This window comes from Rousettus aegyptiacus, unplaced genomic scaffold (assembly GCF_014176215.1).
Source record: "Rousettus aegyptiacus isolate mRouAeg1 unplaced genomic scaffold, mRouAeg1.p scaffold_m13_p_2, whole genome shotgun sequence".
In the NCBI taxonomy this organism is placed as follows: domain Eukaryota; kingdom Metazoa; phylum Chordata; class Mammalia; order Chiroptera; family Pteropodidae; genus Rousettus; species Rousettus aegyptiacus.
In genome coordinates, this window is record NW_023416295.1 from 38,063,120 (window position 1) to 38,351,477 (window position 288,358).

Consider the following 288,358-nt stretch of genomic DNA (forward strand, 5'->3'; position numbering starts at 1 on the left):
AATTTAATGTGTGCTTTCTCATTTTAATCAAACAACTGACAACAAACCAGTTCAGATTGTTTCAGATAAGAGAATGGCTGCTACACATTCATGTATTTGCTGGACAGCTCTACTTTGATATATTCTAGGTGCCTTAAATTCAGTGTATCCAAAAATGGAACATATCATCTTTCATTCCCCTAAAAGTACTCCAACTTTTGCAAACTTTTACTCTTGTCTTTTGTCTTTTCATTATTTGTGAATGACCAAATCGACTTAATTGCTCAGTCTTGAAACTTAAATTTCACTTTTAAGTCCTCTCTCAACCTCTTCCAAAACTTTCTGTGTAAGTCAACTCCTAAATAGCTCTAGATTATCTAACTTCCAGATTATGTAACCAACATTACACCTATTTTCTTGATAAATCTTGAGACTTCTTTCATTTTTCTGGCATCTTCAACTCATCCTAACAAATTCACATTCTTCCTTGTGTAATCCTAGTAATATATCTAATCTACAATTCTGATAAAGGCCATTCATCTCACTGTCTAAAAACTGTTAATGACTATCATCCTAACTGTAAAATCCTAATAATTCTGCATTTTGCCTTGCTTATCTCTCAGTCTCATCTATGAAAATTCTTCCTTCCACTCTTTTGTTTCTTTAATGTGTCATATCTTCTCACGATACATTGTTTATCACATTTATTACATTATGCAATCCATCTTATTAAAATTGACCATTTACAATCTATTTCTTCCTTTCAACTCTAAACTTGTTTTCTATAGGCTTTATTTCTATTTCTATCTCTCCAGAGCTTAGTAGAGCACTGTAATATAGTAGAGTATATATGATTACATAAAATGATTATAAGAGATAAGTTTGCCAAAACAGGGTATTATATGAAAGGAGTGTCTAAAAGATGAGAATAATATAGTCATAGACTGAAAGTATATTATTAGGCATAAATAGTTTATTCCTTCCCCTTATCATGCATCAAAACCAAGGATAAACAACTTTGGCTAAGCATTTATTTGACAATTTACTAAAATAGTTATTATGGCATTTTCTATGGAAGAACTAAGGAAAACTAACATTTATTGATAACATGGAGAAAAAGGCATCTTAGACTTTTCTAAGCACTTAAGAAATTTTTTGCCATCTTAGACTATCTGTACCTGAGAATATATTCTATTTCACCTTTTAATTATGACTGTGAAGCAACAGAGAGCAGCCTCCTTCGGAACAGCCAGGAATTCCAGGCAGTGGCCATGAGGTAGTCCTTGGGACATATTGTGTGTGTGTGTGTGTGTGTGTGTGTGTCTGTCTGTCTGTCTTTGTATTCTACAGTGTGTCTGGAGAGACCAACATACCCTGCAGACTTGAAATACCGATACTTGAAGTTCTGATCTCTTGTGGAGTTAGGAGTGATGACCAGCAGAGAACAGTCTGTCAGTTCCCTCCATGGATGCTAATCCTAACTGAATAATTTGGATTTGAGAAAATTTGTTCTTTGCTTAAACAAGAATTGCAGTTAGTACCTATCAAAATAAGATGAAGATCTGAAGGAACTCTGAGAGAAAAGCAGCACACTGGAAGGCAAGTGAGCCTGGTCAGGGACAAACACATTACCTCCTTATGAATAGCTGAGTTTGCTACCAGAGGAAGTTGAATTCAGTGCCTAATTTTAGCTTTTACACTCTCACTCTATAATGCCTCTATCATCTCAAATGTCTCAACATGTATTCTTCTCGGAAGGTATTATGGGACAGTGTGTCATAGGAGCAGTGTGGCCTGTTCCACTCAACCTCTTGACCATGACTGTAAAGAAAGAAGGAAACGTTGTCAAAGGAACAATGTCCAAGAGTTGTAGGACGTTATTGGTATGTGATACAATGAGTGCTGGTTTCTGGGAGGTAAAGGGGAAAGCATTCAGTTCTGTAAAACAGCTTCTAAGCTTCCAAGTAACAACTCAAGATTTTTTTTTTTTAATCTACTTTCCTTCACTAAGCTCTGGGCTCATAGTTTATAGGTAGATTTAATTTAAATTTGTGTACAGAAATACTATAATATATTTTTTTGTGTAGAGAGAATTTTATTTTTATAGTCCATTTATATTCAGTTTTATAGTCTACTTATAGTTCACTGTATATTCATTTTTAAAAAATATCTTTACCATTAATGAACTCTCATTTCAGTCAAAATACATAAACCAGTTTTTAACATAGATGGGGACTCTAACTACCTGACAATCTACCTATAATTGGCTTAATAGCAACCTCCAACTGTAGCTACATTTATCTGTATACAAATGCATTTCTGTAGAGACCTTTCAATGCTGAAATGTCTAGACAAAGATTATCTACTTGAAAGATTAATGTTATATATCATATGAAATCTAGAGAAACATCGTGATTCTCAATTTTACAAATAAATCTTTGTTAAGCAATTAGAAAAATTGTGTTTAAAAGTGTTATATATTAACATAGAAGAGGGGTAAGCACATTGGCAATTCTCAAGTATATTGAATAATTAATTTGTCAATGTCTAAAATGTATTTAAAATACTGTATCACGTTTTATACTACTTAAGTATGGATTCACAAAGGTCATGGACAGGATAATTGCATTTCAGGACAGAAAATAGATTTTTCATATCAGTAGAACATATTAATATTTCTATCATTTTTGTTTCAGTACATCTGTTCTGGAGATGAAAGCCATTTAATAAAACCTATAATAGTTTTAAGCTTATCATTTTAATGTGAAGATTAATGCCCTACTAACTTACATAAGTTAAAGTAATAGCCACCTGTAAAATCATTTAGATTAGAAAATAAGTTGTAAAAAATAGAGATTAGTTGAAACAAAGCATTAATTTGAAACAGTTGTTTTCAAAAGTGGGGGGAAATTTAATATGGGCTACAAGGTTGAGCTGAAGTGTTGGATTTTTAAAACTCACTCTACTTGACTTTAAAATGTTGTAACTTAGGCAGGTTCAAACCAGAAATATGGTGAAAATTGTTAAAAGGAGGTTAAGTGTAATGTAAATTAATAAGCATTTAAGACTGACATAATTAACTCAAGTACAGAGTTTAGCTCCAATAAGTACAGCTAGGAGGATCAAGATACAGTGTTCGGATAGGAAGTTTAGGCAACAATAAGAGATTGGATCAATTGGGGCAACACAAAAGGGGCAAACACCAGGCATCAGGTAAATTCTGCAGAACACAATGTAGTACTGCTGGAAGCTTGTAAGGAACCTAAAATACATTCTCATTCTAAAGGGGATAGTGGGCTAAGTGCAGTAACCAAGTAGCTTATCCATTGGGAGAGTTTTCCAGTTAGAAGCCCAGTTGTTGACTTAAACCAGAGAAACTGGGCTGTTTCATATGTGAGCATTAAATCTTTCCACTAATTCACTGAATCCTAGTTCTTGAAGTGTATGATAAAAATTCAGTTCTAGGTATAGCTGCTGGTGATAGGAATCATATATTGAAGAGAAGAGGAGAACCTATTTAGAGAAAGCCTGTCATCAAAAGTTCTTTACTTAATATGTGATCACTCTGAAATAACATATGCTTCCTGCTTAGAGCAACAATAAACATATTGAAGAATAAAATAAAATTCATATTCGATGAAGAAATTAAAAGTCTTAGAGATAATCAGTACAAACATGATATGGAAGGTAACAATATTAAACAACAAAGTAGGATTAATTCAATCGAAATGTAATGACATTTAAAATATATATAAAACATATAATACTCTAAATAAAGATAATAAATATAATAGAAATATATACACCATAAAATGTTAGGAGGTACTTTATCAAAAAATTAAAATATAGTAGGTAAAGCTAAAATCTTAAAAAAAGAAAATATTAGTAAAATATATAAACACCTCTATATGTTATCACAAAAAATATTATCAATAAAAATATAATAAAATATTATCACAAAATAAAATAATTAAAAATAATTAGCTTATTTAACATTAAGAATTTAGGAAATTAAAAGCGAAGAAAAGCTTGAGTTTTATGCCAGGAACTTCCAGGCTCAAGTAGATTCCATGGAAAGCTCACATTTCTAAGGGTTGAAGCTCAAGGCAGATACTAATCTACGAAATTACTCTATGAATAAATAAAAAGCTCTTGCTCTGGGCATTTGGTTTTGTAAACAATGGTGTCTTTGTGTGAAGGAAAAGTAAGCTCTTTCTGAGTATCAATGCAGCCCATGCCAGGTAGGGGAGAGACACGATCTACAGGGCTGGCAGATAGTGGGCTAGATTTCAGTCATACTCAACACCTAGACACATTGAGTAGCCTTTTACTACCTCTAAAGCAAGACTTCGAGCCTCAACTGATGATATAAGTAAGCCGTAAGCCTTTATCTAATTTTATGTGTGAGAGAAAGTAAACAGCTTATTGGAAAGTATCCCTGGTGGCAACTTTAACTCCCTGGGACAGTGGCTTAGCTAGGCAAAGAAGCAGAGGGGAAAAATAAGTAAAAACAAGAATAAGAACTAAAAAACATAGTACAGTGAGGGGAAAGAAGCATTGGTGAATATAAGTTCAATTTATTTTGATAGACTAATAATGAAATAGCAAACTTTGGGTAGTGAAATATAAGATGATATATGTTTATCTTCTTTATTATATTTAAATATCTGAGTAGTAGATGTGTTCTATTTATTTCTTTATTTTCTTATCTAGGTTAATCTTTGACAGATGATGTGCTAATGTTTGGTGTCAAATACTAATAGAAAGATATGTTGATAGATGTTAAATAGATGCGACAGAGAGGGAGAAAGAGAGAGACAGAGACAGAGAGACTGAGACAGAGAGAGAAACAGAGACAGAGGTAGTAGTTAGAGATAGATACAGGGAAGCTTGTGCCTACCTCCTGGGGTCAGGGGAAAGTGTTCAAGTTATACTTTAATTATTGATGATGGACTTCTACTTTAAATGATTCATAATTTGATTAAAAAACATAAGTTCTTCATGCTTAATGATGTTTTGAAGGCCGAATTATTTTGGCTAATTAGATTTTTATTTAGACTGATGTAGGACCAATTTGGAATAAAAATGGACAACGGTTCTAAAAACTATAATACAATCTGCATAGATTGTATTAATTACATTTTTTTCCAATTTACTTTATTTCCAGGCTTTTATTCTGTATTTACTATATGTCATATACTACATTGACTCAAGGAGCTCTTAATCTAGTGAATTTGACAAGACAATATATTCAGCACAGAGAGTACTTTATAACAAAATGTGTGCATAGAACGCTGTGTAAGGATAAAAGACTGGAAGCTAACTTATCTGGGGAGAGGGAGAACCTGAGAAAGAATCCTTAAAAGAGAATGGCACTCAAGTTAAAATATGATTCATTAATAGTTATCCAAGTGAAGAAAACTATAAGGAGGACGGCACTGCAGGATAATAGAATATGATTACGCTAACTCAAAGATGGTTGTAACTAAGTAGATTAGAATGGTTGGCTTAGAGGAGCTCTGGATTGGATGGTTCTGAGTAGGGAGGCTGACACTTCACCATAGATTTTTCATGACATGCTAAAGACTTTGATGTTTATTTTGAGAATAATCGAGAAGCTATAATAAGTTTTAAAGTAGAGGGTTGTCATAATACAGTTACATTTTTAAATTGTATCCCTGACAGCAATGGAGAAGATGAATTGAAGGAATGGAAAATTGGGGAAAGAGACATTAATTTCTAACAGCAAGTCAGAAATTAAGTTTATTGACTACTAGGGCTAGAACTATATAGCGTATACGGGCAGAAAAAATTTGAGAAAAAAAATTAAGGAAATAGAGCTCAAATGATCCATTGATTGATTTGATGTGGGCATAATACCTGGCTTCGGAATTGAGTAACACAGAACTTTTTTTTTTTTTTTTTTTTTTTAAATAATGGCATTTACAGAGCTTAGAAGCACAGGCCAAAGAACAGGTTTCAGTGGCACCTGAGGTTGAGTTTTGAGTTCAAAACACTTCGCAGATTTCTAGGTTGAGATGCTCTATGGACAGTTTGATATAGGTCTGAGAGAGAGAGAGAGAGAGAGAGAGAGAGATGCAGGCAGACAGACAGACAGACAGACATGATAGTAGAAGCTATGGACGAGTTGCCTTAGTGTCATCCATTGTTTCTTGGCCACAGTTACTTATTATTTTCCATGTTCAGGTTTTATTCTACATTCCAATTCATTCATCTAATTCATTCAAATGCTACAGAAATGCTATTTCTGTAACTAGCAGATTAGAGATCTAGGTATGGTGGATAAGAGATAGTGTTAGGATTACTTAAATTTCCCATTAATTATGATGTACAATAATTTACACATGGATAGGGGATATTTTAGCCCCAGGACTTATGGACAAGCCATCAACCAGTGCCCAAAACCTGCTTTCAGAGTATGCCTATTACATTGGCCTGACTCCTGCTGCCATTAATATAAGCTTGACTGGTGATCCTTTGACAGCCCTATTGATGAGTCCACGCTGACTTACCTGTCTGATTGCTCTGCTTTTTTATCTTTAGCCCATCAGCTGTCCCTTGATTCTTAGTTTGGTGTTATCAGAATAGATGAACAAGTGTCTCATTATACATTTATTTTGAATCCACAACATATAATAAATGCCCCAAATATGTTATCAATATTTCATCAAAGACATCAAATATCTGGATGAATTATTTATAATCAGAATGGTTTCAGCATACTTAACTAACATCTATTTCTCGTCCAGTCACTTGTATCCATGAAAAATAATCAATTTATCTATCAATTTGAGTTTCAATTAGCTTTAACTGAGAAAATTTCTCCTCAGACATTTTAGTTTCTATTATTTATCTACCATCAGGTATATTCTGTTGCAACTAAAAAGTTAAGTATACCTAACTATATTATTTGACCAAAAAATATGTATGAGAGTAACAGAATTTAAAAAAAAAAAAGATAACATGGAGAAAGAAGAAGAGGAGACACCTACACACAAATAATGTCTACAGTGGAATTAGGAAAAGAGCAAGGGGAAAAGAAATTAAACGATGAGAACAAGAGATAAGAGGTGAACAGTGAGATAATAGAAGATACAAAAAGAAGATGATAATAGTGTTTTAAAGTCAAACACTTGGTTTGATTGTAAACAGCAGAAGCAACAATCCTTCTCTGAAAGATGAAAAACAAACTGGGTCAGCATTCCCCAGTAGATATTCCCATCTATTTTATTTTCAAAGAGTTTCAAACATTTTGCTTGGGGAAAAAAATCTGTTTCAATTTTAGGTCTCATTTTTGGAACATGTTATCTTAGAGCATTTGAAACAGAATTGCTTCTTTTATTATTTTTATCTTCTATTTGTCAATCACAAAATAGTATATTCAGTCTTTCACAACCATTTTTAGGAAAACACTCAAATCGATGATTATTATAGCATACAATAAAGTAAATGACCTAGATTTTCTCTATTATTTCTCTACTTAAAATATAATTAAATATAGGTTATTTTGATATGGGAATATATGTTTATGCTCAATATTATTTAGGGTAACCCATTTCCAATAGCGGACATAAGAAATAGCATTTCCTTAGTCCAGCATCAGTGAAATGCTCTCCCTTTAGAAGGACTCAGTTGTCGTCTTGGTGCTGGGATTCATTGCTAGGCTGCTATAAACCTTTTATCATTTGCACATGGTGAGGTGAACCCTCTCTGCTAGGCATGTAGACTATAGTACCAAGTGGCCTGGACTGGGGAAGGTACACATGGAAAAACTCTCCAAGTGTGGTATTCCCTAGTTTAAATTTAAATAACTATATTCTTTCATACATATAGAAGCACTTGAGTGAACAATAATGCAGAGGTCACCAAAAATAAAGCAGAATCTGGAAGGGTGTTGTGGAGATTTTCTAATTTTTCCTGGTTGATTTAGAAATGTAATGCAAGCATGACTACTAGAAAGATTTGCGGAAGGAAAATCTATTTATTTATTCTCCTTCCCACTTCCAGATTCTCAATTAAGAACATATTTAGATACAGATAGTGTTTACGTCATTCTTCCCAAGATATTATATAATGGATAGTAATTTATTAATTAACCCTATTCCTTAATCCATGCCAACATTCTTATATATGTATATTTTTGCAACAATAAAAAATGAATATAATACATTTGAGAATTTTATCATACAAAAATGTTATAAGAACTTACATTGATTATTTGCCATTTCTTGTCTACTAGTAGCTTTACATTTCCTGAAAGAATACTATGTACTTTGCATATTTTTGAGTTATCCACCCCTCCCCACAAATACTAACATTATTTACACATGAATTTCTATGGTTTATTGTCTAAAAAGCCAATTGTTTAGGAAATATAGTAAATCTTGAGTATATACCACTTTAGAACAAACAGAAAAATAAATGGATATGTTATACTTATTCTGAAAGATGGCATCATAGTTTAAGTACTGATAGAACTCCAAAGATATTTTGCAGGACCTCTGAGGTTCAGAGATGCCAACGGATAGAAAAAACAATATAAATCCAAAACCTGCTGTTGCTATAAATTCCCCAAACAATAAAACCAACTAAAAACGGGAGTTTGATTTACTTAAATATTTAACAAAAATTTATTGCAAGAGATATTTTCACTGAATTTACAGTTTCAAGGAACATGGTACAAAACATAGTGCCATCAGCTTTCTCTAAACATTAAATAGGTGCAAATACACAAAGATTAAAAAAAAAACAAAGAGCATACTTTATAACATAAATTATAGTACTAGAAATATATCTTATGTACATTATACATACTTTTAAGACATTTTAATATATAGCATATATTGTATTGATTTTTAAACTATTCAGTGCCTTAATAACATTATATATCAGAAACTAAGAATTTATTTGCATCATTAGACTTACAGTAAATGATTTCATATCAATGAGGCCATATTTTGGCTAGTTTCTTTCCACCATTTAAATAGGAGATTATCCATTTAGATGAGCATCTATGCATATAGTAATAGTTTTCACATGATGTTTTCTTCCCCTTTTATTGTGATGACTAAAAGAGGGGCTGTAGTGGGATGACAGTAGGATGTGGGGAAAGCAGTGAAGGAAAGAGTGCATGGGGTAAAGGCGGGAAAGCCAGATGGCTAGGATGAAGAACTGAAGCTTGAATGATTGGCATCTGAGGAGGAGCAACAAAAGTTGGCTGATTCCCAGGACAAAGCCTTGGTCCTACTGGTCCTACTGAGATTTGAGGTAATGATGTTCTGGTGAGAGATGGGACTTGGGACAGAAACTGTTGATGTGGCTGAAGCACTTTAAAGGTTCCTGCAGCTGCAGCTGCAGCTGCAGCAGCGGCAGCTGCTGCATGCTGCTGCAAAACAGTGTGGTGGATAGTGGTTACGGAGGTAGAACATAAGGGCTGCTGCAAAGGCAAAGGCTGCAAAGGTGTGCTAGGGGGTGGGAGGGCAGCTGGAGGAAAAGTAAATTTGACCTTGTTGGCCAGCACGTTCGGCGGGATGATGTGCTGGTAGACCTCACAGGGTAGAGTTTTAAATTTGTCATGGTTTTCTATCGGGATCAATAATGCTTGTTCTGGTAAAGCCAGTGGAGCCAAGATTTGCTCTGTCGTTACAAAAGTATGACCACTGACATGTGCTTCTTTGAATGGTAATGGTGGTTGTGAGTTAAGAATTCCTGAATTAAAACGCAGCCACTCAGTCGATGCCTCATTCACCTTTCCTTGTGGAAGGGCTTCAGCTAGCTCATAATGGCAAAGATATGATTTAGGTTGTTGTGACTGTCTGAAGTGCCTTTCAACATTACGCACCTTGAAAGGAATTTGCTTTTCATTAATATTTATATTCTTGCTTCTTTCTTTGTGTTCGAGCAAGGTATTGTCAATTTCTTCCTTTGCTGGGGCACTGGCTACATAGACAGATGTGGTGGGTGCATTGGAAATCTCTGGCAAGTCACAGGCAGTGGCCTCCACTACTAAATGCTCAGTTTCATCATTGGTACCAGGAGGAAGGGGACTGTTAGGTTGAAAAGTCAGTTTGTTTTCTACTTGGTCTGTTTGTTCTGAGTTCCTTTCAATATTTGCAGCTTCTTGAGGTTTTATTTCCTCTTTTTTATCTTCATTTATTAACTCATCTTGGTGACATACGGAAGAATTGCCTTTTATGGGAGGATCTGCGTTCTCTTTGAGTTCCAGAGCTTCAAATCTGGTGCGGAATCTGCTTCTTTTCCTCCTCCGTTTCCTTTTAGGCTTAAAGGAAGCAGAAGCACATGGTGGCCCCCCAAATTCTTCTGGTAAATACTTCTGTTGACTTAAACTTTCATCTGAAGAATAAGAATATGAATATTGTCTACGTTTTCGATGAAAGCGTTCTGATTCATTAATGAGAGAATTATAACCTCTTTTAACAGCCTGATTCTGACTCATGCATTTCATGTCATTTTGAAGAACTAGGCATCTGTGATCCTGACTACAGGTGGATAGTTTGGCTTTATAACTACAGTAAGTTCTGGAGTATGTTAAATTCTGTTTCCCAGATTGCATCATCGTTGGATTGGATTGTCCATTTAAAACAATCGAGTTCTTCATAAAGTGATTTTTAAAACTAACATCATCATTATTACTGTATTCAGTGCTCCAGATTTTACACATTTCTTCATTTTCATTTAAGTATATAGATGCCGACTTGGGTTTTTTATCAGGTAATTGATGTGAGTCTAATAACTGCTCTACAGCTAAATGCTGCTTTTCTGAAATTGTTTCCAATAGATTTTTTCTAGTTGTATCACTGTAACTATTTTCCGTTTCCATTTTGAAGTGAGTTTTTGATTCTTTGGTTTTTTCTCCATAATGATGTCGACATAACTTTCTTCTCTTTTTCTTTCTTCTACTTTTACAGAACCAGTGTTCATGACTATTTTTCAACCTTGTTTTGTTGTATTTCTCATCTAGACTGTTCTGTTTTATTTGATTTTTAATAAAATTATTATTTTTTGTTTTTCCGATCCTACAGGAAATATTTTTATACTTCTGACCCATATTCTCATTTTTTCCAGAATCATAATTATTGGAGAAAGTATCTTCAGCCAAAAGAGGCATGACTTGGGTGAATTCATTTCTGCTACTTCCAATTTCATAACCTGTAAGTGCTGCAATAGACGTGTCTTTGCAATCCAAAACAGGTCCCTTGCAATTATCTTCTTCTTTCTGCTGAGAATAAAGATCACTTAAGGGCATCTTATTTTTATCTAGATTGTTATTTAATTTAGTGGACTTGAAGTCAAAACAGAGAGGATTACAGCTATAAGAAATTGATGGTTGAGTAGTCGTGTAAATCAGCATTTCCGATGGCCACTGAAGAACCGTGGATCCATCTTTGTTAAATACCGGTACAAATGGCTCACATGGTCTTTTATATAAATCTGCTTTTTTGTGTAAGGTTACAGTATCCTCTTCAGAATTTGAAGAGGTCAGCATCTCAGGACTGTGGTTTTTGTTTTCAGCTTCAACTGTGGATGAATCATTGTCCTTAACATTTTCCTCTGTAGTTTGCAAAGATAAGCAATGATTAGCAACATCGAGAGCTGTGCATTTATTTCCTAACATCGCAGAACTGTTACCACTCATAGGTATGTCTTCATTAATAACAACATCTTCCGGTGGTATTTGATCTGCTAATGGGACTGCATTTTGACAATTACCTGCATCAGAAGATAAAGGAAGTTGAAACTGGCACAATGAAGGTAATAATAATGTATCTTTTTCACTAGAAACTTCTTTCATCTCTTGAGTTTGAGCAGTTTCTTTATCAATGCACATTCCCCCTGGCGGATGAAAAGCGATAGCTTTCTCTTCAGAACTCAAAAGCACATCTGTTGGTGAAGATAGTTGGAGATGACAAGCACCAGAGACAAATCTACTTTTTCTGCTAAATCCTTTCTCCACAGAGGCATCATCATTGTATTCAGAGAAGGCTGCAGCTGAGGATTCCAGCTTTACAGATGCTTTCTTTGGGAATGCAAAAGAAAAGCCGATTTTGTGTCTGTGAATACCCTGGGCTTGATCTCCAAGTTGATTATTTTTTGTGTAATTATTTGTACTTTCTGGATCTGCAGTAACAGTGGTAACATCTTTAGCACTCTCCTCACAATGAATCAAAGTATATTTGAAATCTTCTTGGTTATTAACTGAATCCACAACAGCTCTTTGGGAAATTTCATTACAGTTTTCTCTCACAGTAACAGTTGTTGACTTGAACATGGGGCCGCTTCCAGGAGCACTACAAAAAGTAGCAAAAGTGCATGTTAGGGCACTTTTGTGGGGAAATTTTCAAACACATTCATCTTAGAAATGTCATTATAAATTTTTTTTTCAATTTTTAACATTTTTGTAAGAGAATTACTTTCATATGATGCAACTGCATTCCACAGTGCCACAATTTCATTTTGTTACTGGATATTGTTTGAGATAGTTTGGAGGTTCTGTCATGAAGTTACCTTTATAGCTATTAAGAGCAATGTCAAGGATATTTCTATGTTCTCAATCAGTGCTTCTTGACCAAGATTTTTTACCCCCATGGCATCTTCAGTGACATGTTGGAGTACTATAGAATTCTCTAAAATAATTTTAATTTACAAACACTTAACATCATCAATACTATATAAAGAATATAAAGCAAATTAAAGAAAAACCCTCAATCATGACTTCCGAAGGGTTGGGAATTCACCAGCGTTCACTGAAAGTCTAACAAAGGCCAGGTGGCATGCTGCAATGCAAAAATTGCTAAGAGATAATACTAACTCATTAGAGCTTTGAGTCTTTTGGAATTGCTATTCTTAAAATTTAAAAATTACTCTGAAGTTATAAATGATATACAGTAAATAAAACATAAATTTAAGATAAAAGACTACTTAAGATGCGATTTCTATTTATTTGGAATTTTGGTATACCAAAATTTCCATGGTTTTAAAAACTTAGTTTCTTAGAAGTTATAATTAGCCAAAATTTTTAATTTAATATTTTCTTTAATCTCTAACCCAATGGACTATTTCATTACCTTACTTGATTTATAAAAACAACAACACTCTTTCCTAGTTACACATATTTAGAGGCATTTGGGGAAATCATGTGTGTGTATGTATGTGGTGCATGTGTCTGTGTATGTGTGTATATGTGTGATGTGAAATATGTACTGTATAGTGAGGAAAGTAATTTAGATAAGAAGTATTGTTTCTTTTGGTGCATATATTATTAATTCTAGTTTTCCTAATCTATTAAAATTTACATTTTCAAATGTTGCTTATAGGACATTAAATTACATAAGTCCTATGATCCTTAGTAACATAAACTTGTACTTATATCCTTTTCCATTTATTACCACACCAAGTAAAAAATTTGGTTTGGAACAATTGAATAGCAGTTATATTTTATTTGAACCATTCCATATAGGATTCCAAATACATTTAATTTTATTTGGAATTTTTTCCCAAATTTGACATCCCAAACAATATTTTGATATGTTGATATCATTTAACACCATTCTGCACAAAATAAATTCAATATAAAGTAGCATGATTTTAGACAATAGTAAGTGAGGCCTATTTATTAGGTAGAAGAGGGAAGGACACTCTAAACGGGGTCTTCTTTTCCTACCATTGCCCTAGCCTGAACTTAGGTTCTAATTGTACCACTATAGCTGCCGTTACAAGCTACAATTGTGAGCTTCTTACAGTCCAGTTATAGCTCATTCACGTGAAACTAATTTTGACCTTCCTTTGAAATGTATAGGTCATTCTGACCTTTTTATTATATTCCTAAAGATAATTTTTAAAAAGCGTTCTCCAAATTTTCAATTCAAAAAATAAGTTCCTCTTAAAACTCTATAACAAAAGTATATGATGGTGCTTTGGTCTCTCCTTCAATCAAATGTTTTGAATTTCACCAAGAAATAGAATAACTTTTAACTAAGATAGTGTAAATAGCAGAATAATGTGAAATTTATTTTTTACAAACTAAAGTTATAGTAATTTTGGCTTTTATTGAAATGTGCATTAAACACGTTTGCATAAAATTCAATTTCAATTTACTGTTTAAACTCCACAGAAAGCCATGAAATTGTGATACTTATTCAGGTATAGAAATAAATAAATTTATGTTCTTTATTTTTATGTTTCTTTCTTTTTTTTTTTTGTCATTACATTTTAAGAAAACTTAACATTTCACCGCATACTCACCATACAGTTTCTTTTCTTAACTCAGCCAGCTTGTGCAGGCGTTGGAGTGCCTTTTCCTGTTTTCTTTCATCTTTCCTGGATTTAGATGCTACATTTCGGGCAAATTCCCTTTGTTTCAGTTCTTTAAGCCTCTATAAAAAAAATAATAATACAGAAATGATTAATATTATTTGGGTCTATTGCAACGTTAAAGTTACTATTATTTTTATTGTTGGAGCTTTCCAATGCATCATCTTTGACCTCATCCAAGGTAAATACACATAAGTGACAATCCACTTCAAAATAAATTATTTTTTTTCCTTTTTGGTTTGTAAAAATGCCATATTATCACATTATATTAAAATATATATCTATGCCTTAACTAAATTGGAATTGAAAACTTTCATCTCTGCTTATTGATTATTTCCTGCCAAGTTTCTCATCCTAATTCACATGAGCTGTTGAAGTCTGATGACTCCCTAATTTTCAAATAAATAAAGTTAGTTTGTATATTTCAGCTATACATAATAAATTTCATATGTTGCTGTGCTTTATGTTAGAAAGGTATCTGGCCTTTTTTATATTTTCTAAGAGTAACTATCCTATGTTAATTCATAAGGAAATGACCTCCACTAATGTGATTAAAACGATCCCTCCCTTCAAATATTCCAAATAATTTAAGATCTGGAAAGAAAATTATTAGTGTTTTTTTTGTGTGTGATCACATTAGGTGTATTTTTCATCTGTATTAAAGGGGCTCATTTTGGAGGTTGAAGGCTAGAAAAAGAGCATGTCAACTAGAACAGAATTGATAAATAACCATGTATGTGGCATGATTTAAGAGACACCAAAGTGGTCCCATACTCCAAATAATTTCACTATAGTCTTTCACGGAGACAATGTATCATTATTAAAAACCAAGGTACTATATTTTCTCATGAATGCTTGTGTCATTACACAATTGTGATATGCTGGAGTCTCAGAGCAGCACTCTAAGAGATTAAAACATATACTAATCACATTTCTATGAAGTGATTGAACAAAGTCTTAATAAATGCCTTATTCATATACACTGATATGTGCCAGCACTTAGAACAATGCCTGGTATATAAAATGCTTGTTTAATAAATATTTGTTGATTTATGCAAGAATCACTTAGATCCTCCAAATTAGGAACTTTTTTACCTCAAAAAATATAGTGATACTACGAAAATAACATTCGACTCCTGGTCATCTTGGATTGTATCTGCTTAATTTCATCTATGTAGTATCATAGCTTAAGGTTTAAATAAACTTGTATATTTAGATAAGGTGTGTATAATTATTTTAAAATAATTTAGAATGATTATTAAAGTTATGTAAAGATATGTCGAGAGTGCTCATTTGCACTAACATATTTATGAAAAATGGGTTTATTCAGAGTTGAATTTCAATAAAAGATAGATTAAGCCATGAATATCCAAGTGGTACAAATATTTCATAGAAAGTAAAAATTTTATTCTAAATTTTAAGCATTCATAGTCTTGGTCGTTGTTATTTCCTAAACCCTTGCTGTCATATTTAGTCTCATTCAAGACACAATTAGCGAGCATTAGCAATAGTCACTCTATTAAAAGAGTGGGATTAAAAAACATAAGAAAAATGTGTTTACTTTTCTCTGGTATATGTCTGTGTGTCTGTGGCTATATGTGTTGGACAAGTGTGTGTGAGTATATGTTTATATGCATTTGCAGAAATAGGAAGAGAGCCCACACAGGAAGAAGTAACAGCAATCATTGGCTGAGGTGTTGTTATTGTGCCATATAAAGACAGACTAGGTACTCAAAAAATCTGAAGGAAAGCTACCTGGGAAAAGTCACATCTATTCTGGGTTTTGAAGGAGTAAAAGGAGTATGAGAAATCAGGGTTGGATTTGAGAGTGAGAGGGTATTTCAGCAAAAATAAATAGTTTTGTGTAAACATAGAATTAGGATCATGCATATTCAAAAAAATAATTGCATACAAGAAGTATGGCAGAGCAGAGTGTATGTGTGGAAGTGATGAGAATTGATTAATTATATGGTGCAAACAAATCCTGAAGTTTCTATCAAATGAAATGTGACTGGAGGAAACATTGAGGGACTTTAAACAATGCAATGCCACAATAGGGTGTTCATTTATCAAGATTCTTTTGACATCAGTATGCATGAAATTTTGCTGTTGAACAAAATTAAAGACAAAAAGACCCATAAGGAGGATATTATAATGATCCAGGTAAGAAACATGAAGAGCGTTTTCTAAGGCAGTAGCATGGGGGAGAAAAAGTAGAATTGCTGACTTATTTGACATGTACGATTAATGCTCCAAATGATATCATTACACTTACTAAAAAATGCTACCTGCCATCATAAGAAAGAGACATTCAATCATGAGAGTGTTTGGAGGTGAATGATAACAGAGAATTTGAAAGGCAACAGAAGCTGAATTCTTTAAATTAAATAAGTAAAGAAACTAAAGTGCAAAGCAAACAAAATAAGTTGCAATACCAAAGAAAGAACTAATGTTCAAAGGTTTTTAAAAATCTTATTTATAAAAAGTGATATTTTAGCAAGTTGAGATAATTTATTTCCTACTAGGTTCTTTGGGAAACTAGAGACAATGAATAGGAAAGATAGATGACTATTTTACTAAAATCTTTAGGATAAAAGTTAATTTCTGTTCTACACATATTTATAAATACAGTTTTTATTATGTATATATAAATAAGCATAAATAAATATGTATAAGTTAAAAGTACAATGCTCTTAACAAAAAACAAAGCTTCTTTTCTAAACTAAGTATATAAAACACCAAGAATTTTACAATTTACTGTTTCAGATTAACTACTCTGATTTGAATTAAGCCATTTTTAATTACAGAGTAGTTAAATATATAGGAAGTCTGTCAATTAACAAATGCCAGCACTGCTGTGTTATCTGTGACATAATTGTACAAGTGACATGGCTAGAATCAGTCCCTAAATGCTGATTTAGAGAATTGTGTATATTTAGAATGTAAATGTTATTTTAGTCTTGTAGGGGTTGTCAGGAAGCACCTTTCTCTTGGCACACATAATTCTCTTATCTCAGTGACAGACATCTGATATCAAGGTAAATGAGCATGCTTAATATTTAGAAACTATTCAGATGCAAAGCTTATACACCTGGCCAAATATTTTGGTTAGTTTCAGGCTAGAATTTATCAGTCTTTGTATTTTTTTTCTTATATTTTTCTGCAACAAAAATCAAGTCTTACATCATATTATACCTAATAGAGTGATTTTAAAAAGTAAATAATAAAAACCAAATAAATTCTTTTGAGAATGTCAAATAGAAAACAAACAAACAAACAAACAAACAAACAAACAAACTACTTAAGTTCCACACAAATAAATATACAAGATAATACCTGGTAAACTGATGGAAATATTGATTCTATTTCCATAGCTTCCTCAACATTTTATTGAGAATCACTCAAAAGAAATGATAAATGATAAATGTCAAGTCAGAAATTAGAACATTAAAAAAAATTTGTGGAAGGATGTGGTCTAGCTACTGTGTTACAAAACAAATTATAATGCACACTGGCACATCATTCAATATACGCTTTGGAAATATGCAGATAGAGAATGGAAAGACATAAAGAATCAATATTCTTTGGTTATGATATCATCAGAGGGCCTACTCTACTTTCCCACTGATTTACTTCTATTAGTCTATAGAAAACCAAAATGTCACAAGGGCAACACAGATCATTAATCTTCAAATATGATCTCAGGAACCCCATGGTATGGAATTGTTGAGAAGTAATGATGATCCTGGCCTCAGGTTAAACTGGCAAAGATTTAATCAATGTGAGAAAAAGGGATGTAGAGAGAAGCAGCATACCTATTTAGATAATTCATTAGTTTGTGCTTAAACAGTTAAGGAAATCACTTTGTTTTACAATTACAAACCAAACTTTCACGAACATTCTTATACCTATATTTTGTACACCTAGTTAAATCTAAAAGATAGGTTCATACAAGCAGTACTACTGGAATAAAAGATATACGTGTGCATTTTTTGAGGTTTTCCAAACTGCTATTCATGACTTTACACCATTTTTGCACTCCTTTTAATAGTATATGAAAGTATATATCATATCCAATGTTGGGTAGCATCACTATTAATATGTGTAATTGATAGTCAGTAAGTGATATATCATTAATATTTTGCCTATAATTCATGTGTTTACTAGAAATATTTTACAAACATATTAGCCATGTGCATTTCATTATTTAGAATTAATATTATTCCTTAAAATTTATTAAGCAATTTCTATATATTATTTTGATTCTGAAAGTAAACATGTGAGCAAACAAAGCTAGCATTATTATTCATATTGAGAGAAGACAAACTGAATCTAAGCAAATTTTAGGGACTTGTCTAGAGTCACATGTAAGTGGTAGAACCTGACTGGATCCTTATTCATAGGCTCAGCAACTTCCGCGCACCAAAGATGACCTAGCTATAGCCACTGCTGAGTGTCTAATTGACCAATAATGGAAATCAACACTGGGCCAACAATATGGCGCCATTTCCTAAGGGCAATTGGCCAGTTATCGGGAGGCCGATTGGTTATATTGGAGAGATTCTTTCAGGAAAAGGGCATTGTTTCGTTTTCTTGGAATAGAAGTTGACTTTGGATATGGACTTGCCTTCCTCCCACGCAATGCTTCTGTCAAAACTGCAATCTATGGACTCACAGGATATCTTATCCATCATTGTGGTATTCTACACAGCACTCCTGCTGATCAAGGAACTCACTTCGCAGCAAATAAAATTTGACAATAGGCCTGTGCTTATGGAATTCACTGCTTCTACTATGTTACCCACCATCCTGAAGTAGCTGATTTGATAGAATAGTTAAATGGCCTTCTGAAGGCACAATTACAGCTCAAGCTAGGTGGCAATACTTTGCAAGGCTGGAGCAGGATTCTCTAGGAGATTGTATATTCTCTGATATGATTTCTATCTTAACCAGAACTGAAGGGTCCAACAATCAAGGGGGAGAAATGTTGGTAATACCATTACTATTATCTACTAGCAAAATTTTTGGCTTCCTGTACCCACAACCTTATGCTTTGCTGGCCTAGTAGTCTTACTTCTAAATGGAGGAATAATTTCACCAGGAGATCCATCAATAGTTTCAATGAACTGGAAGTTAAATATGCTACCTTGCCAATTTTGGCTCCTCATGTTACTGAATTATTAGGCAAGGAAGAGGCTTACTGTGCTGGATAAGATGGCTGATTCAGATTACTCAGAGAAAAATGGACTACTACTCGACAATGGGGGTAAGAAAGGTTATATCTGGACTAAAGGAAATTCCTTTTGGTGTCTCTTAGAATTACCATGTTCTGTGATTATCGTCAATGGAAAATTACAACAACCCAGTTCAGGAAGTACTGCTAATGGCCTAGAGCCTTCAGAAATGAAGTTTTGGATCATCCCACCAGAGAAAGAAACATAATCAGCTGAGATACTTGCTGAGGACCAAGGGAATAGGTACTGGAACAAGGCAGTTATAAATACTAACTATGATCATGTGACCAGCCACAGAAATGAGGACTGTAATTGTCATTGGTATTTCTACCACATCTTATTATGCATGAACATATGACATCTTATTAAGCATAAATATATGAATATAATTATACATACATATAAAATCTTTAGTTTTCTCCTTTATTGTCTTATCATATAACATAAGATGCATTACATCTTACTATTTACATTTTAATTTTACATTGTAGTATTTAAATTATAATATAGTAACAAAAAGAATAAACATCACCCACGGACTTTGCCTCCTTTTCTGGAGAATGAGTGCATTTTTAGTTGTACTTAGGTTAGTTGTATCATGTTAGGTAGTATATGAATAGTTACTGTTTTTATTTGAAGATTAAGTGCAGTTAAAGAAAATGTCTATGGTTGTCAACTTGACAAAGGACAACTGTAGCAGTTAATTGTTTGTGTCAACTTGGCTACATCAAAGTAGACAAATATTTAGTCAAACACCTGTCTAGATGTTACTGGAAAGGAATTTTTTAGAAGAGATTAACATTTAAATTAGGTGAGTAATCAGATTTACTTATTAAATCCTAGGAAAGCAGATTATCCTCCATAATGTGGGTGGGCCTCATTCGATCAGCTGCTGGCCTTATGGGATAGACTGAAGTACCACTGGAAGAATTATCCTTCCAGAAAGCCTTTGTACCTAAGACTGTAACACATCCACTCTTTCCAGGTTTTCTAGCCTGGTGGTCTGCCCTGCAGATTTTCTCTCTCCTATTTGTTCTGTTTCTTTGGAGAACATTGATTAATTCAGGGTTCACTAGAGGATGGATAGTCTATTGTGATGTTTGTGGTGAACATTGAAAATTGCCTTCACATTATCAATTACATCCTTCTAATTCATTAATAAAATTTCAATTTGGTGAGGACAAAAAGGTATTCAACTAAAATAATAAATCCCAGCCTCTTTTATAAATAATACTAGCTATGTGATGCAGTCCTCACTAACTGAATTGTAAGCAGATGTCTCTGAAGAGGATATTCCTTAAAAGAAAGTCATCTCATTAGAAAAAAAGAATCCCTGTTTTTTTTTGTTGTTTTTGTTTTTTTTTTTTTTTTTTGTTTTTTTTTTTTTTTTTTTGTTTTAACCACAATACTCACTTCCTACCCATGTGTAATTGTGTATCTTAAATAGGCAGTAGTCACCTTTCAATTGTGAGGCTATCAGCTTGGCTGAGAAAGCTAGATGTTAATGCTAACAAAGCAAAAAAAAAAAGAAAAAAAGAAAAAAAGAAAAAAGGATTCCTATTCTCTAATAGCATCATTGAATTACTGCATCATCCCAGGACTGATTATCTATGTCATTTTGGGAAGAAAAAACAGTAGAAGCTAACTTTGAGTTTTCTTTTATTTGTAAATGAATGTAATCTTAATTTATATATCCACTTATGAGATGTATGATGGATAATTTACTTCATGTTCTTAGACCTCTACTCCCCAGATGAAGATGAGGATAGTATCTAAAGTTCCTTCTAGTTTTCACTGTAATGGCTAAAAAATGACTGCTAGAAATTTATTAGTTGCAGGAAAATTACTGCTTTGCTATGCTCATGGGAACATGGCTATGTCCATGGGAACATAGGCTGTCACCCATAGGAACATAACATTCTAACAATAAGCTTTCTGCTTCTGTACCCCCGCCTATGCACCTGACCTGTGAGTTGACAGGTAGTGAAGAGAAGAAAGATAGACCTTTGTGTTTAGACAGAACAAAGAATGGGATTTTGAGCTTAACAACCCTGTACCTCCACATTTCGAGGCTGCTTAATTTGGGGTCTGCATACCCCTGGCAGACCCACCTGGCTGAATAAAGAGTGTGTTTCTTATAACTCACTGAGTTCCAGTGGTCCATGTGTCTTTCAGGGGCTGGCGGCTACAACATTATATTCTAAGATTAATGTTTTCATGCCACAGTATATGTTTAGAACAATAAGAATTGTACTGTTAAGTGTTTTCTCTACAAGTAAATTCATTACTGTTTTGAATTGTTCCAATACTTCTGTTTTAAGTTTTATATTTTGTAGTAAGTTAATGTTACCCACTATTACCATTTTTAGAGGCTTAGAATTTTCTTTGAATTCCAAAGAGTTGTTTCTATCAAGAACTATTTTCAATGGCTTTTGAAAAATCGAAGTATGCATCCTATCTTGCACAGAAGTAATACCCTCAAAGAATTACAACTCAATCACTATCTCTATTTCCTGAATCAACTTAGCTTTCTTGGAAGACAGTATGCAGTGAGTTCTATTAGAATGTTAGCAAATATATTTCTTCAGAGAAAGTTAAGATATTCAAGTGAATGGTATCACACTTCAATGTGTAATTTCCTCCTAGTCATTATTTAATCAATGACATTATACTGAGTGAACTTGTGTAAGATTCTTTGTAAATTTCTTTTCCCATTACTATCATGAATGTGTATCATTTGGACTTTTCTCCTGGCAGTTTTAAAAGCATCTAATCTCTTAATGGCATATCAGATCTGAATACTATCTTTCCCCAAGGCCTCTCATTCTTTAGATTCCATTAACTCAAATTTCTCTTTGTGGCCAAAAAATCCACTCTAATTCTAATACAAAAGTCTTTACAACTTGTATATGCTATGTCCAAAACTGATTTTCCAACCATTCCCCTCATTTTCTTAAGTGCTGAATCAGAAGTGTCTCATGCTTTTTAAGTGCTCATGAATGCTCGTCAGATTGAATTGGCACAGGATGGCAGTGATTTACTTTCTTATACAATAAAAGGTTTTGAAAATTTGCTAACAAAAATCTTAATAGGATCTTTGGTAGTACAGGAAGAGCAATGGAAACTCAAGTGTAAGAAATATTAACACATATTTTTAAAAATACACAAACAATTTGAGTGGCCAGAAATTGAAGAATAGTTATGAATTACAGTTCAATTTCATAAATAAATACTATGCAACTACTGCTGATAATGCTAAAAGTTGTCAAATATTAGAAATACTATTGTATTATAATATTATTTTAATAAATAGCATGCCAATAATTTTACAACATAATCAACCTTATCTACATCTATAGAAATAAGTGCCACAAAATATAACTATGGCTCTATTATCAAATGTATCTGGATCTATAGAAAAAATCTAGAAAGCACACAAAATATTAATGATATTTATTTTTTTAAAGTAAAATCAGAAAAATTATGCTTTTTTTCCCACTATATAATATTTTCCATTTGTTTTTAGTAATATGTTTTACTTTGAAATTTAATTTAAATTTGAAATATAAAAATGAGATACATTTTAAAACCATAACAAAATTGCCATTATGTGAATTCTCCAATTATATGTCCATATCTATGGTCTAGTAACTAGGTTGTTCCAAAAATTTCTGAGCTCTCTGAACATGAACACATAAATCAATATATTCAATAAAAAGGATAAAATTAATCTAGTGAATTTTTGTGTATGTAATTTTTTAAACAACATCTAATATTTGTGGGTTGGTTAACATTTTTATCATTTCTGTTGTATAAGTGTAGTAAGAAAAATATATAAGGACTGTAGTAGTAGCAGTTTCTGGGAAATGCAATATAACATTATATAGATATACTCTTATTCTTTCTCATTTTCTGTCAAAAATATTATTATACATGTAGTTACAAATGATTCATCATTTAAGACATAATAAAGAAATTATGAGTAAAGGATTAGAAAACATTTTCTCCTCTGTGGAGAAATTTAATCTTCGTGTAACTTTGTAGCTCTGTTTCTTAAATGTGCACTAAAGGTAGAAAGAATGTCAATTATGTTAAGCAATTTTGCTTATGGTTGAAAATAACTCACATTTGGTAAATTGCATTTGGACTAGGAAGAATGTGAAATACTTATTAATACTTGGTGGTAAGCCATAACTGGTGACTTCCCTGAGTGAAAACTAGGTTGGTCCCTTACCAGGAACATGGAAGCTATATATCTATTGAAACTTTTGCAAGAGATATCAGTTCTTATTTATGAGATGGGCCTTCTAAGCCATAGTGGTTCCCACACTCACCCAAATGATTTCTTTCCTCTCTCTATAACTAAATTTTATCTTGGAATGCCAAAAGAGCCCCAGAACTGCTGCAGGAATGTGAAGACTCTTGCTAAAAACAGCTGATGTTAGATGCTGGCCTATATATTTCTACTGTTGAGTAATCATTCAACAACGCATGTGTGGCAAGATGGACCAGGGAAATACCAATCAAAATCACAATTACATACTATTTCACCCTTAGTAGAATGGCTAAAATGAAAAAAGAAAAATAACATATTGGCAAGGATGTAAAGATGTTGGAACTCACGTTAATTGCTTTTTGCAATGTAAAATGGTACAGCTACTGTTGGCGACAACATTTCAGATCTCCAAAAAATAAACATATAATTACCCTGTGACCTAGCAATTCAATTCCTAGGTATAAACCCAAATTATTTGAAAACAGATATTTAAACAAATATCTTGTTACAAATGGTGATAGCAGCACTATTCAAAAAAAAACAAAAGCTAGAAAAACTCAAATATCCATCAATGATGAATAGACAAATGGTGGTATATCTACACAATGGAATATTATTCAGCCAGAAAAAGTAGTGAAGAACATGGATGTGCTTCAAAACATTATGCTAAGTGAAAGAAACCAAACACAAAAGGTCATATTTTGTGTGATGCCATTTATGTGAAATATCTAGGACTGCAAAATCCAAAGAGACAGAAAGCAGAGCTGCCTAGATTGAGGTTAGGGGAAAATGAGGAGTGATTGTTAAAAGGGTTTATTTTGGGGTGATGAAATATTTTGGAACTAGAGAGAGATAGTAGTTGTACAACACTGTGAATTACTGAATGCCACTAAATTATTCACTTTATTATGATAAATTTTATATTATGTGAATTCTACCTAATAATATGCATTGATTTCCCTCCACTTTTTAATATCATAACCATTTTATCCAAGTATTTCTTTTAATTGATTTAAAACAAAATGAGCTAGCTCACTTTAAGACCCTCAAGAAAAACTGCCACTTGGGAGAGTCTAGAAATAATAGGCAAGAAAGAATATGAAAATGTAATAAAAACAGCGAGAAAATACTTAAACTCATTGATTTGGTTGAATTGATGTATTTTAAAGCACTGACATTAAATCTATTAAACCGTTTTGTTGTTTAATAAATAACTATTGCACATCCCAGGGGATTGTTTTTGACTGGAATAATTGCAATAATGCATGGACTTTCAGCACAGTCCAATCTAGAAATAAATTCAGGCCAAAGTGTACAGTTCTGTCATCTCTTTGAGAAGCACAGGCCCATGGCAAGTGTAACTTACAATGCCTGAGGTTAAAACAATATGTAACAATACCATTAGAGCTTTCTTAGGGGTTTTGGAAAGACTCCTGAGAACTCCAAACATAAGCAAGGGACTTTATTTACTACCAATTTGTTCTCAAGAAAATGTGAGATCTCTCCAGGAGGCTGGAATTTCATTTTTGGTTGAATACATTACTGTCACAAATAAAATTGATTTGAAAGTATATCAGGAACTTGTCCAATTTCTATTGTGATATTATTTTCATTTTAATTTCTCCTATACATTTATGTCACTATTATCAAATCTATAGGAAGACGGTATTTATAATGGAAAAATTATGAGTTTGGAAATATATCAAGAAATGGAATTTGGCCCCATGATTCGCCATTGTGTGAACCTCAGTGATCCTTTCTCTATTTGTATATTAGAGAAGAAAACAGCTACATAAAATCACATTTGCTTCCTATCACTCAATAAATATTATTTTCTTTCTCTTCTTTATTCTAACCCTAAAGTTAAATGGTAGAATTCTATGTATTGTATACAGATCTCATTTGAGATTGAGTTCACTGGTCCAAAGGCTACTTTATCTTATAAACCTAGACAAAAATTTTTTCAAAAATACTGATCAAATGACATAATTGTTTAAAAAATATATATTAGAAACATTTTGAATTAACACATTGAATTAATGTATGAATAAATGTCTTTATTAATAAATATGGTGACATTTTATTTGTGTAGCAATTATCAAGTGCATTTCTGAAGGTAAAAGATGTTTTAAAATGGACTTTACATTGTATATTTTAGAAAATCAACACCATTTTTCATTTGTGTTAGTTGGTTGATTTGATTCATACATTTATTTTGCAGCAATGGTTCAAAAATACATGTAATAAATATTTCCTTTCGCCTATTTTTATGTGAATCATTATAAATAAATGCTCTCAGTAGCTAATTGTAGAATAATTAGTCTTCTTAATTCGTCTCAAGCTGTTTTGCTACATTTTCTTAATGAAACTACCTTGAATTGAGCTAGTATTACTTCATTGTTGCTTTCTATTGAAAACACACTTCTCCCTTATAGAACAGTACAATTGTCCACAGATGAGTTACTAAAAAGGCCTAATAAAAATTATTTTATAACAATCAGTTTAAGAGTTTGATCAGTTTTCAAAGGAACTATTATAGCATTATAAGTATGAAAAAAATGTGGTGAAAACATTTCACCTCTAAAAACTATATAAGTTACAAACTTACTCAAAGTTACAAATTAAAGGCAAATATTATTTTTTGCCTTTACTTTTATTACTCCACTGCTAATCTGCTCTTTATTATATACATATATTTTTAAAACTTGCATTCTGTGTGTAACCCAATTTTGTGTCATTATGAAAACACTATAAAATGTTCTTTATTAGAAATATGTGTTATACGAGGTTAACAAAGTACATTCAATAAAGTAAGTTTTCCCTATTAAGTTTCATTTTTTAGTATAATATGTTGAACTGTTTAATTGTAGTGGTTTTAATGAAGACTTGTCTTTCTAAAGTCTACTAATCTTAATACATGATACAAACATGATATAGTTATCTTTTAGTTCTAACCATGGGTACTTGTGGTAGACAGAGTGATGATCCTCCTAAAATGTTCTTGTTCTAATCTCTAGAACCTTCAAATATGTTACCTTGTATGGCAAAAAGACTTTGAAAATGTGATTAATCTAAGGACCTTGAAAAGGGGTTAATTTCCTAGATCACCCACATGTATGAGATGTAATCATTAGCATCCTTACAAATGAAAGAGGGAGCAGGAAAGTCAGAGTCAGAGAGAGAGAAATGATGACACAAGCAGACGTGAAAGACGAGAAAGGGGATAGATGGGGAGAGAATGTGATATTTAAAGACGAGGTTGCTGCTGCTGCTGCTGCTGGCTGTGAAGATAGAACAAAGGGTTATGACCTAAGGAATGAAGGCGGCTTCTTAAAGCTGCAAAAAAATAAGGAAATGAATTTTCTCCTAGAGCCACCAGAAGGAAACAGCCCTGCTAATATCTTACTTTAAGATTACTGACATTCAGAGCTGTAAGATAATTTGTGTTGTTTTAAGCAAGAAAATTTGTAGTAATTTGTTACAGCAGCAATAGGAAAATAATACAGTACTGAAGACATAATCATTTTCTAGCAGAAACTTACCATAACAGGAAAGTACAACATGGCAAAAGATTAGGTTTAAGTCACAAGGGATAGGGAGTCTAGAATTCATTAACAATTAGTTATCTGTATGACTTTATAAATCATATTTTAAAAGACCTTTGTATTCCTAGCTATTAAATATGAACCTCCTACCTTTTCAAACTTTTTGAAAATCAAAATAAAACAACAAACATAATAACGCTTCTTGACTACAAAACATTGTATAATCGTTGACATAGTTATTGTTATTTTTATCGTTTAGATGCTGAAACCTTTGATAATTTGAATCTACGACCTTAAACCTCTATCAGTATTCTTTTATTTTAGAGTCAACAAAAGTACTGTTTTCTTTTAACTTGTTACAGTGTTTGTCCCTGTAGTGTCACGATTTAATTCAATAATATGATTTGTTTATATCTAGATATGAGATACTACTGAAGGTTCTGTAGAAGCGAAGGGATGAATAAAGGAATGTCTCCTACTCTCAGTAACACGTAATTTGGCAGAATAAAATGTATCACATATAGGATAAAGAGTGAAAATTTTTCAGAAAGGGAAATATTATATTTCCCAGAAGGGGCTTAGGAAAAACTGCAAATAAGTTTTGGGTAAGTGTCAAAAACAAAACAACAGCAATAAAAAACAAACAAACAAACAAACAAACAAACAAAAACCTTTTAGGAATTAAATAAAAGGCATCAGGTAGTTTTCAAGTCAGAAATAATGACATGAGAATGTAGAAGCAATGTTTAGAGTTTAATATAACAAATGTAGAATGGCAAGAAAATGCACTAGTCTTTCATTTCTGCCTAAAAAAGATAAAAAAATAAAATGGCTTAAAATGACACACAGTTATTAGTCACAAGTCCTTAGATCAAAAGTCAGGCACAGACTGGCTGTGTTCTCTGCTCAGGGTAGGCAAAACTGAAATCAAAGTATCGGTCAAACTGAATTTTCATCTGGAAGCTATAGGGTAATAAGTACTTTCAAGTTAATTCTTATTGTTGGCAGAATTCAATTCTTTGTGGCTGTAGGACTGAGATACCTGTTCCATATTGGCTGTCAGCCAGAGACCTCTCTTAGCTCTTGGAGGCTACTGACTTCCTTCTCATGTGGCGCCTACCACCTTAACAGCCAGCAACTGAGAATTTCTCATGTGTCAAATACCGTCATTTGTTGAATTGCTGGCTTCTTAGACAAGCCAGATAAAACTGTTTTTAAAGAGTTTATGGGATTAGGTCAATCCTAATGAGATCATCTTAAAGTAAACCAGTTTGGGATCTTAATTGCATCTGCAAAATCACTTCATAGTAGAACCTAGATAAACATGTAATTGAATAATTGGGAGATGATGTGTGTACAAGGGCCAAGAATCTTGAGGGGCCATATTAGAATCCTATCAACCACAGGAACAAAACAAAGATGATCTTAAAAAGGAAATGCATTACTCTTGAGGACAAAAAAAGCTTAATATTATGCTAAAATACTTGGGTTCTATTCTATAATTACACAAAACTGGACTAACAACCCTCCTATATTTTATATAAGAAACCTTTAGTAGAAAATCAACAATTTCAAATGAGCTAAAAATATCTGATGTAGCAAATGTTTTCCTTCCCTTGCTTTCCAGTGATTCAATAAGATGATGGTATAATTTAAAAAATTAAAACAATAACTTCTTTAAACCAAGAAAATGACCTGAATTTTTGAAGAAATCTGAATTATGGAAAACCAATTAGATCGAATTGACAGGAAATACAGATAAGGAACATAGAAGCCCAGAACACTGAAGTGTGGTGATTCTAAAGGAATATCCAGAGAATATGCAAACCAATTTGACAGATATAGCAATGATGAGTGGGCCTCAATGTGATTATCAGACCTGTTTCAAAACTGGACTCAGAACAACTAAACTAGTGGGTCTCTTCTAGCAAAATAAAGACCTTAGCAGTGAAAGAGGGGTCCATCTCTTCTAGTTAGGTATCTGGAATAAAATCACCCCAGTTGGAAACACACTGTATCAATAACACAAAGCTCAGAGTCTGTACTGGAGTTCAAGGAAAAGATACATTCAAAACAAATGTTATAGGTCCAGTTCTCTGCATTGATCATCCTGGCCCTTCTCAAGAAAAAAATAAATGAATAACGATATCACCTATAAAGAAGTGAGAATGAAATTAGTAACATTGAATAATAGAAAATAAAATAAAACAAAATGTTACAAATTTAAATACTTGAGGGAAAATTATTTGAATGCAGAATTCTATATTCAGGCAAATGTTGAAATAATGAAAATATTTTTAAACATGCCAAGCAAAAAATGTTATCCAATTAGCATAAATATGACCTTTTGTCAGGATAAACTACAGTAAAAGAAAAAGAAATCCATAAGAAAAGACAGCAAGAAATATGAGTCAGTAGCAGCTGAGTATTTTCAAAAAGAATCAAAGAAAGTTTACAAGAAGTTAAAAGGAAGTCCTTTGAATCTTGAAAGCAGGAATAGCCTCTTTAAAGTATCAGGATTTAGTAAAAGGATTACATTCCCTACTTTCTGTGCTCACTTACTAATTTGGATCTACAAAAAACACTGACTTAATCATAACATGTAAACCGGTCTTGGGCATAAAATAGTTCAACATAAAATCAGTACATTGATGACTTCATTGCAGTTGTAGAACAGAATAAATTTAATGGTATTCTTTAACATTTTCAAATTGTCTAATTTATAAAAAACTATGAAGAAAGGAAAAAGTTAAAATATAGGTATATTAAGTTCTTTATCTTTTAATCTTATATCAACAGGTCGATATATAATATCTAATGTTGATGAAGAAAAATAAAAAAAACATTAATTAAAGTTATAAAAGGAACTAGTAGGTAACCTATGAATAATAGTATACTTAGTGAAAATCACAAGTAGATGGAGGAAGAAAGTGGGAGATGAAAATACTAAATTCTTTATCTTTCAGATGGGACATCAGAATTCATTCTAAAATTAATAAATCAAATATATATATATATATCAAATATTTAAATATGTATTTTCAATTAAAAGAACTTTTGAAAATGGTTAAATTTGGTTACTTCTTGCATCTGAGGATAGGATGGAGAGAGAAGAATAAGATTTATATATATAATTCTGGACCATTCTCTGTGTTGTATTTGTGCATACCTATTAACAACTTTAAAACCTGTTTTATGTAAAGAAATAAATATTCAAATGGTCAGAGGAAAACATTTAAAATATAATGAAAGTAAAATGGAGAATATTATATGAACACAATTTAATTATCTCTATAGTACTGTCTTCTTTCCCTTTAACAATAAAATGGTCTATTTTAAAACCTGGTAAAGGTAGATGTTCTGTTTCTAAGTTTCAAATAATACTAATAAATTAATGTCACAAACTCTCCATCAGTCTTTGCTTAGAAATAGTGCCAACATTAAGTCATGACTCAATTACAGTTATTAATGATAGATTAATAAGAAACCCAGAATTTAATTTTGTCATCCTTTTGGGAAACAGTTATATATGATTAAAGATTTGAACTCCTTCAAAAATATACTTTTTTTTTTTGTAAAGAAAGAATTAAAACTGCCATTGAGTGATGATGTTTTGTCGATATGATAAAAAATGGCTAAGCGGAAGGTTTTCAGAATAAAAGAACACAGGTGACCCAGTCAAATCTCCTTACAAACATGCTAATGACAGACCTCCTGGCAAACAATTCATACTATTTACTAGCAGTAGAGTTCTTAAACACAGAATGCTTTCAGCAGGAAATATCTGATAATCTAGTGTGGTACACAAAGCAGGAATCTGTTAATTAAAGGCATGCCTCTGGAACATGTCAGGTAAGCTCTGTCACTAGCTGAGCACAACATGAAGGTGTTTCATGACCTGAATGGCCTTTTATGTGTAAGTGATATGAATCATACATATTACTTAGACCTTATATATATAAATCTGGAACATGGATAGATCTGATATGGAAAGAAATGACCTAGGGGGCTGTGTTTGTGGCTTCAGAGCTCTCCCTGCTTCACCTATTATTTATGAGTAATTGTATTCCTGAAATGTTTAGTAATGATGTATGCTAGGTTAAGACCTGTTTTATGTGCCTGATTAGACAATCTATTTATTTTTATTATCTCGAGCACCTAAAAATCTGCAGAAAATTATGGAAATTAATGATATTGCAAATATTATTGCATAACTTTCCCATGCTTTTAATAAACTATAGTTTTCCAGTATTTTAATCATATGCGTTCCTAGTAGTAATAACACAATGCATTTTATTTTTATTTTACCACAATGAACATTTCTAATCTAGCTCTATTACACCTAAGGAATAGAGAGTGACATATTCAAAAGAAGAGGAAAGATTCAATGTCTACAAAGACTAAAGTGCATAACGCAAACAAATACATTTAAGGAAGAGAATGTTTATTAAGAAGTGGAACAGAAGGGGGCCTTTTAGATTTACTTGCTTTTTCATATGAGATTACTGAACACTTTCAAACTGGACACAGAAGAAAATCAAGGTGTAAATCCCATGATATTTCTTTGCTAGAGTTGAAAACTTCAAGCACATTTCCTTTTCCTAGTGCAGAATCAGTTTAATTAAATGACTTGAGAGCCTTCTAGAAGAGATTGTCACAGAATTAAAACTGTGTTTTTAGACTAGTATTGGGAGAGAAAACAGTCAACACAATTCTCTTTGAATGAATATATCTTACTGTTTATTACAGTTTCTGTTTTAATGAGCACCTAGCTGTGTGTCTATACATATATAGAGAGAGACATGCACACACACACACACACACACACACACACACATATATTTTGGTGATCTCTTTGCCTTTTTGTTTTGCTTTGTTTTAATGATTCAGTGTTCATACGAACAGCTCACCAGGGTGTTCAAACTTCACAGACCTCTGAAATGATTTAATAATATTTTCAGTTCATCATTATTGCTATATGTCTAACACAGCATCTGGAAAGATTGCTTAACTACACTTTTAATTATGTTTCTGTTTAGTTTGATGTTATTTTTAAAATTTAATGGAAAAAAGTATTTATCCACATTAAGAATCTGTAAAAGGAATGGGGAAATCATTTCCAATGTGGAAGAGAATTTGTCTGAATAGAGAATTGGCTAAGTCCAATATATATGTACAATATAACCTTTTATTTTAGAAGTCAGGTAAGAGGTACTCTGATAAGTGAGAGAACTAAAAACAAAGATATCAATTCTTAATGCCAGACTATTAAGGCTGAAAGAAACATTTTTTGTTTATTTGTTTACTATAGTCATCATACTGTATATTATATCCCCAGCACTTATTTATATCTGGAAGAAACTTTTGAGATATATATTGTGAAACCATATAGTTATTCTTTAAGTAATCCTTGGAACTGATGTTAGTTATTGTTTCCTGATTAATTAGCTGAATAAATTATTTGAATATGTCATTTTACATTTATAATGGTTGTGATTTTACCATTTGAGAGAAAAGAGGTAACATATATCCATATGTATATACATATATATGTATATGTTAATTTATGTAGGACACTTTCAAAATAAAATTTTTATAATTTTTGTTTGCTCTATTTCTTTGTTTTGCTTTACTAAATTAGCATTGTGGCCAAAGACAAGCTAAATAATCTGTGTGATCTTCTTTTAAACATATTATCTTGATACTTTTTGACACAGTGCCATATTTTTTCTTTCTCTTTCCCCTAATAGGAATTATATTTGGATTGCAACAACTGAAGATAACATTTCTTATAGACTCAAGGGCAAAAGAGGTCCAGTAGCTTACAGAAATATTTGGGGTAAATATAAAATTGGGGTTAGCATCTAGCATATCTTCTTTTTATCAGACATGTGCTTAAGCTTTTAGTACACATCTTTTTTGATGTAAGATAACACAGTGACTTATCTTTAAATTTAAAAAATACACTGATCTGCTGAGAAAAGTGATTTTGAATATTGTACAGAGGATTTGGTTGGCAGATTTTGTGACATGAATCATGCTTCCCTGGGTGGAAAATAGCATGGTGATGATTCCAACTTTACCTTTGGTTGTCTTGGGAAATATCAATAAAGAAGTGTCAACTGTTTCCCTATTGACATTCCTGTTTATCTTACAAATAAAAGCAGTCATCCCCGATGGAATATATAGACAGCATTTTCCAAACTGCTACAAATACACTGAGGCAAAAGTTCAGTGGGAGAAAGGATGAGGAATAATGTACCATACAATATCAGAGTTTCCGACAGAGTGAAATCTGTATAATGAAAATGATTTTTGGATTAATATATTTACTCTGATGGATTTTTTAATTGAATACTTTATATGTGTTATAGTGCCTATTAGGTGCAATGCATTTAATTGGGCATGCACTTGAACAAGAAGCAACACCAAAAAACATGATCAAAAACATTCACACAAACATATGAAATACTTTTGGTATATACATTTGGTATGCATATTTATACTTTAATATAAAAATATATAGGTATGTGAGTATACATATCTTTAATACATAGTACCTATTGTAAAAATATACAATATTAAATTTATATCAAGTGTTATATTTATTTTAGTAAATTTCATATCAAATGAGTTATACTATAAAAATTATTTTGACTATGATAAAATAAAATTAATTCAGAAAATTGTGATATTTGTGGCTATTTTGAAAATTATTTCTATGAAATTAGTATGTTAGGTCTCGATTAGTTTGCTAGATATTTGTAAAATCAAGAAATGTTAACATCATTTTTATATTTTATATTTATTTTCAGGGTCTTGCAAGGATGAAAATTGAGAATCTGAAGTGAAGATGAGGGCTATTATATTATCAGATTTTAAAATATAAATGCAACAGTAGGAAATGTTTAAGTTAAAAAAAATACTCAATGAGATGTTATAAATCCATTAAAACAACTATTATAAAAATTCTGTAAAAATGGAAAAATGATATTGATAGTATTAAAATGAATGATGTAGAGTACAAAATTGTATGTACCTAAAAATAAGCGCACATAATGTTAAGAAAAAAATCACTTTGTTACTAGGGTAAACCAATTTTGAACTTTAAAATTTTGAATATAAAAATGATTACATACATATTTTAGTGAAATAATATGTCAAAAATATAGCATGTGACTGTAAGTGGCTTTAAAATTTAGTCTTTGAAAAAATAGGATTATATAAAAGCAATAGATTTACCAGGAAGAACTGATAAATTTTTCTCCACATATTCTATCTCTTTTGCATTTTTTCCCTTTTTTCGTAGTTCACCAGTAAAAACAAACAACAACAAAAACAATTCCTGAATTCCCAATGTTCATAGGCAGCTAATAGTACTTTCAAGGAGCTTTGGACTCTATGATTTTGATACAGTGCTGTTCGGTCTTTAAGCAACACAGTATAGATTTGGGTTAAGCTCTTGAAAGTTTGTATATCTCAGTATGCAATTATGTACTTAAACTCAGAACACACAACAAAGAGAAATCAGATAATCAGGCTGAGCAAAGGGTTTGAATGCTTCAGTGAGGCTAGGGGCACAGCAGACCACATCCCTGAAATGCATATGTTACCACGGGCACATGGTAATGTTTCTTATGCATTTTATCTTCAATAGCTGGACAGAAGATAGAGATGAAAGATAGAATATGAGGTTCAGGTTGGGGGGAATTCATGGATAGTTTTGTTGGAAATTCTGCTTTACTTTTCAGAGTAAATTTCATTATTTTAGGTACTAATTATCATAATTTAATATTAAATAATGGTATCTGAATATACATCAAGGCACATGCTATGTAGAATTATCTTTACATAGCATTAACTATTTAAAATTGTTCTTAGACAATTTCTTACACACTAGGAAAACAATTTTGAATACTACCGATTACATCTAGAGACATAAGACAAAGCTATGGTGACACGTGCAGCACAGAACAGGGAGATGTTGGAAAAAATCAGTCTCTGTCACTAAGAACAAAATATTATCATTAAGAAAAAGTGTTATTTTATAGTAGATTAGGTAATACTGAAATTAAAAGGAGGAAGAGTAGAGAATAGAAAGTGTTAAAAAACTCAATGATTGGTTTTGTGTGTTTGTAGTAGATTGTATTAAGAGCTTAGAATAAAATGGTAGAAAGTGACCAAAACTTTACCTTGTGGATTATAAAAAGAATGACTTCATTTGCAAGGCTTGGGGATTTGAAAGCTGCTAGAATTATGTGATGCAACTATGAATGATCTATAGTATTTTAGACCTATTTCTTACCTTTCTCAGGATAAACATTTCTATTAGAGTCATCTTTAGTCTATATAAAAATATTATGATAATCATACATGGCATCTTGGAAGTTATCTGTTCATAGAACAATGATTATAGGAATAGAACAGAATTCTGGTATATAAAGATTTGATGATACCAGGTTACACAATAACTTGGCCAATTTTGTGACTTATCTGATTTTTTTTAAAAGGTATCATACTTTTGGCAACTTGAAAAAGTACAGATGATCTAAATGTGCAGCTAAAAATTTTCACAAAAAGATATATTTCTTAGAGATAGAATTGAAAACATTACCATGTTCTGCTATCATGGTGTATGATCATAATAAAGAAACCAATTTTATATAAATGCAGTGCGTTCAAAATCCCTAGAATGCTCCTTTGCTCATAGAGATAAGAATTACGTAAAGCATGTTCAACCTTAAATTGTCAAGACTGCAAATATTTGTATTTCTGGATAAAAAAAGGAATGAAAATTAGTTACTGTGTGTGTGTGTGTGTGTGTGTGTGTGTGTGTGTGTGTAAAATAGCAATATATATACAAGTATATGTATTTATACATCTTTTGCCTTCATTATCCTGTTCTCTATTTCTAGTACTCCATGAGGCATTATTATTTATTTGTACAAATAAATATAAATTGTTTTTAAATAATCTTATAGGTTATTTAGATTATTGAAATTGAGTTTTGTTTAAGATATTTGCTGGTGCCTTCTAAATGTAGTAATTCACTTTAAATTTAAATGTAAGTAAATATTAAAGTAGCCAGGCAAACATAATAAGTGAACCATTCCATAGACTGTTTACTATTCATTTATTTGTGATCAGATTTGACATAATTTAGAATATCCTGACAATTTGGTTCGACTTGATCATTGTCATAGCTTCAAAAAGATAAAGAAAGTTATTCGTGTAATTAACAATAAAATGTTCATTGGTAAACAGCTGGGTGAAAAATTTCTACACATTATGTCATAGATATAAAAAGAAATGTTTGCTTCTTTACTTTCTAAATAGATTATTTTCCTGTTACTTGAGCCATTCTCCACTGGGTAGTAGAAAATGAATAGTAATTCAACCCATATTTAATGAATAATTACTGATAACAAGTTTTCCTGAATAATTGCTAAGTATATTCAATTCATATTTATTCTCCTACCACCTGCCAAATCTTGGTTCCTGGGAATATGGAGGGAAAGGAGAGAGCTTAATGAGCTTTTAGCAGCCAAAGTTCATATATTCTCTGTATACAGTACCTGATTTCTCTAACCATAAGTAATGTTCCTGCCTCCATTTTTGAAGTCACCGCCTAGTGTATCCCATTGTCTGTTTATTCTCACTTCGTTAAGGACTTGGTAGACCTCTTCAGTGACTAAAATTTATCCGTGTGTTCATTCTCACTGGAAAAACAGACATCTCTGAATATAGTTATACTTTTCATCCTGCTCACTGGCTCAGATCACCCAATCTCAAAGCAGTTGCTTTTTGAGTCCCCCTAAAAAGGCAAGGGGGAAATTCTGGGCACTATCCATTGCACATTTAAACAGAGCTTCCTGGGTAGATCCAACAAAAAAGCTTGTTGCTTAAACATATTCTGCAGCCAAATTTACTTTGATGTAGGCTGAGTTTTATATTGGTGTGAAGAATTCTCTTTCAGAGTCCATAATTTCAACATATCTTTGTAAGATATCTCCCCTGTCTGGGTCATTGCCTGGAGAGAAGAAATCAGAATACATATACCTAACTGATTCTCTCTGCATTGTCTTTGCTTCTTTCTTTATCCTCTTTCTAAGCATTTTTCAATAATCATTCTGGAATAAGAAAAAAAGTACTTTTACTATCTCTCTATATCATAGAAGCATACAATATAATCACATGGCAACTTAAACAGTAACCTCATGGCCCTTGGTACCTTCACTCTCCTTTCCAACCCTGGCCTCATATTTTAATCACCTGGAAAGTTTCAAACATAAGGTATGTTTTGAACCTATACCAGACTCCGAGAGTAATATTTTTGAAAGCTTTCCTGGGAATTCTAATATTCAGCTTGAATTAAAGTTTCCTTGTTTTATACCATTTCCACTTCCTATCACAGAAAAGAGAAATCCTGATGTCTTAGTTTATAGAGAAGCCAGAACAATCTTGAAATATATTATGAGACAATCCTCTGAGTAGATAATTTAAGGTTTAGCTCTTGATCTGATTAGAAGGAGATAAAAATATGATTTTTAGGATGCTCGATGCTAAGTACTGCTCCCAATTTCCCACATATGTTAACCTTAGATTTTAAAATATTTATTACTTTCTGTATCAATTTTATTTTAAAATTTGATTTTATTAAGAGTAATTCATAGAATCTGTCTCATTTTTTAAAAAAGAAAGTATAAATCTATATAGTCGAAAGTATAAAATAAATCTATAAAATATTAATTAATATAGACATCATCTCAAAAAATATTACAGCATCATTAATGTAGTATAATAAAAACATAATAGTAAAATCGAGGGGTACAATTTTACTGATGCATCGTCCAAGTCATTATGTAAACTATAGGAAGAATATTTTTAAGACTTAATAAATAATCATTACAATAAAAATAAAGATACACCACTTGGGCTCAAAATGGTTTCCTTATAGTGATTATTATTTCTTTTTTACAAAAATAAAAATGTCAGTAGTAACAAACACAATGGAGAGGCATTTTTTTGATTGGCTCGTAATGCATAATTTACATGTTAGGTGAATTTTCATACTGTAGTCTATTGTTTTTACTTTTTTTGAGATAATTATATTTAGGTAACATAGAGTAGAGACCTTTTTTTTAAAGATGTAGCATATTTCACATACCCTGAAGAGTGATTGACTCAATAGACAGCTATCAACCTAATGGATAGTGGAAAATGGCAGGGAAGGAGGTGAACTCCACTGGAGAAAGTTTGAGAAAATGACATCGGTTCAGATACTAAAACTGATTATTTTGTCCAGAGTCTGGTTCAGACTCAAGAATGAACAAAAATTTCAGTGTAAGTCTATAAAATCATGAGTCTGAATTTGAAATGTCAAAACAATAGAGAGCTATGATTAACTAGACATATATGTGTGTTTCACTTAGGGGGTCAGGGAGGATCTTCATGAGGAAATTGTATGTTCTTCCGCTGCTTTGATCTTTAAGTGATTTAAAAAAAATGAGGACAATTAGATTAAATTACACATAACAAGAAAAATCTCAAGAAAGATGTTTGAAATGCATTAAATCACACATTCCTTTATCTGCATCTCATATTTTCTTATTAATATTTAAATATTAGCTTGCAGATAAAAATTTATACCCAAATATCAATGAATGATCTCTTTTTTAAATATCAGATTAGTGAACAGAAGTTTAAATTATTAGAAAATGTTCAAATTTGAGAATAAAGTGGCTCCATTTCTATGGCAATCCAAGTCCCTGCAGGAAGAGCAAATTCCAACAACCCGGCCTGACCGTGACATCCTCTGGAGCAGAATAAAACAGCATGCCATAAAGCAATGAATCTTGACTTACTCGGTGAAGGTCACTTTAGTGACTTTTGGGAGACATTTCAGACATACTGAAGCTGCTAAAGTAAAAATCAAAATGTTTGTGGGGCAGCAGAAATAAGACAATCATTTTTTTTGCTATCTCTTCATAGCATCTGTGTGACAAATCTCTTAGAGTGAAAATAACTCTGAATTGCCATAGGCTACCAGGTGAGAGAACAGACACAGTGTGGCTTTAGTTTAAGGGCAGAGAACAGGCAAAAGGGTTTAGAGGACAATCTTTTTACCTGATGCTGTTTCCACTTTTTTTTTTTTAATCGCAATGGCTAAAATTCAGAATAACATGACTTTATTGGGAACTGTTCAAATCTTTTTATATGAGTGAATCACTCAGAAAATATGAAATTGGGAATCAAATACATATTGATTATTTATGATGAATATACAGGCCCTAACTATGTATTACACTTGATGAAATCAAGTATAGATCCAGAAAGGCCAGTGAAAGTGATCTATTCCAAAGCCTCAGTTTGTACATGCAGAAATAGAGCCCTGGGAAGGTGAAGATGGAAAGTGTCTTCTGTATCAGAAGTTCATGATGAAACTGCCTGAGGTACTCGTGTCTCTTGATTCTTCAAATTCATTTGCCACATGGATAAATGATGTATGTTTACATTATTTCCTCAAATTAAAAAAAAATGATTATGCTAAATATATGATTTTAGATATTCTTAGCTACTGTAATATTATTTCATATTAAATTAATCAATTAAGACTGCTATCTACTGGAGTTCATGGTGATTTATTTAGTTTAGTATACCTGTCTCTAGGGTCTGATGCCCTGGGCATTATCCAAAATGACCCTCTGGATTTCAAAATAACAGTCCAGATCCACCCTGAATTCCCACAGCTTATCTGTGTACAGTAAACAGTATCCTAACTTCACTAATAACATAGAACTGGAAAGGCCCTTGTGATAATCTAAGTGAGTCTGATAATCTAGCACCTATGACTAAATGAAGCATTCTTTGGCAAAGGATATTAACAGCTGGTAAGATAGTTTTACAACATAAAATATAAAAATAATACACACATATTTCCAAATACCTAGTTTAAACAATGAAACAAATGTGTAACAACATATCTTGTGTTTTTTGGTACTTGGAAAAAATCAGAGAAATTACTTTCTTAGACATACCACCACATCAGGAACAACATTCCAGAATCTTTTTATGAAACAAACAGTTCCTGCTGAATTTTAATGTTTAAATCAATGATATATGTATATTTGTGACTTTTTATGTTAGAAAATAACTATTTTACTGAAAACTTACCCTTGACTAGTATGCCAGTGGATTGGATCTACTACAAGGAAAAATTAAGGCAAGGACATATCAGATCCTTTAGTATGCATTAATAGCAATGTGTGCATGTAAATGAAGGCTAACTTTCTCCCTGCAACAGTTTCTCCAAGCACAGTTTTGTTGGTATTTGAGAATAGAAGGATTCACAGCAAAAGAAAATATAAACAGTTTGTTTATAAGAAGTTAAAGTGATCATTTCCCCCTACCCTCCTATTTATGCTAAATGACTCAGATGGAAAGCTACTGCAAGTTCATGGGTTAAAAATGTATCTTTTCTTAATACTAAAATGATACGTGGATGATATTTGTGAGTGATGACTAAAAAGGAAAATATTTATAGATTGATGATAACTAAGACTGCTGTATCATATCCAGTTAACTAAACAACATGTTTTATTAATAAATGTAAAGTATATAAGAAAATGGAATCTGTATTATTAACTTCATTTCCGACATCACCCCTATTTTAAACTCATCTTTACATAAAGTGTTGAAAAAATCAATCTTGGATTTACAATTGATAGGGAAATAAAAATAATATTAAAATAAACTAAATTATATACATATTAAGTACTTACTTAACCAATATCCCTAGATTATTTTTACTATACGAAACCTGGTTTTTTCATGGTTTATGGTTGTTTAAATTTGCAAAATTTGCAAATGCTTTATAAAAGAACTATGAATAAATTGATTTATATTTAATAAATACTATTAGCTGACTAAAATATTTAAAATTTAATAAATTTTGAGGTAATATAGAGGGTCGCCACCATAAAATATAATTTAAAAAATCCTGTCATTTACTAACAGGCAATTGAATGGTATTTTTTTGTTAGTCATTTATTTCAGACTTTATCTTTGGTGCTTTAAAAAAAAAAACTCTTCAAATCCTCATCCCAGAATGACATCTTTAAAAATGGCATAACAAAGACACAATAAATAAAAATATCACATTCATACAGTCTACACAATTTAAATTATTATAACATTTCAGAAATGTCATTTATTTTTGGAGATTTCTTTCTTACCTGCTTGTGAGCATGGTCATATGAATTAATGTGATTGTCAAACTCCTGATGCTTATAGTACTGCTTGTCACAGAGTTCACAGTAAAAATTGGCCTTCAGATCCTCTAGAGCTTTTGCTATAGTGTTCTCCTTCTCAGCATAATCCTAAAAAATAAAAGTTCAAAGAATGAAGCAATTAGCTCTCCCGTGAGTTTACTTTGTTCTGATGGTTGTCAACTAGTATAATAATTACAGTTAAAAGCAGAATTGAACAGACAAAGAGAACAATAAAGCAAATAACAGCAAATCAAATTAGAAAAAATTATGAGTTAAAGAAAACAAAAGGTTAACAGAAGAATCCATAATAAATGGTAAAAAGAAAAGTAGAAAAATGGAAAAGACAAGGAAATCTGAGAAAGAAATAGAAGTCCTTGCTTGAACAAGTTCCTGTGCTATGTTAGCACTAAAAAAAATAAATATATAGCCATGTTGATTCAACAACAGTATATTTCTGGCAATGCCTTAGTTAACATAAAACTTCTAAATTCTGAGCAACATCTAAAATGTGTCCTGTTTGATGAAGTCCATAGGGGTGCACAAATATTCAAGTATTTTTGTTTGCTTGTTTGTTCCCTCAGATATCTATGTAGTAACTTATTCATCACAACTAGATTTCATTTGACTAATGTTTTCATCTTGACTCATATCAGTTTAGGTTGAACTTTCAAATATTCTTTAGTCTTTAAAAAATAAGATTCTTTTCTGTCAATTCTTTACTTAAACTAAAAGATTAAACCGTATAAGCAGATTGCTTTTATCATAAATAAAGATGGCTACATAATCAAACTCCAGAAAAGATGGAAAATATAGTCAGTTATCAGTAGCTTTCATTTACAAAGCATAAACTAGTAAAATGTTTGAATGTGACTTTAAAGTTTTCTTTAGTCTAAATTTATTATTTCATGCCTCTTTAAATGTTAACATTGCCAGACAGTATAAATTTTACATGTTAAAACACTGTCCAAGTCTTTCATTGAAATGCTGATATGAAGAACACCTAAACTTCAATCATTATCTTAGTTATATTATGTTTCTAACAATAGATTCTCTCACACATAACTCCTTTATAATCCAAAATAAGTACATATGCAGGCCTATTATATGCTACTGTAAGACACTCACTCTTTCCAGCCCTGGGACATAGAATAAAATGTTACAGTTCTCTCTATGGAAATGATGATTGTCTTTTTATCAAATATAAAGGATAGAAAGGACTCATAGTTTGACTGTTTAAATTACTTCTATAAAATTTAAAAGTGGTTTACTAATTGTAATTTAATTAATGACAAATATATGTCTTACATTATGGTACTATATATTGTGTACACATGTCATATCATAATGTTCACCATAATTTGTACTTATAGCTTGTAGTATTTGCCATAACCTATAAATATACAGCTCACTTCCTCACTTTAAAGACAATGATCTATTGTTATGTTGTATTAGTTTTATCAAGTGTATAGCAAGAGGTGATAAATGGCAAAATCATTCAACTTGTTCATATGGTTCCATCAATTTCAATAAATTAACTATGTCTTAGCAAATTTGTGGAATTCTCTGGTATTTTTGATGACTTTCAATATGTTTTTAAAAAGGTTAGTTTAAAAATATGAAAATGAATCATATAAACTACTTATGGATTTTTTACAAAAACTTCAAAACAATACTTTGTAGATTAGCCAATTTAAATGGAACAAAAATTAAGTACTATAATTTCATGGCTAAAGTGTGTGAAGCAGAGATAAAATTCCAGTCAATATGCATTATATAATAATAGCAACAATTTTTGGTCCAAAGCTGAATTAGCTCTCAAAACAATATTTTTGAACTGCAATTTCTTTGCAAACTAGTTGATGTTCCTCATTAATTATAATTACAGTTAAGCTATTTCTTCTCTCTAAATATTTGGTTATTGTTTATTATAGTGTAAGTTTTTTTTTTCCTAAGATTGGTATTCCTCCAGAAAAATAATTGTTTCCTACTTATTCTTTTCACTAAAATGCAAAATCTTTGAGGAAAGCAAACTGAGACTCTTGAGTAAATTGCATTCTTTAAAAATATTAGCCTCTGCCTAGATTTGAAGAGAAAAAACAAATCTAAAAATAATAACCAACATTTATTCAGGGCTTGTTTAGGGTCAGTCGTTGTGTAAGAAAGAGTTTGGATGTATTAACTAATTTACTCCTGATTAATTTTATAGACATGTATATTCTAGACATCTCCTCATTTTACAAGTATGAATGCGTATTCCATATTTGAACCCAGCTAATCTGATCCATAGCTTTTCTTTATTTATACTTTTAAGTACATAAAAATAATAGAGAGAAAAGTGTAATTATGCCTATAAATTCATTATTCAGCTTCGACAATTATCAACTTCAACCTAAGCTTGTTTTATTTTATCCTAGCCTATCTCACAGTCTTTTCCCAGTCTCAGATAATTTTTTTAAAAAAAATTCCAAGTTCATATAATGTTATGTGCAAATCTTTCAGTATGCACCTCTAAATAGAACTTTTTAAAAACATTATCGTGAAACTAATAAACCAATACTAGACCTAAATAAACAAAGACAATAAAGAAACATCAATCATTCTTTATTATCTTCAATAATACAGTGACTATGTTCAAATAACTATTGTTGTCTAATATTTTAAACTAGTTTGTTGAAAACAAGATTAAATAAATAAGTCCTGTACATTAGCATCATGTTTCTTAGTCCCCAATTCTAGTCTTCTCTCTTTCAGTTTTACCCTTATTGAAATTTATTTTCCATAAAAAATTTAAATTATGCTTTACATTTGAAAAAATGTTCAGAAGAGATATTACAAGAATACGACAATTAACTCATATAATCTTCACTTAAATAAAACTATTAACATTTTGATGCCTACTTGTTTTCTTTCTCTATTTCTATCTCTATTTTCCTTTAAGATATTAAAAGAAACAGCTTTGCAGAAGCTTAGGTTGCAATAGACTACACAAGTAAGAAACATATTTGGGTTAGAGCTTGCAATAAGGTGTCAGAGATGTTTCCAGAAAATGTTGGTAGAATTAGAGGACTGGTTATTTTAAATATGTGTGTATCATAAGAGAAAGGAGTCATTTGTATTGCCATTGATTATATATATTTTAAGACATATGTAAACAAAATCAGCTGTTAGACTGACATGCCCCAATGTCCCTTGGCCCTCTACTTCTCCACTGTGAATCATATTAAAAGAGATATTGACTGACATTATAAAGCACAATAACACATATTCAGCACAGCCATCCCATTGCAGAAGGTGAAAAACAAATTTAAATAAGATGAAAGAGGAGCACAGCTATTCATACATGTCAACACCAAATTCCTCCCCCATCTCGCAAAGCTATTTTGTTCAACTATCTACACAATTTCTGCAACATTCCACTGAATGTGGTGGCAGAAAGTGAAGAAGAGAGGGACAGCTGCTTATAGGTAGTCAAGTCATCTAAACTCATCACATGTTACAGACACTTAAAAGCACTAAAGGCTGAATGCTTACTTTTAGGGAAGCAGCATACAACTCCAAGTTATAAAGTCAAGAATTTTTTGATATACAACATTAGCAGCTGTGCAGTACATTTTTTTTTGTTTTTAGATCAGCAAATTAAAACAGAAAATTTAATGTTTATCCACAGTTCCTAGGCCGTCAACCTTATATCAAAAATGAATAGTTACAAAGTTAGACTTTGAAGGGAGAAAAATTTCTACTCCAAAATGAAGCATCTCATGGTGGCGTCAGCATAACATGGTATCAAATAATAGTTAGCCTCTTTTACAAGGCACCCATACATAACTTGGTGCACTTCCCTGAGGAATGTGAGTTCCACAAGAGCAGGGATTTGTACCTGTTTAGTTTACTGTTGCATTTCCAGCATTAGCAGACACTCAATAAATAATAATAAAAATTATTAGCACTGTCTTTTGTTTTATGCACACATAAAAAGCAAACCAAACAGAAACTAGCAGCACCAGATATATAGTATTATTGAAATAGTGTTCATGCTTGGGTTTGTGGTACCCAGTCACTTGGGAAACATCTTTAGAGCTAATACCAAGTTATAATGTATACAAATTATCATTGCTAAAGAATAGTTGTAATAATACATTACATCCTGATCTGTCTGCTAGAAATTCTATTTAAAGTAGTTTAAATTAATAGATTGGGTACTGTTAAGAATATAATTATTTTCAATGCTGAAAATAATTCAAAAAATCTCTTTTCCTTTCCCATTACTCTATTAAGAATAAAAGCATCTTTGTAATTTATAGGCAGGATAAATTTTATTAGAGTTTCTTTAAAAACAGAAAGCAAAAAAAAAAAAGTTGCTTGTTAAAATTTGATTGTAATGAAAAGATTAATCCAAGAAGAGATCTCAAAATTGTTTTCTAGAATGATAACCAGACAGAAAATATTTCATTTGGAAATCTATAGTCTATACTTCCTATAAAATAGTGCACATATTCTGGGACGTACCTCTTGTACATCACTAAGTGACTGGTTCTGAGTCAGTCTCCAGGATCCGAACATAGTATCACCTCACTGCATTTTGCCACAGTCTATGATGAGACATTTTTCCCTGCTTGTCAAGGGCTTCTCTGACTCGTGATACTGGAGCCTGTGAGATCCCAGTCAGCACTAGGAAATGTACACCCCAGGACTGCTAAGAGGTTAAGAACTCAAGAATAAGTATTTCCTATTTTATCTCCCAGGCGGAGATTCATGAGACATGTTTCTAAGATTCTACAGATAGTCCCCATGAGATGAAGCACCAGTTACTTGCAGTAGTAGCAAAGAGCATATCCTTACATTAATTAAGGCTTCTATGCAAGTAGTTTATTTGGGAAGTGATCCCAGAAACCAGAAAGAACTTCTGCTTTCTGGGATCACTTCCCAAATAAACTACTTGCATAGAAGCTTTTATCCTGGGGTTGACTTTTAAGAACTGGATTAAGCTTATAAGTATGTTGGTGTTTTCTATGAATGTCTTGCTGACAAGCTATGTTTTCTATAATAATTTAAGATAACATTATTCTTTATTTCAAAACTCTCGAAAAGTCTCCCATTATTATTAGAATAAATATCCTTACAAGGACCTACAATTCCCAATCTACCTGGTACCTGGCTACATCTCTGTTATCGTCTATTATTCTCTCTTTCTTTTATCTCACTTTGTTTTAGGCACCTTTATTTCCTTAATGTTTTTGAAATGTTCTTAACTCTAGACCCGCTTTGACACTTGCACTTGTTATTTACTCTCTCTGAAATGTTCTTACACCAGATGTTTACAAGAAACATTTGTTCACTCCTAACAGAACTCTGCTAAAATGCTATTTCTTCAAAAATGACTTGCCTTATCATTTTTCAGGAAGAGAGATACTTTTTATTCTGTCTTCTTTCCCTTTTTTATCTTTCCTTTTAACATAAGAAAAATAGAAATTTATTCAGGAAGAAAAGTGTTATAGAACTTTTTTGGGCAGTGGAGTCTGAAAGCTATATTTACAGTAAGGAAGAGATGGAGTACAAAAGAAGGCATGTGAGAAGAAGGCATGTGAGAAGACTGATGTTAGTCTTTATCTGGCTTAAATTCATCCCTGTTAGACAAGAGGGCAACCATTTTGGGGTGATAAAATGTTGTGCTATTGTCTCAAAATACATGTCATTCTGTTCTGAAAGGCTAAAAAATGTGTAACAAGATGATTTGGAGGAATATAGAAGAGGCAACTAAAGGCTGAGTCAGAAAGTCACATTTTTATCAAAAGTCACAGATGTATTGCACAGAGATATAATAAAAATGTACATTTAAATGTGAGGGATTTTTTTAAGGATACCACAGAAATGCAAACTCATCTACACCACCATCAAAGGTGAAGTCAGAGACTGAATACTGAAAAGGCTGTGTATTGAATATCATATCATTATGGAAAACTTGGGTGAGCTAGACCAAGTGCAAGCTAACAGCAAAAACAAAGTATACCTTAATATCCACATTTATCAGAATTGGAGCAAGTAAAGTTGCTTCTCAAAATTGATAAGTTCTTTCAGAATTAGTTTCATGACAAGAGAATTCATTCATAAGGTTTTATTATTCCTATTCTGTGATTATTTAGTGGATAACCATGGGAGAGACAGAATGGTTTCTAACCTTAGAACCTATTCACGTAAAAGGATTGATTCCCAAGCTTCAGCTGTCAGAGTACAGTGTTGTCTGTCTGTCTCATTGGGCTATACTCATCAAGATGATACTTCTTTGGAGTACCCATTACTTTTTCCATCCATGGCTCCTCCAAGAAGCCTTAGCTTGTGACCAGTACTTGTTAGATTCTCTGGTTAATATAAGTCAGTATTTGGTATAACTTGAAAAGGTACAAGAAGATTGAGTTAGACTTTTGTCTTCATGGTACTTGGAAAGATCTGAGGGACATCATCCATTGATATTTGGTTAAAATTTAACATTATTCTGCAGTCTTTTTGTGCATAAAGCAAGGTTGTGGGGTATTGCACTTTCAAGGCAAACCAGAAAAGTATGTCAGGTTTTCTGAAGCTCAGTACTAACTGAGGTGTGTAGGATTTTAATGGGTAATTCCAACATGAGAATTCTATATAAATAGATTCTGCAAAGCATCCTGGTGTAGAATATGAGTGGCAGTAATTTATGGAACTTGTCTCAACTTATAAATATTTTAAATTTACAGGCACCAACCATTTTCTCTGAAAGGTAGAAGAAAGTCATGTAATGATCTAGTGTATATCTGTTACTGTCTCAGTTGTAACAGTCACCTAGGGTAAGACTGAGCAGTTTCTTTAGTAAATTGTCTCACTGGTTATCCTACCTTGAGTTCTTCCAGAAACAGACATTGAGACAAGGAGTTGATTTTAAGTGATTTATTTGAGATTTGGGGAAACACTGGTAGAAGAGTGGCAAAGTAAGAGAGAACAAGAAGCTGGTAAATATTTTTTAATTTCAGCTATAACATGTACAGAGCTTGAAAGTTATCACTCCTGTACTTACAACAAGAATAATCTATGAAAAATGAAAATCAATTATTTTTCTTAGAATTGTCATAGAACAGAGGTCACAGGGTTAAAATACCACTTCAAAACCTGGACAGACAAACACATTCAGAGATATAGCAACTAATATATGCTTACTTTATTTAGAAATTGCTAGAGCTATGAACTGGTAAGAATTCTTAAATGTGCACTTTGATGAATTGCTATAGGCTGACTATGGTCTAGTGTGTGAAACAGAAACTCTTGGTGGCTGTGACCTCAGAAGAATTACCAAATACTTTTGTAGACTTTCCTTTTATGAACCCCACAATATTCTCATAATAATAATGTGCAAAAGAGTCCTTTTTTGTCCCTGGAAGTTGGAGGGGAAGAACTATTGTGAAATAAACCAAGAGTCTCCTCTATAACTAAGGCCTATGCCTGATAGTAGGGTATTTCCACATGTCAGTTCAAAAACTTTATTCAAGCCAAGGAAATTAATTTACTTTCCCTGCAGTCTTCCTGTCTCACGTAAGTTATGGGGGTAACATTGCCATCATGGGTCATGGCTTCAAGAACATAGAGTGGAAATGACAAAGGCCAAAAAGTAGAGCTGGGGCATGGGGGAGAGAGGAAAAAAGAGGCTATACCTGGTAGAAACACATAAGACAGTTATAGCCCTGAGACAAAGACACATTAAATGATTAATATCTAATCAAAAGGTTATAGAATGCATCCTCTTCCCCACATTTTACCAACCCAGCTATAAGCCTCCAGTATAATAGTGGATTAGAGCTGAAATAGTTGCACATTCTCCCTGTGAAGATGTATATAAGGGAGCACAAAATTAAAAAGACACACACATTTGAGGATGCTAAATGAATTTCAAGCCTCTTATACTTACAACTACAGAAAACAGCTACAGCCTAGCATCTAGACAGATTAACAGAAATACACTAAAAAGATCTTTTTACCTTCTTCTTATTCTCTCACACATCCGTTTTCAACACAATGTTACAAAGCATCCTAAAAGGTAAGAAAAAACCAGTTTGAAGGGAGAAGAGAAGCACTGAAAAGGCTTTTCTTTTTTGAATAATTCGTTCTTTGTTTCTCAGATATTAAGTAGATATTTGGAATTACCAGAGAGAGAATTTAAAATAACTATGACTAATGTGTTAATGACTCTAGTGCATAAGGTAGACAACATACAAGAATAGATGAGTTAGGTGAACAGAGTGATGGAAATTACAATAAATAATCAAAAGAAAATTCTAGAAATGAAAAACATTTTAACAGAAATGAAGAACTCATTCAAAAGACCCAAGAGACATAATGAAGCTGAGGAAAAGATCAGTGAACTTGAAGATCTTTCAATATAATCTTACCAAACTGAAATGCAAAGAAGGAAGAAAGAAAACAGAACATTTAAGAACTGTGGGATAATATCAAGAGGTATAACGTGCATATTTGAAATACTAGAAGAAGAGAGAATAAAGTGGAAGAAATATTTGAAGTAATAATGGCTGAAATATTTCCCAAATTAATAACAAATCCCAAAATACAGGTATAGGAAGCTCAGAGAACACCAAAAGAATATAAATAACAGTATAACAACAACGAACATCCAGAAATATTATTTTTATACAGTTGATAACCAAAGGCAAAGAGAAAATCTTGAATTCAGATTTTAAAACAGAAAAAAAATCCTTAATTATGAAGAAATAAGGATAAGAAGTACAACAAATTCTTTATCAGAAACTATGCAAGCCAGAAGATAGTGAAATGATAGTTTGAAATATTTAAAATGTTGAAAGGAAAAACAAAAACCAACCAAAAAACACAGCATGAGCATAAAATTCTATTCAGTAAAATTATTCCTCAAAAGTGAAGTGGAAATAGACTTTCTCAGATAAACAAAAACTAAGTGCATTTGTCACTAACAAATATACCCTGCAAGAAATCTTAAATTCTTATGAAGCAAATCAAATAGAAAAACCTTTGGAGAAGAAATAAATGAAGATAAAGTAACTATATATACACACACACACACACACACACACACACACACACAAATGTATATACATATAAATGTATATATAAATGTGTATACATATATACGTACACAAAGTTATAGACAAGGTTAACTTTGTCTAAAACAAGAGTACTAAAAATAAACTGGGTGATTATTGCATACAATTGAGTAAAATGAATCACATCAATATCAGAAAGGAATGAGGAAAGAATGAGGAATACTCTTTTATAAGATATCTGGACTCCATGTCAAATGGCATAGTGTTATGTGAAGGTGAATTTAAATTAGTAAATATGTATGTTTTAAACTCTAAATCAACCATAAAAATGTATTAAAAGAAGTATAATCAATATACTAAGAGAACAATAAATTCAAATCATATAAATTGTTCAGTTAAAAACAGAGAAGAAAAAAAAATAGGGGAAGAGAGAAACAAACAAACAAAAAAGCAAATAAGTACAAACATCACATCAACTATTACATCAACTATATTAATAATCACTTTAAGTACGAATGGTCTAATAAACCAATTTAAAAGAGGTTGTCAGAGTGGTTCAAAAATAACAGGCTAAATATACGTTATCTACAAGAAATCCACTTTTAATATACTCAGATTAAAAGTGAAGAGATGGGACCTAGTAAGGATTGTGTTATGAAAGAAGTTACTATAGAAACAGATGAAATTTGTTCATGCTGAGAACTCTAGAACCTAGTGAAGAACACACACCTTGGAGCACAGGGCAAGGGAACTAAGCTGTATATTGAACAAATTGTTTTAACCTTCGGTTCATACCAGTTTCCAGAGGGGGGTTATACCTGGAACTCTGGGGTCTTTTTAATGCTCAAAGGTAGAGTGGTCTCTGGTGCTTGGAGAATGTTCTCAGGAGAGGAGTTTAGGCACTACCAGAGGGAAGCCAGGACTGTGTGCACAAAAATGCTAACTGTTGATGGGTTACAGATGAGGCAGCAAGAAGATCTGCTATATTGACAAAGCTCATGGCAGGGGCTTTGAAGGGAGGGTAGAGCATGATCTTACCAAGATTTGTGGAATCTGAGAGAGTCTCTGAGTAGAAAAAGTAAACTTACCTAAATATCCTCACCTCCATCATCAGAATTGTCACTCTCTGGTCTGTCTTCCTCATCAAGAAACTACACATGCATATTATATATTACATAATTATTGTATGTTATTTAATTATTACCTTATAAATACATATATTATATATTATCTATAATATAAGCTATAAACACAATAATACATATATACATTTATATTTTATATGTATACACTATTCGATATTACATTATATATCTATTGTAATCTCTCACCACTATACCTTCTATGAAGTCAGGATCATTATCTGTTTTGTTTATTACCATATCCCCAGTGTCTAAAAGAGTACCTAGAATAAAGTGTTTAAAAATATATGTTCAATAAAGGTATGAATAAACTATAATTTTAGAGGTTGTACATATCATTTATTGTTCATTGTTCATTTTAGTGGTCTTCACTACTTGATTGGTTGGAAAATATGTTTGAAATAGCAAAAGAGCATATTTTATTTTCTACTAAGATTTTTCTACTAAGATTTTTAAGATTGGTTGGAAAATATGTTTAAAATAGTAAAAGAGCATATTTTTTCTACTGATTTTTTTCCTACTAAGATTTTTTTTTCTACTAAGATTTAATACTTTAATCCTTTCTATCTAAGTATCTGTGCAAATTTTAGTGCATTTTTTATATTATACAATAATTTTCTAAAGGATGATTTGTAACATTGTAATATAAATCAACATTGTCAATTCTACATGAAATTATGACTCACTGATTGATTTATTTTGCAATGGAGAGAAGAAATGATGCACTCAGAGGTACAAATATCTACCCTTCATGATCAGCAAAACTATTTTCAAATAGTGGATATTATATAAAGTGTATATTAATAAGAAAATACATATTCTGAGTATCTTCCTTTAAAAAGGAAAGATATTAGCTACTTATTTCTGAGATGTCCACTCTGTTGAATCTATGAAATTGTTCTTGAAATTTTAACAAGACTACATTTCCTAGAGCTTAGATATGAGTTATTTTATATTTTCTGACTTCTTCTCAGATTTACTTTCATTCAATTATGTTTTCTTGCATGTCAGTTCTTATTCTATTTTAAACATAGCATAATCCAATAGATTAATAAATTCAAACTACTATTTTATTTTTACATAATAGTATCAAAAGAACATAATAAACATTTTAAAAATCAAAATACCCTGAAAGTTGTTATACCCATTCAATAAAGATAGCCAGTTTCCTTCAAGTAACTTGGATTGGAATAGTCCATGACAAAATCCAATAAGGGCTATTTGGGGGCCAAGATGCTATATGAAATTTTTTGGATTGGATGTGAAATTTGTATAGTTTCTAATACTGCATCTTGGGAAGGAAATAGCTAAGAAATTTTGCATATTAAAATAGTATAATCCTAAAAAAGATGGTCACATGGGAAAGGAATATATATATATATATATATATATATATATATATGCATTTCAATTAAAGGAAAAGATAGATTACTAAATAATTTCAGACAAGTTCTGCCAGTTCCTAAAGTCAAATATATATATTTTTTCTTTTTCTTTATTTCCTGGCTACAGAATGAAACTGCCTTGCTGAGAACAAAATAAGGTAAAATAATAGTCTTCAAAACTTTTAGCTTTATGCATTTTTAGAAAATATTTTCTCAAAAAAGAAAGCATGACACTGTAGGTGTCATATCGCAGGAGTTCCCAGACACCCTGCAAAGATCATAATGCAGCTACAACTTCCATAATAAGAGGAACAATATATGGAGACCTGCTCTCCCTTCCATTTGTGCCAGCAGGCTCTGTCCCTGCGGTTAATTCTGCTTTGTCTTGAACTTCAAATGGGAGTGATAGTCTGTGCATTTGATACATTGTTAGCACAGCGGGGAAAGCCCATTTAGAAATAATCATATGTTTCAGGTATCCAAAAGAAAAGGGATATTTTGCAAAGAGACATTTTAACATGAAAAACTTACAACTAAAATTTGGGTGGAGAAGACAAAATGAAGAAGGAAAGGGCATTAACATATACTGATTATCACAAATGAGCACTACACTAAAATTATTTCAGCTTCAACAATATTAATCCTCAGGTGAATATTATTAGCCCTATTTTATATATGATGAAACAAGACTAAAAGAGTTAGGAGAACGGGCCCAACATCTTATACCATATTATAGTGAGTCTGACTTTTAGTTGGCTCTTCCTGAGCTACCCAGGAACCCTGGCTGGCATTGTTTTCTTTCATAGGAATCAACAGTGGCTTAGAAGAATTAACATGGAATATATATTTCCTTAATCTTTAAGAATGCTAATTTAGGAAACAGGAAGCAGAATAGGATGTAACTGAGAGAAATAAATCTATTTAGAAAACAATGGTTTGTCTCTAGCTATTAGAGACATGCAAATCAAAACCACAGTGAGATATCACCTGTTAGAATGACTATAATCAAAAAGACAAATAATAACAAATGCTGGAGAGGATGCAGAGAAAAAGAAACCCTCATACACTGCTGATGAGACTGCAAATTGGTACAGCCACCATGGAAAACAGTACGGAGGTTCCTCAAAAAACTAAGAATTGATCTGTCATATGATCCAGCAATCCCTCTACTGGGAATTATCCCAAAGACTTAAAAAATCACACCCATAAAGATATTTTCACACCAATGTTCATAGCAGCATTATTCACAGTGGCCAGGACATGGAAGTGACCAAATTGTTTTATGATAGATGATTGGCTAAAGAAGCGATGGTACATATATACAATGGAATATTAGCCATAATAAAAGATGAAATACAACCATTTGTGACAACATAGATGGAACTCGAGATAATCATGCTAAGTGAAATAAGCCAGATAGAAAAAGTTGAAAATCACATGATATTACTTATATGTGGGATATAAACCTAAAAGCAACAAAGGAACAGGACAAACAAACACAGACTCATGGACATGGATTATAGACTAGTGGTTACCAGAGGGTACGGGGTGGGGCAGGAGGAGGAAGGTAGATGGGGTAAAGGGGGTCAAATATAGGGGAGTAGAGGGAGGGTGAAGTGGATAAAGGGGATCAAATACATGGTAGCTGAAGGAAACTAGACTTTGGTAAACACAATTGTATTAACTAATGTTACCCCAATAAACTTAATTTTTTAAAAAAACAATTGTTCGTGAGGTGAGAGGAGTGTGTGTGTGTGTGTGTGTGTGTGTGTGTGTGTGTGTGTTGAGGAAGGAATTGATTGCTAGTTTTCCTGCCATATAAAGGGGTCAGTAAAGATTTTTGTTTTAATTTTTTCTCCTCTCTTTAAGAACATTTTATTATTAAAATTTCAGCCCCTACTTCTTAGGCATAAATACCAATAATAACTTTATATTTTTAAAAATTATTCCAAGATGGGAAAATCTCAAAATTCTCCATCTAGTACAAAGTTTATATATATATATATATATACACATACATATATATATTTTGCTATGGAATTAGTTATATGTATAGAACATCATAGTTAGAATAAATATAACTTAATTATGTCACGAATTCATTATCTAGTGCATTAGATACTATTATATTTTAAAATATGTACATTAAATTCTAGACAGTATATTCTTTCTTTTGACACTTCCCAAATTATTCCATGATATAGTCACTTTTAAAAGAGAGATCAGCCTATTTCTAGCTTCTCTGTTTTGTGAAATAGTTAATAAGTCAGTTGTGAGTATCCTGTTAATAAAGAAATATAATATTTTAAGAACTGAATTGATATTTTGCTTCAGAAAATAAATTTTAAATTCATAATAACATTTCAAAATGTGAAAATATGTAATTTAACACAGGAGTCCAGATTTTAAATTGTCTAGGAGCCACTAAAAGTTCATTTTACAGTAATGCTATTATTCCTAATGTAATAAATTAGTATGCAGCTATTAAAATAATAATGTCTGCATATTTACTGACATTTACAGGTACAGTATTGTTAGGTAGCTTGTCAGATATGAGCAACAGGGGAACAAAGGCATAAGGGCCCAGCCTAAAGACCACCCAAAGAACACCCTATTGGTAGTTAGAAAATCCCTCCTGCATCCCCAGAGACATAGGACAGGAGCGCCACAGTCTTAGCTGGCCTAATCTGGCTACGGACATCTGAGCAGAAGGTACAACCCTAATTTGCCCACAATTTAAACTTCATTATAATGCTATGTTTTTGCCTAGAAGTTAATGAATCTAACTATAATCGACTGAATTCTGGGTATGCACACATGCACTAGGCAAAGCATTATATAGCAGCCACGTGTCAGTCAAAATGACCTCACTTGTTGGTGCAATACTGAAGTTCGAATTGGCCTGGTAACAGTATGACTTTATTTACTGACTTTACATAAATATATGCATAGATGTTAGTAATTTGTTGACAGTGCTATGTTTGTGCTTTAATGTTGTGGCAGTTTAGGTTAAGCTTATATTTAAAAAAAAATTATTCAGTGTTTATATACACTTAAATATGAGAACACTAGTTTGAATAACAAAATGAGAATGATATTCTACCTCCATGATCCATGATCTGAACATTGGAAGGACTTGGAAGGGAATAACCACGTAGCCTACATATAACCTTTAGCTTAGGTAGAGCTATCATATTACTGGATAAAGTTTTATACTCTAGTTTGTAATATAGGGAAAAAAATTTTGAAAACAATATTTTCTATATATTCAATTTTGAGGAAATATAATGTGCATGCATTTTAAGAAAAAATAGTGAATTTCCAAGTCAATATTAAAAGAGATAATGTCTTTATTTTTTATTTTTTATTTTTAATTTCCAGACTGCTACTGTAGTACTGGTGGCAGAGTATGGCTATGCTTTGATAAAGGTGTTTATGTGGTTCATATTGATGCTAGGACAAATCATTTAAACAAGGCATACAAAGTAAGAATGTCAAAATGTTAAATTATAAAAAAAAGTTAAATTATATTTAATATGAATACTAACATATAATGGGATAGTCTATCTTTTGATGTAATTTTCTGGAAGAAAAAATCAATTTGCAAAAATAGAGAAATTTTCTAAGGATATCTGTAGAATAAATGATAAAACTAATAATAGTGAATATGTGTATAGTACTTACTGCACAGCAGACTCACTTTAGAGCACTTCACATATAGCACATCACATAATTCTCACAACAGCTTTATGCTGTTGGGTCTAGTACTATTGCCAGTTTACAGATGAGGGCACTGGGCCACATAGAATTTAAGAAACTTGACCAAGCTCATACAGTTAGTTGGTGGCAGAATCTGCTTTGAACACAGGTAGTCTGGATGCAATGCTGTACTATAATGATGGAAGCTGATAATAGTCAGTTATAATAACACAAATCAACACGAATCATGAATGCCCAAACTCTCTAGAGCTAAAAATGGGATCATAAGAACAATAATTTTAAAAAAGTTTTTTTTTGTCTTAAACCACTACCTGCTATTGAGTAGCCCTGACTCCCTGCAAATACCCCACGTGGAGAATCTCGTGTGTGCTCATGCATGCTCTTTTTCTTGGCTACCAGATCCTGCCTTCAGCAAAGTCTGCTGCCAGGCTGCTCTGACCACTGAATCGTGTGGCCAGCTTTTCCCTGCTGTTCCTCCTGGGGCAGGCTCCCAAGGGCCCCAGTGATCATCCTAGGGCTAATTACTCCTGTCATGACCAAAGCCACTGTGGAGGCCTCCACTGCTGCGGAAAAGAACAGAGTCGGATATGCCAGGCACCCCGTAAATATAGAAATGCTTTAACACCTTGTAAACTATGTTTAATGAGTTTCACATGTAGCCATTTTTAAAATGAAGAGATGATAATAATAAAATTCAGAATTTACAAGTAAATATTAGATAAGAACTATAGAACATAATTTCTTTATAATATTTTTGTTTTTCCAATTTACGACATTTTAGAACATTAAATCTTCTGTAGAAAATGTCCCATCATATCTCCCTTCTCTCTCTATCTCTTTCTCTCTGTTGCTCTCTTTAGAAACAAATAACTATTAAGATTATATCTTTTATTGCATCAGTAAGTGCCATAAATTATTTTAATATTTTTAATATCAAGACATCAACCAAAAAATCAGAAAAATCTGAAAGAAAACCATGAGAATTGTATTCAATGTGAAATGTAAAGTGAATGTTATTTCTAAAAGAAAATAAGCTACTATATCTGATGTAATCATACAAAAAATGAAATGTCAAAGTAAGGCTACAGAATATGCCATATATTAGGGACTAAATTAGGCAGTGTTTTATTTCAGAGCTACATCACTCATGACACTGGAGTAACGACCCAGGTATGTGCTTAACCTACTGTTAATCAACACTATGCTAGATTCTGATGTTATGAAAAGGGATAGGCAGTCTTCCTGGAATAGAGGAACACAAGAGATAGTGAGATGAACAGTTACATAAATAGATGTTGTCAACCCAGTAACATAAGTGTTATAGTAAAGATTTCATAGGGGTCAAGGGAGGCTTTTGAGAAGGTGACAACTGAACTGAGCTGTAGAGAAATAGCAGTAATTACCCCAGAAAAGAAATGTCTGAACAGGTTTTTAGCAAGAAGGGACATCAAAAACATAGTCACAGAATCTTAAAAAACTTGAGGTCAGAGAACAAAAGCAGTGTGTTTTATTAGGTTTTAAAGTACTAGTCAGATCATGGACATGAACCATATAAACTAGTGGTTACCAGAGAGTAGAGGGTGGGGAGGAGAGGAGAGGTAGATGAGGTAAAGGGGGTCAAATGCGGGGTTAGGGGGAAGGTGAAGTGGGTAAAGGGGATCAAAATTATATAATTGTATTAACCAGTGTTACCCCCAATAAACTTAATTTATGAAAAAAATTGCAATCATGAGCTTAGGGCATGGCCATTAAAAATGAATAACTAAGTAAGTAAGTAAATAAATAAATAAATAAATCAGAGTGTGTGAGAGATAAGGATGGAGAGGGAGGTAAAAGCCTATTTACAACATTTATGGCACAATAGAGTTTGCTGTTATTTGGTTCCTTATTATAATTAAGAAGAGAGATTAAAAGGGAGGCTGTAAAATTGCTCAAGCAACAGATATTTAGAGTCTGTACCAAACGTATAGGTTAAAAAAAAAAAAAAAAACTTGCCCAATTCTAAGATCAAAAATCACATCGATTTTAATAACATAATTCTATGATATATTTATTTTAAAATAATTTATAAAGAATGAGTTTATCAAATCTTACTCTGAGGACTCTTTTCTAAAAGTTCCATAGAATTAATATCTATAATCACTGATTTTAATCAAAATAGTCCCACTATAATTCAACTCTACTTATTACTTTTCTCTCTAAGGCACTGATTCCACAATCTGGCAGTTTTGAGCTATTCCCTGTGTCTGTAACTGGAAATGTGCATGAGCTACTCCTTAAGATTTGTAAACATGTGTAGATTTAAGGGCTGGTGGCTGCCTTGCTCAGGAAGCTTTTTGTTTTCAATAATAAGCACTCTGTGAAGGACAAACTCTGCCTCATTGTTCCTTCTTGGTCTCTATCCCCTGAAGACATTTCATTGTTATTAATGAATTTAATTTTAAACAACTACAATATGCTAATCACCAAGCTGGGTGTTTCTGATTTAATCCTTAAGGCAACTATCCAAAGTAGGTATTATCAACCCTAATTTATACATTCTGGAAAGGAGGCCCAGGAAGATTAAGCAGCTCTTCCAAGTTTCAGAGGTATTAGGTGGCAGAATTAGGATTTAAAATCCACACATTTTGGTCTTAGCTTTAAAACCCTGACCATTAATTTATATTCCTGAAATTATACAATTCAATTTAACACCAAAAAAAAGAAAAAGAAAAAGAAAGAAAGAAAGAAATGAGTACTTCATATGTGGCAGGTACAGAATTAGGTACTGGGGATGCAAACAGAAAACCAAATTGTTTCTTTCTCAAAAAACTAACGGTACCATAAGACCTGGGGAGATGGTCGTAATGCTATGTCATAAGTACCATTAGAACACAAATGAGAGAGAAATAATTCATTTAACTCAATGAGGTAAAGAAAATTAGGAAAAGATGAAAAGGAAATGGCATTAAGTGAACCATTAAAGAATTAACAGACCAACCCAGGTAGAGAACATTTGTCTAGAGGAAGAGCAGGAATGAAGACACGAAGCTGAAAGTTCATGGAGTGTCTGGAAACAAGTCATTTGGTGTTCCCAGAGAATTTGTGAAAAAGTATTCAACAAATAAAATTTGAAAAGATCCTTGTTTGAGGCTGGGAAGGCTTATATGTCATAAAAACAGTCAAGATCTTTATTTTATAGACAATGGAGAGCCATCCAAGTTTTGAACTGGAAAAAGAAATTGATTAGACTCATCTGGGAAGCTATTACAATGCCTTCGATACTTGTTACTTCAAGAAATTTTTAAAATAAAGAGGTATCCTTAAGATAATTCAATATATATGTGAAAATCACTTATTGAAGGTGATTTCAGATCTATTTCATTTCTATTGCGTATGGACAGAGTAACGTGTTAAGAGGAAGGGGAAATAACAAAGAGAAAATAACTGCTTCCTCAGCTTTGGGTTCAGGTACATCCAACATTTTTTGCAAGCACAGTGAATGGGTACATCATATGTTTATTTATTTTTTTCTTTTATATCAATGTATCAGTTAAAAAACTCATAGTGTCTTCCTCGATAGAATGTAATTTTACAATTTTATGTTTTTAATTTAGAAGGGAAAAATACTAAAAGCGCTTTTGACAAGCAAATCAATAAGTGATATTACTATTATCTGACCCACTCTATTTTAAAGAGAAAAATTTTAAATATAGAGATGTAAAAGGATTTTCCAAGGTCACAGTCTCTTCACGTAGTCCGAAAGAGTTCTCAGTTTTTCGTTCACTAAACAAGTATTTACTATATTATGAGTTATTCTCTTCAACAGCATCACTGAATATTTTCCAACAACCTCATATTATAATTTTTTTCTTTTGATGTCAAGCAGAAAGAACCAATAAGTGGCCTCTTGCCAACTATTGCAAGAAATGTAAACAAGAACGCTATGCCTTTTTCAAGGAATAGGCTATATAACATAATATGAAAGAAGATACGAAATGTCTGAACATTTTCTGATAAAGGTCCCTTACGTTTTGAAATTCTGCTAGCTTATTTGCTAGGTTTCCATTTTAGAAAAATAAAACTCTTGTCCAAGAATGTTCTGAGTGAATTGGGAGAGTTATGACTGTGTTATCAAAGACTCAAAATTTCCGACCTGTGTAATGGAAGGGTCAGAACTTCTCCCCATTTTGACTGACTGGGGACTGAATTGCAAGGCATAGGGAACCTTTTGTTTTTGGCAGCTCGTCCTTGCCAAGCAGCAATGAGAGTTTGTAGTCCCAAACCATAAGTGGTTTAGAGCACCGCAGGTATTAACAAATATCACTTGGTATTGCATGTGTCATGAAGAAAACAGCAATGAAATCTTTCCGTCCAGTCCCTACTCTCACTGAATTGGTGAATTGAATTTTCCTCTCACCGAAATGGTGAACAAATGGAGAAAAGGTGACATGTGGTTTTTGTTTTCATGGAGCTTACAATCTATAGGGTTGGATGAACAATAAATAAGAAAGTATGAATATAATTAAAAGGATATAAAAATAATTATAATCATTACGTTTTCAGAGAGAAAGAAAAGGAGGTTGTAAAGGAGAAAAACAGCATTTCAGCCGGGAACTCTACTTCCCAGCTCAATGTGACAGAAGTGTATCTGAGGAAGTGTGGCTGAGGAGATGGGTCTCTCTCTTTCCCCAGCATCTGGTTTAGGTTGCAGGCTTTTCCCCAGGAGGCACCACCATTCTCACCACCCTCCCATCACCTCAGCCCTGAGTAGAAAATCTCGATTCCTAACAAGTACAATCTAGTTTTAATCAGTTCCCACTCAGAAGATAGAGGCAATACACAGGCAGGACAGGTCACAATACTGGACCCCGATTGCTCTTGCACCAGCTCACATGCAGGCAAAGTTTCCATGCAGGGCAACAAGAGCCGAGAAAACTAGCAGTTAGTGCTCCAGCCCAGCACCTTGCTCATAAAGTTTAGACGATGCTCAAATAAAATCAGGACACTTCTTTCAACTTCAACCCCAGAGCAGGAGCACAGAGTTTCTTCCCAGGGGTGAGAGGCAATCTGTAAGAACAGAATTCCATAATGTTCCCTAAGGTAAATGACTTTCTTTGGAATAGAGTATGGGGAATTCAAGCTTAAGGGCATGGTCAAAATAATGGATATTTTGGTGATAAATAATTAAAAGGAGGCTGATAGCTGCATGATAGCAATACTTCAAAATGGTAGATCAGTTAGAATTTTAATAAAGAGAATCCAGGGAGGAAACCTACAAGAAGGGCCCATCTGGAGTCAGAGGAAGTCTCAAGGACTGGACTCAAAGACTATCTCTTCAAAGAGAACAAGCTTTAATTGTATTTAGACTATGTAGCAATGTATGCCTCAGAGCATTGTAGAAAACCTTAGAGCAATCATTTATCATTTCACGGAGGCTAAAAATTGGTAATTGATTATGATACCATTAAAGATATGCTAAGGGAATCATGGAAACAGATAGTCAAAAAGAGCCTAGGTAACACTACTGTCCTCCCTGGAGGAAAAGGAGTCATGTTAACTGTGCATTTGCCTAAGGCTGTGTTCTCTAAAGAGCAACATCACAACATCAGATGATTCACACTACAGAGGAAATAGGCTTTGCTGAACTAGTCAAGTCAAGTCACTAAAGAAATAAACAAGAAAACAATCAAACAAAATCTGGGGGACGGATCAGTATCTAGAGTCTCTACATTATCTAAAATATTCATTTTTTGAAAAAATATTACAAGACATGCCAGAAAACAGGAAAATGTGATGTATGCAGAGACAAAGTGAGATGCCTCAAGGAGCCCAGATAATGAAGTTAGCAGACAAGAATTCAAAGCAGCTATTATAATTATGTTCAACGAATGAAAGGATATTATGCTTAAATATTGAAGGAAAGTATGATGAAGTTATATTTTCTATTCGATAGAAAATATTAATAAAGAAGTAGTCATTATAAAAAAGAACAATTAGAAATTCTGAAGTTAAACAGTATAATTAAAATGCAAAGTTCATCAAAAACACTCAACAGTAAATTAGACTTGTCAGAAGAAAGAATCAGTGAACTTGAAGATAAACCAATGCAGATTACATATTATGAAAGAGCAAAATAAAGAATGAAGTAAAACTAACAGAGTCCTGGAGAAAGGTGGGACATCATTAAGCTCACAGACATGTGCATAATGGAAGTAATAGGAAGAAAGAGAGATAGAAAATGTTAGAACGAATATCCAAAGAAATAATGCCAAAACTCTTCCTAAATTTGATTTTTAAAATATCTACACATCCAAGAATCTCAACAAACTTAAAGTAAGAAAATAGAAAAGAGATTCACACATGGATGTTATATTCAAAATGTTGAAAACAAGACAAAGACAAATTCTTGAAGGTGAGCCCCAATAATTTAATAGCTAACAATGGAGAATAGAAGAAGGTAATGAGATGTCATATTCAAAGTATTAAAATTAAAAATTTTTTAAAGTCTTAAAAAAATCTTACATCTAGCAAGACAACTAGTCAAACAGAAAGCATAATTAGCAGATCTCCAAATAAAGCAAATGCTAAATATTAAAAGAAAATGAACAAACAAACAAAAAAATACTTCTTCGGTATAAAAACTAGTGGGAATGGATAGTAATTCAAATTCCCATTCTCATACTCATGAAAACATTAGTAAAGATGATTATATAGTTAAATATAAAAGATAGTATAATTGTATAGTTTCTACCTCCTGTTAACTCATTTTAAAAGAAATTATGTAAAACAACATGTATATAATTATATCATTTGCCTATTACACATAGAAATGTTATATATTTGTTAACAACACACAAAGGAGGTTGGAGAAGCAAAACTGCATAGAAGTAGTAAAAAAACATCTAATGATAAAACTACAGGAAAATATAAAGAGAACAAGATATAGTACACTTGCCTGTTCTTGCTTCTCTCAGCTTAAAGGATATAAAACTATATAGTGTATTGTTCCAACAATGCATTTTGGGGTTTCTAACATATATAGACCTAATATGTATTACAATACGAACTTTAAAAAAGAGAAGATGTGATAATGTAGGAATAACATTTCATATCTCACTAAAATAAAGTTAGTATAAACCTGAGATAGATTCTGATAACTTAAAATGTCTGTTATAAGTCCCAGAACTGCTGCTTAATAATTTTTAAGATATAGTAAAAAAAAAAAAAAGATAATAATTATCTGTTGCAACAGAAAAATATGCATTTAATAAAAAAATAAAGCAACAAAGGAGGAGTTTTTCACTAAAATCTAGAATAGAAGACATCACTAATGAGTTTAGACTATTAAGTTTTACAAGGTAATACTATAAAAAACTATATGCTAACATATTAGATAATTTAACTGAAATGTACAAATCTTGTGAAGACATAAACTGCTGCAAGTCACTCACGAAAAAAATAGAAAATCTGGGTACATGTAAAACATGTAAAGAGATTAGTTAGCAGTTTAGAAACCACCACCAAAGAAAAGCCCAGACTTAGATGGTTCCACTGGTGAATTCTGGCAACTTTTGAAAACTTAAATTAACCTCCTCACAAATTCTTTCAGTAAATAGAAGTGATAGCTTTCCAACTCATTCTATGAGTCCAGAATTACTCTGATCTTGAACCAGACAAAGATATTTTTTTTAAAAAAAAGTATCGACAAATATTACTTTGGACTAGAGAGGCAAAATTCCTCAACAAACTATAAGCATACAGAATCAAGTAACATGTAAAATGTACTAAACATCATGACAATTTGGGATATATCTCAGGAATGTAAGATGGGTTTAACATTTTAAAACCATCTATGTAATACACCATATTAATAAAATAAATGATAAGAAAAAGCACATGATTTTTTCAATAACTGCAGAACAAGCATTTGGCAAAATTCAATACTCTTTTATCATAAGTATACTCCACAAACCAAGTATAGAGGGACACTTCCTGAACTTGACAAAAAATATCTGCATAAATCCCATAGCCAACATCTTACTGATAGTTAAATGCCTAATGCTTTTCCCCAAGATAATGAACAAACAAGGAAGCCTGATTTTGCCTCTTCTGTTTAATGTTATACTGGAAGTTCTAGCCAAAGCAATTTTATAATAATGAGAAATAAAATGCACGTAGATTGAAATGGAGGAAGTAAAACCATTTCTATTTCCAGATACTATGATTTCGTATATAGAAAATTCTAAAACATCCACTAAAAACAAACTATTACATAAGTCAGCAAGTTTGTAGGATAGAAGAACAAAAGAAAATACAAAATCCATTGAATTTCTAAACACTACCCAGAAACACTTTAAAAATAAAATTAAAAGACAATTCCATCTGCGATAGTATTAAAAAGAATGAAATAGTTAAGAATAAATTTAACAAAACATGTAGAAGAATCTTACTTGGATAATTATAAAAATCATTGAAATAAATTTAAAAAGATCTAAGTGGATGAAAACACACCTAACGCTTACAGATTGGGATATTTAGTAATGTTAAAATGGGGATAATCCCTAAATTGATCTACAGATTCAGTATAATCCCTCTCATAATCTCATTTACCTAATTTGTCGAATTTGATGCTAATTCTACAGTTCATATGAAAAGCTAAGCAACCCTAAACAACAAAAACTATCTTGAAAAAGAGAGTAAAATTGGAGGAAACACATGCCTTTATTTAAAAATTCCTACAGAGCTACAGTAATCAAAACATTGATACTACCACAAGAACACACATGGACATTCACATAATAGAAATGAGAGTTCAGAAATAAACCCTTCCATTATGATCGATTGCTTTTCTACAAGGGTATAAAGGCAGTCAAAGGGGGGAAAAATAGCCTTTCCAAGAAATGGAACTACCACCTATTCACACACAAGTGAGTGAAGTATGACTTTTCTCTTACACTATAATTAACTCAAAATGGATCATAGAAAATAATGTATGAGTTAAAACTACAGAAAATTCTTAGACAAAAACAGGAATAAATTCTCACATGTAATAAGAAAAAAAATAAGCTGGCATCAACAAAATTTATAAAAGAAAAAGGTTCATTATACAAATATACTAGAAATAAAAATGTGAGAAGAGTACCCAAGAATGGGAGGAAATATTTCCAAATCGTATATCTAATAAGGTACTTGTATCCAGAATATATAAAGAACTATTACAACTCAATAATAAAAAATAAATAATTCAAAATGGACAAAAAATCTAAATAGACATTTTCCAAAAAACATAAATAACCAACACAAACATGAAAATACACTTGAATCATCAGCCCTTAGATAATGCAAATCAAAACCAAAATAATATATCACATCATACCCATTCTGACCATTATAATTTTTAAATCCAACTAACCAACCAACCAACCAACCAACCAACCAACCAACCAAAGAAACAGATAACACTTGTTAGGAAGGAAATGGAGAAATTGGAGATCATATATTGAAATTTGAATGTGACTTTGGAAAACAAGTTGGCCGTTTCCTAAATTGTTAGACATAGAGTTATCATATAATCCAGTAGTTCCACACAAGAGAAATGAAAACATATATCCACACAAAAACATAGTTGTTCATAGTAGCATTATTCATAATAGCCAAAAGTGGAAACAACTCAGATAATCATCAACTGATAAGTGGGGAAACAAAATGTGGTCTAGCCAAATAATGGAATATTGTTCAGCAATAAAAATGGATGAAGTACTGATATATATTACAACATGGGTAAACCTTAAAACATTCTATGTGAAATAATCCAGTCACAAAAGACAACACATTATACAATTCTATTTATATGAAAAGCCTGGAATAAGTAAATCTATAGAGAAAAAAAGTGGGTTGTGATTGTCTGGTGCAGAGTAGGTGGTAGGAGTGAATGACTGCCAACATGATTTTGTTTCTGGAGGTGAATCATAAGCCCTAAAATTAGACTGTGGCAATGGCTATACAACTCTGTGAATATATTAAAAACCATTCATTGGAAACTGCAAATTCATAGATTGTATTGCATATGAAGTGAATCTCAATGAATCTGTTAAAATGACAATAAACTTTTAAGTATTGTTTTAGTTCTGCTGATATGATGCATTGAGAAGGGGATTCCATCACTTCCATGACACTCTTGGGAACAATTTGGGAATATATCATAATAAGGAATTTCTGCTTGAAAGAAAATGATTTAAAATTAGCAGATGATAAACATAAAAAAGTTAACTAAGACCAACAAGGCTGCATGTTAAATATGGTAGCCAGTAGCAACATGTGGATATATAAATTTTAATCTAAATTAATTAAAATATATTCAGGTTAATATTCAGTTCTGAAATCACACTGGCCACCTTTTAATTGTCTAATAGCCATCAATGGCTAGCAGTCACAGTACTTAATAGCACATATATAGAATTTTCCAGCATTGTAAAAATTTCTGTTGGACAGAATTGTCTAGTTTTAGACAACAGCAGAAACCCTAAAAAAACAATAAGGAACCTAATATAAAAATAAAATCAAGGTATAAAATATATAATCCACAGAAAATGACTGTTTCAATAAATAACATAATTAAATAAGTGCAAAGTAAGACAAAAATAACACAACATAAAAATGCATTTAAAAAATAATAATGGATTATGGTAGTGGTGGGGAAAGAATGGAAGGACAAAACTCTTGGGTATTGCTTGGGCTAGGTACACTAGAAAACAATTTCCCAAGAGTATTTAGTGAAATTGTGTATGCATATACTTGCAACTCAGGATTTCCACTGCTGGGATAATAGTTCAAATAAATTCTTGCAGATGTCCAATACAACTTTAATAAAAATTTGGGGTTATCTGTGGCAGCATGAATTAGGAGGCAATCTAAATATCTGCATTCCTGGGGAAATGAATAAATAAAATATGATTGAATTTTACTGATAATGTCCAGCAGGAATAAACATCAGCTAGATATTCTGAAATATTGCAAAGGTATAAAACAATAAAATTTGGCATAAATTATTTATATATATTTAAAGCATTAAAAATTACATGTTATACAACACATATACATTTAAGGACATTTTTAAAGCAAACTGGAATAGATGAATTTTTGAAGTTAGGAACAAGGATAAAAAATATAGAACAAAACAAGCGTGAGGTCTTATATAAATGACTGATAACAATGTGCAATGAATTAGGAGTAGGATTAATTTATCTACTGACATCCAAGTCTCAAAACATAAAATAAAAATGACTAGATTCAATATTTAGGCCAGAGTAGTTTTAAAAATTAAAAAAACTTACATTTTTCTCTGTATTAACTGATTATATTATAACTTGTGATCACATTAAAGACAAATGAGGATTTGTTTTACCAAAGACACATGCATTAAAAATAAGTATTTAAGTAGCAGAGTATAATAATAACTTCTGGAAAGAACTTGACTTTTCTCTAGACTAAGTTCTAATTATACTTTTCATACTGATCTTTTGGACTGTACGAACTTAAAATAGAGTTGAATCCTAAAGGAGCCATATAAGACTGCATTTTTTTAAGAACACGGCAAAGTCTTGCTGTGTCAATAATTGCCCAAACAGGAGATTTTGGATATCCAAGGCCACCCACTGACCAAAGTACCAAGTTTCAATAGACTCTCAATAATTTCTTATGGACTGAGGGAATGAATGCATAATTATGATGTAGATAACAGAGAGAGACAAATTGCATAATTAATTGGCAAAGCCCCATATACTTTCATATATTTATAGATAATTTAAATGAGAGAAGCTGCACCAAAGCCCTTCAGAGTATGACAAATCCTTGATTGATTTTGTATCCTTGAAACTGCTTATTTTTCTACACTTAGATTGAAAAACTGAGGTTTCCAGTTAAGTGTAGCTGTCAGTGTTAAAAATTTAAAAAAGAATTATCAACCTCTACAAGAAGTTCATTGCTTCACTTATGTTCATAGCAATATCCAAGAATCCAAAAATGATAAAATATTTTCAGTGAGAGGTAAAACTGTTTCCAAAATTATCTTCTTTCATTCTTCTCAGTGTCTTTGCTATTGTGGTAGTTGTGTTTAAAGGAGCCAATTTCACATACGAAGATATTCCTTTTCTTCAGATGTGTGAGCTATTAAACCAACTATTGACTTAAATCAGTGTGTTTCAAATCTTTTTTTAATTTATTTTTTTTAATTTTTTTAGTGGTGACATTGGTTAACGAAATTCAATAATTTTCAGCCATGCACTTTAACAGTAAGGCATATGTATATTTCTACTGTGTGTCCAACAAATCTTAATATGCATTAAATCGCCTATCAAAATGCAGACTCTGATTCAGTAGGTCTGAGCGGGGGCCCGAGATGAAGAAGTTCTCAAGTAACACCAGTGCTACTGAAACTCAATTTGAGTGGAAACTGTAAAACACTCAAACATCTAATGTTTCAAATATTGTTGCTTTTATTCAGGAGGCTTCGAAACAATACAAAAACATCAATTCTTTGATTGAAACTTTTGATAGCACAACCAATAATTGGTTCCATGCAGAGAAAGAGCAATTAAACCAAATAATCAGGTGGTATTTCTTCTAAATTTTTTAAAGTATAACACAGGAAAAAAAAAAAAAAAAAACCTTTACTATGAACTCTCAAAATCCTAAAAATAGGGGTTATTCGCATTAGCACTAACCATTAAATTGAATACAAGTTTACAAGGCTGTCAATAATATGCATACACAAATAGGCAGGTGTGTAAATAAGTGATATTGTACCTTTAAAGGATAATCTGGCTTTTCTCTTCACAACTTAAAAACAAATATCCTCTGTAGTCCTTTTTCATTCTGAAAGTAGCTTTCAAAAATTTATGAAATATACCAGCTCTTTCTCTTTCAGTATGTTCTGGAGATTATAAAACATACTTTGTTGCAGAGCTTTATTCTAGCAGAATAACTATATTTTTGTTTCTTTACCCACTAACTTACTCCTACAAATTGAGGTTACGGTTAAAGAGAATTTATATTTTAATGTGTCATGTAAGTTTTTCAGTAGTATCTGGTAAAAAAAAATTATAGCTATTTGTCCACACAAGCTGGATTCCATCATCTTGTAAAATGCTTTATTCTGATGGAAATCTTTTCAGTGCTTCAAAGAACCAATTTAGTTCTTTAAGAGAGGATAGGAGGTGACTCACCATGAAATATTGATATCAAAGTTTTGGTAGCTAGATATTGCAAAGAGCTTTCAATTGTGTATTAACAGTTTTCCTTTTATCCAGTTCACCACTCATAAACTGCCAGATAGATCAGAGTTATAAGGCTACTTAGTAAAACAGAAATCTTAGCATTCTACATCACTGCTGCACACATATTCCTTACTTTAATCATCTCACAAAGAAAGAAATCTGTCTTGACAAAATATTCAAGTAAATATCAATGTAATAATAACTTCTATCTTTAATCATAGTAACAATTAAAACTTGGACACTATACTGCATCAAAAAAAAAAAAAATCCCTAGGCTACACCCTGAAAAAAATATCTGTTATTAAACCTGGAACTGTTAAGTAAGTAGAGCTCATATTTATCCAGGTAAACAATTGGTTTATAATAATTTAAAACTTGTTTCAAGATGGACTTCTCACAATAAATATAACAGGTAGATTCCAAATTTACATATTAAATAGACACAAGTTATTAACTGTCATATTTTATCAGTAAGTGGAATTTGAAAATAAACATATATTTGTTCCATATTACTTATAATTACACTATCTAATATTTATAAAATATAAAATTATTGTCAAGTATATTTTCAAAAGGTTCATTTCTTATTTCATGAGTTTAAAAATGAGAAAAATTCTAATCCATCAGCTTTCCAGAGACTGAGACAATATACAAATTGTTTTAAAAAACTAATAATTCTGTAAAATAATTTATAGCCCTTACAACTTGTGTATTTGTATATATCAAATATCATAATACTAGATTTTTTTTTCTTGCAAGTTAAGAGGTAGTTAACTGAAATTCTTTTGGAAATAAACCAAAAATAAGTATTATTTGTCAAGGGGGAGCACACGTGTTGAAAGGAACAGTCGCAGTTGCTTCATGAAATGCCTTTTGATAGAATATGTTTCTTGAAGAATCAATGTGATGGTTTTTAATCTTTTATCTTTAAAATAACAGTGGCCTGGTCAGTAGGAAATTCAAAAGAGAATTTAATGTCTATATGTCTATTAATATAATATTTTTATGATACTTAAATTCTTAAACATTATTTTATAAATATTCTAAATATGTTACATATAGAATTATAGTATATCTATGTAATACATATAATTTTATATATGCTTTATGTAGAATTAATGACTTCGAGTTTCATCTTCCCCATTATTTTTGAAATCAAATATCTCTTATGAAAAATTACTATCAAAATTTTGTTTTACAGGCAGTATATAAAGTATACTATGATGGTTAAGTGCATGGAATGTACAATTAATAAAATTTAAGAAAGAAAATTTATTTTAATTTTCGAGTATAATATTTGTATCATTCTTTAAGAAACACAGTTTTAGTAACTTGAGATTGCATTTCCTGCTTTACAGGTCCTCTCCTTGGTTCAATAATAAATATTTTTATAATAATAAAAATAAATGCAATTTATTAATAATCAACTCCTAGACTTAAAATGTAAGTGATGACAGCAAGACATTATTGTTGTTCCAGAGCAGGACATAAATCTGCTAAACTTTAAATATATACAAGAAAAGCTGATAGAAGCTGAGAAATAGAGCAGAGAAGTGCAATAGACTTAATTTGCTCATTTTACATGGCACGAAGTCAAGAGAAACTGTAAAAAGTGACGTACTAGTAGGTGAGCATGTAATATAGTATATAAAAATATAAAATTCAAAGGTAAAGTATACATACTAAAATAGAGAGTGGGAAATTAGGACTTAATGCATATAATTATTTTCATAAAGAAAAATTTAGATAGAATTGACAAATTAAGACCTACTTGTATAAGATATTATTTAGAATTGTGACCATCTAATAATAAATAAATAAAAGGGTAGAGAGTTATTCCTTATGGAAATGTGATAAGGATATGAAAAGGAGAAATTAGTTTTTATTTAATGTAATCAGCTTCTGTTCGTTTGTTTATTTATTTGTTTGTTTGTTTGTTTATTTTTGGTTACCAAGTTAAAATTGTGTTAAAATAAAAATTTACATAAAAATGGACTCTGAGTATACTGGAGGGAAAGCCATTCAGTTATTTAGCTGTGTGATTGTGGGCACATTCCACAACTATAAGTTTCGGTTTTCTCTTTTTTAAAATGGGAGCATAGTATCACCTTATTTTATCAGGAGGATTAAATAAATTACTATATAGGTACCTATCATCCACAAATTTATCTAATATTACTTGATTGTGTTTGATAAATTATAGTCTCACTGTTAATCACGGTTTATGTAATTTTTATATTTTTCTCAGTTAAATTAAATAGAAGGAAAGAGGATACGGAACTAATACTACATTATCTCAATATTAAATTATTTTGTTGTAATTATGCACTCTGAAGAAAATAAACAAAAATAATAAAAGATATTAAGAATAGAGGCAGATGTAAATTTAGATGCATTAGAATTCTAGTTAATTGAAATATAACAGGAAATAATTAAAACATGTTTTGGACTAAATTAAATCAGAATATTGTCATAGATATATTTGTTGATCAGAATTATTTTGAATTTTACTTTTTAAGAAATGAAATATCCACACAGTGTCACTAATTGAGACAAAATAAGAAATTAGAATATTTATATATTCACATATGTGTAAATGATTTACACAAAGTGTGAGTATATATGTGTGCACACACATATATCATAGATTCATTATCAGACGAATGAATACATTTATTGTATTATTATGGAGCTGATTACTATTCAATGATAAAAGGAACAAACTATAGATTTACTAAACAATTTGGAAGAATCCTGTACATATTGTATTGAGTAAAAGAGAGTGGGAAGATATTTGTAAATATTATCAGGTTCAAGCATATGAACATCTACAGTATGCAAACCAAATCCAATAATTGGTTCCCTGGAGTGGATAGTTGGGGATGAGTAGGAAGATTGGCTGCAAAGAAGTATGAGTAAACTTCATGGAGAGAGATTAATATTCTATATTAAAGTTAGAATGACAATTAACACAGGTGTATATATTTGTCAAAAGTCATCATCAATGATAATATGTGGGTATTACTAAATACAGGCTGTACCTCTATGTTGATTAAAAATGGAATATTAGATGTGGGTGTGACAAAGTGCTTTCTGTATAAAAAATATAACTAGACTTTTCACATTTACTATTATATAATATCCATTTCAAATAAGAAGCATATTATAGTTTTCTATATTTCATTTATAATAAACTAGGTCATTTAATTTTCTCTATTTCAATGAAACTAAGCCTTCACTCTTAGCCAAACACATTGAGCATTTTAGGTTGAATACTTGATTAGAACATTTGCTGTAGAAATCATTTTTAACAGCTTAAAGATATTTAAACATCTTAACTAGTATATATTTTAGGTGAGTTAATTAAATTATTGTTGGTAGGACAAAAAAAAAATATGACCAAAAAGATTGCACATGCACTTGTTAAGATTAAGTAAAAATTATATGAAGTTAAAATAGGCCCTGAGAGGTTTGATGGCAGGGACTTAATTATTTCCTAGGTAGTGCCATTTATCATTTTTCAACAGATTTGTTTTAATGTTGTTGCCAAGTAGAAACATGGATTTGGTATGAAAAAATACAATAATGGAGAGGATTTGATAATATGTTTTTTATAGGATTTTCTAAACATCTTTAGTTCATAGGATAAACTTTAAATAATTAACTGGGGTTCCAAGTGGCTTTATTAAAGGTTTAATGGCCTATTAAAAATAAAAAAAAAACTCCCACTTTGATGAAGTCAATGAAAAGCAATATTCCAATTATTCCTTTTCATTTGTGGTTTTAAGAGGTAGATGGGAAGGAAGCCATGAAAATGTAATAATTTTGATAATTTTTAAAGGATTCCACAAATACAAGAAAAATAATATTTGGATCAATATTTTTCATCTAATTTCAAGAGAAAATGCATTCCCTTATAAGGAAAGAAACTTCGTATTTACAAATAGCTTTTGTATTTAAGTCTGTTTTCTTCACTGGACTACAAGATACAGGAAAGAATGTGTGACATTTTTGTTGTTGTTCATCATCGGATCCCTTGTACCTAGCAAGAAATCACCAACAAAACAAAAAGACAACCAACAGAGTAGTAGAAGGTATTTGAAAATGATGCTTCCAACAAGGGGCTAATATTTGAAATATATAAAGAACTCATATAACACAACAATAACAAACAAACAAGCAATCCCATTAAAAAAATAGGCAGAGGACCCGAACAGTTTTTCTAAGACATACAGATGACTAACAGATATAGGAAAAGATGCTCTACTTAATTAGCTATAAGAGAAACACAGAACAAAACCACAATGAGATACCACCTCACATCTGTTAGAATGGCTATTATCAATAAGACAAGAAAAAACAAGTGTCGGAGAGAATGTGGAGACAAGGAAACCCTCGTACACTGCCCGTGGGAATGTAGATTGGTGAAGCCTCTATGAAAAACAGTATAAAGTTTCCTAAGCCTTTACATTTAAATGTAGTCTGATGAATTTAGAGATATTTTATATTTCTTCTGTGATTATAAGAAGAAACAACTGGAAAGATTGTTTTTAAAGGAGTTATAATAAATTTTGCTGTAAAAAGACAAAAAAAATTAAGGCTAGCAATCTCTCTTCTGGTTATCTACCCCAAAATTTTAAGACAGTTATTCATAAAGATATATGTACCCCTATGTTCTTTGCAGCATTATTCACAATAGTCAAGACATGAAAACAACCTAAGTGTTCTTTGACCGATTATTGTATAAAAAAGATGTGGTACCTACATGCAATGAATACTACTCAAGCATAAAAGAAAATGAACTACATAAATGTATCTTACCAGTGGAGGCAATGAAAACAATACATTTCAGAAATGTAATCTTCTACCATTTTTTGCATTGTTTTAAAAATTTCTTAAGTTTTTACTGTAGAGAATGGTTTTAAAATATAGAGAAAATGTTACTATATAGGCAACTGTTATTGAAACATTAATTACTACAATATCACAAACACATTTATTGGACATATAATATTCTAGTGAGTAGATTATAACTAATTTCTTCATTTCTTTATAATAGTAACATAAATTTTGACATTATTTTAAAAAATTAATGAAATAATGAATAAATTTATGCCAATAGATTCTCCATTGGTTTAAGGTAATTGTACAGAATCTGATTGATAAAAGAGTAGAAACCTGAATTAAAAGAAAAAAACAACTATTTTTTTTATCATATTCTTTAATAGACATATACCTAATTGCTTAATGGGAAAACAAGTGCTTATTTGTTAATGCCATTCTCTTGAGCATGATTTAAATAGCAGAATCTTTAGTACCGATTTATATGTTTCAAGTTATGTACATGTTAATCATTTAAGTTTTTATTTATACTCAGCTTTACATTTTAATTATAAATCTTGAAAATTAATACAAAAGGCAACAAGGTATAAATGATGCTTTCAAGTCTACTTTAAAAATGTTTTATCTTATAAAAATCATGCTTATAAGGGACTCCCTTTCCTTCAAATATTCCATCAACGGTAAACTCAGAAATAGATTTATACAGAAGACCAAGAAAATGGTGTACTAGAGGGAAAACACAGCAGATTTTCTTTTCCCTTTTTAAGGTTATTTATCTAATAACAAAAGAACAATACTTTTTCTACAACAAATACACCATTAATGTATGATATGCATATTTAAAAAAAAGCATCTAATAAACATCAAGAAAAAAATCACATGTTATAGATATGTTATCTCTGACTTTATCAACAATTCTGGAATATTTTAATGTTAGTGGTTCAGGTGATATATCATTGGTTCTGGGTGAGGTCCTGGGGCTAGTAGCATCAGCATTATGAGATCTGAAACTCCTCAACTTGAGAATAATGGCTCTTTAATCAAAAGACTTCTATGACTATTTCTATTATTTTGCTCCTCAAAAATACATGTACTCTTCTGATATGTACTATAGAACACACACACAATTACACTTTCTTTGTATCAAGCTGAATATCTCAAATAATCGTTTTAAATAGAGCTATTACTGTGGTTTTTGGATAACCTGAAATAGTTGATTAAAGCAGCAATAAATTTATCATTAAATGCACAAATATATCCAGTTGTTTGCTAGATTTTTAGACTTTCATATAATTATTAAATATAAATTCTACTAACTAGAATTTATCGTCTTCCTTCGACCAAAGATTTATCTCATTTTCTAAAATAGGTTTTTATGAAAATCTACAAAATCTGCCCAAGAGTTGAAGCAGGAGCCTAGAGGTAATCCTTGCCACTATTCTTTCTCTTACTTCTTAAATCTAATTTCATGTGTTTAACCTACTCTGTATTTTTCCATTCAACTTTCTACTCTTCTCCTTTACTTCCATGACCACTTTTCCATTTCTCTCTTGGATTAATGGAACTTCTAACTTCTCCTTTGCTTTCCAAATACAGTTTTTATTCAGAATGTTAACAGTGATTTTTGTTTATTTCAAATCTTAATTATTCACTGCTCTGCTACAGTTTTTTAATTATCCAAATTATTTAAGATACATTTCAAAGCTACTAAGTTTATCATAAAGATAATTAATAATCTCACCTTTCCTGGTCTCAATTTCTCCTTTAAACACTAACAACTTATGATTTAGTGACAAGAAAGTACTTGTAGTTACTTAAGTTGATTCAAGCATCCATGTTGTTCCCTCACCTGAGTAGAGAAGACTGAGGGAGAGATTTTAAAAATAGATAGGCCATGGCTTACAAGATCCCCATGGACCCAGATGTTCTGGGTTCTGGTCTCTGTCCCAGAGCCCACTGCTTCTGTCTGACCCATTGTGTCTCCACAGGACGCCTGACTTCTCACCACTACCTCCGCCCTCATGGGCCTTGGCTTTGGGACCCAGATCCAAAGAAGTGGGATGCATGATTCTGGTCCTGGCCCCCTGATCCCCCTGGAAAGGGGTCGTTATAATAAGAAGAAAATAACTTGTCCAAAATAAGTAGAAAGAAAGAAAAGAAAGAAAGAAAGAAAGAAAGAAAGAAAGAAAGAAAGAAAGAAAGAAAGAAAGAAAGAAAGAAAGAAAGAAAGAAAGAACAGGACACAGGATGGGGAGACAACATTTTCAAAGTTTAGTAGTAAAAGACTAATAAAGAGTAACAATGTAGGAATATAAGGAGGACTTGACTGATAAATAAGATAGATTTGAACACATTTAAATCTGTCATAAATCAATCAATTAAAAATCAAATTCTAAAGAAAGCATGAAAAATGGAAGAAGAAGCACATTTGCCAATATACAACTATTCTAATGGACTTGTGCATTGGAAATTGAATAATTGGAAAATAAATAATTAGAAAAGGAGAGATTTCTGAACTTAATTTAGGAGATAGAACATTATATTATTATGCTTTTACAATCTTATAAGTATTTAAAAAGAAATAAAACCACTCAAGTCTTGAAATTCTCTGATGGAGAAAGTGCCAAATGAAAGTTGTTGACACTCCAAGGGTAGATCTATGTTCCAAATTTAAGTAAAAGGCAGGACTGATTGCCCAATTCCCTTTGTTAAAGACAATTAGGTATTAAAAAAGATATCAGTCACTTGGGGGAATTAGGTATCATTGCTGCCTAGTGACTTGGTGAATCCATCTGGGAACAATTGCCATGTTCTTTGTTTAAACTAATAAAGTTGTGGCCTAATGTTTTATTCCATTAAGGAATCTCTAGAGTCTTTTATTGCCTGAGGGGACCAAGAATCAGTAGTGAGGAAAATGGGATAGTGAGAGATGTTATATTCCTGGCTCTGTGTTCACAATGCATTTATCGAATGACAGCTTATGTACTGTACTTGTATATTTTAAAATGATATCTTAGAGGTTTAAGGCACTTGGTGTTTATATGTATCAAAACAAGAAAAATTGACAAGGGACCATAAACTAGCATGTTGTAGTGACACAACAATAATAAAAATCAAAACAAGACTTTGGCTTTCTTTTTCATTCACCCAGATCTCATTTCCTCATCTTGGTAAAGTCAATATGACAGTACTTCATTCATTTCAAGGTGTTGGCTATCTGTTTGCCTAATTTCTTCCTCAAGTATAATGTTGATTCTCTAAAAAGAAGTTCCTATGCATACCAAAGTAGAGCTCAGACTTGAGACTGATAAAGGTCAGTTCTCGATTGTAAGGATATCATGCAGATAGGAGCTTGACAGAGGAACAGACAAGATAATGCCCTATTCTCAAAATTCTACCTAAACCAAGGAATTGCTCAAAGCCAGACCAATTAAATCAACAGATATGCAAGAGTGACTAACTATCTAGGTGAAGGGGCTTAATTTACATATGTCAAATTACATCCCTGTTTCCAAAAAAAAAAAAAAGGTAAAAATTTAAGTGGGTTTTAAATAGGTCAGGAAAATCTACTCAAGTTTAGAAGAGCCTCTCAGCTACCAGACAAGTGATTATATGCAGGCGGCACTTGAAAGCCAGAAATTGCTGCGCTGTGCTGAATAAATTCTCCTCAATGACCTTTCCATGACAACTTTCTCATTTCCTATAATGTGAAGACAATTAGGTGTTAAATTACGTGATTGTGGAGCAAAGAAGCAACATTTGAAGCAGAGGTTTTGCTGCAGAATGTATTAGGTGAATGTGTAAAAATAGCTCCTAACAAGTAATATAGTTGTACAATGTCCAGCCACTTAATTTAACAAATGAGAAAACTGACATCCCAATAACTTCACTGACTTGATGAGTGTAACACAGCAATTTTGCTTTAGAACAGCACCGGAACTCACAATTAAATTCTCAGGCTAGTGAACTTTCTATCAAAACGTTAGCTTTGTACTTTTAAATGATTCAAGTTAGCCATTTGTCTTTCCAAGCATTCATTCTCTTTATAACAATATAATGATGTCTCTGAGACAAACCCTAGACGCAGAAATTTGTGGCGCTGCATGAGGGTTTCTAGCTATCATGAGATTAATAAAACAATCCCTACCTTCAAGGAGGGCAGTCTTCAGTCAATACACAGACTTTTGAGAAATTTCTATGAGTCGGGTACTATTTTAGGTGCTGGGCATAGAGTGGTGGACAAGGCCAAAAAAAGCTACCTTTCTCATCGAGCTTAACCAGTAATACAGGGGTGTAAAGTGTACATTAAATGTTTCAAACACATAGAGGTAAGGAACCTAAAGCATATATTAAATGCATCTGAAAAAGGGAGCTTCAATTTCAATGGGACAATAGAGGCTAAAAGAAGAAAATAACCTGAACAAATGCATAGTCAGGAGGAAGATCAAAGTATGTTTTGGACCTGTAATATATTCTGGGTGGTTAGTATAGGGGAAAGTGGAGGATGTTCAGAAACATATCTGTAGAGTGTTTATATTGGGGCTCACTTATACATTATTGGCGAGATAGAGTTGCTTGATATAAATACTGCCTCATTTTACCCATTAATATTTATTTATTTATTTATCTTTATTTATTAATTATGCCACCGATGATAGCAGACATAATAAAGAAATGCTGCTTACTTTTTCTGGAGAATGGAAGAAACTGTACTACAGCAACAAAATAGCCCCTAATACAGTCAAGGCAATAGCCCAATAATCAACAATAATCTTCTTAGTTTTTATTAATCATGTTTCAGTCCTTTCTCCTGGAAAGAAAAATGTCTTAATATGCCAAGGACCACCCATCTCTTGTAGGTGGAGTCATGGGCTTGCCTCTTTTTGGATGATACTATTAGAAATTTTATTCCCTTTGTTTCCTATAACTGAAGGCTTTGCTGACCACTGCCCACATACTTCCTGGCCTAAAGATTAACCTTCCCCCACACTCTCCCTCAGTAATCTTCCAACATCAAATCTGACACAGAGAGCTATCAGAGAAGAAGAGAAAAACAATTAAAAAAAAATTTTTCATTCTACTGTGTGTTTTTTTTTTTTTTTCATCTTAGCTGGAACTATGAAGAAAGAAAAAGTAAATAATTGTTTTCTGCTCTACTTGATTTTTTTTTTTTTCTTATGACCCGGAACTTCCCTCTACTTCCTCCTCTTTCAGGTTCTAACCAGATTTCACAGAAATTCTCAACTCCGATAGTGTGTGGTTATACAATTAGTCAGCAGAACTAGAATTTTGTTATGGTTCACTCACACCACCAATTTCCCATCTAGTCAGATATTGGTTGTTCTCAAGAATATTATGCAGCTGGTGGGGTCAAGTAGCTGATATTCAAATCTGTTGGAAAGTGAATATAGAATGAAATTCCTAAACATATACTTAACGAATCTAAATATCTCTATAGTTTGCCACTAGCACTCTTAGAATTCAAAGGTTTCATTAGCATTTTATTCAGATATTGATATAGGCTGTGGATGACTCAAACTACACAAAATAGAAAATTCAGCTCAAATTTGAGTAATTTTCCTATGATGAGGTGATGGGTGATAGTGTTCTCATCTGTGGTAAAGGAATAAATTTTGGGTAGTGAGCGCACACTGAAGCACACAATTGTAGTATTATAAAATGTACACCTGAAATTTATGTTATTAGTCAATGTTACCCAAATAAATGTAATAAAAAATTTAAAAATTAAAAAAAAATAAATACCTATTTACAAGGCTTTTTGTAATTCTTCATTGAATTAATCTACAAAGCTAAGAAGCAAATTCTTAAAATGATTTTTTGACTGCTTTGTTGTAAATTTTGTTATTATTAAAATATTAAAGTAGAGGCTGAGATTCTACATAGACTCAGTTATACTAAATTTGGAGACTTAATTCCAATATAATCATGGTACTACGATGCATTTATTATTATGCTCTATAAATTGTAGTAAAATGAAAGGAAGTTGATTGTAGATTAGGGATCTAGAAAATCATGATACTTACATGCCTAGTGTGTGTGTGTGTGTGTGTGTGTGTGTGTGTGTGAGAGAGAGAGAGATATGATTTGACCAGTTTAAGATAAAAATAAAAAGAGATTAGTTATCATTGTTCTTGATTAAATTTGCTAATAAATTGAAATGAATAGCTGATTTGTGAATAACTAAGAAAGTAAATATGTGAGGCTGCAGATACTATAAAGGAATGAAGAGCATGCTGTTGGTACTCAGTACAGCTGGTGCTAATGTGTCATTTCCTCATCAACGATTTTGATATTATATACCTGATGGGCTTGGCTGAAACCTGGCATTTAATTGTAAACATGATTTGCCACCTCCAAAGTGTGCCATCCCCAAAGTGGAACATCTGACAAATGTGCAAACAGATTTTTTACTGCAAATTTGTAACACCTCAGTGCCTATCATTGAGAAATTCATCTGCAGATCCAGTATCTTATTATTGTTCTTTAATTTGAAAAAGTCTGGAAAAAATGATAAAATGTGAGGAAAGAATTATGTTATAAAGAAAGCCCTAGTAACATTTGATACTTACTTAAAGTTTCCTTTATATATGAAGACACACTTTCAGAGATTTTTTGCACATAAACACTATTTCTACATGTCTTATTCTGGTAGAAATTCACATAGTAGAACAGTTTTCAGTATATTTGATCAGTTTTTATAAGTATAGGAATATTTTCAACTTTAGAAAGAAATATTGATAATGACTATTATCATAATGAAATAGTTATATAACTGCTTAGATTAAGCATTAAATTAAAAAAAAAAGTATATTTGCATGTATGTCTTGATGCGACTCTGTGACTCCATATGTGAATGTGTACACTGAGCATAAGAAACAACTGTGAACATATATAATTGACTTGTTAATAACCTTAAATCCAGATGAATCTTACAACCAGGTATGATAATTATTGATGGCAGAATCTGGCAACTCTAAAAAGAGTAAGCATTTAGACTTTATGACCATATGGTATTTGTCTCAACTTCTCAACTCTGTTATAGTCAGGGGAAAAGCAGTCATAAGCAATATGAAGACAAATGGGACAAATGGATATGGCTATGCTTTAATAAGACTATTTACCAAAACAGTTGACAGGTTAGATTTGGCTCATGAGCCACAGTTTGCCCATACTTGATGTATGGATGAAAAAATTAATATACGTTTATCTTAACAAATGATTCAATTTAAACATTTATGAGAATTGATTGTCTTAATCCATTTCACTATTTTAATTCGTTGAGGAATTTAATGAAATAATTATTTTTTAAAAGTTTATATTTATATTTTAGAAAAGAATTTGGAATTTAAGAGTTTACTTAGTGCTCCTGTCACTTATCAAGCAAAAGTTATGTAAGAGTATCTGAAGAATCAAAGTATTGATGTTATTTGAATAGGTTATATACTGTATATAAATATATATATACATACATTATACATATATAGATAATTGTATTAGAATACTTTTAACCCCACCTTAAAAATCTAACTCACATTGATTATATTACTATGAATACACAATATATATATATTAGATATATATATTATAAAAAGGCCCTAGCATATTTACATGTAAAATATTGACCTGTCAAGACAACTAAATTGCTACTTTTTAACAGTTTATAGAATATGTATGTCTTATGAGTTACCAAATGAATGGAACCAGGATAAGTGAATCTTCTAAACAAACATGCAATTATATTTTCTATACCATTCATCTTTGTACTGACTAGAAAGTTCATAATACTTTATTTTTTACCCTGTATTATTTAATATCGATTCATATGAGTAACACTATTGCATATATGTATGTTTTCTTTCCTGCATAGTTTTCTTCTATTTCCTTTCCCTTTTGTTGGGTCTCTTCAACTTATATGTATATAATCTTGTAAATAATTTCATTGAAAGACATGAAAGCTTACAATTGTAAAAGAAAATATATATATATCTTTTTATTTTTTGTCTATTTGGGAGATGCCCATTAAAATATTTTATAACAGAATTAATACCCTATATTTTAGCTTTGTAAATTGTATCCATTATACTACACGGTATGGAATATCCCTTTTCCGGCTGGTTTACACAAATACATATTGTCTAACAGATGCTCTTTCAATAATGAACTCATTCAAGCCTTGATTTGAGTACAGAAAATATTGTTTAAGGTAGAGTTTTAAATGCATTAAAATTGGGTTCATAAAACTAGCTAACACAATATACTATACTCTCCTAAAAAATCAAACTTGAGTAATTCAGAGTATTATTTTTATTCAAGAGAAAGACATGTTTCTAAAATGTGCTGTGTTAGAGTATATTTATGAACATATGTGCAGAGGTAAAAAATAAAAGTAAATAATAAGTTATTGCATTTTGTAAAGCATTTCATTAAATTTTAATATTTATTTCCAGATACCTCTTATTAAACATGTGCACTTCTCATTCCTTTTTGACTATTATTTAAATCTTCAAATGTTAGGTATTTAATGCTTCTTCAGTGATAAAAGTGTATTTATACACAAATTAAGAGACTTAAAATATAATTTACTTAACTAATTTAAAATACACAATTAATACTTTAGCATTAAAATCCATAATTTCATGTCTGCATTATTCTAAAACTAATTATGGATTTCAAGTTTATATCTTGCTTTAAATATATGGGGTTCACATTTCTCTCTGAATATAATTTTTCTCTTCAAATTTTAATTTTTTAGCACTTCTGCCAACAAATGTGAATTTGTACACAAATCAATTCAATCTCTCAACCAATGAAAATAACTTGTAATTTTTTAAAAATAATAGTTTTAGCTTTTGATAAGCAGGAGAAAATATGTATTTAAATGATTCTAAACTATACTATAACATATAATATCTATATTCTAAAATAAAATATGGTAGAAAAATAAAAGTATACATGATATATACTTATATATGTATATTCACTCACATTATTAACAATTCTATAATATTTAAATAAATTAAAAGTAAAGTCTATATTGAAATTCCTGAGAGCCTCATATTATCTGTAAACATTAATATTGATTTAAACTCTTCCCAAAAAGTGAAAGTATGGTAGCTTTTAACTGGGAATTCTGTAATTTAAAGAAAATATATTTTCACATATAACTATATGTATATATGTATAATTACAAAATATAAACTTTTAATTTTAAATGAAATATATAAAAATACATCAACAACCCCACATTTATACTTGTATTCTAAATCTAATATTGAATTCATGTCTATTTCTTGCTCTTTCTCATTAAGTAATATTGATCTGCACAAATATGCAAGGCTAAAAAGAGCAGCTGGAAAATTGAATGTTTTAATAAGTGTTTTTCCTAGGCTACACCTCTATATTGGACACTTAAATTACAAACAACACAAGTTATACTCTATCGTGACATTCCTGTTCAGCAGTCAATTATTGGAACAGACTGAAAAAAAAAAAAGAATCTGTGGGAGTTTTTTGTTTGATTTTAAAAATAGAAATATTATACAATATCAAGTTGGCTGCCGTAGTTTTTATTTAGTGTTTTCTAAGCTTTTCTTCAAGCTGTGCAGGTACTTCGGTACTTCTCTCCCCTAATTGTAAAGACAATAAGATATCTATTTTCAACAAACAAGTCTTCATCTATCCAATATTCACTCTGAGAATTATTTTTTATTGCATTTTGATAGAAGGAAACCTTTACAAGTATTTTTCAAACATGCAATTTTATCCACCCCTTTCTCTCCCTTTTTTTTCTTTTCCTTTCACTCTAAATAAAATGGCAAGCAATTAAACCAGGTTGCTATATTTGGTGCATCTAAACTTCAAGAGTTGATAGTATAATGATTTTAATAACTACTTTAAGTGTAACATGGTGACAAGTTGACACCTGAGGTTTGTGTCCTGCAATGTTATTTTCTAGTATTCTATTGTTACACTACAGGAATAAGTAATATGATTACAATGAATGTTACAATGTTTTCTTTGCCTCTGATTTAGATCTTATATACATATGTAGCATACATTTTTTCAAGATATTCAAGGGTAAGCATATATTAAACTGGATAGGAACTATTTAGAAAGAACATAGATAACAGTTATAGGACTACTTACACTACTGTTTCCTTGTCATTGAAAGCAAAACATAGACAGTAGTTCCCCCCTTATACACTGGAGATAGGTTCCAAGACCCTAGTGGATGCCTAAAACTGCTGATAGTAACAAACCCTATGTATACAATGTTTTTTCCTATATATACATACCTATAATAAACTTTAATTTATAAATCAGGCAAAGTAAGAGATTAACAATAATAACTAATAGAAGAATTATAACAATATGCTGTAATAAAAATTATGTGAAAGTGGTCTCTCTCCCTCCCTCCTCTCTCACTTTCTCAAAACAGCTGATAACTGATATGATAACCAAGAAGGCTACTAAATGACTAAAGGGTGGGAAACGTGCAGTGCAGATACACTGGACAATGGGATGATTCATCCTTGGCAGGACTAAGCAGGACAGCTCGAGATTTAACTTCACTACTCAGAATGATGAGCAATTTAAAACTTACAAATTGATTGTCTCTGGAATTTTCCATTTAATATTTTTAAACTGCAGTTGACTGTAGGTAACGAAAACCCCAGAAAGAAAAATCACATATAAAAGGAGGGGACATATAAACAGATGCCTTTTGATAATTAATTAGAATTTTATTCAAACATAACAACACAATTTCTACTATGTTTTAAAGAAAGGTTTTACTATATCTGACCTTTAATTTCCTTTTTAGTTACTAAAAACTCTATGGGGAAATTTAATTTTTCACTGAGAAAAAATATCTTTAACTATTTTAGAACTTGGGCTTTATAGTAAGTTTGTTTTTAAATAATTCTCTAAAAAATAAAAAAATTGGCCTAAATATACATAACATATAAAGATGGTAAGTATTACATATTAATATGTATGAAAAATACCTACTATTATTACATATGTCATGGCGATTTGTCCTATTATTTTATCTTGCTTGAAAAAATTCTTGCTCATCATCCTGATTATGATGATCAATTAGTAGTATTTCCAAACTATCACTAAAAGTATTCATATGAAAAATATAATTTTAAAAATACCTGTTCATTTAAAAGTGTTGAAATGTTTTCATTCAAATTAAATATACAATAAATTTTTTTATATTTCACTAAAATTAAGTACGTCCTAAGGTATGACAATATTAAATTTCAGTATCTCTATTTAATATCCCATTAGAGATAGGGATAAAAGAGTAGGGCTACTCTGCTAATAGCTTTACAAGTGTTTTCTCTCCTGTACTGTGTTGGAGAACTCACTGTTCTATTCTGAGTTGCTCAGAAATTGCCTACTTATTTATTCAATGTCATTAAGTGCTTTTTAAAGTCAGTAGTGATGGATACACAAAAGAATAACTAGTCATTACTAGTCTTACTATAAATATCTCAATGGACATTTTCTAATTCCCTTCAATTTGAATTTAACTTCTATGTTTGTTTGGTTCAGAGATGATTAAACATTTTCAAAGTCTTAGTTTGGTTTCTTGATTCTCTACAGAATTATAGATGATATGTAAAAATACTAAAAAACCCTAAATCTTGGTATAATATACTCCCCTTATTTATTTATTTTTAATTTAAGAAATAATTTAAATTTTTCCCTCTCCATCTACTTACCCTTCCTTCCACTAGTACATTTTCCATGCCCATGAGTCCCTGTTTGATTTTCCTGTTCATTTGTTGCTTTTAGGTTTATATTTCACATATAAGTGATATCATGTGATTTTCAACTATTTCTGTCTGGCTTATTTCACTTACTATGATTATTTAAAGGTTCATGCATGTTATTACAAATGGCAGTATTTCATCTTTTCTTACAGCTGAATAATATCCTGTTGTATATATGTACCACTGCTTCTTTAGCCAATCATCTTTCGTAGGACACTTTGGTTGCTTCCATGTCCTGGTCACTGTAAACAATGCTGCTATGAACATCGGTGTGCAAATATCTTTTCAGATATGAGTTTTCAAGTCTTTGTGGTAAATACCCAGTAGAGGGATTGCTGGATCAGATGGTAGATCAATTCTTAGTTTTTTGAGGAACCTCCATACTGTTTTCCATAGTGGCTTTACCAATTTGCAGGCCCACCAACAGTGTATGAGGGTTCCTTTTTCTCCACATCCTCTCCAACACTTATTATTACTTGTCTTGTTGATTATATCCATTCTAACAGGTGTGAGGTGGTATCTCATTGTGGTTTTGATTTGCATTTCCCTAATAGCTAGCAACGTTGAGCATTTTTTCAAATATTTGTAGGCCATTTATATGTTCTCTAGGAAGAAGTGTCTGTTCAAGTCCTCTGCTCATTTTTTGAATACATTGTTGGATTTTTTGTTGTTATTGAGTTGTGTGAGTTCTTTGTATATTTTGGATATTAGGCCCTTATTGAAGGTATTGCTTGCAAATATATTTTCCCATTTAGATTGTTGTCTCTTTACCTTGTTGACGATTTCTTTTGCTGAGCAGAAGCTTTTTAGATTGATGTACTCCTATTCATTTATTTTCGCTTTTACTTTCCTTGCCTTTAAGGTCAAATTCATAAAATCCTGTTTAAGTCCAAGGTCCTTGAGTTTAGTTCCTATGTTTTCTTTATGCATTTTATTGTTTCAGGTCATATATTCAGGTCCTTAATCCGTTTTGAGTTAATTTTGGTGTGTGGTGATAGACAACAGTCTAGTTTCATTCTTTTGCAGGTGGCCTTCCAGTTTTCCCAGCACCATTTGTTGAAGAGGCTTTCCTTTCTTCACTATGTGTTTTTTAATTTTTTGTCAAAAATTATTTGCCCATTTTAATATGGGTTTACTTCTGGACTCTCATTTCTGTTCCAACTATCAATGTGTCTGCTGTGCTGCCAATACCATGCCATTTTGATTACTGTTGTTTTGTAATATAATTTGAAGTCAGGCAGAGTGATGCCTCCAGCCTTATTCTTTATTGTCAGAATGGCTTTGGAAATTCGGAGTCTTTCATGTTTCCATACAAATCTGATGATTTTTTGTTCTTTTTCTTTAAAAAATGTCGATGGGATTTTGATGGAGATTGCATTAAATCTGTATAATTCTTTAGGTAATATGATCATTTTAACTATGTTGATTCTTCCAATCCAAGAACATGGAACATCTTCCCATTTCTTTGTATCTTTTTGATTTCTTTTAATAGGTTCTTATAGTTTTCATTATATACATCCTACACGTTTCATTAGATTTATTCCTAGGTATTTTATTATTTTTGTTGCAATTTCAAAAGGAATTATATTTTCTACTTCTTTTTCTGACACTTCGTTATTAGAGTATAGGAACACTATGAATTTTTGAACATTGGTTTTGTATCCAAAAACTTTACTGTATTTGCTTATTGTTTCTAGTAGTGTTCTTGTGGAGTCTTTAGGGTTTTCTATATAGAGAGTCATGTCATCCACAAATAGTGGCAGTTGGACTTCTTCATTTCCTATATAGATGCCTTTAATATCTTTCTCTTGCCCGATTGCACATGCTAGGACCTCCAAAGTTATATTGAATAACAGTGGTGATAGTGGACAGCCTTGTTTTGTTCCTGATCTTAGAGGGAAGGTTTTTAGTTTTTCACCATTAAGGATAATGTTGGCTGAGGGCTTGTCATATATGGCCTTTATTATATTAAGGCATTTTCCTTCTATACTGATTTTGTTAAGTGTTTTGATCATAACTGAGTGCTGTATCTTGTTGAAGGCTTTTTCTGCATCTATTAATATGATCATATGATTCTTATTTTTTAATTTGTTTACGTGATGTATCACATTAACCGATTTGCATATGTTGAACCATCCCTGTGCCTCTGGGATGAAGCCCACTTGACCGTGATTTATAATCTTAATATGTTGCTATATTAAGTTCACTAGTACCTTATTTAGGATTTTTGCATTTGTGTTCATGAGAGATATCGATCTGTAGTTTTCATTTTTTGTGTTATCTTTACCAGGTTTTGGTATCAGGGTAATATTGGCCTCATAAAATGAGTTGGGAAGTATTACCTCCTCTTCGAATTTTTAGAAGAATTTGAGGAGAAGAGGTATTAAATCTTTGAATATTTGGTAGAGTTCACTAGTGAAACCATCTTGTCCTGGATTTTTACTTTTTGGTATGTTTTCGATGCTTGTTTCACTTTCCATACTGCTGCTCGGTCTATTTAGATTTTCTAGTTCTTGATTCAGTCTAGGAAGGTTGTATTTTTCTAAGTACTGGTCCATTTCATCTAGGTTATTAAATTTGGTGATATATACTTTTTCATAGTATTCTTGTATGATCCTTTGTGTTTCTGCAGTGTCTATCGTAATTTCCCCTCTTTCATTCCTGATTTTGTTTATTTGTGTCCTCTTTTTTCTCTAGTGAGTCTAGCAGTGGGGTGCTAATTTTATTAACCTTTTCAAAGAAACTGCTCTTTGTTGCATTTATTTTTTCTATTGTTTGTTTTGAATTTCATTTATTTTTCCTCTAATTTTGATGATTTCTTTCCTTCTGCTGACTTTAGGCCTCATTTGCTCTTCTTTTCTAGTTTTTTAAGATGGAGCATCAGGTTTATTTGGGCTCATTCTTGTTTTTGGAGATAGGCCTGTAATGACATGAACTTTCCTCTTATGACTGCTTTTGCTGTGTCCCAAAAGTTTTGATATGTTGTACTGTCATTATCATTTGTTTCTATGTATTTCTTAATCTTCTTTTTATTTTTTCCCTGATCCAGTTATTCTTCAGTATCATGTTGTTTGTAATCTCTATGTATTTGTAGTTCTTCCTGATTTCTTTTTGCAGTTGATCTCTAGTTTCAAAGCATTATGATCAGAGAATATGGCTGGTATGATTTCAACCATCTTATATTTGTTGAGGCTATTTCTGTGTCCCAATATGTGGTCAATCCTTGAGAATGTTCCATGTGCACTGGAGAAGAAAGTATAAGCAGCGATTTGGGGATGGAAGACTGTAAAGGTCAACTATGTCCAGTTGGTCTAACGTGTCATTTAAAGATGTTATTTCCTTATTGATTTTGTGTTTGGATGATCTGTTCATATCTGACAGTGAGGTATTTAGGTCCCCTACTACAATGGTGTTTTGATCTGTTTCTCCCTTTAGTTCTGTTAGTAATTGCTTTACATATTTTGGAGCTCCCTGATTGAGAGCATAGATATTAATATGTGTTATATCTTCGTGATGCATGATTCACTTTATCATTATGAAGTGTCCCTCAGCATCTTTCTTTTAACTCTTTTATTTTGAAGTGTCTTTCATCTGATATTAGTTCTGCTACTCTCGCTTTTCTCTGAATGCCATTTGCTTGAAATATCATTTTCCACTCTTTCACTTTAAGTCTATATTTGTCTTTGGAACTAAGATGTGTCTCCTGAAGGCAGCCTATGGTTGGGTTTTGTTTTTTGACCCATTCCACAACTCTGTGTCTTTTTATTGGTGAGTTCAGTCCATTTACATTTAAGGTGATTATTGAAATATAAGGTCTTATAGCCATTTTATCTTTTTCTTTCAGGTAGTTCAGTGTTTCCATTGCTTACTTGTCCTTGTGTTCCTGTTTTCTTTATTTTGTTTAGTTTTTGTGGGTTTTGCCTCTGGTTCTTGTTTTATATTATATACTTCAGTTCTGAATCTTTGGTGTGTGGTTGCCATTGCGAATATCTAAAGAGTAGTGTACACACACACACACACACACACACACAGTTGTCCCTTTTCTTCTGCATATACCTTATCTCCATTCTCTTTTGCGAATTTGGATGTTTGAATCCTCCCCTTTTCAGTCATTGTTGTCTCAATTTGTCCCTATGTATGCTAAATGTTCATTACCATCTTGCCATAGCAAATACTTATTTTTAAGCTTATAATGCCTTGTTCTTAGTAAGGGTTGTACTCCTCTGCTTTTATCAGCCTGACAGTCACCTTCTTATCTTAAAGCTTGAACTATCTTTACTAAAAAAAAGTTTAAAACCTTTTGAAAGACAGAATGCCTTATTGATTTCAAAACAATTCAAACATTTTGTTCAAAATAGTAAGTGTCTACATTTCCCCCCAAGATCTCTTCAACTTCCTATTAATGATATCCCTGATGGAGGTTCTAAAGTATTTAGAAAAGATCTAAAAATATATAACTCTTGAATAGTCTGCTGTGGCCAAAAAAATTATGGTAGTAATTTAAGATCATATTTGGTAACTTTCATTTAATAGCCATATCCCAAGGCTAGGTCTCCAGCATAAGTAGCTGACAATATCATTTAGACATATACCAAGACATTATAACAACTTTTTAAATGAAGGATAGAAAATACTGTTGGAGTACTAAGAATTTTAAGATTGCACAAGAAAGTTAAAACTTCATAGGTACAGATCTTTCACATCTAAATTTTGCTTTTATTTTTACTTTCACTTTTTTAGAAGTAGGAAAAAATTAATATTTCACTTTTTGTTTAAAATAAATCTGAGAATAAGGAGGCTCTTGAAGAAATTTGGAATTCAAGAAATTCAGGCATTTTTTATTAATTAGTATATCTATCTAAATGCTCTGAATAACTCTAAGTTTTTAAGTGTGATCTGTGGGCCAACAGCACCAACATGACCAATGAAGGTATATAGATGGCAAAAAAACATATGAAAAGATACTCAACATTGTTTGTTATTAGGAAATTACAATGTAAAATAATAGTAAACTCTTACTACACATTTGAATGTCTCAAACAATAATCCCAGACAATACCAATTGTTGGAAGGATTAAGAGAAAGAAGCACTTTTATCCATTGCTCGTGGAAACCAAATGGTACAGAAACTTTGGAAATCAGTTTGGCAGACAATGATCTCTTACAAAGCTGCTCATAATCTTAAAATATGATATGGAAATCATATTCCTTTGTATTTACACAATTGAATTATAAACTTAGGTCCACTTAAATTGTGCTTAAATGTTATAGAAGCTTTATTCATAATAGCTCCAGCCTGATGTAACCAAGAGGTCCTTTGATAAATGAATGGATAAACAAATTGTAGTACACACACAATGGAACAGTATTGAGTAATAAAAGTGGATGAGCTATCAAGCCATAAAATTTTATAGAAGAGATTTAAGCACACAGTGCTAAAACAAACAAACAAAAAATTAGTCAGAAAAAAGTTCTTATTTGATTCCATTTATATGACAATATGGAAATAGCAAAACTATAGGGGCAATAGAAAGATTAGCAGTTTAAAATTGTTCTGGGTAATGGGTGAAGGTTGAATAGATGAAACATAAAAAGATTTTTAGAGCATTAAAATCATTCTGTATAATAGTATAATTGTAGATCTATAGTAATACACATTTGTCTAAATGGGTAAAACTGTATAGCACCAAGTGTGAACTTAATGTGTGCAATTAAAAATTGCAATTTAATTGGGAGGTTGGGAGAATCACAGCATGGGATGTCAAAAGAAAAAAAAAAAGACACTGTAACTCTAATATGAATGTATGAAACCACTTCACTGAAAGGGGTAGGGCAAAAAGTGCAATGTAACTTTAATTGTTTTCAGTCTTTAACACTAAAAGCAAAGAAATTATACATATGTACTGTATTCTACTTAATAAAATTGTTTCCTATTGGAGTATGAGTTAGCCATTCTGATTATTCCATACATGCATATTGGAATTAAACAAGTAAATAAATAGATCACGGATAGTGGGATTCAAATTTCTAAGAGAAGGCTCGAATAACTATGTGGTAACTGATTAGTGACATCAGTATGAACTTATGCTTAGCTTAATACAGATATAGATGGCTACTTATAGAAATATTTATGGATATGTGAACATATACAAGTTAGTATGCATACATATAGACCCTTGCTCTGTTAGCTGAGAATGCCAATCAGCAATGACAACCAATAGCAATGCATTCAAGTAGAGCCCCGATCCTGGTTACGATGAGCTTGGAGACTGTTGTAGTGACAGAAAGTAAGAAAGTGCTCAAAAAGCAAACATTAATAAAATCCCACACTGATGTCAAACATACACTCAGGAACCAATAGAAAGAGTCCTCAATAGTAAACTTGCATAATAAATAAAGTATTAATTATAACTCAAAGTATGAAATAAATATTAATAGTAATGATCTTAAGTTAATATAAATGATCAAGTTAGTGGGGAAGAAGAGACACATCTTCTGCACAAACCAATTAGAAATATTTTATGTAAATAATCTACCCATCAGGAGGTAGGTCATATAACTCTCCATTCTTTTAAGTATAAGCTGTATATAGTAACTTTTTTTCCCCCCAAGTGGTCAGTGTTGAAAGGCAGGAGATGAGGAACTGTACAGTAGAGAGATCTGACAATCCCTGCCTCAGCCAGTTGACCAAAGACAAAATCAACAGGGATAAGTCATGATAAAGAATGTAGTCTTGTGGTGATATGACGAAAATGGCACTTTACCTTGGTGGCATTTCTCCGCCAAACTCATAATGCCAGCCTAATCATGAAGAAAACATCAGATAAATCTCCACTGAGGGGCATTCTACAAAATACCAGCATGCCTTAAAAATGTCAAGGTAATAAAAAATAAGAAGTCTGAGAAACAGCCATAGCCAAGAGGAGCCTAGGGAGACAGGATGGATAAACATAATGCATTATCCTGGATGAGATCTTGAAATTAAAAAAGCACATTAAGTAAAGGGTAAGGAAATGTGAATAAAAATTTGAACTTTAGTCAAAATTGTTTATCACTACTGTGCTCAGATAGACCTTATTAATGAGAAATAATAGCAGAAACTAGTTGTGGGGTATATAAGAACTCTCTGTACTACCAAGTTTTCCGTAAATCTAAAACTATTCTCAAAAATAATTAATTGAAATAAATACTTTAAAAATATGACCAGATCTGGAATGGTTCAACATACACAAATCAATAATTGTGCTATACCACATCAATAAAATAAAGAATAAAATAAATCATATACTCACCTCAATAGATAAATAAAAAGCATTTGATAAAATTCAACATTCTTTTATGATAAAACTCTCAACTAATTAGGTATAGAGGGAATGTACTTCAACTTAAAAAGGACACACATGGCAAGTCCACAGATATTAGCATACTCAGTAGTGCAAAGTTAAAAGCTTTTCTTCTAAGAGAGGAGCAATAAAAGGTGCCCACTCTCAGCATTTCTATTAAAGATTGTACTAGAAATCCTAGACAGATCAATTAAGTAATAAAAATAAATAAAAGACATCCACATCAGAAAGGAAGAAGTGAAATTTTCTTAATTTGCAAATGACATGATCTAATATATAGAAAGCCCTAAAGACTCCACCAACAAAATGTTAGAATGAATAATAAATTCAGTAAAGTTTCAGAATACAAAATCAACATGCAAATTAATTGCATTTCTATACACTAATAACTACCTGAAAAAGAAATTAAGGAAACAATCAATATGTAATAATATCAAAAAGAATAAAATATTTAGAAATAAACCAAGGAGGTTAAAGATCTATACATTGAAAATTTCAAGACATTGATGAAAGAACTTGAAGAGCAGACAAATAAATGGAAAACTATTCTGTATTCAAAAATTGGAAGAATTAATATTGTTAAAATGTCCATACTACCCAAAGCAATGAGTCCACAGTTTCGATGCAATCACTATCAAAATTTTAATATGTTTTTCACAGAAATAGAAATATCTTAAAATTCACATGGAATCACAAACCATTCCAAAGAACCAAAGCAATCTTGAGAAAAAAAGAACAAAGCTGGAGGCATCACTTCCTTATTTCAAAGCATATTCCAAAGCTATAGTAATCAAAACAGTATGGCGCTAGCGTAAAAACAGACACACCAGCTAATGGAACAAAATAGAGAGCCCAGAAACAAACCCATACATGTATGGTCAACTAGTCTTTTACAAGGGGTCCAAGAATATATAATGGGGAATGGAAAGTTTCTTCAGTAACAGTATTGGGATGACTGGCTATCTGCCTGCAAAAGAATGAAACTGGACAATATCTTATACAATACACAAAAATTAACTTGAAGGGAATTAAATATTTAAATGATAGATTTTAAACTGTAAAACTCTTGGAAGAAATCATAGGGGAAATGCTTGACATTAGTCTTGGCAATGATTTTTTTTTTTTTTTTTGGTATCACACCAAAAGCACAAATAACAAAAGCAAAAATAAATAAGTGGAGTTACATCAAACTAAAAAGCTCTGCACAGCAAAGGAAATCAGCAAAATGAAGAGGAAACCTATAAAATTTAAGAAAATATTTGTAAGCCATATAACTAATAAGGGGTTAATATCAAAATATATAAGGAACTCATATAATTGAATAGCACAAAAACATAGAACCCAAATTTAAAAAATGGGCAAGGGACCTGAATAGACATCTTTCCAAAGAAAACATGCAAACGGCCAACAGGTATATGAAAAGGTGCTTAAAACCCAATGGGATATCACTTCAAATGTGTTAGGAGACCTATTATCAAAAAGACAATAGTTAAGTGTTTGTGAGGATATGGGGAAAAGTGTACCCTGTATATTCCTATTGGGAGTGTAAAGTTATATAGTCATTATGGAAAACAGATGGAGGTTTTTGCAAAAATTAAAACTAGAAATACCACATCATCTAGCAATCCTACCTCTGGGCATATATTCAAAAGAAACAAAATCACACTCTGCATTCCCATAGTCATTGCATATTTTTCACAATTGCCAAGATATGGAAACAATCTAATAGTCCCCAGATGGATGAATGGATAAAGAAAATATACAGATAATGGAATATTATTTAGCCATAAAAAGAAGGAAATTCTGCTATTTGCGATAACATGGATAAACCTGGAGGATATTATGTTAAGTGACATAAACCATATACAGAAATATAAATACTGTATGAACTTACTTATATGTGCAATCTAAAAAAATCCAAACCCATAGAATTAGAGAGTAGAATAGTAGTTACCAGGGGCTGGGTGGTCTGGGAAATTGGGACATGTTGGTCAAAGAGTCTAACCTTTCATTTATAAGATGAGTAAATTCTGGAAATCTATAGCATAGTAACTATAGTTAATACTGTATTGTATACTTTAAGTTTACTAAGAGAGTGTATCTTAAGTGTTCTCACCACACACACATGTGTAACTATATGAGGTGGTAGAGGTATTAACTTGATTGTGGTAATTATTTAATGACGTATATGTATATAAGATCATCACACTGTACACCTTAAAACAATCATCTTATACAACCTAAATATGTACAAATTTTATTTGTCAATTATACTTCACAAGGCTGGAAAAATAAAGCTAAACTACTGCCTCCTGATAACTATTTAAGGAGTTAGTTCTTTTAAAAAAAAATATATATATATATACACATACATATTTATTTATTTAAATTAGTTTCAAATATACAGTACTTTGGTTAGACATCTATATAGTTAATAAAACAATCCCCTCAATTGCTCCCTCCCTCCCCTGGTCCTCCACCTAGCCGTCATACTAATGCTAACTCCATTCCTTCTGCTGTGCTTCCCATCCTCATGACCAACTATCAACTACTAATGTGTTCTTTTAATATCTTTACATTTAGAATTTGACAAGATGCCTTTTCATGTCTTTTCTTAATTCACAATCCCACATTTTTGCTGATATTCATACATTTTGAATCCAAGACACTCTACCTCTGACCTCAGCTAGATCCTACTATAACAAATATTGATCATATGTGCTCCAAGTTCTACAAGTTATATCTGACATGAAGCAGTCCTACCTCATTCAGATGACTAAGTGATCTTCATCTGTAAAGAGCCAAGTCTACTCAACTCTCTTTCCTGAATTCTAGTTTCAAAATCCCAGTCTAATATGTGTGTATAAGTATATATGGATGTGTCTATATACCCATATATGCATATATTTATATATGGTATCTGTTTTATACAAACATATACATACACACTTAAATATGTATATCTATATCTATATCTATATGTTTATATATATATTTTGCAATCTTCTTTCTTACCAAGTCAAGCCAGGCTTAAATTTTCATATTTATTATGACGACCTCTATGATCCTTCAAAAGTTAACATAGAAATTAAAGTAAAAGAGTAGACTGTCTTCATTTGATATTTTAATAGAATATTAATGACTTTTGTTCCTCTACAATACTATCATGAGACCCAATGGTGTTAATGATAAATGTAGTTTTAACAGATGAAAAGTTATACTTATTAGGGGCACATTACATGATCCAAATGTGGTAGCTGTGTTTCAATAGTTCTTAGTTACATTAATTGCACTTAAGAGCACTTAAAATAAAAACAGATTATTTAGATTTGAAAACTTTTTTGATTTTTAAAATAAATTACTATTAACTTATGCAGATTGATATGTCAACTATTTTATGGCATATTACTTGTTCGGGAATTATATTCCTGATAAACTTCGATAAGGAATTGGATAGATCAGGGGTAAAGAGGCAGGAGGGTCATTCGTTGATATTTGAGAATGCTATGGACTGAATGGTTGTGTCCCCCAATTCCTATGCTAAAGCCTTACTCCTCAATGTGATGATATTTGGAGGCAGAGCCTTTGGAAGGTAATTATGGTTAGATTAGGTTGTGAAAGTGGGATCCTCTTGATAGTACTAATGCCTTTATAAAAGGAGGTGGAGATACTAGGTCTTTTTCACCACCATGTGACGGTACAGCAAGACAAGGACCAGAAAGACGGCCCTTGCCCTAGTCTGATCCTGTTGGCACCCTGAACTTGGAGTTCCAACCTCCATAACTGTGAAAAAAATTTTTCTGTTGTTTAAACCGTACACTCTATGGTGTTTTGTTATGGTAATATGAGCTAATAGTATTTAGAACAATGGAAATCTAAAACAGCAATCTGCCTGATAATACATACATTTTTATGGGCAATAGAAATCTTTATGTAAAAACATGCTTTTATGTACATAACATATGTATAACAAAGGCAGCAAAGGCAAGAGATAGGCAGGGTCAGGATGATAAATAGGTAGTGAAGCCCGCATCTCCAATCATTTGATTTTGTAGACTGCTCCACCTAACACATGAGTCCAAGTTTATCCAACACTGACAGGTTCTTAAATTCTACTTTCTTCGAACTTATTACATTGTTGTTTTGAAAGGCAATTATTTCTGGTATAGGTCATAATTAAGCAGATATATGTTACATATGGTGATTTAGGAAATGAGAAATCAATTTCGATCACTTCAGATAAAAATTTAGTAACAACATTTCTCTCAGAAGGACAAAATTTATAGCAAAACACAATGGGTTCACCAAAAAAAAAAAAAAAAAAAAAAAAAAAAAAAAAAAGGGAAAACTGAAGTACTAAGAAACTTTCTCTTACTCTAGAGTTTGCCTAATTCCAAACTTAGCATCATAACATATATGCCTATTACATTGTGTCAATAGATTATCATACAAGTCTTTCCAGCAGTTTCAGTTGTTGAGAGTAAAACCTATTCCCCACAGCCTTAGATATTAAAAGAAGTTTTTTCAGAAATTACAAATGAGGATGAAATAAAGGAGAATGAAGTATGTACCAGGCAGATTTTTCAATAAGAATATTCCACATTTACATTACAAATGCAATAATATAGAATATATATTCCTAGCAATGTAGAATGTATAGATATCTATACCTATCATCTTTCTATCTCTATCCAAGATCTCATACAGCAAAAATGTCTTGCTACTAAAAAAGTTTTTGAAACCCAATATTCTCCTAGTACTATCCTCTCAGGGCACTCAGCTTAGGACTACCTCCAAATACTTAAAAGATAATGCAGCTCACCTTACCAAAACTGTGTTGAGCCACATGTAAGACATGAAGCATAATGAATTATAATGAGCACCTTTTCATTTGTGTTTCTTTTGAACCTGTGTAATAATAACTTTCTGATAACCAAACTGGACATTTTCATGATAAGAATTTCACTAGTAAGCAATACCTTGAAAGAAAATTAGAAAGATGATGCCGCAGGTCTAGAAATATGTGAAACATATAATACTGTATTCCATCTAAATAAGGCAATTGTCTTAAAATGATTTATGGAAATACAATACAGTTGAAGAGGAAGACTGCTGTTTTAGAAACTCACAAACTACTCTCTGTGTTCCCAACAGGAACAGCTTCATGCCTAAGTACAGGAGGCATAATAGTGATGGTATTGGTGGAGAAATAAATGAGACACTATGGCTTCCAGAGCCTAGACATGCTACAGTGAGGACACTGTAGGAAAGGTACCTTTGTCAAAGTTAAAGAGATGCTAAAGAGTTAAAGCAATGCTAAAATATTAAGGCAGGCTTTTATAGACTTACAGGAAATACTAGAGAAGCTTACTCATGAAAAGGTTTCCCATGCAGAGATAAACTGAAAAATCATAGGGGAGAAATAGCAGAAGATAAAAAAGAGAAAGGAGATGGAGAGGGAAAAAAAAACTAGTTATCACATAAGTGCATTCATTAAGTAACATTTTATTTTCCTCCCTCTTAGTCTAAAAGGGAGAGAAATAAAAACAACAAAACTTACAATTTATTTTATAATGGTTACTCAGTGTATCATAAGATTTCTATTGCTTTTCCAAAAATATTCCCTAGAAATGCATTATCTTTAATTTCCATGGTTTTTATATTTTAAAAGGTACTTAAGATTTAACAGATAGAATAAAGAAGTGCCTCATTAAAATATAAGCCACTTTATATATATATTTTTAAGGATTTTCAACACAAGTTTGACATCATTTGGGGCCAAAAAGGCAGTACTGCAAATCTGAACAGTGGGGAGCATGCTAGGATATCTACAAGATAATCATTACAAACAAAATTTTTATGCTTATTCTAAACGTCAGAGACCAAGTATAGAGTCCAGGAAAACAGAAAAACTCTTTCTTGGAAAACTAAGTGTCAAAGGCTAATTGTAAAACTCTGTTATGAGCTAAATTGTGTCTCCCCCAAACTCACATATTGCGGTTCTAACTCCTGTACCCGAGAACATGAGTGTTTTTGGATTGGAGCCAGGGCCTTTAAAGAAGTAACTAAAGTTAAATAAGAACTTTGGGGTAGGCTCTAATCTGACTGATTTTCTTACAGAAAGAGAAGATTAGACCAAAGACATGTACAGAGGGAAGCTGATGTGATGATATAGGAAGAAGATGGCCATCTACATACCATCTACACACTCAAGGGAAAAAACAAAAAAACAACCAAAAAAAACTGCTGACAAATTAATCCTGCACTTTTAGTCTCCAAAGCGTGAGGAATAAATTTCTATTGTTTAAGTCATCCAGTCTGTAATGTTTTGTTACGCCAACCCTAGAAAACTAATACAGAAACTTTCAAGTTTCTCATCTCTCTGCTATGATTATGAAAATAGAAAACTTCAGAAAGGTGTTTTCTCTTGCTTAAAAATGATGCAAGAAAGCAGAAGTTGGTGTGAGCTAAATCGATTTTTAACAATTATCAAGATTTAGTCACTGACAAGCCTAATTTGACAGGGCAAGTAGAGTCAGTAACAAAAAACCTCTCTACTCCAATCAGCCAAGGTATAGTGTGGTACCCACAGGAATTTAGATAGCACAAATGTTCGAAGAACATTTTAGTTTTTTTATTAAAGCAAAATAAGTTCCTTAAACCAGTGTGGCATTATCAAGAGATCATTAAGAGCTGAAATTTACTGAAATGGTACTTTTTCCTATTTTTTAAGGTGAGATTGTTAAGAAAATATTTAAAAAAACGAATATTTGTTAAATAAAATTTAACAACTATTCTATCCTTGGGAAAAGCTTAGTTGTCCCCTATTGCCCAAATAGGGCATCATATGACATAAGCACAGTATCTGGGAGAAAATAGAGTGGCATTTATTTCCCCCATTATAAAGTCAACTTGTAATATGAAATGTTCACCAAAAGATAAATTAGTGCTCAATCAATGCATAGGCTTGTTTCCCTTAACATTGTCTTGGAGGGAAGAGCTCTGGACAGAACAAAATGCATATTTTAACGGGCAAGATCTAAATTTTAATCTGTGAATGGGTTGTCTGTTATTTTCCAAGGATGAGTGAGTGATTGGACATTTCCAAATTCTCACGAAGAGCAGGCAAAGCACATAGAAGACACCTATGTAGCCAAACTTCATTGAATTTATGTCTTTCAGTTGCAACTATTATCTGAAAAGGACAGAGGCTACTGTAATTTCAGTATGTCAGAAGAGGTGCCCTCTCCTAGGAAGGAATTTGAGATGCAAGGAAAGCAAAATTGTAAATGATAGTTCATATTTGAGTGAAGGCCAGACCCGTGATCAAAATGCAAATCTCTAACCTTTTAGTTATCATGTCATTATATTTACTTTGTACTTAACCTACTGTTTAAGAGCATTTTTAAAGCATATCTAAAACTTTAAGACCTAAATTACTGGTTCGGGATGACAGAGGAGGGCATAATTCTCTAGTATAATAAGTTTTTTCTTAGTTCCACTTCTGTTAGTACTAGAAGCTCTGGTGTCAGAATCTTGGCTAGAGCTTGCCTTGGTTTAACTTCCATATTTTGAGTTATTTTCACCACTTTCCTTTGATTTCATTTACCCCTATCTGTGAGTAAACTTTAAGTTTGCTATGAAAGGCAATAAGCACAAATGGAAAAATCAAACAAACCAAAAATCAGTAACCACTCCCTTTAGTTCTTCCTAAAGTTTCTCATCTGTAAAAAAGAGATAATTTCCAAAGTCATCATCATCCAAGTCTATTTTAGTTTTTAAAAAGTTTTAAATGCAGTGTATAAACTATTTACTAATTCTACTATTAATTAAATCCTTTCGATGATGGTTTAGGTTTAGCCTTGTTAGCAACTTTGCTTAGTTCATACCTATAATAATATCAATTTACCTATTGGCATAAAATTTTGCACAGGTAGTACCTAACATAACCAGTTCTTCTAAAACTTGACACACAATAGGAGAACTCTTTATTGGACTGTTCTTACTTAGCATCAAATCCAATTTTGTAATATAATGGAGATGTTACAGCCTAAGCTGTATACATACTGTGAAAATATCCACAATTGGAAATGTTTAGAATGGTAAGGCATGAATCTAAGGAGGCTTATATGCCTGGGGAACCACAATGTCTAATGGGAAAAATGATTGTAAAATTTATTTATACTGAAGAATGCTTCTGGAACTAAGACCCTTGATGCCTTGGGGACTGCCTGGTTTCCTATTTGCTGCTGTAACCAATACTATAAATTTAGTGGCTTAAGACAACACATATTTATTAATTTACAACTCTAGGGAGGATATCAGAAGTCCAAAATGGGTCTCACCAGGCTAAAATCAAGTTTTCCTCAGAGCTGTGTTCCTTTGTGGAGACTCTAGAATAGGGTCTGATTTCTTGCGTTTTCCAACTTCTAAAGGTTTCCTGAACTTTTTGTCTGTGGTTAGATTTCTTCAAAGCCAGAAATGGCCTTTCAAGGATTTCTCACTTCACATCACTCTGACACTGACTTTTCTCTCTCTCCTTCTTTTAAGGACCCTTGTAATTACATTAAGTTTACCTGGATAATACAGGCTAATCTCCCTATCTTAATGTCACTTAATTAGCACTTAATTTCATCTTCTACCTCAATTTCCCTTTGTCGTGTAATTTAAAATATTCGCACATTCTTGGAATCTGTGGCTCAGTAATCATAGATGAAAGGCCAATATGATTTCAGAGCCACACTAGTTGTCATGTGCACACCTGGAAAGCCTACTTATACAAATATCCATTTTCAGTTTTAGACCATGACATTTTTAGTGACCAAAAAACCACCAGGATATTTGGGGAATATCAGGAGAAAGGAAAACTATGTCTTATTGTAGCTACAGAGACTACAAATAAGATACACTGATAACATTTTTTGGTAGTTGCTCTGATGAAATAAATATTTACTATTGCATTCCTTTCCTAGTCAATAATTCTTAACTCTGACTTTACACCAAAATAACCCACAGTCTTTGAAATGATAGAACACTTAACCCATTTCCCACAGATGCTGATTCAGTAGGCCTGGGATGCTGAGACACACAATGCCAAGTTGTGAACCTCTGTCCAACTTTTTAGACCCTAAGCTTAAGTCCAAGATTTATATTGTTTTCCTCCATACTTCCAACATCTATCATGGTACCCAGCACATCACAGGTACTTAAGGAATGTTTGTATAATAACTATATATAGAAGCACATTATTTCAGAAAGCCTAGAGTGACCTTAGAAATAGGTTACCCCTTAAAGGGACATTTCTGGCTACAGTGTTTCTCATTAAATCATGACTCCAACTCCCATACAAAATAAATAAATACATGTCAAAGAATTTTTCTACTCATTAATTAATCAGGGAAACATGTTAAACTAGTCCAAACAGCATTTACAAAGCTAGGCAATACTAGAATAACTGAGTAATGTCCAATCAGACCATATACCCTTATCTCTAGGGTTATCAGTTCGATCTGGGTCAATATACAAATTAGTATGTAACACCACTAAGTCTGGGATCTTTAATCAGTGAACTAATTACATTTATCTAGATAATCCTCAGGTGACTTTTGCTTCTTTTAAGACATTGGAAGGTGTGTCTCCTTAATTTGCCTTATTTCAAAAGGCATTAATAATTTTTCTCTGTTATTCACGGTACTTTCAGTGTTGTTGAAATTAGTACCTTGCACAGAGAAGATGCTTAATAAATATTTGTAGAAAAATGAATGGTCCTCATTCTATGAGTTTTATAAATGTCATCAATAACTATGATGAAATATAACAATGTTTCCAAAAAAAAATCTCCTGGAGGATCATTAGAGATTTACAATTTTTACATTTGGTAACTCGTCCATGATCTGATTAAGCTAAGAGCTGACTGAGCTAAAATTTACTCTCATACCCAAACAACTATTGCTCCACCCCAATTACCCATTTTCAAATTTGGTAATGCGAGTAAATGCAATTTTATCCTGCTTAATAGCTGGAAAATGCATATAGCAGTACAAATTCTTCACCACATCATTATAGATACCAAATATTCAAATTTCTATGGACAATTAAATTTTAGAGAGTAGCTTGAAAGAAGTTGCCTGAGAATATGAAAATAAGAGCAATTTATTTTTTACTAGTAATCCTAACTCCCAAATGAAAAAAAGTTCCCTGTATAATTTATCAAAATCAACCCAGGAGTTCATGATAGTATGACATTCTATAGGATAGTACTATTTTATCTAAAGTAGGAGTTTAGATCCTGGAAATATCAGCTTTCACTCAGCTTCATAACAGGCAATTAAGAGTAATGTAGAGAATAACATATAATAAGTATCTAAGCTGTGATTTTACTTGAAAATCACTATTATGAATATGGTGCTATTTTATGGAACTAAAAGTGTTTTGTTTGTGGTTTTTGTGGTTTTATATCAGGGCTTACCAAAGTAGGTAAATAACTTGTCTTCTCTAAGGTAATCATAAACAACATGATTTTCAAAAGATCCTATGAATTCTTAGTGAGCCGTTTAAAAATTTGAATGATATTTTAGAAATTTTGTCTAAATACATATTTGAAGTTCCAACAGCTCAAAAATTATTTGAGACTGTTGAGGAAATCATACATGTTAAACAGGCTCATCATTACATGTTTACATAGTTTTACAAAAGATTAGAAAGAAATATTAAGAAATGCAGATTCAAGTAACGATCTTATCATTATTTCACAGATACTAAGACAATTATGTTATAGAACAAATATAGAGATTTTTATTCTGTTTTTATTTTATTTTTATGTAGAATGTAAACAATAAAAACTGGCATTAAGGAGAAAAAGAGATAGAGTAATCAATCTCTTCCCTCATAGTGTGTAGTCACTTTCTTTTTGATTATAAGTCGTGTTTAAGGATCACTAATAATATTATTGTTGGCCAGAAGGCACATGCATGAGACTTTAACTTTCTTACTCTTTGATTTTCTTTGTACAGCTTTATACTCACTGACCCTTTTCTCTTTCATTAACCCCACCTCATATACGGCAAAAATATATTGCTGAGATCGGATGTAAGATCTGCCCTTAGAGCAAGTATTTTGAGTAAAAGAATTAAAAATAGAATTTACATTTCTTCAAAAGCCTTCTAAATCGTGAAATAATATGTGCTGTTTATTCATCTTAACAAGCAAATAAACTACCTTCAAAAACTACACTAGTGTAGTGGAAATAGATCTTGAGAGAGGTATTAACACAAGAAAGCACATTTTGCACAGATGAAGTAAAAATATAAGAACATCTAAGTACATGTTGAGGGAAGATTTGTCTTTTACAATCTCCGACCATGCCAATAAAACAAATACTTAAAAAAGTTTAACCTTCCCTACTCCTTTCTTGGCAAGACTTTTTTCCCCCTATTATTCCTGAGAATCATCCATGCAGTAAAAAAAAAAAAAAAAATTTTCAAAACACAATCTTATACATTCCTAGAGTAAAGCATATAGTAACATTGTAGGTTCTTTCCTTATGTCCACAGGAGTAAGACGTATGCTATATATATATGGCTTTCGTTTGCCAGTCTTGACATGATTTGCCACTGCATTATATAGTTTACCAGTTACCTTGTAGTAGATGTTGATTATATATACTTTTATCATTTTTAAGATTCAGCAGCAAAAAACAGTTTAGCCTTACCCAACAAAGCCAAATATTAAATTTTATATATTCTCTATAGTATTTTTTTAAAAAGGTGGAATTACTTTTCTAACATTTGCCTAATATCTGAATTTCTTTTAAAAAGGCAGGATTTCAGAGAAGCTGATGGGACAGACAGCTTTGAATAAATATTTATGGAGTATAGTAGACCATATAAGTATTTTCCTTATTTGGATTGGCATAGCTTTCTATGCAGATTCAATGTATGCATAACTGAATTATCAATATTTTCCTAAATTCTGCAACTTTTCTCCTTACTTTGTGTTAATATTTAATAGTAAACTCCTATATAGTATTTTCTGCTTACTTTTTAAATTTCATAGTACATTGTTATGATCATTAGTTCTAATCATTTACTTGGCCTCCCCTCCTGATTATTACTAGGTGATAGGTAATAATGTAAGTACCCAGTTCACTTTCTCTCTCTCTCCCCTCTACCTTTCTCTCCCTCCTTCCCTCCCCCATCCATCTTTATTTTGGTGGAGCCTCAAATGGAATAGAGACCAGGGGCAATGATTTATCCGATTTCCATTTGTATTACTGTTCACAAAGTAGAAGTGAGATAATTCCATTGGTGATTGGTAAGAGAATTGATGGCACAGTGAAGAAAATCTAAAACAACTATTTAATGTCCACATAGACTAGGTCCAAGAAATAATAGTTTTCTATTTCTTCGTACATCATAGTGTAGCACCAGTGATACTTTTAAAAATAACCTAATGAATTGTAACATAGAGAAAAGTAGTTCAATCACAGGATTAACTCAATGATAGATATTTTCTAAAGCAAAAACAAATTTGATATTTCTGTTTTTTCTAAATAACAAATTTACCAATTTATTATAATAGCTTTGGAATTTCCTTGGAACAGTTGTATTAAAAATGACTATCATAAATTATATAAACTATAAAATTCAGAAATTTGACACATCATTACACACACATCATTTTCATAAATTATGACAATGATTTTAATTTCAATTGTCTATTTATAGCTGATGATGTCAAGGGAATGATTTAGGACTATAAAAATGTTTTTATTATCTTATGCTAGTACATTGTAAATAGTCTATTTATAGATGTTACATTTCTGACTGGCAATGAAATCATATTTTCATAAATTGTGGTTGAGGATCTTTCTTAAAGGAAGTCAGGAAATCATGCATGTGAATCACAGCAACTAGCTAATGAAGCATTGCACTAGATGTCACAGAAGGTACAAAGCCCAGTTGCTGGCCAGTTTCTCATGTCCGGTTTGAACCTCAAGGGTCAAATCATAATTTTTCTGATGGTTAATGACTCAAGAAAATAAGAATGGTATGTTCACAATGGGAAAATAATTTATTTGATGGTTAATGACTCATAAATTAAAGATGGTATGCTTATAATGGAAAAATGAGTAACAAAATATAAAATACTAAAATCTCTTTGGTTAGTTTTATGAGTCTTTTAATTTAAATCACCAATTTACATGAATTCTTGGTTATAATTAATGAGCCATCTAATCAAAACACTCTCACACATAACCCCAACTAAAGATGATTTAATGAATATTTTAGTGAGGATACATTTAGTTTGTAGATCTGAAAAACTGAAAAAAAAAACTCATGGCTTTTATTTTTTTATTTATTCAAAAGTTGTTTTGATTTTTAACTAAAGTCTTCTGTATTTAATTGGGCTTTATGCCACAGATTCATTGACTCGTACTATTTAAAAAATAATTGAACACCAATCATGTGTTTCAGGGATAGAGATTAAGAGCAGTGAAAAACAAGTCCCAGTTTTCATGTGGAGGACAAACAAGAATTAGAGATATATCTCATTAAAGGCAAAAGCTCTTTGAAAAAAGAAAGTAGAGTGCTGGAGGGGCACCTCACATTAGATATTCAGGAATGGTTATTAACAATCTTAAAAAGTGGTTGGTTTGACTAGGAAAAGCATAATTTTATAGGGCTTGGGAAGAAGGAGAGAGTAGAAAGTCATGAGTAATATGTAGAGAAAATGTGTTTCACGTGAGAGCAGGTAAAAAGAATAACTGAGGAACTATACTGAGTCAGGGTTGGTAAGCCTTGTCTTCATTTTTTCACTTGCAAATAGTGTAGCGTTAATAAGAATGCAGGGTTTTTAAAATGAACTATAACCTGTAGGAAAGCAAGTATAAATGTAAGCACGTACCATGAAATTGCCAATTTTTTTACATTTTACTTGAACATTAACTTGGTTATATATAATTTTATAATTTACCTATTTTATATATTAGCATCTTGTACTTCGGTTAGAAGCAACATGCTTACATTTATAGTTTAATTAAATTGCTATTCAATACTATTTATTTTTGGATAATTAACATGTACAACTATATTTTTTAAATAAAATTACCATAACTATAAAAATTTATTATTACACTTTTAAAATAGTGAGATCTTAATTATACTTTCTGCTTTATAATAATAGTATGTTATGGCAAGTACTTTTTAAACTATATATTCTCAAGCAGTTTTACTTTGATTACCAAGAAGTTTTACTAGCATTGGCCTTTTTACCTCTCAGTTAAGACTATTTTCTGACTCCTGGTACATCTTATATCCAGCTTCTCATATTAACTATATGTATTATTGATTACTCTAGAATTTCAAAACTTCGTAACATATTCAAAGATTGTTAAAAATTTTATAAAGTGTTTGTTTCCGTTTTCACATCCAATGATATCTTGCTGTTGATAATTCTTGTCTGACACCTTAGCTACATACAGATCTCACAAAATTATAGCTTTATGAATAATCATCTTAAACTGCTATCTCTCTGTCTAGTTTGGGCAACTCAGATGTATAGTCTTATCTTTAAATGGTTATTTCTTTAAATAGACATGTCTAATTCAAAAGTGAAAAAATAAGCAGATTAATAAATGATTTAATAAATTAATTTCTCTTGGAAATAAGACTCTTTAGATTTATTAGGAGTAAATGATACACTGTGAAAAAGAATATTAGCCAGAAAAAAAATCAGACCTTGTACCTTGACTTTCTTTGTAACATGTGTTACCTTATAAGATTTCTTGATATAGACCCAGAAGTGTAAATATTTTTGTACATTTTTTTACAATGTTGTAGTCTTAGCACTGAGAACAATGCTCAAGAAATAGTTGGTTCTCTATAAACTTTGTTAAACAAATGTAGACCATGTGCAAAGATTTCATTACACATTGTTATCCAAGGCAGAGAGATCAGCACTAAGATAGGCTGTGGGTTGGGTTATAGTAATGAGAGAGAGAGAGAGAGAGAGAGAGAGAGAGAGAGAGAGAGAGAGAGAGAGAGAGGACAATGGGATAACAATAAAGACATAGACATCATGGAATGTGATAGAAATATTTTCATCCTCTTTTCAGTATCTAAGCTGTATATCAGCAGTGTGGAGAAAGTAATTGCAGAATCTGTTTCAATTGGGTCACAGGGATTGAAAATATAGTCTCCCTGAGACAGTTTAGTCTCATAATTCCAATCGCAGAATATCACTGGGGCTTGAGATAACTAGCAGCCAGGAACACTGTCAGATCCATACACAATCTCTGAAGTCCATCTCATGTTCTAGTTAATGAACGTGACCTTGACATCCTTGAGCAATCTCAGCTACTTCTATTGTATACATTTAGAAATATGGCATTTAGAAATATTACTTTAAATTTATTTTCACATATCTGATGATGTACAGAAAGTTGCGAACTTGTTTTCATTTTGTTTACTTATATGTTGTTATTTCATACTTGTCTTCCAAGCCCCTGGCACAGTGACTGGCATATAAAGGACTTGAACAATTGCTAGATCAAATTTTCTATTATGTTTAAAAATATGTACCTGAATAGACTATTATTAGTAGTAAATTGTGTTCCTAGTATTGCCTTGAAAACTCGCAATGCTGTTTTAATCACTTTCTATACATCAAACTAACCTGTGCAAGTGCCTACAAACCATCCTTAAAGCTTTAAGCTTCTGGTTTAAGCCATTATCTGGCTGAGCACAATTTGATTTACAAATGTATTCTGACATTCAAAGAAAGAGATAACAAAACTTGAGAAAAGCAATTTTTTTTTTCATAAAGCCTTACTACATTTTTTAAAATGCAAACTTGACGGACTGAAAATATCCCAACTGTGCTTGCCTATATGCATAATGGTTTTATGCCACTTTTGTGTTTGGCAAAATTTCTATAGAAATCACAAACCGGCTTTATCTCTTGACTTTCAAATATACCTTGAGTAAAATGTGCTGACGTAGTGAACCTAATTTAACTTCCGCGAAAAGTATTTCTAGACTCAAAACTTAAAACATAATTTGGTTCTCTAAAGCTTACTAACTGCTCTGATATGAACACAAATCAAAAACATAGTTTTATTTACATGGCACAAAGAAAAGTAAATAAAATGAAAGTTTATTTTACAGTAATAGCTCACTCGTCAAATTTGTCAGGTGTCAGGTAGTAAGTTAAACCTTTTACAGATGAGAACACTGAAGTTCAGAGAATGAAAGGATCTCACACATTTGATGTGACCATGGGGTGTGAAGTCAGGAAATTAATATGGCATACTGGAGTGGGTGCACAGAAAAACTATCATGAAAGAACAAAAGCCTAAAGAGCAGCAAATAAACCTCTTTTAAAGGCCTCATTAAAGCATTCACTTAGCCCCAGCCATCTCTTTTCCACACATGCAGCCAATCTGCGATAGAGTGTGTCTTTCTGTTTGTAGAGACAGGAGAGGAAGGTGGGAATTTGGAATGCATTTGTATGACCCAATATTAAAGAGATACCATAATGCCAAAATGGCTAGCCAGTATAAGATATATCACCTTAAAATTCATATATTATGCCCACCTAAGCTCTGTCATAAATATACATTATGCCTTTGTAAAACTTCCCAATAGAAACACAGTACCTAAATTAAATCTTTTTTAAAATAAAATTAATCAGGATTTAATTTAGTTTAGCTATATTATCTCAATAGAAAATTCTATGTTTTGCAATGAAAACATACATATATATGTAAAATTTTGGACATATAGATATGACTCATTTTTGGTAGCATATAAATACATAACTTTACTGATTTTTTAATTTCAATTTAACATAATATATAATATTATTCATAGAAAACGAGTAAGAAATTATTTACTATCCCTGTTGCACCAAGTTATTTATATCTTTTATCTTCCCCAACCATAAAAAGATTCATTATTTTGTATTTATATTGTATTTCCTTTATTTTTTTTTGCTGTTGTTTTGGAATAATTTTATATTTACAGAAAAGAGGCAAAGGTAGTATGCAGAGTACTCATGTATTCTTCACAAGTTTTCTTTAATAATAATAACTTCCATAACCATGGTACATTTGAGAAAACTAAGATATTAATATTGGTACATTACTGTCATTACTATTAATTATAGATTTTATCAGGATTTTATTAGTTTTTCCACCAACACCCTTTATTTGTGTAAAGATTCAGTCCAGGATACACTACATTTAGCATATTATGCTTTTAATTCACTTTATAGATTTATAATGTGATATTTTAAAAGTTAGTTGTTCATATTTTATTTTCGATAACAAATATTCACCTTAAGAATTAATTCCTAAGGGTTATTATAAAAACAATACCTTCATACATATTATTACATTATGTTACATATTTTATATATAGCTTATATATTATATATAATCTATTATATATAAGTAAGGTACAGCTTACATATACAAACTATAATTTTTTTTACAGAGATGCAATATAAATAAGCATAAATATAAAGGCTGAAAAGTCAAACAGTAAATATTTTTAATTTTAGGAAATTTACCATTTACATAAATTTATTTTTAAAGTTATAGATATAAATATTTATTTAGTTGATGCTCTATAATATATAGTACAGCAGAGAGATGATATTCTATTTTAATAATATATTGTGCTATATTATTGTTTATGTCACAACACGTGGGCATAAGAATGAATGTAAATCAATTTTTTAATTTTCAAAATTAGTTTAAGTGAATGAGAACATTATTTGAAGATATTTTTCATAAAATATTAGATAAGATTAAAAATAATTATTTGTAACTTTGTGGTTAAGTTTATGGATACAGGGGCAGACATCTGCTTGGCATTCCAGTATTATCATTTTCTGATAACCCTGGAAAAATTAATCTCTTTAAGTCTTAGTCTCCTAACCTGTAAAACTGAATTAATTATAGTCTCTGCTTTATAGGATTATTGGAAGGATTCAAGTAATGAATTCACATAAAGCACTTAAAATTGTGACTTGTAAATAGTAAGTACTATTAGTTATCATTTTTATATACCAATTTTATATGTGAATGTTATTAGTAATCAATTTTTTGTACGATCAGAACACTTTCCCATTATCTTATTTACTATCTCAAATGATGTTTTTTTTTATTCCTATGTCACAACATTAAAGACAAATTAGCATATTTACCTGTAACTTAATATTTACATCCACGTAATTTAACAATCCTCAAAAATATGTACCAATATGCAAAAACAGATCTCAAATTTCTTCATAGTAGTGTTTAAAAGGACTCATTATAATGCTTTGTTTTAATTTTCAATTTTAATAACTTTTCCTGTACATTGCTAAGTGATATTATATTTTAAGTTTTGCAATGTTCTTTTTTTTTCAAAAAAAAAAAAAAGCTACACAGTAGAGCGAATGTTCAAAAAGTTTTTGTTTGTATAATTCCCTTCAAGAAAACTATGGAAATATCAAACAGAAAAAGACTTACATATGTGTTTATTCACGCTCTAAAGAGATCAGCAAATTCTTTCTGCTTACGTTAGATTTTTTTGTCTGTTTATTTTGTTCTTTTCCAACTTTTATCAATAATCGCTCTGAAACTCACAGTAAGGATGAATGAATAAGTAGGGCAACTTCTGGAGAACATTTTCTTATACAAATTTCAGATAATTTCAGAACAGGTTGATTTTTTTAAGTTTGTTTCACTCTTCAGACTCTAACAAATATCTTATTGGATAACAACTTTTAAATCATTTGATTGCATACCATCACCATTATCCATAAATACCGAGGACACTTAGAGAGAGTGAAAGAGAAAAACATAAGCCTAAAATATAAATTGGTCTTTAAAGACCACAGTCAAAAATCACAAGTAATATGATAAATAGAGAACTCTAAAGAGTCCACCAAAAAAACTATTAGAACTGATAAATAAATTCAGTAAAGTAGCAGGATCCAAATTTAATATTTGTAAATTTCATTTTTTTTATAGACAATAACTAATTATCAGAATGGGAAATTAAGAAAACAATCTCATTTACAATTCCATCAAAAAAATATACCTAAGAATAAATTTAACTGAGGAGGTAAAAGACTTGTACTTGCAAAATTTTAAGACAATGAAGAAAGAAATTGAAGAAGATACAAATAAATGGAAGCATATACTGTGTTCATAGATAGAAACGATTAACATAATTAAAATGTCCATGCTACTCAAAGCAATCTAAAAATTAATGCAACTTCTATCAAAGTACCAATAGCGTTTTTCATAAAACAAGAACAAATAATCCTAAAACATATATGGAGCCACAAAAGAATCCAAATAGCCACAGTAGTCTTGAGAAAGAAGAACAAAGTTGGAGGTATCACAATACCTGATATCAAACTATACTATAAGCTATAGTTATCAAAACAGCATGACACTGGCATAAAAAATGGCACATAGATAATTAGAACAGAACAAAGAGCCCATAAATAAATTTATGTTTATATGGTCAATTAATCTATGATGAAGAAGGTAAAATTATACAGTGGTGTAAAGACATTATATTCAATAAATGATGTTGAGAAAACTAGACAGATACGTGCAAAATAATGAAAATAGACTACCTTTTTACATCATATACAAGAATAAATTCAAAATGGATTAAAGACTTAAATGTAAGACTCCGAACCATTAAACTTCTAGAAGAAAACATAGACAGTAAACTCTCTGACATTGCTTTTAGTTTTATTTTTTTGCTGATATATCTCCTTGGGGAAGAGAAACAAAAGAAAAAAAATAAACAAATGGGACTACATCATGCTAAAAAATATTTAAGGACACCATCAAAAAATGAAAAGATAACCTACTGAATGGGAGAAGATAATCATCAATGATACATCTGATAAGGGGTCAATTTCCAAAATTTATAAAGAACTCATGCAACTCAACACCAAACAAACAAACAAACAAACAAACAAAAAACCTAACAATCCAATTAAAGAATGGGCAGAAGACCTGAATAGACATTTCTCCAAAGAGGAAGTACAGATGGCCAAAAGACATAGCAAAATATACTCAACATCATTAATCATCAGAGAAATGCAAATTAAAACCATAATGAGATAGCACCTCATACCTGTCAGAATGGCAATTATCAATAAATAAAGAAACAAGTGTGGCAAGGATGTGGAGAAATAAAAATCGTCATGTGCTCTTGGTGAGACTGCAAATTGGTGCAGCCACTATGGAAAACAGTATGGAAGTTCCTCAAAAAATTAAAAATAGAAAGAACTACCTTACCACTCAGCAATTCCACTTCTGGGTATTTATCCAAAAAAAAAAAAAAAAAGATCAAAACACTAATTCAAAAAAGATATATGCACCCCTATGTTCATTGCAGCATTATTTACAACAACCAAGATATGGAAGTAACCTAAATGTCCCTCAGTAGATATTTAGATAAAGATGTTGTATATACATACAACAAAGTATTGCTTGGCCATAAAAATGAATGAAATTTTACAATTTGCCACAACATGGACGGACCTAGAGGGTATTGCACTAAGTGAAATAAGTCAAACAGAGAAAGACAAATACCATATGATCTCACTTATATGTGGATTTTAAAGAACAAAATAAATGAACAAATGAAACAGAAATGGACTCAAAGATACAGAGAACAAACTGATGGTTGATGGATAGAAGAGAGGGTGAGAGGATGGGGGAAGAAAGAGGATTAAGAAAGACAAATTGGTAATTATGAAATAGTCAAGGAGATGTAAAGTACAGCATAGGGAATTTAGTCAATAATATTGTAATAACTATATAGTACCAGGTGGGTACTAGGGTAACTGGTAGGGATCACTTTATAAATTCTATAAATGTCTAACCACTATACTGTACCCCTGAAACTAATATATGGGATAGAAAATATTAAATGTAAATTATAATTAAAATAAATAAAAATAAAATACAAAAGGATATCACTAGTAATATGAATCACTGATTTGAGAGGAGCAGATCTGTCAAGGAATCGGAAAGATCAATGTGGAGGTTGTTGTAATTATTCAGGCAGAAATGATGAAGGAATTTAGATGCATATAAGAGGTGACTTGGTGATTAGTATTTGTATAATGCATAAGAGGGGAGAGTACAGACTGTGTGCAAAGATTCAGAGTTACTTTTGATCTAGGAAACAAAACCTGGAGTTGATACTATATGAATTTCAACGATCCTCTGAAGATCACTTTCCTGATTCTCCCTTGAATTATGAGAGTAGGAAGCTGTGTTTCTAATTTAAGATTATAGACATGTGTTCAGATGATGGGATTATGTATTTCCTAAAATTGAAAAAGTTTGTAATGAAAGAGAAAGAAAGATATGAGCAGGACAAGGGTGCAAAGATTTAGAAGGCTTGAGGATTGTTAGATGGTTAAACTAGATTTTAAAAGGAACTGGAGAGGTTGTCATTAAACCTACATAAAAAGACTGTTAAGAAAGACTGAGAACTAAAATGAAGTATAAATTCATAAATTTTATGGCACTAAGCTGTTCAATTTCTTAGTTTTCTCAGGTGTTCAACAAATTAATTATAAAAGCAGAAAAAAAATTGAAGATAGCGTTCAGCAAAAACAGAAAGTTAAAAATATAGCGACATTTCACATACATGTATAAATATGTGTATATATATATTTAAATACATAGGTATATATACACTTATTAAATGATCATTTAACATTTTCTGAATATTATTTTTAAATGTACAAATAAAATAATTCATGGCACTCCTTTATGGTTATTACATGTAAAAATATCATATTGTCTTTTCAAAAATGATTGAACATTTGCTCTACAAACCTGGGAAATTTATACACAAAATAAAAATTTTAAAATATCTTAAGAGACAAGAGTATCTCTTAAAGTGTTCTACAAATACATTGATCCAATATAAGTGGATTCGGAATATTATAATCACAGAAACATAGTCATGATATAAAATTTAAGCGAATTTACCAAAATATTTAATTATATAATGAATATACAGCTCAACCAAGAAATAAAAATTATACTATGAAAAACTGTCCAATTAAAAGGCAGGAGTAAGGAATGAATACTCATAAGAAATGAGAACTATATTTGCCTGGGTCTATAGTAAAAATGAGTTTAGGTTTCCACTGTTTTTTGTAAAGGTTAAATGCAATAAAACAAACTCATATTTTATTAATTGTTAAATAAATTATGTATGTGCTATGAAGGGAATATAAATATTTTTATAATGCAAAATTGAAGTGAATGGCATGCTGTTTCAAATATAATTTCTCCTTCTCTAACAGTGGAATTCAGAAAAAAAATCAGGTTGTTAAAGCATAATAGGCCTTTCCAGAAGAAAACAACTAATCAGGAATTCATTTTAACAGAATAAAGTCAGGGGCAGTACACAAATCTTTTTCAAATGCATAAAGAATTGGCTATTTTACATTAATATACACTTTAAAAATATTCATTGCTAAGAATCAGGTGTGTTAAGATTCATTCTATCCACAAATCTTAGCTATCTATCAATAAATTCATAAATCACAGCACTATGTCTCTCAGTATAATTTTAAGAACACTACAAGAGTAACAAATCCATTTTTACTGCCTTCTAAAATCCTCTATTTAAATTCAAGGAGAAAAAAACTCACACTATATGAAGCATAAGGGTTCGTCCCTCAGCCTCATAAATATGTGGAGAACACAGAAGAAAAAATAATAAACATGCTGAGAACTATAAAATATGAACATTAGTGCCTTAGGGACAGAGTTAGGTGCACTGCTAGAGTTCAGTGAGGCTCTGGTGAGCTATTGAGAGGACTAGACAGGGACAAGTGTTCAGTTCACAGAAAGTTGGTCAAAATTGACTGAAAATCCCAAGGAGAAGCTTTGATATTTTCTAGTGGGTCAACAATGTTTTCCAGGTTAGACCCCCATTGAACATGCTCAAATATCACAGATCATAGTTCATATTCCCTAGAGAAGGAAGGGCAATTTATGTGTGAGGAAGGCAACCTCGAAGACTAAGTTTGTCTCATCTTTCAAATTTGTCCTAATGTAAATCAAGGGTTCTTTTTAATACTGAGTTACTTCTGTTTTTATTTACTGCTATTGGCATTTCCATGAATAAGACATAATTTCCATAATAATACACTAAGGGAAAATAAGACTTATAAGACAAATAAATAGCAGATATAGAGAATGTCTTAAAATTTATTTCTTCTAAAGACCCATGAATAAGTGACCATGAATGACAAATATATGAACAGAAACAATGGATATGAAGAAGGCAGTAGATACTTGAAAGAGGAAAAGTGATGAAAGGGTTATATAAGTGAGTTCAGACATAATACAAATTATTTCAATCATAAACTTTTCCACAGATTGGTACTTTTAAATCTCACATTTACCCAGGTTGATATTGGCCTATACGTGAATAAAATACATTGCTAAGCATAAATATGCTAAGTTAGAACATTGCAACTGAGCTGTCCCATATTCATCAAAGCTGTTTATTCAGCATTTAGCAGAGGAGTAGCTAACTTTGCTTATATAAGCTATGGCCATATTTTGGGGACAGTACATAATAATGAAGACTGAGGACATTCTTAAACCAATCAAGCTTATGACCCAAGAAGTTTGCCAGATAAAATACAGAATAATAAATTAAATTTCACTTAAAAATGTTTCTACATATATAGATATATGTATCTTATATCTATAATGATAATCTATATCAACATCGATCTGCATCAATATAGATGTAGCATGCATGTGGTGTGCCCATTCAATATTAGGGATATACTTAAACTAAACAAAGGTGTTTGTCAACAATTCAAATTTAACTGGGTATCTTTTATTTTAATTTGAAAATTTGGTGACTTCATTCCTGGAATACTTAGTAAGGAAGAAGAATAAATATTTATCCTTCCTCCATATGTTAGCTTAAGACCTACTTCTTCATGAAGTCTTTGAATAGTATCACCTTCAAGCATCTCCCCTCTTTCTAAATTTCTGTCAAAATAAGGTTGAAAATTACTAAATTTGATTTAGGAAAACAATAATCCAGGAAATAAAAATACAAAACTGAAAAAATAATATAAACAAATAACAAAAATTTAATAAACAAAGCAGTCCATTCTATATAGTCTGTAACTTCAGTAATCCCCAAAATTGAACTTTCTAAGGGATTATCATACAGTAGAAATAATTTCAAAACTAAATAATGATATAAATATTCATTATCTTTATAAAATGTTAATAAAACTGACAATTGTGAGAATAAACTTTTTTTACATTTTTATGGAATCGTAAATCTTCTCTAAGAGTCATTTAGTATTACTGTAATCATTGAATGAGAATCTCAAATGAAAGCTAAATACATGGAAAATCAATATGTTTTATTTGGAAGATACTTAACTTCAGTGGAACCTATGAAACCAATGAAATATAAGAAATGTCATAAATCCATAAATTGGAGAATTAAGTTTTTCTTTCCAAAAAGTATCTGATCTATTCCAAAGGTTAGTGATAAATAATTAAAATTGTGAGTTATACTTATATATTAGCCTGTTAAAATAAAACAGATATTTTTTAATGTAGATATTAGTAACAAGAGCAGAATGCAGTTGTAGATTAAGTAAACTGTGGCACTCTTCTGATATGGAAATATTTTGTGCTTAAATAAACAAGAATTTATTATACTAAACTTAAACTTATCTAAACATAAATTTCATTTTTTTCCCATTTCTACTTATTTTAGATAAAAGACCATTAAGTTTTTTATTGAATGTGTAAAAGTATGGTTAACTTATTTCATACGTAAGAAGTTATTCTAAATATATTTAAATATATATTATGAATATGCTTGTTTAAATGTTTGAAAAGGTAAGAAAAAACTATCCTATTTTGAAAACACACATTTAAAAGTCATTTCTTTATTTAAACGTTATATATATATATATATATATATATGTATTTCTACTTATTCACACAGTAATGACTGGACAGTGTAACTAAAAAGGAAAGGTACTGAAAATATATTTAAGGCTATAAAAAAGATTCTGTGTCATTTGGAGAGAGGGATTTTGGTATACTCAGGTAAGCTTTCAGTAACCATGTAATCTTTTCTGTGCTTGTCTAAAATAAAATGAAAACCTTTTTCATTTCAAGTTAATTCATGAAAAATATAACTTTTATGATTCATGATCTTTACTGGAAAAAAATCTGATTCACAAAGCATGAGAACAAAACTTTCACTTAATAATGTCAGAGTTTCTTTTATTTGTGACAGAAAAAATACTTAATATATATACTTTGAATAATTCATATACCATTTGACATTTTATGAAATTAATTAATATCCTTCCTTGTTATGATTTACTTAATAAACATAATCCATTATCTACTCTGTCCTAAGCATTATGCTAAGAGATAAGAAAAAATGTGGTCAAGACATAATATTGCCCATGAGAAGTGATAATCCAAATAATTTTTGTTGTTGTTGTTTGTTTCTGATGTTGGCTCCAGATCTGTGCTAAGTAAATCAAATATTCTAACAATGGGATATTTGCTAAAACCTACATAAGTAAATTAAATATGTATGAGTTTATGTTCTGTTTGTACATTTGGTTGGTGGAGAAATTTTTTCTCATGTAAGACTTAGGCTTTTCTACTTAATATCACAACAGAAATAAGTTTGTTTAAATATGATCCCTAAGGGAAAGTGATAATTACATTCTTGAAAAAACATGTCACTAGAACATTGACTTAAGAATATTAAAACAAGTAAATACTGATTTTTGAAAAAAAATATTGAATTTTCAAATTGCTCTTTATACTGAAAATTCTAGCTATTGTTCACAGTAATTGATAACAGCAAAATTTATTATTTATGTGCTATCCATCCACATGATTGCCCCAGTCTCATCATTTGGATCAAGGTTACTTTTTCTTCTAATCTAGGGCATAATTTCAGATTGGATAGGTTCACATTCTATAGTAATGTAATATTGATAGCTATTATTTTTTGAGAAAATACTAGGTATCTTACATGTTATCTCTATTTTGCACTATAATGGCATAAAAAAAACAGTTATACTAAGCTTGTTTTTATGCAGCAGACACATGAAGTGAATTAAAATGTTATATAAAAATTTATTTAACTCAAAACAATAATGCAGAAAAAATACTTTTTATCTTTATTGAATATATTTACAAATAACTTGTCTACAATCAATAACCAAATAGCAAACACATGATTATAAACCAGAGTTTTCTGATTGTATTGATTGGCTATTAACAATTAAATTTTTCTTTTTCCAGATGATTATTTAGGCCTGGGGTTATATAAGAAAAAACCTACTTAATAAAAAATAACTGGGAGTTGATTATCAGAACATAACTTTGGCGGATAGGTAATGTTGGGACTAAAGTGTTAGTTTTGTATTTGTACTTACTTAATTAAATTTTATACATAATTATAAACTAATGTTTACTTGGGTTGTTAGTCCTTTTCTGAGGACACCATATTACTGTGTTTGAAAATGTTCTATAATAATATTCTACATTTGCATTTGCACTATACTTAATAAAATTAATTTGAATGTGTTGGTTTTGGTCCTTATAATAATCTATGAATTACGCAGGATGGATATGTCTGGTCCTAATTAGTAAACAAAGAAAATAAAGACCAGAGAGGATAAGATATTTGTTTAGGCTCACATTACTAGGTACAGTTGAAATAAAGAAGTTGTTCACTTCTTATGTTATTTTTGCCCATTAACAAGTTAATAAAGTATCATTAAGTGGATTCACTATAATATTTGTTTATAATTATATATTATTATATAATTTTGAAACTAGTATTGGCAGCTGAGTTCCATAGGGACTATTTTTCCATGGCCATTTATGTTCTTGGCACATTCCAGATTTAGTATATAATGATGATCACACATTACTTATAGGATTCCCCAGGTAGCTAATTACTTCATAGGACTCCCCAGGTAGCTAATTAATTCTTAATGATACTAAATTTCTTTCATCTTATATTTATAATTTATGCTCCTTTCAAGTGTTATTACTATTGTTCCTCAAAGCATTCTTCTCCTTTTATATTCTACTATAAACTAGAAGAAATATAAATAAAAATAAGCTAAGGAAAGATGCACACATAATAGGCCATTGTTAAATTAATATTAATATTTTATGGATTGAAAGTCTCATTTCTCTCATTTAATTTTTATTTAACACATATAAATATATAATATTTAGCTATAAACATTTAATAATTTAGTATTATGTACAAAAATTCAAAATTGTAACACATTTCTTTTTAAAATTTTGGTATTTATTCAGTCTATTAGGTTGACCTCACAGATTGCAAGGACCTTGTTAGCTTACAAGCCTTTATTTTTTTATTTTTTACATCTACAGCACCTGGTCTTCCTAGGCAGTCTCCCATCCAAATATTAACCAGGCCCAACCCTGCTTAGCTTCTAAAATCAGACAGGATCAGGCTTGCTCAGGGTGGCCTAGCTATTTCATGTTGAATTTTAAAGCTTCTTTGCTTTTATCTTAACTCTTCTTTTTTTTTTTTTTTAAATCTATTTCAAATATTATTGTACTCCAAGGAAAAATAAGATAATGGACATCCCCAAGAAAGAATCTAGGTTGTAATTATTTCCATAGATCAAAACGAATGCCTAAGCAACCAATGTTCAATGAGACATTATCTGTGAAAAATATAGAGAAGCAAGTCAGGGACACCATTTCTGTTAGCGACAAATAGAGAAAATAGATGATTTCAGGAAAACTTGCTTGTTCATTGAGTATGTTGAATGATGGAAAGAGAAGAATTAAGCATAACTTATATTTGACTCTCTTTACTCTCAATAAATTTAATTTAATTTTTAAAAAGATAAAGAAAAAAGAATAATTTAGAGATTTTAGACTTGAACAATTGGGTGGATAATGATGCTGCTTACTGGGCTAGAGAAGATTGGAAAACATTTAACTGTAGTGATCCTGGAGCAGAGAGAGACAGATATAAAGTTCTACTTAGGTCATGTTAACGTTTGGTGTTTATTAGTGAATGAGACTAAAACATCTGCAAATCATAGTTCATCGCTTCAAACTAGATAGCAAAGGTACCAGAAATTGTCGGCGCTCGAAAGAGAAATGCTTTTAAACAAACAAAAAAGATTCAATATTGACATATTTGCATAGAGTAATATTCCATGAATCCAAAGCTGGTAGCTATAGAATTTCTTTTAATTTGTATACAATATGGCTCACTTTCACTAGGTTATTTAAGATATGCTTCTATTAGACTCTTACATTCTACAAGTTGGGAACTATATCTACACTCTTTACCAGTAGATTTCTAGGACCTAATATATTTTGATCAATAAATTTATATAAATGTTTATTGGCCAAGTAGTTACCAAGCACATTCAGAGGCAGTTAAACTGAATATGAAATTAAAAAAATAAATAAAAATAGAAAAACTTAAAAAACAAAGTAGTTTTACTTCAGATTTATGCTATTTTTATCAAAGTACCATGTAATACACAAAAATATCTTTTTCTTTCTTATTATCTGATAGGTTGTCAGAATCAACTTTGTTCTAGCCTTTTTTCAGATCTACCCTACACTTTACTCTTTTCAAATACCTGCAAAACATATTCAAAGGCAGCTGTCAGGTATTTTAGACTGAATACAAAAAATGAAATTGAATACAAGAAAGAGAATATATTACCTTAGAATTTCAAGCCATGAAATTTTTCCAAATTATGGTAATTGAAACACTTGCACAGGTTTAACAATGTAGAATAAGAAATAGAACAGCTTTTATCTCTTTAAGCTTATTATCATAATGATTAAAATGAATGCATAAAAATACTTGTTGTATAGTTACACATCATATCTAAGACTAAATGATTAAAAAGAAAGGTTACGCCTTTCAAAATGATATGTAAATTAGTACTTTGCATTTATGCCAATATTGCTACTTTTTAAAAGCACACTGCATCTTACTGATAAAAATCAATATCTAAAACTCAACAAAGACAAAAAACATTGAGATTAGACAACATTAAATTAAAATGCTAAAAGGTTTATTAGAAACAATCACAAAATGGCAACTGTATTGCTCATCTATAATTTGTCTTTCTAACTAGAGGGCAAATAAAATTCTAATTAGTTGTACATCAAAACAGAAGCTATTTTAATACACAGTTAACATTTTACTTCTTAAAAAATTGCCAGTTTACCTCAATGCAAAATCTATAATAAATAATATACTATTAATTATTTTACATAATAGGTAGCTGCAATTATTACCTCTAGTTTGTCCATACATTTGAATTTCCATTTGGAATACTGAGATTAGCATTCAGAGCTTTAATAGTGTATAGTAAAGAATTATCCTTGCCCAAAGAGAGATCTGGCCTATGTCTTCAGCTCCTGGGAGGTAATCTCGAAATTCTTGGAAAGTTTTGCCTGATGAGTGTCTTTGTTTAGCTAGTGGCCCATAGCCATGCTAGATAATCTAATGATGAAATTTATGTTAGAGGCTTTGGGTCTGGCAGTATTAGTTCAACTTCCACAGGGGCTGGAGACTGAAGCTAGCCACACTGGTAGTCAATCATGTTTAAATGACAAAGTCCCAGTAAAGGGTCAGGACACAAAGGCTCTAGAGGGGTATCCAGTCGTCTATATCCTGTGAATGTTGTCATTGCCGGGAAAGTTAGCATTGTCCCAGACACTAGTTGTAGAGGACCACTGGGAGCTCTGTGTGCATATGTTACTTTCCAAAAAAGTCTCATACATATATACAGATGATTTTTAATCTGTATCCCTTCACTGAAGTAAACTATAATTGTGAGTATAAAAGCTTTCAGTGAGTTCAGCAAGACTATCCAGCAAAATATCAAAATTGAGGGTAGTCTTGGAAACCCAAAGTTGAATTTCGTGAAAGAAGTGGTGATCTTGGGAATTCCTGATTTGCAATTGGTGTCAGAGTGAGAATGGTATTGTAGATTGTTTCATAATTTTGCAAATATTAAAAGTTCTTTAATATTCATATTTATAATATTATAACTAATATTTATTGACTGTATCCATAAGTCATTTAATCCTTACAATATACTGCAGCATTAAGTATTATTATTAAACCCATTTTATAGATAAAGCAACCGAAATGGTTAAGTAATTTATACTGTGTCTTTGGGGTTGAAATTTCTTATAACAACTTAATGATGTTAATGCTGCACATAATAAAATTGACTGCATTAGGACTAAGTATAAGACAAACTAAATTTTTTTACTTTAAAAACAAAAATATTAACACTTTAATAAACAATTCCTTTTCTGAAAGGTATCTTTAAAGTAAGTTTTCTGAGGTTTTACTTAATCACAACGAAATGAAATTTTGAGAAAAAAAAATAGGACTTTGGTGTTATGCTTGGGAAACAAAAGATTTTACTTCTGAAATATTTCTCATATTGAGACCTATTCTCTAGAGTCATCAAAGAGTCAGAGTGCAGTCGTTGAATAGTATTCAGTAAATATATATAACCAACATCAAGATGAAGAAGCTGGTGCTTTTTAATATCCTCGTAACTCCTTCATCTCCTTTGATTATGGTGATCTCGTGAATTACCAAGGTATTTCTAGAAAACATTCATGTGGTGTTAATCACACTTCATATCTCTAGCAGAACGCACTTTAGTCTTTTTCTGGAAAAAGGTAACCAAGGGAATCCTAAAAATAAATAATACATATGAAATTTCACTTATGATTTGACTGAGGATTACGAACATGGCACTAAGGCAGCACAGTTTGAGACTATGAGTCCCTTGAAAAATTGACATTAAAAACTGTTGAATGAGTGTCAGAATTCATTTCCCAAGACATGAACGTAATTATTACAGATTGTTGGCTAAAATATAAAAATAATGAGTAATATATCTTAGAAGAGAATTGTCTTTTATCTCCTATTTTAACTAATTTGGCAACTGAGTTAATTTTTTAAGGGAAACTATATATGAATACGGCAATGGATACCAGATAATGTTTTCACTGGCTCTAATGTTATTCATTCAGACGGTGATTGTCTGATTATGCTTGAATTAAAAAAGATTGAGGCACACACAAAGAGACGAAGAGGCTAAAACATGCAAAGTTTGTAAAGTAGGAGAGACGAAGTATTGGGACGTTGAATGATGGGAAGCGGCTATTGTATTTCTATATTTGGCAATGCTGGTGCAAAGAACAGTAATGAAATCGTATATCTAACTTGAAATCTCACAACATAAGGCAATTAATTGTGAATATTCTTAGTATCTAAGCCTTTCAAATCAGTGTATAACTACATTACAGAATAAATTGTTATTCTTATTTGGTGAATAAAGAAATGGCCATTTTGTCTCTGAGTGTATAATTAATTACAGAAGTAGTATATATAATCAAGGACCAAATAAACCTAATTAAAGTGATAAAAAAACTTTCATTTTCTTTTCATATTTTCCATATTCATCATGTTAGCTAAAATAAGATCTTAAGCTTTGAATCTAGTTGACACAATAAAAAAGATCAAAATTAGATCAAAATTCCTATTGTTTATTCTATAATCAAATGGAAGAATCATGTGTAAAATTTCAGACACATATTTATTTGTTAATTTTCATTAATGTACCTCCAAATTAAAGATAATAAATAAACAGAGTGCTTTGATAACAGAGCTAATTGAATTTTAATTAATAATTGTTTTCATGGTTCTTTCTCTGTAGAAATTTTCTCTTTATGTTATATCTGCAAAACATAAACATTTATAACTCAGTTCTTTTATCCATAGTAATTTTTTGAGTGTTGCTTTAATTAATTAATTATTTTTTATCACACTGTTCCCACATTTGTGTTTGGTAACTTTTATATGGACAAATAACATTCTAGTTACATTGGAGCCTTAGATTAAATCTCTTCTTGAAAGCCACTTGTTGTTTTGCTAATTCTTTGGGGAACTTGCCAGAGGTGGGGGTCCTTGGAATCCTTTAGATACACAGAGGAAAGTGAATGCAGTAAAAGGACTAAAAAGAATACGTTAATGCTATATTAGATGTAAAACAAAGTATGTTCTGTTTTACTACAATGCCACGATGCCTTAGTAGGTTAACCATTTAATTACCCTTAGACAATCTAATTTACCTATAGAAGTACATCAGAGATAATTTAATGTCAACATAGTCCATGAATTTTTAGTTCCTTATAGTTCCTAAAAAGTATTACAACCACTTGCTCCTGAATGTGGGCAACCTAGGAAGATAAATCTAAGGTTATACATTTAGAGTCTTCATCCTAAGTAATCCTCATCCATCAAAATGAAGCTCATTATATCCTTCTTTCATTTCTTTGCCACGGATGTCTATTGTTTGTTTTGTTCTGTTTTGTTTTCCTTTCTAATGTGTACTTAATTGCCTTTCATTTCTCTTTGGATCTATTTTTTTGTTTGTTTGTTTTTGAGAAAATATATTTGTTTTTCTCAAAAACAATTCTAGTCACTTGTCCAATTAATACTTCTTCAGATCAAAGAGTTCATTCATCTAGGATAAACAAATGGACTTTACACACTGAAAGTCCAGGTTATGTGAGTGAATACCTGCTACACCTGAGTTCTTATGCATGGTAGGGACCAAGAAAATTTGAAATAAACAGTAGAAAACCAATGGATATGTTATTAATTTATTAATTAAATTAAGGTCTACACCAGGGCAATCAAAGCATATATTTATTTATTTTGATTTGGAGAGTCATTAGTAATGATCATATAAAAATGTGTTAAAATACAGCATGTGGTTCTAAATCAGAAATAACTATCATTGTAATTCACAACATTCCTAGATTAAAGAGGAAAATACATACATTTTATCATTGTTACAATTTATATGACAGTTTAGTATTTTATGATTTAAAAAAATAACTAACTAATGGTAAATGGGGCTTTTCTTAATTTGATAAAAGATCAAAACCTGAAACAGATCTTAAGCTTAATGAACAAATATTTAACCATCCTCTTTAAAACTAAAAGACAGAAATGTTCATTAACACCTCAACTCTTCAATATAATACTGGGGGTTTTGGCCATCACTGTATGGAAAAGCAAAAAGAAATAGGGGTCTAAATATTAGAAGTGAAGAGAGAGAACTTATGATTTTTAAATGACAAAAACATATCATTAGAAAACAAATTACACAATATTGAGTTAAAAATACCAAAATAATAAGTATTATTACTTATGCTACAGTAATAGTATCGACATACTTAATATATACTACATACTTATTACTTATATATATATATATTACTTATACTAAGTATAACACTAAGAACATTCTATAAAAGAATATTCTTTTATAAAATATTTTCATAAAAGAATGGTAATTTCAAATTTAAATGTAGCAAGGATAAAATATCAAACAAAAATATTATCAAGAAAGGGCAGTTGGCAAGATCATCCCCCTCAGTATCTTGAGAAATTCATGATGTCATGATTACATCTGAATCACCTCTGTTGCCCTATGCTGTGTTTTTCATCATGTAAGCAATCAGAAAGAGCTGAAGGTGTAGCCTAGAAATCAAGGAATATATGCATGTATTGAAATCAATCTGACGGGAGACTGAGCATCAAAACTGAGAAAAGTCCCATGTAATCAGTCAGCCAAACTTTTACTCAGGATCTGGTACATGTCCCACCTTATAGTATATTTACATCTCATATCAGATTGCATTTTCTACAATGACATACAAAAGAGTAGGATTGTTCTCTGCCTGGATAATGGTAATGACTAAAAAAATAAAAGCTTTTTTTTTTCTTTTTTAAGTCTTTTCACTTTACCATTTCCAAATTCTGCCACTAGTAAATTGTATACATGTTCCCATTACTTTTTATCTTTTGATTTATAATCTTAGAAAAGAAAATATGAATCAACATTAATCTGAAGACTGCCTTAAGAGCACTTTCTCCTCCATTAATCTTTAAACACCATTTTTTTTTTTTACTTTTAACTCTGAGAACTACAAAATTTATCTAATATGTGTGTTAAGTCATGAAATTTATTTTTGTAGGTAATATAAATATTCCTATTATTGACCAGGGCTTTAGCCTGATTTTAGACCTATAGGAGAAAGAAATGATATTTTAAAATCCATTTAAAAGTAACCAAGTTGAGGAAAATTGTCTTTCTAGTCAATTACCTAGAAAAGCCTTCAAGCTTCTGAAATTACAAACTGCTTAAAAGTCAAAAGCATGGAAATAATTCCTAAAGTTTAGCTGAATCTTGACATAAAGAATTTTAGGAGTTTGGCCAAATAAGGGTAACCATACTGGTAATTACATTAACAGCACTAGTTAATATTTATTAATCTTTTATTCTGACACAGAGTCAATGCTAGTAATTTTCATGACATATCTTAATTACATTAATGCCTAAGATGAACAAATGGATAGAAAGTCACGCTATCATTATCTAATAATGATATCCAGCATCTGATCATACAGGGTGGTTTATTTTTGTGTTTGCTTTTGAATAACTCAATATGTCATATGGTTTTCCATATGCTTGGCCAGAGAATATAGTATTTTATATTGGTACGGTACATTTGTAAAGATGCCTAGACACTATAGTAATAAGTGCTATATAACCTCATAGAATTGTGGAAAAAAATGTATCACTAACAAAATGATTTCTATATTCTACATGCAACATTTGATTAAGCATCTAATTTTTAGCAGATAAATATATCTATTTTTTTCAGTTTTGAGTCAATAATTTGCAGAGCAACCCCATTTTTAGATTACTTGGGCTTTGTAAATTGGTTTATAAAGGATAACACTGAGGAAATTAAAATGCTTCAAAAATTAGTTTGAATACAAATAGTTGAGTGATAAATTGAACCTACTGAGCGATTTGGAATCATGGATTCCTTTTCAAATGTTCTATTTTTAAAGATGGCTTCACTGCTGACATATACTCATATATCTTTTATGGGAAATCAGATATTTCTTGCTAGGCTGAGATCCTCTAATTATAGAAAGTAATATTCTACCAAAGGAAAGCAAAAGAGATTAACACATTACAATAATCTGCTATTTTTCTTAAGCATGCTAATCAAGAACTCTATGCCTCTGACCTTTCAGAAGTACAAAGGAAACATCAGCCACCTAATAACCTCTTACTTAAATCATTTTTGGACATTATGCTGGTTTATTTTTTATGTTTCTATTGCATAATAGGAAGAAAATGTTCTCTTAGTGTCACAATGAAATAAGAGTTATGGCAGTTATCCACATGGTTCAGATTTCTGCAATAAAGGATCAGCACACACCCATCTGTGGAAAGGAGTTTATCTGAATGGAAGGAACATCCACATTCAAAGTCCCTGCTCCCCTTTTTCAGCTTTATTGAGATATAATTGATATACAACACTGTATATGTTTAAGGTATATAACATAATGATTTGATAGTACCCAGTTCCACCCAACCAGGAAGTCTAACCAGAAAATCTAGGCAGCCATGGAGCCCATCCTACAGCCACACATGGGCAGGGAACAAGCAGTCTGCACTTTCTTAATTCCCCATTCTGACATCATAGGCTTAAAGTGGGAAAACAGAATAGATATTTCCTAACTATTACTAGAAACTCGTTTGATAGCGCATAGAAGCATTAATACGAATTGACTGACCTCTATCATTTAGTGATTTGAGTTTTCCCTTCCATTGTAATTAAAGCATTCAACTGTGGCAGTGCTTAAAATGGGAGATCAGCTTAAAATTTGTGTATTCCCATATAATATTTTATTAATATTTGTGTTACAGATATCTATTTATATTAGGTATACAAAAAATTATTGTTATTTATATTTCTGGTGATTTCTTATATCTTGTGTTTCCTATCCTAAGAAGAGCATACATACTTTCTAATTTTATCTTTTTTAAAACTACTAAATATGTCATTTGAGCACTCTATTCAAAAGCTCTAGTTAATCAGCATACTTCAGGAATGAGTATTTTGACTGCTCTATATTGTTTTTTTCCTGGCATAGTATTTGTTGTCCACAGCTGATGACCACCCAAGTTTGTTTTTAATATCTTCTCAATTCACAGATTGTGTTTCCTATTTATTAGTTTTATGTTCTTGGGCCAGTTATTTTCTTGGTTTCATTTGCAAATGTCAATAATAAAAATACCAAATGAGATTTTGAATCTAGTGTGGGATATGACACATTGTAGATGTTCATAAACTGGTAACTCTTTTCACCATATTTGACTATAAGCAATAGTTGTAACTACATAAATAGCATTTGGCATTCAAGTATCCACTATACCATCATAAAATATTGCATATAATAATTTTTCCTGATAATTATTAATGTTATGGCATATAAAATTATTTCTATTTATGTATAAAATATCTCCTTTGGTATATATTATAGCCAACCTGTAAAGTATTATTAAAATAGTTAAAAACGATCCATCAACTATAGACACAAAGAAAAAATAATATAAATTTCACAGTATCTTATGTACGAGTACTTGGAATAAATTCAGCATCATGGGTTAGTACAAAACTGATGAATACCTGAAGTAGGAGTCTATTTCATTCCCAAAAGAAAAGCTTGATACTTAATGACTATAAGTCTAGCAATATATTAACACTTTTGACTTTAATTGCTTTGATTAAATTTTAGTACTCAGACAATTCTTTCATATTGCTTCTATTATTTACTTAATGAATAATACATTCTCCTGGAAAAATACATCTTCTGTGTTATATCAAGCTCTGTTAGAAAGGTTAATGTGTTATTTTATAATGCTCAAGATGTGTGAAGTAGTAAAGTTCTATTCAGACAAGCAGAAATGCCAGGGCATTTTTAAGAAGACCTTAGATGAAATGCTAACATATGTTCTGGAAAAAAAAAATAAAGTTCCTTTTAAGAAAATGCAAAGGAAATGTTATGTTTTTCTGTGCTATTTCAGTTATACATAAGATTTGCTTTACTGAAATTACCAAGGAAACTATTTTTCAGTTCCACATTATTCTTCAATGTTACTAATCCTAAAGAATCTAAATTCTGAGTTTTACTCTATGTCTGCTATTATATTAACACATTTTATATTAAAACAATTATTCTGCAAACAGTGCATCAGGAAATAATAGACATGATTTATTATCATTATTTTTTAATAAAAATTGTATATTTAAGGTGTTTGACATAATTATTTGGTACACATATACATAGTGAAATGATTACTACAGCCAAGCTAATTAACATCCATTTTTTTCACATAGTTACCATTTTTTGTGCATGGTGAGAGCACCTGATATCTATTCTCTTAGCAAATATCCAGTATCTACTACAGTATTATTAATTATAGTCATCATGGTATACATTAGATCTCTATATTTATTTATCCTATGTAACTGCAACTTTGTATCCTTTAACCAGCATTTCTCTATTTCCCTCACATCCCTGCCCCTGGTAACTACCATTTTACTGTCTGCTTCTATGTATTTGACTTTTTCAATTCATGTATAAGTGAGATAAGTTCTTTTTTTCATTGATAGTTTTTGAGACCTACTGATCAAATTATTTATTTTATCCTGGTAATATGGAATGTTCCTTAAAATTATTCCAAAAAAGTTGGTTTCAGTCTACATCTTTTTTCCATTCTATATCTTCAGTTGTACGAATACTTATATAGGAAAATTATCTTTTTCACAAATGTCAATTCGATATTTAAAAAGAACCACTTCTTACCTATTTAGAAATCAATTTCTATGAAAATGAATATTTTATTTTGATGTAAAATATCTTAAGACCACAATGAAGTATAAGTAAACAACATCTACTAGAACAGCTAAAATAAAACAATGATGACCATTATCAAATATTGGTGAGGATGTGGAAAAACTCTCACATATTGCTGGTGAAAATATAAAATAATACAAACACTCTGGAAAATAGTTTCACAAATTCTTAAAACTCTAAAAATATACATTTTATAAAACCTATCAATTGTACTTCTGGGCATTTATACAAAGAAATTAAAACATGTTCACACAAAAATATGTATATGATTGTTTATAGTAGTTTCATTGTATAGCTCCTAAACTGGAAATGATCAAAATGTCCTACAATAGGTGAATGGGTAAGTGAACTGTAGTATATTCATATTAAGAAATACTACTCAGCAAAGAAAACAACTATTGATAAATAGCAACCACTTCAGCAGATCTCAGAGACATTATTCTGAATGAAAAAAACAATATCAAAAAGTCACATATGGTTATGTGAATGTTATATATGATTTTACTTATATAACATCTTGAAATACATTATAGAGATGGAAAGCATATTATCGGTTGCCAGGGATTAGGGATGGTGGGTGAAGGAGAAGGTTGGTGTGACTATTAAGAAGTAGCATGAGGGAGACACTTTGGTGATGTAATAATACTGTATATTGATTATGGTGGTAGTTACACACACCCATGTGGTAAAATGACATAGAACTTACATATCCTTTATATCTTTGTCTTTGTCATATTATGATTTTAATATTGGATTATGGTTATAAGAGATGCAACCAATGAGCAAAAATGGATGAAGGTACATAGAAACTCTCTGTACTATTTTTGCATCTTCCTCTGAATCTAAAAATATATAAAAGTAAAAAAGTTTCCAAAAATTTAAATTAAAAAATGTTGGGCAGTGAAAGATTATGATTGGAGGTAGGATCAATTTTCTCAAATTGATGTCAGAGTCATATCAGATTTATAATCATTTTACTCTCCTTGTAAGAAAAATTCAATTATACACAATGATAAACACAGTATACTTAGGTTTTATTAAAGAATAGAGAAGGTAATGCTGAAACTTGCAGACATAGAATTGTCTTCAACATTTTCCCAAATGCTAATAAGATAATAATTATAACATTTATCAATTCTTACACACTTTAGTGGCACATTTTATGTACACTTATAGCAGCTTTACAGGTAAGTACTGGTATTTCCATTTATAGAAGACAAAAGTAAAAAGTAAAGCTAAGATATTTCCAAAGGTCATTCTATTTTCAACAGGCAAAGCTAGGACTGAAATGCAAATGCAAAACTGTCTGATTCCAAAGTCTTAGCAGCTAACCACAATATGTTTGGTAATGAAAGTTTTAATTCTTAAAAAATTCTATAGGTCCCTAAGAATCTCTGTGTAAAATTTTTAAAATTGTCTGCATTAAATAGAAATGAGACTGTTTCACATTACTTTTATCTTATAATTTAGGCTTTAGCCTAGTGCTCTAAAGCCACTACACTATGTTTTCTCTAATATTTTTAAAATATTGATAGACTTGCTTGTAAAATTGCTTTCCTATATGCCTGACAAACTCCTGTTGATTCTTCCACCCCTTCTTTACCTTGTCTGTTACTATACTAGATACATTTTCCCAATACTGCTCAAATTATATTGTAATTCATTTATTTACATTCCTTCTTGATGAATAGATAGTGAGCTCCATTAGGAGTGGAATTACTTTTTATTCATATTTATAGAATCCGTACCAGGTACGTATTTAGCAAGAGTTTGTTGAATGACACAGTGCCTGTTAACTTGCTTGAACAATATCAGCATTAACATTTCTTTTTTTTTTTTTAACTTGAGTTGTTTACCAGGAAATTTTATTTAACAAATATCCCTCTAAGTTTTCTCTTGCTTCCATGTAGTACCGTATTGGGATATTCTCTGATTATTTGCCTGAATTCTATTATTAAGAAATCTTATCACATCCATAATGCCCTCCTTCTACATTCTAGGGGAACTACTGTAATTTTAAACTCATAAATATTATTTTAAATTGCAGCAACTATATTTTCTCTCCTCTTAAAATTTGAATAAATGCACATATACCATTATATGCATATATTCTTTATACTTTATTTACTTCTTTAGATAGTAAATGTAATTCTAAGTCATTTCTTATTCTATCTTTTAAGAATTTGTGCATATAATTTTATTAATTTGTCTGTTTTATCACAAGCTGGAAAGGTTATAACAGCCTTTTCCTGGTACATAGTTTATCAAAAAATTATTTTGTGTATAATTGTTAAGTTTGAGGAAAAGTATAGCTAGAACAAGAAGAATAAACAATAAATTATAAGTGATATAAAACTACTGCCACAGACATGTTGAACTTCACAAGTTCAACATTATAAAAGGGTTTTGTCAATTTCTAAAAAAAAAAAACTACACAGTGATTTATGTTCATTTTCAAAACAGCATGCCAAGTAAAGATTTTGCAGAATAAAACAGACTTAAAATCAATCATCTATCTTCTATCACTTTCTCTCTTTTTTCTTTCTTTTTTTCTTCCTTCCTTCCTTTCTATTTCTCTCTCTTTCTCTCTCTCTCTTTCTCTTTTCTATTTCTTTCTCTATTCTTCCTTCCTTCCTTCCTTCTTTCCTTCCTTCCTTCCTTCCTTCCTTCCTTCCTTCCTTCCTTCCTTCCTTCCTTCCTTCCTTCCTTCCTTCCGTCCTTCCATTCATCATCTATCATCTACCCATCTAATATTTCATTTACAAATATTTGAACAAAAGCAAAACAATTAATTTCTTTAATATAGAAATCCTCAAATTTCTAGACCATTACAAGCTAACCTAGTGACAAAAATATTCTTGGAAACACTGCAAGTGTTATTGCTAATCACTGCAGTTTTGCTATGCATTGTACAATATTGCCACTTAACCGTATGGAAGGCAGTTGTTGTTTTCATAGTAATCAAAATGTACATTTAACAGAGTAATATGTAAGCTGAAAGCAATAAGCAAGATGTATTTAAAGTAAATAACTTATTTAAAGAAATATCCTCATTAAAGTATATTGTGAATTTTACAATTTTGAATCAAAATACTAAAGCATAATGTTGAGAGGTATATTACTGGAACCAAGAGTCTTTATGATTTTGATTTAATTTGTGACTATAGCTTTAGAAATCATTTCTCTTCTGTCTCTTTCTCTCTCTCTCTCTCTCCATCCCTCATAGACCCAATCTTTCCCCTGAGGTAGCAGAAGACAGTAGACCAGACCTGACTAATGGCACACACACAGATTTGGACCTCTGGCAGGCTAATGATAACATCTTGACCTAAGTTATGTTCCAGCTCCTGAGCTTTAAGGTAGGATGACTCTCTGGCTATTGTGGGAAACCAGACAGAGGGATACCAGAGGAGACCTCAGAGCTGTCTTGAAGACCTGAAGACATGGTTTATTACTCTTACCTCACTCCAACCAATAAATTCCCAACACAATCCAAACCCCTAACTAATGGTGTGTCCTGATTTTACACTAAATAATCTGTATCTTATATGCCATAGGGGAATCAGGTCTTTGAGAGTATTAGCTCCCTGCACTCCAGGATTGGCCAATTCAATGTTAAGCTATTTTATTTTCTATATTGCAAACTCTTGTTCGTGCATCTCTTTCAGCCAGTGCACACAGGCAGACGGAGTTAAATATTGTGGTTTAATAACACTATGTCAATAAAATAAAGAGACTAATATCCTTCTAAGATAACTAATCTCAATATTTTTCATTATAGTATGCCTAAAGTAACTTTTATGGTCTATGTAAAATGAACTTTGAATCAAAGTATATCTGTTTTAATTTCTTCTTTACAGACAAGTTTTAACTTGAAATATTTTTTGCAAGTCACTTTATGATAATATTGACCTATGTAATAACTACTTCTCTTGTGGGGGGATAATTTTTTTCCTTAACCCTTTTAGATTCTTGGCTGAGATAACCCTTCACCCCACCTCACATAATAAAAGACAGCTTAACAGGAAAAAAAAAATAGAAATTGAATAACACGTTTACCTCTAGCATACTCCCCTAAGTGGCCCAAGCCATCACATTAAATAGCATCTCCCAGTAAAGACAGAAGATTATGTTGGGAGGTGGGGCAGGGGGAGTTAATGGAAAGTATTTGGAAAGCACCATGAAAAAGGATATAATTGTTTTACAGATTTAAGTCCATGGGTTTTCTATTGATAAAGAGTTTCTAGCGATTTGGTCATCCTCCTTTTCCTGGTACAGGAAGGGAGACACCCTTATGAAAGATTTTCCTGATAGTAAACGCAAATTTTTCTTACAAAAAGGTAACTTCTACTAGGTTTTCAGAGCTCCTCCTGTGTCTGCTGTTTCTTAAAAAATAACCAGTTCAAGACAATCCTTATGCTGAAGAGGCATATTTTGGAGTGCTACATTCTGCTCCCTTTCTCTTCCATTTGGAGAATATCCTCAAATGCCAATCGCAGTGAAATATATGGATATGTTGCTAAGTATGTGATATGTGTCAGAAAATGGAGATTTAAAAAATTGCTATTGTATTCCACTTAAACATATGATCTCTTTAAACATAGCTTTAGAATGATTTTCTAATAAAAAAGAAAAAATATCCTTTAATGTGCCTGCTTTACTTCCTTGTCTTGTGATAACTTTTAATATTAAACAGGACTATTTAACAGATTATCCATGTTATTTTATACTTTCTCTAAAAATTCATAGTAAAACCAATCCTGCCCTCTAGATTCTGTATTATGCCAGATGGTGTCTTCAGAGTAATATGTTCTTAAATTGGATAATTACTTTAATAGCCTACCAAAGTTATGCTGTTTTGAATGGCTGCACACTGTAAATGAAGCCTAAACTTTTCTGTAGGGTAAATACTATTAACATAAAGCAGTTTTAAAACTATTTTATGATCTCTCTCAATGCCAAAGTTTTTGCATCTTGATAAAATGTATTTTGGGGAGAATTATTTTTATAAACTATCAAAAGTAAATTGATGATTATATCTAGAAAAGATAAAGTAGAAATTCATCCTAATTAAATGTATAGAGCTATTTGTAACATTGAAGTTATATATGGTTACATAAGGAGATTTGACTTTGGGTGGTAAACATACAATGTAATATATATGACACATTATTGAATTGTATACTTGAAACATATAAAATTTTATTGACCAATGTCACTCCAATAAATCTAATAGAAAAATTAGGAAAACTAGAGGTTATTTAAAAAGGAATTCACCCTGTAATATTCTCATATTTCTAGTAGAGAGGGAAGGTAAATTTAATGAAGATGGATAACCACTATATCAAGTCACACAGAATCTTAGAGAATTAAATTTGTTGTTTCAGTAAAAAAAAAAAAAGTGATAATTTCCATTGTTGAAGTATTTCACAATTTGACTTTCAGAATATATGTTTACGCATTTTATATGTCAATATTTAATAAAGAATCCTCACTCTCCATATTCATTGAAGGTAATTTGGGGCAATTCTGAAATAATTATAAATATAATTGTACACTTTGCTTAGTTATAGATGTGAAACTTCAGAATCAAATTTCAGTTTCTGAGAACATGCACAGTGAATTTTATTATACAGTTGCATTATCTAAATAATCAATTTTAATGCGAAAGTCCTAAAATATAAACTTTTCAGATGGAAATTTTCTATGTGCATGCACCATTTATTTTCCACTCAGTCATTTTAAATAAAGCATACCTACAGAAGAAAATATAAACTCTGATGGCTCATTTACATTGTCCTAAGTATTAATTACAATGTGGTATTGAAATCATTTGCTACAGGTATAGACATGCACATAGATTACTTAAGCATAGAATTACTGGGACAGCGGTGGCGAGACTGAATTTGTTTTCACACAGCATTTTGATGTCAAATTGATTTTTGAACAATTGATTCTTTTCTCAGAAACATAAAGTTAAGTGTCATAGACCAAAGCAGCTACTTTTTACTATTGTAAAAAATAATACCAAAGGAGCCACTACAAACTGGAATCAGAGCAGCTATCCCAGAGGAATTGCCTTTACAGGTCTCACTCCTAAAACCTCTGAAATGTTAAAACTAGGCAGAATAATCTTTGGACTAGGCCTAAAGCAGCAACGTATTCCAAACAACTGTTTGGGAAGATAACAGGGAAACAGACATTAAGACTACTGCATTGAAAATTAAAGATATTCTATAAAATTAACATCACTATATTAGCTTATTTGTACCTATAGAAATTATTTTCTTAGTTTATTAACACCCATAGAAATTGTTCCTTTTTAATCATGTAATTATTCTTCTTCGTTTTCTCATAAATACCTCTTGCCTTTATCTCCTAGTCAAAACACTATTTGGGTTTCTGCCTGAATTAGTGCTTCCAGAATAGCTATTCTTTTGGATCTCAAATAAATAATGTGGCCTCTTATTCTGGCCTTTTATTTTTAGGTTGATATTATCTAAAAAAATCATCTCCACTTTTGCTGTCAATATCCAGCTGGTTTCTCAGCTTATTAAAAATACATGTAATTATGAGTACACTAAAAAAAAAGACTGAGTTTCTTTGACACCTTATATGTAATGTGATTGCTATTTCCACCAGTTTCTGGTATGTAGGGCAACAAAAGAAAATCTTACTTGGGTTAACTCACAAATTTGCTCCCATATCATTCTCTACTAAAAATTCAATCTTTGCCAGATTGGGGAGTGGGTATTTACTGTGAAGAATTTGAAAACTGGATGAGATATAAGACTGAGATACCCTGAAAGGATCTTAACTTATTTTGGAAAAGCAGAACAGGGTTACTGGTAAAAACAATAACAAATATACCTAGAAAGAAGGGTATATGGAGAAAGGTCAGAGCATTCAAAGTAATAGAGCTCTACTCTATACCATAGTGTCTACAGTTAACTATACTGTATTGTATACTTAAAAATTTGCTAAGAGGGTATATCTTATGTTAAGTGTACCATAACAACAAAAAAGAGAGCAGAAGGAAAAATAATAATTGGAGGAAACTTGGGAATTTGGTAATGAATAAAAAGATTTTAGAGCAGCTGAAAGAAAAAAAAAAGATCTTGAGAGAGACACCTGCAGAAACTCTTTTTAAGAGGCTTTACAGTATTATATAAACAGAATTTTATTTTTTTTATTTTTAAAATAAATTACAGCAAATTGTTATTCAAATTATTTCATGATGTCTAATTGGTCTGACTTTATATGTGACACCTTGCCAGGATGAGATTCCTGCAGCGTTTTGTGTTTATGTGTTATGATTTGAGAGGTGTTATGACAGGGTTTCTACATAGGTTCTTCCAGAGTGTTCCATCCTGTGATCAGAAGAAGACAATTGGAAAAGTAGAAATTTTATTAACATATATAAAACACAAAGGACTACAACTGAGATTAATCATTTAACAATTATTCCCCTCTCTTAGTTTATACTAGTTATGCCTTTCAATATTTTTATATGCATGTGCATATGCACACACACACATACACACATACAGACACACATACCAACTACAACTTTTCTTAAATCTACTTCTACTGAGTGAGCTTTTGTTAAATTTAAAACAGAACATAAACAATTAAAGGTGAATAGTTCCAATCTTCACACATGTATCTATTGATCAGATTCTTTAAAACTATATGATATCTTTACCTCATAAATGATATATTTATGTCATCTGTCTTTTTATATCGTGAGGCTTTATTTTTATTGATTGTAATTTTTAAAGATTTTATGGATTCATAAATCATGAGGAATCATGCAAATATTACATTGATTATTAAGATACTACAGCATTATTTTTTAAATGTAATATTATTGAAATGCTTGTATTAAAATATTAGTTGGACAAAACAGAATATAAAATGATATTTGAAAAATCAGCACATCAATGTAAAACTATTGCCTAGGGGAAATGCATGAAAGAAGTACTTCCAAATATTAATAATCACGAACAGTAATAAGGCATATAAAAATACGGTTATATTCCTCACTTAAATGTTTAGTGATTCCAGAACCATAATATTTCTTCGATTTTATAAATAATTCTATCCATGCTTACTAAAATTAAAAGTTAAGTAACACTTTCTGATATTTATGCAATGCAAAGTGATTTAAATCAAACACATTCCTTACTTATAATTTACAAAACTTATAAAAATCATTAAATTTGATGGGCTACTTCTCAAAAATGTTACTCTCATATCCATTAGTCCTACTGGCATAAAACAAGATTGGAGCATTTGCTTGAAGCATATATTCTTCCAATAGCTATTATAAGCCAGCATCTACAAACGTAATAGGCCAGTATCCATGAACTCCCAACATAAAAAATCTTCTGATTGTTTATTGGTCCAAATCCAATCTAGGGCTAATTTTTCTCTTATAAATAAAATTAAATAATTATCAAAACAACTGTAAAATATTGATAAACATAGAAATATTTCAGGGAATTATCTTTTTAAAAAGCACCACATATGTCATTTATTCCTCTTCGTAGTAAGTACAAAAAAAGCCTACAAAGCTCAGGTCCAAATTTGGGCATATTTACATAGAGGTGAACACTTTAACTACATTTTAAACAGTTTGAATAGTTATCAACTATTGTTCGTGTCACTTTAGTCTACATTACTTAAAAACATTTTCCAGATTCCACTCAGCATACAGAACATTCAGTCTTGCAGAAGTGTTAGCATTTGAGGCCTCAAGCTATTTTGACTACTGGGGCTAAAAAAACTTTTACTTTGGAGACTTTTGTAATTTTGCTAAAAAAAAAAAAAAAATGTCCAAAGTTTTCTTAGCCTACTCTCACAGGGCATTTAATAGGTCCTTAGTCTGCCTACCATTCTTATATGGAAGCATGCCAAAGCCAGAGAGAATCATTAAGTAACTGACTCGTTCCAATATTTCCTTTTTTTTTTTTTTTATAAAGAAGGGACAGAGAAAAGCAAGTAATGTCAAATCTCCTTTATCTATATTCTTTATAAAGTTTATTTAACCTTGGTTTATCTTCCTGATGAATATTTATCCTGTTTTCTTCCTAATAAAGTTGAATGGGCCTTATTATTTCTTTCAGTGCTCGTCTTCAACACCACAGCCCCAAATCCACTTTTCGCATTCGTTTTTTATTTCAGAGTTACAAATATTTTATGCTGCAGTGCTATCATCTTTGAAATAAAAATTTTGAAAGCAAGTATCATTAAGATCTATTTAAAAATGAAAAATTTTGAAACTATACAGAACAGTAACATCTCTGTGTTTCAGAGTTAACTGTCCTTTTACAAAAATTCCATGGGAAAAATCCAAGTTAAAAAAAATTTAAATTCAGATAGACCAGAATATAAATCACTGAATGATCTCATAGAACAAGGGTTTATGGTTATGTTGGCTTGCTGTAAAGATTCTGTTAGATACCCAGTAGAACTTGTGATTTTTGTTTGTGTTTGATTAAATACATGACATATGAAGGCATTCACTTTTCTATGAATGGCTTTATTACTCATTTGGTGGGGAAGGGGTTCTTTACTGAATATACCCTATGATCTATTTGGAATACTTCACAGGTTGCAGAAGTCATCTTTGGAAATAGGCAGTGTCAGCTTTTTTCTGATAAAATTTTAATGTGTTTTAACATACAAAATGAAACAAAATATGGTAACAATTATAAAACAGAAATGTAAGTTCTAGATATATAAATAATAATTCATATTTTATGATTTTCAAACATTCAAATAAAATGGAAAAATTTAAATACTGGCAGCAAGGAAATAATATATGCTTCTGTTTCTGTTAATTTGAGATCTTCAGAGAAAGTGAGATGAACAGTAAGTGATGTAGGAAGAAGTTATCTGATTCTTTCTGAATAGGTTTTACATTTTAAGTAAGACAGGCAACTATTCAGAACAGATAACCCATTTTCAACATGACTTAACAATAAACCATGCTATAATGTATATGTGATTCTAGTTAATCAGAGATGTTCAGAGTTAAAAAATTAAAATGCAGTGATTACTTATTATAACTGTTAAAGATATAATTCATTAAATCTGTACACCAGTGTTTTCTAAACAAAATCTTATTGCTTAGCCTATTCTTTAGTCAACATCTGCACATCACTCAAATGTCTCAAAATGACCTTACTTAATTCCTCATGTGTATTAACTCAAATATGTAATAACCCAAATAAAAATGTAATTTCCATCTCAAAAGGCATATCATTTTTTTTCATTAGAGACAATTTGTTATTGCCTTGTACTGAATATGCATTTTATAGATATATGGAAATGAAACAATAACAGTATAAAAGGCAGTATTTAATGGTTGATGATTATATATAACACATTTTATAATAAAACTCTAAGAAATAAATGCAACATTAACATTTTCATTGTCTAGAATTTTCAGTAGTATTTTTATAATGTAATCTAACATACTTTTATTTCCCCTCAAAATATTATCCAAATATGTGAAGTAGACCTTGTAAGTTATACAGTGGCATACTCATATTGTTATTGTTTTGAGGAGCTTATGATATAGAGGGGGAAATATGAAGTACAACTATGACTACTAAGATAACTTTAATTAGGGAGACACATATAACTTACTATTATTCATAAAAGAGAGACAGTATTTTTGCAATACAGAGATAAGATTTCATCAACAGAGATTCCTACAAAACTGTGGGACTTATTTGCAGGATAGTTTGGTCCTTTTATCAGTTAAGCTTAAATTGCAGAAAACAAAATCTAATTTGGCAAATTCTTAATATTTAGCAAATAAAGCCCTTTATAGAGGGAACTAGAGGTATATAAATTCAATGGAGAGTATGAGGGTAGGCTTTCCAAGAAGTGGCTTCCAGAGCAGCATATGGATGGCTCATGAAAAAAGTAGTGATCTTTGTCACAGTAAAATAGCTAGGGTAATCAGGAAACAATATCCCAATGGCGGCACAGAACCAACCACCTCAAATTCTTCTGAGGAGATCACTTTGAAAGTGACAACATTGGGACTGTTCCACTGTGTTAATAGGAAGAAGAAATGACAAATATAAATTAGATGTCTCCTTGCCTTTAATAAATGCTATTTGAACTTCTAGCATGAAACCCATGAATCAATATAAATATTGCATATTTATATAAAATAAATTGTATGTCTAAAAATAAAAATAATTCTTATAATTTACATTCTCATACATTTTTGTTTATGCTCTTGTGAACCTATATCTGACTGACATTGAAATATACAATACATCACACACAAAATAACTAACAAAAGGAAAACTATCCACAATAAAGTTTATAATTAGAGCAGAGAATTCTTTTTAAAGTTTACTTCAATAACAAATAAAATTTACATATCTGGAAATCACCTTTATGAGTTATCTATTATAACATCTCATCTATTAAAAAACATTCTTTTTCATTTAATTTAGTAATTATTTTTGTCTCTGACAGAAGAACATCAGCTACAGACTTTAGTTACATGGAGCTCTATACTCATATACAACTTGTATCATTTTAAATTATTTTAAATATATAAAATTATTTCTTATATTTAACGGATACACGCCTTGTTAAATTTCTATTGACTTATAGGACTGTCCTCAGAATAACAATAAAAACACAGAAAAAATATTTAGAAAAGGCAAACCTAAGTATATATTTTCAATTGATTTAATTTTTATATGAATGTAGTCTAAAATGCATTTCCAATTTTAAAAAATAGAGAAGAAATAGGTGATACAGGAGATATATATATATATATCATATTATATGTCTACATATAATAACTATATATGTGATAATATGTGTATATAGAGATGTAGATAGATGTATGTCTGTATGTACATCTATCTATTATCTATCTTTCATCTATCTATCTATCCATCTATCTATCTATCATTTACCTATCTATCGAGAGAGGGGGAATTTATTATATGAATTTGCTCACATGGTTATGCAGGCTAAAAGGTCTCACGATCTGCCATCTGTAAGCTGGAGACCTAGGAAAGTCAGACATATAGTTTGAAGGACTGAATACCATAGAGGCAAAAGTGCAGATTATAGTTCAGGTCTTAAGATCTGAGAACTAGGAGGCTGAAGGCAGAAGATTGATATCCAACTTGAGCAATCAGGCAGAGAAAGAATTTAATCTTTCTCTACCTTTTGTTCTATTTAGGTTCCCAAGTGATTGGATGATGTCCACAACATTGTGGAAGGCCATCTACTTTACTCAGACCAATTCGCATACTAATCTTTTCAGAAAACACCTTCACAGACACATCCAGAAGTTAATCTTTATCTAGATATCTGGGCATCTCCTGGCCCAGGAAAGTTTACACAATAAATCAATTATTACTCTACTATAGCTTCATATCTACAGTCCTTGGGTTCATTTGTAAAGGTAAAAAAGGGATCCTAAGAGAACTTGGTTCTTGAGGTAAAAGTCTTTAGTTTCATAGAGTCAAAGCAAAAGCTGTTATTTTGAGGCCAAGTAGAATATTGGGTGGCACAAAGCCTCTTCAAACCTTTCTACATTGCATCAGAGATACTAACCATATAAATTTAATATAGTGACATATTTCTCAAGAAATAAAATGGAGTATGTAATACAAAGGAGGTGCAAGAGGGTTATATTTGGTGGTTAAGAAAATTCTGTCTGGGGAGATGATATTTGAGATGATATTTGAGCTGAAAACTGCCTAACTATAAGGGACCAGTCATGTGAAGGTTCATGGGTAGTAATGTTAGAGTCTAGAGAATGTCAAGAGGGAGATTTGTTTGGAGTAGTGAGCAGGTCATATAATGACTTAAAATGAGGAGTCTAAATGTCATTCTTAGTACAGTGGGAGATTCTTCAGATGTTTTAGTCAAGAATAAAGTATGAACTGTTTTACCTGTTAAAATCCCATGAAACTTCTTATTCAATGAACAAAGGTTATTTATAGACAGTTTACATATATATGGTAGATATATATTTTTTATCATGGGTCATAATACTAAATGCTTATTGAGATAATATTGTATAAAACATTTCTATATAGAAAAATTAAAAGTATCTATAAGGATCATTTTGGGATAAGGCAAGAAAGCCTCCAACTTAGAAAATATTTAAGTATCACCAATTTTATGATACAAAACTATTTTTAGATTCTTAAGTTTAGTCCTAATGAACCAATATGGGTTATAGAGTAGTAGATAACTAGTAGTTTTGAATCGTTTATTGCTATTAAGTTAATAAACCTGGCACTTCAGGTAAATAATTTTAATATAAAACGTGGCATACAATGACTTTTGGTAGACTGAAATTATTTATAAAAACAAATGAAATACATACCTAAACTATTTCTAGCTTGCTCCCAAGACATTCATGTAGTAAATTAATAAATGTAAAGCAGTAATAGGACATATTTTCACAAAAGTCCCAAATGCTTAAATACATGACTCAGTAACATACAGAAAATTATATACTGTCGATATCAGATATCCAATAGATATCAGAACATAGAATGCAAAGAAAATTATTTCAGTACTTTTTTGTGAGAGGATACATGGCCCAATACTTAGCCCTTTAAAATTTAGTAGTCTTGTTGGTCAGGTGTTACAAAAGATAAGAAAGAGTCATCAGAAGCCTCCCTGAACTGTCATCGATATATTAGATCATGTAACTGTTACTCATCTACATGTCATTAAAGTCAGAAGCTCAGTTATCTGCCCCACCAAGCCATACAGTTGGGTACAGTTGGGCATACACAGAAGCACTACATCATGAGTCGAAAGAGTTATATATGAGAGTGGGCCTGAACAGGCCCTGGGGGCACAAATTCCATGAAAATGTGTCCCAAAAGCCCATGGTCTGCAGCCTTGCCATGCTGTCTTTTCTCTCCCAGCTTGAACATATAGCCTCATGGGAAATTCCCTTGGACCAGTTGATAAAGGAAGAACTAGGAAGTCTGGGGAAGAGATAAGTGGATTGATCTCTCTGAATGGGCAAAAAAATGTAAAAATATGTATATCCAACATGAATATTCACCAAAGATCACTTCAGTAGAGGAGAATTTTAATAATCAAGTGAATAGGATGACCTGTTTTGTGGATATAAGTCTTCCTCTTTCCCCAGTCACCCCAATTTTCATCCAAAGGGCTCATGAACAAAGTGGCCATGTTGGTTGGTATGGAGGTTATATCAGTTAATAGTTTGTTACTCGGTAACATTTTTCAAAAATAGCCATTCTTTTCTGTTTTTAAGCCCTGAACTACATTTTCTCCCACCCCAGAATATGAAATATTTATATGCCAAATGTATAGTTATTGTGTGTGGAGGGGTGGGAGTTATTTTTGTTTAAAAAAATTCTATAGAAACTCTCTGCAATGAACTTGTTTTTTCTGGAGAAACAGAAATAATAAATGCCATTATTTTTGGAAAAATGATATCCCCTGACCCCTTGGGTTTCTGCACAAATGATTAGGGTTATAAATGTAGTTGTACTCTGAGGTAGAAAACAGAAAATACATTTACTAAATGTGGAAGTGAGAATATATTCTATATTATCTGTTTAGCAACAATTTCTATGTGCATGGTTAGAAAATCTTTACTGATAAAATCAGTGCATTTTGAATTCTATAAGTCTGAAACATATTTAACATTAATGTCCACTTAGGAAAAAAAGTTAACAATCGTTTCCTCAGAGAACATTATCACCATCAAATTGGGCTAGAAAATGTGATACCATTTTCATTGCCTTATGTCATCCCACATTTATTCATTTGCTAGGGCCTGATTTTTTTATACTTTCTTATAGTCATTTTTTCCTTCTGATTCCAAACATTACTATGCTAACGAAAATCTTTGCTACACTGTGTTCATCTTGACTCTTAAAAAAAAAAAAACTATAACTGGACATTCTGTCTTTAATTTATTTTTCTTGATTATCTTGTCATGTCAGTTTTTCTGAAACAATACCATATCGGAAATCTCTTATACATTTCCTACAATCTATACATTCCTTGCTTCCAGTTCTAGTTCTGTTCAGCCTCTGATCAACCTTAAAACAGATGCAATCTGACATTGCCTCAATTCTTTCCTACTTTATAATCCAGGAAAGCAGAGATATTAACTCACAAGGTGAATGTTTAACCAATGTAATTTGAGAAAAGGTGGTTAAATTTTTTTCTTTCTCCTTTCTCTCCATGAGGAGCAGTCTTGACACAGTTTTTATGGTTTCTTAGGGCACCCCCCCTCAGGATCAAGCATCAGTCACCTTAGGAAGTGGCCAGTTTAGTTCAGCTCTTTCTCTCCGACCCTAACATCCAACCCAGCTTTAATCCCTTGTCCTTCCCTTCTGTTCTTTGAGATGTACTCCCTAAGAAAATAACAGCATATAAATTTATGCCTCAGGCTCTCTTTTCTTAGATATCCAGGCTAAGACATTAGATTTGGGCTTTTCAATCTTTCTTCAGAAAACTTTATTCACACAAGCCTAACCTCCTTAACTCTTTAATTTAAAGGATTTCACAAACTAAGGGCTTTCCACATTTCTGATTTACTTTTCCACTATTTTTCTGCATGAACTTAACCTAAACTATTATTTTGAGCATTTTTTCCACATACTCTACATTAATCTGCCCTTTCAATGTCCTTCCTCTCTCTTTCTCCTTTGGAAATCTTACTTATCCTTCAAGGACTCATTACTACTTCTTTAATGAAGCCTTACTGAAATTCTGTGTGACCTCTCTCTTCTCTATATTCTTTCCCAATAATTGTGGATGCACGTATCAGCCATGACCTTATTTTGAGTGTATTAAAGTTAGAGACATCACATCTACAGCTCCCTTTAAGGTCCTGAATGTAGGAAATTATACTTTTCCCACCTTTGAAATAATCAAAGTAATTTATACTGAAAACTCTGTGACTTTTGAAATAAGCATGTGCTTCTGAGTTTCAACATGATGACTATCTAATTTTATTTATTGAGAATAAAAAAATTATCTTCAAAAACATTATTCTGGATTTTATGTAAACATTATTTTAAATTTGGTATTTTCTTCTGTAAGTTAAATGCACACTCAATCTCTCTACCATCTATTCAAATTATAGAGCTCCATTTGAAAGCAATTCCTCTCCTAATATCTCATGCAAAGAGATTTTAATTCCATTGATTTTTAACTATAGCTATAGTGTATATGGTCATTATGAATATTTTATGTAATATTCAGCAATATGTTTTTGTGGTTGTTATTTTAAATCAGAAATCAACATTAACACATCTCATTTATATCAGGTTCTGCACAGTAAATAAGACAATAAGAAAGCTCCTTTTATCCACAGTCATTGCATTCTGAGAAACTATATTAGGCATTCAGATTTTAAAAGTAAATAGAACTTTCCTGTTAAAAGTATTTATGTAGTAAACTCTTCATGACCATGTAAGGAAAAGAAACTATCATGCTAAGTCATAATGTTTATGCAGCAATCTAATTGTTCATAATCAAATGGGAGCAAGTGTGGAAAAAAAGGAACCAGACAGAATATTCTAATATGCATATTATGACTTAAGCATAGTAATTAAAAATCCCAAGGATTCAAACAATGTTTACTGAGCTGTTTATGTAACAATATGCTTATAAAATTGCCTGGCACAAATGGGAGGAAACAAAATTACCATTACTTTAAAAAGTTCTTTTCAAAATATATGTATCTATTTCTATATAGTTATATATACACACAAATACAGCAGCTAATTAATGTATGCAGATATAAATCCGTAAAAAAACAAATATTAATCATCTCAGATATTAACTATATAAACTGCTGTTTCTATGAGCTTTGCTGTTTGGTGCAATTTATTGGATTTTTTTTTAATATATGCAAATGATTGTGAACCAAAGTAACATTAAATTTATTGTTAAACAGGAAAATGTCTTTATTATGAACAAGAACAATTTCTAAATCAAAGTTTCAAGATCATAGTTACTGTTTTAATCAGTGTACGTTTCATCAAGCAGATTTCATGAACACAGAAGTAAAGGAATAGAGAAGAAAGCAGAGGTCAGGATCAGAAACTTAAACTGGCAGAACCAGAGGAACTAGAGGGATATTGAACTTCAAAATCAGAACCTGAAAGAGTAAGTTTGAAAAAATCCTATGCCAAGGGATGGCTGCTTAAAGAACTAAAAAATAAAAAGCACCTAACTTCCACCATAAATACCAGCTTCAATTGTTATGTATTCTTCAGCTAAACTGAAATATCAGTCTTGATTAATCTTATTGACACTCAGAGTGGGACACTATTTGTTAAGTGAGAATGTCATGAGCATTGCAGTATTCAGTACATACAGCTCTTCCCACTAAATTAAACATAGTTGAGAATCATGCCAATAAAAGGCACTTATCATAAAAGTAATTTGTATAGTTAATCTAGATCTCTATAACTTTTTTTGTTTCTCCATGAAAGTATCGATTCGTGGGAGTAGGGGAACAGTGCAGAAGTTTATACCTCCTATTGTTGGCAAATAACTCTGAAATATTAAAAAAACAACAACTCTGAAAAACTTAGTAAAGAACATCTACTCCAAATATATTTAATTTATATACACACACATATGTATATGCATATGTATAGGCATATATGTGTATATATACACACATACATATGTATCACAAAGATGTTAATGATGGTAAATAAAAAAAGACCTATTTGAAATTTTGTATTGAATTTTCTAATTATTGTCAGATTGCAAACTTATACCAGAATGAGAGCCTGTACCTTTTAGAATCAACATTGCTTTAAGTATGTATACACAGTGCAATTCAAACTTTTTTTGCCAGTGTGGTACTACATGGACTCCCTAATATATCTAACCCAGTTACAAACAATTTTTGATCTACAAACCCTTATGGGGCTGGTAGCTCAGCCTCTTCCTTGTTCCTTGAAGTGAGCTCTGTAGTACTTAGAAGGAACTACTAAAAAACAGTTTGAAAAGCACTGATCTGAGACATAAGATTATGTTTTTGAAGCAGAAGTGACTTAGTTCATTTTCTTCTATGAATAAAAGTAATATTGCAATATATAGCTATATAATAGTATGAAATATTTCAAGAAATTAGAGTTAAAAGTCTTGTTTCCAGTCCCTTATCATATAGAACTCCTTAATAAACCTAATGTCTCTTCATACACTCTTTCCTACTCTATTCTGTTTGTAAAGTAATCTTTCTAAAATGTACTTGTGCCGTTTCACAGTTTAAATATCACAGTGGCTTTTTTCATCACTCCAGAACAAAAGCATCTTTAGCATTTCATACTAGGGCTCTGATGATTAGTGACCTGCTTCCTAACTTTAACTTGTTTCTTCCACACATATCTTATTGTACATCCAAGAAGCACTATCAAAACATAGTTTAGGCATCATCACTCTCAAGATGCATTTCTTATTCCTGCCAATCAGGGTTAGGTGTGCCTCCTTTACTTACAACCAGGATCATATGACAATCATGGTGGTACTACATTGTGCCATCAGTACCTCTTTATACTCTCCTGCAAAGTATAAGCTAATTAAGGACAAGGGGTGCACATATTTATGTATGTATCTGTCTCACATATAGCAAGTACTAAATTTGTTAACTGGATGAATTATTTGATTGGCCTTCTAAAAATTTTAATTTTTTTCTAATTAGAAAAAGCCATTTTTATCAGATAAATTATGCTCTTTGTTTGAATTTATGATAGCCAAAGTCATAAACTGATTAATGAAAGGAACATACTAGACATTATATTTATTCTTGTTAAAATTAACCATACTATTTTGAATTTTTTTTTATCTTTAGAAATACTCTTTGATTCTATCCCTGTTATCTATTGTACAATTCTTCCTGAAGTTTGATGAAAATTGCTTCTAGGTCTCTATCCAAGTTATTAATTAAGAATTTCACATTTTGAAGTAAAGTTTCAAAGACGTAGATTTGAGAAGCTACAAAGTACTATAAGAGATAAAAAGTTGTTTTTAAAATAATGAGCTAATTTTTTAAAAGTAACATTTTCTTTAAGATATTATAATTCCACATTTAACATTAGTTCAGGACAAGTTTCATGTTGAAGGTTTAGCTAAAGTGAGTTATATATTATCTATATCTACAGATAGATGATAGTTGATAGATAGATGATAGATAGATAGATAGATAATAGATAGATAGATAAAGACAGACAGACAGATGATAGATTATAGAGAACAAGAGAGACTTAGAGAGAAATCATTATATGAATTTCAGAGAGCTCTCACTCTCCTTTTATCCTCGCTGGAGTCTAGACATATCTTGATTTCTGTAGTAGTTCTGATTTCTTCTTGACGCCTTCAGTTTCTTTCTGTAAATTCTTATTTCTATGGTACGTAACAGTTCTTAAACAGTTTAATTTAATTACCCTATCAAATCAAAACTTGACAAAAACTACTGAAGGATATTATCATAGATGAAGGATCCATGCAGTTCTTGATTACAATTACAATATACTGGTACATATGGATTTATGCAGGCATATCAGCAGTGAAAAAAAACAAAGATTCTTTAAAAGTTTTTATTCTACAGACAGCTCATATAGAGTGATTATTCTTGTAGCTCTTATTACAAAATAGAAAGATAGCTGAATTTCTCAAAGGATCTATAATTTCTCAAGATTTATAAGAATCTAAACTATGAAGAACTCATTTTGATATCAAATTGCCTTACCAAATGAATAATATTATACATTTCCCTTTATTCACTCAGAGAGTCTTAATAGTAATGTAAGAAACACAAATTCTGGGATCATATAACTTTAGCAAGGTAGAGTGGCCTTACATTGCCAATCAGGTAACTAATTGCAGTAATTAGTCCGTGGTTAGCAATTCTGCACTAAGAGTATTTTCCCAGGGAGACTGTTCTATGAATTTATAATATTTCATTTGCCTTAAGATTTTTATGATGTTAAGTTGGAGAAAAAAAATGAACCTGATTTCTATGAAAATCAAGCTGTTAATACCCAGTTAATTATTCTAGAAATTCAGTGGCACTAAATCTTTTTTTCCTTTGGATAAAATGTTTCTAAGGTGCAATAAAATGACTTAAAGTACTGGTAGGCAAAGCAGCTAACCCCATTTGAATCAAACTTAATGTTAACTTGTCCTCTTACCAATAATTTCAGGCAACGGAATGACTAAAATTTAATTTGGAGAGAAAAAAGGCATACATTCAAATTATTTTGGAAAAGTTTTGTTATTGAGAAAAAGACATTTATTTTAGCTGAGTGGAAAGCGTTCTATTTTCTTTCTATTCATCCTATTATGTATCTTTCTAGGTAATCCCTAAAATTTTACCCTATAAATGTTGCATGTCTTTGGTTGTGTTCTGATGTAAAATCACTTTTGTGCCTCTTGGTATTCTATTCACTACAAAACTATTGATTTTAGAAGGGTTTAATCATTGTTTCACATTAACATATATGTCAGTACAAAAGAGCAAACAATTGCAAAAACATTCTTCTTCATCTGTCTTTTAGGTTAACAATGACAAGGGTCCTTTCCAAATTATATGTACATATTCACATACCGTTTAGAATTTATAGGTTCTTTGCTGAGGCAGTTCTGATTTGGTTCAGACAATGCCTCACGTCAAGTGAGAACTGCCCTCCTCTCTCTCACATGTGATACATTTTCAATGGTGGTTTATACCAGTTTGGATTGGGGGTTGATTTTTCTTTCCCAGAAATTAGTACTTCACATTGCCTTTATATCATTCAAGAATGCCTTCAAATGGATTTACATGTTTAAACTTGTGGCTGTCCTGATGTCATTTCCTAAGCCTTTCTTTCATAGCTTAAGCCTATATCGAACATATGTTGCTTCTTATTCTGTCAGTCATTTTTAACTTTCATCAATTTCAAATGGACTTCGTATGATTCTTAGTATTTGATTTTGATTTTAGGCTGCCTAGAGCCTTGGAATGCTTTATGGACTTATACAAGCTCCAAGTGTCCAGGAAACCAGTTTTTATACAAAAAATATTTTTCAGTAGATACAATGGAAAACTGTAGGACTGACAAAAGTATTTTCTACCAATCAAGTAAGTTAAATTTATTTACTCATTCATTCATTCATACAACACTTGTGTATTCATTAGGCTTACTATGCTTCCAATAAAAATGCTGAACATTATTTTTAGCAGAAAAAAAATCCAGATTTTTAAAACATGATTCGTTTATAAATTTGACTTTGGAATTCTCATGTTATTCTTATGAAATTACAGCAAATACATTTCCTTATTCTGTAAGAACTATGTAATCTGGAAATGAATTGATACAACACGGTTTTAAAAGATTTCACTTAATTATATAAATAAGCATATACTATCCTATAAATAGAAAATATTTAATATTTAGTATTCTAAAATAATTCATATAAATTTATTTTATATCTTTTGAAATAATAATTGAATTTTGCCAGATTCTTTATTAAGTGGGTACATAAGTCCCTTTCTCTTCTCAAAGTGAAGCCAGTTCTTCATGTTAAAATTACATATTTATTCTCCTTTGAATCTCTGTTAGAGGCAGGATGGCATAATATTTAAGAGTTGTGAGCTCTGGTGCCTGAATGGGAGTACCAGTTCCGCTACTTACTAACCACATGGGTTTCCTGTCCCTTCCATGATTCATTTTCTCATCTATAAAATGAGGATGATGCCTGCCTTCTATATTTTTTGCAGACATTTAGTACACTTAGTATATCGCCTGGTACCACATAGTAAGGATGCGATAAATGTTTTCTGCCTCTGTTTACAATTTTCTGATTTATATTTTAGTTGTTTTCATTCAATCTGTTCAGTGGAATTATTTTGTATGGTGACCATGGCAACAATAATTTGATTTTCAGGACTACACTTTTGGTTATCGTGACATGTCATTCAGTGTTAAGGGTTCCCTGCTGGAATGACTTAAATAGTGGTAACGTAAGAGTTGGCTCAAGCCTTCAAGTCCACACAGTGACTGTCGTTTGGTGACAGCCTCGGTCATTTTCTGTACCAATTTCCTGCGGTCATTGGGTTACTTGGATTTGGCAATTAATTTTCTCTCTAATCAATGCATCATTAAGCATTATGATGCCTCAATATTTAACTCATCGAAAGCTTTCAGATTAGTATTACCAATGCAAATCTGTTCTATTATTTTTAAGCTGATTCTAACAAAGGTTTAAATGGTTAGAGAAGCTTGGGTAGGAAAGCCTAGAATGATATTTTGAGAACTTTATTCAAATTCAGATTAGTTTTGCTTTGTCTGATCTCATTGCCATTCATAACTGCTGATTATAAATATAGTCATATGTTGTAAGCATTGTGTAGTGGGCACAGATATTTGCCTAATCATCCATTCCTTTTCTCTCTTTAGTCACAGCTTCCCAATTTTATCCAGGTGTCCACCCTCATGTGCTATGCACATAAGTATGTGTCTCATGGTAAAGTCAACCTACATTCAGCCCCAATAGTAGGCATAGTTGGTTTGGTTCATCTTCCTTGCTATTGATTAGTATGAGTATTCATATGAGCCAACTCTAATCTATAAGACCTGACACCAAGTCAGCTCAATTGCTTCTACAAAATATTCTTATCTTCCATGAGAAAGTCATAAGAACATCTATTTTTCCCTCTATCTATGGAGATTTTTGGGTCAGACATGATACACAGAACTTCTTCAGACATCTTATTACTAGCCCAAAATTTTGCCAACCATGACAGATTAACAACTTAAGTCATTAGTGATGTACTTTAGCTGCTGAGTCAACGAACCTCAGACACTACCATATCTTTGTAATTTTTATTATATGGGCAATAAAATTTCTCATTGATTAAGCCAGTATAAATGAGCATTTCCTGTCATTTTCAGTGTAAAATATTCTAAATAATACTGACTGGAGGATGATTTAGAATCATTTCATCCTTCCCTCATAAAGCAGATGAATGTACAGAGATTCAGGCAGAGTAGGTCAGTCAACAAGAACTTTTATTTTTAGGCTGCTGAGGATTATATGATTTAAATGCCAGTATTGACATATTTCTTTTTCAGAAATATAATTGAAACATTTTTTAGCTTTAAAAGATAATTGTTCAGATTAATTTCCCCAGTAAATTAATTAATTAAATTTGTTTAGATTTATTTCCTCCATTAAATTAATTAATTAATTAATTTCTCCATGCATAGAAGTAAATTTTGGTGATTAATATTTAACTTAAAAATGTTAAGACTATCAACTTTTTATAACAGTTGAACCGTTCATATTCTCTGTACCCCAAACTAGGCTGTATGTCCAATACACACTATTATGGTATAGTAGAAAGAATATTTATCCTAGCACTTATAATAATATACTTAGGTCTTCAAATTCATACAGACAATGACAGTGTGCAGTTCAAAGGACTTAGCAGTTTTAGAAGACTTGGTCTTGGTTTTGAGTTAACCAGTGTGTGTATCTGACTGGAAAGACTATAAATTTTATATACATGACATAAATAGACCCAAATTAAATCTGAATTTTTCACCTCCTTTTTAAAGCAGCTAAAACTTCTCTTTTTTTCCAAATAAAATCCAACACAAAAGTCTAGTATATACAGAATATAAAATAGATATGCTTTGGTTCAAGTGGGAGCAGAGGAACTAGAGCTATCTGGTGAATAACAACATAATACTCTGATGTCTCCTTTGTGAAATCCGTGTTCTATTGAGGATAGTTTAAAAGCCACCAAACCAAAAATGTGATTTCTAGTCTCTTTTTAACTCTTAAATTAAAAGTTTCTTTCAAGTTGTTAATTTTTTATGTGTGTTTGAGTCACTTTTCTGGGGGTAACTTCTCACATTATTTAATTTTAGAAGGACAAACACTTAGTTTTGGTAAGTATTAGTTCTTTGAATTACTATATCTTGATCAGTGCTTTTTCTATCTGGAGGAATATTAAATATATTTTTCTGTGATTCTAACTCTGTATTCAGATTTATCTGTTATCAGATTAGATAAAATTATGAAATTGAAAGTATATTCTGGTTTTCTAATATTTTTAGTATAAGTGGTGGTTATTAATTAACTGGGATATCAAACTCAGGATTTCATTTATAATCATCTTATACGGATTCTAAAACCAGAAACAAAGGTGGGCACAGCACGGGTGACTCAACTGCATCTTTTCTTCCTCTTCTCTTCATGTTACAGAAAATGGCTTTCTTGAGCTTTATTATTTCCTTCACAAATCTCTTAGGTTCTCTTGGTTTGTTAATGACCCCTTAAATCAATATTATGTGCTGCTTAATTCTATAACTTATAGTGATAACTAGGTTTTAAATTGGGATTTATTATAATAGAATTCATTTATAATATAGTTCCCCCCTTTACACATGAAGAGATCATAATATTAATATTTAGTTTTTCAATATAAAAATTCATAATACTTTATATTAATAGTGTTTACAATGAATTATTAGTGATAAAATATCACTTTTTAAATGTTGAATAATAATAAACAATCTACAATATCAAAATAACAATTGTTTTTCTAGGTTTTGAGGTTCTGAGTGATATTTCTTCATTTTGTTTGTTTCTACATTTTAAAAATTACTTGCAAAAAACAAATATTTATTTATAATCAGAACAGATATTTCAATCAGAATATTTAATTTTATATAAGCCATTTGATTACAATTATGTAAAAATGATATGCACTGTGAGAAAACAGAAAGAATAAAAAGGGATTAACAATTGTTTCTTGGAGGGATTAACTAAAGGTAAATTGTACATTTTTGTATTTTAATTTCCCATAAGAAAACATAAATTAACTTTATAATAACCTTATATTGTCAAACTATTTAAGATCGGTTAATTGATTTATTTAGATGATATAAAGTTTTAATTTTGATGGGAAGTATACTATTTCAGGAAGCATTTCCTGAAATAGTAAGATTTTATAATAACTTATATGTGGGTGACATGGCATTCCCTGACCCTTTGGTCCTTCAGAACAAACTACAGAAATCCAGTGCAGGCAAGTACCAGAAACATCTACATTTCCTAATAATCACTCTGAACCTTTGTCATTTATCTCTAACTTGACCTCATCTCTATACCTTTTCTCTACTAGGTTCTAAACTTGATTCTATAAACCTGAGGCTTCAATCCTAGCTTGAAATTGATGCTGTTTCCTGTTTTTTCCCATCATTTGAAGTTAATTTTTTTCCAAACACATAATTCATTTGGATCCCCCCACCCCCTTTTTTTAACCCAGTCTTGCCTTTCTTGGAAAGTATTCCTTGACCTGCTTTCAGCTGCTTCAAAACCAATTACTTTGTTCTCTGACCAGGCAGATGTTGCTTGGCATATGAGACCCATATATGTATTATCTGGCAACAGCTATAATATCTTTGACATTAACAGTGTCATAGAACTACAAAAATGAAACTTCTCCATCAATAATAATATAGTAACTCGACAGATATTATAACATAATTGGTTACTCCAGTTAAAACTCTTACTGTTTATACAAATTACAACTGATTTATAGAAAGTATAATTGTTGGGAACAGATAATAAACTAGTCATCTCACTGTTCAACAAATCACACATTCTAAATTTTGGGAGAATAATAAGCAGAAGATACAATTGCCTTAATTATTAGTAAAAATATTAGAATGGATAATGCCCCTCCAGGAGGTTATTTCATACCAGTCCCACCCCAGCCCCATACAATTTGAAGCCAATGATTAAGTGACGCTGGCAAAAAGGTCAACCCCAATGTGAAACCGACTTCATGGTGTAATTCACACTTCCCAAAGAATGAGGCTGAAGGTAAGTCCAACTGACACGCCTTTGCTTAGCTCCTTGCTTTGCCCTTTCTTTCTTACTCCTTGTCTGTTGAGTACAATCGTCAGGAAAAAACAAACAAACAAACAAAAAACCCTCAGATAAATATAAATTTCAGAAAAAGAATGATATTACTTTATAATAAATATGCTCCATATTTCAAACTATTCCCTGAATATTTCACTAGGCATGCCATATTTTTATTTGTTAATAGGGCCATCCTATTCTGACAGAATTTCTTCAATAAATCATATGTACTTGAATTCTTCTATCAGAGTCTGTTTCTAGGAAATCCAACCTTAGATAATATCGACCATATACTGTTACATTATTAAACATATATTTCAAAACTATATAATTATATATGCATAAATACTGATCAATTTATGTAAGAATATATTCTATATAGCAATAGTAATGAATAAAGAGGATACACGCATTATCGAAAAAGTTAGTTCTGAAATGGTAAACAACAAACTGATAAAAGAAGTTAAACATGGACGAGTAAGAGGATCTGTGAAATAATTCTTTGTGGTAGTCTCTATTTTACACTGAAATACTCATATCATTTGCAGTTTATAACAGAATGTTACTTTAGTAAATCCAGTACATAACAATAAAGATAAAGTTAGTTGCATCATTGATTTTGTTCTTATAGCAACCGAACACCAGAGAGATTTTTTTTGTTTTGTTTTGATATTTTTTTTCATGTTGGTATCCATTGACTCCAAGCTGACCTCATATGTAGCAAAGTGAAAAGTCCAAGAAGATAAAGTAGTATAGGAAAATAATTTTTCTAGAGGGAGATACTACCTACATGAAAGTTAAAAAAAAAAAAAGAAAAGAAAAAAAAGAAAAACAATTTTTAGACATAGATGAAAATTATTGCTTTTTTAGGCAGATTTAAAATTAAATATATGTCCAAACTCAGGCATAAACCCACCGAAATCAATATTAGCTAATTAAAGTTGACTTTTCTTCTTAGGAATACAGAGGAGCCAATTGTAACATATCCTGCTTATGTGAAATTAGGCGCCAAAGAAAACAGCATGTGAGTGCAACATAACACACAGATGAATTATGAGTTTGGGGTTTTAAAATACAATATAAGTAAAAACAATCTTGGACTGAGGCAAAAAGATCTGAGATATAGGTGTCATATGTTAACATTAGGTTACCTTGGACAAGCCATTATGAACATTTGTTTATTTATAAAATAAAGTATATGTAATATATGGTTTTCAAAGACCCTCAAACTCATAAATTCTATGACCTTTTAAAAGAATAGTTGAGAATGCTTATTCTAATAAATTATTTTAATCTTAGATTTTTCTTTAGTAATAAAAGAAATATAATAATGTGAAGAAATAAGAACACTACATTTCATTAAATATGTTTGGCAGATAAACAGAAATAATATATGTGTTCTGATTTCACAGTAAATTATTATTGCACTTCTTCTTTTAATCTCACACGATCATACTTTTTAAAAGACTTGTAATATCACATCTGAAGATTTCTACTCCTATAGGAATCTTTCCATTTATTAATATTTTTATGGATATCAAAAAGGAATATAGTTTATAGCACTTTAATAATTAAATAAGTCATTTTATAAGGTAATTTTTTATTATTTGCCTGAAAGCATACTTATTTAGAATTTTTACATCCACAATACAACATAGAATCTTAGTACTGGGTACTTGCTGGCTAAATGCCATGAAACATGCTATTATTAGAACAATATTGGTAAATCTTTAATGTGAACTTAATTGGTTAAAAATAGATGGGATTGTTAAATGGATCCTTCACTGAATAATTAAATACTCTTATGGGAAAATCAATAGAAAAGACAGATCTGTGGTACCAGCACCCTTTAGCTTTCTTTGAAGCTGCAAAAACTCAGGCTCTACTGTGAGACATTGAAAGGACATATGATATTACACATAAATCCTGGGGGCTGCCACAAAATCAGAGTCAAGTGTCAAAAACTATATACTTCCAGCATCACTGACTAAGAGTAATGCTTATTATTTTTAATACACTGCTATGAATTATTTCCACTGGATAATTTCATATCTTTGTGCTCACAGCGAAGGCCAAACAGACAGTTATGGGTGGTTGGCAGTAAATCTACATCTGTGAATAAATTCTCCTGGGATCCTATGAAAGACTGTAATGAATTCAACACATGTTGCTAGTCCTAAGGCAGACACAGTCACACCATGAGAGAAGACAGTTAGGGTTTTCTAATAAAAATTAAGTGCTGAATCAGTGTGTGTGAAGTCTTGCTGCTATTAACTGCTGTGCCCTGGATTTAAACATTCATGTGCACACACAGATAGACACACACACAAACAGTTAATGTGCATGAAGACACATATTGTTGAACAACTGTTACTTCTCAGCTTTGTCTCATAAAATATATTTCTAAAATATATTTATATTCAATTAAGCATATCTTAATATATAACCTACTAAAGGTTATATATTCACTCAGATCTTTCAACTTGCTCAGCACAAAATCCCCAAAAGCTTTTCCTATCTCTTTTTACCACAATTACCTCTACTTATAATCAATTAAGTATATCTTAATTGAATATAAAACCTTTAGTAGGTTATATAGTTCAATTGCCTTTTTAGGGGAAGTAACATATAACATATACCTTTACAAACTGTCTTTCATTTATGTCAGTTTACTTGCATGTTTTTTGATAAAGTTTAAATATCACTTATTGTTTCTCTCTTTAGAAAGTATAAATTGTTTATCTGTGTTCTATTCAGTTCTATTTCCTCCAACTGTTATTTCCAAGAGTGTGGAGAGTAACTGTGCTCTCACAGTTCTTACAGAGATATACAGAAAAAAATGTGTATTGAAAAATAAAAATAAACATGAATCCAATATAAAATCACTAATAAAATATAACAATGCAGATTTTTCTTTAATTATGTTCTATCCTCTTACCTATATATACTAAGAGACAAGAATAAATGCTATTTCAAAATAGCACAGTCAGATTAAAAGTAAAGCTTATATCAATTATATTCAAATCGGATTACTGGAATTTAATTTTAGAAACAGTAAATATTTCACACAGAAGTATAACTTTGTGATTATACATTTACATATGTGTTTATCTGTATTTTCACTTTTGTAAATTAATTTGTCTAAATGGAGAAGATATTTCATAAATGAAAATGTAAAAGTAAATACAACCTAATTCTGTAACTTAAATAGTAACATTTAAAATATATCTTTTTGTATATTCTTTTGTATCTCATAGCAATTAGCTCATAACAAAAGGAATATGAATCCCATAGTGCATTAGCTTATTCTAGTATTGGTAGGGTTTTTTTTTTTTTTTTTAGTTTATTATAAGTAGAGGTAATTGTGGTAAAAAGAGATAGGAAAAGCTTTTGGGGATTTTGTGCTGAGCAAGTTGAAAGATCTGAGTGAATGTCTCTTTTCTTGTCCTTTGACATGAATATATATATACTAACATAGATTGTAAACATCACTTTGTTAAAATTGCACTCTTCATAAGGTTATACTTACTAAATGTATCTAACTTAAACAAATTACTGTGGGGTCTTTTGGTATACAAAATAGTTATATTTTTTCAATAAATTATTTTCAAAGATTTGACAGAATCTATTTTTATATGCTTGTTTACATGATGTGGTTTAACATGTGTGATTACAGAAGTACATACAAAAGAAAACACAGGAGTGATATCTCTCTAAACTGCCCTCAGTAAAATTGAACATGTTTCCGAAAAGATGCTTGGTTTCAGAATATGGCTACTTTTAAGGATAACACTATTAACCAATGCATCTTAACTGAAGATTAGGTAAGAGAAGACTATTTCATTATTTCACAAAGGTAACATCTGGTAAATATTTGTTAATTTAAGGAATGGCTTATTGAAGGATTGCTAAAAGCTGTTTCTCTGGCATGCTTTCAGTAATATTTCACCTAGTGGGCTGCAATTTCATTAAAAATTTTCATTATTAGAATTTCTTCTCTGAGTTAAATATTTTACTAAAAAGCAGTTGTAAGTCTTATATCTAAATGAGTTATTGCCAACTCACCTAAACTCAGTAAAGAGTAGTTTATTAAATTATTAATATTATCATTATACAAGGCTTGCAACTGAGTAAAATACAAGGCATGTATAATACAATGCATGACTAGAAAGGTAATAGTAAACGTCTTACATAATCAGGCTTTCTTTGATGTTTTTACAAAATACACAGTACTATGATAGTCAAATTCTGGGTTCAAAAATACACCAAATGCACAATAGTCCTGCCACCATTCATTCTTCACAAATTCATGGTAGGTTTATTTATTTTTTAATGGGATCACATTTTTTCTACTCAGACATTCTTAACTCAATGCTACATTATCATTGGCTGAACAAATTTTTACTCAAGGCCCTCCAATAGACTATTGCTTGTGAAATTTCATACTTCTTAAAATTTACGTTAATTAGAAAAATGTATACATTGTTTTATTTCTAATAATTTTAAAATATATTTTATAAGTAGCTAGGTATTAATTATTCTTTTAGTAAAATTATTCTGTAAAAATCTGGAATATTTTTACTTCTAAATAAATTTCCAAGAAAGAGAAAAACCATGCCATCTAATGGGTAACTATCCAATTCTTTATTCTTACATTACATGTTGTTTTACATATAGCCATGGGTTTTATTCTATAGGGTATATTCCAAAGTTACACAGAATATAAGAGAAGAAACAGAATCTAGAAAAATTCTAAGGAGCTACTTGTACATATCCAGTTTTTGTTATAGAAGCCATATGGAAGGGTAGGACTTTAAATCTAAAGAGGATATACGAAAAGCTAAAAATTTTAGGTTTCTGAAAGTCTCATTAAATATATCTAATGATATCACATATTGAAATATAGTAAAACTTAAGTCACCTATTTCTAGAATTTAATAATATTATACTGTCCTAAACCATGGCCCCAATGATATGACCAAACTTTTTAAATTACTCTAACTTCTTAAAATATGTTATTGCTCACCAACAGCTTCCAAATACATTTTCTTATTAAACACCTTTAGCAACTTTAGCTACGTCATTAGTGTACATATTTAATGATGAAGTAACTTAGAGACTGCATATATTTCCGATGGCCACATAATGATTAAAGCATAAGAATAAAACTTGAATACCAACCTGCTAATTCTGAGTTTATTTTATTTTATTGTGAGAAATTTTAGGTGAATGTCATTTGAAAACAAGTCATCTAGAAGACAACTGAGTGAGAAATCTCATATTTGGAGTATTATTCAATATATGAATATTTAGAAATGGAAGATGCTTTGTCTTTCAAAATAATTAATATTATAAAGCAATGATCAACTCAAACCTTGAGAGGACGGCACACTACCTTATGGATACCATATTTCTTATGCCAATCAATGTATATGTTTTTATTTAAAGGTAGTAATTATTTGTTTATACTATAAACAGTGTAGATCCATATCTACATCTATGTGATTCTATAAATTTATTGATCATTAAGGACAAAAGATCTAGATCATTTCTTCATAAAAATTAGAAGTTTTTAAATGGTATCAGATATACCTTCAGTCTATAATCCATTTCTCTTCTTTTGATTTTTCTTAGAATAGGTAAATATGTAATGTACTTCAAACTGAGATTTTAAAAAATATATTTAAAAGTACCATTAGTGTGTTTTACATTATAATTTTTTAAATGTTTCTTTTAGCACAAAAATGCATCATTATTTCATTTAATTGTTCATGATGCTTTATCCATTAAAATGAGTTTTTCCAAAGAACAAAAACAATTTTATATCCCTAGGCAAGCAAACATTGTAAATAATTTTGAAGCATTGTGTACTGAGGAAAACTTAAAGCACAGATTTAAAAAGAAAAAAAAAAAAGGTTAAAATACTGAAATAAGCAAGAATGGCAAAGTAATCCTAACCTTCAGCATGAGTTTTGCTAATGGGTTAGGAGGAAGTCTGCTTAAGGCAAAAAAGGGATTTAGTAACCCCAAAATCATTTTTTAAATATTTATCTTATTATTAAAAAGTATGATGAATTGTATATACCAGATATTAAAGTATATTTTAAATTTACTGTGGAGAGAGACTGAGAAAGAGAGAGAGAGAGACAGACACAGGATTACTTCATTAGTACATAATCTTTGCCTGCGAACTCTGCCTAGCATCTTCAGCAGAGAAGAATGGGGAAAGTACATGATTCATCTTACTATTTATTTTTTATTGGATTTATGCTATGATTTAGAAGTACTTATTTCATGTATGTTCATAAAACTGTTTTCACATTTGGTATGCTTGCCTATTTTTTATTTTGTAAAGTATGTATAACATAAAAATATATTAACTATTTTTAAGTATACAGTTTGATGACATTAATTACATTCACATTATACAGTTAGTTATCACTATCTCCAAAACCTTTTTATTACACATAGCAGAAACTCTTAACCATTAAGCAGCAACTCTCCCATTTCCTACTCCTCCCAGCTCTAACATACGACATTATACATGTTACCTTTCAAAAAAGGTGAATTTTAGTCCCTGTATTAAATCTTTTAAACAAATATGAATCACAAGACATATTTTCATTTTCTCAAAGATTACAACATATTGACATCTTTCAATATTCATTATTGCCTTACCTGTTCTCCTGACTTGACTCTCTATGAAAAATAATAACAAATGCTAAATAAATCAAATATAACTAGATATTGACCTTCAACAACTTCCAGCAATATATCCACTAATCATTCACTTTATCATGCAAATTCACAATATTCTCTAATAAAAGAAATTAGTCTTCATACACACAATGATCCATAGATTTTATATGCCATGAGTAAAAGTCCTCAATAAAATCAAATGGAATTTCATTAACTCTGTAACAAAATAAATGATTTTATCATTTCAATTTTCTCATAAGTGAGCTGAGTAGTTATTAACGACAATATTTTATTCTATTACTTTATATACACTCAATTTCTTACCTATATATGTGGTTAATGCACCCCTGCTGTCAGGAAATGCAACATTCACATAGAAATGCAGGTTCTTTATTCTTAAATATCAGTATTTTATGTTCAACTGGTTTTTTCTGCTTCATGGGACTGAAAAGCATCCTGTACGAGCTCACAAATCATTCATTAGACCTTGAGCCATGATGGTTGTAGAACCACATCTTCAGAGGAAGCTACGCCCTTATTAAAAAAAAAAAAAATCACTCTAGAGCCATCTGCCTGCTTATCATTACATCTGAACAGACTTATGTTTTAAAGGAATAGCTAACTAAATAAGGAAGAGACGATCAAGAAAATAGGCATTTCTGGCAGTCAATGAAAGGTTACTGAGGAAAAATAATCCCACATGTTACAAAAGAAACTGATGGGTACAGGATGTTATCTAGAGCAAAGGACAATGATGAAGCCCCAATTAGACATTACTGAAGACATTAATGGCACATATGATATGCATAATACAATATTACAAATGAAATAAAGTCTGCTATATTAAAGAAAAAATTCCAAGATAGTTTATTTAAAGTGTTTATTAACCTATTTATTGATATTCATATATTCCTGGAATTATGATCATGCTCATAAATTTAGTATTCAATAATTTTATTAATTTTATTTTTTCACCCCTACCTTTCCTCTATTTGTATATATTTTCCACTTATACTGTACTTCCAGAATCCGTTCTAGCCACTGAAGCTGAAGGAAAAAAAAATATGTTTCACAATATTCTGAAAAATCAAAGTCTTTGGGGCAGTTTTTCAGGGAAATAAATAAGTACAATAAATTGTGGAAAGAGATAATTAGCATATTAAACCTAGAAAATATAATTTTTAACATTCCTCAGACAACTAAATTATTTTCAAGAGTAATCAAGAAATGAAACAAGAATGATGTGGCTAAAATGTATAAATTTTGCAAGAAGCAATAGAGAGAGTTACTACCTCAATAGACCATTTTGTATTTTTCCCCTACTTGCTTGTTGGTTTATTTGTTTGTATATTCAGCATTATTGGCATTATAGTTAATTCCTAACATCTTTTCCATACAGAAGATTGTATACCATGTACATTGCTCATGATAATTTTATTTCTCTTCCAGGGATTGGTTCAGCAAACCAGCTCTGGCTAATGAAATGTGAAGGTGAGGGTGAATCTGACTCTATTAGAAAGAGATGATTATTTTTTGTTGTTTAGATATTATTTAAATGTTGTGCTTGCAGTCACCATAATCAACATCAAGAATGGCAGGCCAGACAACTAGAAGAAAATTACGTTATTAGTGACATTTCCTTAATCGACTATACCTAGAATTTCTCTAAGATCTAAAATTCCTGTTACATGAGGAACGGCTACTGGTCAAGATGATGGAATAGAAAAATGCCATGCTGACCTTCTTCCATAACTACATCAAAATTACAAATAAAGTACAACAACCATCACTGAGAATCACCTGAAGTCTAGACAAACATAAGTTCCAAAACTAAGAACATACAGAAGAAAAAGCCACATCAAGACTAGTAGGAAGGGTGGCGATGCTGAATTGGCTGACCCTACATTCATGTGTGCTTGTTAAAAATTGGGAGGAATATCTCAATTGTGAAGATACTCCTGGAGGAGCAAGTAGGTCCCAGCCTTACACCAGGCTCCCAGCACAGGGTTCTAGTGCTGAGAAGAAAAATAGCCATAATTTCTGGCTGTGAAGACCAGTGGAGATTGAGGCTGAGTAAGATGGGGTTCTGCTGGAGTCTCAGGCACTCTTCTTAAAGGGCCTGCAATTGGACTTATTCACTGAGGGACTCATTCAATCTGAGCTCTGGTGCTGGGGCAGCAGCTCTAAAGGCACCATGGACACATGAGAAGGAAAAGAATAATCTTGCTTCAGGGTAAAGACTAGCGAGGTAGCTTTCTCTCAGACAAAAGCCATAGTCCTTTCTCTGATAGAAGCCATAGTTCTTTTGTTGAGCCCTTTCCCTCCCAGCTTGCACTCCTATGCAATCACCATATCTGAGACTTCATCAACATAGCTTACACCATTCATCCCGCTCTGATGATTCCCTGAGACTCTGCCCCACCCAACTTGTGGGCTCACTCAAGATGCTTCTGGTGGTTTTCCACACAAACAGCCTGTCTCAGTTCATGCTGAGGACTTTTCTACAATCTCTCAAATGTTCACAAACCCCAAACAAGCAGCATCTGACTTCAGCAGGCATTATATCTCTTGCTAACCAGCCCTAAGCCTGGCATTATAGGCAGCTAGCTTCAGTTTGAAGATCAGGCTCTCCAGGCACCATCAAGCCCAGCACAAGTAGTAATCTTCTGGAGATCACTTTATATAGTTCAGACCAAGTACCTCAGGCAGGACACAGGCAGCAGTTAATCTTGGCTTGCACTAGAGCTCCTCCCAAGATGCCCAGAACCAACACATCCGTCGGCCAGCTTCAGACCACAACAGAGCATCATCCAATCACCTCCACAAAAGACATCCAAATGGCAGGCACCAAAGTCCTGCTAAAGTGCATCCTACTTTGTAGGGTCAGCCCCTGCAAAACAGCTCCTCCACTGTAGTTATGGTTAGACCTCTCAACCAATCAGCCTGAGGATCAATCCTTCCTATTGACATGCCAACAACAATCAAGGCTACAGCAGGAAGGCACATACAACCCACACAAGGGATATGCCTGGTGCATCCAGTTCAAGCGATCAAGGAGACTGTGACACCGGGCTACATAGGGCACCTACTACATAAGGCTACTATACCAAGACAAGGAAACATAGCAGCTCTACCTAATATGCAGAAATAAACACAGGGAAACAGCCAAAATGAGTAGACAATTATGTCTCAAATGAAAGAACAGAACAAAACTCCAGGAAAAAAAAAAAAAACTAAACAAAATGGAGATGAGCAATCTACCAGATGCAGAATTTAAAACACTGGTTATAAGGATGCTCAATAATCTCAGTAAGAACTTCAACAAAGAGGAAACATAAAATAATGGAAATAGAAAATATAAAAAAGAACCAGTCAGAAAGAAAGAAAGAAAGAAAGAAAGAAAGAAACAAACAAACAAACAAACAAACAAACAAACAAACTTTAAGGGGCCTCTGGGACAACATCAAGCATACCAACATTCACATCATATGGGTACTGGAAGGAAAAAGGAGAGCAAGAAATTTGAGAAATAATGACGAAAAATGTCCCTAACCTAGCAAAAGACAGACATTCAAATCCAGGAAGCACAGAGAGTCCCAAACAAGATGAACCTAAAGAGACTCATACCAAGACACATCATAATTAAAATGTCAAAAGTTAAAGACAAAAAGAGAGTATTAAAGGCAGCAAGAGAAAAGCATTTATTACAAGGAGCTCCCATAAGACTGTCAATTGATTTCTCAGTAGAACCTTTGCAGGCCAGAAGGTATTGGTACGAAATATTCAAAGTGATAAAAAGCAAGGACCTATCTAGAGTAACCAAGATTACTCTATCTAGCAAATCTATCATTTAGAATCAAAAGACAGATAAAGAGCTTTCTAGACAAGAAAAAGTTAAGAGAATTCATTACCACTAAACCAGTTATTCAAGAAATGTTAGAGGCTTCTTTAAAAAAGAAGATTAAAAATATGAATAATAAAATTGCAATATCTACATACCTATTAACAATTACTTTCAATGTAATTGGATTAAACACTCCAATAAAAAAAACCTAGGGTGTTTGAATGAATAAGTAAACAAGACCCGTACATATGTGCCTACAGGATACCCACTTTAAATCAAAATACACACAGACTGAGAGTAAAGGGGTGGAATAAGATCTTTCCTGAAAATGGAATGAAAGAAAAGTTGAGGTGGCAATACTTATACCAGATGAAATAGACTTTAAAAAATAAAAAGGCTTTACCAAGAAACAAAGAAGGATCTAGCAGTTCTACTTCTGAGTATTTATCTGTGGAAACCCAAAACACTAATTCAAAAAGATATATTCATCCACATATTCACTGAAGCATTATTTACAATAGCCTAGATATAGAAACAATCTGAGTGTCCATCAATGCATAAATGGAAAAAAAAAATAGTACATATATACAATGAAATATTACTTAGCCATAAAAAAGATGAAATCTTGCATTCTGCAGCAACATAAATAGACCTAGAGAATATCATGCTAAGTGAAATGAATCAGACAGAGAAAGACAAATACTGTATGATTTCACTTATGTGGAATCTAAAAAACAAAATAAAACACAAACAAAACAGAAAGAAAATCAGAGACACATAGAACATTTTGATAGTTGCCAGATAGGAAGAGGGTTCAGGGGATGAAGTGAAGAAGGGAAGGGATAAGAAGTACAAATTGGTAGATAGAAAACAGTCATGGAGATGTGGAATAAAGGCAGTATTATTGTAAAAATTATATATGATGTCAGATGGGTACTAGATTTATTGGGGTGATCACCGCATAAGTTTTATAAATGTCTAATCACTATACTATACACTTGAAACTAATATAATATTGCATGTCCACTGTAATTGAAAAATAAAAAAATATTTAAAAATAAAAATGAAATAAAATTCCTATTATGTGAGGTAACAATGTATAGTTGAAACCAGAATGATTTCATATTTCTATCGGTTGTAACCCAAGTCATCAGATCAGACATATCTTGTGATAGTAAAGAAAAATAAGATTTTTTCTTTTCTGTTTTACTGCATTAATAGAACTAATGTTTTAACAAAGCCCATTCATTTTTATCACCTCATATTTATGCATCTAGTGAGTATATCTATAAGCATACAAGGTTTCATTTAAATTATAAAAAACTAACTCATCTTTAATAGCAAGTATCACAAATTTTTCCTATTCTTACTAATACTGACAAACCAATTCAGTAAGTTTAAATAAATAATGTGCTTAATAAAAAGTTTCATATATATATGTCATTAATGTTTTTGAATGGTTTAAAAATATTTCAATGTTTAACAAACATGAAGAAAAATATATTTATTCTTACTAAAGAATTCATATAATAGGCATTATAAGTATTTAATGCAACAGATAATTTGCCTCAATATCTTTTTCTTAGCACATTTTCATTAAAACTAAACTTCTAAATATTCTCAGGGGATGGAATTACATCAGCTTTAACAAACTAAATGATTTATGAAAAATATTTATAATGACTATAGCCAAGAAGATTCAATTAGTTTCACATTATTACAAAAGTAATTGTTATTAGTGAGTAAAAGCCATTAATAAACATATTGTTATTCTATTCAGTATTGTTGCATCATTTAAAGGGCTAGTAAATAATTCATTTTAACAAATACATTTGAAGTTTTGATAATTACCATATAAAAACCTGAACAATAATAATATTATATAAAATATATATGTGTGTATACATATGTATATATATATATATATATGCATGTACATTTGCTTATTCAGTTAGAGAATGTTTTTATTTTTTATTAACTGTTTAGTGATAAAGAGATCTCATCTAATGACAAGACAAATGATAGGAAAAATACTGGCAGAATACAGATGTTAAAAACAAAGTAGATGGTAGTCCTGGAATTTTTACTCGCTAGCTATAAAACCATCAGAATATTATTAAATCTCTGAGTTCACTTTCTTCTTCCATTAAATGAAGCTAAGAAACAGTAACTATCAAATAGGATTATTGTGAGAATTAAGGGACAAAACAAATAAAAAAATAATTACAATAGTATCTAACCACGGTAAGGTTCAAAAACTTTTTAATTTATAAATAATATAAAAAACAATGTATGCATCACATTTTTGCTCTATAGTTAGTGGTGCATTTTATCATTTAAAAAATGATTCTCAAATATATATAACAAAGTAGAATGACTCATTTTAATATTGAATGATGTTGGGTTTTTTATTTGTATGGTTTTTTTCTTTAAAAAAAACAGTTGTGTCTATATGTGAAAACATAAATTAAATTTATTGCCAAAGCAAGGGTAATATAAATATAGAATTAGTAAAAATTATGTTTATATTTCTGTACTACATCTTTGTAATTAGTCTTTTTTTTTACCTAAGCTATTTTCTACTAATGATTCATCTGTATTTTTGAGTAAAATGATATTTATGTGTGTGTATGTTTTAAGATTTAAGTTTACTAGCCTCAGACATCCTCTTATTTCTAAACAAAAATTCGCTTTAGCTGAGAGTGCTAGACTGCAGATAGCACAATAGACATTATAGTATTATCAGTATTATGTAACAGTGATAACAGGATTAGTAATGGCAAAAATATCAACAAATAAATATGCAATGCCTCCTATATGCTAAATATCTTGCCTATTTTGTTATATTTAGTTTTCACAATAATCATATGATGTATGACTATTATTCGTAATTAGATATGAGGATATTGAAGCAATGGAAACTGACTAACTTACTAAGGCAACACAGTTGGAAAGAGGTTTGTAGCCAAGATCTCAATTCAGACACTGTAATTTCAGAGTCAGTCATCTAGTTTAAACTCCCTTTTAATGTCATCTCCAGAAATGAATATATTATACTTAGTTGTAACCCCTCATACAACTAAAAACACATAATGAAATATTTGAATTGTAATTAAACATATATTTTATTAAATTTAATAATTTATCATAGTATATGGAAATAGATTTTAAATATATATTATTTATAGCTTTCATTATATATTTATGAATGTTCATCATACATATATGAACATGAAACATATACCTATAATCTCTCTCTTTACACACATATATAGACATATATATACACACATAAATTCATTAATCTATCATTTATCTATCCTAAGATTTCATGCACCAAAAATAAGTTTGAAACCAAATATTCTCCTATAATTGTCATCTTAGGGCACTATCTTTCTATTCTTACACATATATATTTGCATATACCCATACACACCCATATACACATATATATGGTTAAGGTATATATATTTAATAGACTACTGTGTGGCTTTAGCTATGAAGTGAGTGGAAGGTTAGGTAAGGATCACTGATATTATTTTATGTTTATGATTGACTCAGCAAACATTAGATAAAAATTTATAAGATTTTTTTCTTTATTCATATAAATAGTTGCTGATGTGTGGCATCTTATTGCTTTAAACAGTGTTCACTTTGTATCATCTTACTTAGATATTTGTGGGGGATTTTTAATTTAAAACATTTTATATCATTTTAGAAAAAAATGAATGTATTCCTGTCCTAGTCTCTGAGGAAAACACTATATTTTTAAGTTGAATTGGCATTCTCTTTCTTCCATATTTATCATACTTTCTTTATCATCTCTATCTTATCTTCTCCTCCTCTTAGTTCCCCCTGCCCACAGTCTATTTTATACTTGTATAAAGAGAAATTCTCTCATTACTCCTTCACACTCTAAAAGTAATTTTCTACAATCTCAATTTTCCTTCTGATTTCCAAAGATGTTTTAATTTTCTCTTTCAAATTTATTCTCTTGTTTCCTTAATGTCATGTTGCATCAAAATTATTGTACTTCCTTTTCTTTTTGTACTCAGGTTTTCATGCTTTTATGCATTATAGTGATGCATTTTCTTTTGAAAGCTAATTTAAAATATATGTTTTCTTCATGTGCTCCAGGATTATTGTATTTCTACCACCTTCTAATGAAGATGAAGCCAGCCAATAAGAAAAAATTAAGAGTAATAATAGCATAAAAATCTTAAATTTTGACAAGAGAATATTTTACTACATTGTAAACTTTAAATTGTTGCTCTAGATGCAATAATATAAAGAAGTTATAGAAACAAACACAAACAATAATAAAATGTTTTATTTTTAAATTTATAACAAAAGTATGACTTGGCAGTTTAGAATAGTGGGATTTAAAACTAAAAGTGTCTCATTTTCATTTACACATAAAATACCAGATCTGATCTGAAAAAATAAATAAAACTACAATAATGTCAATAGCAGGTAAGATATTTTGTGTTGGTTGTAAGTAATATGTCAAAGTAAAACTACTGATTTTAGAATAGAATTCAAATCATTCTACTACTTATTTTTCTATGAGAAATGTTAATATAATCTTTTTAAGTTATTTTCTTTACAGTCTGTTCTTGGAGATAGTGGCAGAAATTGTTTTACCTAATACGGTCTTTTATTTCCCTCCCGATTGTGGTGCTACCACTAAGTTTTCCCTTTACTCAATTTTCTTTGGCAATCTATTTTAAAGGTAGTAAAGCATAAAAACATTTAAAAAAAAGAAATAATAAAGGAAGAGACACACAAAGTAATTCTTAATGGGTTGTCAGCTCATGAAGGCAATTCACAAGCTGTAGCAAAATGACTTCTATGCACAAAAGAAATCAGTACTTATTGTAGCATTGTTCTTGCTACACTGTAATTTATCAGTAAACAGAATACCGTCACATCTCATAGGCCTTAGAAAACTAGTTAATTTCACAAACAACATTTATTCTGCATAAGTTTCATCACAGTTGAATCTAATTTAAGCAAAGCAAAGCTTTGCTGGCAATTGAGGAATCGGGATATAGTAAATGTGCAACCTTGATTTGTGATAAAGGTAACTGAATTAAAGACAAAGGCTAAATGGAGCTATGGAGATACTAAACATTGGGAAGATGTAGATATGCTATTTAGAAAGCATAAAAAAGTTAGCAAATGTATTTGAATACTAAACACTGACAAAGCCTTTCTTTTTATTTAGGGGGTAGGAAATGCACAAACACTAGAATTAGGTTGGTTCTGATTTTTCTTCTTTGCTTCCCTTTCCCACCTTCTCTCTCCCTCCTTTCTTCTCTCTCTCCCTTCCTCCTCCTCTCCCTCCCTAAAGGTTGCTGATTGATGAGCCATCTCTGCAGGACCTCTCTAGTCTCTTTCTGCTTGAATCTGAAACCATGGTCAAATTCACCTCATTTCTCATACACTTATCTGGTTTTCTGTTCTGAATCTGTTGGGACCTTCGGACACAAAATACATGTAACAAGCAAGGATATTTTAATAGTACCCTACATTTATCCTTATACTCTACTATTCCCATACCATTTAGGAGTTCTAATGTGTCATTTCATCAGCTTTTGGGGACAGTCATTTAACTTTATTTCTATAAATAGCTTCTTCAATAATTTGAAATTTCTTTCCTTCCATTATAGGTGCAATATCTTAAGTTTCCCCTGCCTTGGAAACTTCAATATTGTATAAGTCAATACAACATTTTAATTTCATTTATGAAAAACTGACTTACTCCACCCCATGTTCAAAGCATGTAGCAATGATAATTATTTTAGAAAAAGAATAATAGCACATTATAATAAATCTCATAAACTGAATTAAATATTTCACCTAACAAGTGGATCTGAACCTGCAGAAGAGTGAGGTACGACTTTGGAATCAAGCAAAGGATGAGTAGTTTTGCAGAGAGATGGTTCATTCAGCAGATAAGTGGTGGCACACTGATAGTAAGATAACTTGTGAAGGTCTAATAAAGGGACTGATTGCCAAGTAATGTTACAATACAGTAAAAACACTACTCTGTACCCAAAGAGGAAAGCTGTTATCACCCTGGACCTCAAGTAATAGAGGGGAACAGTGGTTACCACAACACAAAAAGATAGGGTCATTTAGAGAAAAAGTAGTCAGTTCAGTTGAGAGAAAGAACCAATATCTCTGCAGAACATCTCCAGTCTCTTCCGATGACTCAGAGAAGTATCTAAAGCAATAAATACCTCAGCTGTCCTCTCCTTCTTTCCATTCATCACTGGCTGAGGCTTCCCATGGCTGAACTCAGTCCAAGTCAGAGGACAATGAAGACGATTGATCAGCTCTATACAGTTTAACCTCCTTGGGTGAGATCAGAAAGGAGACCACGACAGTGGATAGAGAGGGGCCAATATAATAGTGACACAGATGGGAAATAAAAGCATTTGCACTCATTGATTCACACTCCCATCCAAGTAAACGGCTGAAAAGCCTGAACTGATCACTTTCTGGGGAGCTGTCTAATTATATGAACCTGATCACTTTAGAAAGGCAGATAAACCAGTTCTGTCTATAATTAATACCCTAACTAATTGATTATTGATTAAATATCAGATCCATAATATATCTAATATTACCCCAGGAGAAGGCAACTGCAAATCTACCAGGCAAGAAAGAAGGGAGCTGAGAAAGAAACAGGGGAAACATGAACAGATACACACACACACACACACACACACACACACACACACACACAAGTATGCACACACAGAAGCATTCAAGGTGAATCTGTAACTAACATTCTAAAACTGAAACATTAGAGAATGAACACCAATAAATAATCAATAGAAATGTGTTTATTCTGGAAAAATTTGAAAGTAATATAGAATATTACAAGTAAATTTAGAGTCCTTAAAGAGATAAAGTATAGCATTCACACAAAGAAGAAAGCATTACATGCTAAGGGTTAAACCATAGTAAATAAAATATATATAGTCATTTAAGTAACTTACACACACTACAGTATCTAAGACAGTGACAGTCAAAAAATTAGAGAATTAAAATATTACCCAGATGCAATATAGATATGTGTATATATATAAAATTGAGGAATAAAACCATGAAGAACTAGCAACTGAGTTAAGTTGGCAGGCTCTAACATATGTCTCAAAGAAGTTCTAGAAGAAGAAAATAAAGGAAATTTTAGGGAAGCCATTTTTTAGGAGGAAAAATTAAGATTTTTCCAGAAATATAATGATAAGAATACTCTTACTAAAGATACACACTATGTGCTGATACAGCAAATTGAAACAAATAAACAACTGAATGCATTGGATAATATATGACATTAAGAATAGAGAGAAATGTAAATCTATCATTTCGAAAATAAATATTTATCTGAAAAGAAATAGCAAATAGGCTGACAATAGATTTCTCATGCAATACAAACAATGCCGAGATCAGATGAGATCGGGCTTGTTCAGTGTGGCATGGCCATAGACTCAAATTTTCATATGTACAAAGAGGAAGATAGTTTAAAAGTGATAGGCCATCACTAAAATAATTAACAAAAAATACAACTTAGAAGATAGGAGAAGGCAAGAAAACTTTGCTGGACCTAGATTATTATTCATATTTTTTGGAGAAATGTAATGAATGCAAATATGAAAGTAACACATTTTTTCCTTAAAAAGTTGAAACAAATTTAGAGAAAAAAATTTTGACTCCTTTGTGAGTGTGCATGCGTATGCGTGAACACATTCCTAGATTGAGTTTCTCTGTCACTGAATAGTAGGACTGAAATTAATAACGGAATGTTCTTCATAAAATTTTTGTGTGTTAAATGAAACAACTTATGCATTTATAAAAGTTCTTAAAACCAAGTAAGCACTGGATGATAATATAAAACTATCCCATATCTTCTGCTTGTTCAAGAAGAGTCTATTTTTAATGGAAATGTGGATGAAATGAATTATCCACTCATTCAGAATTACTTTATTGCATTTGGTTTCTGCTCATTAACAATTGTACACACTTCCATTCACATATTCAATGATATAGGAAACTAGACTTGGCAACTAAGTCATCTAGAAAGATCACTGACACATAATTTCAAGTTTTAATATTAAAATCTTTAATTATAAAAGAGTTTGAGAAGGATACCTTTATTTATGCGTTCATTAATGTATTCGGTTATTTTGTGACTACTTGTGCTATTTTCAATGTTTCAGTGTTGATAGGAGCCACTCAGAATAGTGGCAAAGAAGAAAATTAGTAATTGTTAGAATTAATTTTGTCTATCTTACCTTACATGTTTTAACTTAAAAAATATGTATTATCAAAAAAATGTTTATCAATTTGATTCCATAGAAGAGAAAACTAAAGCTCAGAAAAAATAAAATAAAATCCAGCATTTTGTCCAGGGAACCAGAGCTAATATAAGGTAGAGTGTGATTGAAAACTATGTCTTCTCTTTTAGAACTCACAATCAAGAGAGGAAAGACAGACCCATAACCAACAAAAAACTATATGATGTATAAGAACTTTATTTGTATCAAATAATTTATATCACCTAATAAAGAAACACCCAAAGCCTCATGTGACTGTATTTTTAGGAAAAAATATGTACCCAGCATATCTACATAAATACAGAAATTGTTATTTATCTTTTGGGGACTATGCTATGATTATCACTACATGAATTGCTTTATATTGTTTATTCTTTGTCTCATAATTCCCTGTTCATACAGTAAAAGGGGGTATAGTGGTCACTTTCATTTTTAGCAACAACCAGGCGATATCCCTCATAAGGTTCGTGAAGTAGATGTGAGCTGGAGACCAGGTATGAGGCTCAGTATCTCTTCATCGAACTGGTAGCAAATGGAGAATAATATCCCTTAGACATTCTGCTGACCATGAAAAAAGTTTAAATAACAAATTCCACAGTATAATCCCTAGGTTTATCAATTGTAGAGCAATACTAATGACAATGTTAATTATATTTAAAAATTATATTAATTATTCCTATTGATATAATATATCCTCTATGAGTTTACATTATTCTCTCTAGCTTCAATCAGGAAATAACAGACAGCTTTAATCAGGAACGTCATTGACCTTTATTTGCTCTTTTGCAATCTTGATCATTGCAGTCAAATAGCATAACTTTCCAAATAGCTCTAAAAACGAATATTTTTTTCTTTCTTCAATGACCCAAAACAGCATATTCTATAATTCTTCAAACCTTCTGAGTGGCTCCTGTTGCTTCTATCAACTAAATTTCCTGCCAAGTTTTACTGTGAAAAAGGAGAAAATCATAGGTTTTTAAATGAAAATTGGTAGGTGGTGAAAGAAATAATGTTATTTTAATTAAGTAATCAACTCAAGATTGAAGTTCTGTGTAAATCCAATTGTAAGAAAAAATAAACATAATATCACTGTATTTTATTTATAATTATAAACACATAGAAAAGAATGTCTTTGAATTGTTATGGGATTTTACAGACTTAAATTAAACTTCTTTAATTGACACCTGAGATAACTTGAGCTCATTTTTTTTAGAACTGATTCTTTTACCTTCAAAAAATATTTTGAACTAGATAACACAAAAATTAGTACACATTTCAAAAGATCATGTTGCCTTAAAGCAATGAGCATTGATTTTGAGATTACTTGATCTTTGAGATTTTTAAAGATTGTTTTCTAATAATTTGAAAATATTTTGAAAAACGTGCTTTTTATTTTGGTTGGATAAATTATACAATAATTTTTTAGAAATTTTAAATAATTTTCACATGAAAAATATTTTATTTAATCTTCACAGAATTTTCTGCTATGTGAATTTACATGTAAATCACCATGCTACATATAAAAATACTGAGATTTATATAGATTTGCTAATTGTATTATTTTACAATTAAAAACCTAAGAAAGAAGCAATCTAATTCAAATAAATTTTCTAGTTTAATTCTTTAACAGTTTTTTTTCTTCTAATATGTGCATGAGTGTTTAAAGGCCCTTTCCATGACATAATCCTCTTAGAATGCAATATTCCTATAAAATGCACTATTATATCTTTATTGATCCCAGGATAGTGCCTTGGACACAGCAGATCTTCAACTAAAATTTTAGATGAAATAAATGATTCTATGTCAATATGTCTGTGATAAGCTTCAGCTAAAATAAACTCTTATACTGGCTAAGTAGGTCAAAGGAAGAACAGATACCTTAAAAACTATTAATTAATCACTGATGTTTCACAAGTGCTGAATATTCATTGAATCAAAGAAATAATGTTACTGAAAGTTAATGAATGTCAGTCAGTGCTGTAGATCTGAATCTTGAAATGTCAAAAAAAATTAGAATATTTGTTTAACAACTAAAGATGATACTAATTAATGAATAATATATAATAAATCTGTAAGCCATAAAGGGCTGCATTTGTTGAAAATAGAGTATATGGCACTAAAATTCAAATTATAGTCAAACTTTTAGAGTCCCTACTTATACTGTGCATTTTAAGGTAAACACATTTCACAAAAAGTTTTAAATTATCTTCTACTTTGGATTATTTGCCTTCCTAGATCCTCAACGTTATAAACATTTGAAAGTTAAAAGCATCATTATTACAATCAAAACCTAAATTTATATGCAGTTAACAAACTTTATGTTCCATGCAATTATCTTCTGGGACCACTTTCTAGATGGCAATGTTTTCTGCAATTTAATTTTTATTTGCAATTTTCGTTGCAATCTCATTTCAATGTATTTTGTAAACAGATATTTTCTTTCAAATCAGACAACCTAAGAAGTAAATTTTGATACTGATGCCAAGAGAATAACATGCACATTATAAGGCTACTGTAAATGCAAATTAATGTGTCAAGTTAATTTCCCTACCTCTCCTCTGGCTAATTAGTACATATAAAGTTTTAGGCTAATCCGCCTGGGATGATAGCATACAATTTGGAAATTTAGAATTTCTGTCGATCATGAAGAAACATATTATTCATACAACTGCTACAATACAAAATTACCACAAAATCATTTTACCAAAGCCTTTAATTATATAACATAAAATTAAAATTGGGAGTGTATGGATATAATTTTTCATCTTAGGTATTAATTGTTCATTTTGCTATTTGCACACATTGCTTCCATTGAATTTGAATAGTTAAAAAGTTAGTGTACATGTATTTTGAATCTGGTGCAATAGATTATAGTATTGTACTTGTAGATGTAAAATGCTTTTTATTATTTCTGTGTATGCTTTGAAATCAATCAATTTTCCTAACTTCTGGAAAAAAAATATATTGCGATACTAATTTAAAAGACTATTTTGAAAAATCAATTTATAATATACAGTATTAAAATCTAAAATAAAATGTACATTCACATTCAATTCACCTTTATACACTAAAATTGTTCTATATGTGTTTGTTATTGGGTAAAGGAAACTTTTGAGAATTAACAAAGACCTTGTATTAAATGTACAAATCTTTAGATAGTAACTACAGTAGGCAGAATTTTGGCCTCTGTCATCTCCACCTCTTGGTGTTATTCCTATGGTTATTTTTTATGTTACATGGCAATAGGGACCTTGTGGATGTAATTAAGTGTACTAACCAGTTGATCTGAAAATAGGTAGATTATCCTGTATTATATGGTTGGGTAATTACAAGAGCCTTTTATGGTGGAAGAGGGAGGCAGAAATGATAGTTGAAGAAATAGAGATGTGCAGAGGTGAAAGTCGTTAAAATTCAACTTATGAGAAGGACTCATGATGTGCCTTTTCTTAGTTGAAGATGTAGACTGGACACATGAGAAAAAATGCTGGCAGCCTCCAGGAGTAGAGTGGCCCCTGACTGAGGAAACAGGGACCTGAGTCCTACAACCTCGGGAAACAGAATTTAGCCAATAACCCCAATGAGATTGAAATGGTGGGGGCAGGGGAGGGGGCACTGGGTGAAGTGGGGAGAGAATTAAGAAGCACAAATTGGTAATTACAAAACAGTCATAGGAATGTAGACTACAGCACAGAGAATACAGTCAGTAGTACCGTAATAAATATGTATGATGTCAAATGGGTACTGGCTTTATCAGAGTGATTGCTTCATAAATTATATAAATGTCTAATCACCGTGTTGTACACCTGAAACTAATGTAATATCGTATGTCAACTGTAATAGAAAAATAAAAAATACTTTTTTTTAAATAAAGAAAGTGAATTATTCTCTAGATTGTACAGATAAGATTTTAGCAGTTCTGATACCTGACTGTGACTTTGAGGGAACCTGAGCAAAGAATCAAGCCATGAGATAATAAATGCGTGTTGTTTTAAGCTGCTAAAAGTATACTAATTTGTTAAACAGTATGAGTAAACTAATATAGTAACTCAAGTCAATATGTCCAAATTAACATTCCTATCTTTACGAATTCTTTCTATAGGTGAGCTGCTTAGATTAAGAGAGCAGATTGTTTTTTTTTTTTTTCTTAAAAGAATCTTGAAATAAGAACATAGAAATCACATATTCTGTAAAAGCAGGCTTCCTGTGCATTCTAGCATTCCTTTGGGCAGTTTCATAATCATCAAATATTACATAAAAATAGTGATTTTAAGTCTCCATACCTGAATGCCAGTTCTTAAGTGTTATCTATAAACTACTGTAACTGCTTAAAAGTTATTACTCACTATTTTTTAAAAACTTTTGAATAGTTACTTTTAAGTACTCAAAATGTTTTGCTTGTAGAATTTTAAATCATTTTTCAATAGCAGAAGTTTGCATGTGCGTAGGTATTTATGTAGTTCTCTGAAATAAGATACAACTTCATATTCAATTTGGTATTTTAAAAAAGTTAAACGAATTGAATCCTGGGCTATGCTTTTAAAAAATTACTATAATAAAGTTTTAGAGATGTTCCAGGATTCTGGTATATTCTGCTGACTTTAAGTTCCAAAGTATTTACATTTAGAATAATTTACAATAGTAATTCAATTATTCAATTAGGACAAAAGAACACATAATTATAGTTTATAAAATATAAAGATTATGGCTGCAAGAGTTGCAGTAAAGACAATGTTGTTGCATTGCGCAGCAGCCATTGCAAGAACAATACCTCCTGCAGCTCAGGAATGTAAACATGATATATTGAAATTCATACAGGTGACCATATCAAATTATTACCTTTATGCTACAACTAAAAAAGATAAAGATACTTAAAGATATTAATAATACTGATGCAAAACAATAAAAAAAGTAGCATTTAAAAATCTTTCTTCTAAGCAATTAATCAAGAATGAGATTATTAGATGAACAGTTTGAGCAGAGCTGGGAATTAGTTTACCAATACTCCAAAAAGTTTAAGATGAGAATTATCAACAGGAAATAGTCATTATTCGTACTCAAGAGTATATTTAGAAATAGAAATAATATTTAATTTTATTTAATTATTTCTATTTCATTTATGTAGATTTTAAACAACTGCTATTTCAATGTATAATTTATAATTTATACTATTTAACATGTAATGAATGAATATCTAATTCAATGATAAAGATATTTCTTTGAAATGTATAGTTTTGTTCTGCTGCTTATTTATTTCCATTGATGTACTTAATATTTATTAAATATAAACACTTCTAAAAACAAAATACCATTATTGATACAAATACTGTCATTCAGCTCTGGTTTGTTTCATTATCATTCTTTGAAACCTAAATGAATGTCTTCACAAACTAGGCAGGTAAGAGACATAAAACATATGGGAAACATATGCTCTATACAAAGATGTTTAAATAATTTGGTAACACTAGGCAAAAGAGACAAAATATATCTTCATGCCAAATTCATTACTCAAACACATATTAAAGACAACAAACCCAGATTTTACCTCAAAAAAGTGAACTGTGTGTTCCCCAACTAGACTGTAGCATTGCAAAGCACATTGATTTTGGACTGCTATGCCTTTTTTCCTCTCCGAACCCCTCAAAGTAAATAATAAATGACTAGATATAATAAAAACAAATTCATATTGACTTAAAACGATGTTACAAGTGATCTGTTATAAATGAAATTAGAATTTTAAGATTTTTATGAGAAAATACTACAGAGGTTATACTACAGAGATAAGGAGGAAAAATAACAGTGAATAGGGGGAAATAAATGGACTTTCAGTAAGAGACATCCTTATGAAGACAAGGTCTCTACCTGAAGACTCAGTGTCTGCATAATTCTGTGTTGCAACAACTTCATTTCATGTTTAAATTAATAAGCACATATAAAGTATTTATATGTTTAAATTAATAAACACTAATAAAGTATTTTAGGATTTCAAGCTATTACAGTAGCATACCATCATTTCAAGAGAAGCCTTCTTCAGGTCAATTTTGAGATTTTTATGGTATATGTACCACCAAGTGTGGGCATCAAAAGAAGGAAATACAGTAAAAATGCTTTAAAATATGTTCTACATGACAACTAAATATAATGTGTACTCTGTGATTGGAATCTGAATTAAAGGAAAGCAAAACAAAGCACAATAAAATAATATAAAAATGTGCATTCAAAACATAATTTGGGACCATTGCAAAAATATGAATATGAGATATATCTTAGCACTAAAACTACGCTAATGATAAATATCTTATGTGTTAGTTTATGGTTATTTAGGTACATGCCTTTGTTCTTTGAGGTAGTTGCTAAAGAGTTTAGGGGTGAAATATTCTGAAGTCTCAAGTATTTCTCAAATAATTCTGCCTATACATAGAAATATAAAGAGAAATAAAGCAAATGTAAATGTTATTGATTGGAGAATATAAGTTCCATGAGTATTTATTGTATTACTCATGCAGTTCAATTTTTTTCAAAATAAAGTTTGAAAAATTAATGAAATACATATTACATAGGTTTTTCTACAAATAGCATTCTAAATACTTCTCCCGAAATGTTCAAATATTGTCAAGTTAAAAAGTAAATTGAAAAGAAGAATAAATACATTGTTCAAAAAGACTCTGTGGATTAAATTAAGGGCTCTGCCATATTTAAATGGTACAACATATCTAACATTACCTTTTACCGTAAAATGTTTTTTAATTATTCCTGAGATTGTATATTTTGCGACTGTGAATTATGATGTAAGTTTAGAATGATTTTTTAATAGACACACTTATTATTTATTACTCTGTAATTTCACATAACTACTAAATTATTTAAGTATTAGTTTCAGTTAAGATGAAATGTCTCAGCACAATTAATAATGATAGAACTACCCAACAAATATTGTTTTTAATTAAAAATACAGTAAATGAAACACTATAATGTATCCTAAGTGTAATGATGCATATATCATGAAAATATTTAACAATACTATTCAGTTGATGATGCATTTCTCAAATAAATGAAATAATACAGGGAATTGATAAGATTTCTTTCAATAATTTTATCTAAGTAGGCAAATAATATAATTATTCAATAATAATTACATATCAAATTCTGAGTCGATTAATTCAGTTCTCTTTATACATAAATCTCTATGGGTAAATATAAATATTTACAGAAATTTAGGTTTTCATTTTCTTTTTTTCCTTTCCATATTTCTATGAGTTTGGGCTGTGATGGGCTTCATTTACTAATTTTATTTTCTGTGCCTTTCTAACTTCAAGTCTCAATACAATTTTTCCGATGAATTCTTAGTTAAAAAGTCTAACTCCAAATTTGTGTCAAGAAATTTAATTTGGGGGCACACGCATGCGCGCGCGCACACACACACACACACACACACACACACACACACACACACACAGATACACACAGTAGCTTTTCTAACTCCTCAAGCTTGAGCTGAGAAAGAGAAAAGCAGCCCCTGAGATTAGGAACTAACTTTGCACTCATAGCTGAGCCTTTGGGTTCTCTTGTTGAATATAAAAAGTTTCACAAATTATCAATATCAAACAAGGCTATTCTGTCACTTTTATAGGTCAAATCGAATACAAGAGTACTCCATAATCATATCTGAACACCCACAGAATCAGAAACATCATTCAAAACACAATAATGATCAGCATCTCCATTCAGAATGATATGAATCACTGCTGTTGCTTTACTAATTACAGATTTAGTTACCCTTACTCTAGTTTTCTCTCCTTTCTGATAACATTTAAGATAGCCAGTTATAACACCACTGCTTCTTAACTCACAGCAAAGACCACTTCTCTAAAGCTTCCTTTAATACATCTCACACAAGCCTAAGTCCTATAAGCTGTGCTGTTACCAATATGGCTCATAGTTCCCCCTGGTGGGACACTTCAGTGAGCTGCAATGAGCAATAAAGAATACTTGTTTAAGCACAGATATGTTTCTGGTGGTGTCTGGCAAAAGGGCAATGACAGATGAGTTGGAAGTTCAGATAGTAAATTATTAAGTATTATTTCTATAACATTTCTATGACATTTGGTTTGTGATACTCAGAGACTCCCTGGAGTTTTATATTCTAACCAGAAAATAAATAGATGATAGATAATAGGTGATAGATGATAGATAGATAGATAGATAGATAGATAGATAGATAGATAGATAGATAGATAGACAGACAGATGATAAGAGAGAAAAAGAGAGAGATAGATGATAGATAATGGAGAAAGGGCTACATAGGAAGGCATAATTCAATAAAGTATAATAAACGAAAAAATTGAGAGATGCAAACCGTTAATAATCTAAGATTCAGATGATTTTAGATTTGTATAACTATAGTAATATCATTAAAAATATGTCTATTTCATTACGAGGTAGTTGATAGAATTAGAACCTTACTAAGAAATTTTCATAGAACACCTTATTTTGTTTTTCTGTTTTCTTTTCTCTAACTAGTTGTAGATTTTTGTGTGAAAATTAATTTGGAAAGAAGCATCAATTAAAAACTACATGAAAATGCCATTAAAGTCTATATTCAAGTGGTAACTAAAGAAAATCTAACAGTGGTATATAATTTTTAAACCGAATGGCAAGCTTAAAGAAACCTCATGTTTAACAATGGAAATAATTTGAAATTTCAATTTATTATTGGCTTAAAATACTGTAGGGATACTTTTCAACTTCTCTTTTAGGTAGGTATGTAGTAATTTGAATATATATCCTCATAATATGAATGAGGTAAATGTTCAGTTGAAAATTAAAAATGAGAAAAGAGCAACAGTTTTGTCTAATCACATCTTCAAGATGTTTTAAAACTCCAGAAAAAAATATAATAAAATAAATTAGTTATCTGATTAAATTGGCTATCAAGTCAATCCAAATAGTAAAATGAACACTTCTGCATAAAAAAAAAAAAAAAAAGACGTGTGCTTTACCTGAGGCAAAATATCTAAGTATTTTTGTGTTTGTGAAAATAAAGTCATCTTTTTAAGAAATTTACATTACTCATAATATTGTAACTATGACTACATTTCATATGTTATGAAGTTAATTGTTGTAAAATATAATATTTATTTTTAGGTATTTTAATAACTTGGTTAGGAATATCATATTACCTTGAAAAGTATTGCTTCTTTTAGCAGCATCATCCAAAAACAGTTTTTTCACCAGAAAATATTTATTCATTTAGAAGTTTAATTTTAAGTTTTGAAATCTAATATTTATTTGGAAGTGTATTTTATTAGCTGGGGTGAAAATATCTTATTATCTTGAAAAGAACTATTTCTGCTTTTAGTGTTATCACTTAACAATGAGTTCTATCATCAGAAAACCTGGATCTTCTTAGTAAGGTTATGTTTGTAGTAGAAGCAGAAAATGTGTTTTTTTTTGGTTAAAAATATTGAGATAACTTCTGTTGGTACTTCATTTGTGATACTGAAAGCTACTTAAGATAGGAGAGGTTAGTGGATATTTTAATATATTCCACATTCCAGTTCTCTTGAAATGTCCCAATGGACAAATATTTTGCTACCCCCTAAATTCCTGATGTCCCTTTAGAAAACAAAATAGACAAACAAAAGCTCTTTCCATCAGAATTTCTTCTTCTGGATTTGAGAATATAAATTGTTGATAAAAGTTCTTTCTGTAATGTTTGATTATTTGAATTATTTTTATTCTGTGTTCTATTATTTGTATATATTATTAAATAAAAATAAAACAAATATTTAAACAAATTTTTAAAAAAGAATCGGTTATAACATCTAAGTCTTATTTTATTGAAAAACGCTAATTCTTTTGTCATGGAAGAATGGATAAACATGACACTATAAACACTATAAACATCTATATCAAAAGATGAAAGCAAATTTAGCTTAAAGAAAATAAATAGGCTGAGAAAGTGTTTAATATAGAAAGAGCTCATTTTAGAAAACTTTTCGAATCTCTTGATTAAAAGGAAAGAGTAATGGTCTCATTGAAATAGAAGACAAAAGGCTCATATGAGGGAGAGAGAAAAAAGCAAAAGAAATGGTGCTCAAGAGATATTTAAAATATAATTTGGGATTAAAATAGATCTAGATGCAACTAAAAGGACTGTAGAAACAGACAAAAGACAGAAGAATTAAAAATAATGAGAGAAAATTATAGAAACCACACCAATAGGAATAAAACCAAAGTTCAAAATCATAATTAAAGAGAATTTTTGCATCAAAAAAGAGATTTGAAATGGAAAATTGTAAAGGTATACCATGTTCCTAGCAAAACAGTTAAACTTCCAGCAAACATTTGGGTAAAAATAGAGATAAGTAAAAAATTATGTTTTAAAAATTTATATATAAAATGTGGAATGTAAAAAATAATTCTGACATCCAAGACATGAGATAATTTTGAAACAGTGGTTTCACTTGCCAATTCCAAAATATTGATTATTGTTGAGAGAGGGGGGAACCTTGGGGATGAGATAAAAGCACAATATATTTATTAAATAGGAAAATAATTAAGCTGTCTCTTTTGTGACTTAATGGTTGAGAGATATAGACCGAATCATATGTTTTCTAAGTTGCAAGACAGTTTCTATCAAGAATATTTAAATGATTTTTACTTTCAAAATATTGAATAAATTAAAACAATCAAATAAAAAATACAGCAAATAAAATAAAAATATAAAAATTAAAATATTATCAATAAAATACGAGCAAAAATAACAGTTTTGTAAATTTATAAAAATACATAAAACTCCCATGTAAAAATATAGAAATCTTTAGATTAGGTTTTTAAAGGAAGTTAAATTAAGCACAAATGAAGCAGTAGGTTTACTTTATTATACAAATCAGAGTTTTACTAAAAATGGTTGACAACTGATGTTTGCTTATAAACTAAACTGGAAAAATTTTAATTATAAAATAAATAAAATGTACAAAACTTTATAGAATTATAATGGTAATAAACTAATGTACTGCTTACTGAATCAGTATGTAATAAAATTACTGTAACAAATACTTATAGGAAACATGTATATTTAGCATTTAATAAGTTATTATAAAACTGTGTAGCGATAACATGAATACTGGAATAATTTGTGTGTGTGTGAGATACTATATAATCATTAATAACCTGTTTCTAAAAATCATCACTCACCACTGGAAATGTTCACAATATTATATTATTTTAAGATGCAATTTTTGTGTACAATATGATTTCAACGTTAAAAATATGCATATCATACAGCAAAATAATAAAGGTAATATTTTAACATATTAACATTAGTGATTCTTGTGGTTAGTGATTTTATAAATGCATTTAATAAGCAAAATCTGGATTTTTAAAAAAGTTCCAGACTAAACTATTACTTTTGATTAAACAGTATGTTTTAAACCAATCATAGGAGGTATAAAAATAATGTACACTTGTAAGAAATAGAATATTTAATAAAGGTACAAAAGTGAGCTGAAAAGAGAATTATAATTGCTGAGGTAGTAATCAGACTCATGGACCTTATCCAGTCATGGCCTTGAGCTCTCATGATCTTTCTGACATCAACAATCAAACTCTGACCTTTCTTCTGTTTGATATACCCATTCTGTCTAGGCCCTTCTTCTTCTCCATTTTTAGGTGTTCGAATTAACCATTGCAATAGTCTACCCTGTGCCTCACTCATAGTTTTTCTCTTTACTTAATGATGCATTCTCTATTATTACAATAAACTATTTCATGATTTATGTTAACCTTGAAATAAAAGCTAATTAGAATGAGCATAAGCTATTTTAATGCGCAAATTATATCAGAAAATGTTTAAATAACAGCCAGAAAAACAGGCATCAAAACTTCACAGTCCAACACTTCGAACTGAGAGAAAAACAAAGTATCCATGTGTAACCACCCTTTATCCACCTTGCTAAATTTTAATGAATATTTGCACTGCATTAATTTTCCAAAGAGAAAGAATTCAAACAAATGTAGTCAGTAAGATGACTAATTAAAAATCCTAAGTCACATGATGCATTAGTTTCAGACTTGTTACAACATTATGCAAAATATTACAATAAATTCAGTGGCCACTCTGGGACACATTTGACTTGAACAAAGATGTTCAAGTCAAAGTCTTAGAAAGGAAAGAGTATGTTTTCTCAGGCCCAATGGGTAACATTTTTATTAGTGGTATGTAGAGGCCTCCAAATAAAGTTCTGATTTAAAAAGTTCCTTCACCAAAATGTAATTTGATAACCTTAAACAACAACAAATCCATTGTCCTAGTAAATCCTCCTTCTTATTCTTAAATTGCTTCCCTATATACTACTCTCCACATATCTATTATTCTTCTAATTTCAATCCATCCAGTTTCTTCAACTCCTCCCTCCTCTTCCCTAGTTTATACCCTTATATTTTACCAATGATTCTCCTAAGAACCCAAGAATATAGTTGCTTCCAAAGATCTGTCCCTCCCATGAGTCAGGTATTCAAATGTAACTGTAGAATTTAAACTTTGGACCCAAAGTGGAATAATAACTATAATTTAAAATATATATATATTCAAGTTGACATATTTTACATAGAGTATTGCTTTAATACATAATAAGAGGAAACTTTGACAGAGAAAATGAAAAGACAAGACTCAGGTTAATATAATCCCATTAATATAATGATTGTAGCCTTAGAGTCTCTTTCCTTTGTACTCTCAAACTATTGATAGTGTATATAAAAATAAATAAATAAAATAAAATTAACATTTTATTTGAAAGCAAGATATTACCTAATCTATCACAGAAGGATATGAATTAATATTCCAATAATAAAAATGTAGAAATAATGTAGAAGGCAGTAAGTGAAACTACCAAAAGCATTGTGATACCTGCCACCTTTAATTTAAAAATAAATATACAAGAAGGTTCTTACATTAATGTGGTTGTGTCACATACAGAATTTTAGAAGCTAATATGGTGCCCAAAGTTTTTTGATTAACCAGAAATGTGTCTATGTTAGTTTCTCACAATTAAACTTCAAACAGGCAATAGTTTTGAAGCCAAATGTATGAAGAAAGAAAATGTAAACTTTGTTACTCATTTAAATAAAAACCAAATATCAGGTACTTGTGATAGACTTTTATTTAAAACCAGTCTTGCTGAGGACTGCCCCAGTGTGGTGCACTACTAAATATCAGAGACTTAAATAGTATAAGAAAAATATCTGTCCACCAGATTTCCCTGACATCAATCTTTCAGTAGTTTAAGGAAAAGCAAGCTAAGAAGTTGTTTTATAGCTTTTTGAGAAATCTGCATCTCGTATATCTTCTCACAGCATTGAAATGCTTTCATACAATGAGAAAGAGTATTTTAGCTCTATTTACATAACAGATTAAAAAGGAACAATCTTTCCTATGTCAGATGTCAATATTAAATATTAGTATAGTATTTAATGAGTACATGGTTATGGGACAGAGATGTGTACAGCATATTTTTTTTTCTGAAAAACATAAAATTTGATGTCATTTGTCAGACATAGCCTTGTAAGTTTTATTATTTTATAAATCAGAATTAATTTGTATTCCTTTTAATATTTTACTTTGCAATTAGTTCATCTATGCTTCAAAAACAAAGACTGGTTAACACAAAACACAAGAAGAAAAAATTATATATGTGTAATTATTATCATTTATACATTAGTACATATTATTAATATTATTTAAATAATCTATTCAGTTATTCCCTATCAAAATTTGATTAATCATATGATTATAAACTTTATAGTTGAATCCCAGTCTTCATATTCCTCACTGGTTCTTGCTTGTCTGCCAAAGGTTATCATAATACCTCTAACTCTGACAGTTAAATTTTTGCACATTTACTTCACTATCTGTTTTCTGCAAGGTAAGGCAAGGGATTTCTATGTCCATACTTTACTCCTTCCACTAAAAGCAAATAACTGCCTTCAAGGCAGTTTAAGTGTGCTGAAAATTTTATGGTAAAATACTTTTAGATTCATGCTAGTAATGGAAGTTATTTTGCATAAGCTATTCTTGACTCCAGAAAACCCATGCTATTAGTTGGGTTTTAGTCAGTTTCTCAATGCTTTTTTCTTTTGTGCCTTTTATTTTTTATTTCAACATATATATTTACTTTCCATAAGATTAGTAAATTTCTCAATATGTAATATTAAAACTAGAAGAATCAGTAATAAAATGATTCTTCTTAGTTCTATATTCTTTACTATAGAATGAGCCAGAAACTTAATGAATATTCTTTTAGTTGAAGTAAATTATTTACCTAAAAAAATATTTAGTAAAATATGTTTATGATACTTAAGTAATTTATCACAAGCATGTTGTAAAAATAAGATAAAATCAGAAAAGTAATAGTGCCTAAAATATTAGTATATCTCTTTTTAGTTCAAGGAAATTTATCAAGAGTATATTTGATATACTCAAGAGTATATTGATTCACTGTGAGAAAAAGTCTGCTAGAATGTATTTTAATTCTCATTTGTAAAAGAAAAATCTAAAGTTCAAAATGTTAAATGACTTAACCAAGATCAGATGACTAATAAGTGATAAAACAGAACCAATACCTAGGTTTTATTCTTTCCATGGCACTATTCTTTGTATATCAACAGGTTGCTCTTCATCATAGAAAAAATAAATAAGAAAGAAAATAAATATCCAATACTTAAAGAAAATAAACAATAGGGCCATAAGTGACATTTTCAATCAGGATAGTCCATCATTCTAGAAGATCTTGATTTTAACATGCAAAATATTCTAACTTTATAAGTATACAGGAACAAGAATTGAGAGTGTGCTCTCAGATATGAGCTCTTCAGACTTCTATCTTTGTCACACAAGAGCTTCTACAATTGTTATGCTTCAGTTGTATGTATATGATTGGGGTAGTAGGGAGAATGAGTTGGGGACGTTGCCAGAATCACTAATGATATTCGGCTCGCAGAGCAACTGGTTACAATATGCCTACAAGAGATAACGTAGAAAGACGGGATAAAAGAAAAAAGAGGGTGAAAGAAGTAAGTACATAATCTGACTTCTACAGTTCTTTTTCCTGTAATATCCTAAGCAACGTATTTGAAAAACGATCACCGTTTAAGAAAAAGTTAGTCGAAAGAGCCAAGCAAACTTTGAACTTTACAAAGGGTATTTCAAAGCTAATATGAAGTGTCATTCTCTTGTTAGAGAATAGTAATATACCCTCAGCTGGCATACCTAAAATTGAATAAATAAGAGAATATGTATTCAAAAGAAGTAAAAGGAATTGAGAAAACAAGCTTTGAGTGTTGGACAGGAATATTAAATGATCGTTACTTTAAGACAGATTAAGAACAAACTAAGAAAAAATAAACACTGTTTCTTTTAGTAAGTAATGAAGTTAGAAAACACATTAAAACAAATTAGTACCATAGAATATATCAGTGAGTAATTCAAGAATGGAGTTTTTAATTATTAATCTTCGTATCAAGAAGAAAACAGTGCCATGACTGGATAAGGTCCATGAGTCTGATTACAACCTTGGCAATTATACTTTCTTTTCAGTTCACTTATGTACCTTTACTCAAGTATTCTATTTCTTACAAGTGTACATTATTTTTATACCTCATATGATTGGTTTAAAACACACCTAGAGAAGCATCATACTACCTTAGTGTTAGGTTTTAGATCAAGAAGAGATGACTTAACCACCTCAGCCTTGGGGCTTTCTTGGGGGTCTGTCATGGCTTACACCCCATGGCTGACACCCCATGCTTACTGCAGGAAGCATCTGTTAACCGAGGCATACATGTATTTCAGGTTAAACACTTTCAGTTGGGAATGGCTAGAAGTAGGGGATGCTATTTAGACTATCTCCCCTCCAGGAAATTATAAGCAGAACAATTTTCACATACACAACTCAATACTATGACTATATCCAAATGTTTTACTGTTTGGAGAACATAGAAGATGAGATGCAATTGTAAAATTTATTTCCCTTACAGAGCATCATCTTCTAATAATTTTAACCATAAAAATGTGCACATTATAAGTTCAATCTTTCAAGTTAAATAATGCAGATGACATTAGTATTTATCACCTCAGTGTTTCTTAAAGTCCATTTTACATAACAGTACCACGAAAGATTTCCTTTAGTCTATTAATATATTATAATTTGAAGATGTGATTATAATAAATACCCTGTCAAGAAATGGAATATATTAGAGAGAAACACATGTTTTAAAACATAAAATTAAATAATAATTCTATCACTCAAGCTACTACTAAGATTCCTATTCTAAGAAGGTCTATATTTTAACAGCATAAATAAAAACTTTAAGAGAAATTAGTTGTCTATAATTAAAGCTTCTTGTTCTGAATTGACCTTGCTGGAATCAAGGACTCATGAAAATGAAAAGAGGAAGGTAAATGTGAGCATGTCGCCTCTGAGAATATGAATGGTGAATGGAAATGAAGAATGATGAGCTGACGAGAGTAATATTCATCATTTTTATATCTTTGAAGTATCCATTCTCTTTTTTCTCACAAAATGAGAAAAATGGAGACAGAAAATTTTGGAAATGGTGATTTTTATGAACAACCTTTAGTGCTAACACATCAAAAAAAGTAAACTAGGGTTATATATATCAAATTTAATAAATTCTATATTGTTACCAAATTTATATACTTGGTAGTTATGGAAATGTAACTAAAATATGATGTGAATATTTTTGAACTTCAAAGTGTTGACATTTGTAGCAGTGACTTCAAAGAATACCAACAAAATGGTCGAAAACATATCCAAAGATCAAATGTTTTGTAAACCACTAATTATGATGTCTCTGTGAACTGGGAATCAGAATATAAGCTTCAACTTCACTGGACTCGAAAACTTTGTATATGACTGTTGAGTCAGGGGTAGACCAAGGAACCCTAACGCAAACTTGATCCACATGCAAAATCTGCTTGTTATTAGATGGGGTGATATTTGAAGAAGCAAGCTTATCATTCAGATTGCTCCTTATTGATACTTAAAGGAATTCACAACTGTAAGTGGAGGGGATGGAACAGAAAATAAGTACAATGAGAGTTTTGTTATCAAAATCCTTTTGAGACCTGAGCCAATCTGGCATCTCTACATTATTATGCAGGGAGGATCAGAGAATATTTGACCACCAGGGAATGATAATTAGCACACAGCAAAGGGGGCCATGGCAAGTTCTGTAGGATGCAGGACATTCGCACAGTCAATTGTAGACAAAGGAAATCCTTAACAGGCTTATTAAAATATTCACAAGCCTAACTAGCTAGGAATGTATAATACCATCCTTGAAAGCAGTAAAGAAGGAGGACACCATCCTCTAGTTCCCGAGGGGTCCAGAATAAAGGAAGGAGTGGGACAGAAGAGTTTGGATTTCTTAAATTTTTGTGTGAGTACTAGTACCAGATTATAAATTTTTGTTGGATTCCTGCTTTTATGACTTTGTTGTTTCCTCAGCCTACCATATCCCAGGGAAACACTGGTTACAACTATTTTAAATGTTATATTAAAATGGGTAGTTCAACGTAAATTATTTAATTATTGTTAAGCACACTAATCCTGAAATCCATTAAAATGTTATTTTCTAAAAATAGAAATACTATGTCTGCAGAGAATTTTATAACACTAATTCTAGGTAGAAATGCACACAACATAAATCTGCTTTAAACAGAATTACTAGTACATTAGGAACCTGACCATACTGATTTTGGATGATAATACTACATTATTCCATTTTTTTAATATTTGGAATACAGTAATAAAATGCTTATAGAGTATTAAAAATAATCTTTTTCAGGAAATATGGGAAAGTTTTAATTACAATTATTCAAACTTTATTGAAAATGTTCTCCTAAGTTTCTTTCCCCAGAGAGTATCAAGTTGTCATTGTAAACAGTATACATTGCTTAGTATAGTACTTAGTTTCCTTCTGCCTAATATATCTTCCAAAGTTGGGGAAAATACTTCATGAAATAATTCACTTCTTATCTCCTCCTCATTTACTATATAATTATGAGTTCTAAAAGAACCACCTACAGTAGATTAAAATTGGTCTCTTAAGTAAAAAGTGTCCCTGTTCTAAAAGTAGATTTTAATTTTAAATTCCATCCACTGCAATTAAAAATGAAATAAGACATACTTGAATAACTTGCAGGTTAAAAAACATATTGTTTCAGAAACTACTGAAATCACAGTTACATCATTATGAAGCAATTTAAAAAATATGTTACACATTATTTTAAAATACCATTGAATCCAAATTATATATTAGGAGCAAAGTGATTCTGATCTGAAGTTTCATAACTTCTAAAAAAGTAAATAAATTCCATTTTTTATGTAAGATGTTTCCTTACATCTTTATAGCCCAAGATATTAAGGACTTAATTTTGATAGTCATGATAAATATAGACTTTGATATTTAAATTGATTTCATAATTAGAAACATTAAATGATTTGAATACAGAAAAGGATATTGAAATATTAATAAAAATAGAGAATAGGTAAAGTGGAAAGACTGCTTTGGAACAGTTTGCATCATGTTTGGGGAAACACACACACACACACTCCACACACACCCCTTGAGCCCATCTCCCACTGTTCTAGCCCAAGGACTTAGTTAGGAGATAGAGAAAATTCAAATATTTATCACAGTCATGTCTCAAGACCTCTTTAATTTTCTGACACTTTAATGTAGAGAAGATAATTTCAGTGATTAATTAAGCAATAAAATATAAAATAACATGATACAATGTCTAGTAAACTCAGGTGAAGTTGAAAATAAATCAGAGAAGATAAATGAAAAAAGGAATTTACTTGAGTTAAATCATGTGTTATAAAATTGATCTTTAAGTACCAAATTAGTGCCAAAGAAATACATCGTTTAAAAAAATACCTCAAATACTTGAAGTTCAGAGCCCTGTGTGCTAGTAATAGTAGGACAAATGAGGGGAAAGAAAGAACTGAAAAAAAGAAGATAAATTATTTAACCCCTACTGTCACATTATTGCATATATTTGATTGCTTACAATCCACTGGAGCTTTTAAAGATAGAATCTGATGCAAGGTGTACTATGGCAAAGTAGAAAACCCTGGTTTATTGGAAAAAGCTATTTTTAAGAATTAGAAAAATTTTCCAATTTGCCTACAAATACTTGCTCAATTTTGCTCAAATAATATAAATGTTGAAAACTAGTTTCCTAATTTTCCCAACGAAAAAGCTAGAAAAAAGGTAAATTTCCTTAAATTAGAGGACTAACATTAAAATATGTATATTCTAGAAAAATATTATTATTCTATTTTCCATTACTTATAACTGGTTGGTAAATTTTAAGGAAAAAAAAACTGTACATAATAGTAATAAAAACAGAATGTCTGGGAGTGAGAGCCTAGCATCCTTATTTTTAAATATCCTCAGGTGATTTCAATGTGCTGTGAATTTGGGGGCCCAGTGAACCCATTGATTCTCACCTTTTAAATGGTTTTTAATTCATTATTGTCAATATTGTCCTTTGTTCTGAGGTTCAATTTATCACAGGTATAGTCAGGGTGAGTCCTTTTAAACTGGCCCCAGTGTTCCCAGCACACACTTTGGTTATTTTTTTGAATACATTGTTACTTTCTTTCATAATAAAATATTCAGGTTCATCCTATATTTTTCTTGACCCTTCTCTGGAATCGGTCATTTTTCTGAAGCATCCCAGTCACTCTTAGTGGGAAATGGTATTAGAAACCAAGATCTGGCCAGTACGTGTGTGAAATGTTACTGGGGAACCCTCGCTTCTAGGCTTCTTCAGTAGGAATCACATGCTCAGAGCTGGAACAGTATGGTTTATCACCCGAAATCTCCACTTCCATGATTAACAACACTCAGGCCACAGGGAAATCATTCTCCTCAATGCATGTTCTTTACAATTAAAATAAAGATGACTGCACACAAATGTTCTGTTTTGTTTTGGTATTGCCAACATCAGTTGCAGATCTGAGCTGAACAAAGTGTTGATAGGGAAAATACAACATAATTTATTTGTCAAAGTCATAATTTCAGATTGTATGAATAGATTTTTTTTTATAAAGAAATATTGTTTTTTAGTAGGGCTTTGTCTATGTTTCTGTATTGCACATAGATGAGAAACACTAATAGAAAATTTGTGTAATATTCTTCATATTATTATGTCTAATATATACCATGCATAATAATGCTTTTCATGGACTGTCGGCAAAATATTCACAAAAATATTGTGGAAAATGTCTACATTTAGTAGAAATAACTCTGAAAATTTAAGTCAGAATAGCTGAACATGTAGATTGAATACAAAAATACTAATCACTCTAGAGAACAGTGAATTCAAGGTTAGTAATTAATTTAAGAAGTAATAATATAAGAAAATACTATATATTAACATGAAAAAGCAATGATATTAAATTACATTGTACTATGGTCAAATATTATGTTGAACTACACACACATACTACCAGAAAAAGAAAAAAAAGAAAGCTTAAGGTAAGTAGTATTTCACTGGCATAGTATTGGTTTTATTTTAGGCTTTGAGTTAATTTTTCAGTCTTAATTAATGTTCACCAAAGCAAGTGCCTTTATGTAGTGAGTGTATGTGTCCATGCATATACAAAAATTAAGAACTATCTGAAAATATTAAAGTAACTTTCATTTATTTCAAGCTTTATTTAATAATCCATGTTATAATTATAAAATTAGATGAAGAAGAGAAAATAACTTAAAATATAAATCTAAGAGTTCCAATGTATTTAAACAGTGGAATTTCAGAAACAAAGTGTTCCTTTTCCTTTTCTTTTTGATCAGGAACAATAATTGAGATTTAATAATGCTTCTCAATGTTTTCTTAACATATCAGTATTTATCAACTATTTCAATAAGTGTATGCTAAGTCTGTGACCTTACATAATCCATTGTAGATTGTGGTGTGTTAAAAAACTAGCATGGAAGCTAGTTTAAATATTCAGGGGCCATATTCAGGAGGATGAAATGGCATTATTTTTCTCCCAGTAAGAAAATTCAAATATTTTTACTATAGGCATTTTAATAAAGATAGTAGAATATATAATTTTTAAAATTCAGTTAGAATATTTCTGTAATTAAAAATGAGATTGAATTCTTCAATTAATGAATACCCATTGAGCTCAACTTATTATTACCTAATTCAGGTTTACTAAAGTATAAGGGGTAAGGATGTGGCAAACATATTTTATTTTCTTTCTTTCATAATACTTTTGCCATATAGATATAAGATTCATTATTATTGTGTTATCTTCCCTACTTGACTCTCTATGCAAGGTGATTATAGTACTTCGAACGGTGGTAATTAGTTCCTTTGCTGTAGTGCTTAATGACTTCTAAATAAAAACAAGTAGACAGGTTTATAATGTTACTGCCAAGTTACTACTTATTCTTGAAGCGGAGCATCTGGCTTGACTTAATTGCTAAATTTCCATAAGAAATCCTATCCAGTGCTAGACAAACAATATATATTTGTTTTAGATGAAAAAGTGCTTCTATTGCCAAAAGAAGAGAAAATGCCTTATTGAGTGTGTATATAATATCTTCTCAACAGGTACATACGATTAAAGAAGAAAATGAATTACAAAAGTTCTAGGTCTTTGCCAAAGTACTTTCCAAAATAGTAATCTGCATTTGATAATCGGAACGCTATATTTCATTATTTCCAAAAAGAAAAAAATGCTGTAAATTTTAACCATTCCCTTATGCAAGAAATCATCCAATGTTCTGTACACCTCATGTTAATATGGCTTTTTATGAAAGAAAAATATACAATTACTGTTATAAAATTTCAAACAAAACAGATATTAATTTTCAATGAAGAACATAAACAATATATGAAACTTCAGTCCTGACAAACACCACAAACATTTCTTTCAATTTGTATTAACTTCCTATTGCTGCTGTAACAAATTACCAAAAACTTAGCTGCTTAAAACAACAGAAATTTATTACCTCTGGAGGTTGGAAGTCCAGAATAGGTCTTATTCAGCACTATGAAGGTGTTGGTGGAGCTATATTCCTTCCAAAGGCTTAGGGGAGAATCCATTTCCTTGTCTTTTCCTGCTTCTAGAGGAAACAGTTTACCTGCTTTCCTTGTCTCCATCTTCAAAGCCAGAAATGCGACATTTTCAAATCAATTAATATCTCTCTCACCTCTCTCTTCCGCTTCTGTCATCATATCTCCTCTCCATCTGGTTCTCCTGCCTCTGTTTCCTATATGAACCTCTGTGATCACATTAGGCCTACCTAGATATTTCAGGATAAACTCCCCCCATGTGAAGGTCCTTAACCTAATCATGCATGCAAAGTCACTTTCTCATATAAGGTAATATATTCACAGGTTTCAGGAGTTAATATGTGGACATCTGTGAGGGGCTATTATTCTACCTACCAAACAGATTAAGTTTTTACCTCTACCAGGTTAAGGCTCTTTTATTGTAACTGAATTTGGATATGATGGATAACTCTTTAAATGATACAAAGTTAATCAAAAATTAAGGCACGCAAAAGGGTAATTAAAATAAATTGGTAAATTATTGCTACCATGTATTGAACTATATATTTCTGTAAGCAATTTACTCTTAGGATCTATCAATTGGCTTATCAAATAATTTGAAATTTTAATTTGAAATTACAAAATATCAGTTTTATAACTTTGATACTTTTTCCTCAGTCCATTTCACTGTCAGTGTTGATTGTCTAAATTGTTTTTTTCTACAACCATCAGACTTTATATAGCACAAAAATGTCAGATATACTAAGATACTCTTTATATTTTGGATAAATCGAAAGATAAAAAGAGTCTTAACCAACTGCACTTAAACTATCTTACTTTTGCAAATTTTACAAAAACATATGGCTATATAAACATATTGCTAGGATCCAGCCTAGAGCTTGGATGAGACTCATTTAAATGGGGATGGGAGGGGGGTAATTTCAAAGTTTAACTTTAGAGCAAAGTTAATTCTAACTCTATTCTTTATGTTAAATATTCAAATTGCTTTTACTTTATTTTATTTTGCTTATTTTGCTTTTACAAAAAAAAAAGCTAAAATTTATAGATTCGTCCTGATATCTTTATGTGCATTTTTGATTACATACTTATGTTAGGTTGCAAGATTTGTATCAAGATGTTGGTAGGATATTTTATCCTCAGAACAAAAAACATAAGAGCCTTATAATATGAAGAATAACCAGCATTTAGGGCTACTTACATCCATTCATGACCGCTACTTCAATTAACTCATTTTATTATTCGACCCCACCTTCACCCCTTTCTCTTCATCCAGTTTATCTAAGTGGAGAACTGAGGGAAGGAAGAAGTCTTGTAGTTTCCTATGCCTGGTAGGAAATATCATGATCTTAATGAGGGGCTCGCAAAACTAGTTCCTCCGAAGCAACTCACTTTGAGGGAAAATCCCAAAATAATTACTTATAGAGATTGGGGTACTTGCTAGATGAAAGAACAGACATACTATACCCAGGTGAGAGCTCTACTTAAGCATCTGCTCCTGATTACAGAATTAAGAGAAGCAGTAGAGTAAAGAGGGGGCAAAACCGACTTAGCTTGCAAGCTCCCTGTTGTAAATAGTGATGCTGGATAAATTTCTTGTTGATCAAGCAGACACCATGGAAAGAAATGGGACCTGCACCAACTTTGTGAAGCTCTACACAAGAGAACTGTCTATAGGAAAATGGTTTGCCTGAAGAAAGATGTTTTGAGAAGAGCTCCTGGTAAACAAAGCTGAGATCAGGTAGAATAAGCTTCATTTGAATATGACACATGAGAAGATCATGCAATAAAACAAACATTACCTTTTTAAGAATTCAGTCCCAGTACCTAATATATCTGCTACACAGAGGTTGTTCCAGTCATCAATATTAGTCTGAAAAGATTCTCTGTATAACCAAAAGGCTACAACTCTTGCCAGACAAGAAAAGGAATATGTATTTCTTTTCCTTTCCCTCTCCCTTTTCCTGAACAATTCAATAGGATCCACTAAAGTTTAGGAAGAAGATATAAGGTAGTTTGGAGATTCCATTTGAATATGAGACTGAATATTAAAACTAAATGGTATTTAGCGTAACAAGTTAAAGTCATAAAATGTATCAGAATCTACCAAAGTAGTCATTAAAGGTATGTGAAGTATAATTTAGCAAAATATAGTTGAACTCATTGAGTGACTATATAAAACTATGTCATATTTATACCTTACTAGAGAAGACTACTCTAAATTTGTTACAAATATAATTACAGAGGTAAACTGTACAAATGGTAAAATTTTGATAGATACTTCTTTATTTTCTTGCAAAATTTCTGTATCATTACTACTAACCATTTGTAAAAGTACCCATTTCCTGACACTAGTGTGGATTTTAAATATTTTGTCGTCTGATATTTTATTATTTAATAATGTTTCTAAGGCAACTAATGAGCTTTTGTTTCTTTATATTTTATTTGACTTTATATGTGTGCTTTTATATGTTAGTTCTTCACATACATTGCCCCTTTCATAGGAATTTATTTGCTTGATCCAAATAACTTTATATTTACATTCTCCAAAGCCAAGTGTTTCACCTCAGAGATTCATAAAGTTGAATTCTTGCTAGTTTAATATACTATCTGATTTTATTTCAATATAAGAAACTCAATATTTGGGGGGGGGGGGAGATATTTTAATTGCATAATGAAAAGTTTTAATTTTTTTTAATAGAGGAAAAAAACTCTAGTTTAAAATTCAACTTATCAATTTAAGAAGTAGTGTATTATTTCTCAAATTTCATTGAATTCATCTGGAGAATGTGGATAAATCTCTGCCTCCAACTCTGATATTAACTATGTGCCGAGTGTAGGTTATATGCTGCCTATATCTTTTATTCAATTAGTCTTTGTTGTCCTGATTGTTCAATATATTTGTGGATCCCAGGCCTGACTGGTCCCAGTCTGGCCATGATCCAGGATCATGGCTAAGAATATGACCCCAGATTTAGAATATTACATTAGCGTAGTATGGGGCCTCCACCTAAAATATCTAAACATAATTCAGCTTATTGTATCATGCATGTGTGGCTGAATGCCACTATTGTACTCCAATATGTGTAGAGCCCATGCAGTCCCCTAGGGAGCAGAAGGGGAGCACAAGAAAGGGGAGCAGAAGAAGAGCAGAAGCAGAAGCCTGCTCACCGCACTAGACTGCACTTCCCCCAATAGAACTGCACTCCCCACAATAAAGTTGGTGCCCGTCATTTCGATCTCATGCCGGCCTCTTGTGCATTCTTCCAACTGGGCATCTCATCACTGAAGCCTTCCCTTCTCGATCACCTTGGCACTGGCAATATTAAAAAAGCTCCCAAATTTAGCATTAAATAAGCCTCATTAAATAAAGCAGAATCAATTATAGGTAAAAATACTCTTCTGGTGGCTTTTAATATTATTACTAGAATAACATAATAATGAAGCAGACATAACATTTTGTACTTTAACATATTTATAGTATTGAAATCTAGGCAATAATGGGTAACTCCAAGGCCCTCTATTAGTCTGGAATATATTCCTGGCATTTGTTTTCCAGTATTGTTCTGTTTTTGCTGGAAGATAAGGAGCGAAAGGGGGTTTCCCTCCATGCTTTACTTAGGTAAATGTTAAAATTTCCTTTTCGACAGCATGGATGGATATTGAGATTATCATACTAAACGAAATAAGTCAGAAAAAGTTGAGAATCATGTAAGTCCACTCATGTGTGGAATATATAACTGAAAGCAACAAACAAGACAAACAAAGCTCATAAACACAGACAACAGTTTAGTAGTTACCAGAGGGAAAAGATAGGGTAGAGGGAGGTGATAAGGGTAAAGGTGGTTGAATATATGGTGACAAAAGGAAATTTAACTTTGAGTGGTGAACACACAAATGCAATATACATATGACATATTATTAAACTGTCCACTTGAAACCTACATAATTTTATTAAACAATGTCACCCCAATAAATTTAATTTAAAAAAAATTATTTTTACTGTTAGGAAATACACTAATTCAAAGAAGCCTAGAAATGTACAAGGGTTACAGGTTGGTTTAGGACATTGAATGGCTGCTAGTATTTCATAAAATATAAACAATATATTAACATACAATCTACTACTATTTTAAGAGTTATTTAAAATTATATCAAATTTCGATATTATTTAATTTAACAGTGATATAGTTATTAGAATGTTTTCACAGACTAAAGATATATTTTCTTAACTCTGGATTGCATCTTTCTTAAATCTAATCTGTGAAAAATACCATATAATACTTTGCCTGTTTTAATCAATTTTAACAATCAATATTTTTAAATGGCTTATCTTGTTTATGTATAATATGTTCAAAAATGCTTTTACATGTTCTTCAATAGCTCCTGAAACTTTAAAGATTTTTCTTTCTGATTGTCCAACTTTAAAGTACTTTATTTTAACATGATAGCCTTACTCCTATCCGTTGGATCTTCAGGCACTTAGCAGCCTAATATATTGGAAATAGATTTTCAAAATGATGAATGGATCATTAGTTGCATAGCTTCCATTATATGTGATAGACAAGTAGACTGAAATGGGTTTTTACATCTTTAGAATTTTCTTTTAACATTGCTTTTATGTAAGATTGCATTTAAAAGCAGTTATTTTATAAATAAAATAATTTAGGATATTTTTAGTTTTTAAAATTTGAAACCACAAAACACATTAAGCATTTTCTTATACTTTCTTATATTTCTATACAATAGTCTTTGAGAAAGTAAGAGGTTAGAGGAAAGTGACATCAATAGGTTCTTGTAAACATTCAGGTGAGGTGTTTAGCTTACATTTCTCGCCCATATTAAAATGGAGAATGGAGGACTCCTCATTCTATGACTTAATAGTAATGACATTGGACAAGTCACAGACTCTCTCTGGATCTCGGTATTCAAATTTCTAACAGAAGTTGAATAAATTATGTCTATGATCTTATCTAGGTGTAAAAGACTATAAATCTAGGAGAGATAGAAATCCTCTAGGAATGTATCATATCAGTCCTTATCAGTCAATCACTTATAGTTCAGTGTGATTCAATGGAACCTGCTGCAGTGCAGAGGGCCTGGTAGCTAAAATGAGAGACTGAACGAACCATTAAGCAAAAAAAATCCGAAAAGACTAAATGGAGTCCAAGAAAAACACTGCTTATCAGTCATTATTTTATCCAGAAATTACTTGAAAACATATTTTTAATATATCGATTTCAGATCAAATATATGATTTATTTCTATTTTGTGACTAATTTCTACTTATAAGTCCCTTAAGAGATAATTCATCCTTTTATCCACAGCATCTAGCATAAAGCCAGGGACATAATAAATATTTAGCAAACCAGAACAAACAATTTCACTGTATACACTCTCGTATTTTTCCTTCTGTGTCTAGAACATCCATATATATTCAGTAAAGTCACCTGAAATTTACTCCAACAAGGAACTTCAGAAAATTGAATGGAATGTTATCAGTAGAATGATTAGAAATTAATGTCCAGAGTTTATTGTATTTAATATTGAAGCTTTGACTAATATTATTATGTTTATAATTAACTAATAACAACAGATTTTCAATATCAATGGTATATAAAATTATAATTGTAGTGCAGAGTAATTGTTGTATATCTTTATGAAACTGTTCTTTATTACTTGTTCATCTCACAACTCTCAGTATCCTAAACACATTTCTTTTGGTCATCTATCTAGTTTATTACAAAGTTTCCACACAAGGCTTTGAAAAATGCAGGAAAATCTCCCTAGACTTTTAATTTCAGAAATTTCACTTTATGAGTTGGCTTGAAGATCAAATTCTAGAAATGATAGCTGGTTCACATATCGAGTTCAGCTATATCATCTTATAAATTTGTAAGCTAGCCAATTTGGAACAGATGTTTACAGTTTTAGACAGTAAATAGAAATTTTAACAAAAAAGTAAATCTTGATTAAGTTTATCTTGAGTTACACATAATTTAATTCAACTGTGTTTGATTATAAGCACAGAATCATAATACATGAAGCATTCCTTAAAAGCATACACTATCTCACAATACCATCATAAATATTTTCACTTTTTTTGTTTTCTTTTTGCCAGTTCATATGTAAGCATATTTTATATTTTAAGTGTTACTGTTTTTACTTAACACTGCATTAGAAGTATCATATAATTATTCAGGTTACTACATATTCTTTACACATGATTTTTATAGCTAAATTAACATTTTAAAAATTGGTGTGTTAAAAATCACTTAATGATACCCCTAAGGACATAATTTTTTTCGGGTATGCTCACATAGTTAATACAACACCTATATGTATGCATATAATTTAATATTTTTAATTGTTTATTTCAAAAGTTATTACAAGTGAGATCCTTGGGTTAACAGGATATACAGCTGTTAATTTAAATGTACTAATATGCATTGAAAATAAAAAATTCCAAAAATAGTTTCTCTTTCTTTCATAAATTAGACATAGTTCCATACGAAAAACATTTTGTGAAAATTATACAATTAGCATGTGAAAAATTGTTTTGATTTTGCTGTTTATTTTATTCTTCACAATTTAGTTGGCAATAAGTTTTTTGGACAATTTTAATGCTTATTCTGTTGAGTACTCTCTATCGTGGGTGGTATCAGTAGTTTATGTTTTCGAATTTTGTAAGAACCTCGTTGCCATAGTGACCATGAAATGTACATTACTATAGTAAAAATAAAATATAGAACCAAATTTCAAAAATCAGTGCTTAAATTGTTTCTTTAAATTCACATGTTCTTCTAGAGCTGGTGGGGGAGGGGGCACTTCATAAACCACTCTATAATTTCTTAAAAAGAAAACCAGTTTTACCAAGAAAATAGATTAAATTTTGAAATTATGTTTTTACTAAAAAGTCTACATTATACATTTTTTAAAGTTTATTTGTAGGCTTGATAAATGCAATAAATGCAAGTATATAATTGATACAAGAAAATTCTAGAAAAAATATTTGGTAAAGTTTATAATTTATTTTATAAGGAAATAGGATTTGGAGATTAATATTAAAATCTGACTGAGATAACTAAAACATCGAAGAATTTTTTCAAAAAACATTAAAAAAATTAAATTTATTGATGAGTTACCATGTACATTGGAAATATAAAAAAACTGGAAACCAGAGATCTAGGAAATAATCAAGTACTAATGCCAACTTTCTCAATAGTGTCTATACAAAATTTAAGATCTTGAGCTACAGATTTGACACTGTATGGATTACAGAAGACAGGAACTATAACAAGATGCACCCAAGGTGTGGAAGCTAACAAAAAAATCCCAATAGAGCTGGAACTTACGGGCTGACAGACAGAAAAAGGGAGAACAAAAAATAAAATGTCCTTTCCCAATTCTTCTTAAACTGCTTCCTCTAAAGATATTGACAACCTGACATATTGCCAGTATTTGTGTTAATTTTATATCAAGCAGAAAATAATAAAAACTATGTGTCATTTAAATTTTTAACCCTTCAAAAGTGCCAAAATTCAATTTACAGCGTATGTTCCAAAACTAAGGTATTTAAAAGAATTTAAGATTGTCTCAGGTTGGCAGACAAAAGGAAGCACTGTATGAACTCAACCTCAACCCAGAGCATAAAAAATGTCCATAAGTGAAATTCAAAAAAATAATTAGTACTTCATTATAATATAGAAGAAATTAACACAGAAAAAATACTTTTACACACACCCACCCACTCACACACACACACACACACACACACACACACACACAAAGAGAGAGAGAAAAGGTACCATGCATAAAAACTAATGTAAACAGCAGAAATAGACTTTGGCTAGTGTAATTATCAAAAACAAATTTAATAAAGATAAATAAATATAGTAAATATATTTTCTATAGATAAAAGAGAAATTTGAAAAAGAACCAAATGCAATTTAATATCTTAAATTATGACTAGAATTATTTTTTAATGGACAGATAACGCAGTAGTTTAGATATAACCGACGAAAGATACAGTAAACTGGAAAATTTGTTCCAAGAAATTATTTATATTTCTGCCCAGACACATAAAAAGGGATTAATTTCATCATGTGGAAGAAATGGTGGAAAGGCTTGATACATATCTAAACAAAATTCTGAAAGGTGATACTAGTAAGAAGGGTGACAATGCAACATAGAAAGAGATGATAACTGAATACTTTCCAGAAATTTTGAAAAATATTACAGTTCTGAGAGTCCATCCATTCCTAATCAGGATAATTAACGAGAAATCTAGGCCTAGACATGTCACAGTGAAATAGCAGAAAAGCAGAGAAAAAGAGATATTAAGAAAAGCAAGAAAGAAAGCATAAAGCAGCATCAAAAGAAAGGTAATTAACTTGGCCAGTGATTTGTCATTAGGAATGACAGAACTTAGAAGACATTGAAGGAATACCTTCAGTGAGAGGAGAAAAGTAACTGCCAATCAATAATTCTTTACATAAAAAATTTAATTTTATGGACAGAAATATAAAGATATTTTGAGAAAATACGGGGGAAAACATTTTAATCAAACAAATGTAGTCACTAAAGTAAATGTTAATGAGTATATTTTAGAAAGAAAAACTGACCATAGGTGAAGCTAATAAAATGCAAGAAGAAATTTCAAGTTAACAGATAGGAAAATTAATCTGTAAACCTTTTAAATAATTATATTTTTATGAAACAATACTTATGTCTGATTTGAAGGGGAAAGTTAGAATTTAAATCCTAGACAGCAGTACCAGACAACGTAGATGAGCTCCAGGGTGAAGGCTAGATGGCAGCACTAAATGATTCTGACTTTTAATATTTAAAAGAAAAAAAAAAATCCATGAGTTAAATTTGGATGTGTTAAGTAAATTACAGTCTAATGTACCTAGAAAAATCAACAAAATAAATAAATAAATAAATAAATAAATAAATAAATTTATTTTATTATTATAAAATATAAATATATAAATATATATTTATATATATAAAATATATAAATATATATTTATTTATTTGCATTACATATATATATAACTTCCAAGTAATTAGAGAAATAATAATATTCAAAAATATTTCTAAATTATCATCCAATTCAAAAGAAAGCAAGAGGGATTAGGAGGATCAGAAAAAGCTGAACAAAAAAAATAGCACATTATACTATTATAGAAATAAGTTCAACTATAACACTAATCACTCTAAATATAAATGAAGATAACATACTTTGTATGGAACTGTTGAAAAAAAATGCTGTTTCAGGTCCAGAAATCAGATGAGAGGAGAAAAATTTTAATCTGATAATGGTCAAGAATTTGTCAAATTTTTCTGGATCCTTCTACATAATCTACTACTTTTGTTAGTTTTAAACACTACAAAAAAGGCATATATTCTTTTGAGACAAGTCTGAGTGTTTACATCAGTAACCTCAAATTAGTCCTCATCCAAGGTTGACTGTCTCAGTAACAGGCACTACTATCCACAGGTAATATTGAAAATCATCCTTGGCTCCCTTCTCACCTTTCTTCTCTGGTCCTAGCTATCCCAAAGTCATGATGACTCCTACCATGCCTTTGAATTTATGATCTCTCCATTTCGAACTTCTCTATTCAAGTTCAAACTGCCCTCATCTGAACTACTGCAATAAACATGTAAAGTCAACCCATACACACTTTGAATATCATTTATTCTTCATTTTATAGTCAGAACAAACTTAAAAATACAAATGTAATGGTTTTATTCACATGCCCATAACCACTCTTAAACAGCTTTATTGAACACATTGTTTTGAGGTAAAAGTAAAACACGGTGTAGTCATATGTAATGGTTTTGCATTTCTGGTTCTTAACCTATTTGGGGGGGAGGGAATTTCTTATTAAACAAACCTCTGTCTTTCTTACTTCAGCCACCTGTGTCATTTTCAATTTTTTCAAATACAGAATCTCTCTCTGTGATATAGTACTTTCGGTGATGTCTCATACTCAATCCCTTGACTGCACACTTACCCTTCTGCTGTTAGAGAATATTGAACAAAATTTATGATTTGTTATAGCAAATTCTCTTATAAGCTCTCATAGCATAAAACTCTTCTCTTATAACAATGACAATGTGATATTTGCTTTTGAAATTGTTTAGCTTAATGACTGCCTAATTCAGCAGGTCCAAAATCCAAAAGGTAGGACGAGGGGCTATTTGTGTTTACTATTTTTCCCCAGAGATGACAGGTATATGTGAGAAATTCTCCACTGAATAAATATTAAATAAACCAGTTTTCTTTGTTTTAATTCCCTCTAAACTCTTCTGGGGAGTTGAAGTTCTCTTCACTACCACATTGGTTTAATGAATCAAGAATCACAAGCCTGGTAGTTCTCAAGACTTGGATTTTTTACCTAGTTGGTATGTTAACTTGAAGAGATTTCTAGAACAAGTCCACTTTTAATCTCTCTTAGTTACCTATGCAATCTAGAGGATGCTTAATAATCAGGGAAAATTTTTAACTTACGATACTTAAGACTTTATTTAAAGAGTATATTTTTCCCTTCCTTATACATGCATAATTTGCATGGTGTGTTTACATTCAATAATATCCAACAAATGTCAAGCTCATACTAATTGCATATTATAGATGCAATTAATTTCAAGGTAAAAATCTCTGAAAACTATTACAAATTTGTTAGGGAAGAATGGAACATGGATGTAAAAGTTTTCAGTAATATGTGAAGTTTAAGTAACAAAATATTTCTATATAATAAAACAGCTACTCAAAAGCAAATTAATTTGAGAGATATATAATTAAAATAAAATGTGAATTCATCTTCATTTTGGAAGCAATAAGTCAACATATTTATTCTTTCTGGAAAAAGCACAAATGTGAAATTTTGATATACTGATTAAATTCAATTTATGATTCACTTTCATGTACTAACGAGAGTAGTCAAGATAGATCATCTTAATGATCAGAGTTGACAATAAGATGATAAACAGAGCATAATTAATGAATTTCTTATTTAGCCTTCTCTGCTACTGGCATTATACCAGATTAGATTGCTAGCATTAAGCATCATCTTAAAACAAGTGTTTTGTTTAACAGTATGTTTATCCATTGCAGTTGGGGCTAAATTTGACATTGGGAGAAATTACATGCAGAGACTCACCTGAGATAATATAATTTTAACTATAAAGAACTATGCATTTATTGTTAATGAGTTTAAATTCTTTTCTGATTTTGCATAACAAATATACAAATGTTATTGAATGTCTTTTTTCTGCTAATATTCATCTTAATTTTTACAATATTGAACAGTTCCTTTACATAAATGAACATTTTGAAGGAAAGTAAAATAACTTCTATTAGTATTATAATTTTATTCCACCAAACTATTTTAAGGTGCAATGGTTGCTTAATGCTACTGTGTGTATTTGTTTAAAACATGACCTTTTAATAATTAGATACAGAGGCTAGAATCTATGCTCTCATTTTCAGTTATAAAGACATTGTTTCTGGGTTTGTGACCATTACAAAAAAAACTGTTAAGAAGACAGCATGAATAGATAAACATTGGCTTCCTATTTATTAAGTACATATTCTGAACATTGTAGGTTTTCTATTTCTATGTAATTCATATGCAGAAATAATTATTTATGGTAAATTGTATATCTTTCTTTCTATGGTTAAGGAAAAACTATTTTCCAAGATCATTAAGTTTAGTATGAAACTGTGGATTTTTAACTTCTATGAGGTAGAATACATCCAAAGGAGCTTTAAAAATCACAGAAGTATAAATTCTCTCAGTTGTGTGTGTGTGTGTGTTTCTTTAATGCAGTCTTTAATAGAGCTTAAAACTGAAGAATGAAATGTAGAAATTTATTAAATGAACATTTTTACTCCATCAACAATGCTGGTAATAAAATATTCAAGATGCACTGCAAAATACAACTTAATCGCAACAATGAAGACTGGACGATTATAAGCAAAAAACATGAAAATTACTCTGCCCTCTAACTATTAAATATTAAGAAATCCTCATTATCTGTTGATGTTTAGCTTTCAGAAATTTTAAATAATTTGTCTTTAATTTTTTAATTTAAATTCATTTCTCAGAATAATGTTAATAGTAAAATACTAACAATATTGCTTAAAATACATTAATGAAAGAATATATTACTAATTTGTTAAATAGTAATAAATAATATAAATTAATTTATTCCACTCAACCCTATATTATAAAAAGTAGCTTGAAACAAGATTTATGAAAATGTGTTCATCTTAAAATTGTAGCTTCTTTAGTTATTTATCCACCTCTCCATCTGCCTGTCTTTAATTTTTAATTATAAATAACATTTATTCTACATTAATCTTTATGTAATAAAAACTAAGCCATTTCTCTAGATTATTTTGATAATACAGATCCAGCTGATATCTGCTCTTTCTCAATCTGAATGTAAAAATCACATTATATAATAATTTTAATGTTTAAGTTGACTATAATTTTAACAATGAATATTAACACATAGGATTCTTCATGAAAATAGAAAGAAATGCAACAATAAAGTGCTTAATAATTTTGTATAATCTGGTACGTAACTTTTTAAATAAAATGTAAATTCTAAAACTATACACTTTGTATTATTGGAATTGATTTTTAGCAGAAGACACGTGTTTATTATTATGTCCATCCTCCTACCCTTATATTGATTCTTAATATTTTCGTTTGGGTTATCTTGAATTAAAAACTTAGACGTCTGAAAAATTGAATTGTTCTGCTAATATCTTGAGTATTCTTTGGTATAATCAAAGTATTCTATTTGTTTTAATGATCAGAAGCAATAGAAGGACATTCTCAACACAGATGGAACAATCAGTGCTATAAGTAACTCTGAAACCCAATATGCAGAAGCAGTTTGCATACCAGCCAACCACCCCCATTCACCAAAGTGGCATATATGTCAAACTTTATAATGCAGCATCAATTATCATTAATTAAATGAGCTGCTATACTCCCTAGTTATAAATGTCAGTACTACACAGAAACTAACCCCAAATGATAAATAGAAAGAAAAAGTATGGCTTTATCGATAGCCCCTCATAGAATGAAAAAAAAAAAAAAAAAAACCTACAACAATAGTCTAGTAGTTAAAACACTGCAGATGGAACTGCATTTTTTAGTTACAACCTGGCACCTACATTATGAATTATTCAAAACTGTATGAAAATGTGTCTTCCCCAGATTGTAAGTAATCCAAGCTGGCACATGAACTCAGTCTTTTATATTCATTGCTGGTGCTCTGAGAAAATACGATACATGTAGACATGCATGCACATTTTTTGTGGAAATACTAGAATTTAGATAGTTAAGATTATATTTGCACCAAAGTGAGATGAGAAACTTTCACAGAAGACTGAAAGCATTGTATTTACAACTAGACTATAGATATTTAGTACATATTTTTAAGTCTATCTTTTATTGTGGTAACATATGCATAATACAAAATTTACAAATTTAACCATTCTGAAATATATACCTCACAGTCATTAAGTGCATTAACGTTGTTGTGCAACCACTTGTATCTTGTTTTAATCAACATTGCATTGAAAAATCAACAGCTGAATAAAATAGGGGTGGGGGCAAAACTCTACTGACAATTTCAAATGGATCAATGAGCCAGCATCATTTTAATTACTCTTATCAATTAATTATGGAGAATCTTGACATGCTTGTAAGACTTATAACAGCCAGAAATATCTAAGAATTCTTAGCCCATTTGGCTGATATTTGAAATAAACATATCGATTGATATCTCGATACTATTCTATAAGTATCTCTTGATAATGATTTCCTCTTAAAATTATATTACTTTCTTAAATTTTAGTGCCTAGCAGAATGTTGTAATTTGAGTAATGATGTTCATTTAACCTATTCACCAGACAACATCATTCATAATCTTACTACTGACACTTGACACATGTGAAAACTTAACATGGTTTTCATAATCATTAATCTGATCCTAGGAAATATATGAGTTAATAAAACAAATGTTTCTTGAAACAATGAACAGCAAATATGAGAGAGGTGCCATATCTTTGTTTAGAATTTACATGTATTTATTAGAATGGCACAAAATAATAAGAAGTCTTAAATAATTTCTGTATTTTTTTCAAGGTTGTTAGCTAATCTGAATATGACAGTATTAGCCAAAGCAAACGGTATATAATTAGGAAATGTTTGTTTGTTTTGTATTTGAGAGTGTACTTTTTCTTTCATGCAGGAATTAAAACGTACTTTGTTTTTATTTTACATCAGGTTCTTAATTTTAGAAAATTTATTAGTAATATCTCATAACTCCCCAATATTTTATTCTCTTAATATTTTATACATATTAACTTTTATTTTACTTTTGAACGCAGGCAGTGAAATTTTATTTACTCACTGTTATATGGATTTCAAGTAGAAAACAACTGATGTTCAGATATTTTTAGTGATCTCTTCCATTATTAAAATAAAGAACAGTCCACTACAAAGTAAATTGTGCTCATATAGTCAGTACTCACTTCAGCAGCAAATGAAGAGAAGAACTTTTTTGTCTGCCTGAGAGCATATGGCTTTTAGTTTGTGTAGTACTGCTGTTGATACGAGGAACAGATTGCTCCAACTCCTGGTTTCTCTATGCAGTATCACATATTTGTCATGTGAGTACCCTTTCTTCAAATGCCATTTTCTAGTTTACTTTATAGGCAACAAATGAATGGCATTTCATTCACTAAAGATTGTTTCTAGAATCTGTTTCCTAGTTCTAGATCCTTTTCCTTCCTTGGTTTTATTTTATGGTTACTGATTTAAATTAGTTTCGAGAGAATAATTTAAAGTGACTAACTTTTAGTTGATCTTAAAACACACACAGACACACACACACACACAGAGACACACATGCCCTGTTCAAATCAATTAGCTCCTTCATTTACAGTGCTTTGTATTGTTCATACACACTTAATATCACAGACCTGAAAGCATCCTCCAAAGAGCATTTACTTTGAATGTCATTGATGGTCTCTAGAGATACAGTAAAAAAGAATGTTCATAGATAGATATCAAATTCCTCCTCTAGAATTAAGGAATAAAAAAGAATGAGAAAAGAATGAATTCAGATTAAGTGAAAAAAAAATGTCAACTTAAAACCTCAACTGGAAGAAATCACCAAATTATCTTTTCCACTGTAAATTTATAATGATGATGGAACTTATTAAAGAAGTTAGAGTCTAAGCTTGTGGCCAGAAATTGTTCAGCAGTAGACAATATGAGTTCTTTCTAAATTCCAGGGTATAAATCCCATAGAAATGGGAAAGCACAGAAAACTGAAATGAGGCAAGAAATGCCAGTGATTGTTAAAGTATGTTTTCTAACCCAGACCTTATTTGTGACCTCTTAATCTATATATCTAGCTGCATGATTGAAATATTTGTGAAAAGTACTTCATGTTCAACTTATCCAAAAGCACAATATTTCCTATCATCACCTCCTTTGCTGTAAATTGTGTTCACATTTGTAAATTAAAGGAGAAAAATTTAGGAGCATTCTTGGCACACCTTTTGATTCTGTCCCCCATATACTATTTATCATCATCCTGTTGATTTTGTTTAGTAAGTGTATCTTAAATCTGTACACACCTCTCAGAATATAATCTTTTAGTCTAAGCCATCCTCAGCTTAGCCTACAATTGACCCTTAGCTAGTGTGTCTGTATTTGTTATTATACACTCCCCATCCCATCTTTTCCAACACTAAGCTGAACTGATATTTTCAAAACATAATTAGATCATTTGTTCTATATACCTTCTTAAGGAAACTCAAATCTTGCATTTTCTGGAACTACACACTGGTATAATCTCACATCTACCAACTCCTCACTTACTCGAAAACCTCTAGTCATACTAGATTTCCTTCAGTTTCTGAAGAATGCTAAGCTTCCTCTCTCCAAAGGCGTGTGTCCATTCTGTTTTCTTGGACTGAATCTCACCTTCCTTCACCTTCGCCTATTTATGATTTACCCAGCCTTCCTTGCATGCCACACTGTATCCACGCTCTCATCTGTTTGTCCCACTCCTTCTTGGCACTTTAGATAGTTTGCAATAATACCTATTTTGGGTTGAATTGTGTCCTCCAAAAAGATATCTTGAAATCCTAACCCTCCGTATCTCTCAGAATAACAATATTTGGGAAAAGGGTCTTAACAGATGTAATTAGTTAAGATGAGGTCAATTGGAATAGGTTTTAACCCAAGATGACCTGTGTTTTATAAGAAAGGAAGTCATATGACACATAAGGAGAATGTCATGTGAAGATACAGAGACATGCAAACACAGAGATGAAGATATGTGAAGATGAAGAGGAGATTAAAGTTATGCTGCCTGAGGCTACCAGGAGCTAAGAGGAAAAGAAGGGCTCTTCCCTAGAGGATTCGGAGGGAGCATGGCCCTGACAATACCTTGATTTCTGACTTTCAGCCTCAAACAATGGGAGAATAAATTTCAGTTGTTTTAAGCCACGCAGTTCGTGGATCTGTGTTATGGCAGCGCTGGGAACCTAACACAACATCCTTCACGATTAGTACCTGCCTCCCTGCCCCTCCCCAATAGACCACAAGTTTCACAGGGGCAGAGAACTTAATTTGCTTTTCACCACTATTACATTTCTGGCACCTAACTCACAATGGATGCTTACTTACACAGTAGGTTTTGAATAAATATTGTGAGTAAATGACTATACATAAAATTTAACTCAAACACTTCTTTATATTTGATTTTAATTAAAATAAATAAAATTACCAGTGCTTTCTCAAGGCAACTTAAAAGCTAGTTAAGAAAAATTATTGAAATTGACATAAAAATAAAATAATGGCTTGATATGTGTCCAAATATGTAGGAAATACAGCATTTTCAATAAAGAGTGAAAATTTATTGAAGAAGGTAGATATGGTTTTCAAACAGAATTTCTTTTATAATTTAAAATATTATGTTAATGTTCAGTGCACATTTGAGGTTCCTTTTGGTGCAGAGAATTTATCTCAACAGGCTCCATTTTCCCAGGTCTTGATGCAGTGCTCAGCACATTGTAAGGTTCAAATTTGACTCAATCTTTAATGACTTTTTCAACAACATTTTAAAGAATATTATCAGAAAGCTATAAATGAATATAGTGGAGAAAGATGTACTTCACAGGACTATAATGGCTACCTATCTTACAACACAATGTAAAGATACAAATAATGAAAAATAGATTAAATCTTTATACTATACTTATTTCCAGGTCTGCCGTTATCAGTGCATTCTATCAATGAACTTGACAGACTAGCATAGTGAATATGAGCTCTGGCTCTGGAGACAGATAACTTGAATTTGAAGGACATTTTTAAGTTAGATATAATGAGAGTACCTTCCAAACAGGGTTGCTGTGAAGATAAAATGTGTTAATCAAACAAAACGCTAGTAAATGTGTCTAGAACATACTATGTACAAATTAATGCATAACTGCAAAACCACAGGGGACATCAAATAAATGAAGTTTCAAAATGTTCAAACCCCCCAAAAGTTTCAGTCCTTCATTAAAAATTATATTGTCTTTGGCTATGATAAGATTTTTTATTGCATTTAACTTTCACCCCTTATACTAACCCAGTCTCTGAATTTGTTTGATAACACTATTAAGAAGAAAATTCAAACTAATATCCAATACATACATGCACTTCTATATAGCATAAAACATTATAAAAACATTTTAAATGAGATAATCATGAATACAAAAATTATTTTTAATATTTCTACTCATGCCCTGTAAAGTATATTGCACACTTTCTAGAGTGCATGCACCACAGCTGGGAGCCAGCTGCATCAGACCATATAGTCTAGAAGCAAAGGACTGAATCTTCATTGTCTTCCATTGTATTAAGGGTACCTATAGCATAATCTGATACACAGAGGTAAATAATAGGTATATCTTACAAGAATATAAAAATAAATGACAATATGCACTCCAGAACACATATATCCTTTCTCAAGCATCATACATGATTATTCAGAAACGAAGTCTTAGTTAATTAGACAGAATGATTAGGTAGGAACTAAGTCTTTGAATTCTAAATCCAATGCTCTTCAATTACATCGCTTTGTCCATCTAGAAATATAGATGAAAGATATATAACTTATGCAAATATATGCACATATATAATTAGTAATATAAATATTGATAACGGGAAATAATGGGTTATTAGGATTAATATGCAAGTTTATAAGGTATTTGACTAAAAAATTGTTATGATTTTCTAAACTTAAATCCTAAATACCTAAATATTAAAAAACAATTATCAACCAGAATTGATAAAAATAGGAAGAAAAAAATTTTATCAAAAAGTAACTTCTCTAAATGATTCTATATAAGAAAATTAGATGAATAATGCTTGATGAAATACAACAAAATTGCAAGAGTATTTATATATGTGTACATTATATTTTCTTCTAATTTTCTGAAATTTCTAAAATGGCAGAAATTAATGGCTATGTATATGTATATATTCTTTCTGTCTGTCGATGTCATTACATATTGATCAATCTACCTACTTTTGTACCAATTATCTATTAATTATTTTGATAACAAGAAATTAATGATATAGAAAGATAAAATCCATTAAAAACCCAAATAATCAATTGTGAAATAAATGACAGCTATGTTCCTATTAAACATTAACCACAATTGAAGATAATAATTGTTGATAGGCTATATAATAATCTATCCTTTCCCTTGAATTTAAGGTATATAATAATTTACCCTTTTCATTGACTTTTGGAATTATAAAAATATCAGTAGGGTGTTCATGTTTATAACTGATGAAAGTGATAAGTAATCATGCCACTTTTTATCCTATCAATAACTATAACACTTTTTTACAGAATGTATATTAAGCTCTTATTTTACTTAATATTTTTTGCTTTCTATTTGAAATTCTTTTTTCCTGTCTCTCCACTTGTAGTCACATTGTATTCTCCTTGAGGATGACTTTCAACATTCTCAAGCAAGAAGAATAGGTATGGTTCCACACTTGGATGACTAATCAAGTACTAGAGGTTCAGAAAGAGGGATTTATTTGATCATGTTACTACCCTGCTTAATTCATTGTTGATGAATAAACACATGAGTCCATTCTGTCAATTTTAATGAGAAATGATTGTAAAGTAAAAATTAAATCAGTTAGCTTCCTATCTACTGTCAAAAACACAACCTTATTTTCACTGAAAGTCTTTCTTCTGGTGAAAATCATTGCTTATACCTTTGACCCCTTTGTGAATCAATTTGCAGAACCAGCAGGTTTTTAGCAGAAAATAAAGCAATATATTTTATTCCATATTTACAGGAATCTGTAACACAATTTGTTCCTTTTAATTTGTAGTGAAAGAAGTTGATAAATTGTAATGTATAGTTGGCATACAAAACAAATATGAGGGACTTATAGGCAATACCACAACATTATCATTAAATGTGATTACTCTATTTTTCAAATATTTCCACACAAACTATCTTTAACAATTTGCACTTTTATTTAGTAAAGTATTTATTATCGTTTCTCTGACATACCTATATAATCATGTGAAATAAAGTTAAAACTTAAAAATGCTGCAATACGTACTTATATGGGGATAGCTGTACACTTACCTTTGGAAATAGACACTGATTTCTAATTTGATATGTTTTTGTTATTATGTATAGATTTAATTATAAATTGTTTTAAGGGTAGAATGTAGAACATGTATTTTGCAAATAAAGTCTAAAATTTGCATTGTATGATTAACTAATTTCTGTTCCAGTTATTCTTTGCAAAATAAGTGCTTATAGCATTATTATTATAAAAATTAATATAAATAGCTACCATTCTTTTGTGTGTTACTAAAACACAACCTAAGACAAAATTAGATTGAACCACTCATAAACTTTTATAATCTCTGGCAAGATTCTTAGATTATCTTCAGTTCTTCATAAGTAAAATATAGGTATTAATGGTAGCTTCCTGGTTAAATATCATATACTTTTTGTATTATGAACATATTTATATAAAATTGTGAACTTAGAAGAAATGTGATACTTTGTGAATCACCACTCTGAGGATATTTATTATCAATTTTATTTTTAGCCTACAGCTTTTCTTAGCTTCTGATTTGCAATAAATTATGTTGACTTCCTTTATTCTCTACTTCAAGCAGTTACTATATTTTCTCAGCATAAAGACAACATTAATCTTTAAAAATATTTCTATTACCCACAAATGCCCCAGAAGCTTGTAATAACATTTATAATGTATCTCGATGAGATAGATAAACACACTCACCCACAGAGTTTAGTCTTGGAGCAAAATGATGAAACTAGAGAGAGTAGAAAGCTCTTTACGAATCACCACTGGGATGCTCAGATATTCCTTTCTGTTCACCATTCCCACCCCCATTACCATTCCTCTCCTCTGCAGCACAATCAGCAATTAGAAAAAATTTAGAAGCATCAACATCTTACCAAAAATTTCATTACAAGTCTTCATATATTTTCATTTTCTTTTACTCTCCTTGAAAATAATCTTCTGAGAAAGATGAAAGGATAACCTATGCATCATGAACTGTCTAAAGGTGAAAGTCAACTCTCTGCAAATGTGTGCTGCAAAACCCAGTGATTAGAAAATGGACAGCTTCTCTTATCTTATTCCTACCAATGGAAAACCCAATCATATATTCCAGAAATATGATGTTCTTTCAGCTATAAGCAACTTGCAAATAATTCATTATCTACTTTAGTGTAAAAACTTTTATTACTCTTAATAGTAAGTAGAAGATTGCAAATAGCAGGAATAAAAAAAAGTCCAGAGAAAAATTACAAAGTAAATTGAAAGCACTAAAAAACTTAAACCCTGAATTTTACTAGAATATCTTTAACTAAATAATGTTTTTCTCCTATTTTCATGCAATATATAATGTACATGAAATATACCATTTGATATTTAACTTACTTAACCTAATTAAGTAGCCATGAGAAAAGAATCATGAAAATGTCTTTATTGAATACTTTATTGATAAGAAAACAAATGGGCAATAATAGAAATTTTAATTAAGTAAGACTTTGGAACCAAATATTAAAAAAATAATTAGAAAAATAAAATTAAAAAGTAGTTTCAAGAATAGTACCATAATATTTGGGGAAAATATTTAAGATTTATATATAGATTTCCTAATTCTAAATCTCTATAACTGGGTATAGTCATATTTTCTAGGATATGAGAATGCCTGACATTCATTATTTGTGTGCTAAGCTAACTCAAATGGAATAGACATGGACATACATATATTAAGTCCTAGTATTCGTATCCATTCTCTACAGTATCTACAATACAGCTATGAGTTAAAAACAACATAAATGACCTTGAATAAAAGATAACCTCTAAAAACTAAGTTTTCTTATTTGTGCAATGAAAATTGTAACAGTACCAAATTAAAGAGTTGCTGAAATGATTAAATGAAATACTTTGTGTAAGTTTTAGTACTGGATTTGATACAGAATAAGTGCTCAATAATTGAAAATTTTAAATAAGTTGATTTATTCTTAGGATTTAAAAATATGGTGTGAAAATATTATTTAAATAAGATTAACCAAAGACATTTAGATAATTTATCAAACTATATTAAATAAATGACTCGACCAAACTAGTATTATTGTAGAATTAATTCTAATGGTATCATAATCACATTATAAATAAAAATTCTAAACAATGATAAATGATAGTCACATATATGCAAATAATTACTTAATAATACATAAATTTTAAAATAAAATATTTTAATTTGAACCCCAAAGAATAATTGAGATATATCATCTGATGTAATAGCAATATAATTAGAATACATGATTTTATTTATAAATCTAGGCTATCAATGTTAAATCTTTGATATATTTTGTATAAAATTACCTAGTACTGCCCTACATTTAATAAAGATAATCACCTTTATGTCGTTATATTTTGTAAATTACCTGATGTTTATCTCAACCATTTGATTTTTTGTGCAACACAATGATTTTAAAGCATATATTGAAAATTAACAAATATTATGAGTGCATTGTTAACCCTAATTTCTACATGAATTAATATATTCAAAGAGTGATTGAAAAGGAAATTGGCCAAGTTAACTAAATTGCCCCATGAACTGAACCTAAAACTAGACTCTTTCTGCTTACAACATGAAGACTTATATTTTCATCACTTCTATAGATGTTAGTCTATTAAATTTTAAGATTATGTCCTTGAACTATATTCTAACCAAACTTACTCTAATTACATTTTTTTTTTTACACTGAAGTAATGTACTTCTGCTAGCTTCTTAAGGGATCTATTTGGGGGTGGGGATAGGAAGAGGAGGAGTGTTGGGTGTAAAACCTAAGAAAGGACAAAACAAGGGCCTCATCTCTCACACTAAATGTGTGACATCCACATGTCCTTCTAGAATAGATCCATCAAAACCAAGTCAGACACATTTTATCATAGAACAGTGACTCAAAAAAGCTAGATTCCTGGACCTTACTCAAAGATATTAAGATTTAGTAGCTATGAAGTGAAGTCTAGGATATTGTATTTTCTAAATCTTCACATGATAATTATGATCATCTAGTTTGCAATCTGATCAGCAGAGAACTTAAGTTTTCCTACACAGAATAAAGTAGGTAATCCACTCATAGGTCATATGTAAGTGGTACATTTGATGATCAATTCTCTGGCCTATTTTTCATTGTACTCCCTAAAGCATCTATACTTTGTATTATTCATTTAGCATCTGTCATGTTCTATCTGAAAAGCACAAGTCCATGTGTCAGCTTTGGAAGGAGAAAAGACAAGACAGCAATAACAGTAAAAATAACAATAGCTTTGATTAGGTGCCAGAAACTGAATTTAAGAATTTTCTTACATTATGTAATCCTTACAACAATCCTGTTCACACATATCCATCTTAGACTTTTTCAGCAGTAACTACATATAGTTTATATAGTATGTGTAAAATAACATGGTGCACAAACTAAATGAATTACAATTTTTGTTTTATAGATAAAAAGAAACTAAGAGAGTTAAATAAGTGGCTTAGTTTGCACAGCCAGAATTCAAATCTAAGTCTCTCTAGTTCCAGAGGCTAAATGATGAGAAGTGGAAGAGGAAATAAAGAACTGTCAAAATTTTCTAGTTGTAAAACTCAGCAAAATATTTATGTCCTAAGGAAAAAAATCACAATTATAGAGTTGTCCTAATTCTAGTCAGGTTTTCCACTAAAAATAATAAAAATTAACTCATTAAATGAAATATAAAATACATTTATTGAAAGAGTGTTAGGTAGTTGACAGATTCAAAGGTGAGTGTGGTTTGTTGAGGAACCATAACTGGCAATGCTTAGGCAAAATTTTGCCACAAAAATAGTCAGTTTAGAACAAGCGAGCAGGGCCTTCAGCCCTAGGATCTTTTCACTGACAGGGCTTGACTTGTATGTGGCCATTGGACACTCACTATGGTTCCTTTCTCCTCTTAATTCTACTACAGCTGCCTCAAATGATCACCAGTAGACCCTAGGCCTTTGCAAATCCTGCCTCTGAATAATATCCCATCTTCCATAACTGGCAAAACTAAAAATCTGCCGAAAGGTGGTAAGAAAAGAATAACTACATTCTTTTTATCACTCACTATTATAGGGTTTTAGGTTTTGTTTAAAAAAATAGCCAAATATCATTTTAATGACATCATCTATAGATAGCTTTTTCACAGAAATCTACAAATCCTAAAAGAACACAGAAGTTAAGCCAGGATAGAGAATAGGAGAAAATCATTTCAGACAGATTCCTGCCCCTGTGGGATTTATATGTTTAGCAGGAGGACCATACAGATTATCATCCAAGTCAGGATAATTCTGAGAGTTAAAGATGATATTAAGTATTCCAGGAAAATATCCTAAACAGAGATTATCCCAGATAAACCTATTTGTACCATTATCCAATTATTTAAATTGATACACCTAGGACTGTGGCCATCCAGTAAAACTTTAGCCATTCAGTTGATTCAGATTTCTCAAAATCTTACCAGTGTTATTTTTAGTCTTTTGACATTATATCTGGCAGCTGAGCTGGAGAGAGGGGCTGTTCTTAATTACTTCTCTAATAAATCTATTTTTTTTTTTTTTTTTTTTACCTCTGGGCCTGGCTAAAATGTTAGAAAAGTTCTGTGTAATGACTGAGAAACAAACATGTAAACAAGATGAAATCGGAACAATGATACCCTCTCTGCTTTTCTAGACTACACCAGAGGTATAGCAAGAGGGGAGTTAGAGAGAAAAGAGAGTGAAGGAATAAAAGAAGGGAGCAAGGGAGGAAGAAAGAGAGAAGGAGACATGTGAGTGATTTTGCTGTGTGTGTGCATGTCCATTTGGTCTGTGTCAATGAATAGATATTGCTCTTATTTTACGTAAGATACTGAGAGAAAAGAGAGAATTTCTCACATGATCTGTAGTTTCTATAGTTGACAGAACTATATTGGTACTTTATTAGTCAAAATAGTTGGCCTGTTTAGTGCCTGGAAGGCAAATAATTACTCAGGCTATATGTAAATTAAATTATTGATATTGTATTTTAATTAAAGCAACTTAACATTATAAGTAAATAACACCCCAAGTCTAATTTTTCTTACATCATCAGATTATGCTTATAGCTATGCTAGACACTGCAGAGAAGGATCAATTGGTTTTTATTTATGATTATTACTATTATTTACGTCTCTAACCCTTTACTGTCAAACTATATGGTAATGTAGATTGTTTTAAAGATGGCTCTCCAGGACAGCAATATGTAATATGCTACATCTTAAATTTTATTATTATCATTTTACCTGCAAAACACCCTCGTGAGTTGTTAAGTAGCAGCATGTATCATAATATCAACTACTCTAAGTCCTGGTCCATAAAAATTGCATCTTTCATGTTGCATCAATAATTTCACAGTGATTAGTAACACAAATGGAAGTTTGTATTATTTTATGCAATCTGCACATTTCCCCTAAGAAATATAATACCAATTTCTATGGAGGAAATTCCATTAAATTTTAATGAAACTGGGAAATTTGAGTCTCACATATTTTACAACTATTTTTCTGTATCAGCACTGTGGCAATCATGAAAACAGAGTTGAATTTCACAATTTTATATATTCTTTATTTCATGTTTTAGCCGTTCTTCTTTTAACAAACAATGGTACCACAGTGTACCTTATTTTGCTTAATAATGTAGTCCATGAAGATGTCAATTTTAATTATAAAATAACTATGACATTAAAATTAGGCATTGAGAATCATAAAACTTATAGGTTGAAGATACTCAGAAGAACCTAGGAATATCAAATTCAATAGTGAAAACTGACATTTTTACAACCAAGAGTGACAGTCTAGTAAGCTGACACCAACTGTATGTCAGCTTCATTTTACTACATATATCACAATGTGACTGAAGTAGAGAATGGCCAAGAACAATTACTTGGAGAAGTAATCAAATAACGTGTTTAGCAAATACATCACATCTATGTAGCATTTCCGTACTGATTTCCTGGTCAGAGAAATCCTAAAGTGACTTTTAGCTGAAAAAAAAAAAATAAAATAAAACAACTGTGGTAGCTATATTTGATAAATTTATTAATCCACGATTGTTTACTGTACCTGTCTATATGAGAGCAAGAGAAAATGTTATGCCGCCCCCTAGTGTAAATATTAATTTCGTAACATCAGAATTACAGTGACCTAAGATACTCATTGCAAGGAAATCATAGCTATGGAAAGTAACATTAAAGAGAGTTAAAAGAAATTCTGAGCTTTCCTAAAGCTAGCTTTCTAGGAGCCCAGAGTGTAGTTTCATTAACTTTATAAGTCAAAAGAATCACAGATATTTAAAAGTTTACATAGGATTTTAATTTCTTTATCTTCTAGAATATTCAGGGCACAATGAATATTTTAAGGGAGGAGATTTTATGAATCTTGGGGTAGAGATAAGTACAAGAGAGGTGTCTAGGGAACACTGAGAAAAAAGAAAATATTGATATTGTTCAATACTGAAAGTGTCCAAATTATGTAAATTTATACATGTTGAATTGAACAAATAAGATTATAATACAGATTTTAATGTTCTAGTATGAAATACTGACAATAGCCACCACCATTTACTGAGAGTTTATTATGTGTCATACTTGGTACAAATTACTTTAGATGTTTCAGGTCTTTTCATCTGCAAATCTTTCTTCTAGGTAGATTTTACTATCATGTCCATTCAAAGAAAATATAACTTATAGTGAGAAAGGTGAACTTGACCAAGATCATAAAGCTAGTGACTATTTGTAGATTTCTCTTATCTGATCAATCATTTCTTTTTCTTACTAATATAACACTGATTTTATTGGGATTAGGAGTGTGCTTCGCTTAATTAATCATGCTTTTATTCTTCCCTATACTTAGAAGTGGTCCACAACTCTGGTCAGAGATGTAAGCAAACACTGTTGAGTGCACTTTTTAAAAAAATTACAAATTTTTTGTCATTTCCCCTTCTTTACTTTAGCTTAGAACATAGATGTGATGGCAGAAACAGTAACCACCTTGTGACTGTAGAACAAATGCAGCAAATAAAATGCCAAAAAATACAAGGAACACAACTCCAGTTGAACCAAGTTGGACATATTGGTACTTGTTAGACCAAGGTAAACTACACACTATGGGTCCCCTTGGTGAATCTGATGAAGAAGGAATAAGAACAGTTTTATAGGATTTGGGATTGTGTGAAGTGATTTTTGTGGAGAATGTTTTGGTTAAAACAGTTTTGTTTTGTTTTGTTTTGTTTTGTTTTGTTTTGTTTTGTTTTGTTTTTATGGACTGTACTATGAGAAGGAGGGGCCGATTCTGTGATTGCTTACCTTAGTACATTTTTTGTCTAGGAGGAAATAGGAACAGAGTAGGGGTAAAGCTGTAATTGGAAGCCCCTTTTGCTTATGTTATCTGGCACATGGGATGCTAGGAAAAAAACATAACCTCATTAAAAGCCTACTTTCTTATGTTTAATCTACCAAATTATATACTTTTTCCTCTTCTTTAAAGATAACCTGATTTTATTCAAGTATAATGACTATATGTGTGATTGGTTATTGGACCCTCACAGTTAACAATAACTATAGTTTTCATAGTTATAAAAATGGTTTTTTTGGGGGGGAGGTGATTAAAAGATAAATTGCAATCCAGGAAAAGACTTAAAATAAAATTATTATATTCTTATGTATAAAATAATAGAAACATTCCATAATAAGATATATCAATTTTAAATCTATAATTTCACCTATTTCCAATTAAGTTCAAATATAATTTATATTTTAAACACTAATTGTAAAAGAAATAAACTGATCCTCAATATATCATTCAGGATTCTCCAGATAAACAGAATCAATGAGGAGGTGGGAGAGGAATAGATGTTGGTTTTAAGGAATTGGAAATTAACCCAGGGCTTATAGGTTTGTGGGCTTCTGAGGGGCAGCCTAGTAGGCTGCAGACTCAAGCAAGTTTTGATGATGCAGACTTGGAGCAGAATTTCTCCTCCAGAAAACTCAGTTTCTGCTCTTATAGCCTTTCATATGATTGCATGAGGCATCCATATCATGGAGGGTAATCTCTTCTATTTAAAGTCAACTGATTGTAAACATTAATCACCTCTACAAAATAACTTCCCAGCAACACATAGATTGCTATTTGATTAAATAAATGGCTACTATTCTGGTTGGCACATAAAACTAGTCATCATACTCAGCATAGTTCATTTTTCTAAAGTCATTTAAGATAAAAAAATATGTTTTATTATAATTCGATATGGCATTATCATCATAAACATTTTATAAGTTAAATGTACTTACATTTAGAAAAGTATATAACTTTCTTCTAATGGTGCCAAACCATTATGAAAGAGTTCAGAGTACTACATCAGGTAATGGACTTTACTTTGACAACTAGAACTGTTTTAATTATTTATTATCCTATTTTATCTTATACTTTGCTAGGAAGTATGCTATAATACATTTGTGAAATTAATGAAACTTTGCTAGTTGAAAACACCATCATAAAATAATATATATGGTAAGAATTTTTTCGGAGGTAAAGGCTAATATAGAATGAGATAAAACAAAGTAAGTGGTTTCAGGTTAAAATTTTTAGAAAGGGAAATTAATGAAATTATATTCCTTACTTTTTGTAGTATGAGATATAACAAAGCAATAAATCGATATACATAACTTCTTCATGAATTTTGACTGCAGTGTACCAGATCACAACTGCTACTTTTTTTTTCCTTTCTGGAAGGAGTACTCAAACGCCTAGTATACATCAATTGCCTTCAGTAGTACTATCTCATTTAAACAGGATCGTCAGAGAAAATTATTTCAACATTATAATATCATTACAAGTATTAAAAATATAATTTATCCTATGAATCATACTTTCAAAGAACTATTTTCCAAGTACATTACATGAACTAAAGATGTTTACTATAAATATAATTAAAGAATAAAATTACATTCAAAATTAATTTTTAAAATGACCAAAAACAACAAGAAATTACTGCAAATATCTGTGGCATGATGACAGTTTGCAACTTTAAAATACAGAAAGGCATCACCCTCAATCTACACAAGTTTCTTCATTATTTTAATATTTCTAAATATATGATTTGGAGGATGTGGTGAAACAATTCGACCAATATATAGTAAACAGATACTAAAGAAAAATGGGAGCACACCAAAAACGTTTTTAATACTATCTGTCTAAAAGTTGGTACCACAAAGGGCAAATCTAGAATGATGAATAGGATTCTGTCTCCCCCTGTGTAAAATATGGTTCTCAGTCTAAACAAGTAGAAAATGTAAGTGCCCTCACTGGTCAGGAAGGTAGTATAAATACTTTAAAAACCTACATAACAGTAAAAAGCAGTGCAGATAGTAGCAAACTGCGAAGTACATTTTTCTTTGAATGGCATTTACACTGAAATATTTTAAAACACTTGTTAAAATCAAAACCGAACGGAGAGCAGCCGTGAAAATTCCCTGAGCAGACAAAACAAAGTTAAATTTAGCTTATTTTGCAAGGCTAACCTGACCTGAGTCATTTCTTGCTTATGTCTTTGGAAATCATATGCAAAACTTGAACTGTTACCCAAGATTGATATGTGGTAACAAATGAAAATTCTAGTATTATAACCAATTACAGTGAGGAATAAATAGTCATAGCCTTCTCATGACATAAGCTGCTTTATAACAATATACCCCTGAGCCTCATTCCAAGTTCTGGTTTGAGTACTCCTGGTTTGCAAACTGTCTTTTTGGCGTGTACACAATAAACTTTCACTAATTGCTACTTCCCAAGCATAATTGTGAGTGATTCATTGGTTTTACTTCTGTTATTTCCAAAATTTGATAGTCCACAGCATCAGACATGGGATCCAAAGACGACCCTAGTGACTCCAAGGTTGGTGAGCAACCCGCGGCTGTTACCCACGAACCCTTTGAACTCTCTGCTTTCTCACCAACCCTGGAGATTGAGCGTAAGTCACTCGTGGATCTGATCTCTGCTCTCTTTGTGTTCTGAGCTCTCCAACTTTACTTTGCACATTCGCTTTGTGTTTCTATTTGTTGAAGCTTCTTGGTAAGTCACCCTTCTGCCTGTAAGGAAAAAACTCATGATTCCCTGAGTTTTAGGCAACAGTGGGATTACTACATAGATTATTTGTTTTAGAGAATCTAAAAGCAGACATAGATTCCAACTGGCCTGAATGTCCTTCCCCTCCTTACTTAAAGACTCCTGACTCTTATATGTATACCCACTCTGGGCCAGGATCTTGTGGGTTTTTTTGGAAAACTGATGAACTTTTCGATATTTGGAATTGTAATGGCTACTTTGGGGAAACTAACTTAGACCATCTTACTGGGCACCTTTAAAAGAGAGGATTCCAAAACTATCAGAGACAGTGGAATTCATTCTTTGTGATATATAGAAGCTTTCAAAAGACAAAACAACTCCAAAAAATAGCCTAGAAGGATATTTATACCATACAACTAAAATAAATATTTAGTAAAACAATGGCCATCTGATCAGGTAACTTTGACTTACTTCATCTGCCCGAAACCCAAATTGGATCCAACTATTCTTTTAAGTTTTACACTAGGGACATGGTTAAAATTTATAAAACAAATCTTATTATATATATATATCTATATATATATTATACACACACACACACACATACATATGTGTGTGTGTATATCTTCCTGTAAGTTTATGTATGTCTATGTATATATGTCATAGATATATGATGTTTTTCAACCTTCAGATGGTATTGCCAAAATTAATTTGTAAACATATCTATTTAATTGGCTTAAAGAATATTAAGTATTTATATAAATCAAGTCTATTCTCAGAAATATAGAAACTAACCCAAATGTTTTTCAACTTCACATGATCTGGGATAATCTTTGATAAATAAAAGCTAGTTTAAGTCTGTTGGTTTAATAAAAGCAGCCATGTCTTCAAAATTTGTCAACAAGAAAAATAATTTAATGTGATGGTAAACTGTTTGGTATCTAATCTAAGCATAACTGCTAAAAGTGAATAATTTAAATGAAGGTAAATAAAAGTTTATATTAAGTTAAACTAAATAATTGACATTCATTGCATATCTAAATCATTTAAAAATAAGATAAACATTAAATGCTAACATAAGTTTATCTGTTTTTTAATTTTTATACAGAGACAAAGGTTTATGTTTATTACTAAACATGTTTTTGCCACATTGGAAAATTTACTATATGGGCAGAAATAACCCATACAAGCCTCTTAAGTAAGTTTCCCAACTTTGGGAAAGAAGCATCTACCAGGGAAATCTCATCTTGGCCATTGCCCTCTATGTGGGCAAGAGTGACTCCTATGTTAGATGCCTGTGGAATGCCACATGTGCACAGGGACACCCTGGAAATGCTGGCTGCTTTAATGTGTTTGCTTGATGAACTGCACATAGCGCACTGTGGGTAAAGAAGGGAAATAAATGGCTGCTGCAGTGGGCTGGCTTCCAGTGAGGGCCGTAGCTGGACACTGATGCCCACATAGAGGCTGAAACTCAAATTAGAAAGTTGGAAGAAGAGCTGAGATTAGAGAAGGACATGTGGTTGTTCACTATTCTGCTAACTTTGAGACTGGCAGACAAGGTGGGAGAACAGGATAATAAGCCGAAAACCTTAGTGTACCATTTTGCACAGCTAAGAGGGTATAAAATGTCTTGGATTAAGATCTGGGAACTTGTGCAAAGCCTGATTAGAATGCTAAGAGTGGAAACTCTGGGAAAGTGATGAGATAAAGAGGATAATGTGGCAATTAATGAGAAAACATCAGAAACACCCCATGCTATTTGACCCCTAATACACAATAAACTTAAATAGCAATTATCCTGAAAATCTTAAGAGAAAACTTACATTTTTTCCCTCTGTCCCTGAAAGCTGTAAATCTTATTATGTCTTCAAAATATAAACACCCCGAGAGATAGCCGAAACACTGCCACAGAGACTGAAGAAAGAAAAAGGAGGTGCACATTTTAAAAAAAACAGACTGCTGTATAAGTTCCCTTGATTATATTGATTTGTAAAGCAATGTTTTTTACAAAACTGCTAGAATAAGGGTGAAAGAAAATAACTATAGGAAAAGTAGATAAGGAAAATAGAATGTATATTTTGAATAAGAAAAGATATGAAGAATGTATTTTTTGTTTGTTTTGGTAAAGAAAGCAAAAGAAAGTAACATTGTCCAAAAATTAAATGATCATCCCAAAATAAGAAAAAAAAAAAATAGGACAAAACCTAATTGGAGATAGAAAGTTGCAAAAGGTCTGTGGAAATGAATCCTGAGAAAGGAATTTAATGTGTGGTCAAGCTAAGATTGGAATGGTTTTATTTAAGTTTAAAAAGTGTTTTAATATCAGAAGTATACTGTGTAAAACTAGAATTTTGTTTTCTCTGTTTAAAGAAACCCAAAATTTATTATAAGTATTGTTCTTCTCTTAATAAAAAATTATAAACAAAAGTTTTTCTTTACCTTTAATGTAATATGTTTAGGAAATGATAATCATACTTTATCTTTATCAGACCTTTGATTACTTAAGAAAATTGAGTCTTGACTGTTAAAAAAACAATTTTTTTATAACTACGTAACTTTTTGTATATTTTAAATGTCATGGGAATCATTGTCAAATAAGAAGTGATGCTAAACTTTCTCTAGTGTATATTTATATGAAATTCCTGGACTAATATGTACTGGTATACTGATATCAGTCATAATTTTAAAATTTATGTTATAGAAATAACTAAATTCTCTTGTCAATGGCATTATAATGAACTCTCATCAGATCTCTAACCATGGCCAATTTTTTAAAAATCTGTTGTTATTTGTAGACAGTTATTGTTTCATTCTGATACTTCTGCAAAACTGTTCCTGCAAAAATGCATTTTCAAGGAGATTCATCCAAAAAACTCTGACAAGTACTCTAGAATGAAGGTTTCTGATAACTTTAAGAATATAACAGTGAATGGGTTAAGAATTTCTAAAATTCTGGTGGAAATCTGATAAATTCATAAAACTATTAACAAAAGGACCAGATCAACAAAAATTAATTACAATAGACTAAATCAATTGCTAAAGATGATTACAGTTTTTAAGTCTTCATTTAAAACATTGCTGGTACTTTAATGTTTTATTTTCCAGATTTCAAGGACCCCTACTTCTCCTCTCTTTAAAGCCATTTAAAACTCATGGCAATTTGGTAAAGTATATCTTTGCAAAAAAAAAAATGAAACATATTTTTCTCCCTACTTGATCCCTCCAGAATTCAGAAACTCTTATTAAATATTCTTATTTTTCATGACAATATTTGTTTTTGCATAATAAAAGTCTTTTCTCCTCGTAACAAGACACAGTTGGACAAGTTTTTGGCCTAGCCTCTTAGCATCAAGAGACTTTTAAAAGTTTAATCTGAGATTCCTTATGGAAAAGTCCAGCAAAGATTTAAAACTGCCTATATGGTCAATTACTATTCTTGCTGCTTTTACTTAAATAACCAAAGCAATTTCATTAAAACCAGAATTAAGTTGAAAACAAATAAATCTCATTATGGTTATCTTTGATTGAAATGGGGATGATTACAGAGAGAAAATTATATTTTAATAATACACCTTTATGAATATCAGATTCTAATGCTGTTAATTGTCTGAGGTTTTGATTTCTAGCTGCTAAGTGGATTGAATCTTAAATTCTTCTAGCTTCCTGCAAACTAACTTTTTCAATGTTGTTTCACTATTTTAACTTGGAATCACTATGAAACTAAAACTGCCCTTTTCTCTAAACTATACAACTAAAAGCTGGACAACTTGATAGAAACTTCAGAGCAGGTATCACAACAACTCATTTGTGGACAATCTTCATGTCTGTTTTTATGAAGCCACTCAGAAAGATCACCCGAGATACTGATACTGCAAACCAAGAAAATCCGTCCGATTGCCACTGCTTGCCCTCCCTCATTCCATCTGAAATTGCTTCTAACTTGACATCTAGAAATTTTCTCAAATGGCTGATCTTCAAATTCAGAAACTGAATTTATAATTTTCTCAAACTATTAACCTTTGTTTTTCTTTTGTTTCCATAGAAATGCCTCTCATTAAATAACCTGATCGCTCACAGTGTATAGAGGCATATTTTGGGTCGAAGCTCACCTGCAGCACAGACTCTTGAAATAAAACATCCTTGTGTTCATCCTGTCCTAAGTAATCATGATAATATGTGTTTGCTAATATATCACGCTGTGCTTATGTAAATAATTTTTTAAAAAATTAAAACTCAAATACGCATCAGCCAAAAAATTATTGAACGACTTAGAAAGATAAGACCTGAATCTAATCCATTTGACTGATACGATTGGTTAAATCTTGACTCTTGGGGATCTCTGCTCTGGGGAATTTTTCAATACTTGGCTGTTGTTCTCTTTATAGTCATCATATTAACCTCTCTAGTGTGCTGTATAATTGTGAAGGTTTTAAATGGGTGTTGGCAGTCACTCATACACCAAATGGTACCCATCAGGATCAGACAACTGGATGAAAGCAACAATAACCACATAAATGATGAAGACAGTGACAACATCATGTCCCTCCTCTTTAATGATCAACCAGTGGAAACAGCAAATGTGTGATTCTTCGGCCTGACTATGTCAATGGTGGTAACCAAGAGTAATGCTATTGGTGAGAGAATGACCAAAAAGAGGAGAATCATTCAAATAAAAAAAAAAAAAAAACCAGCCTTTAAAAATTCCCTGAGCAGAGAAAACAAGTTTACTTACACAAACAAAGCTCAATTTAGCTTATTTTGAAAGACTAACTTGGTCTGGGTCATTTCCTGCTTATGCCCCTGGAAATCATAAGTAAAATGTGAACTGTTTTCCAAGATTGATATGAGGTAACCACTGAAAATTTGAATATTATAACTATTCTAATATTCTAATATTATGAAGAGATTCTAATATTATGAAGAATAAAGTTACTGCTTTATAACAATACACCCTTGAGTTTCATTCCATGTTTTGTTTGAGTACTCTTGGTTTATAAACTATCTTTTCGGTGTGTACACAATAAATTTTACTAATTACTACAGCGGATCCTTGAATAATATCTTTTTGTTTAAAGTCACTTTGTTATAACACTGAGATGTAAAAAAGAAAAATTGATTCCTGGCCAGGGTCACTGTCCATGTGAAGTTTATACATTTTCCCCATGTCCGTGTAGGTTTTCTCCAGGTACTCCGGTTTCCTCCCACATCCCAATGATGTGCATGTTAGGTGAACTGTTGTGTCTAAATGGTCCGAGTATGAGTGTAAGTGTGTGTGAGGGCACCCTGCGTCCTGTCCATGATGGGCTCCTGCCTTGTGTGCTGAGCTGCCAGGATAAGCTCCAGCCACCCAGGACCCTGAGCTAAAATAAGTAGGTTGAAAAATAATGATCTTGTTTTTATTAATCTTTCTTAAATGGATGTACAGCTCACATTTATAACAATGTGTAATATTGGAAGTGTTTTAGGTCTTTTTTAGAAGTTTGGAGATATACTTGTGACTAGCAATTTATCCTAGGAACTTAAGTTTTGTTAATATCAATTAGCCTATGATAAAATTGGTTACATTATACCTCGTTTTGCTTAAAGTCCCAGTTTCCAAGAACCTCTGGACAACATTAAATGAGGTCTTACTGCACTTGAGTAATTAACTGGTTTTACTTCCATTATTTCTGAACTTTTGACACATGGTGCGCACTAAACAAACTACTTCAGCAGCCTGAATTTGGTTCTGAATACAACCACATGAAGCCTTTGGACTAGGTGGTCCTCAAGGGTCTTGCTGATCTCAATTTTCAATAAAATGTAATTGCAGTTATCAATACTCAGAAAATATTGGTGCAAGGCTGAGAAGTGAAGGCAACATATCTGTCACTATTTTAATTTCAGGTCTCAAAAAATCTTAATATTTGGTGAACTGACAAGGTATGTTGGAATCATGGGTATCACTTGACAACATTTGCCTTAAAATTCTGCTTGCTTACATTTTTGAGTAGGTCATAGCATAATTTAATTGTTATTTCCTTACTTGAAAATGTGTTCTGAAAACAATAATGTGTTGTAAATTTTCTAGAATAAAAAACAAGTATTGCAAAAATATATATAACACCTTAAGTTCAGAAAAGCGAGACAAAGATGGTCTTTAATACTGAGTGTAATCGTTTAAAAGAAACTTGGAAGAATAGGCATCGACTGATTCTGTTAATAAATCTATAAAGTGGGAAAGTTTGGGGATATATTAAGATACCACTCTAATCTGCCCTCAACTCTGATTTTTCTTGAGGATATTAATCTAGCAATGAGTTTTTCATCAGCACTATTTCAGCAACTGGTCTCTTTAGTCTTACGCACAATTTTAAATATGTCACATAAATGGTCTTCGATGAATGGAGAAATCTTTCAAATTACATTTCCTAGGAGATGCAGAAATATGTAAGGGAATGACATGAATGATAATGCTATAAAAGAGAATAATAGAACAAAAGGCCATATAGTATATTCCAAAGACCTATCTAATTTTAGTGAGTTTCTGTATATACAAAGGGAGAAAAAAAGCAGAATTTTTTCAGTATTTTCAAAATGAATACATATGAAAATGTTCTGAATGATGAGAAACTTGCAAACATGTCAAAGTATGTGAATACTTTTTCAACATATTCAAATCGAACAGGAGCGTCACTGAATACATCTTAACGCATACTATTTTGTACTTAGCACAGAGCCTGTAAAGCCTAGAATAGTGCTTTGCAATTGAGGCATCTCAATAAATCTGAATGAATTCAAATATTTTGAGAACCCATTAATGACTTAATTATTTTTTTCTTACCAAACCAGGTACTTAATATATTGGAAATGGAGGGCAGATTATAGACAGATTAAATTCTGTATTAAATATGTTGAAATATATATATTTAAATGTTTTAAATATATAATTAAAGCAAAGAAATTCTGTGGCTCAATTGAAAAACATAAGTTTAACAAGATGTCTTTATCCAATAAACAATTAAATATACAATGGTGGTTTGGGAAAATCTAGGGGAAAAGAACAAGTCTATGTAAAAGGTAAACTTAATTCATTACCATTGAACCATATAACTTATTCAGAATATTCTGGAGCACTAATAAAACATTAGCTTATTTCTTATTCCATGGAATTAAAGCTATATCACAGATATGATGCTATATATAACAGAAGTCATAACAAGCAGAGTGACCTTTCTCCTTGCTAGTAACACATTGCAAAATGGAAATTTGCTTATTCTCAGTTAAAATTGTCAAGAGGAATATATTTAAAAGCTCAGAAATAGGGTCAAGATTGACAACAGAATTGAACTTTAAGTACTTTTTAAAAATTTTATGTGCGAGTGGCATAATATGACCTATGGAAAGGACTGCACATTTTGATAATCTCCTCAATATGAGTGGCAGGATTACATTCTAGATTTAGTACTAAAGCAATTAATCAATGTCAATGAAACCAATGTTTTATTCTATATGTAATATTATCTTCTAAGTAACTTTTAGTTCATGAAATATCACTGTATTAATAGTGATAGGCTATCTTAAATCACTTCTCCAAAACCAATGTTTTATTCTATACATAATTTTATTCTCTAAATAACTTTTAATTCATGAAATATCACTGTATTAAGAGTAATAGGCTATCTTAAATCAGTTCGATGAATTTTTGAAGATCATAAAATTATTTTTTTAAAATCTGAATTTCAAAAATATTCAGAATATCCATTATTTACCTGGTAATTGAAATAATTGGAATTTCTTGAAAAAATCAAAATACCTTTTCCTTGAATGGTTTTTGTTTTAAGTTGTGCTTTAAAAAAATGTCCTCTTAACTTAATACACATTTCAAAAGGCAAGAATGTGATGATGTTTTTAAAAGAAAAATTCAAAATATGTCAAAATCAAATAAACAAGAAAGTTAAAAAAGCTCATAATTATTATTCTATGAAACTGAGTCAAAAAACATAATAACCATAAATTCTTACTTAAAACTCTTTAAAATGTAGTACATACACATGTTTAAGATTTGTGTTTTTTAGTAAGGTTGCTAATTCTGAGAAGTTTCAGGTTCAGTTTTCTGTTTTTAGCTTATAGTAAAGTTTTAGCTTATAGTAAGTCCTCATGGCATCTTATATGCTGTAAAAAAAATACATTTTTAGGTCACTATAGATGTTTGTAAAGAATCCATGTTCTTTAACAAAAAATTCACTTATATATATATTTAGAATCTCTCCTGTTATACTTGAAGGGTAGATACAAGTCTCATTCTCTTCAATAACAAAATCATCAAAAGAAAACAAACATATGACATATATCACATTGTTAAGTAATAGTTTTGAAGAGTTGGACCATATATAAAAATATACATCGCTTCTGTCATTATAATTCTCTTACTCAGGAGATACAAACTTGGAAGTATAGAGATATAACCTGAAAAGACTAGCTATGAAGTCCCTATAAGTCTTTTTATTAAAACTAAGAGAAGTAATATAGGAGCTATTTCTAAGACTTTTTATCTGTTTGTTGCTTCTGACATTTGTATATATTTAGATTTATTCATCTCATCAAAGTAGCTGCAATTTAACACCGATTTCAATCTCAAAGTTACACTGGAAAATCTAGACTTTAACCTATTCTTTATTGATATGAGTGATAAAAAACTAATTAATTTCAAACCCATAACAAACAAGTCAGCGTAAGCAAGTTTAACCATTGTTAGAAAGACAAGGTTGACTGAAACATCAAGATTACCATACTTTAACAAGTTGAGGTATGGTAAATACATATTTTTTTCTATGAACTCAATGGTATAGTTTTAGCACCTACATCATATTTGTAATATGGAGATAAGATCTTGTTCAATATGTTTACCCTTTCCCATAAAAAAAAAAAGCATACTTTCTTCAAAATGAAGACAACTCCCCCCCCCCCCAAATTTACCTTCCTATAGGCTGAGTTCTCTAAATTGAGCTAGAATAATCTCAATAATTCCCTTAGCCTTTGCCTACTGCTCTGTATAGTACTCCACTAAGAAAGATCACAGAAGAGTATTTGCCCTTTCTTTTGTTCAACAACAATCTTATCCAGAACAATAATAAAAGCAACAAACTAACCCTGCTTCTTGGACTCTTAAATGAGCTAAGAGGAGGGATCCAATAGATACATAGGAAAAAGAAAAAATAATCAAATCATCACACCAATGTCAGAATTCACTTAAAACTTCTGATGAGAAATTTTTATTCTTAGAAAACACATCAGAGGACATTGAAAAATATGTAGAATCATATTTTAATATATATATAAATATAAGTAGATTAAAAATACTATATTTACATTTGGATTGATTCTGTCTTTTAAACTTCTACGCTACCAATTCAGGTTAGATAAACACTTTAAAAAGGGGGGGGGCGCTACTTGCTAATGGACCCAGATTTTAGGGATATATACATTCACATATTACCACCTTACTCTGACTTTACCCTCTTTGCAGTACTTAGCCTAACGAGCCTTCTTTTATTTATTTATTTATTTATTTATTTATTTATTTATTTATTTATTTTTCTTTCTTTCTTTCTTTCCTGAAGTGTATACTTCTCTGGAGATGCCAATACAGGAGAGTCAGTTCTTTAGGGAAATTTTGTAGCTAAGAGGGGATTTGGAAGAAAAAGTAAGAGCTATCACCCTGCACTATCTCAATGCTCAGCACATCTTCACCCACCAATCAGGAGTGCTCTTCCTATTAGGATGCTGAAAGATGAAGCTCTGTGGTCCAGTGAGAACCTCCCAGAGACTGCATGGGTTCTGTTTGTCTCTAGCATGTTTCCTAGTGGCTCGCCCCTCACACTTATCTCCAACATCTTTTGAGTAAATAGCTTAAAGTTGACGGCTTGGGATTCTGGAGTCACTCAGTTAAGCTTAGTACTGACAACTTCTCACTAGAGAAGTTTGCTACCAGTCCTTCAGGAGACAGCCGGAACGGAAACTCCTTCTGAGACCAGCACTCCATCCCTCCACTTGCTTGCTCCAGGCCACCAGCCACATGGCTCCCTGTCTCCATCAGAGACACCCACATCCTCATTCACCTTCAGCTTCCTAAGCCGAAAAATATTATGGGGTCGCTTGCGGTTAGGGAATTTTCCTTTTCTTTCTTAAAAAGAGGTCCTGTGTGACACAGTTTGCTTTAAATGAGGAGAAACTGGAGTAATCTTCAGCATTATGGAGTGAGATGCAGTCCCGGAGCATTGCTGAAGTGTCAACCAAAGCCCTGGATCACAGCTTTGCCGAGATTCCTGTCTTCTTCTACACCTAATTCTCACCCCACACCCATAAGATAAATAAATGAATACGTTATAAATCAAATTGAATCCCAGCACCTCCAAAATCTCACAGTAACCTCAATCTCCAAATGCCCTCTTAGACAAGAGACAAGGAGGCAGGGTGAGAAGGGAGTGGGGGGAAGAAGGACAGAAGCGATTACCAGAGTTTTGTTCCCGTTCTTGCTGAGAGGGCCCCGGAAAACTCCCTTGATGTTGCGAAAGTGTCCGTTGCTGAGATGCGTGGAGCTGATGACAATGTAGTAACACTCCATGGGGCAGCCGCCGCCTCCTCCACCGCAGCCGCCGCTCCCATGCACCCCGCGCCCGCAGCCGCAGCGCGCCGGAGCTGGGGAAGGGTGGGCTAGGGACCCGAGGGGAGGACGAACCTCCGCCTCCCTCGCACGCCCTCCAGAGACAGGCTCACTACACCCCTCTGCCGTGCGCGCCCGGGCTCCTCCGCCTCCGCATGCTGGCCGCGCTTTCCTTCAGTCTCTCTTTCTCTCTTAATTCTCCCTGGGGCGAGGCGCCCCGCGGGAGGATCGCGGGCTGGGAGGGGCCGGCCAGGCAGGCTGCACAGAGCGGAGCGGGAGTCAGTGCAGGCGCGGCGGCCGAGCGGAGCCCGGCAGCGGGAGCCGCCCGAGCGGTAGCAGCTGCGGCGGCGGCGGCAGCAGCATCCCCCGCGCTCGGTGCCCGCACTCGGAGTTGCTGCTGCTGGCAGGCATGAGTGTTATTATAGTGAGCGGCGTTGCCGGTCCATTGCACTGAGCCAATGGCAGGGAGCCACTGGGCTGATACTGAGAGCTGTCAGAGGAGTACATCTGTCACCCGCTGCCTCCCCCTCCCCACCCTCCCCCACCGCCGTCGGGACCCGGCCACGCGGGTCGCGGCGCGAGTGGGAGCGCGCACCGAGCGGGACGCCCCCCGCGCAGCGCCGCGACCGCAGAGGGCCAGGAACGCGAGGCCACCGTGGGCGGGAGGCGGAACGGCCAGCCACCGAGAAGTGGGAGACTCCTATGAGGTGGGGGCGGAGGGGAAAATGAAGAGACAGAGATTTCTTGCCTGGCAGTCGGGGTTGGGGGAGGGTGTTAGGGGGATAAATAAATTAATAATTCAATTCCAAAGCCAACCGCTTCCAACTGCGGCGTATTGAGGCAGGTGCCAGAAGCTGCTTCTCCCTCGAGACAGTTGCTACCCATTGGGCTTGGGTTATTTGATTTTATTTGTTTTTAATGTATTTTTAGCTTGGAGGCTGGATCCTGTTCAGAATCTTAGAATGCCTCCTCCCCTCCGACCACTACAACCACTACCCATTTGTAGAGCTCATAAGTGCTTGTGTTGATAGTTTGGGGGTGGGTGGGGGGCTTGACGATGCGACTGGAAGAGGACAGAAGGTGAAAACGGGGACCTCTGGTTTATGTGTTCCTCGACCTCGCATCCCCTGACACCTCTCCCCTGAGAAACTCGGGTCTTCCTAAATTGCCAAAGATGAAAGGAAAGGGATGCTTTGTCGCAAAGAAGCTGCTTCCACGAGCTTGCTTTGCATTTCTTTATAGTTCTTTCCCCACTACAGTGAGTGGTAGCGAACAAAAGCGTTTGCCCTAGAAGCGACCTGAATGGAAAATCTGCTAAGGAATTAATGGGCTCCTTAACGGAAAATAGGGAATAGGGTCTGGTATATTCCTTTCCCTGAAGACATTATCAGGCAGGTTTTTAAGTGGCCAAAGCAGCCATCTGCCTGGATGTGCCCTCCCGCTCCCCTTCTCACCCAGATGATTCTCTCTTTGTGTAAGTTTAACTCCTCTGAGGGGGTAGGGTGAGGGCATCCCATCAGGTATATATACACGACTCATTAGTCCGCACTTTAAAAGATCGATTAACAGACAGTGGGAGGCCGGGAGATGGTCTCTTCAATGAATTTGCTAAAGGCTTTATTTTCTTCTAGTCTTAAATGGCTTAATTGGTTAAAGCAGATTCCAGACATTCTAATGCTCCTGTGTCAGAGCAAACTGCACTTTGATATAAATTGTGTTTGTCTTGTTTATTTGAAGGTCAAGATTGAAAGACATTTCATTCATAGTGTCTCATATATAAGATTTTATATAGCAGTTACTCTGCAAACCATAATATGACCCTTAAATGAATCTGCCAGTTTGATTTTACTCTTTGAAAAGAGTAAAAGGAGTGAACAATATTTATGAGGGGCAATAGTTATGTGAATAAACGATAACTTATAGGGGTAAGAGAGGGGAGTGCTACATTCATTCATATAGGGGAAATTCTCCTTGTGTCATGCTTAATTTAAACAAAGAAAAAAAGTTAGTGTGGATTGATCAAAGCTCATTATGAAGTGTCAGAGTTATTTAGAAGTACTTGGCTAAATTTCTCAGATATCCACTTGGGGGAGTCTGGAAGTCTTGGGAAAAAGAGCAAGAATTTACAAAACTTCTATGCTCTGTGGAACAAATTACCTAATAACTTGTTAGAATTCAGTATGAACACACTACTACAAGAAAAAAAAATATTTACATGATCTCCACTAAATATTGTGTGGAGATTAAATCTGTTTTTTATTCCTATCATTACAGCTAATTTTTGATTTATACTTTGAGGATGCAGGGATTTTCTAAAAACATCACTTTAGGAACAGCTAATGACCTGCATGATTTTCATTATGTCTTTTGAAGTTTTAGAAACATAGTTATTAGACAGAAGATAAAGTCTTCACTATTACTAAACCAAACTAAGAAATCTCCTAAGGAAATGGAAGATGCTCTATATGTGTAGTTTTCTTTTATAATGTGCCTATCATAATAGTCTATGCTAGATTTTTGCAATATTTTTCTCTCAAAATACTTCTGACAAAATATTCAGACCTTTATCTACAGCATATAAAACTCACTTTCCAGTTTATGATAAAGGGAGCATAGTTATGTGAATTGTCCCATGGAACAGAATATCATTTATATGGAATGTCATATTGTTTCTAGTGGAAAAGTTCATATATCATATATTTCATATATCTTATGAAATGTATATTAAAAATAAACTTTAATGAAATACATTAATAATCTCTGAAGAGTCACTTTACTGTTAGAATGGTCTACTTTTGCCACTTGCATGTTTGATGATATGATGTGGTAGCTTTTGACTATCACATCTAAACCTATATATAAATGGTAGTAAACACACCATAGATTTACTGCTAATACATGAAGGATGCTAATAGTTTAAAAGGAATGTAGGGTTTTTTTTTTCATAAATTTTATCCTCATTATTTTTCTACATATGAAATAATCTATCTCAAAATTACCTAATACTAAGTATAATCAACAAGATTCTATACATACACCTTGAACATATTTCAGAAGAGAGCGTAGGTTCCTCTTGTTTAACCTTATCTCAATTGAGTTGCCACATCTGTAATGGTCATTCAAATAAAACTAATAATCACACTATATGAACTCACTATGCCATTACCAATGAGCTGTTTGCCTGTGAATTCTTCATCACATAAACCTTAATGTTCAAGAGAACAATGAGCCATCACCGTGTGCAATCTGGTTTCTAACTACAACGAACAGCTACTAGACAAAATGAAATCCTTATATCAAAATATGAAAAAAACTTTCATTTGAATTTTGCTAAAAATAAAGTGAGAAGCCAAGAAAGAAATTAGGACTTCCCCATCATCTCAGAGAAGCATACCTTTATGTATCAATAAATTAAAATCAGGCAACAGTTATAAAATACTGTGCCCTTCCATCTTACTGTTCCTATTTCTTTCCTTTTGTCATGATGCAAAAAGAATAAGTATATAAGTAAGCATCTCTAAATTTCCTATTGTTTTATAATCTCTTTGATATCCATAGATTATTCTCATTATTTAAAAGAATTCTAATTTCTATTATTAGTAACTATTTGACATGAATTATTTGTATGGAACAATGTCATCCTAATTTTTAATAGTAAAAGATTTTCTTCTCAATGACTTGGAAAATTTATGAGGTTAAATATCTAACTGCTGTTGTAAACATACAGAATCTATATATATTAATGAGAAAATATTTTAAAGTAGTTTATGAGATAATTATAAATCACTTGATTTTAATTGCCTAGTTTTCAGCTGAAAAAATTATAATTTATAATTTAAATATAAAAGTTTTAAAAGAGTGACATTAGTCAAAAAAAAAAAAAAACTTGCAGTTCATATTTTGCCACCACCATTTTTCAATTCTACCCTTTCTATAAGTGCAATTTAAATTAAGGTTCCCTATAGTCTGTGCTTGTACTTATTTACCTCACTCCTTGTTCTTCCTCTTGTTTTACTTAACCTAAATTTGGGTTCCAAGTTTCTGTTCAGCAATGGAGCCTTGTTCCTGACCTACTCATGGTTCACACAACATTTCAGAACAATGTTGCTGTGAAATGTCAAACAAAGGTCCTGCCACTTTTCCCAGACTAGTGGCTGGACCACACTACATTTTGAATCTCTGCTCTGATTCTCTCTCTCCAGTTCTTCCAAAGGGAAATCCTCCCTGAGTTTGCCTACTGTTATTTGAGACCATATGTTGCTACTTCCACATGCCTGAACTTCAGTTTCCTATCATTATGCTCTCTGTATGCTTTAACTCTGTTTGACGGGATAATTTACCTTCACTAAAGTGAATGACCCACAAAGTAGATCTGCGTTTGGGTCCCAGCAATTCAGCTTTACCGGAGCTTCTGTGACTGAAGTTCCTGTTCTTATGTCATCCTAGGAAAGGAGAAAGCGTATTCCAGTGTTTTTCAAATGTGTCTTTGATATACTCTTAGTGGTTACAGAGTATTACTGGGGTTCAAAACTTTTTATTTCATTACTATAATAATCTTAACAAATTAGGCATTTCTTGGTCATTCGTAAAACTATATAATATAATAATAATTTGTAACTAAGTTCTCTCACTATATATCTCTTTCATTTGCATTCTTGTCTGTGATCACATTGATGTCAAATATTACTGCATTTATTGTTTAGATTAATGAGGAAAAATGTAGGCGCTTACCACATAAGAGTTGTATATACTCTAGCATGAGATCAAATGATATCATGACATGCTGCATGAGTGAAGGTGTGGCATAGCTTCATTAGAGAAAAGTGATGAGAGAACTATATCTCCATAAAGCACCCATAATCACCATAATCATCAGATATGCTCAGATCAGTATTGACACACCAATACTCACAAGAAAATTCATGTTTTGAGAAAGGATTTGATTTCAGCAAAGCAACATCATCTGTTGTATAAAATTAAGATGGTAAATTTGGATATTTCGTCTGCTGTATTTTTATTTGATTTCTATTTTTTTATTTACATAAGAGCCGTAAGCATATGGGTTTTTATAATTAGTTTTATGTTAACATATTTAAGTAAAATTATGCCACAAGTGAATTTAATCTATGCTAGGAAATCTTTCAAAAATAACACATGTTATTCAACTATTACAAATACTGATATATACTAATCATGGAATATGTATTGAATAACCATTACTGACCTTATCTGTACCTGATACTATTATTGCATGATTTAAAAGGAGATGGTGACTTTTTAAGGTAATTATTAATTATTCCCTAAGAATAGGTTCATTCCTCATATTCCTGTTTCTGTATTTCAATTCTGCTGGATTTAAATGGGAGACCTATTATATTTTAACAAATCTAATATCCCATGAATTGTAAGATGCACTCTTTTTATTTCCACAATTAATGAAAACCCACTACCACTTAACTGTAAAAATCCACTGATTATAAGACATCTGAATTACAAAGATGTTAAAAATAAAAGGGCATCTTAGATACAGAACCGAAATTTGGATAGATAGTACTAATCAATGTCATACCACTTGAAGATATGTCCAGCTAAAGTAACCATGGAATAACTTCAGTTATTTCACCTCTTAAAAAAAAGGAATAAGCCAGATATTATCTAATATATTTTCAAGCTTTATTTCTCTGATTCTCTGGCAACTTCCCTAGAGAAAATATTGGTCAGGCCTGGCAGAACAGAACCAATTTAGTTCCGTAGTTGAGGATATGTGTCTTAAATAGCTGGTGGAAGTCAGGAATTGTGGAAATGTGTAAATTAATGCAAGTTAAAAAGGATCTGAGAGAAATTTTGCAATTTTGCTTATATTCAACCCATAGAAGTAATTTAAACAATTGATATTAGTCAGTTCTTTAACATGTCTTAAAAGAATGTTAGGTTACCTATTGACCGATATATTTATCTAATACTGATATTGAGTTTTTATCTTTTTTATACCCTTACTTTTCATTTCTAATAAGTAGCATTGGAATAAATGTGAGAACAATGTCAATTTAAGAGCTAAAGCTAAATTTCTAATATGTTGCCAAAGAAATTAATGTAATTGGATGCTATATAATTTGCCAAAAGGAATAACATGAAGATACATTTTTATAAGTCAAGAAAAAGATGAACTATTATTACATTCCTAAATTTTATAATCTTTTTGGAAAGCAATCTGGCAACATCTATTAACATTAAAATTACATATAACTTTTGACTTAGCCATTATGTTCCTAAGACTCTCAAGTTACATCTGACACTTCTCTGCTCATATTTAATTGGCTACATAACTGCCATATACTCACACAAAGCAGCAACAGGAGGCTTGGAAATGTACTTGGCTATGTGTCTAACAAATTCAAGAGCTGCATTATTAAAGAAGCAAAAGAGAATCACCTGAAGGAGTTGTGAAAACACAGATTTCTGGACCGTATCTCCAAAGTTTACAATTCAGTAGGTGCTGAGTAAGGCCCAATAATTTGCATTTCCAGCAAGTTCCCAGTAATGCTGAGGCTGCTGATCCCTAGTTTTATTAAAAAAGGACTAGAAAACTGTCACTACTCTTCCATCCCATGTTGAAATTAAAATATAAGAAAACATATAGCCTTTCAAATAGCCAGATTGGGGGAAAAAAATAAAGTAAAACTACTCTCAGTGAAACTCACTTCCATCAAACCTATATCAGAAAGTCAGACTTAATCGACACCAAACACAGCGAACTTAGTTCCAGAACCCAATCTGGTATTCTGGGGCCATGGGTGTACTTTAAGTAAATAGGTACCTGAGTATGAATGTAAAGCCTTTACAGCTACAGACTTAAGAGATACTTCCATGGCTTCATGAAATAGGACAGTAAGAGGAATGATCGCCAGCTGGAAGAAGATGCATTCATACTAGCAGAAGCCAACAGAGACAGTGGTGGTTAGCAAGGGAAAACAAGATGTTCATTGAGACGACTTCTTTCCTTAACTTTTAGTATGGTACCTTATGCAAGAATCCATCTCCTTCAGTTCTACCAGGCAGCAGCAGGAGTATCAGTGGAAACTGAAATAAAAAGGCAATAGAATAGCAATTCAGATAAAAGGGAAGTGCCATCGATCAGTAGTACTTTAGTCTAAAAAGGTGAATTGGAGTTATTCGTACTACTCTAAGCAGCAGCAGTTGAAATAAAAATGAATTGTTATTCATAAAAGTAGAACATATAAGGATTCTTAGAAATAGGTAGAATTATGACATGTGCAAAATATTAGAATACTTGTTAACAAGTGGAGGTTACTTGTACTATAGTTTGGACAGAAGTATAAATCTGACCTCTTTGTGCCAATGAACCAGTGAGGCCTAGGGATACATGTATGTGAATTATATCTCATAGACACCCACACATTTCATCAAATAGCCATTCCCCTCTCTATGGTTTATATACCATTCTGAAGTCTCTGGCCTCTTGGGGACTCTATAAAAGAGCCAATAATATTAACAGTGAAAATGATGGTATTAATTGTGTCACATTTGAATGCTTACTATTATAATGTATGCTAAGCCTAAAACCATACATGCATTATCACATTTAATCTTTACAATAACACTAGAAATCATACAACATTACTGTTTGTATCTTATAAGCAGAAAAACTGATATTCAGATAATTGGTATAGCGAAGATTGATAACCTGGAGCCCATACTCTCAAATACTATGATATTATCTCAGAAATGATGGTTAACATCACAAAATATTGTTAATATGCTTGATAATTTGTAGTCTGGCAACAAGTAATTAATTTTATCACTTTTTACGTCAATAGAATACTTTTTTCAATACATGTAATTGTAGTTGATCATAATGAATTATCATGACAGAAAAGCACACACACAGACACACAAACAAATGTTATTCCAAACTAGCATGTATATTAGTTTGGATTAGTTTAGTCCATTAACGCAAAATCATATGTAAGAAAAATTTACATAATTACACAGTATTTGATTAATATGTTTGATCACATAAAGGTGAGAAAACCCATATGGTTTTCCAGTTATTCTATTAATTTGCAATAATGTGGATAATTTTTATGTTAGAAATTATACAGGATTGAATTAAAATGAAAAAGCCAAATTAAGTATTAGTCAGCTAAAAGTACCATAGTCAATGTAAACTAAATTCAATGTCCTTATTTTACATCCCATAGAAAAATTAATTATACTTATGATGGTGTATTTTATACATTAAAAAGCTGAAATACCACTGAAATACAGAATTACATAAGAAAAACAACTTATAGTGGCTACATAAATCAACTGATTTGATTGAAGCCAGAATACTTTACACCGTAAGCATTTTTTTTTTATATTTCCAGTATAAGATGTTTACATGGCTAGAAATGAAAAGGCAAGTTTACCACATTGTCTCAGTTTCAAATTTTCTAAGTTTGCAATTATATCCAGCTTCTCCTAATGAACATCTCAGTGATAGTATTATTGGAAATAGGGTGCCTAAGTGTGCTATCAGAATACAAAAATAAAATTGCATTTGCACAGTAAGGCATAGTAATAGGATTAGATAGGTGAGAGGATTCAATGGCTGGGAGACTATTTGGATAGAAATTCAATGAAGTATCACAAATATAAGTAGTATGTTTGAGGTCAAAGTTCTAGATCTAGAAAATGCAGGAAGTTTGAGCCACAAAATTAGAAAGGCATGGTAGTTTGAGATTTGAATCTAAGGACTAGAAATCCATCAGTATAGAAAAATATATAGGTATAGAATATTCAGTTAGGTGAGTGCAGACACCATTTTGAATGCGGGGAAGGGAAGGAGGGAAAGAAAAAAGGTCTTGACATCAGAATGTCAGGTATGCTAGACAGCAAATTTGCTCTGTTGAGTAGAGCTGAGATTCTTTTGTGATAGTTATAACAGTGTCATTAAAAATGAAAAAGCAATAGAGACTTCACAGGTTTATAACTAAGGGTAGATAAAGGTGCTAGATCTTTGCAAGAATCTATAAATTTTCATAGCTCTCAAGAAAAATGTGATGAACTACACAACATAAAACTTCCTTATTTGATGTAGAAATAACTTGTGTGTTCATTGTAATGGAACACATGTGGAGTGAAGTGTGATCAGTGTTATTTATCTTCCCATATGTGATTGTGTTATACTGAAGCACAGAGATATTATTTTTACACGTAACTCTGTTATGATTGATAGGTTAAATGACTAATCTGTCGTATTTCCAATAAATACTTGAGGTATTTTTCAAGTATCTGATTTACTGTCTATTTGCCAATTTCAGGATGATAGGATAGGCATGATTTTTAGCTGCAAAACATTTTGTTCAAATGAAGGCTTATACTATATAAGCTGATCTGTTGAAACTGCAGTTAGGACTCAGAGCTCCCCAAAGAAAAGGGTTGCATTCAAAGAAGCCCATTTTAAAGTCCACTGGTCTAAAAAATACAAAAGGATCATCAAGAAATTGCTGCTGAACTGAAAAATTTCATGCAATTGAATATCATAAGAGGTCTGGATATTCACCATGAGTTAAAATTAAAACATTCAGTCAAAAAAGTATTTATCACAATGCCTAATTATTTTTGTTTGTATTATTTTGGTTTGTTTTTTATTGTCTTTTAAAATTTGTAGCCAGATTTTTTTTTCTGAACTGAGGCAGCAATACACTGAAATAGTAACCAGGTTTTTTAGAAGTAATGGTAAACCTTTGAAAAAATTTCAAAATTATGAGAAAATATTGCTAAAGGACTGAGAAACTAGTCCAAATAATCAAAGGTAGTATTGAATATTAAGATACTTTAATCAAAATAAATTTAATTTTTCAATATAAGTAATAAAAAAAAAATAGTCACCCGGAATGACAAACTAGTGACTGCGGCTTAGACTAATGGCATTATAGAATACAGACATGCTGTTATTAGTAAGGAAGAATGTTAGAATAGCCCATATCGAGTTGTCACACCATTATTGAAAAGAAAAAGAAGCATATAGAAATACTCTAGAATATTAACTAATATAATTTAAATGAAAATTAAAACTATTAAAATAACGTGTCAGATCACGGACACACACACAGAGAATAAGAAGCAGACGTAGTGAGAATGAAGAGCAGGAGGAAGGTAGCTGAAATCTAACTTGCTTTACCCTGCAAATATAGTAGATGCAAAACCTGTGGAAGAAGTCATGCATTGGCATAGAAGATCTATGCCAAGTTTGATGGCTTCTACATCCTAAAAGGAACTGATAATGAAGGACATAAGACGTAGCGATAGGGCTTTGAAGAGTCCGTAGTCTCCTACAAAACTCCATTCTAGAGTAACGAAGAAAGTAGTTTGTGGACAGTCAAGGCACTAGATATTAGCAGTGTTTCAATAGTCCCTTTTAACTTCTCATTAAAACACACAAAATAAGAACAATAAAGAAGAAATTGATTCAAACTAGCAGATACAACAAATATTGAATCACAAAGCTAACTCAGAGTGTATAAATGAGTATTGATTTAATCTCATTTTATACCTTTGATTTGGATTTTAAAATGTACATTTAGATTGCCTGTGATACAGGCTAAATTAATATATTAACCTACAAGTAAACAATGGTGAATGACGTTTTGCAATTTCCATGATGAAAAAGGAAAGTATCTAGAAACATCCTTCAGCTATCACTTTCCAAAGAAGGAGGGAAAAGTTTCTCAAGTTTTCCTTTGCAATGCTACATGAACTCATCAGAAATTATTATTTTCTTAAAGGAGAAAACATTTTGACATAATATTTTTATATTAAGACAAATTATCATTCATGCAAATGGCAATAGAAAACCATTTTAATTAATGCAAGAGGATAATAGCCCATTGATAATGCAGAAATATAAGACAGTTTGATATTAGGAATTAAACAATATATTTCATCAAAAGGTCAAACAAGAATATATTTTTCATGTAATGTAACTTCATCCCTAGGAAATTTGCTAATGGAAACATGATTTATATATAATCTAGTTGCTGTTATGGAATTCAGGACACATAATTTACTTTACAGTTAAGAAAAAATTTACCTACCATTATTAAAGATTTAAATATTCTACTTAAGCAAATTTTCGATACCTTTAGAATTTTAAAAACACCAATTTTAACTATGTTACATACTTCGCTGACTTAGTAAACAGAATATTCTAATAAAATTTTCTAGGTTAATAATTTTAGAGTTTCATTATGAATATCAATTATTATGCTCTATGACAATGACAACTTATGGCTGTATTTTCAAGACCTAATTGTGAGCTCCTCTATAAGATAAATAGAGTTTGACAGAAGGCTTAGAAATGTACATTTAATGCTAGATGTGAGTATCTTTTTTTCCTCTATTGCTTTCTTGAGTGCACTGTCAATTCAAAATAGGTATGTTTATGTTGCTTCCTCTGTTCTCAAACCTACTGATCTAAATTTTAAAATTTTTAAGAGAAAAAACGAATGACTTTCACACACAATAATTAATAATTTTTAAATACATTTCTAATTTTAGATTAGATTTTAATTTATAGAAGAATTACAAAGATACTATAGAGTTCTTATACACTACACATCTAGCTTCTTTTATTACTAACATCTTACAATATGTGGTTTTTGTGTCACAATTAATGAAAAAATATTGATACATTATTTTTCAATAGAATCTATACTTATCCAGATCATCTTAGTTTTTACCTTGTATCCTTTTACTATTCCAGGATCCTATCCAGGGTACAATTTTACATTTAGCTATTATATCTCCTTACCCTCCTCTTGGCTGTGTCGGTTTCTCATTCTGATCAATTGTTTAGTAGAATGTTCTAAATCATGATTTGTCTGATGTGTTTCTAATAGTTAGACTGGGATTATGAGTTTGAGGGAGAAAGACCACAGTAGTAAATTGCCATTGTCACCACATTTTATCAATGGTATATTCTAGCAACATGAATTATCAGTGTAAATGTTGACCTTGATCACCCAGTTGAGGTAGTGTTCTCAGGTTTCTCCACTGTAAAGTTACTCTTTTCTTGTCCCTTTCCATAGTATGCTCTTTGAAAATAAATCACTAAGAATAACCCACACTTAAGGACTGGGGATTTATGTTCTATATCCTTAAGTGGGAATTGTTTCCACAAATAATTTGGAGTTTCTTGGCATGGGAGATTTTCTATTCTCTCTCGTTCATTTATTTACTCAATCATTTATTTATATGAGTATGGATTTATGGATACTTATTTTATACTTTGGCTATAATCCAATACAACTTTATGTATTATGCAAGTTGCTTCCCAAAAGTCTCTTGGAAGCTCTTTTAGTTGGCTTCTCTGTCCCTTTGACACATCTGTGCTGCTGTGGGATTGATTGATAAACTTTAGTGCTTCCTTGTGTTCTGGCACTTCAAAATATTCCAAGGTTATCTTGTCTATTTTCTTCTGCAATGCCCAAATCAATCATCGCTCCAAGAGTCCTGGTTCCTTTTATTAGAGCATGGTACTAGAAAGCAAGACCTGGACATTAGGTGTGACAATAGCTACTAGGATGGCACTGGTTCTAGGCTTCTTAGCAGACAGAGCAAGGACCTATAGGTGTGTATACTAATCCACAAATATACTAATATCTATGAATAATTATATATGTAACTGTTAATATCTACCTTAAATTAAACACGAGTTTATATTGATGTCTCCAATTCTAATCCATTGCTACATGGAACACCTTGCTTATTGATAAGAAACCAAGTGCCATATTTGCCATCCTATTACGTAGTTCAGTTCCAGTATACATATATAATTATTTCATAGTTAACCCTCACTCCGATAGAAACAACTTTATCAACTAGAATACAGTGAATTTGTAGTTAATTTTGCCTGTAGTCTTAGAGAATCAGTTTATTTCCAAAATTACTTAGGTAAGCATTTATTTCCCCACACAATTTAGTGGAGATTTTCCTGACATTTTTAATACAAATATAGTCCTTTGTCATACTATGCATTTTATCTTGGGCTCTCCAACTTCTTTATTGATTTATACATTTCATACATTAAATCTCACTCTTTGTGTTCTAAAAGACAAATATTGTCACGTATCCAACATTAAAATATCTTACAGAATGGTTTCGTCTTCCTAAAAAGTTTCCTATGCTTCACCTATCCAACTCTCCTCCCACCCAAACCTCTGGAAACCACTGTTTATTATCTGTAGTTTTACCTTTTCCTGATGTCAGATAAATTGAATGATAGAGTACACTGCCTTTTCAGACTGACTTCTTTCACTTAGCAATATGTATTTAAGATTAATCCAGTCTTTGCATGGTTTGATAGTCATTCTCTGTTATCACTAAATAATATTCTGTAGTACAGATATATCACAGTTTGTTTATTCATACACCCACTGAAAATCACCTTCATTGTTTCCAGTTTTTGTCAATTATGAATAAAGCTGTTATAAACATTCTTATGCAGGTTTTTGTGTGGACGTAAGTTTTCAAGTCAACTGGGCAAATAGCTAGGATTATTCCATAAATGTCAATTAATTCAAGTAGATTGATAGTACTACTCTACTCTTCTATATTCCTACTGATTTTCTGTCTACTTGATCTATCAATTACTGAAGAAAGGATTTTGAAGTCTTCAACTATAAGAGTGAATCTGTTTATTTCTTCTGTCAGTCCTTTCAGTTTTCCTCACGTATTTTAACACTCATACTAATTGCATGTATGTTTAGGAATGTTTTGTCTTCTTGGAAAATAGATTCCTTTATTATTATGTAATGTCCCCTTTTATCCCTGATAATTTTTCTTGTTCGGGAAGTCTGCTATATCTGAAATTAATACAAGTACACCAGCTTCCTTTTTGATTTATGTTATATCTTTATCTCTTTACTTTCAAGGCATAAGACTATATACTTAAAGTGAGTTTCTTCTAGACAATATATAGTATATTTTTGCTTTTTTAAACACTAACATTTGTTTCTCAATTGACATATATACATTATTTGTATTTAAAATTTTTAAAGTGTAATAAAATTTTTGTTCTAAACAATTATCTCTTTAAACATTTAGAATACTTATAGGAATAATACTAAAAAATTACAGTACTATTTGTATACAAGATACATTTCTCTTGAAAAGTGACCAATTTTTAAAATTATTTTGATATATTTAGCAGAACTTATAGTTTTTTTTATAAATTACTTGGCCTGGTAGTCCTAGCATTATATAAGTATATTTGAAATGAAGCTTTAGAAAAATAAAGTTTCTAGCATAGACTCTTGGTAAAAAGAGACTGAAGTTTTCTTACATTTATTCTGTTAAAAAGGAATAACTAGCACAAAATCGAGTCACTCATGCTAAGCCCACATCACCAAACCAAGACTTAATACCTAACCTAATTGCTGTTTTGACCTTTTCCAATAATATAGTTTTAACTGGTCAGCCTGGAATTTTCTGGTTAGCACCAATAAAGTAAACTGCCACAGAGGCCCTTTCCATCTCCCAAAGGAAAATGGGGTAATCTATTTTGACTTTATCCCTTTTTCCTTCTGTCTATATAAGCCTTCCATTTTATACAGCTCTTCAGAGCCCCTTTTTACATATTAGATGGGATGCTGCCTGATTCATGAACAATTCTGTATAGTAAATTAGATCTTCAAATTTAGTCAGTTGAATTTTAACAGTTTAAAAGTCATAAATACTGATACAATTTCATAAAAACAAAATTTAACCATTTTATTTTACATGTGATCATCAAGGATGCAAACAATTGTTAAATTCTGTTTCTTCTGCATTTTATAGATACTGGGAACTTCTTAAGGCTATAATAGACATGAAGCTAAAAGGTTCTTACAAAAAAAATAGGTCAGCATTTAGCAGAGAGTAAATTAGTCAAAATAAAGGCAATAACACATGGAAAAAAGTGCAACTGAATCTAAATTTATGATAGATTAGAACTGGCGAAAAAAAAATACAATTCTGGAATTATACTCTAATCCAGAAAAGAAATGCATAAAATAAATGAGGATTTTCTTTTTCCTGGAGACAGGGTTGTTATGTTAATCATTATATTGATTTCAAAGGAGTGCTAATGCTGTGACAATCTTTTGATGTGTCCACTTGGTTAGTCTATAGTTCCCAGTTACTTAAGTACTAATCTATATGTCGATGTAAAGGGATTTTGTCAATGTGATTAGAGTCTACAATCAGTTGAGTTTAAATAAAGGTAGTAATTTTTAGGTCATCTGGTAGACCTGATTCTTCTGTTAAGGCCCATTAGAGCTGAGTCTTCCCTGATGAAGAATAAATTCTGCCTGTGGACAGTAACTTCAGCACAGGACTGAGAGTTCTACTCTGCCCTTCCTGATGGCCTCCTCTTTAGATTTTGAACTTGTCTAACCAGCCCAACAATTGCTTAAGCCAATTTCATGCAATGAATCCCTTAATATGTATTTCATTCTCACTCTCTTTCTTTCTGAACCCTGAATGACATACTATTAAAACAAAAAATACTAATTATAAACACATTAGTAAATATCAATTTAATTTAAATTTTGTAGTTCATAATCAGCATAATTATTAAGTAATCATTTTACTATGATTACTAAGATAAACACTGTAAAATAACAAATATGTTTCCTTTGTTTTATATTTATTTCACAGAGGTATAATGTTTATAGAGTAAATTCACTCTTTTTGTGTGTATGTAATGTTCTACAACTTTTGGCAAATGAGTAAAGTAGTATAATCACTATCACAATCAAGATATAAAATCGTTCCATCCAGAAATTTCCCCTTGTTTTTCCTGAGTCAGCCTGACCCTGCAGCCTTTGAAAACAATTGATCTGTTTTCTGTTTTTATTCTTTTGCCTTCTCAGAAAATGTTATAAATTATTTCATATAATATTTCACCTTTTATAGCTGTATTATTTTACTTAACACATCCATGGTGTATTCATATTGTTGTGTATATTAATTTTTTGCATTTTGTTGTAGAGTGGTATTCTATTGCATGGATATACCACAGTTTGTTTAGGCATTCTCTAGTCAAAAGACATTTTAATTGTTTCATATTTTTTGCTTATTAATATCAGCCTTTATAAATGGGAATTTTTCCATTGCTTCTTGAATATATTCATTTAAACAATATTTACCAAACTCCTGCTTTGTGAGTGTGTTTATGGCTTTGGGGATAAAATAATGTATACAATAGTCATAGTTCCAGCGTTACAAGTTTCTAAACTTGCGATAAAGATGGCTAATTAAGTAATGATTTTGAGAGTAGAGGATGCATAGATACATGAGAGATTACAAAGCTGTAGCAATTAGTGTAGTTGTAAGATCAGGGAATAATTTCTAAATTATGTGACCTTTAAGTTAGTGCCTGAAGAATTCAGACACGATTCCTAAAATCAAGAAATCATAGTGTAATCCTTGGCCCTGCCAAATAATATTTTGTTAGCTCCTGAAAACAGCGGACCTTAGATTGCTCCTTTGTAAAAGGAAAGCAATGAATAAGATTAATTCTACAGTTCCTTTAATAGCACTAAATTTTTATAATATTTATAAATCTATTATGCGGGTAGTAAATTAAATAAATATATTCAAAACACTTTTCAGCAAAAAAAGTAATATAAATTTTGTGGAACTTAAAAAGAATGTTATTAAATTTCTAGACAACTCAGTAAATCAAGTTTCAGTGTGTTGTTATAGATCTTTGAATCAAGTTCGACTTTTAAATCCCTGCATTCTGAGTTAGTTCATTGATTACCTGATGTACAGGTGCTCAAGCACAATTATTGAGGTATAATCGGTTTTCTAGACTTTTAAAAATTTCTTCCCAGAAGAACAGAATTAGTAGGATCTTACAATGCATTCTAAACAGAATTTTGAAGTAAAACAAGTACAGAGGTTGTGGCTATGAGGAATAAAGATAATATCTATTTTATCTGTATGCGGAATCACATTGTCCAACAGTCTTTGCCATTAGCTAATGTACAGAAGCATTCCATCCAAAATAATTCTGGTATGACCTTAAAATTATCTATGAGCCAAAGAAAAGAAAACATTTTGTAGGAGCAATTATTTCTTGTCTAGTGATTTACATCATGCTAGAAGAACTGGGTTTTTTTCGTGATATCTCTCTGACAAAAAATAGTTTACCAATAGCTTCAGACACATTCTTTTCAAGCTAGTTCTCAAAGGGAGAATTTTAGATAGGAACAAAAGAAACTCTCTTATATTCTAATGCGTCCAGAAGGACATATGCAAATCACCTAATAGACTTACTCTACTAATATATCATAATTCCAAGCAAAATTTAAAATTAATTATGTATATTGTAATTTCTGGATATAATAAATTTGAAATTGAAAGTTGTTGTAAGTCAAAAATGCATGTTTAATTTATATTTTAAAAATAACTTAAATATGGATAGATAATTAAAATACATTTTCTAGACTGGAAATCTATAGTGTTCATTGGGTAATTTTTCAGTTACTTTTTAATTAAAGTGTGCAAGATTTTAATTATGAATTTCTCCCCAACTTTTTTAATTGCTTGTGTTTAAAGGAACATTTTTAAATCATTTGTTTTGAACTCATTTTCCCTTATAAACAATGTTCTATTTGTTAAAAAAATATGTCTGACAAAAACATTTGAGCAATAACATTTATTTATTTTTTCCATAAATGTTTACTATTCTATATCTTACTCTGTTAGGCACTGAGAGTAAAAGGGAACTAACTATATTATGTCTGCTTTGAAAAGCCTCATGCTTGAGTGAGACCAAAGTATCCCAATATAAGTATCTCTCTAATTTTTTGCCATTCAAAGATATTTATCACTATATCAATTAAAATCATAGTTCCATGTCCCTTAAATACAATTTGCTGTATCTATAAGGAAAGTATTGGTTCCAGAGTGTGTATACTTGTCAGAAGATATAGCCCCTCTCCCTTTCTGTGAAAGCAGTTCCTCTGCTATTAAATGACAAGGCGATGGTTTATCCCATTCATCTAAGATACTTATTTTTAAATAAAAATCCAGTTTTTCCTTTTACTCCACATTCCTACATCTCACTGTTTCCAGACTTTAACTAGGATTGAGTTTCAGCATGATCTAGGGAGATAATGGGAGCAAATATTTTCCTGATTTTTGAATGTATAGTTAGGATATCTATTATAAGAAATTAAATATTTGCATTGACTCTTTGACACATAGAGGGAAAATTATTGTTAGAAAAGTAAAATGGAAGAAAATTGAGTTTCTCTTCTTTATCAAATAACATACCAATAAATAGTGCAATAACCCTAAGGGAGTGACAGAGAATAGTACTACATTTAAATATTTGAAAGGCACAGAGTGACAATACAATACATATTAAATTTCTCTTTTATTTCTATGTTAGCTAGTGGCATAAGTAAATGTCTGTTGGATATCAAAGTAAATTAATGTAAAATATGATGCGTTATACCTTCTTGATATATCTTCTATCAAGATTAATTCAATATAATTCTTGTCCCCCTGGTATGCAGCTATTGAACTGGAAAACGTTTATCTTTGTACTAGTAAAATTTGATGTACTGACTAACATAGCTTTAAAATATAAAAGACAAAATAAAATTGATAGAATAAAAGAAGAAATAGACAATCATAGCTGAAGTTTTGGAAGAAATATACACAGACACACATTTATAGTTGAAGTTTTTATACAAATTGCTCGGTGTTTGAAAGAAGAGAAAAATAAATAAAGGTATGAATTTGAAGAACAAAATTATCAACTTGAGTTCATTAAATACACACACACATACACACACACGTATATATACACACACACATATGTGCCTGTGTGGGGAGGTTGTGTGTATGTATATATAGTTGTTGTGAAAACAATCACCAAATACACAGTTATCCTTTTAAATAATTTGCATAACGAACTAAATTCACTCAATGGATTTAAACTAATTATAACAGAAAACTAAAAAATCGATAACGTAAAGATGATCAAATAATCCTCAAATGTTTGGAAACTAAGCAGTACAATATCTCAGAATGTATGTTATCAAGCTTATGACTTTACATGTGGATGTCTATAATTCTCACAACATCTCTATAAGGAAATTTTTATTATCCCTATTGTACACAGAAGACTGAGGTTATAAGAGTAGAAGTGACATTGCTGATATCACACAGACAGCAAGTGGTAGAGCTCAGATTTGAGCCTGTGTAGAGACTCCCATATAGACTGCACTTACGGCAAAGTATTTTAATTAATTGTTTACATATCCTTGTGGCTAAGGTTTGTGAACTCTACAAAAGCAGCATGCACGTCCTCCTCACATTTTCCATATAATCTGTACATAATGTCTGTCATGTAATAAGTCCTCAACAATTGTCAGCTAAATTGAATTTAATTTGTGGCTCAACAGCAGACAATCCAGCATCTGAAGCTATCTGCACCCTACTTCCAAGGTGGAGCATTCACCAAACATCTACCATGCGTTGTCCTCTGACAAAATGATTCCACAACATTTGTACGGATGTGTGTATTTAATTAACTCAAGTTGACAAGCAATTGGACAAATATACAAATATGTTTTTCTACATTAATGGGCCAATTAGATGATAATATTTTACAGTTGGCACAATTAAGTAATTTTCTTCGATTCCAGAAGTAAGCCGTAATAATACAAAGAAACTAAAGTCAATTTAATGATATTAAATAGATGAAGTAAAAGAGTAAAACATCAACTTCACAGTAAAAAAACACAAGCAAAACAAACAAAAAGCCCACATTTTTAAAGTTACCAGTAATTAATAGCATTGACTCCAGTATTACCTCTAAAGACTTATTAACCATTAATATAGATGGTGAGTATTTTATTATATTTCACCAACTCTTTACAGATAAAACACATATCTTTACTTTTTTAGTACTCTTTGAAAGTTCACTTTAATAACTGTGAAATTATCTTTTATTGTGTTCTCTCTCTTGATCATCTGAGCATTCTTCATCTATATGGTATATATCAATCCATCAAATCCTAGATAGATCTAGGATTTGAATGTGAGTAGTGTCATGTAACAACAAATTGGGTACTAGAGACCTAAAATATACCAACTAAAAATTTGTTCTATAATAGTTCAGAGATTGCCTTTAAAAGATACCTTAATACCAAATATTTTTAAGTAAATTAAATAATAGTCATTAACTAAGGAATAAACTAAGGGAACTCTTCTTTGAGTTTAAGAATATTCAAATTAAAAAAAAATGCCTGTTTAATCCATTTATTTTTTATAAGACGAAAAGGGACGTTAAGTTCCACAAAACAATAATTTAAATCACAAATTTCTAGAATGTCTGAAGATTGTAATTAATATATTTTAAAAATTATAAATCCTCTCTAGCTGTTAGAGTGTAAACCTAGTGAATAACATTTTAATAAGAACACTAAAGGAACAGTGCTGATAAATAAGCTTAAACAACTATATAACATTTTGTTTTTAATTTTATGCATTTCATTTTCAGTTAATGAAATTCTTTCTTTTTCTATTTCATATAATATTGTTTTGTGTGTGAAAATTATCCAAATGAGAAAAATATGGAACATGTTTATAAGAATACTACTCCCTCGCCTTTACTTTTAAACAAGATATAAAAGCAACAGTTAGTACTCAAGGGCATTTGAAAAGAAATTATTTTGAAAATTGCTCCAAGTGTCTCATGTATTGTCAGTAAATAGTTTTACCCATTTAATATATGGCAAGGGGGAAAGAAATTCCCAAATTTATTTTTACCATGTTTTAAGTGTCAATCAGTATGTGAAATAGGAAAACATGCTTTATATCCCATTTGTACAGTGCCAAGTCTGTTCAGATATTAAAGCTAGCTCTCAGAGGCATCCTGAAAATGTTTACCCTATATCTCAGATTGTGTCCATATGCTGGTAAAGTACTGTTTAAATTGGTAGAGAACATAATCTTTTTATCTACAACAAAATATGCACCTAAAAATATCCTTCAATGCAATGCTAAAAAAGTGATAGCTTTCAATGGACTTTCTGTACCCTTCTCATTCTAAAATTTTGTGTTACTATATTTTACTACCATGAGACTTTATGTCCTTGAAATCCAAATGCTCTAGTTAACACTATAAACTAAGATTCAAAGACTATTGAGCAAGTTCCTGACGTTAAAATATCAAATCATTTGGTTTAAACAACTGTCATTATTATATTTTTTTAGAAAAATATGCTTTTGGAGATCATGCTTACAGAACATACTTATGATTTCAAACCCACACAATATTTTAATTCCATAAGGTGTGTGGGTGGCCATTTCAAATTGACACAGTTTTGTGTTATTTTTTACATGCAAAATTATTATCAAATGGAGGGGAAATTAAATATTCTGAATGTGATTTTATAAAATCCTCAGTGTTCTTGACTTATATCGCCAACTGCTAACTACTGCTAAAATTTATCCATTTTTGGAAAATGAACAACCTTGACAACATCAATAGTCTTAACAAAAAATAAAAATATAACTGCCAGAATATCTGAACCAAATTTTTATATAAAATTGCTCAATGTATAAATATGAGAAATAATTATAAATAATCCCTAGTTTTATCAAAAATCTAATGATATTGACTGAAATATTTTATAAAATGTACTAATTGACTTTCATGAGTACTTTTAGGTCATTCATATGATATATTTTATAATATTCAATTCAATAACTGAATAAATACAATTTACAGAAAATTTTACCTGTACTTTTCAGTTATTGAATATTTCAAGTGATAGGGAATTAAGCCCTTTGTCAAACAAAGACATCATGGTATGCTTACCAATAACCTAATATACCATAATGTATAATAAATTTAATAATTTTCATAATCAGTATTATAAGTCAACTCATATATCCCATACTATATCATATTTCTATTAAGTTATCATAGATAGCCAGATAAATTTTTGAATATTAGAGAATTGATAAAATAATAGAGTTTATAAACTGACATTTTAAGCACTATTATGAAATAATTTTTATGTTGTCAGAAATGGTAGCTACATATTCACTGTGCTCCTCCATGCTAGAGGTTTTTGATTTTTTTTTAATCTAATGTAGGAAAATATAGCATATTATTAGCACTTCACTTTTAATTTTCCCTGAATTCTAGTAAAGAGAATGGATTCCTTGATTTTGAGTATTATGGGATTTGTTTGTAAAACTTACTTGTGGTCTCTCTACTATGGATATTCTTTATATATCTCTTATGTGATTTGCCATTAAATCATTTTATGTTTATCACTGCATTGGATTCTTTCTATATTACTGATTTTAACTACTGTCTATCAACGTGATTCAGATTTTAAAAAATTTCCTCCCAGTCTCTTATAGCCATAGACAGCAAGCAGGACAGAGCAGTCTACTTCCCTTGCATGAAGAATTCTTTCTTACTAGTTAGTTAAACCACACAATACACCCACCTGAAGATTTCTAGGCAGTAGTGCCACCAGAGATCCTAGCTCCAAGCGCTACTGGAGACATGAGATTCCTTCTTTAAGTCCTCAGGTATCTATTATCTACTCATCCCCACTCCATCAAAAAACTGATATCTATATCCGCATATGAAAAGAAGGTATCATTCAAATTTCTAATCTCTGCAGTCCTTTATAAAATGACTAACCATCTTTGTGTGGCAAAATTGTTTCAGCTGAAAGTTGAGAAGTTGCAGTAAGGTGTATTCAAGTCATCATCTTTACTGGAACCTCTTATCATCTTCATTATATAAAAAATAAATGTAAATTTTTGCTGGGCAAAACAAAAGATTAAATCCTTTCATTCCAAAACTATTTTGTATCTCGTGTTACCTTATTAAACAGAAAATAAGCTTTCAGAATTGAGCATACATTCCCCCATCCCCTGGGAGTGTTGGCTGCTAGCACCTTTCAGCTAAGTCCTTTTCTTTTAATTAACCTTTGCTGAAGAAGCCACTTTGCTCCTGTTCACTTCCCAGGGGCAGTCTACTTCTAATGGCTAGTGGATGTGGGATCCACTACCCCAGTTTGGGACAATGCAGCAGGATCATTAAAGCGTCAAAGCTCCCCATGAGATTAGCAGAGGACTTTGTTGTGACTACTTTGGACTCTAACTTCTCTCTTTGCCCAATCCTATGTGTAGCTCTCCTTCATATGTATTGACATTACGATCACTCTCCAATTAATTCCTGAACTCGCATCTCTACCTCAGAGTATTTCCTGGAAACTCAGTTGCAGAGTTGTTTGTCACCGATCTTAAATACACTGACACATTTATTTTAACTTCTCTATTATTATTTACCAAAATTAATCATTTTTTGAAGCAGGAAAAATAATAAACACTGGGAACAATAATAAACACTGAGTTAACTAAATATCCCCAAGAAACAAATACAAAATGTAAAAATTACTACCACACTTTATAATCTAATGGGGAGTCAAATAGCTAATTAGCATTGTTGTGAAACCACAGATAGAAGGAACAGTTTATTCTTTAATTTTTTAATTAAAAATTATTGGGGTGACATTGATTAATAAAATCAAATAAGTTTCAAGTGCACAATTCAACAGTATGTCATATATATATTGTATTGTGTTCATCACCCAAAGTTAGATTTCAGAAGGAGTATTTTAAACAATAATGTGTTCAAATACCCTAAAACAGAGACCTGGCCAGAAGAAATAAAATCCTAATTATCTGGAAGATGATTCTCTATATGGCTCTTCAAACTATAGTAAAATATTAGGCATATACGATTTTTAATAATGTTAACAAAAAAATTAAAAGATTATTATGACAACTGTGGGTTGTATAATGCTGACCTATCAGCTCTAAAAGAATTTATGATTTAAGGTGGACACAGTGTTTCTATCTAATAAAATCTCTATGAAAGTTAAAATTAAAAAGTCTCTCTGACTTAGCAAGTGTAAGTTTGAAAAATTAAACAAAGTAGCCTAATTACAAACATCATTTTGAATAACCATAAATTCCCTGGAGAGAAGCAATGAGACCCTAACAAAAAAAAAACTTGATAGCTTGATAATCCATGTCCTATAAAGTTGCCAGCTCTGAGGTGGTTATCTTTTCCTTGTTACTCTAATGAAATTACAGCAAACCGAGGAAGGCATCAAAATAAATATCTTTAGGTTTACTGTCAAGATGGCGAAGTAGGTAAATGTTATGCTTGCCTTTTCTCACAACCACATCGAAATTACAACTAAACCATCATTGAAAATCACCTGAAGTCTAGCTGAACAGAAATCTTATAACAAGGGGCATACAGAAGAAGCCATCTCATGACTGATAGTAGGGGCAGAGACATAGAATGAGCTGGTCACACACTTGCGTGTGGCCATTGAGTATCAGGAGGGATATCAATTCTGAGGAGGTCTCCCTGGAGGAGTGAGGGGTCCCAGCCCCATACAAGGTTCTTGAGCCCTTGGTTTCAGTGCTGGAAAGAGAAGTCCCCCCAATCTGACTATGAATACCAGTGGAAATTGTGGCTAAGATGAAAGCCTACTAAAATCTCAGGCATTCCTTTTAAAGGGTCTGCACACGAACTTACTCATTGATAGACTTACTTGTTCTGAGCTGTAGCACTGAGGAAGTAGCTTGAAAGGTGTTGGGGACATATGGGGAGGAATTGAATTGTCTGGCTTCAAGGTGAGGACTGAAAGGACAACTTTCTTCCAGACATAAGTGCTGGCAGAATCCATTGTTCTTTTGTTGAGCCCACCTTCCTCTCTGTGTGCAGACATAGGTGACTGCCATATCTGAGTCTTCATCAACCTGGTTAACACTGATTTCCCCACCCTGGTGATTCCCTGAGACTCTACCTCTCCCAATTTGCAGGCCCACCCAAGCCACTTCCAGTGCCTTTTCCATACATATGGTCTGTCTTAGCTAATGTCCATGAACTTTCCTAAAATCTCTTAAAGGTTCACAAAACCCAAACAAGCAGCATTTGGCTTTAGTGTGCCCTGTAACTCTTGCTGAGCAACCCCAAGCCACGGCTTGGCCTCTCAAGGCACATACAAACCCAGTACGTGGGGCAGCATCTGAAGATTGCTTGGTGGGATATACCAGGTGGCCCCGGGCAGGGCACAGGCTGTGGCTGAACTTGGCCTGTGACAGGGCCAAGAAGGCCCCAGGGCTGGTATGCCCAGTGGCTGGCTATGGACCAAGCTGGAGCAACACTAGAGCTTCATCCGAGGACCACACACTAAAAGGGCAGATAGGGCAGGCACCAGAGCCCTACTAAAGTGAAGCCTGCTCCATAGAGCCATGCCCTGTATAACAGCTCCTCCATAATAGTCACTGGCCAGACCTCACAACCAATAAGCTCATGGGTCAATCTCTTCCATTGATGCGCGAACAGCAACCAAAGCTCAACTACAACAGAAAGGCACATAAAACCTATACAGGAGATACATTGGAGCACCCCAGTCAGGTAACCAGAAAGACTGAGTCACTGAGCCCCACAGGGCATCCATTACATAAGGTCACTCTACTAAGAATGGGAGACATAGCATCCTTACCTAATACATAAAAACAAACACAGGGAGGCAGCCAAAATGGGGAGACAAAGAAACATGTCTCAAATGAAAGAACAGAACAAAGTTCCATAAAAAGAACTAAACAAAATGGAGACAAGCAATCTACCAGATGCAGAGTTCAAAACACTAATTATAAAGTTGCACAATGAACTTAGAGGAAGAGTAGATTAACTCTGTGAGAACGTCAACAGAGAGGCAGAAAACATAAAAATTGAGATAGAAAACATTAAAAAAAAACAGTCAGAAATGAAGATTACAATAACTAAAATGAAGAATACATGAGAAGGACTCAACAGTGGATTACATGAAACACAGGACCAAATCAGAGATTTGGAAGATAAGGTAGCAGAAACTATCCAATCAGAATAGCAACAACAAAAAAAAAATCCAAAAAAATAAGGATATTTTAAGGGGCCCCTGGGACATCAAGTATACCTACATTTGCATCATGAGGGTACCAAAAAGAGAAAAGAGTGAACAAGGAATGGAAAACCTATTGGAAGAAATAATGGATAACTTCCTTAAATTGGTGAAGGAAATAGACATACAAGCCTAGGAAGCTCAGAGTTCCAAACAAGGTGAACACAAAGAGGCCCACACCAGTACACATTATCATTAAAATGCTATAGGTTAAAGACACAGAGAATCTTGAAAGCAGCAAGAGAAAAGCAATTAGTTATCTACAAGGGAACTTCCATAAGACTGTCAGATGATTTCTCAATGAAACTTTTTAAGCCAGAAAGGATAGGCACAAAATATTCAAAGTGATGAAATGCAAGGACCTCCCTAGCATGGTCAAGATTACTCTACCCAATAAAGCTATCATTTAGAATTGAAGGACAAATAAAGAGCTTCCCAGACAAGAAAAAGCTAAGGAATTCATCGACACCAAACCAGTATTACAAGAAATGTTAGAGAGACTTTTTTTAAAAAGGAGAAGAAAAAAAAGATAAAAAATATGAATAATAAAATAGCAACTATTACATATCTACCAACAATTACTTTCACTATAAATGAATTAAATGCACCAATCAAAAGATAGGGTGGCTGAATGGATAACAAGACACTTATACATGCTGCCTACAAAAGGCTCACTTCAAATTAAAAGACACACACAGACCAAAAGTAAAGGGATGGAAAAAGATATTTTATGAAAATAGAAACAAACAAAAACTGGAGTAGTACTACTTATGCTAGACAAAATAGACTTAAAAAAAAATAAAAGAAAGGCTACAAGAGACAAAGAAAGACTCAGTAATCACACTTATGTGTATTTATCCAAAGGATCCCAGAACACTACTTCAAGAACACGTGTAAATTCACATGTTCATTGCAGTATTATTTACAATAGCCAAGATATAGAGGCAACCTGGGTATTCATCAATAGATAGATGGTTAAAGAAGAGTCTCTCTCTCTCTCTCTCTCTCTCTCTCTCTCTCTCTCTCTCTCTCTCTCTCTCTCTCTCTCTCACACACACACACACACACACACACACACACACACACACACATCCTGGAATATTACTCAGCCATAACAAGGAATGAAATTTTTCCATCTGCAACAACACAGATGAACCCAGAGGATAATGTGCTGAGTGGAGTAAGTCAGGCAAAGACAAATGCTCTATGATTTCACTTACAAGTGGAATCTAAAGAACAAAGAAACAAACAAACAAAAAACAGAAACAAACTCATGTATACAGAAAACATTTTGATGGCTGCCAGATATGATGGGGGTTCAGGGGATGGGTCAAAAAGGGGAAGGGATTAAGAAATACAAATTGGTAGTCACGAAATAGTCTTGGGGGATTTAAAGTATAGCATAGGAAATAAAGTCAATAATATTGTAATAATTATGTATGGTGTCAGATGGATACTAAATTTATCAGGGTAATTATTTCATAAGATATATAAATGTTTAACCACTATGTTGTACACTTGAAACTAATGTAATATTGAATGTCAACTGTAATTAAAAATTAAAAATATTTTAAAAATGAATGAATACTTTCATAAATCTAAGAACCTTTATAAACCTGTTCGAAAATAATCAATCATATATTATATAAAATTAAATTGTAAATGACAAGATGAGGTATGTGTTAAATAAAAGTTTATATTAAAAATTGATTTTTTATTTTTTTACTATCTTGATATATATACATTTAATAAGTTGTACATTAGAAAGCATTAAACATAGAATTGTGTGAAATTTTCTCCAAGTACATACTTCTTATAGCTTTTTTTATTAAAAAGAATAAAAACATTATCTACAATCTCTATGCATTCTCTGTGTATTCATATTTTAGCTAATTTTCACAGCAATTGAGTATTATAATACTAATACATAATAGGATTTTTCTTCTAAAGTGAGCTTTAGAGAGATACTTCATACCCTGCAGTAGTGCTGATTAATATATTCCCCATCTGAATTGGAGGCACTCATTCATTCATTAGTCCCACAACACACTCTATCATCCCTTATCCAAAAACTTCATCTTTTCTGATAACCAATGTTAAAGATATGATAATAAGAGCTAACTGAACAATTTCTCATTTTACTGTTGTCAAAACTCAATGTTTTATATTTACTGTAGCAATGCTAGGATTATCAATTTGCTTTTAAATGAGTACTGTTCCATCAGGCACATTACTATGCATGAGTATATTGGGATCATTTTTTAAAAAGAAAAAGAAAAAAGCATACAACTTTTTTTTTCATATAACAATGCAGTCAAATTTGATGAGGTAAAATAAGTTCTAACTCAGAAGGAGCTTTATAAACCTTTATCTACTTTATTACATCTCGTTAACATCATGCGTTATTCCTGCCTCTTTAACATAGGTAGCTATATTTTATTCCAGCTCCCTACCACCAGAATTTAATGACTCACAATACCTATATTTGTCAAAAAGAGTTCGGAGAAACCTACTATCATAGTTTATAGTAAAGTCAAATTTTGATATTTAAGTATTGAAATGCAGTCAAAACTAAATTATTTCTATTCCCATTAATCTTGATTGCTGAAATCTATTTCTCTTAGATTCAATCTCTTCTGCATTGACATGATCAGGTACAGATGCTGCCAGCCACCTTCCCCAAAATTATGGAAAGTTATGCCCATTAGAACCATTAGTGAATTTTATTTTAAAGGTAGGTGCTTCCATAAGGCTTTTTAAGAAAAGACATTCTCTTTTGAAAAACACAATCCACATAACAATGTTATGTTTGGAGCCAGAAGGCATTAATTTGAATCTTGGCTTTAACCCCTATTAACTTGGACAAATGAATAAATACTTCTTAGCCTTAAGATATTTCTTTGGAATAAGAAATATAATAATAAGATCAATGTATATTAGCACTATCTTTTAAGAAATATTCTAAACAATTTATATGCTTGTGTCATTTAAGCACACAACAATCATACAAGTTGAGTATTATTAAATCGCCATTCTCCCGATGAGAAGACTGGAGATAAGATACCTGCCTCTCATTCTTTAGAGTTGCGGAGAAGATAAATTTATTTTATGCAAATGAAAATGCCTCTTCAGGACTGAGAAGTACCACTTGATAAAAGTTACTGTTCTTGCTCCTCCTGCCCTCCTCTGCTCCAGACCACTTGTCCTGTTCATGAATTTATTGGCATATACATTTATCTGCTTAACCTGTAAAACAATTTTAGTCTTTGGAGAGAATTACAAGATTGAGATATCTCAGCAGCACAATTTTGCAAAAACAGTCCAAGAACTTGAAAAGAAGTGAATGAATGGAAGGAAAGAATAGTTTGAGCACTCCAGAAGAGAAAAAATATGGAGTGTTCTGCAGGTTTTGGGAGTGAAGGGAGTAGAGATATATATGAAACTACTCTTCTCAGTGACACTCCATCCTTCAGAGTAACGACAAAGAGTATGTTTGGCACGAGACTTCAATATGTGATATTATATATATACATGTGTGTATACACACACATACACACATGTATATATACCTATGTACATATAATATGCATACATTATATATGTATATCTATATATACTTATCACATGTATATATACATATATAATATGAAGCCATTTAGATGACTAAAATACATTTCTCATATGTATGTGGTCTTCATCTCAGTTACTGACTCACAGCTCTCAAAATTCTTTGAATTTCCCATGTCGAGAGTGATAAAGGTGTCTGTTTCATTAATGAGGAGATTATTGGAAAGCCTCTAGATAACCTAAAGATGAGGGCTTGTGGTCAGTGGTGCCTACCAGGTCATTAGAAGGTTACAAGTTTCAGTCCTACCCTCTAACATCCTAGGACGGAAAAGAGGCTGGAGACTGAGTTTCATCACCAATGGTCAATGATTTAATCAATCATGCCCACATAATAGAGCCTCCATAAAAACCCAAAAGGACAATAGGGCTGCATTCAGAGAGCTTCCAGGTTGGTGAACACCTGGTGATTTGGAGAGAGAGACTCCCTGGAGAGGGTGAGGAAGCTCCTCACCCTTCCTCCATATCCTTCCCTATGGCTGTTTCTGCCTTATAACCTTTTATAACAAAGCAGATATCTAGTAAGTAATATGTTTCTCTGAGTTCTGTGAACTGCCCTAGCAAATTAATTGAACCCAAGGAGGAGGTCTTGGATAACTCTGATTTATAGCCAGTTGGTCAGAAGTATAGGTCACAATCTGGATTTTTGACAGGCATCTGAAGTCCAAGGAAGGGTCATAGGAACAACCTCTAAACTGTATCGAGTTGGTCAGAAGCACAGGTAACAACCGGGGCTTGCAACTGGTATCTGAAGTAGGAAGGGAAACAGTTTTGTAGGACAGAAACCTTAACCAGTGGAATTTGATGCTATCTCCAGGTAGCTAGTGTTAGAATGGAGTTAAATTAAAAACACCCAGCTGGTGTCACAGAGACTTCCCATGGTGGAATTGGTCTCGGAACACTTTTAAATACATTGCAAGCAGAGAAAAAACATGGCGGAGTGAGAGACATCCTTAGATCTCTCCCCTTGAAATAATAATAAGCTGAACATCTAAAACTGAACAAAAAACACCCAAACTACACACCAGCACATTGGAGCATGGGATCTGCGCTTAAGAGTTACCATGGGTCAGAATCCCAGGTGTTGGGCAGTGGACTGGGAGAAATAAAGAAGCTGCCTCTTGCAGCCACCAGAGCTCCTTGCAGGAGGAGAGGGAAGGGTAGAGGTGCAGCAACCTCCCTAATCGGCCCTGCCTGGAAGTGCCAGGACTTCTCTACGCAGAAGTGCCACCTACTTGAAACCAAAAGAAAAGTACCTTCTTTGCAGCAGATTATAGAAGTTGACCAAATGGAGGAAAGGATCAGTGATAGCAAAGACAGAAATCTAGAAATGAATCAGAAAGAAGAGAGAAACCAAAGAATGTAAACTAATAAAAGAGAAATACAAGAACTAGCTGATACCATCTGGAGAAGAAACATAAGAATGTGAAGAAAAGGAGCAGGAACTAGAAAGCATTTTCAGACAAACAGTGAATAAGAATTTTCCAAATATAAGGAATAAGCTGGAACTTGGAATTCAAGAAGTCAAAAGGAAGCACAATTATCTGAAACCAAAAAGGCCTTCACCAAGACACATTGTATTAAAGTTATCAAAAATCAGTGACAAAGATAGCATTCTCGGGGCAGCCAAGAAGAAGAAAATGGTAATGTATAAAGGAAAATCCATTAGATTATTATCAAATTTCTCACTGCAGACCTTACAAGCCAGAAAGAAATGGAATCGAATATTTAAACTAAAGTGAAAGGAACTACCAGCCTAGAATAATGTACCCAGCTAAGCTCTCCTTTAGGTATGAAGGAGAAATTAAGACCTTTCCAGACATACAAAAATCGAGGGAATTCTCCACTATGAGGCCTGCACTACATGAAATACTGAAAGAGGTCATCTCACCTAAAACAAAATGACAAAACAAACAAACAAACAAAAAACATAATTAGGAGTGAAGTGACTATTAGGCAAATAGAAGCAGAAGAGTGCAACTCTTACTAAGAACAAGGCATTATAAGCTTAAATAAGAAGAGAATTGCTATAGCAAGATAATAATGAATGTTCAGCATACTTTGAAACAAATTGAGATAACAATGACTGAAAAGGGGAGGATTCAAAGATCCAAATTTGCAAATAAGAAAGGAGATAAGGCACAAGCAGAAGAAAATGGAAGACTGTATGTATATAACTATCTTTTTCATATTTGTGGTGGTAACGACACACGGTAAAGCCAGAACTGAAGTATATAACATAAAATAAGAAGAATCAGAGATAAATCCCACAAAAGCCAACCAAAATAAAGAAAACAGTAACACAAGAACAAGGAAGCAATGGAAACACCAAGCTACCAGAAAGAAAAAGATAAAAATGGCCATAAAAGACCTCATATTTCAATAATCATCCTAAATGTAAATGGACTAAACACACCAATAAAAGGCACAGGGTTGTAGAATGGATTAAAAAACAAAATCCAACCATACGCTGCCTCCAGGAGACACAACTCAGCTTCAAAGACAAATATGGACTCAAAGTGAAAGGATGAGAAATGATATTTCAAGCAAAAGGCATTCAGAGAAAAACAGATGTAGAGGTACTAATATAGGATGAAATACATTTCAAAATTAAAAAGGTAAAGAAAAATACTGAGGGACACTTCATAATGATAAAGGAAATCTTGCACCAAAAAGACACAACACTTACTAATATCTATGCTCTCATTCAGGGAGCCCTGAAATATGTAAAGCAATTACTAACAGAATTAAAGGGAGAAAATGACCAAAACACTATCATAGTAGGGGACCTAAATACCCCACTGTCGGATATGAACAGATCATCCAAACAGAAAATCAATAAGGAAATCACATCCTTAAATGATACATTAGACCAACTGTACATAATTGACACTTAGAGAGCCTTCCAACTCCAAACAGCTGCTTGTACATTCTTCTCTAGTACACATGGAATATTCTCAAGAATTCGCCACACACTGGGACACTGAGATAGCCTCAACAAATATAAGAGGGTTGAAATCATACCAACCATATTCTCTTATCATAATTCTTTGAAACTAGAGATCAACTGCAAAAAGAAAGCAGGAAGAACCACAAATACATGGAGATTCAACCACATGCTATTAAAGAGCAACTGGGTCAGAGAAGAAATAAAAAGAGAGATCAAGAGATACATAGAAGTGAATGATAATGATAATACAACAAATCAAAAGTTGGGGGACATGGCAAAAGCAGTCATAAGAATAAGGTTCATATCATTACAGTCATATCACAAAAAACAAAAATGAGCCCAAATAAACAACCTAGCACTTTATCTTAGAAACCTAGAAAAGGAAGAACAAATGAAATCTAAAGTCAGCAGAAGAAAAGAAATCATCAAAATTAGAGCAAAAATTAATGAAATTTAAAACAAAACAAAAAAATAGAAGAAAGTAATGTTACAAAGAGCTGGATCTTTGAGAAGGTTAATAAATTTAAAAACCTCTGGCGAGACTCACTACAGAAAAAAAAAGGACACAAATAAGCAAAATCAGGAATGAAAGAGTAGAAATTATGACAGACACCTTAGAAATACAAAGGCTTGTAGAAGAATACTATGAAAAAGTATATAACACCAAATTTAATAACAGAAGAAATGAACAATTACTCAGAAATATATAACCTTCCTAGACTGAATCAGGAACTGGAAAATCTAAATAAACTGATCAGCAGTTTGAAAATTGAAACAATCATCAAAAACCTACCAAAAAGTAAAAGTACAGGGGCAGATTCCTTCACCAGTGAATTCTACCAAACATTCAAAGATTTAATACCTATTCTCCTCAAATTCTTCCAAAAATTGAAAAGGAGGCATTATAACCAATTCTCCTCCTACTCCACTCAGTCCTTAAACACTGGTAAGCACTAATTTTTCTTCATTTATATAATTTTGTATTTTTAGGAAACTTAAATAAATGGAGTCATACAGTATCTAACTTTAAAGGGTTGGCTTTTCTTTCACTCAGCATAATTCTCCGAGATTCATCCAAATTGTATTAATAGTTCTTTTTTAAGCAGTATCCCCTGGTATGGATGGATGGGCCACACATAGTTTAGCCATTCCTCTTTGAAGAATGTCTGTGCATCCAGTTTGAAATATTTTGAATGAAGCTTCTATAAACATTTATGTACAGGTTTTTATGAACATACGTGGCCATTTTCCTGAAACAAATGCCCCAAAATGCACTTGATGGATCACATGGTACTACATGTATATTTAAAAGAAACAAAACAATTTTAGGCATCCAATTCATTGAAATACCTAAGTTTGGCTATTAACACACAATAGTTCTCAGTTTTTTCTTCTATAAAATTAGCTTCTTAGACTACAAAACAACTATATCTATCTATAAACTTTAAAAACCATTTGACTATAAATAGAAGGTAAATATATATTTAATATCCCAGAAATTACTGTCCTAAGACTATACCTATAAGAAATGAGCATTAACTGTTTGTAAAATGACATGCACTAAAATGTTCATAGCAGCACTGTTTTCAAGGTCAAAAAAAACATATCTACTCAAAGTGCCATTGAAAGTAAAATTAATAAATAATTTATGTCCTACGCATACACTCGATTATTACATACCGGTGAGAATGAATGACCTTTATGAATCATTAAGGTATTATTTTCTAAATACAATTTTGAATGTAATAAGTCAGACATGAAATAAATGTACATACTGTATAATCCATTTTTAAAAAATATAAAAGTATAAAAAGAAGTGAAATTTGTTTATATAGTAAGAGATCATTAGAATAGTCACCCTTGGATGGGAGTAATCAGAAGGGGATTCAAGGGAAGGGGACTTCCCTTTTAATGTCTTGTAATTCTCAAATGTAATTTCTTAAGGCAACATATATTTATTTTCTCGCAGTTTCTGTAGGTCAGGAACTGGGCACAGTTAGCTGAATCCCTGCTCTAATGTCTTTCATGAAGATAAAATCAAGGTGTTGTCTAGAGGTGTTGTCACTTCTGGGCTTGAATTGTGAAAAGATTCACTTCTAAACTCAAACATGCAGTTGTTGATAGGATTCAGTACCTCACAAGTTATTGGCCTGAGAACCTAAATTCCTTGTTGGCTATTGGTCAGAGGTTGACCTCTTGTCATGGTGGCTTAGATATTAGATATTGTTATGGACTGAATTGTGTCTCTTCAAAACTCATATGTTGAAATCCTAATCCCTGATGTGATGATGTTCAGAAATAAGGCTTCTGGGAGGTAATTAAGGTTAAATGAGTTCCTAAGGTTGGGGCCATAAAAAAGGATGGCATGAGAAGAGGCAGCAGAGAATTCTCTTGATTTTTGCATGCACACAGAGAAAAAGCCACGTGAAGACACAGCAAGAAAGCTTCCACCTACAAACCAGGAAGAGAGCCATTATCGGAGACCAAATTTGCTGTCAACTTGATCGTAGATTTCTAATCTGAAGAACTGTGAGAAAATAAATGTTTGTTTAAAGCCACACAGTCGGTGATATTTTGTTATTGTAGCCTGAGGAGACTAATTCAGATATAATGAATGTTATGTTGCTGGTGTTTTGGATCTTGTTGTCTTCATTTAATGAGTGCAATGGTAGGTAGTTAAGTTACATGTGGATTAGTCTGATCCTCTGTAGGCTTACTGAAATTTTCTTAAGGTGGTCTAAAGTATCCTTCACTTCATGGAGAGTTTAGTTCTACTACTAACGAATGTTCCTTCTGGGATGCTACTGACTGTCCCCTGTGATCACTAACTGGTTGGAATTCTAATATCTATCCTGTATGAGTTTTGGAAATTTTTAAGCTCACAATTCTCTGGTTTGTTTTTACCCAAATGAGTAGAGTTTTATCCTAAGTATGCACAGCAAAAACTCAAGGAGACCCTTGTGCAAATCTATGGGGTTTCTTTCTTGGTATAGATCCTTTCTCTCTATTGTTCTTCCTCTTATTTTCCAGGCACCTGTGGCCTCAAACTCTGATCTCTTAGAAAATCTGCTAAATTTTGATTGGATTCTTCTTCACTGCCTCCTCAATTTCAAAATTGCTTCTGGAAGAGAGCAATGGTAATTTTAGTTCATATATCGCTATTTTCGTTATTTTTAGAGATAGCAGTCCTGTACTCTGTTACCCATTTTCTGAACAGTTATTTCATATATATTGTCCTGTTTTCCAGTTGCTTAAGTTAGAAAGGAAAAATTCCCTTGAAGATCTAGGGCTTTAAATTGAAAATCATTCATATATGTAATAAAGTTATATGTGTGTTGAGTTGAATTCTCTTTACTTGGAGAGGCCTTTTGTTTAATACAAGGTGGTCATTAAAAATCTGTCATAGAAAACTTGAAAGAAATAAAGGTGCAAGTTATGAATATATATGTAGAAAGTTTTTTGGTTAGAGAAAATAGTGAGGGTAAGTGTTCTGAAGTGGAGTATTTGATAAACTAGGTGTTCAGTGAAGCTCTTGTGGAGAAAGGGAGGAAGTTGAGGTATGTTTTGAAGGCCTTGAATTTGGTTCTTATTCTATGTGATCAGGGAACACAATAAAGTTTTTGAGGAGAGTATTAACGTGTCCTGATTTACATTTTAAAAGGAATACTCTGATAGTTTCTTAAAATATAAAGCGCTAAAAATAATACTATTAATAACTGAACTCTGTTTTTACTATATGACAGGTACTATCTAAATGCTTTTCATCTGTTAGTTCCTGTAATTCTCATGATATAACTATAAAATAGATGTGCTATCATTATTCCCATTTCATAGATGAAAAAAATAAGGCATAGAGAGGTTAAATAACTTCCTCAAAGTTGCATAGCTAATAATTGATAGTGAACCTAGTTCCAGTGTCATCATCTTACCAATGATAATACGTCATTGAATACATTACATTTATTGAACAACCTCTAGGGTTGTTTGAGTTGTAATACTTGAGATAATTTATGTAAAAGACTCAGGAGAAAGCTCTGGCACATAGTGCTCAAGAAATGTTAGCTATTGCAATCTCCCTTGTGACATTTACTTTTTATGTGTAATCCATACAGCACTATTGCAGTTGCCTTAGTATTTATGCTTTCCCTTATTGGTAGGCCTTTACAAACATCATTCCACCTTTAACTTTCTCTTTACCTAGGTAAATTTTAATCTCTCCTGGTAAATGTTCTAAGACATGAAACTTCTAAACCCACTGAAAGAACACATGAGATAATTCTGTTGTGTATCAACTTAGGCCCATATACTTTGTTTATCATAATATTTATTATAATTCATTTAAATATTTTAATTGTTTGAATTCTGCATTAGAGGTAAGTTTCCCTCTGAAACAAAGCAGTATTGTCCTGTGATTATAAACAATTTTAAATATGTTTTAGACATTTAACAAAAATGGGATTTGTTGATCAACTCTCCTTCAAATATCAAATGGATTCGTGGTGAATTTATTTCCCTATTAAGAAGTCAATATTAGTGTTAAGTTCATATTTACTTATTTATATGTTCATTTATTTCTATATGTTTTACCTAAGAAATTCAATCAAAATGAGAAATGTGTAATGAGAAATGTATATGAGATAATATATTTTAAAATATCGAAGTAACAATTTTTCTTAGTTCCCTGAAAAGAATAAACTAGACTAAGAGAGTCAGCATAACATAATAAATATATAGCTAAATTTTTAATTAATCAAGATTTAAATTGTTACATTACTACTTATCATTAGCAAATTACTTATCTTAAGCCAGTTTTATTCAAGTGAACCTACCTTACATAAAGTAAAAAGATTTATTTTTGTTTTTTTATAGCCTGTATCATTCAAATACTCAAAGTTCTTATTAAACAGTAATGTGTAGGGATATTTTGAGAACAGTTTAATGAATATTCAAAGTATTTTAGGTGTGTTATTTTAATTCATATTGTTTATATATGATTTCATTATTTTTTATGGCTGAGTAATATTCAATTGTGTGTATATATATATATATATATATATATATATATATATCTCAACTTCTTTGCCCAGTTGTCTATTGATAGGCATTTAGGATGCTTCTATATCTTGGCTATTGTAAATAGTGCTGCAATAAACATAAGGGTACCTATATCTTTTTGGATTAGTGTTTTGGATATCTTCAAATAATAACCCAGTATATGTAGGGTAACCTCATTTAAATATAAGCATTTTAAAGGATTTATTTAATGTCTCTGGGGTAAAAAAAAAATAATACTTAAAAAATCCAGTTGGAAATACAATTGTATTGATTCGTAATTGTCTATTTCCAATATTTTTATAATACTCTTAAAAATTCATCAAAAGCCTAAGATATTCAAACATTTTTTATAAATTTAAAATATTATTTTAGAGATATAAAGCCTAGTGATCAAATATAGCTATTTCTTTTTTTTAACAGAAGACACCAGAAGCTGAACTGGTTTATAATGCCATAAGAATCTCAGGAGTCTTAGATAGTTACACCTTAGATGACAAATTGTTACATATAGTGATTCATTTTGAAGTCTCTAATTTGGAGTTTAAATATGGATTTTTTTTCTGCTGATGATTGACATATATTTCCTGAAAATCATTCAGGAGAAGCTACAGAATATCAGTTTTGCCTTCTTTGTCATTTGACATAGAATAAACTCAGCCTAGTGTTGTTCTGTGAGATAGAAATTTTTTTATCCAGAACATTAACAGTAATATTAAGACCTCATTTTATAATGAAAACTTTTCATTTAACAAATATTCATTGATACCTACTCTTATCAAAACCCTGGGCTCTAGAGCAAAGGTCCCCAACCCCTGGGCTGTGTGGACCAGTTCTAATCCATGTGTATTAGGAAGTGGGCCACACAGCTGGAGGTGAGCAGTGGACTAGGGAGTGAAGCTGATTCTGTATTTGCAGCCGCTTTTCAGTGCTTCAGCTCTACCTCAGGTCATCAGGCATTAGATTCTCATAGGAGCACCAGCCTCTGGTGCCAAAATGACTGGGGCCCACTGCTCTAGAGAAAAAATAAAATAAAATTAACACTTATGAATGCTGCTTCAATTAAATTTACAGGCATACTGAGGGAAATAGATATTAATCAGTTAACAAAAATGCATCAGATAAGTGCTCTGAAAAAAATCGATAACTTTAAAAAGCATCAGTATAACTGGAGAGATTGTCTTAAGAACATATAAGAAACAACTATAAATTAAATGATGAAAGTGTTTCTTTAAAAAATATATAGCTTTTGATCTTCAAAGAAAGCTTATCTAATTATATTAAGCTCATACTTCTTGACAATTCTTTATCTATATAACATACAGGCAATTTTTTTTTTTTTCACAAAACCACCTCAACTTATCTTTTGGTGTATGTGTATGTGTATTCTTGTATGTGTATTTAGGCATGTAATTTTGTGACGGCAATATTTATTTTTATGTTAATTATTTTAATGTTATGACTTAATCTAACCTGCTTTTATGATTTCTAGTTTATTAGTAGTGATAATTTTTAAAAAATATGCTTTAAAGATTCTTCTAATACAAAAAAAAAAAAAAGAAAACAGAAGTCTTGAATTTTCTTACTTTGTCCAGCTTTTGAATGGTTAGCAATTTCCATAAAGCAATAAAGTGCTTTATGTCAATTAGCAAGAGAATTACCAAGGAGGGAATCATCATAACAAACTGTCTTGGAAAAGATATTAAGCAATTGTTTTGCTTAATTTGGTCATTATACCATGTGAATGCACTTAGAATACAACAATGAAAATCATGTTTCCATGCTCCCACCACAAATTTATATACTTGTCAACAGTGCGCTTTTTTTTTTCCAGAAATATGTTTATTTTGTAATGGTGCTAATAATACAAACTAATATAGATTGTCTCAATTTTCTATGGCTGCTGAAGCAAAACACCTCAAATATTGTGGCTTAATATAATACAAATTTATTATCTTACAGTTTGGAAGTTCATAAAATTGAAATAAATTTCATTGGGCTAACATCTAGATGGTATAAGGACAATATTTCTTCTAGAGGTTGTAAAAGAAACTCCAATTCCCGACCTCGTTCAGCTTCTAGAGTCCACTCACATTCCCTGGCTCATGGCCACCTTTCTCTATCCAACTAGCTCTCCCCAGCTAGTGGCAGTAGTCAAGTTGTTCTCACATCATATCTGAGACTCTGACTCCTCCATCTGCCTCCCTCCTCCACTTTTAAGGACCCTTGTGATTACATCAGGTCCCCCTAGATAATTCCAGATAATCTTATTTTAAACTCAGCTGATAAGAAAACTTAATACCATTTCCCACTTAATTTTCCTGTGCCACCTAAACATATTCACAGGTTCTGGGGATTAAGAGGTGGACATCTTTAGGAATGTTTATTGTTCCTACTAAATAGAGTAATCATCAAATCCTGAATGAATCACTCATATTAATTCAGTGTATTGGTCAATTAACTATCATTGGTCTAATTATGTGTGTCTAATTATATAATAAATGCTCAAGCAAATTATTTGTTTGATAATCTACCTACTGAGGTATGTTCCACATGCTGAAAGAAATTAAGAGAGTTCTGATCATGTAGGATTTGTGGCCCAAATAAACAAAACTATATTCAAAATGTATACATAACATAAAATCCATAGTATATTCGCAGAGCACCTTTTTAAGATTTTCAAAATATTTTCACATTCCTTGGTTCATTTAGTCCTTGAAAAAAATGGACTAGCAAGAGAAAGTATCATTGTCTCATATTACAGATAAGGAAAAAGAGTTTAGGAACTGGCGATATTATAAAAAGGTTGGATTTAATCTTCCAGACCTTCCACAAAACTCATTCTGTTACAAGCGGGATCTGGTAAATGCTTGGTGGGCCTTGCTGTCAATTTAATCTCTTAGAAGCTAGAGAGAATGATGAGAAGAATTGCTGTTCTGTACTTCAACCAATAAGAAGTAACTGAATGGCAGAGAAGTTGCAACACCAGAAAAACTGGAAAAGATCCAATTAGAACTCTTAGAATTTATTATCATCAAGGTTGGTCACTTGAACCTAGTCAAACACACATCTTTTAAAAGGAAACATATATTTTTAATTATAAGAGATAGATAATAACACAAAGTTATTAAACTTTTAGCGTTAATGGGGCAACGTAGGATTCATTAACAAGAAAAATATTAATGGTAATAATGGATTGTCTTCAGGAATAAAATTCTGAAGGTACAGCCTCAAATGATTCTGAGAGAAGAAAATAGTAAGGGAATCTGAAGAGTCGAGTTATTGAGGTAAAATGTATAAAAGAATAGAGAGCATGGCAATCAAAGGTAATTGTAATAAATAGACATCAAATTCTAAGGGCTTTTAAAGCAAAGTTAGTATGAAATGATCCTATCAAAAAGCTTAAATGGTCATAAAAGAATCTTTTAATTTATATTTACTATAAAACAAAAAATACTGAACACAAAGCCCAGTTTACTTTATGATAATGGTTTATTATTAATATGTGAGCAAAGAATTACACAAGTTTTCAGCTTTTTCTGCACAAGTCAGTGGCCGCCAAGACAATAAAAGGTAGACTCAACATTGGTAACAGTGATATGAAGCTTATGATAGGAGAGAAGATTTTAAGAAAGGATATTTTAGAGAGCACTTATTTGCTCTATAAAAATGCAAATCTCTTGGCCTGGATTACATCCATTCAAGAATGCTGAGAAAGAAATTGAAGATGAAATCTCTGAATAGCTGTCAGTTTTCTCAGAAATATTAAGAGATAAAGAGAAGGGCTGGCAGATAGGATGAAATGATGTCATAATTTTCATAACAGAAATAAGGTGACTTTTTCTAAATTACAGAATGTGATGTAGGTTAAGATAATATACTAAAGTATAATTATTTAAATTGTTTATCATTTGGAAAGCTATGCTTCTTTAAAAGACAAAGCTTGCATTAATTAAAGAAAATACATTTTCTTTTACTAATGCAAATATAACAACATATTCTTTATTCTCAAAATAAAACAATGCAAAAGGATGGAGAAAAGAGATGGTAAAAAATGTATGCCATGGAAAAGCTAATTAAATAATATATACTGTTGTACCAATATGATTATTGGATGAAATAGAGTACAAGTCAGAAAGCATTCCATAGGAAAAGTTGTATAAAAAGCACAATTCAAATATATCAGTCCTTAATTTTTTACTTTGTGTGCTGCTCTATAGTTTAATTGTGACACTGAACATTTATTTAAACTGTTATTGAAAATTTTTTAAAAAGCAGAAATTGTCTTATATTAAAACATTTCATAAAACTATAATTAATTCTGCATGACACTGACACTAGAAAAGGCAAGCAAATAATTACAAAATTTTGAACACTGAATCGTGCCATTTTAATATACCATAAGAGTGTTATTTGAAATGAGTGGAGATATTGTGGCTTTTCAAAAAGTAGTGCTAGAAATACTGGTTATGTTTTAGGAAAAAAGAGTACTTGACTACTTGTTAAATCCTATACCAAAATCAAATTCTAGATTTGTCAAGGTATTAATGTAAAATGATAAATGAATGATACTAATTGCAAAATAAAAAAACACATGGATAAATTTATAAAGTTGGAATACGGAAGATTTACGTAAAATGACAGTCAAGGTAGAAACAGTGCTTCTATGTATTAAGTCTTCAATAAATATTTACTAGTGACCTAGTATGTTTCAGGCAGTAGTTCCTGGGGATGTAATGATAAGCAAAAAAGACATAATCTCTGACTCATTACCTACAATGGGTTTCCTGGAGCTGAGGAATGTAGGACATGCAGGACTCAGAGAGAGTAATGAAATAGTATTTTGAAACTTGCTGTGACCAACATGCCCAAACCTATAATAGCGAAGTCTATTTTTGTCTTTAAGGTAATTTTATTTTCAAACATTTTAGAAATACATTATTTACAACTGTGTAGGTCTATGTTTATCTGTATTACAAATTGTTTCTGTAAAAACAAAGTAAAAAATTATATAAAAATTTTTAAAAGTTGAGTAGGAACCAGTATATATCTAGGAATTCAAAAACAAGAAGACATAGATAACTGTTTTTTAATATTCTAAGCATTATTAATTTTAATTATAACATGGATTGATTATTGATTGCTTATAATGCAGTTGTTCAGAGATTAGAGTCGTCGATATTTATAATAAATCTATTTTTACATATCTGTATGTATGTGCTAACCAAATAGTTACTTTAAAACAGATTTTTCAACCTACTTTTCACTTAATATCTAGATGATCTTTATTTTCTTAATTGACTAACTTTTAATATTAACAAAGTACAATGACATGTATATAACTGTACAATAAAAATAACACAACAAATCCTAAATTAAACACAGCTACCTTCTGCCTTTCTTAACACTACCCTGGATTTCCTCTTCACAAGGTTAAGCAGTTTTAATTTTTTCCAAATATTAGTGGTAGTATTTACTTTCATATTTATATATAAAATCATCAATATTATATAACATTCTTTCTACTATTCTCCTCATCCATAATGATCACCATCATCCATTTTGGTCACATAAATCCATTTGGCATTTGTCCTTTCAATTCCACACTGTATCTGTCATCACGTCTTGCCTGTACCACTGCAATGACCTTCAAACAAGTTTCTCTACTTCAATTTTACCTCACCATAATCAAAATCTCTAAAAATTGCCAGAATTATTTTTCCATAATACACCTAATTATACACAGTACCTTTACCTTAATTAAACTTTTATATGGTTAGACTCAAAACTACTGCATCACACAAAGCCCTTAATAATATGTTCTTGTGCCATAGAATCATGGAACTCTGAGTAGCTCTCTCTTATAAACTTGTTCATGCTTAATTTCTATATTTTTTTTGTCTTTTATATATTCTTCAGTTAGGTGTGTTTTAGTTCTGTTTTCTTATGATTTAAAACAAGGCTATATATATCTATCTATCTATATATATATATATCATAGTTTTTGATGAATTGAATATATAGGTACATAAAACCTGTAAGCATATTTATTCTTGTCTACCTGACAATACATATTTAAATTAAATTATAAAATTAATTGAGTGAACACTATAAAAGTCATATACTTTTAAATGTATCATCATATGTAATTTTTCATAGTCTAGAACTCTCCATACAATTTTGAATTATAAATATAAGCCTTACTTATTCTTTTTATCAACTTTGCGGTAGGAAAAAAAAAAAGGCATCATACCTTTTAAACCATATTTATCCTGGAACATGGGCTTCAAAAATACACATTCTTATCCAGATTCTAGTCAGCAGATTCATTTAGCTGAAGCCTCTCAGAGGACAATGCCATGAAACTCTGTCCCTGGAGAGAATACAGAAAAGGTACTTCCTCAGATCTTTCTATCCACCATACCACAATTTCCCAACAGTTAAGGGACAGAGCAGCTCTGAATCGTTTAGCCTAAAATGTACAGGCATACCTCTCTCTTCATCCTCTAAAAACATATTCTTTCAGGATTCTAAGCAGATATTTGAAAGGCAAAAGATCACACTCAGCCCTCTCTGATTCTCTCTTCCCCCATTCATAGAATGAATACTTATCCCCTTCATTTTGTTATATCCATAGTTATTTAGCCAGATAAATTATTTTAAAAAAGTGAAATATGTAGGTAATTTCTACTGATTTTATCAGTAGCTGCAAATCTAAGATAATTCGACTTTATCACTTTTTTGATATATTACCAGAAACATTAGTCACTTCTGAGTATGACTTCCCAGAATGCTTATAAAATTTCTCCTTCTAAACATTTTAAGGGTTAAAGAATAGAACCATAATACAGATGATTGCAATAAATTAAAAACAAACTTAAAATATATAATGTACTTAAAATGTTGTAACCACTATGGAAAAAAGTATGACAGTTTCTCAAAAGATTAAAAATAGAACTACCATATCATCAAGTAGTTCCACTTCAGAGTATAAATTCAAAAGAATGGAAAGCAGGATCTTTAAGAGATATTTGCAGACCACATTCATAGTAGCATTAATCATAATACAAGAGGCAGAGCAAACCAAATGCCCATCATCAGATGAACAGATAAACAAAATGTGATATATACATACAATGGAATATTATGCAGCACTAAATGAAAGGAAATTTTGCCACATGTTATTACAACATGGATGAACTTTCAGGACATTATGTATGTTAAATAAAGTTATCACAAAAATATAATTTCATAGAAACAGAAAATATAATGGTGGTTACCTGGATCTTAAGAAAACAGGTAAATGAGGATTTGTTATTTTATGGGTATAGAGTTTCAGTTTTGCAAGATGTAGAAATTCTGATGATCTCTCACCCAACAATGTTAACAAAATTAACACTACTGAACTGCACACTTAAAGGTTAAAATGGAAATTTTATGTATTTTTATTATAATTAAAATTAAAATAATATATACATATCAATATATAAAACATACAAAAGATTTCACAGATTATAAAATATTAGAATTGAATAGGACCTCAAACATCATTTAATCCAACATTTGTAAACATGAAGTAACTAACACAGTAGAAGGAATGTGCATTACAGAAGAGCACATGGCCATGGCTCTTTAGTGGATAAATTAGGTGCCAAAATCAGATTTCCTGCATTATTGTAGAACTCTTTATACTTCAATAAAATGACATTTCTTTTTCTTAGGTATTTTTTATGTTAACATCAAACAAGCAGTGTGTAGTTTCTATTTTAAATAGTTTTTTTGGCATATTGAATCTAATATATTTTATTTAATTCTTTATGTTTCCAATGTGAAAATATTTGTAAAATATCTCTACTCATTTTTCTATCCTGTGTAATGTTAAAATCAATTATATGTTAACTCTTTAATATATTTTAATGTATTTTTTCATAGTAATTTCATAGAAGAATTCATTGCTTTTCCTTTTTTTTTTTTTTGGACGTATATTTGTTCTAAGTTATTTCCATTCCTTTGGTATAACTCGTAAGAAAACAACCATCATGATGTTAAGTGTTTACCTAGTAAAACTCATTTCCCACTCTTCTCCCTAACTGCAGTAGAGATAATTCAATATATAGTAATTTTAAATTTGTAATGCAAAGAAAAGAAAAAAGTGGAAATCTTTTATGAAAGTATCACAATCAATCACAAAAAGTAAGAGTACTATAAGATTTGATTAGATTTGTATTTACAACAGCTGCTGTTATTAACAAGAACAAGTCCTTGACCCAAGGCTAATCAGGAGGCTAAATAAAATAAAATCCTAGGTTTTATAACACATTTCTAAGATTTGGAAGATAGATGATAGGTAAATAGGTGATAGAGACAGATAAATAGGTAATAGATGACAGATAGATGATGACAGATGATAGATAGATAGATAGATAGATAGATAGATAGATAGATAGATAGATGATAGATAGATGATAGATAGATAGATGATAGATAGATAGATAGATAGATAGATAGATAGATAGATAGATAGATAGATGATAGATAGATAGATAGATAAATAGATATAGATAGATAGATGATAGATAGATAATAGATAGATGATGGATTTAATTTTAGGTTTACATACAACTATTATTCATATTATGCAATCTTTCTTTTGAACCAGTTAATGGATATCTCCTCTTCTCAATTAGCTGGTCAGTTAATAAATGGGAAGCATTGTAGACTCCAGGAAGTAGGGAATGTATGGAATGAACGATAAATATAAAAGGTAGTATAGCCATTTTTTCCTGCCATGACTTTCAAAAAACTTTTTAAATAACATTTCCCAATAAAACATTATACATATTGTTAAGGAATTTTCTGCAGTGAGAATTTTCCTTCCTGCTCTCTCTCTCTCTCTTCCTCCTTCTCTTTTTCCTTTCTTATTAAGAATAAGAAAACAGTGTAGAAATATGAAGCCAAATAGAAGATGCTTTGTTTGCTAGAAACGCACATATCACTAGAAATCCCTACAGATGGAATCAACGCAGTTTCAGGTGGAGCCGGTGTGGTTGCATTTGGGCTATCACTAAGAGTCAAAGGGAATAGGAAGATTTATTATTATTAAACATGGCCTTTAACGAGTTAATACTTAAGAAAGGCAGCTTGGCCCCATTAGGAAACACTTGAGATTGTAATTAAATATAGTTAAAATTAAACTGTGATTTTATGAAAAAAATGCAGATAAAATTATGGTGTTGGTTGCACATTTTAATTAGAAACTTGATTTGTATTTTAATAAAATAGGCAATTTCACAGAAATTATCTTTTCTTTCTTTTTTTTATTGATCAAGGCAAAGGTGAGGAAAGTTAGGGTAGTAGAGGGTGAATCCAGATAAAAATAAGTGCTATAGCAAAGAGAGAAAAGAAAATAATCACAAAATAATAAAATAGTATGTTTTCAGTGAGAGTATCTAAATTATTTGGTCCTTTTTTTTTTTTTTTAGACTGTCCAAACTAAAATTACCTCAAAATCTGTCTGTGTTAATGGCTTTGCTCCACGTAACATGGACACTGACTTTATTTATTCTTTAAAGTTTACCTCTCAAGTGTAACATCATTTATAATTATGAGATCTTATGACTCTTGATGACCATCACAAGTACCAGTCACAGGAATTTCCTAACCATATGTGTCTCTTCTTCGATATCAGTCTTCCATCATGGTTTGGGGGAAATACTTTTTCTTCATAGTTGCTCTCCTTCTTAAGTTCAGGATTCCCCCTAATCTCCCTTGCACTTTTAGTGGTAAAATGTATTTTTACAATATAATAATCTTTGCAATTTATATGCTGTTCTCAGTGGTGATAGTTTATTGCATAATTAAACATATTAACTAAACAACAAAAACATCTAAGTATGTATAGGTGGGTTATTCCCCAGGTTCAGGATTTTCCAAAGGTTAATGAGTGAATCTCAGACTCATATTTACAAAAAAATTAAATGATTCATAAATGTATAGATGCAGATTCTGTTGTCAAGGCAAATTTAAGTTTCCACTATAGAATACACAAAATATACAGATATATAGAGGAATATTCTCGTCACTATTCCTGATAAGTAGGCTAAAACATTTCACAGAACATTCCAAAGAAGAATGTAAAAAAAAGTATTATAGGAAGGCAATGGGTTCAAAAGAGCATAACATATTATAATCATTCATAAAGCATGTTTTCAAAATCAAAAGTTTCTGTGATGACAGTTAAAAATTCATTGAGGACAATTAAAAAGTAATAAAATTATTAAAAACAAAAAAATGGAAAGATTAGCCTTTTGGGAAATACAATATATGCGTTCTAAATTCCTGTACCTATGTGTTGTTAAAATGGTTAATGATGAGATTAATATATCTTATTTACCAGATATTTTTTAAATTTGAGAAGGGGACTTAAACTCAGTGTGTAGCTTTGGATTTAGTCATTCTTGCAGGGACCTGGTCTCTTTCAGGAAAGACTAGGTTGGCCCAGCAGTTGTTAATTCCAAGGTCAGGAGCAGGAGCAGCAGAAGTGGGTGCAATAGTAAACAGTATTTTCTGGACTTGGACTATGCTTGGAGACATTTAGATTTAATCTCTGATGCAGAAACTCCTCTCTCATCAGCTTCATTGGCTTTTATTCCCCTATTGCCTTTAATTACACTGTAGTCATTCTCATTTGACATAGTTCCCACTTTCTGGAGTACTTATTTATTTATTTTTTTTTTTACTGTTTATACTCTTCTTATTTAATTCCTTGTTTTTCTCAGCCCCCCACACTAGATAAAGCTATCTGTTACATAGTTACATGTACTTTTACATCATGGAATTTACAATGTGCATGACTGCTGGAATAATACGTGAGTCTCTAATTCAAATATATACTCAAGAGCAGGGACCATGTCTGTTTTGTTCTTAGTTGTATTCTTCACATATTACATATAGCAGTTATCTAGCATAGAAGATATTTAAGGAGTATTTGTTGGAAGGATCTAGTGGTTAGGACATTTAGAGTGAAATACTAGGGACTGAAGTTTTAAAAGACAGTTGAAGAAACAGAACCCAAGGAAGGAATAGAGATGGAATGATTTTCCATCATCCTATCTCTAGATTAAGATTCCATCTCAAGACCCTAAGAGAATGGTATATAAATTTAGTCTAATTTAATGTTTTGTA

General features: G+C 31.4%; 1 protein-coding gene across 1 annotated transcript; it reads right to left on the reverse strand.

Moving 5' to 3' along the window:
- Positions 1 to 8,606: 8,606 nt before the first annotated feature.
- ZNF804A (zinc finger protein 804A) lies at positions 8,607 to 240,042 on the reverse strand. Its single transcript, XM_036236794.1, has 4 exons — positions 239,333 to 240,042; positions 41,621 to 41,764; positions 14,263 to 14,393; positions 8,607 to 12,308 (listed from the first exon to the last, which is right to left on the reverse strand). The coding sequence occupies exons 1-4, from the start codon at positions 239,441 to 239,443 to the stop codon at positions 9,068 to 9,070; spliced, it is 3,627 nt and encodes a 1,208-aa protein (XP_036092687.1). The 5' UTR covers positions 239,444 to 240,042; the 3' UTR covers positions 8,607 to 9,067.
- Between the last annotated feature and the right edge of the window lie 48,316 nt (positions 240,043 to 288,358).

Excerpts from the sequence above, each read along its gene's own strand:
- ZNF804A (XM_036236794.1), bottom strand. The coding sequence starts at position 239,443 with ATGGAGTGTTACTACATTGTCATCAGCTCCACGCATCTCAGCAACGGA. Across the intron at positions 41,765-239,332 it reads AGAACGGGAACAAAACTCTG|GATTATGCTGAGAAGGAGAA; the intron begins GTAATCGCTTCT and ends TTTATTTTTTAG. Across the intron at positions 14,394-41,620 it reads ATGACCATGCTCACAAGCAG|AGGCTTAAAGAACTGAAACA; the intron begins GTAAGAAAGAAA and ends TTTTTTTTATAG.